The sequence below is a fragment of the Schistocerca gregaria genome, chromosome 6 (genome assembly GCF_023897955.1).
Source record: "Schistocerca gregaria isolate iqSchGreg1 chromosome 6, iqSchGreg1.2, whole genome shotgun sequence".
Classification (NCBI taxonomy): domain Eukaryota; kingdom Metazoa; phylum Arthropoda; class Insecta; order Orthoptera; family Acrididae; genus Schistocerca; species Schistocerca gregaria.
The window spans coordinates 17,921,896-18,210,253 of record NC_064925.1 but is presented as its reverse complement, the minus strand read 5'-3'; the positions used below and the strand labels follow the sequence as shown (position 1 = coordinate 18,210,253).

Sequence of the window (288,358 nt, the reverse complement as noted above, 5' to 3'; positions counted from 1 at the left end):
GGAGCATCAAGATGAAATAATTGTTTAACATTAATAACATGACAAAAAATCGCCCCAATAATGGTCTTATCTTATTGTATTCAATTAAGAACTTTTATTTGAACAATTATTATCTTAAGAATTATTATTGGGGCAATAGGAGGTTTAAATCAAACATCCTTACGACAACTTTTAGCATATTCATCAATCAGACATCTAGGTTGAATAATTAGATCATTAACAGTCAGAGAAAACATCTGAGAACTATACTTCATTATTTACTCACTATTAAGATTAATTATAGTTTTATTATTTAAGCAAATAAATTTATTTTTCATAAATCAAATTTATTCAGCCAGAAATATAAAAACCGAAATTAAATTCATAATATTCTTATCTTTATTATATTTAGGTGGACTACAACCATTCCTTGGATTCTTACCAAAATGAATTGTAATACAATCATTAATAGAAAACAATATAACAACTATTATAACTATTATAGTTGTATTAACTACAATTACACTCTACTACTAAATACGTATTAGATTCTCAGCTCTAATTATATCATACACAGAAAATTCTTGATCTATAAAGATAAAGTCCCAAAAATCAAGAATCATTCTTCCTATAACAGTAATAATTTCAACAATAGGATTGATTTCAACATCAACCTTAATTTCATTATACTAAGGACTTTAGACGTAGAATTTGACACTTATATAACACCAGAACAAGACCTAGAAAATGATGGATTCCGACTACTAGATGTAGATAACCGAACAATCCTACCAATAAATACAGAAGTACGAGTATTAACAAGAGCATCAGATGTTCTACACTCATGAGCAGTTCCTGCATTAGGGGTTAAAATTGATGCAACGCCAGGTCGGTTAAATCAAGGAACATTCACAATAAATCGACCTGGATTATTCTTTGGACAATGCTCAGAAATCTGTGGAGCAAACCACAGATTTATACCAATTGTAATTGAAAGAACTTCAGTAAATTTATTTATTAAGTGATTATCTAAGATAATTTAAGGAGTTAGTTAAAATAAATAACATTAGAGTGTCAATCTAAAGTAACTAAAAAAAATTAGTACACCTTGAAATTCATCAGATGACTGAAAGTAAGTAATGCTCTCTTAAACCAAATAATAGTAAATTAACGACTACTTCTGATGGGGAAATTATATCCAAATCCCTCAAATATCCCCTCTTATATGATTCTCACTATTCATTATATTTTCAGCTACATTAATCTTGTTTAATCAAATAAACTTCTTCTCATTTAAACCTAACCTTATTAAAAGAGCAGAAAAAGGAACAATTGAAATAAAAAACTTAAATTGAAAATGATAACAAATCTATTCTCAACATTTGACCCATCAACTAACATCTTTAATTTATCATTAAATTGAACTAGAACATTTCTAGGACTATTATTAATCCCATCACTATTTTGACTTACACCATCACGAATTAACATTATCTGAAATAAACTAAATTTAACCTTACATAATGAATTTAAAACACTTCTTGGACCAAAATCATTTAATGGAACAACATTCATTTTCATCTCAATTTTTATTATAATATTATTTAACAATTTCATAGGATTATTCCCTTATATTTTTACTAGAACAAGACATTTAGCATTAACATTTGCCATTGCCCTACCTATATGGCTAAGATTTATATTATTTGGATGAATTAACCATACTAATCATATATTTACACACCTTGTACCACAAGGTACACCGCCTGCATTAATATCATTTATAGTACTAATTGAAACAATTAGCAATGTTATTCGACCAGGTACATTAGCAGTACAGTTGGCAGCAAATATAATTGCAGGACACTTATTATTAACCTTATTAGGAAACACAGGACCATCTATAGCAATAAACTTAATCTCATTACTAATTATTGGACAAATACTTCTATTAATTCTAGAATCAGCAGTAGCAATAATTCAAGCCTATGTTTTCTCAATTCTAAGATCTCTATATTCTAGAGAAGTATATTAAACCTATGTTAACAACTCACTCAAACCACCCATTCCACTCAGTAGACTATAGACCTTGACCATTAACAGGAGCAATTGGAGCAATAGTCCTAGTATCAGGACTAGCAAAATGATTCCACCTATTTAATATTAACTTATTCATAATTGGATTTGGAATTACCCTACTAACTATAATTCAATGATGACGAGATGTAGTACGAGAAGGAACATATCAAGGATTACATACAGGATTTGTATCAATTGGATTACGATGAGGAATAATTTTATTTATTGCATCAGAGGTATTATTTTTCGTTTCTTTTTTTTGAGCATTCTTTAGAAGAAGATTAGCACCAACAATTGAACTAGGAATACTATGACCTCCAATAGGAATTCAACCCTTTAACCCTATACAAATTCCATTACTTAATACAGCTATTCTTTTAGCATCAGGAGTAACAGTAACATGAGCACATCATAGTTTAATGGAATCTAATCATACTCAAGCACTACAAGGATTATTCTTCACAGTGTTATTAGGACTATACTTTACAATACTTCAAGCATATGAATATTGAGAAGCACCTTTTACCATTGCAGATGCAGTTTATGGATCAACATTCTTTGTTGCAACAGGATTCCATGGTTTACACGTAATTATTGGAACAATCTTTTTATCAACATGTCTACTTCGACACTCAATAAATCAATTTTCACCAAGACATCACTTTGGATTTGAAGCAGCAGCATGATACTGACACTTCGTAGACGTAGTATGATTATTCTTATATAACTCTATTTATTGATGAGGTAGATAATTGTTTTTCTAGTATAAATAGTACATTTGACTTCCAATCAGAAAGCTTGATATAAATCAAGAAAAACAATTCTAATTCTATCAACAAGAGTTTTCATTAGATTTATTATTCCAATAATTGTTATAATCCTGGCAACAACACTATCAAAAAAATTAATTAATGATCGAGAAAAAAGATCACCATTTGAATGTGGGTTTGATCCAAAAAGATCAGCACGAATACCATTCTCAATACGATTCTTCCTAATCGCAGTAATCTTTTTAATTTTTGATGTAGAAATTGCACTAATTCTACCAATTGTAATTATTTTTAAAACTTCAGACATTATAATCTGAACAGTATCAACAATATTTTTTATTCTAGTTCTATTAGGAGGACTATACCATGAATGAAACCAAGGAGCATTACAATGAGCAGAATAAAGGGTTGTAGTTAAATATAACATTTGGGTTTCATTCAAAAAGTATTGATATTATCAATCAACCTTAAATAGAATAAGAAGCGAAATATTGCAGTCAGTTTCGACCTGGAAGATTGGTATGTACTACCCTTATTCTTATTAATTGAAGCCAAAAAGAGGCGTATTACTGTTAATAATATAATTGAACTATAATAGTTCCAATTAAGGAAATGTAAAGCCAATATGAAAGCTGCTAACTTTTTATATTAGCGGTTAAACTCCGTTAACATTTCTAAAATTTATATAGTTTAAATAAAACATTACATTTTCACTGTAAAAAAAATATATCTATATTTATAAATACTTAAAAGTAAAAATACTTCATTAACATCTTCAGTGTCACGCTCTAATTATAAGCTATTTAAGTAAACGACATAACAATATTACCAAAATAAATATTCAAAAAATAAAAGTTAAAAGATAAATCTTGAAATCATATCAACCTTGAATATAACCAATTAAATAAATAAATAATCTATATAAACCTTGACCACCAAGTAATTCACCTCAACCATAATCAAATGACTTAGATGAATAATAACCTATTTTTAAAGGAATATATCTAATAAACTTAGTTGAAAGAAAAGGTATAAATCATATAGAACCAGCAAATCTAACAAAAGAAAGTATACTTAAAGAAAATAAATTATGAGAAAAATCAAAATTAGAAATAAGATAACCTAAATAAGCACCTAAAATAACAACTGTAATAGTTAAAAACTTTAAATAATAAGGTAAAGCAATCACATGAGGAATAGGAAAAATTAATCAAGATAAAAGACTACCACCAACAACAGCAACAAACAATAGACCAATTATTCCAAATGAAATATAATAACCCTTATCATCAAAAGAAAATCTAGAATAAAAATTATTATCACCAGATATTGAATAATAAAACAAACGAAAAGAATAAGAAGCAGTTAAACCAGTAGAAAAAAAATAAAGAAAAAAAATTAAACAATTAATTCATCTTAAACAAACCATCTCAAGAATTAAATCCTTTGAATAAAATCCCGCTAAAAAAGGTATTCCACACAAAGATAAACTAGAAACATTAAAACAAACTGAAGTTAAAGGTATGAAATTAACAATTGATCCTATAAAACGAACATCCTGAGAATCCTTCAAATTATGAATTATTGAACCTGCACATATAAATAATAATGCCTTAAATAAAGCATGAGCCAATAAATGAAAAAATGCAAGCTTTGGATAACCTATAGCCAAAATTCTTATTATTAAACCAAGTTGTCTTAAAGTAGAAAGAGCAATAATCTTCTTTAAATCAAACTCAAAATTAGCGCCCAATCCAGCCATAAATATAGTTATACAACCAATTAAAAGTAAAAATCAACCACAATTATAAGTATCCAATATTGGTCTAAAACGAATTAATAAATAAACACCAGCAGTAACAAGAGTAGAAGAATGAACTAAAGCAGAAACAGGAGTAGGAGCTGCTATAGCAGCAGGAAGTCATGAAGAGAAAGGAATCTGAGCTCTCTTAGTTATAGCTGCAAAAACAATTAATATAGTAATGAGCTTTATTTCAAAAGAATTAGAAATAAAATCATAATAATAAATATAATTTCAACCACCAAAATTTAACATTCATGCAATAGAAATTAAAATAGCAACATCACCAATACGATTAGAAAGTGCAGTTAATATACCAGCACTATAAGATTTTACATTTTGATAATAAATAACTAAACAATAAGAAACTAAACCTAAACCATCTCAACCTAATAAAATTCTAATTAAATTAGGACTAATAATTAAAAAACCTATAGAAAGAATGAATATGAAAAACAATAATAATAAAACGATTTATATTCTTTTCACCAGATATATAATCCTCTCTATAATAAATAACCAAAGAAGAAATATATATAACAAAAGATATAAAAATAAGAGATATTCAATCCAAAATTAAAGTTATAACAACTATAGAACCATTTAAATTGAAAAGCTCTCACTCAACAAAAACTCTATAATCAATTATTAAATAATAAATACCTAAAATAAAAATTATAGTTCTCGAAATAAACAAAGAAAAAAAACTCAAAGAACAAATAGAAAATAAATTCACGGCCTAAGATGAAAAACTTCATATCATTGATTCCACAAAACAATATTTTTAATTAAAATACTTAAGCAAACTAAACAAAGAAATATTCACCCTTTAAACAGAGAATATTTAAAGGCAATCAATGTAAAAGTAAAAGATGATATTCACGAAAATAACCAAGAGAACAAGTATAAACACCAGAATAATAATTCCCATGCTGAGAATAAGAATATATATACAAAGTATAAACAGCTCTAAAAAAAGATAAAAAAATCAAAGCAAAGAATCTAAAAGAAGATCAAGATATAATTCTATTTAATAATCTAATTTCACCTACCAAATTTAAAGAAGGAGGAGCAGCCATATTTGATGATCTTAAAAGAAATCATCATAAAGCCATTCTTGGCATCAAATTAATTATACCCTTGTTAATTAATAATCTTCATCTACCTAAACGTTCATAAATAATATTAGATAAACAAAATAAACCAGAAGAACATAAACCATGACCAACCATTAGAGAAAGAGAACCTACACAACCTCATCAATTCATAGTCATCAATCCACCAATAACCATTCTTATATGAGCAACAGAAGAATATGCAATTAAAGACTTTAAATCAACCTGACGAAAACAAATAAATCTTACAATAACACCCCCAGATAAACCTAAAGACAATCAAAAATAATTAAACTTTAAACCCAAATAAGAAATAACCTTTATAACACGAAAAATACCATAACCACCTAACTTTAATAAAACACCAGCAAGAATTATTCTACCTGAAATAGGGGCCTCTACATGAGCCTTAGGAAGTCATAAATGAACCAAAAACATAGGTATCTTAACTAAAAAAGCCAAAATTATAAATACATAAAACATAAAATAATAAGAACCAAAATCAACCAATAAAGGAAAATATAAAGTATTAGAAAAATGATAAACCTTAAATAAAACTAATAATAAAGGTAATCTAGCAACCAAAGTATAAAAAATTAAATAAACACCAGCCTGCAAACGCTCAGGTTGATAACCCCAACCCAAAATTAAAAGTAAAGTAGGAACTAATCTAGCCTCATAAAAAAATATAAAAAGAAAGAAGACTTAATCTAGCAAATGAACAATAAAGCATAATTATTAAAATCAAAACCATAAAAACAAAAAAATTAGAATGATATGAACTTAAATAAACTGAACCTCTAGCAGTGATTATTAAAGAACAACTCCAAAAACTAAGTAAAATTAAACTAAAAGAAAAATAATCAATACCATAATAATATCTAATTATATTCAAATCAGCATATGAATAAACACAAATTATAAATACAAAACCCGACAGAAACATTAAAGAATGAACCAACCATCAACAATTATTTAATAAACAAAGAGGGATCAAAAAAATAATTATAAATAAATACTTTAACATAAAGATAAACCAAAAGAATTAAAAAAATCATTACCATGATAACGAATTATTGAAACTAAAATAGAAAGACCTAAAGCACCCTCACAAAGAGAAAAAACTAAAAAAATAACAGGAAAAAAATAATCATAATCAAACTCAATAAGAAAAACAATAACTAACATAAATAAAGAAAGAACAATATATTCTAATCTCAAAAGAACCATTAATAAATGTTTACATTTAGAAGAAAAAACATAAACACCAGCAAAATAAATCAATAAAGAAGTAAAAATAGATAATATAAACATTAGTTTTAATAGTTTAAAAAAAACGCCGGTCTTGTAAACCGGAAATAAGTCCAGCCCCCACTTTTAAAACTTCAGAGGTGGAAAAGCTTCCATCATCGGTCCCCAAAACCGGTATTTTAAATAAACTAACCCCTGAAATGATGAAAATAATAATTATATCATTATCAAATGTAATAAATATTAATTTTATTAAATTAAGACACCCAATATCAATAATGCTTTTTATTATCCTTCAAACCTTCCTAGTTGGATTAATAACAGGAACAATAATAGAAAGATATTGATTATCATATATTTTATTTTTAACATTTCTTGGTGGTATACTAGTATTATTTATTTACATTACAAGAATTGCATCAAACGAAATATTTCAGCCTAAATCAATCACTATAATTATTACATTAATAATGTGAGTATTTATCATATTAATATTAATTATTCTAGATATATCTATATTTATAGACTTTTTCAAAAACACCGAAACTATAAATATTGATAATTCAATCAATTATCAAGAAATAACAATATCTTTAGAAAAATTATATAATAGACCAACATTCATTATTACAATAATAATAATAATTTATTTATTTTTAGCACTACTAGCAGTTGTTAAAATCACCAATATTAATCAGGGACCTATTCGTAAAATAAGATAATTACTAATGAATAAACCCTTACGATTAAGACATCCTTTAATTAAAATTATTAATAACTCTTTAATTGACTTACCTGCCCCAACAAATATTTCATTTTGATGAAATTTTGGATCCCTATTAGGGTTATGTTTGGTAATTCAAATCGTAACTGGACTATTTTTAGCTATACATTATACATCAAATATTGAAATAGCATTCAGTAGTGTAGTACACATCTGCCGAGACGTAAATAATGGTTGAATTATCCGAACCTTACACGCAAATGGAGCATCTATATTTTTTATTTGTATTTACTTACATGTAGGACGGGGAATTTACTGTGGATCTTATATATATATACATACCTGAATAATTGGTACAGTGATTTTATTTTTAGTTATAGCAACTGCATTTATAGGATATGTCTTACCCTGAGGCCAAATATCTTTTTGAGGTGCAACAGTAATTACTAATTTATTATCAGCAATCCCATACTTAGGAACAGATTTAGTCCAATGAGTATGAGGAGGATTCGCTGTTGATAATGCAACATTAAATCGATTCTTCACATTCCATTTTGTATTACCATTTATTATTGCTGCTATAGCAGCAATTCATTTATTTTTTCTTCACCAAACAGGATCTAATAATCCTCTTGGACTAAATGGAGATATTGAAAAAATTCCATTCCATCCATAGTTTACCTTTAAGGATTCTATTACATTTGTAATAATAACATCATTATTAATTATACTATGTTTAATTAATCCTTACCTATTAGGAGATCCAGATAACTTTGTACCTGCCAACCCATTAGTAACACCAGTTCACATTCAACCAGAATGATATTTCCTATTTGCATATGCAATTCTACGATCTATCCCTAATAAGTTAGGAGGTGTTATTGCATTATTTTTATCAATTAGAATCTTAATAATTTTACCATTTTATAATAAAACACCATTCCGAGGCATTCAATTTTACCCTATTAATCAAATTTTATTCTGAATTATAGTAGTTGTTGTATGCTTACTAACGTGAATTGGTAAACGACCTGTTGAAGAACCTTATGTTATAACAGGTCAAATCTTAACAATTATTTACTTCACATATTTCTTAATTAATGTCCATGTCGCAAACGCATGAGATAAATTAATTAAGGAATAAAATTAATTAGCTTAGGAAAAGCATATGTTTTGAAAACATAAAATTAGAAGTTTAACTCTTCTATTAACTTTTCTCAAAAAATTTCACTAAACAAATGAGATAAATAAAATCTTTAAACCAACAAAGAAAATAAAAAAATTCAAAGATAAAGGTAAAAAACTTTTTCAAGCTAAGTACATTAATTTATCATAACGGAACCGTGGTAATGTTCCACGAACCCAAATAAAACCAAAAGATATAATAGCAAGCTTAATAAAAAATATAAAAGAATAAAAATCACCGCCCAAAAAAATTAAAGCCAATAACATTCTTATGAAGACAATTCTAGTATATTCAGCTAAAAAATTTAAAGTAAAACCACCTGCACCATACTCAATATTAAATCCTGAAACTAAATCAGATCCCCCTTCAGCAAAATCAAAAGGAGTACGATTAGTTTCAGCTAAGCAAGAAGCAAAACAAGCTAAAGCTAAAGGAAAAGAAATAATAATAAATCAACAATAAAGCTGGAAGTTTATAAAATCAAACATATTAAAACTACCAATTAAAATAATTAAAGACAATAAAATTAAAGCTAAACTAACTTCATAAGAAATTGTTTGAGCAACAGAACGAAGAGAAGCTAATAATGAATAATTTGAATTAGAAGATCAACCAGCAATTATAACAGTATAAACACCTAATCTAGTACAACATAAAAAAAATAAAAATCCATAAGAAAAAGAACACATATAAGTTAAATAAGGAAAAATTACTCAAACGGCTAAAGAAATCATTAAATTAAAAACAGGGGAAAAATAATAAAGTAGGTAATTAGATATAATAGGAATTGGCTGCTCCTTACAAATTAACTTAATAGCATCTCTAAATGGCTGAGGAATTCCAACAAAACCTACCTTATTTGGACCCTTTCGAATCTGAATATAACCTAAAACCTTACGCTCTAATAAAGTTAAAAAGGCAACACTAATTAAAACACAAATAACCAATAAAAGAAAATTCAAAATAAATATAAATAAATCATAAAGTATCAATACTATTTGTAGAAAAAATCTACATAAATGAATTCTAAATTCAACACATTAATCTGTCAAAATAGTAAATAAATTAATATTAATCAATATAACAAAAAATATTTTAACCATATGGTCCTTTCGTACTAATATGGATTAACAATCTTAGGATAGAAACCGACCTGGCTCACGCCGGTCTGAACTCAGATCATGTAAGAATTTAAAGGTCGAACAGACCTAATCATTGGGCTCCTGCACCCAAAATTTTTCTTAATCCAACATCGAGGTCGCAATCTGCTTTGTCGATATGAGCTCTCAAAAACAATTACGCTGTTATCCCTAAGGTAACTTAATCTTATGATCATAAATTATGGATCAAAATAACAAACATAAATAAATGATATAATAATGAAGAGTTTATCTATTCTTCATGTCACCCCAACAAAACATCATCATTAAATATAGAAAGACAAACAAAAAACTATATAAAAGTAAAATGTCAAGCTCTATAGGGTCTTCTCGTCCTAAAGAAGAATTTAAGCCTTTTGACTCAAAAGTTAAATTCAAAAATTTATTAAGAGACAGTTGATTTCTCGTCAAGCCATTCATTCCAGCCACTAATTAAGAGACTAATGATTATGCTACCTTTGCACGGTCAAAATACCGCGGCTCTTTAAAAATACGCTTAGTGAGCAGGCCAGACCTCAAAATATAAACAAGAGGACATGTTTTTGATAAACAGGCGGAAATCAATTTTGCCTAGTTCCTTATAATAAGTTCACAAGGTAAAAATTTCATACAAATAAATATACTAATTCTATCATTATTACAAAAATTTTAAAATTAAATTAATAATCTTAATAAAAAACCTAAAATATTTATAAAATCAAAATAAAAAATAATGAACTAAAACGTAATCTTAAAGATAGCTGGTTTAAAGCTTACTATTATATTTCTATAAAATAAATTATAGGTTATTAACTTCAAAGCTTATCCCTTAAAGAATAAATAAGTTAATATTTTTACTTAAAAAATTAAATAAAAACAAATAACTTTAAAAAATTAAATTTTTTCTTAAGAAACTAGATATCTTGGGAAACGATTAACATCTCATTTCTATAAATAATTTAATAATAATTATGATACATTAACTATAAATTATTTATAAATCAACCCAAATCGAGACAAGTAAAATAAATACTAAAATTTTGATAAACCCTGATACAAAAGGTACAATAAATAAAATCTACTTAAAAAAATTTAAAATAATATTTCATAAAACACTTACATTACCAATAAACTATAATTTAAAAAATCAATTCTATAAAATATACTAAGACAAAAATACAATAAAATTATTTATATTAAATAATTAAATAAACAAAAAATAAATATAATAAAATAAATAATCAAGATATCCTGATTTGCACAGAAAAATTTTCAGTGTAAATGAAACACTTTACTAATAAGTTATATCTTGAAACTCTTCCTAGATACACTTTCCAGTACATCTACTATGTTACGACTTATCTCATCTAAATTGAAGCTACTTTAAAATAAAATAGAATAATCAATAATGAGAGCGACGGGCGATGTGTACACATCTCAGAGCCAATATCAGTTAAATTAAATAAATTAAATTACTATCAAATCCACCTTCATTAACAGTATTTCACTATCAAATTCGTTATAAACAAAAATCTATTGTAACCCACCTCCTCTTAACTATAAGCTGCACCTTGACCTGAAATATTTTATAATTATAAATCTTGAGAATTATAACTCTAAAAAGATTCTCTGATAACGGAGATATACAAACAAATAAATTAAGTAGAGTAAATCGTGTATTATCAATCATGGGGTAGGTTCCTCTGAATGGAATGAGATACCGCCAAATTCTTTGGGTTTAAAGACCTTAACTAATAGTACCCTGGTAAATATAATTAACATTTAAAATAATAGGGTATCTAATCCTAGTTTATTATTTAAATTTCACAGATTCATAAAAAGGGCCACAAATAAATTTTAACATTTCACCTTACAAATTTATATTTCAACCCTAATAATATAAACAACTGTTTTAACCAATAATAGTCACTTGTATCAATCGTATAACCGCGGCTGCTGGCACGAATTATGCCGATACTAGATCAATTGCTAAATCCAAAATCACTTGATAATTAAATCAAATTACTGCAAAAAGAACATTTAGTCTAACAAAACTTACATATAATACAAAGAAAAAGTGAATAAACAAGCAAGAATAAAACTTTTAAAAATAAAAAATAAGAAAATTTTAAATCTATTAATTCAGGAAAAAATAAAAGATTCAAATATTTAAAGAAAAAAAAAAGAAAAAAACCACAAACATTAACAAAAAAAAAGAAACGCCCCTATGTATGACCACAACAACTTCTCTATTATATATAATTAAAGATTAATATGGAACATGTATAGCAATAAATGTATTATATTCTTTCTTATTTAATCTTTCTTTTCACTAATAAATAAAGAAAGATTAAATAATATAATAAATATATTTTATACAATTATGTAATTTAATATAATATGTTATTAATATGAATTCTTTTTTTATATTAAGTTAACTTTCATATATTATAGTTAAATAAACTAATTATAGATAATTTACATAATTATATTATTATAATTAATATAATTATTTATATTAATTATAATATTATATATTTAAATTAATAATTTTATTTATTATATCTAATTATAATAATATTAAATATTAAATTACATATTATTATATATATTATATTATAATAACCTATTTTAAGCTAAAAACATAAGTAGCTATAATCCTAGGTAAATAATTGCATTAAAATAATCAATTGATAATGGTAAGATGAACTTATAATACTTTAATGTCAATTAAATGTAATATATTAATATAAATTATTTATTATATATATATATAAAAAATAAAATGAGCAGGATAAATTAATCCTAATTAAACAAAATAATACATAAAAGAATTTCAAAAAAAAACTTTCGATATATATATTAAATAAATGAAGTGCCTGATTAAAGGGTTACCTTGATAGGGTAAATAAAGTAAATAAAATTACCTTCATTAAAATTACATAAGATAGAATTAAACTACCTCCTTTAGTATCAAAAACTAACGTGCATCATACACCTTAATGTAAAAAGGTAAGCTTAACAAGCTAATGGGTTCATACCCCATTTATAGAGGTATCAATCCTCTCCTTTTTAATGACCAACAACTCTACAAAACTTCTCTTCCTATCAACATTAATGATAGGAACGATCCTGTCCATTTCATCAAATTCCTTATTTGGGGTTTGAATAGGACTTGAGATCAACTTACTTTCATTTATTCCGCTCCTAACATGAAATAAAAATATAATAATAAATGAATCATCAATTAAATATTTTATTGTCCAAGCAATAGCATCGACAACATTATTATTTTCGATTTTGCTGATTCAAATAAAATATCCCATGGGATGGGAAACAGAATTTATCCCATCAATAATAATTAGATCTAGACTATTATTAAAGATTGGAGCTGCACCTTTCCATTTCTGATTTCCATAAGTTATAGGAGCATCAAGATGAAATAATTGTTTAACATTAATAACATGACAAAAAATCGCCCCAATAATGGTCTTATCTTATTGTATTCAATTAAGAACTTTTATTTGAACAATTAATATCTTAAGAATTATTATTGGGGCAATAGGAGGTTTAAATCAAACATCCTTACGACAACTTTTAGCATATTCATCAATCAGACATCTAGGTTGAATAATTAGATCATTAACAGTCAGAGAAAACATCTGAGAAATATACTTCATTATTTACTCACTATTAAGATTAATTATAGTTTTATTATTTAAGCAAATAAATTTATTTTTCATAAATCAAATTTATTCAGCCAGAAATATAAAAACCGAAATTAAATTCATAATATTCTTATCTTTATTATCTTTAGGTGGACTACCACCATTCCTTGGATTCTTACCAAAATGAATTGTAATACAATCATTAATAGAAAACAATATAACAACTATTATAACTATTATAGTTGTATTTACTACAATTACACTCTAGTACTATATACGTATTAGATTCTCAGCTCTAATTATATCATACACAGAAAATTCGTGATCTATAAAGATAAAGTCCCAAAAATCAAGAATCATTCTTCCTATAACAGTAATAATTTCAACAATAGGATTGATTTCAACATCAACCTTAATTTCATTATACTAAGGACTTTAGACGTAGAATTTGACACTTATATAACACCAGAACAAGACCTAGAAAATGATGGATTCCGACTACTAGATGTAGATAACCGAACAATCCTACCAATAAATACAGAAGTACGAGTATTAACAAGAGCATCAGATGTTCTACACTCATGAGCAGTTCCTGCATTAGGGGTTAAAATTGATGCAACGCCAGGTCGGTTAAATCAAGGAACATTCACAATAAATCGACCTGGATTATTCTTTGGACAATGCTCAGAAATCTGTGGAGCAAACCACAGATTTATACCAATTGTAATTGAAAGAACTTCAGTAAATTTATTTATTAAGTGATTATCTAAGATAATTTAAGGAGTTAGTTAAAATAAATAACATTAGAGTGTCAATCTAAAGTAACTAAAAAAAATTAGTACACCTTGAAATTCATCAGATGACTGAAAGTAAGTAATGGTCTCTTAAACCAAATAATAGTAAATTAACGACTACTTCTGATGGGGAAATTATATCCAAATCCCTCAAATATCCCCTCTTATATGATTCTCACTATTCAGTATATTTTCAGCTACATTAATCTTGTTTAATCAAATAAACTTCTTCTCATTTAAACCTAACCTTATTAAAAGAGCAGAAAAAGGAACAATTGAAATAAAAAACTTAAATTGAAAATGATAACAAATCTATTCTCAACATTTGACCCATCAACTAACATCTTTAATTTATCATTAAATTGAACTAGAACATTTCTAGGACTATTATTAATCCCATCACTATTTTGACTTACACCATCACGAATTAACATTATCTGAAATAAACTAAATTTAACCTTACATAATGAATTTAAAACACTTCTTGGACCAAAATCATTTAATGGAACAACATTCATTTTCATCTCAATTTTTATTATAATATTATTTATCAATTTCATAGGATTATTCCCTTATATTTTTACTAGAACAAGACATTTAGCATTAACATTTGCAATTGCCCTACCTATATGGCTAAGATTTATATTATTTGGATGAATTAACCATACTAATCATATATTTACACACCTTGTACCACAAGGTACACCGCCTGCATTAATATCATTTATAGTACTAATTGAAACAATTAGTAATGTTATTCGACCAGGTACATTAGCAGTACGGTTGGCAGCAAATATAATTGCAGGACACTTATTATTAACCTTATTAGGAAACACAGGACCATCTATAGCAATAAACTTAATCTCATTACTAATTATTGGACAAATACTTCTATTAATTCTAGAATCAGCAGTAGCAATAATTCAAGCCTATGTTTTCTCAATTCTAAGAACTCTATATTCTAGAGAAGTATATTAAACCTATGTTAACAACTCACTCAAACCACCCATTCCACTTAGTAGACTATAGACCTTGACCATTAACAGGAGCAATTGGAGCAATAGTCCTAGTATCAGGACTAGCAAAATGATTCCACCTATTTAATATTAACTTATTCATAATTGGATTTGGAATTACCCTACTAACTATAATTCAATGATGACGAGATGTAGTACGAGAAGGAACATATCAAGGATTACATAGAGGATTTGTATCAATTGGATTACGATGAGGAATAATTTTATTTATTGCATCAGAGGTATTATTTTTCGTTTCTTTTTTTTGAGCATTCTTTAGAAGAAGATTAGCACCAACAATTGAACTAGGAATACTATGACCTCCAATAGGAATTCAACCCTTTAACCCTATACAAATTCCATTACTTAATACAGCTATTCTTTTAGCATCAGGAGTAACAGTAACATGAGCACATCATAGTTTAATGGAATCTAATCATACTCAAGCACTACAAGGATTATTCTTCACAGTGTTATTAGGACTATACTTTACAATACTTCAAGCATATGAATATTGAGAAGCACCTTTTACCATTGCAGATGCAGTTTATGGATCAACATTCTTTGTTGCAACAGGATTCCATGGTTTACACGTAATTATTGGAACAATCTTTTTATCAACATGTCTACTTCGACACTCAATAAATCAATTTTCACCAAGACATCACTTTGGATTTGAAGCAGCAGCATGATACTGACACTTCGTAGACGTAGTATGATTATTCTTATATATCTCTATTTATTGATGAGGTAGATAATTGTTTTTCTAGTATAAATAGTACATTTGACTTCCAATAAGAAAGCTTGATATAAATAAAAAAAAACAATTCTAATTCTATCAACAAGAGTTTTCATTAGATTTATTATTCCAATAATTGTTATAATCCTGGCAACAACACTATCAAAAAAATTAATTAATGATCGAGAAAAAAGATCACCATTTGAATGTGGGTTTGATCCAAAAAGATCAGCACGAATACCATTCTCAATACGATTCTTCCTAATCGCAGTAATCTTTTTAATTTTTGATGTAGAAAAATGGCACTAATTCTACCAATTGTAATTATTTTTAAAACTTCAGACATTATAATCTGAACAGTATCAACAATATTTTTTATTCTAGTTCTATTAGGAGGACTATACCATGAATGAAACCAAGGAGCATTACAATGAGCAGAATAAAGGGTTGTAGTTAAATATAACATTTGGGTTGCATTCAAAAAGTATTGATATTATCAATCAACCTTAAATAGAATAAGAAGCGAAATATTGCAGTCAGTTTCGACCTGGAAGATTGGTATGTACTACCCTTATTCTTATTAATTGAAGCCAAAAAGAGGCGTATTACTGTTAATAATATAATTGAACTATAATAGTTCCAATTAAGGAAATGTAAAGCCAATATGAAAGCTGCTAACTTTTTATATTAGCGGTTAAACTCCGTTAACATTTCTAAAATTTATATAGTTTAAATAAAACATTACATTTTCACTGTAAAAATAATATATCTATATTTATAAATACTTAAAAGTAAAAATACTTCCTTAACATCTTCAGTGTCACGCTCTAATTATAAGCTATTTAAGTAAACGAAAAACAATATTACCAAAATAAATATTCAAAAAATAAAAGTTAAAAGATAAATCTTGAAATTAGAATCATATCAACCTTGAATATAACCAATTAAATAAATAAATAATCTATATAAACCTTGACCACCAAGTAATTCACCTCAACCATAATCAAATGACTTAGATGAATAATAACCTATTTTTAAAGGAATATATCTAATAAACTTAGTTGAAAGAAAAGGTATAAATCATATAGAACCAGCAAATCTAACAAAAGAAAGTATACTTAAAGAAAATAAATTATGAGAAAAATCAAAATTAGAAATAAGATAACCTAAATAAGCACCTAAAATAACAACTGTAATAGTTAAAAACTTTAAATAATAAGGTAAAGCAATCACATGAGGAATAGGAAAAATTAATCAAGATAAAAGACTACCACCAAAAACAGCAACAAACAATAGACCAATTATTCCAAATGAAATATAATAACCCTTATCATCAAAAGAAAATCTAGAATAAAAATTATTATCACCAGATATTGAATAATAAAACAAACGAAAGGAATAAGAAGCAGTTAAACCAGTAGAAAAAAAATAAAGAAAAAATTAAACAATTAATTCATCTTAAACAAACCATCTCAAGAATTAAATCCTTTGAATAAAATCCCACTAAAAAAGGTATTCCACACAAAGATAAACTAGAAACATTAAAACAAACTGAAGTTAAAGGTATGAAATTAACAATTGATCCTATAAAACGAATATCCTGAGAATCCTTCAAATTATGAATTATTGAACCTGCACATATAAATAATAATGCCTTAAATAAAGCATGAGCCAATAAATGAAAAAATGCAAGCTTTGGATAACCTATAGCCAAAATTCTTATTATTAAACCAAGTTGTCTTAAAGTAGAAAGAGCAATAATCTTCTTTAAATCAAACTCAAAATTAGCGCCCAATCCAGCCATAAATATAGTTATACAACCAATTAAAAGTAAAAATCAACCACAATTATAAGTATCCAATATTGGTCTAAAACGAATTAATAAATAAACACCAGCAGTAACAAGAGTAGAAGAATGAACTAAAGCAGAAACAGGAGTAGGAGCTGCTATAGCAGCAGGAAGTCATGAAGAGAAAGGAATCTGAGCTCTCTTAGTTATAGCTGCAAAAACAATTAATATAGTAATGAGCTTTATTTCAAAAGAATTAGAAATAAAATCATAGTAATAAATATAATTTCAACCACCAAAATTTAACATTCATGCAATAGAAATTAAAATAGCAACATCACCAATACGATTAGAAAGTGCAGTTAATGTACCAGCACTATAAGATTTTACATTTTCATAATAAATAACTAAACAATAAGAAACTAAACCTAAACCATCTCAACCTAATAAAATTCTAATTAAATTAGGACTAATAATTAAAAAACCTATAGAAAGAATAAACATTAAAACAATACTAATAAAACGATTTATATTCTTTTCACCAGATATATAATCCTCTCTATAATAAATAACCAAAGAAGAAATATATATAACAAAAGATATAAAAATAAGAGATATTCAATCCAAAATTAAAGTTATAACAACTATAGAACCATTTAAATTGAAAAGCTCTCACTCAACAAAAACTCTATAATCAATTATTAAATAATAAATACCTAAAATAAAAATTATAGTTCTCGAAATAAACAAAGAAAAAAAACTCAAAGAACAAATAGAAAATAAATTCACGGCCTAAGATGAAAAACTTCATATCATTGATTCCACAAAACAATATTTTTAATTAAAATACTTAAGCAAACTAAACAAAGAAATATTCACCCTTTAAACAGAGAATATTTAAAGGCAATCAATGTAAAAGTAAAAGATGATATTCACGAAAATAACCAAGAGAACAAGTATAAACACCAGAATAATAATTCCCATGCTGAGAATAAGAATATATATACAAAGTATAAACAGCTCTAAAAAAGATAAAAAAATCAAAGCAAAGAATTTAAAAGAAGATCAAGATATAATTCTATTTAATAATCTAATTTCACCTACCAAATTTAAAGAAGGAGGAGCAGCCATATTTGATGATCTTAAAAGAAATCATCATAAAGCCATTCTTGGCATCAAATTAATTATACCCTTGTTAATTAATAATCTTCGTCTACCTAAACGTTCATAAATAATATTAGATAAACAAAATAAACCAGAAGAACATAAACCATGACCAACCATTAGAGAAAGAGAACCTACACAACCTCATCAATTCATTGTCATCAATCCACCAATAACCATTCTTATATGAGCAACAGAAGAATATGCAATTAAAGACTTTAAATCAACCTGACGAAAACAAATAAATCTTACAATAACACCCCCAGATAAACCTAAAGACAATCAAAAATAATTAAACTTTAAACCCAAATAAGAAATAACCTTTATAACACGAAAAATACCATAACCACCTAACTTTAATAAAACACCAGCAAGAATTATTCTACCTGAAATAGGGGCCTCTATATGAGCCTTAGGAAGTCATAAATGAACCAAAAACATAGGTATCTTAACTAAAAAAGCCAAAATTATAAATACATAAAACATAAAATAATAAGAACCAAAATCAACCAATAAAGGAAAATATAAAGTATTAGAAAAATCATAAACCTTAAATAATACTAATAATAAAGGTAATCTAGCAACCAAAGTATAAAAAATTAAATAAACACCAGCCTGCAAACGCTCAGGTTGATAACCCCAACCCAAAATTAAAAGTAAAGTAGGAACTAATCTAGCCTCAAAAAAAAATATAAAAAGAAAGAAGACTTAATCTAGCAAATGAACAATAAAGCATAATTATTAAAATCAAAACCATAAAAACAAAAAAATTAGAATGATATGAACTTAAATAAACTGAACCTCTAGCAGTGATTATTAAAGAACAAATCCAAAAACTAAGTAAAATTAAACTAAAAGAAAAATAATCAATACCAAAATAATATCTAATTATATTCAAATCAGCATATGAATAAACACAAATTATAAAAACAAAACCCGACAGAAACATTAAAGAATGAACCAACCATCAACAATTATTTAATAAACAAAGAGGGATCAAAAAAATAGTTATAAATAAATACTTTAACATAAAGATAAACCAAAAGAATAAAAAAAATCATTACCATGAGAACGAATTATTGAAACTAAAATAGAAAGACCTAAAGCACCCTCACAAACAGAAAAAACTAAAAAAATAACAGGAAAAAAATAATCATAATCAAACTCAATAAGAAAAACAATAACTAACATAAATAAAGAAAGAACAATATATTCTAATCTCAAAAGAACCATTAATAAATGTTTATGTTTAGAAGAAAAAACATAAACACCAGCAAAATAAATCAATAAAGAAGTGAAAATAGAGAATATAAACATTAGTTTTAATAGTTTAAAAAAAACGCCGGTCTTGTAAACCGGAAATAAGTCCAGCCCCCACTTTTAAAACTTCAGAGGTGGAAAAGCTTCCATCATCGGTCCCCAAAACCGGTATTTTAAATAAACTAACCCCTGAAATGATCAAAATAATAATTATATCATTATCAAATGTAATAAATATTAATTTTATTAAATTAAGACACCCAATATCAATAATGCTTTTTATTATCCTTCAAACCTTCCTAGTTGGATTAATAACAGGAACAATAATAGAAAGATATTGATTATCATATATTTTATTTTTAACATTTCTTGGTGGTATACTAGTATTATTTATTTACATTACAAGAATTGCATCAAACGAAATATTTCAGCCTAAATCAATCACTATAATTATTACATTAATAATGTGAGTATTTATCATATTAATATTAATTATTCTAGATATATCTATATTTATAGACTTTTTCAAAAACACCGAAACATCCTTTAATTAAAATTATTAATAACTCTTTAATTGACTTACCTGCCCCAACAAATATTTCATTTTGATGAAATTTTGGATCCCTATTAGGGTTATGTTTGGTAATTCAAATCGTAACTGGACTATTTTTAGCTATACATTATACATCAAATATTGAAATAGCATTCAGTAGTGTAGTACACATCTGCCGAGACGTAAATAATGGTTGAATTATCCGAACCTTACACGCAAATAGAGCATCTATATTTTTTATTTGTATTTACTTACATGTAGGACGGGGAATTTACTATGGATCTTATATATATATACATACCTGAATAATTGGTACAGTGATTTTATTTTTAGTTATAGCAACTGCATTTATAGGATATGTCTTACCCTGAGGCCAAATATCTTTTTGAGGTGCAACAGTAATTACTAATTTATTATCAGCAATCCCATACTTAGGAACAGATTTAGTCCAATGAGTATGAGGAGGATTCGCTGTTGATAATGCAACATTAAATCGATTCTTCACATTCCATTTTGTATTACCATTTATTATTGCTGCTATAGCAGCAATTCATTTATTTTTTCTTCACCAAACAGGATCTAATAATCCTCTTGGACTAAATGGAGATATTGAAAAAATTCCATTCCATCCATACTTTACCTTTAAGGATTCTATTACATTTGTAATAATAACATCATTATTAATTATACTATGTTTAATTAATCCTTACCTATTAGGAGATCCAGATAACTTTGTACCTGCCAACCCATTAGTAACACCAGTTCACATTCAACCAGAATGATATTTCCTATTTGCATATGCAATTCTACGATCTATCCCTAATAAGTTAGGAGGTGTTATTGCATTATTTTTATCAATTAGAATCTTAATAATTTTACCATTTTATAATAAAACACCATTCCGAGGCATTCAATTTTACCCTATTAATCAAATTTTATTCTGAATTATAGTAGTTGTTGTATGCTTACTAACGTGAATTGGTAAACGACCTGTTGAAGAACCTTATATTATAACAAGTCAAATCTTAACAATTATTTACTTCACATATTTCTTAATTAATGTCCATATCGCAAACGAATGAGATAAATTAATTAAGGAATAAAGTTAATTAGCTTAGGAAAAGCATATGTTTTGAAAACATAAAATTAGAAGTTTAACTCTTCTATTAACATTTCTCAAAAAATTTCACTAAACAAATGAGATAAATAAAATCTTTAAACCAACAAAGAAAATAAAAAAATTCAAAGATAAAGGTAAAAAACTTTTTCAAGCTAAGTACATTAATTTATCATAACGGAACCGTGGTAATGTTCCACGAACCCAAATAAAACCAAAAGATATAATAGCAAGCTTAATAAAAAATATAAAAGAATAAAAATCACCGCCCAAAAAAATTAAAGCCAATAACATTCTTATGAAGACAATTCTAGTATATTCAGCTAAAAAAATTAAAGTAAAACCACCCGCACCATACTCAATATTAAATCCTGCAACTAACTCAGATTCCCCTTCAGCAAAATCAAAAGGAGTACGATTAGTTTCAGTTAAGCAAGAAGCAAAACAAGCTAAAGCTAAAGGAAAAGAAATAATAATAAATCAACAATAAAGCTGATAGTTTATAAAATCAAACATATTAAAACTACCAATTAAAATAATTAAAGACAATAAAATTAAAGCTAAACTAACTTCATAAGAAATTGTTTGAGCAACAGAACGAAGAGAACCTAATAATGAATAATTTGAATTAGGAGATCAACCAGCAATTATAACAGTATAAACACCTAATCTAGTACAACATAAAAAAAATAAAAATCCATAAGAAAAAGAACACATATAAGTTAAATAAGGAAAAATTACTCAAACGGCTAAAGAAATCATTAAATTAAAAACAGGGGAAAAATAATAAAGTAGGTAATTAGATATAATAGGAATTGGCTGCTCCTTACAAATTAACTTAATAGCATCTCTAAATGGCTGAGGAATTCCAACAAAACCTACCTTATTTGGACCCTTTCGAATCTGAATATAACCTAAAACCTTACGCTCTAATAAAGTTAAAAAGGCAACACTAATTAAAACACAAATAACCAATAAAAGAAAATTCAAAATAAATATAAATAAATCATAAAGTATCAATACTATTTGTAGAAAAAATCTACATAAATGAATTCTAAATTCAACACATTAATCTGTCAAAATAGTAAATAAATTAATATTAATCAATATAACAAAAAATATTTTAACCATATGGTCCTTTCGTACTAATATGGATTAACAATCTTAGGATAGAAACCGACCTGGCTCACGCCGGTCTGAACTCAGATCATGTAAGAATTTAAAGGTCGAACAGACCTAATCATTGGGCTCCTGCACCCAAAATTTTTCTTAATCCAACATCGAGGTCGCAATCTGCTTTGTCGATATGAGCTCTCAAAAACAATTACGCTGTTATCCCTAAGGTAACTTAATCTTATGATCATAAATTATGGATCAAAATAACAAACATAAATAAATGATATAATAATGAAGAGTTTATCTATTCTTCATGTCACCCCAACAAAACATCATCATTAAATATAGAAAGACAAACAAAAAACTATATAAAAGTAAAATGTCAAGCTCTATAGGGTCTTCTCGTCCTAAAGAAGAATTTAAGCCCTTTGACTCAAAAGTTAAATTCAAAAATTTATTAAGAGACAGTTGATTTCTCGTCAAGCCATTCATTCCAGCCACTAATTAAGAGACTAATGATTATGCTACCTTTGCACGGTCAAAATACCGCGGCTCTTTAAAAATACGCTCAGTGAGCAGGCCAGACCTCAAAATATAAACAAGAGGACATGTTTTTGATAAACAGGCGGAAATCAATTTTGCCTAGTTCCTTATAATAAGTTCACAAGGTAAAAATTTCATACAAATAAATATACTAATTCTATCATTATTACAAAAATTTTAAAATTAAATTAATAATCTTAATAAAAACCTAAAATATTTATAAAATCAAAATAAAAAATAATGAACTAAAGCGTAATCTTAAAGATAGCTGGTTTAAAGCTTACTATTATATTTCTATAAAATAAATTATAGGTTATTAACTTCAAAGCTTATCCCTTAAAGAATAAATAAGTTAATATTTGTACTTAAAAAATTAAATAAAAACAAATAACTTTAAAAAATTAAATTTTTTCTTAAGAAACTAGATATCTTGGGAAACGATTAACATCTCATTTCTATAAATAATTTAATAATAATTATGATACATTAACTATAAATTATTTATAAATCAACCCAAATCGAGACAAGTAAAATAAATACTAAAATTTTGATAAACCCTGATACAAAAGGTACAATAAATAAAATCTACTTAAAAAAATTTAAAATAATATTTCATAAAACACTTACATTACCAATAAACTATAATTTAAAAAATCAATTCTATAAAATATACTAAGACAAAAATACAATAAAATTATTTATATTAAATAATTAAATAAACAAAAAATAAATATAATAAAATAAATAATGAAGATATCCTGATTTGCACAGAAAAATTTTCAGTGTAAATGTAACACTTTACTAATAAGTTATATCTTGAAACTCTTCCTAGATACACTTTCCAGTACATCTACTATGTTACGACTTATCTCATCTAAATTGAAGCTACTTTAAAATAAAATAGAATAATCAATAATGAGAGCGACGGGCGATGTGTACACATCTCAGAGCCAATATCAGTTAAATTAAATAAATTAAATTACTATCAAATCCACCTTTATTAACAGTATTTCACTATCAAATCCGTTATAAACAAAAATCTATTGTAACCCACCTCCTCTTAACTATAAGCTGCACCTTGACCTGAAATATTTTATAATTATAAATCTTGAGAATTATAACTCTAAAAAGATTCTCTGATAACGGAGATATACAAACAAATAAATTAAGTAGAGTAAATCGTGTATGATCAATCATGGGGTAGGTTCCTCTGAATGGAATGAGATACCGCCAAATTCTTTGGGTTTAAAGACCTTAACTAATAGTACCCTGGTAAATATAATTAACATTTAAAATAATAGGGTATCTAATCCTAGTTTATTATTTAAATTTCACAGATTCATAAAAAGGGCCACAAATAAATTTTAACATTTCACCTTACAAATTTATATTTCAACCCTAATAATATAAACAACTGTTTTAACCAATAATATTCACTTGTATCAATCGTATAACCGCGGCTGCTGGCACGAATTATGCCGATACTAAATCAATTGCTAAATCCAAAATCACTTGATAATTAAATCAAATTACTGCAAAAAGAACATTTAGTCTAACAAAACTTACATATAATACAAAGAAAAAGTGAATAAACAAGCAAGAATAAAACTTTTAAAAATAAAAAATAAGAAAATTTTAAATCTATTAATTCAGGAAAAATAAAAGATTCAAATATTTAAAGAAAAAAAAGAAAAAAACCACAAACATTAACAAAAAAAAGAAACGCCCCTATGTATGACCACAACAACTTCTCTATTATATATAATTAAAGATTAATATGGAACATGTATAGCAATAAATGTATTATATTCTTTCTTATTTAATCTTTGTTTTCACTAATAAATAAAAAAAGATTAAATAATATAATAAATATATTTTATACAATTATGTAATTTAATATAATATGTTATTAATATGAATTCTTTTTTTTATATTAAGTTAACTTTCATATATATTAGTTAAATAATCTAATTATAGATAATTTACATAATTATATTATTATAATTAATATAATTATTTATATTAATTATAATATTTTATATTTAAATTAATAATTTTATTTATTATATCCAATTATAATAATATTAAATATTAAATTACATATTATATATATATTATATTGTAATAATCTATTTTAAGCTAAAAACATAAGTAGCTATAATCCTAGGTAAATAATTGCATTAAAATAATCAATTGATAATGGTAAGATGAACTTATAATACTTTAATTTCAATTAAATGTAATATATTAATATAAATTATTTATTATATATATATATAAAAAAAATGAGCAGGATAAATTAATCCTAATTAAACAAAATAATACATAAAAGAATTTCAAAAAAAAACTTTCGATTTATATATTAAATAAATGAAGTGCCTGATTAAAGGGTTACCTTGATAGGGTAAATAAAGTAAATAAAATTACCTTCATTAAAATTACATATGATAGAATTAAACTACCTCCTTTAGTATCAAAAACTAACGTGCATCATACACCTTAATGTAAAAAGGTAAGCTAAACAAGCTAATGGGTTCATACCCCATTTATAGAGGTATCAATCCTCTCCTTTTTAATGACCAACAACTCTACAAAACTTCTCTTCCTATCAACATTAATGATAGGAACGATCCTGTCCATTTCATCAAATTCCTGATTTGGGGTTTGAATAGGACTTGAGATCAACTTACTTTCATTTATTCCGCTCCTAACAAGAAATAAAAATATAATAATAAATGAATCATCAATTAAATATTTTATTGTCCAAGCAATAGCATCGACAATATTATTATTTTCAATTTTGCTGATTCAAATAAAATATCCCATGGGATGGGAAACAGAATTTATCCCATCAATAATAATTAGATCTAGACTATTATTAAAGATTGGAGCTGCACCTTTCCATTTCTGATTTCCAGAAGTTATAGGAGCATCAAGATGAAATAATTGTTTAACATTAATAACATGACAAAAAATCGCCCCAATAATGGTCTTATCTTATTGTATTCAATTAAGAACTTTTATTTGAACAATTATTATCTTAAGAATTATTATTGGGGCAATAGGAGGTTTAAATCAAACATCCTTACGACAACTTTTAGCATATTCATCAATCAGACATCTAGGTTGAATAATTAGTTCATTAACAGTCAGAGAAAACATCTGAGAACTATACTTCATTATTTACTCACTATTAAGATTAATTATAGTTTTATTATTTAAGCAAATAAATTTATTTTTCATAAATCAAATTTATTCAGCCAGAAATATAAAAACCGAAATTAAATTCATAATATTCTTATCTTTATTATCTTTAGGTGGACTACCACCATTCCTTGGATTCTTACCAAAATGAATTGTAATACAATCATTAATAGAAAACAATATAACAACCATTATAACTATTATAGTTGTATTAACTACAATTACACTCTACTACTATATACGTATTAGATTCTCAGCTCTAATTATATCATACACAGAAAATTCGTGATCTATAAAGATAAAGTCCCAAAAATCAAGAATCATTCTTCCTATAACAGTAATAATTTCAACAATAGGATTGATTTCAACATCAACCTTAATTTCATTATACTAAGGACTTAAGTTAATCAAACTAATAACCTTCAAAGTTATAATTAAAAGAATAATCTTTTAGGCCTTAGTAAAATTTTACACCTCTAGAATTGCAGTCTAGAATCATAATTGAATATAAGACCTAAATATGATAAGGGAGAAAACATCTCATAAGTAGATTTACAGTCTACCACCTAAAATTCAGCCATCTTACCGCAAAAATGATTATTCTCAACAAACCATAAGGACATTGGTACTTTATACTTCATATTTGGAGCATGAGCAGGAATAGTAGGAACATCAATAAGAATACTTATTCGTGCTGAACTTGGCCAACCCGGATCTCTAATTGGGGATGACCAGATTTATAATGTTATTATTACAGCTCACACATTCGTAATAATTTTCTTTATAGTAATACCTATTATAATTGGTGGATTTGGTAATTGACTTGTTCCACTAATAATTGGTGCACCAGATATAGCATTTCCACGAATAAATAATATAAGTTTTTGATTACTACCACCTTCACTAACCCTTCTTCTTACATCTTCTATAGTAGATAATGGTGCTGGTACAGGATGAACAGTTTACCCTCCTCTAGCAGGAGCTATTGCACACAGGGGTGCATCTGTGGATCTAGCTATTTTTTCACTGCACTTAGCAGGTGTATCATCTATTCTTGGTGCAGTGAATTTCATTACAACAGCAATTAATATACGATCAGAAAGTATAACTTTAGATCAAACACCTTTATTTGTATGATCTGTAGCTATTACAGCATTACTTCTCCTTCTTTCACTTCCAGTTTCAGCAGGAGCTATTACTATATTATTAACAGATCGAAATTTAAATACATCATTCTTTGCCCTGCAGGAGGGGGTGACCCAATTCTATATCAACATCTATTTTGATTCTTTGGACACCCAGAAGTTTATATTTTAATTCTACCGGGGTTCGGAATTATTTCACATATTGTATGTCAAGAAAGAGGAAAAATTGAATCATTTGGAACATTAGGTATAATTTATGCTATACTATCAATTGGACTAATAGGATTTATTGTATGAGCACATCATATATTTACAGTAGGAATGGATGTTGACACACGAGCATATTTTACATCAGCAACAATAATTATTGCTGTACCTACAGGAATTAAGGTATTTAGATGATTAGCTACATTATATGGAACTAAATTCAAGTTCAATCCACCATTATTATGAGCTCTAGGATTTATTTTCCTATTTACAATTGGTGGATTAACAGGATTAGTATTAGCAAATTCATCACTTGATATTGTATTACATGATACATATTATGTAGTAGCCCACTTTCATTATGTATTATCTATAGGAGCAGTATTTGCAAATATAGGAGGTGTCATTCAATGATATCCACTATTTACAGGATTAACTATAAATAATACATGATTAAAAATCCAATTTACAATTATATTCATTGGAGTAAATTTAACATTCTTTCCTCAACACTTCCTAGGATTAGCAGGAATACCTCGACGATACTCTGACTACCCAGACGCATATACATCATGAAACGTAGTATCAAGAATTGGGACTACAATTTCTATTGTAGGAATCATTATATTCATTGTAATTATATGAGAAAGAATGATTACAAACCGAGCAATTATATTTAGAGCTAACATAAGAAGATCAACAGAATGACTACAAAATAACCCTCCTGCAGAACATAGTTACTCAGAATTACCATTAATCTCTAGATTCTAATATGGCAGATTAGTGCAGTAGATTTAAGCTCTACAAATAAAGGTTTGACCTTTTATTAGAAAATATTTATTAATGGCAACATGATCAAATTTATCTCTTCAAGATGGAGCTTCACCATTAATGGAGCAATTATCATTCTTTCATGATCATACTATGGTCGTATTATTATTAATTACAGTAATTGTAGGTTATGCCCTAAGTTATATATTATTTATTGCCTATACTAACCGTAATATACTTCATGGACATTTAATTGAAACAATCTGAACAGCTTTACCAGCAATTACTTTAATTTTTATTGCCCTTCCATCATTACGACTATTATATTTACTTGATGATTCAGTAGATGCAATAATTACAATTAAAACCATTGGACGACAATGATATTGAAGATATGAATATTCAGACTTCATAGACGTAGAATTTGACACTTATATAACACCAGAACAAGACCTAGAAAATGATGGATTCCGACTACTAGATGTAGATAACCGAACAATCCTACCAATAAATACAGAAGTACGAGTATTAACAAGAGCATCAGATGTTCTACACTCATGAGCAGTTCCTGCATTAGGGGTTAAAATTGATGCAACGCCAGGTCGGTTAAATCAAGGAACATTCACAATAAATCGACCTGGATTATTCTTTGGACAATGCTCAGAAATCTGTGGAGCAAACCACAGATTTATACCAATTGTAATTGAAAGAACTTCAGTAAATTTATTTATTAAGTGATTATCTAAGATAATTTAAGGAGTTAGTTAAAATAAATAACATTAGAGTGTCAATCTAAAGTAACTAAAAAAATTAGTACACCTTGAAATTCATCAGATGACTGAAAGTAAGTAATGGTCTCTTAAACCAAATAATAGTAAATTAACGACTACTTCTGATGGGGAAATTATATCCAAATCCCTCAAATATCCCCTCTTATATGATTCTCACTATTCATTATATTTTCAGCTACATTAATCTTGTTTAATCAAATAAACTTCTTCTCATTTAAACCTAACCTTATTAAAAGAGCAGAAAAAGGAACAATTGAAATAAAAAACTGAAATTGAAAATGATAACAAATCTATTCTCAACATTTGACCCATCAACTAACATCTTTAATTTATCATTAAATTGAACTAGAACATTTCTAGGACTATTATTAATCCCATCACTATTTTGACTTACACCATCACGAATTAACATTATCTGAAATAAACTAAATTTAACCTTACATAATGAATTTAAAACACTTCTTGGACCAAAATCATTTAATGGAACAACATTCATTTTCATCTCAATTTTTATTATAATATTATTTAACAATTTCATAGGATTATTCCCTTACATTTTTACTAGAACAAGACATTTAGCATTAACATTTGCAATTGCCCTACCTATATGGCTAAGATTTATATTATTTGGATGAATTAACCATACTAATCATATATTTACACACCTTGTACCACAAGGTACACCGCCTGCATTAATATCATTTATAGTACTAATTGAAACAATTAGTAATGTTATTCGACCAGGTACATTAGCAGTACGGTTGGCAGCAAATATAATTGCAGGACACTTATTATTAACCTTATTAGGAAACACAGGACCATCTATAGCAATAAACTTAATCTCATTACTAATTATTGGACAAATACTTCTATTAATTCTAGAATCAGCAGTAGCAATAATTCAAGCCTATGTTTTCTCAATTCTAAGAACTCTATATTCTAGAGAAGTATATTAAACCTATGTTAACAACTCACTCAAACCACCCATTCCACTTAGTAGACTATAGACCTTGACCATTAACAGGAGCAATTGGAGCAATAGTCCTAGTATCAGGACTAGCAAAATGATTCCACCTATTTAATATTAACTTATTCATAATTGGATTTGGAATTACCCTACTAACTATAATTCAATGATGACGAGATGTAGTACGAGAAGGAACATATCAAGGATTACATACAGGATTTGTATCAATTGGATTACGATGAGGAATAATTTTATTTATTGCATCAGAGGTATTATTTTTCGTTTCTTTTTTTTGAGCATTCTTTAGAAGAAGATTAGCACCAACAATTGAACTAGGAATACTATGACCTCCCATAGGAATTCAACCCTTTAACCCTATACAAATTCCATTACTTAATACAGCTATTCTTTTAGCATCAGGAGTAACAGTAACATGAGCACATCATAGTTTAATGGAATCTAATCATACTCAAGCACTACAAGGATTATTCTTCACAGTGTTATTAGGACTATACTTTACAATACTTCAAGCATATGAATATTGAGAAGCACCTTTTACCATTGCAGATGCAGTTTATGGATCAACATTCTTTGTTGCAACAGGATTCCATGGTTTACACGTAATTATTGGAACAATCTTTTTATCAACATGTCTACTTCGACACTCAATAAATCAATTTTCACCAAGACATCACTTTGGATTTGAAGCAGCAGCATGATACTGACACTTCGTAGACGTAGTATGATTATTCTTATATATCTCTATTTATTGATGAGGTAGATAATTGTTTTTCTAGTATAAATAGTACATTTGACTTCCAATCAGAAAGCTTGATATAAATCAAGAAAAACAATTCTAATTCTATCAACAAGAGTTTTCATTAGATTTATTATTCCAATAATTGTTATAATCCTGGCAACAACACTATCAAAAAAATTAATTAATGATCGAGAAAAAAGATCACCATTTGAATGTGGGTTTGATCCAAAAAGATCAGCACGAATACCATTCTCAATACGATTCTTCCTAATCGCAGTAATCTTTTTAATTTTTGATGTAGAAATTGCACTAATTCTACAAATTGTAATTATTTTTAAACCTTCAGACATTATAATCTGAACAGTATCAACAATATTTTTTATTCTAGTTCTATTAGGAGGACTATACCATGAATGAAACCAAGGAGCATTACAATGAACAGAATAAAGGGTTGTAGTTAAATATAACATTTGGGTTGCATTCAAAAAGTATTGATATTATCAATCAACCTTAAATAGAATAAGAAGCGAAATATTGCAGTCAGTTTCGACCTGGAAGATTGGTATGTACTACCCTTATTCTTATTAATTGAAGCCAAAAAGAGGCGTATTACTGTTAATAATATAATTGAACTATAATAGTTCCAATTAAGGAAATGTAAAGCCAATATGAAAGCTGCTAACTTTTTATATTAGCGGTTAAACTCCGTTAACATTTCTAAAATTTATATAGTTTAAATAAAACATTACATTTTCACTGTAAAAATAATATATCTATATTTATAAATACTTAAAAGTAAAAATACTTCCTTAACATCTTCAGTGTCACGCTCTAATTTTAAGCTATTTAAGTAAACGAAAAACAATATTACCAAAATAAATATTCAAAAAATAAAAGTTAAAAGATAAATCTTGAAATTAGAATCATATCAACCTTGAATATAACCAATTAAGTAAATAAATAATCTATATAAACCTTGACCACCAAGTAATTCACCTCAACCATAATCAAATGACTTAGATGAATAATAACCTATTTTTAAAGGAATATATCTAATAAACTTAGTTGAAAGAAAAGGTATAAATCATATAGAACCAGCAAATCTAACAAAAGAAAGTATACTTAAAGAAAATAATTTATGAGAAAAATCAAAATTATAAATAAGATAACCTAAATAAGCACCTAAAATAACAACTGTAATAGTTAAAAACTTTAAATAATAAGGTAAAGCAATCACATGAGGAATAGGAAAAATTAATCAAGATAAAAGGCTACCACCAAAAACAGCAACAAACAATAGACCAATTATTCCAAATGAAATATAATAACCCTTATCATCAAAAGAAAATCTAGAATAAAAATTATTATCACCAGATATTGAATAATAAAACAAACGAAAAGAATAAGAAGCAGTTAAACCAGTAGAAAAAAAATAAAGAAAAAAAATTAAACAATTAATTCATCTTAAACAAACCATCTCAAGAATTAAATCCTTTGAATAAAATCCCGCTAAAAAAGGTATTCCACACAAAGATAAACTAGAAACATTAAAACAAACTGAAGTTAAAGGTATGAAATTAACAATTGATCCTATAAAACGAACATCCTGAGAATCCTTCAAATTATGAATTATTGAACCTGCACATATAAATAATAATGCCTTAAATAAAGCATGAGCCAATAAATGAAAAAATGCAAGCTTTGGATAACCTATAGCCAAAATTCTTATTATTAAACCAAGTTGTCTTAAAGTAGAAAGAGCAATAATCTTCTTTAAATCAAACTCAAAATTAGCGCCCAATCCAGCCATAAATATAGTTATACAACCAATTAAAAGTAAAAATCAACCACAATTATAAGTATCCAATATTGGTCTAAAACGAATTAATAAATAAACACCAGCAGTAACAAGAGTAGAAGAATGAACTAAAGCAGAAACAGGAGTAGGAGCTGCTATAGCAGCAGGAAGTCATGAAGAGAAAGGAATCTGAGCTCTCTTAGTTATAGCTGCAAAAACAATTAATATAGTAATGAGCTTTATTTCAAAAGAATTAGAAATAAAATCATAATAATAAATATAATTTCAACCACCAAAATTTAACATTCATGCAATAGAAATTAAAATAGCAACATCACCAATACGATTAGAAAGTGCAGTTAATATACCAGCACTATAAGATTTTACATTTTGATAATAAATAACTAAACAATAAGAAACTAAACCTAAACCATCTCAACCTAATAAAATTCTAATTAAATTAGGACTAATAATTAAAAAACCTATAGAAAGAATAAACATTAAAACAATACTAATAAAACGATTTATATTCTTTTCACCAGATATATAATCCTCTCTATAATAAATAACCAAAGAAGAAATATATATAACAAAAGATATAAAAATAAGAGATATTCAATCCAAAATTAAAGTTATAACAACTATAGAACCATTTAAATTGAAAAGCTCTCACTCAACAAAAACTCTATAATCAATTATTAAATAATAAATACCTAAAATAAAAATTATAGTTCTCGAAATAAACAAAGAAAAAAAACTCAAAGAACAAATAGAAAATAAATTCACGGCCTAAGATGAAAAACTTCATATCATTGATTCCACAAAACAATATTTTTAATTAAAATACTTAAGCAAACTAAACAAAGAAATATTCACCCTTTAAACAGAGAATATTTAAAGGCAATCAATGTAAAAGTAAAAGATGATATTCACGAAAATAACCAAGAGAACAAGTATAAACACCAGAATAATAATTCCCATGCTGAGAATAAGAATATATATACAAAGTATAAACAGCTCTAAAAAAAGATAAAAAAATCAAAGCAAAGAATCTAAAAGAAGATCAAGATATAATTCTATTTAATAATCTAATTTCACCTACCAAATTTAAAGAAGGAGGAGCAGCCATATTTGATGATCTTAAAAGAAATCATCATAAAGCCATTCTTGGCATCAAATTAATTATACCCTTGTTAATTAATAATCTTCGTCTACCTAAACGTTCATAAATAATATTAGATAAACAAAATAAACCAGAAGAACATAAACCATGACCAACCATTAGAGAAAGAGAACCTACACAACCTCATCAATTCATAGTCATCAATCCACCAATAACCATTCTTATATGAGCAACAGAAGAATATGCAATTAAAGACTTTAAATCAACCTGACGAAAACAAATAAATCTTACAATAACACCCCCAGATAAACCTAAAGACAATCAAAAATAATTAAACTTTAAACCCAAATAAGAAATAACCTTTATAACACGAAAAATACCATAACCACCTAACTTTAATAAAACACCAGCAAGAATTATTCTACCTGAAATAGGGGCCTCTACATGAGCCTTAGGAAGTCATAAATGAACCAAAAACATAGGTATCTTAACTAAAAAAGCCAAAATTATAAATACATAAAACATAAAATAGTAAGAACCAAAATCAACCAATAAAGGAAAATATAAAGTATTAGAAAAATGATAAACCTTAAATAAAACTAATAATAAAGGTAATCTAGCAACCAAAGTATAAAAAATTAAATAAACACCAGCCTGCAAACGCTCAGGTTGATAACCCCAACCCAAAATTAAAAGTAAAGTAGGAACTAATCTAGCCTCATAAAAAAATATAAAAAGAAAGAAGACTTAATCTAGCAAATGAACAATAAAGCATAATTATTAAAATCAAAACCATAAAAACAAAAAAATTAGAATGATATGAACTTAAATAAACTGAACCTCTAGCAGTGATTATTAAAGAACAACTCCAAAAACTAAGTAAAATTAAACTAAAAGAAAAATAATCAATACCATAATAATATCTAATTATATTCAAATCAGCATATGAATAAACACAAATTATAAATACAAAACCCGACAGAAACATTAAAGAATGAACCAACCATCAACAATTATTTAATAAACAAAGAGGGATCAAAAAAATAGTTATAAATAAATACTTTAACATAAAGATAAACCAAAAGAATTAAAAAAATCATTACCATGAGAACGAATTATTGAAACTAAAATAGAAAGACCTAAAGCACCCTCACAAAGAGAAAAAACTAAAAAAATAACAGGAAAAAAATAATCATAATCAAACTCAATAAGAAAAACAATAACTAACATAAATAAAGAAAGAACAATATATTCTAATCTCAAAAGAACCATTAATAAATGTTTACATTTAGAAGAAAAAACATAAACACCAGCAAAATAAATCAATAAAGAAGTAAAAATAGATAATATAAACATTAGTTTTAATAGTTTAAAAAAAACGCCGGTCTTGTAAACCGGAAATAAGTCCAGCCCCCACTTTTAAAACTTCAGAGGTGGAAAAGCTTCCATCATCGGTCCCCAAAACCGGTATTTTAAATAAACTAACCCCTGAAATGATCAAAATAATAATTATATCATTATCAAATGTAATAAATATTAATTTTATTAAATTAAGACACCCAATATCAATAATGCTTTTTATTATCCTTCAAACCTTCCTAGTTGGATTAATAACAGGAACAATAATAGAATGATATTGATTATCATATATTTTATTTTTAACATTTCTTGGTGGTATACTAGTATTATTTATTTACATTACAAGAATTGCATCAAACGAAATATTTCAGCCTAAATCAATCACTATAATTATTACATTAATAATGTGAGTATTTATCATATTAATATTAATTATTCTAGATATATCTATATTTATAGACTTTTTCAAAAACACCGAAACTATAAATATTGATAATTCAATCAATTATCAAGAAATAACAATATCTTTAGAAAAATTATATAATAGACCAACATTCATTATTACAATAATAATAATAATTTATTTATTTTTAGCACTACTAGCAGTTGTTAAAATCACCAATATTAATCAGGGACCTATTCGTAAAATAAGATAATTACTAATGAATAAACCCTTACGATTAAGACATCCTTTAATTAAAATTATTAATAACTCTTTAATTGACTTACCTGCCCCAACAAATATTTCATTTTGATGAAATTTTGGATCCCTATTAGGGTTATGTTTGGTAATTCAAATCGTAACTGGACTATTTTTAGCTATACATTATACATCAAATATTGAAATAGCATTCAGTAGTGTAGTACACATCTGCCGAGACGTAAATAATGGTTGAATTATCCGAACCTTACACGCAAATGGAGCATCTATATTTTTTATTTGTATTTACTTACATGTAGGACGGGGATTTTACTGTGGATCTTATATATATATACATACCTGAATAATTGGTACAGTGATTTTATTTTTAGTTATAGCAACTGCATTTATAGGATATGTCTTACCCTGAGGCCAAATATCTTTTTGAGGTGCAACAGTAATTACTAATTTATTATCAGCAATCCCATACTTAGGAACAGATTTAGTCCAATGAGTATGAGGAGGATTCGCTGTTGATAATGCAACATTAAATCGATTCTTCACATTCCATTTTGTATTACCATTTATTATTGCTGCTATAGCAGCAATTCATTTATTTTTTCTTCACCAAACAGGATCTAATAATCCTCTTGGACTAAATGGAGATATTGAAAAAATTCCATTCCATCCATACTTTACCTTTAAGGATTCTATTACATTTGTAATAATAACATCATTATTAATTATACTATGTTTAATTAATCCTTACCTATTAGGAGATCCAGATAACTTTGTACCTGCCAACCCATTAGTAACACCAGTTCACATTCAACCAGAATGATATTTCCTATTTGCATATGCAATTCTACGATCTATCCCTAATAAGTTAGGAGGTGTTATTGCATTATTTTTATCAATTAGAATCTTAATAATTTTACCATTTTATAATAAAACACCATTCCGAGGCATTCAATTTTACCCTATTAATCAAATTTTATTCTGAATTATAGTAGTTGTTGTATGCTTACTAACGTGAATTGGTAAACGACCTGTTGAAGAACCTTATGTTATAACAGGTCAAATCTTAACAATTATTTACTTCACATATTTCTTAATTAATGTCCATGTCGCAAACGCATGAGATAAATTAATTAAGGAATAAAATTAATTAGCTTAGGAAAAGCATATGTTTTGAAAACATAAAATTAGAAGTTTAACTCTTCTATTAACTTTTCTCAAAAAATTTCACTAAACAAATGAGATAAATAAAATCTTTAAACCAACAAAGAAAATAAAAAAATTCAAAGATAAAGGTAAAAAACTTTTTCAAGCTAAGTACATTAATTTATCATAACGGAACCGTGGTAATGTTCCACGAACCCAAATAAAACCAAAAGATATAATAGCAAGCTTAATAAAAAATATAAAAGAATAAAAATCACCGCCCAAAAAAATTAAAGCCAATAACATTCTTATGAAGACAATTCTAGTATATTCAGCTAAAAAATTTAAAGTAAAACCACCTGCACCATACTCAATATTAAATCCTGAAACTAAATCAGATCCCCCTTCAGCAAAATCAAAAGGAGTACGATTAGTTTCAGCTAAGCAAGAAGCAAAACAAGCTAAAGCTAAAGGAAAAGAAATAATAATAAATCAACAATAAAGCTGGAAGTTTATAAAATCAAACATATTAAAACTACCAATTAAAATAATTAAAGACAATAAAATTAAAGCTAAACTAACTTCATAAGAAATTGTTTGAGCAACAGAACGAAGAGAAGCTAATAATGAATAATTTGAATTAGAAGATCAACCAGCAATTATAACAGTATAAACACCTAATCTAGTACAACATAAAAAAAATAAAAATCCATAAGAAAAAGAACACATATAAGTTAAATAAGGAAAAATTACTCAAACGGCTAAAGAAATCATTAAATTAAAAACAGGGGAAAAATAATAAAGTAGGTAATTAGATATAATAGGAATTGGCTGCTCCTTACAAATTAACTTAATAGCATCTCTAAATGGCTGAGGAATTCCAACAAAACCTACCTTATTTGGACCCTTTCGAATCTGAATATAACCTAAAACCTTACGCTCTAATAAAGTTAAAAAGGCAACACTAATTAAAACACAAATAACCAATAAAAGAAAATTCAAAATAAATATAAATAAATCATAAAGTATCAATACTATTTGTAGAAAAAATCTACATAAATGAATTCTAAATTCAACACATTAATCTGTCAAAATAGTAAATAAATTAATATTAATCAATATAACAAAAAATATTTTAACCATATGGTCCTTTCGTACTAATATGGATTAACAATCTTAGGATAGAAACCGACCTGGCTCACGCCGGTCTGAACTCAGATCATGTAAGAATTTAAAGGTCGAACAGACCTAATCATTGGGCTCCTGCACCCAAAATTTTTCTTAATCCAACATCGAGGTCGCAATCTGCTTTGTCGATATGAGCTCTCAAAAACAATTACGCTGTTATCCCTAAGGTAACTTAATCTTATGATCATAAATTATGGATCAAAATAACAAACATAAATAAATGATATAATAATGAAGAGTTTATCTATTCTTCATGTCACCCCAACAAAACATCATCATTAAATATAGAAAGACAAACAAAAAACTATATAAAAGTAAAATGTCAAGCTCTATAGGGTCTTCTCGTCCTAAAGAAGAATTTAAGCCTTTTGACTCAAAAGTTAAATTCAAAAATTTATTAAGAGACAGTTGATTTCTCGTCAAGCCATTCATTCCAGCCACTAATTAAGAGACTAATGATTATGCTACCTTTGCACGGTCAAAATACCGCGGCTCTTTAAAAATACGCTCAGTGAGCAGGCCAGACCTCAAAATATAAACAAGAGGACATGTTTTTGATAAACAGGCGGAAATCAATTTTGCCTAGTTCCTTATAATAAGTTCACAAGGTAAAAATTTCATACAAATAAATATACTAATTCTATCATTATTACAAAAATTTTAAAATTAAATTAATAATCTTAATAAAAAACCTAAAATATTTATAAAATCAAAATAAAAAATAATGAACTAAAACGTAATCTTAAAGATAGCTGGTTTAAAGCTTACTATTATATTTCTATAAAATAAATTATAGGTTATTAACTTCAAAGCTTATCCCTTAAAGAATAAATAAGTTAATATTTTTACTTAAAAAATTAAATAAAAACAAATAACTTTAAAAAATTAAATTTTTTCTTAAGAAACTAGATATCTTGGGAAACGATTAACATCTCATTTCTATAAATAATTTAATAATAATTATGATACATTAACTATAAATTATTAATAAATCAACCCAAATCGAGACAAGTAAAATAAATACTAAAATTTTGATAAACCCTGATACAAAAGGTACAATAAATAAAATCTACTTAAAAAAATTTAAAATAATATTTCATAAAACACTTACATTACCAATAAACTATAATTTAAAAAATCAATTCTATAAAATATACTAAGACAAAAATACAATAAAATTATTTATATTAAATAATTAAATAAACAAAAAATAAATATAATAAAATAAATAATCAAGATATCCTGATTTGCACAGAAAAATTTTCAGTGTAAATGAAACACTTTACTAATAAGTTATATCTTGAAACTCTTCCTAGATACACTTTCCAGTACATCTACTATGTTACGACTTATCTCATCTAAATTGAAGCTACTTTAAAATAAAATAGAATAATCAATAATGAGAGCGACGGGCGATGTGTACACATCTCAGAGCCAATATCAGTTAAATTAAATAAATTAAATTACTATCAAATCCACCTTCATTAACAGTATTTCACTATCAAATTCGTTATAAACAAAAATCTATTGTAACCCACCTCCTCTTAACTATAAGCTGCACCTTGACCTGAAATATTTTATAATTATAAATCTTGAGAATTATAACTCTAAAAAGATTCTCTGATAACGGAGATATACAAACAAATAAATTAAGTAGAGTAAATCGTGTATTATCAATCATGGGGTAGGTTCCTCTGAATGGAATGAGATACCGCCAAATTCTTTGGGTTTAAAGACCTTAACTAATAGTACCCTGGTAAATATAATTAACATTTAAAATAATAGGGTATCTAATCCTAGTTTATTATTTAAATTTCACAGATTCATAAAAAGGGCCACAAATAAATTTTAACATTTCACCTTACAAATTTATATTTCAACCCTAATAATATAAACAACTGTTTTAACCAATAATATTCACTTGTATCAATCGTATAACCGCGGCTGCTGGCACGAATTATGCCGATACTAAATCAATTGCTAAATCCAAAATCACTTGATAATTAAATAATTAAATCTATTAATTCAGGAAAAAATAAAAGATTCAAATATTTAAAGAAAAAAAAAAGAAAAAAACCACAAACATTAACAAAAAAAAAAGAAACGCCCCTATGTATGACCACAACAACTTCTCTATTATATATAATTAAAGATTAATATGGAACATGTATAGCAATAAATGTATTATATTCTTTCTTATTTAATCTTTCTTTTCACTAATAAATAAAGAAAGATTAAATAATATAATAAATATATTTTATACAATTATGTAATTTAATATAATATGTTATTAATATGAATTCTTTTTTTATATTAAGTTAACTTTCATATATTATAGTTAAATAAACTAATTATAGATAATTTACATAATTATATTATTATAATTAATATAATTATTTATAATAATTATAATATTATATATTTAAATTAATAGTTTTATTTATTATATCTAATTATAATAATATTAAATATTAAATTACATATTATTATATATATTATATTATAATAACCTATTTTAAGCTAAAAACATAAGTAGCTATAATCCTAGGTAAATAATTGCATTAAAATAATCAATTGATAATGGTAAGATGAACTTATAATACTTTAATGTCAATTAAATGTAATATATTAATATAAATTATTTATTATATATATATATATAAAATAAAATGAGCAGGATAAATTAATCCTAATTAAACAAAATAATACATAAAAGAATTTCAAAAAAAACTTTCGATTTATATATTAAATAAATGAAGTGCCTGATTAAAGGGTTACCTTGATAGGGTAAATAAAGTAAATAAAATTACCTTCATTAAAATTACATAAGATAGAATTAAACTACCTCCTTTAGTATCAAAAACTAACGTGCATCATACACCTTAATGTAAAAAGGTAAGCTAAACAAGCTAATGGGTTCATACCCCATTTATAGAGGTATCAATCCTCTCCTTTTTAATGACCAACAACTCAACATTCACAATAAATCGACCTGGATTATTCTTTGGACAATGCTCAGAAATCTGTGGAGCAAACCACAGATTTATACCAATTGTAATTGAAAGAACTTCAGTAAATTTATTTATTAAGTGATTATCTAAGATAATTTAAGGAGTTAGTTAAAATAAATAACATTAGAGTGTCAATCTAAAGTAACTAAAAAAAATTAGTACACCTTGAAATTCATCAGATGACTGAAAGTAAGTAATGGTCTCTTAAACCAAATAATAGTAAATTAACGACTACTTCTGATGGGGAAATTATATCCAAATCCCTCAAATATCCCCTCTTATATGATTCTCACTATTCAGTATATTTTCAGCTACATTAATCTTGTTTAATCAATTAAACTTCTTCTCATTTAAACCTAACCTTATTAAAAGAGCAGAAAAAGGAACAATTGAAATAAAAAACTTAAATTGAAAATGATAACAAATCTATTCTCAACATTTGACCCATCAACTAACATCTTTAATTTATCATTAAATTGAACTAGAACATTTCTAGGACTATTATTAATCCCATCACTATTTTGACTTACACCATCACGAATTAACATTATCTGAAATAAACTAAATTTAACCTTACATAATGAATTTAAAACACTTCTTGGACCAAAATCATTTAATGGAACAACATTCATTTTCATCTCAATTTTTATTATAATATTATTTATCAATTTCATAGGATTATTCCCTTATATTTTTACTAGAACAAGACATTTAGCATTAACATTTGCAATTGCCCTACCTATATGGCTAAGATTTATATTATTTGGATGAATTAACCATACTAATCATATATTTACACACCTTGTACCACAAGGTACACCGCCTGCATTAATATCATTTATAGTACTAATTGAAACAATTAGTAATGTTATTCGACCAGGTACATTAGCAGTACGGTTGGCAGCAAATATAATTGCAGGACACTTATTATTAACCTTATTAGGAAACACAGGACCATCTATAGCAATAAACTTAATCTCATTACTAATTATTGGACAAATACTTCTATTAATTCTAGAATCAGCAGTAGCAATAATTCAAGCCTATGTTTTCTCAATTCTAAGAACTCTATATTCTAGAGAAGTATATTAAACCTATGTTAACAACTCACTCAAACCACCCATTCCACTTAGTAGACTATAGACCTTGACCATTAACAGGAGCAATTGGAGCAATAGTCCTAGTATCAGGACTAGCAAAATGATTCCACCTATTTAATATTAACTTATTCATAATTGGATTTGGAATTACCCTACTAACTATAATTCAATGATGACGAGATGTAGTACGAGAAGGAACATATCAAGGATTACATAGAGGATTTGTATCAATTGGATTACGATGAGGAATAATTTTATTTATTGCATCAGAGGTATTATTTTTCGTTTCTTTTTTTTGAGCATTCTTTAGAAGAAGATTAGCACCAACAATTGAACTAGGAATACTATGACCTCCAATAGGAATTCAACCCTTTAACCCTATACAAATTCCATTACTTAATACAGCTATTCTTTTAGCATCAGGAGTAACAGTAACATGAGCACATCATAGTTTAATGGAATCTAATCATACTCAAGCACTACAAGGATTATTCTTCACAGTGTTATTAGGACTATACTTTACAATACTTCAAGCATATGAATATTGAGAAGCACCTTTTACCATTGCAGATGCAGTTTATGGATCAACATTCTTTGTTGCAACAGGATTCCATGGTTTACACGTAATTATTGGAACAATCTTTTTATCAACATGTCTACTTCGACACTCAATAAATCAATTTTCACCAAGACATCACTTTGGATTTGAAGCAGCAGCATGATACTGACACTTCGTAGATGTAGTATGATTATTCTTATATATCTCTATTTATTGATGAGGTAGATAATTGTTTTTCTAGTATAAATAGTACATTTGACTTCCAATAAGAAAGCTTGATATAAATCAAAAAAAACAATTCTAATTCTATCAACAAGAGTTTTCATTAGATTTATTATTCCAATAATTGTTATAATCCTGGCAACAACACTATCAAAAAAATTAATTAATGATCGAGAAAAAAGATCACCATTTGAATGTGGGTTTGATCCAAAAAGATCAGCACGAATACCATTCTCAATACGATTCTTCCTAATCGCAGTAATCTTTTTAATTTTTGATGTAGAAAAATGGCACTAATTCTACCAATTGTAATTATTTTTAAAACTTCAGACATTATAATCTGAACAGTATCAACAATATTTTTTATTCTAGTTCTATTAGGAGGACTATACCATGAATGAAACCAAGGAGCATTACAATGAGCAGAATAAAGGGTTGTAGTTAAATATAACATTTGGGTTGCATTCAAAAAGTATTGATATTATCAATCAACCTTAAATAGAATAAGAAGCGAAATATTGCAGTCAGTTTCGACCTGGAAGATTGGTATGTACTACCCTTATTCTTATTAATTGAAGCCAAAAAGAGGCGTATTACTGTTAATAATATAATTGAACTATAATAGTTCCAATTAAGGAAATGTAAAGCCAATATGAAAGCTGCTAACTTTTTATATTAGCGGTTAAACTCCGTTAACATTTCTAAAATTTATATAGTTTAAATAAAACATTACATTTTCACTGTAAAAATAATATATCTATATTTATAAATACTTAAAAGTAAAAATACTTCCTTAACATCTTCAGTGTCACGCTCTAATTATAAGCTATTTAAGTAAACGAAAAACAATATTACCAAAATAAATATTCAAAAAATAAAAGTTAAAAGATAAATCTTGAAATTAGAATCATATCAACCTTGAATATAACCAATTAAATAAATAAATAATCTATATAAACCTTGACCACCAAGTAATTCACCTCAACCATAATCAAATGACTTAGATGAATAATAACCTATTTTTAAAGGAATATATCTAATAAACTTAGTTGAAAGAAAAGGTATAAATCATATAGAACCAGCAAATCTAACAAAAGAAAGTATACTTAAAGAAAATAAATTATGAGAAAAATCAAAATTAGAAATAAGATAACCTAAATAAGCACCTAAAATAACAACTGTAATAGTTAAAAACTTTAAATAATAAGGTAAAGCAATCACATGAGGAATAGGAAAAATTAATCAAGATAAAAGACTACCACCAAAAACAGCAACAAACAATAGACCAATTATTCCAAATGAAATATAATAACCCTTATCATCAAAAGAAAATCTAGAATAAAAATTATTATCACCAGATATTGAATAATAAAACAAACGAAAGGAATAAGAAGCAGTTAAACCAGTAGAAAAAAAATAAAGAAAAAAATTAAACAATTAATTCATCTTAAACAAACCATCTCAAGAATTAAATCCTTTGAATAAAATCCCACTAAAAAAGGTATTCCACACAAAGATAAACTAGAAACATTAAAACAAACTGAAGTTAAAGGTATGAAATTAACAATTGATCCTATAAAACGAATATCCTGAGAATCCTTCAAATTATGAATTATTGAACCTGCACATATAAATAATAATGCCTTAAATAAAGCATGAGCCAATAAATGAAAAAATGCAAGCTTTGGATAACCTATAGCCAAAATTCTTATTATTAAACCAAGTTGTCTTAAAGTAGAAAGAGCAATAATCTTCTTTAAATCAAACTCAAAATTAGCGCCCAATCCAGCCATAAATATAGTTATACAACCAATTAAAAGTAAAAATCAACCACAATTATAAGTATCCAATATTGGTCTAAAACGAATTAATAAATAAACACCAGCAGTAACAAGAGTAGAAGAATGAACTAAAGCAGAAACAGGAGTAGGAGCTGCTATAGCAGCAGGAAGTCATGAAGAGAAAGGAATCTGAGCTCTCTTAGTTATAGCTGCAAAAACAATTAATATAGTAATGAGCTTTATTTCAAAAGAATTAGAAATAAAATCATAATAATAAATATAATTTCAACCACCAAAATTTAACATTCATGCAATAGAAATTAAAATAGCAACATCACCAATACGATTAGAAAGTGCAGTTAATGTACCAGCACTATAAGATTTTACATTTTCATAATAAATAACTAAACAATAAGAAACTAAACCTAAACCATCTCAACCTAATAAAATTCTAATTAAATTAGGACTAATAATTAAAAAACCTATAGAAAGAATAAATATTAAAACAATAATAATAAAACGATTTATATTCTTTTCACCAGATATATAATCCTCTCTATAATAAATAACCAAAGAAGAAATATATATAACAAAAGATATAAAAATAAGAGATATTCAATCCAAAATTAAAGTTATAACAACTATAGAACCATTTAAATTGAAAAGCTCTCACTCAACAAAAACTCTATAATCAATTATTAAATAATAAATACCTAAAATAAAAATTATAGTTCTCGAAATAAACAAAGAAAAAAAACTCAAAGAACAAATAGAAAATAAATTCACGGCCTAAGATGAAAAACTTCATATCATTGATTCCACAAAACAATATTTTTAATTAAAATACTTAAGCAAACTAAACAAAGAAATATTCACCCTTTAAACAGAGAATATTTAAAGGCAATCAATGTAAAAGTAAAAGATGATATTCACGAAAATAACCAAGAGAACAAGTATAAACACCAGAATAATAATTCCCATGCTGAGAATAAGAATATATATACAAAGTATAAACAGCTCTAAAAAAGATAAAAAAATCAAAGCAAAGAATTTAAAAGAAGATCAAGATATAATTCTATTTAATAATCTAATTTCACCTACCAAATTTAAAGAAGGAGGAGCAGCCATATTTGATGATCTTAAAAGAAATCATCATAAAGCCATTCTTGGCATCAAATTAATTATACCCTTGTTAATTAATAATCTTCGTCTACCTAAACGTTCATAAATAATATTAGATAAACAAAATAAACCAGAAGAACATAAACCATGACCAACCATTAGAGAAAGAGAACCTACACAACCTCATCAATTCATTGTCATCAATCCACCAATAACCATTCTTATATGAGCAACAGAAGAATATGCAATTAAAGACTTTAAATCAACCTGACGAAAACAAATAAATCTTACAATAACACCCCCAGATAAACCTAAAGACAATCAAAAATAATTAAACTTTAAACCCAAATAAGAAATAACCTTTATAACACGAAAAATACCATAACCACCTAACTTTAATAAAACACCAGCAAGAATTATTCTACCTGAAATAGGGGCCTCTATATGAGCCTTAGGAAGTCATAAATGAACCAAAAACATAGGTATCTTAACTAAAAAAGCCAAAATTATAAATACATAAAACATAAAATAATAAGAACCAAAATCAACCAATAAAGGAAAATATAAAGTATTAGAAAAATCATAAACCTTAAATAATACTAATAATAAAGGTAATCTAGCAACCAAAGTATAAAAAATTAAATAAACACCAGCCTGCAAACGCTCAGGTTGATAACCCCAACCCAAAATTAAAAGTAAAGTAGGAACTAATCTAGCCTCAAAAAAAAAATATAAAAAGAAAGAAGACTTAATCTAGCAAATGAACAATAAAGCATAATTTTTAAAATCAAAACCATAAAAACAAAAAAATTAGAATGATATGAACTTAAATAAACTGAACCTCTAGCAGTGATTATTAAAGAACAAATCCAAAAACTAAGTAAAATTAAACTAAAAGAAAAATAATCAATACCAAAATAATATCTAATTATATTCAAATCAGCATATGAATAAACACAAATTATAAAAACAAAACCCGACAGAAACATTAAAGAATGAACCAACCATCAACAATTATTTAATAAACAAAGAGGGATCAAAAAAATAGTTATAAATAAATACTTTAACATAAAGATAAACCAAAAGAATAAAAAAAATCATTACCATGAGAACGAATTATTGAAACTAAAATAGAAAGACCTAAAGCACCCTCACAAACAGAAAAAACTAAAAAAATAACAGGAAAAAAATAATCATAATCAAACTCAATAAGAAAAACAATAACTAACATAAATAAAGAAAGAACAATATATTCTAATCTCAAAAGAACCATTAATAAATGTTTACGTTTAGAAGAAAAAACATAAACACCAGCAAAATAAATCAATAAAGAAGTAAAAATAGAGAATATAAACATTAGTTTTAATAGTTTAAAAAAAACGCCGGTCTTGTAAACCGGAAATAAGTCCAGCCCCCACTTTTAAAACTTCAGAGGTGGAAAAGCTTCCATCATCGGTCCCCAAAACCGGTATTTTAAATAAACTAACCCCTGAAATGATCAAAATAATAATTATATCATTATCAAATGTAATAAATATTAATTTTATTAAATTAAGACACCCAATATCAATAATGCTTTTTATTATCCTTCAAACCTTCCTAGTTGGATTAATAACAGGAACAATAATAGAAAGATATTGATTATCATATATTTTATTTTTAACATTTCTTGGTGGTATACTAGTATTATTTATTTACATTACAAGAATTGCATCAAACGAAATATTTCAGCCAAAATCAATCACTATAATTATTACATTAATAATGTGAGTATTTATCATATTAATATTAATTATTCTAGATATATCTATATTTATAGACTTTTTCAAAAACACCGAAACTATAAATATTGATAATTCAATCAATTATCAAGAAATAACAATATCTTTAGAAAAATTATATAATAGACCAACATTCATTATTACAATAATAATAATAATTTATTTATTTTTAGCACTACTAGCAGTTGTTAAAATCACCAATATTAATCAGGGACCTATTCGTAAAATAAGATAATTACTAATGAATAAACCCTTACGATTAAGACATCCTTTAATTAAAATTATTAATAACTCTTTAATTGACTTACCTGCCCCAACAAATATTTCATTTTGATGAAATTTTGGATCCCTATTAGGGTTATGTTTGGTAATTCAAATCGTAACTGGACTATTTTTAGCTATACATTATACATCAAATATTGAAATAGCATTCAGTAGTGTAGTACACATCTGCCGAGACGTAAATAATGGTTGAATTATCCGAACCTTACACGCAAATGGAGCATCTATATTTTTTATTTGTATTTACTTACATGTAGGACGGGGAAATTACTATGGATCTTATATATATATATACATACCTGAATAATTGGTACAGTGATTTTATTTTTAGTTATAGCAACTGCATTTATAGGATATGTCTTACCCTGAGGCCAAATATCTTTTTGAGGTACAACAGTAATTACTAATTTATTATCAGCAATCCCATACTTAGGAACAGATTTAGTCCAATGAGTATGAGGAGGATTCGCTGTTGATAATGCAACATTAAATCGATTCTTCACATTCCATTTTGTATTACCATTTATTATTGCTGCTATAGCAGCAATTCATTTATTTTTTCTTCACCAAACAGGATCTAATAATCCTCTTGGACTAAATGGAGATATTGAAAAAATTCCATTCCATCCATACTTTACCTTTAAGGATTCTATTACATTTGTAATAATAACATCATTATTAATTATACTATGTTTAATTAATCCTTACCTATTAGGAGATCCAGATAACTTTGTACCTGCCAACCCATTAGTAACACCAGTTCACATTCAACCAGAATGATATTTCCTATTTGCATATGCAATTCTACGATCTATCCCTAATAAGTTAGGAGGTGTTATTGCATTATTTTTATCAATTAGAATCTTAATAATTTTACCATTTTATAATAAAACACCATTCCGAGGCATTCAATTTTACCCTATTAATCAAATTTTATTCTGAATTATAGTAGTTGTTGTATGCTTACTAACGTGAATTGGTAAACGACCTGTTGAAGAACCTTATATTATAACAGGTCAAATCTTAACAATTATTTACTTCACATATTTCTTAATTAATGTCCATGTCGCAAACGCATGAGATAAATTAATTAAGGAATAAAGTTAATTAGCTTAGGAAAAGCATATGTTTTGAAAACATAAAATTAGAAGTTTAACTCTTCTATTAACTTTTCTCAAAAAATTTCACTAAACAAATGAGATAAATAAAATCTTTAAACCAACAAAGAAAATAAAAAAATTCAAAGATAAAAGTAAAAAACTTTTTCAAGCTAAGTACATTAATTTATCATAACGGAACCGTGGTAATGTTCCACGAACCCAAATAAAACCAAAAGATATAATAGCAAGCTTAATAAAAAATATAAAAGAATAAAAATCACCCCCCCCAAATAAATTAAAGCCAATAACATTCTTATGAAGACAATTCTAGTATATTCAGCTAAAAAAATTAAAGTAAAACCACCCGCACCATACTCAATATTAAATCCTGAAACTAACTCAGATTCCCCTTCAGCAAAATCAAAAGGAGTACGATTAGTTTCAGCTAAGCAAGAAGCAAAACAAGCTAAAGCTAAAGGAAAAGAAATAATAATAAATCAACAATAAAGCTGATAGTTTATAAAATCAAACATATTTAAATTACCAATTAAAATATTTAAAGACAATAAAATTAAAGCTAAACTAACTTCATAAGAAATTGTTTGAGCAACAGAACGAAGAGAACCTAATAATGAATAATTTGAATTAGAAGATCAACCAGCAATTATAACAGTATAAACACCTAATCTAGTACAACATAAAAAAAATAAAAATCCATAAGAAAAAGAACACATATAAGTTAAATAAGGAAAAATTACTCAAACGGCTAAAGAAATCATTAAATTAAAAACAGGGGAAAAATAATAAAGTAGGTAATTAGATATAATAGGAATTGGCTGCTCCTTACAAATTAACTTAATAGCATCTCTAAATGGCTGAGGAATTCCAACAAAACCTACCTTATTTGGACCCTTTCGAATCTGAATATAACCTAAAACCTTACGCTCTAATAAAGTTAAAAAGGCAACACTAATTAAAACACAAATAACCAATAAAAGAAAATTCAAAATAAATATAAATAAATCATAAAGTATCAATACTATTTGTAGAAAAAATCTACATAAATGAATTCTAAATTCAACACATTAATCTGTCAAAATAGTAAATAAATTAATATTAATCAATATAACAAAAAATATTTTAACCATATGGTCCTTTCGTACTAATATGGATTAACAATCTTAGGATAGAAACCGACCTGGCTCACGCCGGTCTGAACTCAGATCATGTAAGAATTTAAAGGTCGAACAGACCTAATCATTGGGCTCCTGCACCCAAAATTTTTCTTAATCCAACATCGAGGTCGCAATCTGCTTTGTCGATATGAGCTCTCAAAAACAATTACGCTGTTATCCCTAAGGTAACTTAATCTTATGATCATAAATTATGGATCAAAATAACAAACATAAATAAATGATATAATAATGAAGAGTTTATCTATTCTTCATGTCACCCCAACAAAACATCATCATTAAATATAGAAAGACAAACAAAAAACTATATAAAAGTAAAATGTCAAGCTCTATAGGGTCTTCTCGTCCTAAAGAAGAATTTAAGCCTTTTGACTCAAAAGTTAAATTCAAAAATTTATTAAGGGACAGTTGATTTCTCGTCAAGCCATTCATTCCAGCCACTAATTAAGAGACTAATGATTATGCTACCTTTGCACGGTCAAAATACCGCGGCTCTTTAAAAATACGCTCAGTGAGCAGGCCAGACCTCAAAATATAAACAAGAGGACATGTTTTTGATAAACAGGCGGAAATCAATTTTGCCTAGTTCCTTATAATAAGTTCACAAGGTAAAAATTTCATACAAATAAATATACTAATTCTATCATTATTACAAAAATTTTAAAATTAAATTAACAATCTTAATAAAAAACCTAAAATATTTATAAAATCAAAATAAAAAATAATGAACTAAAACGTAATCTTAAAGATAGCTGGTTTAAAGCTTACTATTATATTTCTATAAAATAAATTATAGGTTATTAACTTCAAAGCTTATCCCTTAAAGAATAAATAAGTTAATATTTTTACTTAAAAAATTAAATAAAAACAAATAACTTTAAAAAATTAAATTTTTTCTTAAGAAACTAGATATCTTGGGAAACGATTAACATCTCATTTCTATAAATAATTTAATAATAATTATGATACATTAACTATAAATTATTTATAAATCAACCCAAATCGAGACAAGTAAAATAAATACTAAAATTTTGATAAACCCTGATACAAAAGGTACAATAAATAAAATCTACTTAAAAAAATTTAAAATAATATTTCATAAAACACTCACATTACCAATAAACTATAATTTAAAAAATGAATACTATAAAATATACTAAGATAAAAATACAATAAAATTATTTATATTAAATAATTAAATAAACAAAAAATAAATATAATAAAATATTTGAATCTTTTATTTTTTCCTGAATTAATAGATTTAAAATTTTCTTATTTTTTATTTTTAAAAGTTTTATTCTTGCTTGTTTATTCACTTTTTCTTTGTATTATATGTAAGTTTTGTTAGACTAATTGTTCTTTTTGCAGTAATTTGATTTAATTATCAAGTGATTTTGGATTTAGCAATTGATTTAGTATCGGCATAATTCGTGCCAGCAGCCGCGGTTATACGATTGATACAAGTGAATATTATTGGTTAAAACAGTTGTTTATATTATTAGGGTTGAAATATAAATTTGTAAGGTGAAATGTTAAAATTTATTTGTGGCCCTTTTTATGAATCTGTGAAATTTAAATAATAAACTAGGATTAGATACCCTATTATTTTAAATGTTAATTATATTTACCAGGGTACTATTAGTTAAGGTCTTTAAACCCAAAGAATTTGGCGGTATCTCATTCCATTCAGAGGAACCTACCCCATTATTGATAATACACGATTTACTCTACTTAATTTATTTGTTTGTATATCTCCGTTATCAGAGAATATTTTTAGAGTTATAATTCTCAAGATTTATAATTATAAAATACTTCAGGTCAAGGTGCAGCTTATAGTTAAGAGGAGGTGGGTTACAATAGATTTTTGTTTATAACGGATTTGATAGTGAAATACTGTTAATGAAGGTGGATTTGATAGTAATTTAATTTATTTAATTTAACTGATATTGGCTCTGAGATGTGTACACATCGCCCGTCGCTCTCATTATTGATTAATCTATTTTATTTTAAAGTAGCTTCAATTTAGATGAGATAAGTCGTAACATAGTAGATGTACTGGAAAGTGTATCTAGGAAGAGTTTCAAGATATAACTTATTAGTAAAGTGTTTCATTTACACTGAAAATTTTTCTGTGCAAATCAGGATATCTTGATTATTTATTTTACTATATTTATTTTTTGTTTATTTAATTATTAAATATAAATAATTTTATTGTATTTTTGTCTTAGTATATTTTATAGAATTGATTTTTTAAATTATAGTTTATTGGTAATGTAAGTGTTTTATGAAATATTATTTTAAATTTTTTTAAGTAGCTTTTATTTGTTGTACCTTTTGTATCAGGGTTTATCAAAATTTTAGTATTTATTTTACTTGTCTCGATTTGGGTTGATTTATAAATAATTTATAGTTAATGTATCATAATTATTATTAAATTATTTATAGAAATGAGATGTTAATCGTTTCCCAAGATATCTAGTTTCTTAAGAAAAAATTTAATTTTTTAAAGTTATTTGTTTTTATTTAATTTTTTAAGTAAAAATATTAACTTATTTATTCTTTAAGGGATAAGCTTTGAAGTTAATAACCTATAATTTATTTTATAGAAATATAATAGTAAGCTTTAAACCAGCTATCTTTAAGATTACGTTTTAGTTCATTATTTTTTATTTTGATTTTATAAATATTTTAGGTTTTTTATTAAGATTATTAATTTAATTTTAAAATTTTTGTAATAATGATAGAATTAGTATATTTAATTGTATGAAATTTTTACCTTGTGAACTTATTATAAGGAACTAGGCAAAATTGATTTCCACCTGTTTATCAAAAACATGTCCTCTTGTTTATATTTTGAGGTCTGGCCTGCTCACTGAGCGTATTTTTAAAGAGCCGCGGTATTTTGACCGTGCAAAGGTAGCATAATCATTAGTCTCTTAATTAGTGGCTGGAATGAATGGCTTGACGAGAAATCAACTGTCTCTTAATAAATTTTTGAATTTAACTTTTGAGTCAAAAGGCTTAAATTCTTCTTTAGGACGAGAAGACCCTATAGAGCTTGACATTTTACTTTTATATAGTTTTTTGTTTGTCTTTCTATATTTAATGATGATGTTTTGTTGGGGTGACATGAAGAATAGATAAACTCTTCATTATTATATCATTTATTTATGTTTGTTATTTTGATCCATAATTTATGATCATAAGATTAAGTTACCTTAGGGATAACAGCGTAATTGTTTTTGAGAGCTCATATCGACAAAGCAGATTGCGACCTCGATGTTGGATTAAGAAAAATTTTGGGTGCAGGAGCCCAATGATTAGGTCTGTTCGACCTTTAAATTCTTACATGATCTGAGTTCAGACCGTCGTGAGCCAGGTCGGTTTCTATCCTAAGATTGTTAATCCATATTAGTACGAAAGGACCATATGGTTAAAATATTTTTTGTTATATTGATTAATATTAATTTATTTACTATTTTGACAGATTAATGTGTTGAATTTAGAATTCATTTATGTAGATTTTTTCTACAAATAGTATTGATACTTTATGATTTATTTATATTTATTTTGAATTTTCTTTTATTGGTTATATGTGTTTTAATTAGTGTTGCCTTTTTAACTTTATTAGAGCGTAAGGTTTTAGGGTATATTCAGATTCGAAAGGGTCCAAATAAGGTAGGTTTTGTTGGAATTCCTCAGCCATTTAGAGATGCTATTAAGTTAATTTGTAAGGATCAGCCAATTCCTATTATATCTAATTACCTACTTTATTATTTTTCCCCTGTTTTTAATTTAATGATTTCTTTAGCCGTTTGAGTAATTTTTCCTTATTTAACTTATATGTGTTCTTTTTCGTATGGATTTTTTTTTTTTTATGTTGTACTAGATTAGGTGTTTATACTGTTATAATTGCTGGTTGATCTTCTAATTCAAATTATTCATTATTAGGTTCTCTTCGTTCTGTTGCTCAAACAATTTCTTATGAAGTTAGTTTAGCTTTAATTTTATTGTCTTTAATTATTTTAATTGGTAGTTTTAATATGTTTGATTTTATAAACTATCAGCTTTATTGTTGATTTATTATTATTTCTTTTACTTTAGCTTTAGCTTGTTTTGCTTCTTGCTTAGCTGAAACTAATCGTACTCCTTTTGATTTTGCTGAAGGGGAATCTGAGTTAGTTGCAGGATTTAATATTGAGTATGGTGCGGGTGGTTTTACTCTAATTTTTTTAGCTGAATATACTAGAATTGTCTTCATAAGAATGTTATTGGCTTTAATTTTTTTGGGCGGTGATTTTTATTCTTTTATATTTTTTATTAAGCTTGCTATTATATCTTTTGGTTTTATTTGGGTTCGTGGAACATTACCACGGTTCCGTTATGATAAATTAATGTACTTAGCTTGAAAAAGTTTTTTACCTTTATCTTTGAATTTTTTTATTTTCTTTGTTGGTTTAAAGATTTTATTTATCTCATTTGTTTAGTGAAATTTTTTGAGAAAAGTTAATAGAAGAGTTAAACTTCTAATTTTATGTTTTCAAAACATATGCTTTTCCTAAGCTAATTAACTTTATTCCTTAATTAATTTATCTCATGCGTTTGCGACATGGACATTAATTAAGAAATATGTGAAGTAAATAATTGTTAAGATTTGACCTGTTATAATATAAGGTTCTTCAACAGGTCGTTTACCAATTCACGTTAGTAAGCATACAACAACTACTATAATTCAGAATAAAATTTGATTAATAGGGTAAAATTGAATGCCTCGGAATGGTGTTTTATTATAAAATGGTAAAATTATTAAGATTCTAATTGATAAAAATAATGCAATAACACCTCCTAACTTATTAGGGATAGATCGTAGAATTGCATATGCAAATAGGAAATATCATTCTGGTTGAATGTGAACTGGTGTTACTAATGGGTTGGCAGGTACAAAGTTATCTGGATCTCCTAATAGGTAATGATTAATTAAACATAGTATAATTAATAATGATGTTATTATTACAAATGTAATAGAATCCTTAAAGGTAAAGTATGGATGGAATGGAATTTTTTCAATATCTCCATTTAGTCCAAGAGGATTATTAGATCCTGTTTGGTGAAGAAAAAATAAATGAATTGCTGCTATAGCAGCAATAATAAATGGTAATACAAAATGGAATGTGAAGAATCGATTTAATGTTGCATTATCAACAGCGAATCCTCCTCATACTCATTGGACTAAATCTGTTCCTAAGTATGGGATTGCTGATAATAAATTAGTAATTACTGTTGCACCTCAAAAAGATATTTGGCCTCAGGGTAAGACATATCCTATAAATGCAGTTGCTATAACTAAAAATAAAATCACTGTACCAATTATTCAGGTATGTATATATATATATAAGATCCATAGTAAATTCCCCGTCCTACATGTAAGTAAATACAAATAAAAAATATAGATGCTCCATTTGCGTGTAAGGTTCGGATAATTCAACCATTATTTACGTCTCGGCAGATGTATACTACACTACTGAATGCTATTTCAATATTTGATGTATAATGTATAGCTAAAAATAGTCCAGTTACGATTTGAATTACCAAACATAACCCTAATAGGGATCAAAAATTTCATCAAAATGAAATATTTGTTGGGGCAGGTAAGTCAATTAAAGAGTTATTAATAATTTTAATTAAAGGATGTCTTAATCGTAAGGGTTTATTCATTAGTAATTATCTTATTTTACGAATAGGTCCCTGATTAATATTGGTGATTTTAACAACTGCTAGTAGTGCTAAAAATAAATAAATTATTATTATTATTGTAATAATGAATGTTGGTCTATTATATAATTTTTCTAAAGATATTGTTATTTCTTGATAATTGATTGAATTATCAATATTTATAGTTTCGGTGTTTTTGAAAAAGTCTATAAATATAGATATATCTAGAATAATTAATATTAAAATGATAAATACTCACATTATTAATGTAATAATTATAGTGATTGATTTAGGCTGAAATATTTCGTTTGATGCAATTCTTGTAATGTAAATAAATAATACTAGTATACCACCAAGAAATGTTAAAAATAAAATATATGATAATCAATATCTTTCTATTATTGTTCCTGTTATTAATCCAACTAGGAAGGTTTGAAGGATAATAAAAAGCATTATTGATATTGGGTGTCTTAATTTAATAAAATTAATATTTATTACATTTGATAATGATATAATTATTATTTTGATCATTTCAGGGGTTAGTTTATTTAAAATACCGGTTTTGGGGACCGATGATGGAAGCTTTTCCACCTCTGAAGTTTTAAAAGTGGGGGCTGGACTTATTTCCGGTTTACAAGACCGGCGTTTTTTTTTAAACTATTAAAACTAATGTTTATATTCTCTATTTTTACTTCTTTATTGATTTATTTTGCTGGTGTTTATGTTTTTTCTTCTAAACGTAAACATTTATTAATGGTTCTTTTGAGATTAGAATATATTGTTCTTTCTTTATTTATGTTAGTTATTGTTTTTCTTATTGAGTTTGATTATGATTATTTTTTTCCTGTTTTTTTTTTAGTTTTTTCTGTTTGTGAGGGTGCTTTAGGTCTTTCTATTTTAGTTTCAATAATTCGTTCTCATGGTAATGATTTTTTAAATTCTTTTGGTTTATCTTTATGTTAAAGTATTTATTTATAACTATTTTTTTGATCCCTCTTTGTTTATTAAATAATTGTTGATGGTTGGTTCATTCTTTAATGTTTCTGTCGGGTTTTGTTTTTATAATTTGTGTTTATTCATATGCTGATTTGAATATAATTAGATATTATTTTGGTATTGATTATTTTTCTTTTAGTTTAATTTTACTTAGTTTTTGGATTTGTTCTTTAATAATCACTGCTAGAGGTTCAGTTTATTTAAGTTCATATCATTCTAATTTTTTTGTTTTTATGGTTTTGATTTTAATAATTATGCTTTATTGTTCATTTGCTAGATTAAGTCTTCTTTCTTTTTATATTTTTTTTGAGGCTAGATTAGTTCCTACTTTACTTTTAATTTTGGGTTGGGGTTATCAACCTGAGCGTTTGCAGGCTGGTGTTTATTTAATTTTTTATACTTTGGTTGCTAGATTACCTTTATTATTAGTTTTATTTAAGGTTTATGATTTTTCTAATACTTTATATTTTCCTTTATTGGTTGATTTTGGTTCTTATTATTTCATGTTTTATGTATTTATAATTTTGGCTTTTTTAGTTGAGATACCTATGTTTTTGGTTCATTTATGACTTCCTAAGGCTCATGTAGAGGCCCCTATTTCAGGTAGAATAATTCTTGCTGGTGTTTTATTAAAGTTAGGTGGTTATGGTATTTTTCGTGTTATAAAGGTTATTTCTTATTTGGGTTTAAAGTTTAATTATTTTTGATTGTCTTTAGGTTTATCTGGGGGTGTTATTGTAAGATTTATTTGTTTTCGTCAGGTTGATTTAAAGTCTTTAATTGCATATTCTTCTGTTGCTCATATAAGAATGGTTATTGGTGGATTGATGACTATGAATTGATGAGGTTGTGTAGGTTCTCTTTCTCTAATGGTTGGTCATGGTTTATGTTCTTCTGGTTTATTTTGTTTATCTAATATTATTTATGAACGTTTAGGTAGACGAAGATTATTAATTAACAAGGGTATAATTAATTTGATGCCAAGAATGGCTTTATGATGATTTCTTTTAAGATCATCAAATATGGCTGCTCCTCCTTCTTTAAATTTGGTAGGTGAAATTAGATTATTAAATAGAATTATATCTTGATCTTCTTTTAGATTCTTTGCTTTGATTTTTTTATCTTTTTTTAGAGCTGTTTATACTTTGTATATATATTCTTATTCTCAGCATGGGAATTATTATTCTGGTGTTTATACTTGTTCTCTTGGTTATTTTCGTGAATATCATCTTTTACTTTTACATTGATTGCCTTTAAATATTCTCTGTTTAAAGGGTGAATATTTCTTTGTTTAGTTTGCTTAAGTATTTTAATTAAAAATATTGTTTTGTGGAATCAATGATATGAAGTTTTTCATCTTAGGCCGTGAATTTATTTTCTATTTGTTCTTTGAGTTTTTTTTCTTTGTTTATTTCGAGAACTATAATTTTTATTTTAGGTATTTATTATTTAATAATTGATTATAGAGTTTTTGTTGAGTGAGAGCTTTTCAATTTAAATGGTTCTATAGTTGTTATAACTTTAATTTTGGATTGAATATCTCTTATTTTTATATCTTTTGTTATATATATTTCTTCTTTGGTTATTTATTATAGAGAGGATTATATATCTGGTGAAAAGAATATAAATCGTTTTATTATTATTGTTTTAATATTTATTCTTTCTATAGGTTTTTTAATTATTAGTCCTAATTTAATTAGAATTTTATTAGGTTGAGATGGTTTAGGTTTAGTTTCTTATTGTTTAGTTATTTATTATCAAAATGTAAAATCTTATAGTGCTGGTATATTAACTGCACTTTCTAATCGTATTGGTGATGTTGCTATTTTAATTTCTATTGCATGAATGTTAAATTTTGGTGGTTGAAATTATATTTATTATTATGATTTTATTTCTAATTCTTTTGAAATAAAGCTCATTACTATATTAATTGTTTTAGCAGCTATAACTAAGAGAGCTCAGATTCCTTTCTCTTCATGACTTCCTGCTGCTATAGCAGCTCCTACTCCTGTTTCTGCTTTAGTTCATTCTTCTACTCTTGTTACTGCTGGTGTTTATTTATTAATTCGTTTTAGACCAATATTGGATACTTATAATTGTGGTTGATTTTTACTTTTAATTGGTTGTATAACTATATTTATTGCTGGATTGGGCGCTAATTTTGAGTTTGATTTAAAGAAGATTATTGCTCTTTCTACTTTAAGACAACTTGGTTTAATAATAAGAATTTTGGCTATAGGTTATCCAAAGCTTGCATTTTTTCATTTATTGGCTCATGCTTTATTTAAGGCATTATTATTTATATGTGCAGGTTCAATAATTCATAATTTGAAGGATTCTCAGGATATTCGTTTTATAGGATCAATTGTTAATTTCATACCTTTAACTTCAGTTTGTTTTAATGTTTCTAGTTTATCTTTGTGTGGAATACCTTTTTTAGCGGGATTTTATTCAAAGGATTTAATTCTTGAGATGGTTTGTTTAAGATGAATTAATTGTTTAATTTTTTTCTTTATTTTTTTTTCTACTGGTTTAACTGCTTCTTATTCTTTTCGTTTGTTTTATTATTCAATATCTGGTGATAATAATTTTTATTCTAGATTTTCTTTTGATGATAAGGGTTATTATATTTCATTTGGAATAATTGGTCTATTGTTTGTTGCTGTTTTTGGTGGTAGTCTTTTATCTTGATTAATTTTTCCTATTCCTCATGTGATTGCTTTACCTTATTATTTAAAGTTTTTAACTATTACAGTTGTTATTTTAGGTGCTTATTTAGGTTATCTTATTTCTAATTTTGATTTTTCTCATAATTTATTTTCTTTAAGTATACTTTCTTTTGTTAGATTTGCTGGTTCTATATGATTTATACCTTTTCTTTCAACTAAGTTTATTAGATATATTCCTTTAAAAATAGGTTATTATTCATCTAAGTCATTTGATTATGGTTGAGGTGAATTACTTGGTGGTCAAGGTTTATATAGATTATATATTTTTTTAATTGGTTATATTCAAGGTTGATATGATTCTAATTTCAAGATTTATCTTATAACTTTTATTTTTTGAATATTTATTTTGGTAATATTGTTTTTCGTTTACTTAAATAGCTTATAATTAGAGCGTGACACTGAAGATGTTAAGGAAGTATTTTTACTTTTAAGTATTTATAAATATAGATATATTATTTTTACAGTGAAAATGTAATGTTTTATTTAAACTATATAAATTCTAGAATTGTTAACGGAGTTTAACCGCTAATATAAAAAGTTAGCAGCTTTCATATTGGCTTTACATTTCCTTAATTGGAACTATTATAGTTCAATTATATTATTAACAGTAATACGCCTCTTTTTGGCTTCAATTAATAAGAATAAGGGTAGTACATACCAATCTTCCAGGTCGAAACTGACTGCAATATTTCGCTTCTTATTCTATTTAAGGTTGATTGATAATATCAATACTTTTTGAATGCAACCCAAATGTTATATTTAACTACAACCCTTTATTCTGCTCATTGTAATGCTCCTTGGTTTCATTCATGGTATAGTCCTCCTAATAGAACTAGAATAAAAAATATTGTTGATACTGTTCAGATTATAATGTCTGAAGTTTTAAAAATAATTACAATTGGTAGAATTAGTGCAATTTCTACATCAAAAATTAAAAAGATTACTGCGATTAGGAAGAATCGTATTGAGAATGGTATTCGTGCTGATCTTTTTGGATCAAACCCACATTCAAATGGTGATCTTTTTTCTCGATCATTAATTAATTTTTTTGATAGTGTTGTTGCCAGGATTATAACAATTATTGGAATAATAAATCTAATGAAAACTCTTGTTGATAGAATTAGAATTGTTTTTCTTGATTTATATCAAGCTTTCTGATTGGAAGTCAAATGTACTATTTATACTAGAAAAACAATTATCTACCTCATCAATAAATAGAGATATATAAGAATAATCATACTACGTCTACGAAGTGTCAGTATCATGCTGCTGCTTCAAATCCAAAGTGATGTCTTGGTGAAAATTGATTTATTGAGTGTCGAAGTAGACATGTTGATAAAAAGATTGTTCCAATAATTACGTGTAAACCATGGAATCCTGTTGCAACAAAGAATGTTGATCCATAAACTGCATCTGCAATGGTAAAAGGTGCTTCTCAATATTCATATGCTTGAAGTATTGTAAAGTATAGTCCTAATAACACTGCGAAGAATAATCCTTGTAGTGCTTGAGTATGATTAGATTCCATTAAACTATGATGTGCTCATGTTACTGTTACTCCTGATGCTAAAAGAATAGCTGTATTAAGTAATGGAATTTGTATAGGGTTAAAGGGTTGAATTCCTATTGGAGGTCATAGTATTCCTAGTTCAATTGTTGGTGCTAATCTTCTTCTAAAGAATGCTCAAAAAAAAGAAACGAAAAATAATACCTCTGATGCAATAAATAAAATTATTCCTCATCGTAATCCAATTGATACAAATCCTGTATGTAATCCTTGATATGTTCCTTCTCGTACTACATCTCATCATCATTGAATTATAGTTAGTAGGGTAATTCCAAATCCAATTATGAATAAGTTAATATTAAATAGGTGGAATCATTTTGCTAGTCCTGATACTAGGACTATTGCTCCAATTGCTCCTGTTAATGGTCAAGGTCTATAGTCTACTAAGTGGAATGGGTGGTTTGAGTGAGTTGTTAACATAGGTTTAATATACTTCTCTAGAATATAGAGTTCTTAGAATTGAGAAAACATAGGCTTGAATTATTGCTACTGCTGATTCTAGAATTAATAGAAGTATTTGTCCAATAATTAGTAATGAGATTAAGTTTATTGCTATAGATGGTCCTGTGTTTCCTAATAAGGTTAATAATAAGTGTCCTGCAATTATATTTGCTGCCAACCGTACTGCTAATGTACCTGGTCGAATAACATTACTAATTGTTTCAATTAGTACTATAAATGATATTAATGCAGGCGGTGTACCTTGTGGTACAAGGTGTGTAAATATATGATTAGTATGGTTAATTCATCCAAATAATATAAATCTTAGCCATATAGGTAGGGCAATTGCAAATGTTAATGCTAAATGTCTTGTTCTAGTAAAAATATAAGGGAATAATCCTATGAAATTGTTAAATAATATTATAAAAAAATTGAGATGAAAATGAATGTTGTTCCATTAAATGATTTTGGTCCAAGAAGTGTGTTAAATTCATTATGTAAGGTTAAATTTAGTTTATTTCAGATAATGTTAATTCGTGATGGTGTAAGTCAAAATAGTGATGGGATTACTAATAGTCATAGATATGTTCTAGTTCAATTTAATGATAAATTAAAGATGTTAGTTGATGGGTCAAATGTTGAGAATAGATTTGTTATCATTTTCAATTTAAGTTTTTTATTTCAATTGTTCCTTTTTCTGCTCTTTTAATAAGGTTAGGTTTAAATGAGAAGAAGTTTATTTGATTAAACAAGATTAATGTAGCTGAAAATATAATGAATAGTGAGAATCATATAAGAGGGGATATTTGAGGGATTTGGATATAATTTCCCCATCAGAAGTAGTCGTTAATTTACTATTATTTGGTTTAAGAGACCATTACTTACTTTCAGTCATCTGATGAATTTCAAGGTGTACTAATTTTTTTTAGTTACTTTAGATTGACACTCTAATGTTATTTATTTTAACTAACTCCTTAAATTATCTTAGATAATCACTTAATAAATAAATTTACTGAAGTTCTTTCAATTACAATTGGTATAAATCTGTGGTTTGCTCCACAGATTTCTGAGCATTGTCCAAAGAATAATCCAGGTCGATTTATTGTGAATGTTCCTTGATTTAACCGACCTGGCGTTGCATCAATTTTAACCCCTAATGCAGGAACTGCTCATGAGTGTAGAACATCTGATGCTCTTGTTAATACTCGTACTTCTGTATTTATTGGTAGGATTGTTCGGTTATCTACATCTAGTAGTCGGAATCCATCATTTTCTAGGTCTTGTTCTGGTGTTATATAAGTGTCAAATTCTACGTCTATGAAGTCTGAATATTCATATCTTCAATATCATTGTCGTCCAATGGTTTTAATTGTAATTATTGCATCTACTGAATCATCAAGTAAATATAATAGTCGTAATGATGGAAGGGCAATAAAAATTAATGTAATTGCTGGTAAAGCTGTTCAGATTGTTTCAATTAAATGTCCATGAAGTATATTACGGTTAGTATAGGCAATAAATAATATATAACTTAGGGCATAACCTACAATTACTGTAATTAATAATAATACGACCATAGTATGATCATGAAAGAATGATAATTGCTCCATTAATGGTGAAGCTCCATCTTGAAGAGATAAATTTGATCATGTTGCCATTAATAAATATTTTCTAATAAAAGGTCAAACCTTTATTTGTAGAGCTTAAATCTACTGCACTAATCTGCCATATTAGAATCTAGAGATTAATGGTAATTCTGAGTAACTATGTTCTGCAGGAGGGTTATTTTGTAGTCATTCTGTTGATCTTCTTATGTTAGCTCTAAATATAATTGCTCGGTTTGTAATCATTCTTTCTCATATAATTACAATGAATATAATGATTCCTACAATAGAAATTGTAGACCCAATTCTTGATACTACGTTTCATGATGTATATGCGTCTGGGTAGTCAGAGTATCGTCGAGGTATTCCTGCTAATGCTAGGAAGTGTTGAGGAAAGAATGTTATATTTACTCCAATGAATATTATTGTAAATTGGATTTTTAATCATGTATTATTTATAGTTAATCCTGTAAATAGTGGATATCATTGAATGACACCTCCTATAATTGCAAATACTGCTCCTATAGATAATACATAATGAAAGTGGGCTACTACATAATATGTATCATGTAATACAATATCAAGTGATGAATTTGCTAATACTAATCCTGTTAATCCACCAATTGTAAATAGGAAAATAAATCCTACAGCTCATAATAATGGTGGATTGAACTTGAATTTAGTTCCATATAATGTAGCTAATCATCTAAATACCTTAATTCCTGTAGGTACAGCAATAATTATTGTTGCTGATGTAAAATATGCTCGTGTGTCAACATCCATTCCTACTGTAAATATATGATGTGCTCATACAATAAATCCTATTAGTCCAATTGATAGTATAGCATAAATTATACCTAATGTTCCAAATGATTCAATTTTTCCTCTTTCTTGACATACAATATGTGAAATAATTCCGAACCCCGGTAGAATTAAAATATAAACTTCTGGGTGTCCAAAGAATCAAAATAGATGTTGATATAGAATTGGGTCACCCCCTCCTGCAGGGTCAAAGAATGATGTATTTAAATTTCGATCTGTTAATAATATAGTAATAGCTCCTGCTAAAACTGGAAGTGAAAGAAGGAGAAGTAATGCTGTAATAGCTACAGATCATACAAATAAAGGTGTTTGATCTAAAGTTATACTTCCTGATCGTATATTAATTGCTGTTGTAATGAAATTCACTGCACCAAGAATAGATGATACACCTGCTAAGTGCAGTGAAAAAATAGCTAGATCTACAGATGCACCCCCGTGTGCAATAGCTCCTGCTAGAGGAGGGTAAACTGTTCATCCTGTACCAGCACCATTATCTACTATAGAAGATGTAAGAAGAAGGGTTAGTGAAGGTGGTAGTAATCAAAAACTTATATTATTTATTCGTGGAAATGCTATATCTGGTGCACCAATTATTAGTGGAACAAGTCAATTACCAAATCCACCAATTATAATAGGTATTACTATAAAGAAAATTATTACGAATGCGTGAGCTGTAATAATAACATTATAAATCTGGTCATCCCCAATTAGAGATCCGGGTTGGCCAAGTTCAGCACGAATAAGTATTCTTATTGATGTTCCTACTATTCCTGCTCATGCTCCAAATATGAAGTATAAAGTACCAATGTCCTTATGGTTTGTTGAGAATAATCATTTTTGTGGTAAGATGGCTGAATTTTAGGTGGTAGACTGTAAATCTACTTATGAGATGTTTTCTCTCTTATCATATTTAGGTCTTATATTCAATTATGATTCTAGACTGCAATTCTAGAGGTGAAAAATTTTACTAAGGCCTAAAAGATTATTCTTTTAATTATAACTTTGAAGGTTATTAGTTTGATTAACTTAAGTCCTTAGTATAATGAAATTAAGGTTGATGTTGAAATCAATCCTATTGTTGAAATTATTACTGTTATAGGAAGAATGATTCTTGATTTTTGGGACTTTATCTTTATAGATCACGAATTTTCTGTGTATGATATAATTAGAGCTGAGAATCTAATACGTATATAGTAGTAGAGTGTAATTGAAGTTAATACAACTATAATAGTTATAATAGTTGTTATATTGTTTTCTATTAATGATTGTATTACAATTCATTTTGGTAAGAATCCAAGGAATGGTGGTAGTCCACCTAAAGATAATAAAGATAAGAATATTATGAATTTAATTTCGGTTTTTATATTTCTGGCTGAATAAATTTGATTTATGAAAAATAAATTTATTTGCTTAAATAATAAAACTAAAATTAATCTTAATAGTGAGTAAATAATGAAGTATAGTTCTCAGATGTTTTCTCTGACTGTTAATGATCTAATTATTCAACCTAGATGTCTGATTGATGAATATGCTAAAAGTTCTTGTAAGGATGTTTGATTTAAACCTCCTATTGCCCCAATAATAATTCTTAAGATAATAATTGTTCAAATAAAAGTTCTTAATTGAATACAATAAGATAAGACCATTATTGGGGCGATTTTTTGTCATGTTATTAATGTTAAACAATTATTTCATCTTGATGCTCCTATAACTTCTGGAAATCAGAAATGGAAAGGTGCAGCTCCAATCTTTAATAATAGTCTAGATCTAATTATTATTGATGGGATAAATTCTGTTTCCCATCCCATGGGATATTTTATTTGAATCAGCAAAATTGAAAATAATAATATTGTCGATGCTATTGCTTGGACAATAAAATATTTAATTGATGATTCATTTATTATTATATTTTTATTTCTTGTTAGGAGCGGAATAAATGAAAGTAAGTTGATCTCAAGTCCTATTCAAACCCCAAATCAGGAATTTGATGAAATGGACAGGATCGTTCCTATCATTAATGTTGATAGGAAGAGAAGTTTTGTAGAGTTGTTGGTCATTAAAAAGGAGAGGATTGATACCTCTATAAATGGGGTATGAACCCATTAGCTTGTTTAGCTTACCTTTTTACATTAAGGTGTATGATGCACGTTAGTTTTTGATACTAAAGGAGGTAGTTTCATTCTATCTTATGTAATTTTAATGAAGGTAATTTTATTTACTTTATTTACCCTATCAAGGTAACCCTTTAATCAGGCACTTCATTTTTTTAATATATAAATCGAAAGTTTTTTTTGAAATTCTTTTATGTATTATTTTGTTTAATTAGGATTAATTTATCCTGCACATTTTATTTTTTTTATATATATAATAAATAATTTATATTAATATATTACATTTAATTGAAATTAAAGTATTATAAGTTCATCTTACCATTATCAATTGATTATTTTAATGTAATTATTTACCTAGGATTATAGCTACTTATGTTTTTAGCTTAAAATAGGTTATTATAATATAATATTTATAATAATATGTAACTTAATATTTAATATTATTATAATTGGATATAATAAATAAAATTATTAATTTAAATATAAAATATTATAATGAATATAAATAATTATATTAATTATAATAATATAATTATGTAAATTATCTATAATTAGATTATTTAACTAATATATATGAAAGTTAACTTAATATAAAAAAAAGAATTCATATTAATAACATATTATATTAAATTAAATAATTGTATAAAATATATTTATTATATTATTTAATCTTTCTTTATTTTTTAGTGAAAAGAAAGATTAAATAAGAAAGAATATAATACATTTATTGCTATACATGTTCCATATTAATCTTTAATTATATATAATAGAGAAGTTGTTGTGGTCATACATAGGGGCGTTCCTTTTTTTTTGTTAATGTTTGTGGTTTTTTTCTTTTTTTTTCTTTAAATATTTGAATCTTTTATTTTTTCCTGAATTAATAGATTTAAAATTTTCTTATTTTTTATTTTTAAAAGTTTTATTCTTGCTTGTTTATTCACTTTTTCTTTGTATTATATGTAAGTTTTGTTAGACTAAATGTTCTTTTTGCAGTAATTTGATTTAATTATCAAGTGATTTTGGATTTAGCAATTGATTTAGTATCGGCATAATTCGTGCCAGCAGCCGCGGTTATACGATTGATACAAGTGAATATTATTGGTTAAAACAGTTGTTTATATTATTAGGGTTGAAATATAAATTTGTAAGGTGAAATGTTAAAATTTATTTGTGGCCCTTTTTATGAATCTGTGAAATTTAAATAATAAACTAGGATTAGATACCCTATTATTTTAAATGTTAATTATATTTACCAGGGTACTATTAGTTAAGGTCTTTAAACCCAAAGAATTTGGCGGTATCTCATTCCATTCAGAGGAACCTACCCCATGATTGATAATACACGATTTACTCTACTTAATTTATTTGTTTGTATATCTCCGTTATCAGAGAATCTTTTTAGAGTTATAATTCTCAAGATTTATAATTATAAAATATTTCAGGTCAAGGTGCAGCTTATAGTTAAGAGGAGGTGGGTTACAATAGATTTTTGTTTATAACGAATTTGATAGTGAAATACTGTTAATGAAGGTGGATTTGATAGTTATTTAATTTATTTAATTTAACTGATATTGGCTCTGAGATGTGTACACATCGCCCGTCGCTCTCATTATTGATTAATCTATTTTATTTTAAAGTAGCTTCAATTTAGATGAGATAAGTCGTAACATAGTAGATGTACTGGAAAGTGTATCTAGGAAGAGTTTCAAGATATAACTTATTAGTAAAGTGTTTCATTTACACTGAAAATTTTTCTGTGCAAATCAGGATATCTTGATTATTTATTTTATTATATTTATTTTTTGTTTATTTAATTATTTAATATAAATAATTTTATTGTATTTTTGTCTTAGTATATTTTATAGAATTGATTTTTTAAATTATAGTTTATTGGTGTAATGTAAGTGTTTTATGAAATAATATTTTAAATTTTTTTAAGTAGATTTTATTTATTGTACCTTTTGTATCAGGGTTTATCAAAATTTTAGTATTTATTTTACTTGTCTCGATTTGGGTTGATTTATAAATAATTTATAGTTAATGTATCATAATTATTATTACATTATTTATAGAAATGAGATGTTAATCGTTTCCCAAGATATCTAGTTTCTTAAGAAAAAATTTAATTTTTTAAAGTTATTTGTTTTTATTTAATTTTTTAAGTAAAAATATTAACTTTTTTATTCTTTAAGGGATAAGCTTTGAAGTTAATAACCTATAATTTATTTTATAGAAATGTAATAGTAAGCTTTAAACCAGCTATCTTTAAGATTACGTTTTAGTTCATTATTTTTTATTTTGATTTTATAAATATTTTAGGTTTTTTATTAAGATTATTAATTTAATTTTAAAATTTTTGTAATAATGATAGAATTAGTATATTTATTTGTATGAAATTTTTACCTTGTGAACTTATTATAAGGAACTAGGCAAAATTGATTTCCGCCTGTTTATCAAAAACATGTCCTCTTGTTTATATTTTGAGGTCTGGCCTGCTCACTGAGCGTATTTTTAAAGAGCCGCGGTATTTTGACCGTGCAAAGGTAGCATAATCATTAGTCTCTTAATTAGTGGCTGGAATGAATGGCTTGACGAGAAATCAACTGTCTCTTAATAAATTTTTGAATTTAACTTTTGAGTCAAAAGGCTTAAATTCTTCTTTAGGACGAGAAGACCCTATAGAGCTTGACATTTTACTTTTATATAGTTTTTTGTTTGTCTTTCTATATTTAATGATGATGTTTTGTTGGGGTGACATGAAGAATAGATAAACTCTTCATTATTATATCATTTATTTATGTTTGTTATTTTGATCCATAATTTATGATCATAAGATTAAGTTACCTTAGGGATAACAGCGTAATTGTTTTTGAGAGCTCATATCGACAAAGCAGATTGCGACCTCGATGTTGGATTAAGAAAAATTTTGGGTGCAGGAGCCCAATGATTAGGTCTGTTCGACCTTTAAATTCTTACATGATCTGAGTTCAGACCGGCGTGAGCCAGGTCGGTTTCTATCCTAAGATTGTTAATCCATATTAGTACGAAAGGACCATATGGTTAAAATATTTTTTGTTATATTGATTAATATTAATTTATTTACTATTTTGACAGATTAATGTGTTGAATTTAGAATTCATTTATGTAGATTTTTTCTACAAATAGTATTGATACTTTATGATTTATTTATATTTATTTTGAATTTTCTTTTATTGGTTATTTGTGTTTTAATTAGTGTTGCCTTTTTAACTTTATTAGAGCGTAAGGTTTTAGGTTATATTCAGATTCGAAAGGGTCCAAATAAGGTAGGTTTTGTTGGAATTCCACAGCCATTTAGAGATGCTATTAAGTTAATTTGTAAGCAGCAGCCAATTCCTATTATATCTAATTACCTACTTTATTATTTTTCCCCTGTTTTTAATTTAATGATTTCTTTAGCCGTTTGAGTAATTTTTCCTTATTTAACTTATATGTGTTCTTTTTCTTATGGATTTTTATTTTTTTTATGTTGTACTAGATTAGGTGTTTATACTGTTATAATTGCTGGTTGATCTTCTAATTCAAATTATTCATCATTAGGTTCTCTTCGTTCTGTTGCTCAAACAATTTCTTATGAAGTTAGTTTAGCTTTAATTTTATTGTCTTTAATTATTTTAATTGGTAGTTTTAATCTGTTTGATTTTATAAACTATCAGCTTTATTGTTGATTTATTATTATTTCTTTTCCTTTAGCTTTAGCTTGTTTTGCTTCTTGCTTAGCTGAAACTAATCGTACTCCTTTTGATTTTGCTGAAGGGGAATCTGAGTTAGTTTCAGGATTTAATTTGAGTATGGTGCGGGTGGTTTTACTTTAATTTTTTTAGCTGAATATACTAGAATTGTCTTCATAAGAATGTTATTGGCTTTAATTTTTTTGGGCGGTGATTTTTATTCTTTTATATTTTTTATTAAGCTTGCTATTATATCTTTTGGTTTTATTTGGGTTCGTGGAACATTACCACGGTTCCGTTATGATAAATTAATGTACTTAGCTTGAAAAAGTTTTTACCTTTATCTTTGAATTTTTTTATTTTCTTTGTTGGTTTAAAGATTTTATTTATCTCATTTGTTTAGTGAAATTTTTTGAGAAAAGTTAATAGAAGAGTTAAACTTCTAATTTTATGTTTTCAAAACATATGCTTTTCCTAAGCTAATTAACTTTATTCCTTAATTAATTTATCTCATGCGTTTGCGACATGGACATTAATTAAGAAATATGTGAAGTAAATAATTGTTAAGATTTGACCTGTTATAATATAAGGTTCTTCAACAGGTCGTTTACCAATTCACGTTAGTAAGCATACAACAACTACTATAATTCAGAATAAAATTTGATTAATAGGGTAAAATTGAATGCCTCGGAATGGTGTTTTATTATAAAATGGTAAAATTATTAAGATTCTAATTGATAAAAATAATGCAATAACACCTCCTAACTTATTAGGGATAGATCGTAGAATTGCATATGCAAATAGGAAATATCATTCTGGTTGAATGTGAACTGGTGTTACTAATGGGTTGGCAGGTACAAAGTTATCTGGATCTCCTAATAGGTAAGGATAATTCAACCATTATTTACGTCTCGGCAGATGTGTACTACACTACTGAATGCTATTTCAATATTTGATGTATAATGTATAGCTAAAAATAGTCCAGTTACGATTTGAATTACCAAACATAACCCTAATAGGGATCCAAAATTTCATCAAAATGAAATATTTGTTGGGGCAGGTAAGTCAATTAAAGAGTTATTAATAATTTTAATTAAAGGATGTCTTAATCGTAAGGGTTTATTCATTAGTAATTATCTTATTTTACGAATAGGTCCCTGATTAATATTGGTGATTTTAACAACTGCTAGTAGTGCTAAAAATAAATAAATTATTATTATTATTGTAATAATGAATGTTGTTCTATTATATAATTTTTCTAAAGATATTGTTATTTCTTGATAATTGATTGAATTATCAATATTTATAGTTTCGGTGTTTTTGAAAAAGTCTATAAATATAGATATATCTAGAATAATTAATATTAATATGATAAATACTCACATTATTAATGTAATAATTATAGTGATTGATTTAGGCTGAAATATTTCGTTTGATGCAATTCTTGTAATGTAAATAAATAATACTAGTATACCACCAAGAAATGTTAAAAATAAAATATATGATAATCAATATCTTTCTATTATTGTTCCTGTTATTAATCCAACTAGGAAGGTTTGAAGGATAATAAAAAGCATTATTGATATTGGGTGTCTTAATTTAATAAAATTAATATTTATTACATTTGATAATGATATAATTATTATTTTGATCATTTCAGGGGTTAGTTTATTTAAAATACCGGTTTTGGGGACCGATGATGGAAGCTTTTCCACCTCTGAAGTTTTAAAAGTGGGGGCTGGACTTATTTCCGGTTTACAAGACCGGCGTTTTTTTTAAACTATTAAAACTAATGTTTATATTCTCTATTTTTACTTCTTTATTGATTTATTTTGCTGGTGTTTATGTTTTTTCTTCTAAACGTAAACATTTATTAATGGTTCTTTTGAGATTAGAATATATTGTTCTTTCTTTATTTATGTTAGTTATTGTTTTTCTTATTGAGTTTGATTATGATTATTTTTTTCCTGTTATTTTTTTAGTTTTTTCTGTTTGTGAGGGTGCTTTAGGTCTTTCTATTTTAGTTTCAATAATTCGTTCTCATGGTAATGATTTTTTTAATTCTTTTGGTTTATCTTTATGTTAAAGTATTTATTTATAACTATTTTTTTGATCCCTCTTTGTTTATTAAATAATTGTTGATGGTTGGTTCATTCTTTAATGTTTCTGTCGGGTTTTGTTTTTATAATTTGTGTTTATTCATATGCTGATTTGAATATAATTAGATATTATTTTGGTATTGATTATTTTTCTTTTAGTTTAATTTTACTTAGTTTTTGGATTTGTTCTTTAATAATCACTGCTAGAGGTTCAGTTTATTTAAGTTCATATCATTCTAATTTTTTTGTTTTTATGGTTTTGATTTTAATAATTATGCTTTATTGTTCATTTGCTAGATTAAGTCTTCTTTCTTTTTATATTTTTTTTGAGGCTAGATTAGTTCCTACTTTACTTTTAATTTTGGGTTGGGGTTATCAACCTGAGCGTTTGCAGGCTGGTGTTTATTTAATTTTTTATACTTTGGTTGCTAGATTACCTTTATTATTAGTTTTATTTAAGGTTTATGATTTTTCTAATACTTTATATTTTCCTTTATTGGTTGATTTTGGTTCTTATTATTTCATGTTTTATGTATTTATAATTTTGGCTTTTTTAGTTGAGATACCTATGTTTTTGGTTCATTTATGACTTCCTAAGGCTCATGTAGAGGCCCCTATTTCAGGTAGAATAATTCTTGCTGGTGTTTTATTAAAGTTAGGTGGTTATGGTATTTTTCGTGTTATAAAGGTTATTTCTTATTTGGGTTTAAAGTTTAATTATTTTTGATTGTCTTTAGGTTTATCTGGGGGTGTTATTGTAAGATTTATTTGTTTTCGTCAGGTTGATTTAAAGTCTTTAATTGCATATTCTTCTGTTGCTCATATAAGAATGGTTATTGGTGGATTGATGACTATGAATTGATGAGGTTGTGTAGGTTCTCTTTCTCTAATGGTTGGTCATGGTTTATGTTCTTCTGGTTTATTTTGTTTATCTAATATTATTTATGAACGTTTAGGTAGACGAAGATTATTAATTAACAAGGGTATAATTAATTTGATGCCAAGAATGGCTTTATGATGATTTCTTTTAAGATCATCAAATATGGCTGCTCCTCCTTCTTTAAATTTGGTAGGTGAAATTAGATTATTAAATAGAATTATATCTTGATCTTCTTTTAGATTCTTTGCTTTGATTTTTTTATCTTTTTTTAGAGCTGTTTATACTTTGTATATATATTCTTATTCTCAGCATGGGAATTATTATTCTGGTGTTTATACTTGTTCTCTTGGTTATTTTCGTGAATATCATCTTTTACTTTTACATTGATTGCCTTTAAATATTCTCTGTTTAAAGGGTGAATATTTCTTTGTTTAGTTTGCTTAAGTATTTTAATTAAAAATATTGTTTTGTGGAATCAATGATATGAAGTTTTTCATCTTAGGCCGTGAATTTATTTTCTATTTGTTCTTTGAGTTTTTTTTCTTTGTTTATTTCGAGAACTATAATTTTTATTTTAGGTATTTATTATTTAATAATTGATTATAGAGTTTTTGTTGAGTGAGAGCTTTTCAATTTAAATGGTTCTATAGTTGTTATAACTTTAATTTTGGATTGAATATCTCTTATTTTTATATCTTTTGTTATATATATTTCTTCTTTGGTTATTTATTATAGAGAGGATTATATATCTGGTGAAAAGAATATAAATCGTTTTATTATTATTGTTTTAATATTTATTCTTTCTATAGGTTTTTTAATTATTAGTCCTAATTTAATTAGAATTTTATTAGGTTGAGATGGTTTAGGTTTAGTTTCTTATTGTTTAGTTATTTATTATCAAAATGTAAAATCTTATAGTGCTGGTATATTAACTGCACTTTCTAATCGTATTGGTGATGTTGCTATTTTAATTTCTATTGCATGAATGTTAAATTTTGGTGGTTGAAATTATATTTATTATTATGATTTTATTTCTAATTCTTTTGAAATAAAGCTCATTACTATATTAATTGTTTTAGCAGCTATAACTAAGAGAGCTCAGATTCCTTTCTCTTCATGACTTCCTGCTGCTATAGCAGCTCCTACTCCTGTTACTGCTTTAGTTCATTCTTCTACTCTTGTTACTACTGGTGTTTATTTATTAATTCGTTTTAGACCAATATTGGATACTTATAATTGTGGTTGATTTTTACTTTTAATTGGTTGTATAACTATATTTATGGCTGGATTGGGCGCTAATTTTGAGTTTGATTTAAAGAAGATTATTGCTCTTTCTACTTTAAGACAACTTGGTTTAATAATAAGAATTTTGGCTATAGGTTATCCAAAGCTTGCATTTTTTCATTTATTGGCTCATGCTTTATTTAAGGCATTATTATTTATATGTGCAGGTTCAATAATTCATAATTGAAGGATTCTCAGGATATTCGTTTTATAGGATCAATTGTTAATTTCATACCTTTAACTTCAGTTTGTTTTAATGTTTCTAGTTTATCTTTGTGTGGAATACCTTTTTTAGCGGGATTTTATTCAAAGGATTTAATTCTTGAGATGGTTTGTTTAAGATGAATTAATTGTTTAATTTTTTTCTTTATTTTTTTCTACTGGTTTAACTGCTTCTTATTCTTTTCGTTTGTTTTATTATTCAATATCTGGTGATAATAATTTTTATTCTAGATTTTCTTTTGATGATAAGGGTTATTATATTACATTTGGAATAATTGGTCTATTGTTTGTTGCTGTTTTTGGTGGTAGTCTTTTATCTTGATTAATTTTTCCTATTCCTCATGTGATTGCTTTACCTTATTATTTAAAGTTTTTAACTATTACAGTTGTTATTTTAGGTGCTTATTTAGGTTATCTTATTTCTAATTTTGATTTTTCTCATAATTTATTTTTTTAAGTATACTTTCTTTTGTTAGATTTGCTGGTTCTATATGATTTATACCTTTTCTTTCAACTAAGTTTATTAGATATATTCCTTTAAAAATAGGTTATTATTCATCTAAGTCATTTGATTATGGTTGAGGTGAATTACTTGGTGGTCAAGGTTTATATAGATTATTTATTTATTTAATTGGTTATATTCAAGGTTGATATGATTCTAATTTCAAGATTTATCTTTTAACTTTTATTTTTTGAATATTTATTTTGGTAATATTGTTTTTCGTTTACTTAAATAGCTTATAATTAGAGCGTGACACTGAAGATGTTAAGGAAGTATTTTTACTTTTAAGTATTTATAAATATAGATATATTATTTTTACAGTGAAAATGTAATGTTTTATTTAAACTATATAAATTTTAGAAATGTTAACGGAGTTTAACCGCTAATATAAAAAGTTAGCAGCTTTCATATTGGCTTTACATTTCCTTAATTGGAACTATTATAGTTCAATTATATTATTAACAGTAATACGCCTCTTTTTGGCTTCAATTAATAAGAAAAGGGTAGTACATACCAATCTTCCAGGTCGAAACTGACTGCAATATTTCGCTTCTTATTCTATTTAAGGTTGATTGATAATATCAATACTTTTTGAATGCAACCCAAATGTTATATTTAACTACAACCCTTTATTCTGCTCATTGTAATGCTCCTTGGTTTCATTCATGGTATAGTCCTCCTAATAGAACTAGAATAAAAAATATTGTTGATACTGTTCAGATTATAATGTCTGAAGTTTTAAAAATAATTACAATTGGTAGAATTAGTGCAATTTCTACATCAAAAATTAAAAAGATTACTGCGATTAGGAAGAATCGTATTGAGAATGGTATTCGTGCTGATCTTTTTGGATCAAACCCACATTCAAATGGTGATCTTTTTTCTCGATAATTAATTAATTTTTTTGATAGTGTTGTTGCCAGGATTATAACAATTATTGGAATAATAAATCTAATGAAAACTCTTGTTGATAGAATTAGAATTGTTTTTCTTGATTTATATCAAGCTTTCTGATTGGAAGTCAAATGTACTATTTATACTAGAAAAACAATTATCTACCTCATCAATAAATAGAGATATATAAGAATAATCATACTACGTCTACGAAGTGTCAGTATCATGCTGCTGCTTCAAATCCAAAGTGATGTCTTGGTGAAAATTGATTTATTGAGTGTCGAAGTAGACATGTTGATAGAAAGATTGTTCCAATAATTACGTGTAAACCATGGAATCCTGTTGCAACAAAGAATGTTGATCCATAAACTGCATCTGCAATGGTAAAAGGTGCTTCTCAATATTCATATGCTTGAAGTATTGTAAAGTATAGTCCTAATAACACTGTGAAGAATAATCCTTGTAGTGCTTGAGTATGATTAGATTCCATTAAACTATGATGTGCTCATGTTACTGTTACTCCTGATGCTAAAAGAATAGCTGTATTAAGTAATGGAATTTGTATAGGGTTAAAGGGTTGAATTCCTATTGGAGGTCATAGTATTCCTAGTTCAATTGTTGGTGCTAATCTTCTTCTAAAGAATGCTCAAAAAAAAGGAACGAAAAATAATACCTCTGATGCAATAAATAAAATTATTCCTCATCGTAATCCAATTGATACAAATCCTGTATGTAATCCTTGATATGTTCCTTCTCGTACTACATCTCGTCATCATTGAATTATAGTTAGAAGGGTAATTCCAAATCCAATTATGAATAAGTTAATATTAAATAGGTGGAATCATTTTGCTAGTCCTGATACTAGGACTATTGCTCCAATTGCTCCTGTTAATGGTCAAGGTCTATAGTCTACTAAGTGGAATGGGTGGTTTGAGTGAGTTGTTAACATAGGTTTAATATACTTCTCTAGAATATAGAGTTCTTAGAATTGAGAAAACATAGGCTTGAATTATTGCTACTGCTGATTCTAGAATTAATAGAAGTATTTGTCCAATAATTAGTAATGAGATTAAGTTTATTGCTATAGATGGTCCTGTGTTTCCTAATAAGGTTAATAATAAGTGTCCTGCAATTATATTTGCTGCCAACCGTACTGCTAATGTACCTGGTCGAATAACATTACTAATTGTTTCAATTAGTACTATAAATGATATTAATGCAGGCGGTGTACCTTGTGGTACAAGGTGTGTAAATATATGATTAGTATGGTTAATTCATCCAAATAATATAAATCTTAGCCATATAGGTAGGGCAATTGCAAATGTTAATGCTAAATGTCTTGTTCTAGTAAAAATATAAGGGAATAATCCTATGAAATTGTTAAATAATATTATAATAAAAATTGAGATGAAAATGAATGTTGTTCCATTAAATGATTTTGGTCCAAGAAGTGTTTTAAATTCATTATGTAAGGTTAAATTTAGTTTATTTCAGATAATGTTAATTCGTGATGGTGTAAGTCAAAATAGTGATGGGATTAATAATAGTCCTAGAAATGTTCTAGTTCAATTTAATGATAAATTAAAGATGTTAGTTGATGGGTCAAATGTTGAGAATAGATTTGTTATCATTTTCAATTTCAGTTTTTTATTTCAATTGTTCCTTTTTCTGCTCTTTTAATAAGGTTAGGTTTAAATGAGAAGAAGTTTATTTGATTAAACAAGATTAATGTAGCTGAAAATATAATGAATAGTGAGAATCATATAAGAGGGGATATTTGAGGGATTTGGATATAATTTCCCCATCAGAAGTAGTCGTTAATTTACTATTATTTGGTTTAAGAGACCATTACTTACTTTCAGTCATCTGATGAATTTCAAGGTGTACTAATTTTTTTTAGTTACTTTAGATTGACACTCTAATGTTATTTATTTTAACTAACTCCTTAAATTATCTTAGATAATCACTTAATAAATAAATTTACTGAAGTTCTTTCAATTACAATTGGTATAAATCTGTGGTTTGCTCCACAGATTTCTGAGCATTGTCCAAAGAATAATCCAGGTCGATTTATTGTGAATGTTCCTTGATTTAACCGACCTGGCGTTGCATCAATTTTAACCCCTAATGCAGGAACTGCTCATGAGTGTAGAACATCTGATGCTCTTGTTAATACTCGTACTTCTGTATTTATTGGTAGGATTGTTCGGTTATCTACATCTAGTAGTCGGAATCCATCATTTTCTAGGTCTTGTTCTGGTGTTATATAAGTGTCAAATTCTACGTCTAAAGTCCTTAGTATAATGAAATTAAGGTTGATGTTGAAATCAATCCTATTGTTGAAATTATTACTGTTATAGGAAGAATGATTCTTGATTTTTGGGACTTTATCTTTATAGATCACGAATTTTCTGTGTATGATATAATTAGAGCTGAGAATGTAATACGTATATAGTAGTAGAGTGTAATTATAGTTAATACAACTATAATAGTTATAATAGTTGTTATATTGTTTTCTATTAATGATTGTATTACAATTCATTTTGGTAAGAATCCAAGGAATGGTGGTAGTCCACCTAAAGATAATAAAGATAAGAATATTATGAATTTAATTTCGGTTTTTATATTTCTGGCTGAATAAATTTGATTTATGAAAAATAAATTTATTTCCTTAAATAATAAAACTATAATTAATCTTAATAGTGAGTAAATAATGAAGTATAGTTCTCAGATGTTTTCTCTGACTGTTAATGATCTAATTATTCAACCTAGATGTCTGATTGATGAATATGCTAAAAGTTGTCGTAAGGATGTTTGATTTAAACCTCCTATTGCCCCAATAATAATTCTTAAGATAATAATTGTTCAAATAAAAGTTCTTAATTGAATACAATAAGATAAGACCATTATTGGGGCGATTTTTTGTCATGTTATTAATGTTAAACAATTATTTCATCTTGATGCTCCTATAACTTCTGGAAATCAGAAATGGAAAGGTGCAGCTCCAATCTTTAATAATAGTCTAGATCTAATTATTATTGATGGGATAAATTCTGTTTCCCATCCCATGGGATGTTTTATTTGAATCAGCAAAATTGAAAGTAATAATATTGTCGATGCTATTGCTTGGACAATAAAATATTTAATTGATGATTCATTTATTATTATATTTTTATTTCTTGTTAGGAGCAGAATAAATGAATGTAAGTTGAACCCAAGTCCTATTCAAACCCCAAATCAGGAATTTGATGAAATGGACAGGATCGTTCCTATCATTAATGTTGATAGGAAGAGAAGTTTTGTAGAGTTGTTGGTCATTAAAAAGGAGAGGATTGATACCTCTATAAATGGGGAATGAACCCATTAGCTTGTTTAGCTTACCTTTTTACATTAAGGTGTATGATGCACGTTAGTTTTTGATACTAAAGGAGGTAGTTTAATTCTATCTTATGTAATTTTAATGAAGGTAATTTTATTTACTTTATTTACCCTATCAAGGTAACCCTTTAATCAGGCACTTCATTTATTTAATATATAAATCGAAATTTTTTTTTTGAAATTCTTTTATGTATTATTTTGTTTAATTAGGATTAATTTATCCTGCTCATTTTATTTATATATATATATATATATATATAATAAATAATTTATATTAATATATTACATTTAATTGAAATTAAAGTATTATAAGTTCATCTTACCATTATCAATTGATTATTTTAATGCAATTATTTACCTAGGATTATAGCTACTTATGTTTTTAGCTTAAAATAGGTTATTATAATATAATATATATAATAATATGTAATTTAATATTTAATATTATTATAATTGGATATAATAAATAAAATTATTAATTTAAATATAAAATATTATAATTAATATATATAATTATATTAATTATAATAATATAATTATGTAAATTATCTATAATTAGATTATTTAACTAATATATATGAAAGTTAACTTTATATAAAAAAAGAATTCATATTAATAACATATTATATTAAATTACATAATTGTATAAAATATATTTATTATATTATTTAATCTTTATTTATTTATTAGTGAAAAGAAAGATTAAATAAGAAAGAATATAATACATTTATTGCTATACATGTTCCATATTAATCTTTAATTATATATAATAGAGAAGTTGTTGTGGTCATACATAGGGGCGTTTCTTTATTTTTTGTTAATGTTTGTGGTTTTTTTCTTTTTTTTTCTTTAAATATTTGAATCTTTTATTTTTTCCTGAATTAATAGATTTAAAATTTTCTTATTTTTTATTTTTAAAAGTTTTATTCTTGCTTTTTCTTTGTATTATATGTAAGTTTTGTTAGACTAAATGTTCTTTTTGCAGTAATTTGATTTAATTATCAAGTGATTTTGGATTTAGCAATTGATTTAGTATCGGCATAATTCGTGCCAGCAGCCGCGGTTATACGATTGATACAAGTGAATATTATTGGTTAAAACAGTTGTTTATATTATTAGGGTTGAAATATAAATTTGTAAGGTGAAATGTTAAAATTTATTTGTGGCCCTTTTTATGCATCTGCGAAATTTAAATAATAAACTAGGATTAGATACCCTATTATTTTAAATGTTAATTATATTTACCAGGGTACTATTAGTTAAGGTCTTTAAACCCAAAGAATTTGGCGGTATCTCATTCCATTCAGAGGAACCTACCCCATGATTGATAATACACGATTTATTCTACTTAATTTATTTGTTTGTATATCTCCGTTATCAGAGAATCTTTTTAGAGTTATAATTCTCAAGATTTATAATTATAAAATATTTCAGGTCAAGGTGCAGCTTATAGTTAAGAGGATAGTGAAATACTGTTAATGAAGGTGGATTTGATAGTAATTTAATTTATTTAATTTAACTGATATTGGCTCTGAGATGTGTACACATCGCCCGTCACTCTCATTATTGATTATTCTATTTTATTTTAAAGTAGCTTCAATTTAGATGAGATAAGTCGTAACATAGTAGATGTACTGGAAAGTGTATCTAGGAAGAGTTTCAAGATATAACTTATTAGTAAAGTGTTTCATTTCCACTGAAAATTTTTCTGTGCAAATCAGGATATCTTGATTATTTATTTTATTATATTTATTTTTTGTTTATTTAATTATTTAATATAAATAATTTTATTGTATTTTTGTCTTAGTATATTTTTTAGAATTGATTTTTTAAATTATAGTTTATTGGTAATGTGAGTGTTTTATGAAATATTATTTTAAATTTTTTTAAGTAGATTTTATTTATTGTACCTTTTGTATCAGGGTTTATCAAAATTTTAGTATTTATTTTACTTGTCTCGATTTGGGTTGATTTATAAATAATTTATAGTTAATGTATCATAATTATTATTAAATTATTTATAGAAATGAGATGTTAATCGTTTCCCAAGATATCTAGTTTCTTAAGAAAAAATTTAATTTTTTAAAGTTATTTGTTTTTTTTTAATTTTTTAAGTAAAAATATTAACTTATTTATTCTTTAAGGGATAAGCTTTGAAATTAATAACCTATAATTTATTTTATAGAAATATAATAGTAAGCTTTAAACCAGCTATCTTTAACATTATGTTTTAGTTCATTATTTTTTATTTTGATTTTATAAATATTTTAGGTTTTTTATTAAGATTATTAATTTAATTTTAAAATTTTTGTAATAATGATAGAATTAGTATATTTATTTGTATGAAATTTTTACCTTGTGAACTTATTATAAGGAACTAGGCAAAATTGATTTCCGCCTGTTTATCAAAAACATGTCCTCTTGTTTATATTTTGAGGTCTGGCCTGCTCACTGAGCGTATTTTTAAAGAGCCGCGGTATTTTGACCGTGCAAAGGTAGCATAATCATTAGTCTCTTAATTAGTGGCTGGAATGAATGGCTTGACGAGAAATCAACTGTCTCTTAATAAATTTTTGAATTTAACTTTTGAGTCAAAAGGCTTAAATTCTTCTTTAGGACGAGAACACCCTATAGAGCTTGACATTTTACTTTTATATAGTTTTTTGTTTGTCTTTCTATATTTAATGATGATGTTTTGTTGGGGTGACATGAAGAATAGATAATCTCTTCATTATTATATCATTTATTTATGTTTGTTATTTTGATCCATAATTTATGATCATAAGATTAAGTTACCTTAGGGATAACAGCGTAATTGTTTTTGAGAGCTCATATCGACAAAGCAGATTGCGACCTCGATGTTGGATTAAGAAAAATTTTGGGTGCAGGAGCCCAATGATTAGGTCTGTTCGACCTTTAAATTCTTACATGATCTGAGTTCAGACCGGCGTGAGCCAGGTCGGTTTCTATCCTAAGATTGTTACTCCATATTAGTACGAAAGGACCATATGGTTAAAATATTTTTTGTTATATTGATTAATATTAATTTATTTACTATTTTGACAGATTAATGTGTTGAATTTAGAATACATTTATGTAGATTTTTTCTACAAATAGTATTGATACTTTATGATTTATTTATATTTATTTTGAATTTTCTTTTATTGGTTATTTGAGTTTTAATTAGTGTTGCCTTTTTAACTTTATTAGAGCGTAAGGTTTTAGGTTATATTCAGATTCGAAAGGGTCCAAATAAGGTAGGTTTTGTTGGAATTCCTCAGCCATTTAGAGATGCTATTAAGTTAATTTGTAAGGAGCAGCCAATTCCTATTATATCTAATTACCTACTTTATTATTTTTCCCCTGTTTTTAATTTAATGATTTCTTTAGCCGTTTGAGTAATTTTTCCTTATTTAACTTATATGTGTTCTTTTTCTTATGGATTTTTATTTTTTTTATGTTGTACTAGATTAGGTGTTTATACTGTTATAATTGCTGGTTGATCTTCTAATTCAAATTATTCATTATTAGGTTCTCTTCGTTCTGTTGCTCAAACAATTTCTTATGAAGTTAGTTTAGCTTCAATTTTATTGTCTTTAATTATTTTAATTGGTAGTTTTAATATGTTTGATTTTATAAACTATCAGCTTTATTGTTGATTTATTATTATTTCTTTTCCTTTAGCTTTAGCTTGTTTTGCTTCTTGCTTAGCTGAAACTAATCGTACTCCTTTTGATTTTGCTGAAGGGGAATCTGAGTTAGTTTCAGGATTTAATTTGAGTATGGTGCGGGTGGTTTTACTTTAATTTTTTTAGCTGAATATACTAGAATTGTCTTCATAAGAATGTTATTTGCTTTAATTTTTTTGTGTGGTGATTTTTATTCTTTTATATTTTTTATTAAGCTTGCTATTATATCTTTTGGTTTTATTTGGGTTCGTGGAACATTACCACGGTTCCGTTATGATAAATTAATGTACTTAGCTTGAAAAAGTTTTTACCTTTATCTTTGAATTTTTTTATTTTCTTTGTTGGTTTAAAGATTTTATTTATCTCATTTGTTTAGTGAAATTTTTTGAGAAAAGTTAATAGAAGAGTTAAACTTCTAATTTTATGTTTTCAAAACATATGCTTTTCCTAAGCTAATTAACTTTATTCCTTAATTAATTTATCTCATGCGTTTGCGACATGGACATTAATTAAGAAATATGTGAAGTAAATAATTGTTAAGATTTGACCTGTTATAATATAAGGTTCTTCAACAGGTCGTTTACCAATTCACGTTAGTAAGCATACAACAACTACTATAATTCAGAATAAAATTTGATTAATAGGGTAAAATTGAATGCCTCGGAATGGTGTTTTATTATAAAATGGTAAAATTATTAAGATTCTAATTGATAAAAATAATGCAATAACACCTCCTAACTTATTAGGGATAGATCGTTGAATTGCATATGCAAATAGGAAATATCATTCTGGTTGAATGTGAACTGGTGTTACTAATGGGTTGGCAGGTACAAAGTTATCTGGATCTCCTAATAGGTAAGGATTAATTAAACATAGTATAATTAATAATGATGTTATTATTACAAATGTAATAGAATCCTTAAAGGTAAAGTATGGATGGAATGGAATTTTTTCAATATCTCCATTTAGTCCAAGAGGATTATTAGATCCTGTTTGGTGAAGAAAAAATAAATGAATTGCTGCTATAGCAGCAATAATAAATGGTAATACAAAATGGAATGTGAAGAATCGATTTAATGTTGCATTATCAACAGCGAATCCTCCTCATACTCATTGGACTAAATCTGTTCCTAAGTATGGGATTGCTGATAATAAATTAGTAATTACTGTTGCACCTCAAAAAGATATTTGGCCTCAGGGTAAGACATATCCTATAAATGCAGTTGCTATAACTAAAAATAAAATCACTGTACCAATTATTCAGGTATGTATATATATATATAAGATCCATAGTAAATTCCCCGTCCTACATGTAAGTAAATACAAATAAAAAATATAGATGCTCTATTTGCGTGTAAGGTTCGGATAATTCAACCATTATTTACGTCTCGGCAGATGTGTACTACACTACTGAATGCTATTTCAATATTTGATGTATAATGTATAGCTAAAAATAGTCCAGTTACGATTTGAATTACCAAACATAACCCTAATAGGGATCCAAAATTTCATCAAAATGAAATATTTGTTGGGGCAGGTAAGTCAATTAAAGAGTTATTAATAATTTTAATTAAAGGATGTCTTAATCGTAAGGGTTTATTCATTAGTAATTATCTTATTTTACGAATAGGTCCCTGATTAATATTGGTGATTTTAACAACTGCTAGTAGTGCTAAAAATAAATGAATTATTATTATTATTGTAATAATGAATGTTGGTCTATTATATAATTTTTCTAAAGATATTGTTATTTCTTGATAATTGATTGAATTATCAATATTTATAGTTTCGGTGTTTTTGAAAAAGTCTATAAATATAGATATATCTAGAATAATTAATATTAATATGATAAATACTCACATTATTAATGTAATAATTATAGTGATTGATTTAGGCTGAAATATTTCGTTTGATGCAATTCTTGTAATGTAAATAAATAATACTAGTATACCACCAAGAAATGTTAAAAATAAAATATATGATAATCAATATCTTTCTATTATTGTTCCTGTTATTAATCCAACTAGGAAGGTTTGAAGGATAATAAAAAGCATTATTGATATTGGGTGTCTTAATTTAATAAAATTAATATTTATTACATTTGATAATGATATAATTATTATTTTGATCATTTCAGGGGTTAGTTTATCTAAAATACCGGTTTTGGGGACCGATGATGGAAGCTTTTCCACCTCTGAAGTTTTAAAAGTGGGGGCTGGACTTATTTCCGGTTTACAAGACCGGCGTTTTTTTTAAACTATTAAAACTAATGTTTATATTCTCTATTTTTACTTCTTTATTGATTTATTTTGCTGGTGTTTATGTTTTTTCTTCTAAACGTAAACATTTATTAATGGTTCTTTTGAGATTAGAATATATTGTTCTTTCTTTATTTATGTTAGTTATTGTTTTTCTTATTGAGTTTGATTATGATTATTTGTTTCCTGTTTTTTTTTAGTTTTTTCTGTTTGTGAGGGTGCTTTAGGTCTTTCTATTTTAGTTTCAATAATTCGTTCTCATGGTAATGATTTTTTTAATTCTTTTGGTTTATCTTTATGTTAAAGTATTTATTTATAACTATTTTTTTGATCCCTCTTTGTTTATTAAATAATTGTTGATGGTTGGTTCATTCTTTAATGTTTCTGTCGGGTTTTGTTTTTATAATTTGTGTTTATTCATATGCTGATTTGAATATAATTAGATATTATTTTGGTATTGATTATTTTTCTTTTAGTTTAATTTTACTTAGTTTTTGGATTTGTTCTTTAATAATCACTGCTAGAGGTTCAGTTTATTTAAGTTCATATCATTCTAATTTTTTTGTTTTTATGGTTTTGATTTTAATAATTATGCTTTATTGTTCATTTGCTAGATTAAGTCTTCTTTCTTTTTATATTTTTTTTGAGGCTAGATTAGTTCCTACTTTACTTTTAATTTTGGGTTGGGGTTATCAACCTGAGCGTTTGCAGGCTGGTGTTTATTTAATTTTTTATACTTTGGTTGCTAGATTACCTTTATTATTAGTTTTATTTAAGGTTTATGATTTTTCTAATACTTTATATTTTCCTTTATTGGTTGATTTTGGTTCTTATTATTTTATGTTTTATGTATTTATAATTTTGGCTTTTTTAGTTGAGATACCTATGTTTTTGGTTCATTTATGACTTCCTAAGGCTCATGTAGAGGCCCCTATTTCAGGTAGAATAATTCTTGCTGGTGTTTTATTAAAGTTAGGTGGTTATGGTATTTTTCGTGTTATAAAGGTTATTTCTTATTTGGGTTTAAAGTTTAATTATTTTTGATTGTCTTTAGGTTTATCTGGGGGTTTTATTGTAAGATTTATTTGTTTTCGTCAGGTTGATTTAAAGGCTTTAATTGCATATTCTTCTGTTGCTCATATAAGAATGGTTATTGGTGGATTGATGACTATGAATTGATGAGGTTGTGTAGGTTCTCTTTCTCTAATGGTTGGTCATGGTTTATGTTCTTCTGGTTTATTTTGTTTATCTAATATTATTTATGAACGTTTAGGTAGACGAAGATTATTAATTAACAAGGGTATAATTAATTTGATGCCAAGAATGGCTTTATGATGATTTCTTTTAAGATCATCAAATATGGCTGCTCCTCCTTCTTTAAATTTGGTAGGTGAAATTAGATTATTAAATAGAATTATATCTTGATCTTCTTTTAGATTCTTTGCTTTGATTTTTTTATCTTTTTTTAGAGCTGTTTATACTTTGTATATATATTCTTATTCTCAGCATGGGAATTATTATTCTGGTGTTTATACTTGTTCTCTTGGTTATTTTCGTGAATATCATCTTTTACTTTTACAATGATTGCCTTTAAATATTCTCTGTTTAAAGGATGAATATTTCTTTGTTTAGTTTGCTTAAGTATTTTAATTAAAAATATTGTGGAATCAATGATATGAAGTTTTTCATCTTAGGCCGTGAATTTATTTTCTATTTGTTCTTTGAGTTTTTTTTCTTTGTTTATTTCGAGAACTATAATTTTTATTTTAGGTATTTATTATTTAATAATTGATTATAGAGTTTTTGTTGAGTGAGAGCTTTTCAATTTAAATGGTTCTATAGTTGTTATAACTTTAATTTTGGATTGAATATCTCTTATTTTTATATCTTTTGTTATATATATTTCTTCTTTGGTTATTTATTATAGAGAGGATTATATATCTGGTGAAAAGAATATAAATCGTTTTATTATTATTGTTTTAATATTTATTCTTTCTATAGGTTTTTTAATTATTAGTCCTAATTTAATTAGAATTTTATTAGGTTGAGATGGTTTAGGTTTAGTTTCTTATTGTTTAGTTATTTATTATCAAAATGTAAAATCTTATAGTGCTGGTATATTAACTGCACTTTCTAATCGTATTGGTGATGTTGCTATTTTAATTTCTATTGCATGAATGTTAAATTTTGGTGGTTGAAATTATATTTATTATTATGATTTTATTTCTAATTCTTTTGAAATAAAGCTCATTACTATATTAATTGTTTTAGCAGCTATAACTAAGAGAGCTCAGATTCCTTTCTCTTCATGACTTCCTGCTGCTATAGCAGCTCCTACTCCTGTTACTGCTTTAGTTCATTCTTCTACTCTTGTTACTACTGGTGTTTATTTATTAATTCGTTTTAGACCAATATTGGATACTTATAATTGTGGTTGATTTTTACTTTTAATTGGTTGTATAACTATATTTATGGCTGGATTGGGCGCTAATTTTGAGTTTGATTTAAAGAAGATTATTGCTCTTTCTACTTTAAGACAACTTGGTTTAATAATAAGAATTTTGGCTATAGGTTATCCAAAGCTTGCATTTTTTCATTTATTGGCTCATGCTTTATTTAAGGCATTATTATTTATATGTGCAGGTTCAATAATTCATAATTTGAAGGATTCTCAGGATATTCGTTTTATAGGATCAATTGTTAATTTCATACCTTTAACTTCAGTTTGTTTTAATGTTTCTAGTTTATCTTTGTGTGGAATACCTTTTTTAGCGGGATTTTATTCAAAGGATGTAATTCTTGAGATGGTTTGTTTAAGATGAATTAATTGTTTAATTTTTTTCTTTATTTTTTTTCTACTGGTTTAACTGCTTCTTATTCTTTTCGTTTGTTTTATTATTCAATATCTGGTGATAATAATTTTTATTCTAGATTTTCTTTTGATGATAAGGGTTATTATATTTCATTTGGAATAATTGGTCTATTGTTTGTTGCTGTTTTTGGTGGTAGTCTTTTATCTTGATTAATTTTTCCTATTCCTCATGTGATTGCTTTACCTTATTATTTAAAGTTTTTAACTATTACAGTTGTTATTTTAGGTGCTTATTTAGGTTATCTTATTTCTAATTTTGATTTTTCTCATAATTTATTTTTTTTAAGTATACTTTCTTTTGTTAGATTTGCTGGTTCTATATGATTTATACCTTTTCTTTCAACTAAGTTTATTAGATATATTCCTTTAAAAATAGGTTATTATTCATCTAAGTCATTTGATTATGGTTGAGGTGAATTACTTGGTGGTCAAGGTTTATATAGATTATTTATTTATTTAATTGGTTATATTCAAGGTTGATATGATTCTAATTTCAAGATTTATCTTTTAACTTTTATTTTTTGAATATTTATTTTGGTAATATTGTTTTTCGTTTACTTAAATAGCTTATAATTAGAGCGTGACACTGAAGATGTTAAGGAAGTATTTTTACTTTTAAGTATTTATAAATATAGATATATTATTTTTACAGTGAAAATGTAATGTTTTATTTAAACTATATAAATTTTAGAAATGTTAACGGAGTTTAACCGCTAATATAAAAAGTTAGCAGCTTTCATATTGGCTTTACATTTCCTTAATTGGAACTATTATAGTTCAATTATATTATTAACAGTAATACGCCTCTTTTTGGCTTCAATTAATAAGAAAAGGGTAGTACATACCAATCTTCCAGGTCGAAACTGACTGCAATATTTCGCTTCTTATTCTATTTAAGGTTGATTGATAATATCAATACTTTTTGAATGCAACCCAAATGTTATATTTAACTACAACCCTTTATTCTGCTCATTGTAATGCTCCTTGGTTTCATTCATGGTATAGTCCTCCTAATAGAACTAGAATAAAAAATATTGTTGATACTGTTCAGATTATAATGTCTGAAGTTTTAAAAATAATTACAATTGGTAGAATTAGTGCAATTTCTACATCAAAAATTAAAAAGATTACTGCGATTAGGAAGAATCGTATTGAGAATGGTATTCGTGCTGATCTTTTTGGATCAAACCCACATTCAAATGGTGATCTTTTTTCTCGATAATTAATTAATTTTTTTGATAGTGTTGTTGCCAGGATTATAACAATTATTGGAATAATAAATCTAATGAAAACTCTTGTTGATAGAATTAGAATTGTTTTTCTTGATTTATATCAAGCTTTCTGATTGGAAGTCAAATGTACTATTTATACTAGAAAAACAATTATCTACCTCATCAATAAATAGAGATATATAAGAATAATCATACTACGTCTACGAAGTGTCAGTATCATGCTGCTGCTTCAAATCCAAAGTGATGTCTTGGTGAAAATTGATTTATTGAGTGTCGAAGTAGACATGTTGATAGAAAGATTGTTCCAATAATTACGTGTAAACCATGGAATCCTGTTGCAACAAAGAATGTTGATCCATAAACTGCATCTGCAATGGTAAAAGGTGCTTCTCAATATTCATATGCTTGAAGTATTGTAAAGTATAGTCCTAATAACACTGTGAAGAATAATCCTTGTAGTGCTTGAGTATGATTAGATTCCATTAAACTATGATGTGCTCATGTTACTGTTACTCCTGATGCTAAAAGAATAGCAGTATTAAGTAATGGAATTTGTATAGGGTTAAAGGGTTGAATTCCTATTGGAGGTCATAGTATTCCTAGTTCAATTGTTGGTGCTAATCTTCTTCTAAAGAATGCTCAAAAAAAAGGAACGAAAAATAATACCTCTGATGCAATAAATAAAATTATTCCTCATCGTAATCCAATTGATACAAATCCTCTATGTAATCCTTGATATGTTCCTTCTCGTACTACATCTCGTCATCATTGAATTATAGTTAGAAGGGTAATTCCAAATCCAATTATGAATAAGTTAATATTAAATAGGTGGAATCATTTTGCTAGTCCTGATACTAGGACTATTGCTCCAATTGCTCCTGTTAATGGTCAAGGTCTATAGTCTACTAAGTGGAATGGGTGGTTTGAGTGAGTTGTTAACATAGGTTTAATATACTTCTCTAGAATATAGAGTTCTTAGAATTGAGAAAACATAGGCTTGAATTATTGCTACTGCTGATTCTAGAATTAATAGAAGTATTTGTCCAATAATTAGTAATGAGATTAAGTTTATTGCTATAGATGGTCCTGTGTTTCCTAATAAGGTTAATAATAAGTGTCCTGCAATTATATTTGCTGCCAACCGTACTGCTAATGTACCTGGTCGAATAACATTACTAATTGTTTCAATTAGTACTATAAATGATATTAATGCAGGCGGTGTACCTTGTGGTACAAGGTGTGTAAATATATGATTAGTATGGTTAATTCATCCAAATAATATAAATCTTAGCCATATAGGTAGGGCAATTGCAAATGTTAATGCTAAATGTCTTGTTCTAGTAAAAATATAAGGGAATAATCCTATGAAATTGTTAAATAATATTATAATAAAAATTGAGATGAAAATGAATGTTGTTCCATTAAATGATTTTGGTCCAAGAAGTGTTTTAAATTCATTATGTAAGGTTAAATTTAGTTTATTTCAGATAATGTTAATTCGTGATGGTGTAAGTCAAAATAGTGATGGGATTAATAATAGTCCTAGATATGTTCTAGTTCAATTTAATGATAAATTAAAGATGTTAGTTGATGGGTCAAATGTTGGGAATAGATTTGTTATCATTTTCAATTTAAGTTTTTTATTTCAATTGTTCCTTTTTCTGCTCTTTTAATAAGGTTAGGTTTAAATGAGAAGAAGTTTATTTGATTAAACAAGATTAATGTAGCTGAAAATATAATGAATAGTGAGAATCATATAAGAGGGGATATTTGAGGGATTTGGATATAATTTCCCCATCAGAAGTAGTCGTTAATTTACTATTATTTGGTTTAAGAGACCATTACTTACTTTCAGTCATCTGATGAATTTCAAGGTGTACTAATTTTTTTTAGTTACTTTAGATTGACACTCTAATGTTATTTATTTTAACTAACTCCTTAAATTATCTTAGATAATCACTTAATAAATAAATTTACTGAAGTTCTTTCAATTACAATTGGTATAAATCTGTGGTTTGCTCCACAGATTTCTGAGCATTGTCCAAAGAATAATCCAGGTCGATTTATTGTGAATGTTCCTTGATTTAACCGACCTGGCGTTGCATCAATTTTAACCCCTAATGCAGGAACTGCTCATGAGTGTAGAACATCTGATGCTATTGTTAATACTCGTACTTCTGTATTTATTGGTAGGATTGTTAGGTTATCTACATCTAGTAGTCGGAATCCATCATTTTCTAGGTCTTGTTCTGGTGTTATATAAGTGTCAAATTCTACGTCTAAAGTCCTTAGTATAATGAAATTAAGGTTGATGTTGAAATCAATCCTATTGTTGAAATTATTACTGTTATAGGAAGAATGATTCTTGATTTTTGGGACTTTATCTTTATAGATCACGAATTTTCTGTGTATGATATAATTAGAGCTGAGAATGTAATACGTATATAGTAGTAGATTGTAATTATAGTTAATACAACTATAATAGTTATAATAGTTGTTATATTGTTTTCTATTAATGATTGTATTACAATTCATTTTGGTAAGAATCCAAGGAATGGTGGTAGTCCACCTAAAGATAATAAAGATAAGAATATTATGAATTTAATTTCGGTTTTTATATTTCTGGCTGAATAAATTTGATTTATGAAAAATAAATTTATTTGCTTAAATAATAAAACTATAATTAATCTTAATAGTGAGTAAATAATGAAGTATAGTTCTCAGATGTTTTCTCTGACTGTTAATGATCTAATTATTCAACCTAGATGTCTGATTGATGAATATGCTAAAAGTTGTCGTAAGGATGTTTGATTTAAACCTCCTATTGCCCCAATAATAATTCTTAAGATAATAATTGTTCAAATAAAAGTTCTTAATTGAATACAATAAGATAAGACCATTATTGGGGCGATTTTTTGTCATGTTATTAATGTTAAACAATTATTTCATCTTGATGCTCCTATAACTTCTGGAAATCAGAAATGGAAAGGTGCAGCTCCAATCTTTAATAATAGTCTAGATCTAATTATTATTGATGGGATAAATTCTGTTTCCCATCCCATGGGATGTTTTATTTGAATCAGCAAAATTGAAAGTAATAATATTGTCGATGCTATTGCTTGGACAATAAAATATTTAATTGATGATTCATTTATTATTATATTTTTATTTCTTGTTAGGAGCGGAATAAATGAATGTAAGTTGAACTCAAGTCCTATTCAAACCCCAAATCAGGAATTTGATGAAATGGACAGGATCGTTCCTATCATTAATGTTGATAGGAAGAGAAGTTTTGTAGAGTTGTTGGTCATTAAAAAGGAGAGGATTGATACCTCTATAAATGGGGAATGAACCCATTAGCTTGTTTAGCTTACCTTTTTACATTAAGGTGTATGATGCACGTTAGTTTTTGATACTAAAGGAGGTAGTTTAATTCTATCTTATGTAATTTTAATGAAGGTAATTTTATTTACTTTATTTACCCTATCAAGGTAACCCTTTAATCAGGCACTTCATTTATTTAATATATAAATCGAAATTTTTTTTTTGAAATTCTTTTATGTATTATTTTGTTTAATTAGGATTAATTTATCCTGCTCATTTTATTTTTTATATATATATATATATAATAAATAATTTATATTAATATATTACATTTAATTGAAATTAAAGTATTATAAGTTCATCTTACCATTATCAATTGATTATTTTAATGCAATTATTTACCTAGGATTATAGCTACTAATGTTTTTAGCTTAAAATAGGTTATTATAATATAATATATATAATAATATGTAATTTAATATTTAATATTATTATAATTGGATATAATAAATAAAATTATTAATTTAAATATAAAATATTATAATTAATATATATAATTATATTAATTATAATATTATAATTATGTAAATTATCTATAATTAGATTATTTAACTAATATATATGAAAGTTATCTTTATATAAAAAAAAGAATTCATATTAATAACATATTATATTAAATTACATAATTGTATAAAATATATTTATTATATTATTTAATCTTTATTTATTTATTAGTGAAAAGAAAGATTAAATAAGAAAGAATATAATACATTTATTGCTATACATGTTCCATATTAATCTTTAATTATATATAATAGAGAAGTTGTTGTGGTCATACATAGGGGCGTTTCTTTATTTTTTTGTTAATGTTTGTGGTTTTTTTCTTTTTTTTTCTTTAAATATTTGAATCTTTTATTTTTTCCTGAATTAATAGATTTAAAATTTTCTTATTTTTTATTTTTAAAAGTTTTATTCTTGCTTTTTCTTTGTATTATATGTAAGTTTTGTTAGACTAAATGTTCTTTTTGCAGTAATTTGATTTAATTATCAAGTGATTTTGGATTTAGCAATTGATTTAGTATCGGCATAATTCGTGCCAGCAGCCGCGGTTATACGATTGATACAAGTGAATATTATTGGTTAAAACAGTTGTTTATATTATTAGGGTTGAAATATAAATTTGTAAGGTGAAATGTTAAAATTTATTTGTGGCCCTTTTTATGCATCTGTGAAATTTAAATAATAAACTAGGATTAGATACCCTATTATTTTAAATGTTAATTATATTTACCAGGGTACTATTAGTTAAGGTCTTTAAACCCAAAGAATTTGGCGGTATCTCATTCCATTCAGAGGAACCTACCCCATGATTGATAATACACGATTTACTCTACTTAATTTATTTGTTTGTATATCTCCGTTATCAGAGAATCTTTTTAGAGTTATAATTCTCAAGATTTATAATTATAAAATATTTCAGGTCAAGGTGCAGCTTATAGTTAAGAGGATAGTGAAATACTGTTAATGAAGGTGGATTTGATAGTAATTTAATTTATTTAATTTAACTGATATTGGCTCTGAGATGTGTACACATCGCCCGTCACTCTCATTATTGATTATTCTATTTTATTTTAAAGTAGCTTCAATTTAGATGAGATAAGTCGTAACATAGTAGATGTACTGGAAAGTGTATCTAGGAAGAGTTTCAAGATATAACTTATTAGTAAAGTGTTTCATTTCCACTGAAAATTTTTCTGTGCAAATCAGGATATCTTGATTATTTATTTTATTATATTTATTTTTTGTTTATTTAATTATTTAATATAAATAATTTTATTGTATTTTTGTCTTAGTATATTTTTTAGAATTGATTTTTTAAATTATAGTTTATTGGTAATGTGAGTGTTTTATGAAATATTATTTTAAATTTTTTTAAGTAGATTTTATTTATTGTACCTTTTGTATCGGGGTTTATCAAAATTTTAGTATTTATTTTACTTGTCTCGATTTGGGTTGATTTATAAATAATTTATAGTTAATGTATCATAATTATTATTAAATTATTTATAGAAATGAGATGTTAATCGTTTCCCAAGATATCTAGTTTCTTAAGAAAAAATTTAATTTTTTAAAGTTATTTGTTTTTTTTTAATTTTTTAAGTAAAAATATTAACTTATTTATTCTTTAAGGTATAAGCTTTGAAGTTAATAACCTATAATTTATTTTATAGAAATATAATAGTAAGCTTTAAACCAGCTATCTTTAAGATTACGTTTTAGTTCATTATTTTTTATTTTGATTTTATAAATATTTTAGGTTTTTTATTAAGATTATTAATTTAATTTTAAAATTTTTGTAATAATGATAGAATTAGTATATTTATTTGTATGAAATTTTTACCTTGTGAACTTATTATAAGGAACTAGGCAAAATTGATTTCCGCCTGTTTATCAAAAACATGTCCTCTTGTTTATATTTTGAGGTCTGGCCTGCTCACTGAGCGTATTTTTAAAGAGCCGCGGTATTTTGACCGTGCAAAGGTAGCATAATCATTAGTCTCTTAATTAGTGGCTGGAATGAATGGCTTGACGAGAAATCAACTGTCTCTTAATAAATTTTTGAATTTAACTTTTGAGTCAAAAGGCTTAAATTCTTCTTTAGGACGAGAAGACCCTATAGAGCTTGACATTTTACTTTTATATAGTTTTTTGTTTGTCTTTCTATATTTAATGATGATGTTTTGTTGGGGTGACATGAAGAATAGATAAACTCTTCATTATTATATCATTTATTTATGTTTGTTATTTTGATCCATAATTTATGATCATAAGATTAAGTTACCTTAGGGATAACAGCGTAATTGTTTTTGAGAGCTCATATCGACAAAGCAGATTGCGACCTCGATGTTGGATTAAGAAAAATTTTGGGTGCAGGAGCCCAATGATTAGGTCTGTTCGACCTTTAAATTCTTACATGATCTGAGTTCAGACCGGCGTGAGCCAGGTCGGTTTCTATCCCAAGATTGTTAATCCATATTAGTACGAAAGGACCATATGGTTAAAATATTTTTTGTTATATTGATTAATATTAATTTATTTACTATTTTGACAGATTAATGTGTTGAATTTAGAATTCATTTATGTAGATTTTTTCTACAAATAGTATTGATACTTTATGATTTATTTATATTTATTTTGAATTTTCTTTTATTGGTTATTTGTGTTTTAATTAGTGTTGCCTTTTTAACTTTATTAGAGCGTAAGGTTTTAGGTTATATTCAGATTCGAAAGGGTCCAAATAAGGTAGGTTTTGTTGGAATTCCTCAGCCATTTAGAGATGCTATTAAGTTAATTTGTAAGGAGCAGCCAATTCCTATTATATCTAATTACCTACTTTATTATTTTTCCCCTGTTTTTAATTTAATGATTTCTTTAGCCGTTTGAGTAATTTTTCCTTATTTAACTTATATGTGTTCTTTTTCTTATGGATTTTTATTTTTTTTATGTTGTACTAGATTAGGTGTTTATACTGTTATAATTGCTGGTTGATCTTCTAATTCAAATTATTCATTATTAGGTTCTCTTCGTTCTGTTGCTCAAACAATTTCTTATGAAGTTAGTTTAGCTTCAATTTTATTGTCTTTAATTATTTTAATTGGTAGTTTTAATATGTTTGATTTTATAAACTATCAGCTTTATTGTTGATTTATTATTATTTCTTTTCCTTTAGCTTTAGCTTGTTTTGCTTCTTGCTTAGCTGAAACTAATCGTACTCCTTTTGATTTTGCTGAAGGGGAATCTGAGTTAGTTTCAGGATTTAATTTGAGTATGGTGCGGGTGGTTTTACTTTAATTTTTTTAGCTGAATATACTAGAATTGTCTTCATAAGAATGTTATTGGCTTTAATTTTTTTGTGTGGTGATTTTTATTCTTTTATATTTTTTATTAAGCTTGCTATTATATCTTTTGGTTTTATTTGGGTTCGTGGAACATTACCACGGTTCCGTTATGATAAATTAATGTACTTAGCTTGAAAAAGTTTTTACCTTTATCTTTGAATTTTTTTATTTTCTTTGTTGGTTTAAAGATTTTATTTATCTCATTTGTTTAGTGAAATTTTTTGAGAAAAGTTAATAGAAGAGTTAAACTTCTAATTTTATGTTTTCAAAACATATGCTTTTCCTAAGCTAATTAACTTTATTCCTTAATTAATTTATCTCATGCGTTTGCGGCATGGACATTAATTAAGAAATATGTGAAGTAAATAATTGTTAAGATTTGACCTGTTATAATATAAGGTTCTTCAACAGGTCGTTTACCAATTCACGTTAGTAAGCATACAACAACTACTATAATTCAGAATAAAATTTGATTAATAGGGTAAAATTGAATGCCTCGGAATGGTGTTTTATTATAAAATGGTAAAATTATTAAGATTCTAATTGATAAAAATAATGCAATAACACCTCCTAACTTATTAGGGATAGATCGTTGAATTGCATATGCAAATAGGAAATATCATTCTGGTTGAATGTGAACTGGTGTTACTAATGGGTTGGCAGGTACAAAGTTATCTGGATCTCCTAATAGGTAAGGATTAATTAAACATAGTATAATTAATAATGATGTTATTATTACAAATGTAATAGAATCCTTAAAGGTAAAGTATGGATGGAATGGAATTTTTTCAATATCTCCATTTAGTCCAAGAGGATTATTAGATCCTGTTTGGTGAAGAAAAAATAAATGAATTGCTGCTATAGCAGCAATAATAAATGGTAATACAAAATGGAATGTGAAGAATCGATTTAATGTTGCATTATCAACAGCGAATCCTCCTCATACTCATTGGACTAAATCTGTTCCTAAGTATGGGATTGCTGATAATAAATTAGTAATTACTGTTGCACCTCAAAAAGATATTTGGCCTCAGGGTAAGACATATCCTATAAATGCAGTTGCTATAACTAAAAATAAAATCACTGTACCAATTATTCAGGTATGTATATATATATATAAGATCCATAGTAAATTCCCCGTCCTACATGTAAGTAAATACAAATAAAAAATATAGATGCTCTATTTGCGTGTAAGGTTCGGATAATTCAACCATTATTTACGTCTCGGCAGATGTGTACTACACTACTGAATGCTATTTCAATATTTGATGTATAATGTATAGCTAAAAATAGTCCAGTTACGATTTGAATTACCAAACATAACCCTAATAGGGATCCAAAATTTCATCAAAATGAAATATTTGTTGGGGCAGGTAAGTCAATTAAAGAGTTATTAATAATTTTAATTAAAGGATGTCTTAATCGTAAGGGTTTATTCATTAGTAATTATCTTATTTTACGAATAGGTCCCTGATTAATATTGGTGATTTTAACAACTGCTAGTAGTGCTAAAAATAAATGAATTATTATTATTATTGTAATAATGAATGTTGGTCTATTATATAATTTTTCTAAAGATATTGTTATTTCTTGATAATTGATTGAATTATCAATATTTATAGTTTCGGTGTTTTTGAAAAAGTCTATAAATATAGATATATCTAGAATAATTAATATTAATATGATAAACACTCACATTATTAATGTAATAATTATAGTGATTGATTTAGGCTGAAATATTTCGTTTGATGCAATTCTTGTAATGTAAATAAATAATACTAGTATACCACCAAGAAATGTTAAAAATAAAATATATGATAATCAATATCTTTCTATTATTGTTCCTGTTATTAATCCAACTAGGAAGGTTTGAAGGATAATAAAAAGCATTATTGATATTGGGTGTCTTAATTTAATAAAATTAATATTTATTACATTTGATAATGATATAATTATTATTTTGATCATTTCAGGGGTTAGTTTATTTAAAATACCGGTTTTGGGGACCGATGATGGAAGCTTTTCCACCTCTGAAGTTTTAAAAGTGGGGGCTGGACTTATTTCCGGTTTACAAGACCGGCGTTTTTTTTAAACTATTAAAACTAATGTTTATATTCTCTATTTTTACTTCTTTATTGATTTATTTTGCTGGTGTTTATGTTTTTTCTTCTAAACGTAAACATTTATTAATGGTTCTTTTGAGATTAGAATATATTGTTCTTTCTTTATTTATGTTAGTTATTGTTTTTCTTATTGAGTTTGATTATGATTATTTGTTTCCTGTTTTTTTTTAGTTTTTTCTGTTTGTGAGGGTGCTTTAGGTCTTTCTATTTTAGTTTCAATAATTCGTTCTCATGGTAATGATTTTTTTAATTCTTTTGGTTTATCTTTATGTTAAAGTATTTATTTATAACTATTTTTTTGATCCCTCTTTGTTTATTAAATAATTGTTGATGGTTGGTTCATTCTTTAATGTTTCTGTCGGGTTTTGTTTTTATAATTTGTGTTTATTCATATGCTGATTTGAATATAATTAGATATTATTTTGGTATTGATTATTTTTCTTTTAGTTTAATTTTACTTAGTTTTTGGATTTGTTCTTTAATAATCACTGCTAGAGGTTCAGTTTATTTAAGTTCATATCATTCTAATTTTTTTGTTTTTATGGTTTTGATTTTAATAATTATGCTTTATTGTTCATTTGCTAGATTAAGTCTTCTTTCTTTTTATATTTTTTTTGAGGCTAGATTAGTTCCTACTTTACTTTTAATTTTGGGTTGGGGTTATCAACCTGAGCGTTTGCAGGATGGTGTTTATTTAATTTTTTATACTTTGGTTGCTAGATTACCTTTATTATTAGTTTTATTTAAGGTTTATGATTTTTCTAATACTTTATATTTTCCTTTATTGGTTGATTTTGGTTCTTATTATTTTATGTTTTATGTATTTATAATTTTGGCTTTTTTAGTTGAGATACCTATGTTTTTGGTTCATTTATGACTTCCTAAGGCTCATGTAGAGGCCCCTATTTCAGGTAGAATAATTCTTGCTGGTGTTTTATTAAAGTTAGGTGGTTATGGTATTTTTCGTGTTATAAAGGTTATTTCTTATTTGGGTTTAAAGTTTAATTATTTTTGATTGTCTTTAGGTTTATCTGGGGGTTTTATTGTAAGATTTATTTGTTTTCGTCAGGTTGATTTAAAGGCTTTAATTGCATATTCTTCTGTTGCTCATATAAGAATGGTTATTGGTGGATTGATGACTATGAATTGATGAGGTTGTGTAGGTTCTCTTTCTCTAATGGTTGGTCATGGTTTATGTTCTTCTGGTTTATTTTGTTTATCTAATATTATTTATGAACGTTTAGGTAGACGAAGATTATTAATTAACAAGGGTATAATTAATTTGATGCCAAGAATGGCTTTATGATGATTTCTTTTAAGATCATCAAATATGGCTGCTCCTCCTTCTTTAAATTTGGTAGGTGAAATTAGATTATTAAATAGAATTATATCTTGATCTTCTTTTAGATTCTTTGCTTTGATTTTTTTATCTTTTTTTAGAGCTGTTTATACTTTGTATATATATTCTTATTCTCAGCATGGGAATTATTATTCTGGTGTTTATACTTGTTCTCTTGGTTATTTTCGTGAATATCATCTTTTACTTTTACAATGATTGCCTTTAAATATTCTCTGTTTAAAGGATGAATATTTCTTTGTTTAGTTTGCTTAAGTATTTTAATTAAAAATATTGTTTTGTGGAATCAATGATATGAAGTTTTTCATCTTAGGCCGTGAATTTATTTTCTATTTGTTCTTTGAGTTTTTTTTCTTTGTTTATTTCGAGAACTATAATTTTTATTTTTGGTATTTATTATTTAATAATTGATTATAGAGTTTTTGTTGAGTGAGAGCTTTTCAATTTAAATGGTTCTATAGTTGTTATAACTTTAATTTTGGATTGAATATCTCTTATTTTTATATCTTTTGTTATATATATTTCTTCTTTGGTTATTTATTATAGAGAGGATTATATATCTGGTGAAAAGAATATAAATCGTTTTATTATTATTGTTTTAATATTTATTCTTTCTATAGGTTTTTTAATTATTAGTCCTAATTTAATTAGAATTTTATTAGGTTGAGATGGTTTAGGTTTAGTTTCTTATTGTTTAGTTATTTATTATCAAAATGTAAAATCTTATAGTGCTGGTATATTAACTGCACTTTCTAATCGTATTGGTGATGTTGCTATTTTAATTTCTATTGCATGAATGTTAAATTTTGGTGGTTGAAATTATATTTATTATTATGATTTTATTTCTAATTCTTTTGAAATAAAGCTCATTACTATATTAATTGTTTTAGCAGCTATAACTAAGAGAGCTCAGATTCCTTTCTCTTCATGACTTCCTGCTGCTATAGCAGCTCCTACTCCTGTTTCTGCTTTAGTTCATTCTTCTACTCTTGTTACTGCTGGTGTTTATTTATTAATTCGTTTTAGACCAATATTGGATACTTATAATTGTGGTTGATATTTACTTTTAATTGGTTGTATAACTATATTTATGGCTGGATTGGGCGCTAATTTTGAGTTTGATTTAAAGAAGATTATTGCTCTTTCTACTTTAAGACAACTTGGTTTAATAATAAGAATTTTGGCTATAGGTTATCCAAAGCTTGCATTTTTTCATTTATTGGCTCATGCTTTATTTAAGGCATTATTATTTATATGTGCAGGTTCAATAATTCATAATTTGAAGGATTCTCAGGATATTCGTTTTATAGGATCAATTGTTAATTTCATACCTTTAACTTCAGTTTGTTTTAATGTTTCTAGTTTATCTTTGTGTGGAATACCTTTTTTAGCGGGATTTTATTCAAAGGATTTAATTCTTGAGATGGTTTGTTTAAGATGAATTAATTGTTTAATTTTTTTTCTTTATTTTTTTTCTACTGGTTTAACTGCTTCTTATTCTTTTCGTTTGTTTTATTATTCAATATCTGGTGATAATAATTTTTATTCTAGATTTTCTTTTGATGATAAGGGTTATTATATTTCATTTGGAATAATTGGTCTATTGTTTGTTGCTGTTTTTGGTGGTAGTCTTTTATCTTGATTAATTTTTCCTATTCCTCATGTGATTGCTTTACCTTATTATTTAAAGTTTTTAACTATTACAGTTGTTATTTTAGGTGCTTATTTAGGTTATCTTATGTCTAATTTTGATTTTTCTCATAATTTATTTTCTTTAAGTATACTTTCTTTTGTTAGATTTGCTGGTTCTATATGATTTATACCTTTTCTTTCAACTAAGTTTATTAGATATATTCCTTTAAAAATAGGTTATTATTCATCTAAGTCATTTGATTATGGTTGAGGTGAATTACTTGGTGGTCAAGGTTTATATAGATTATTTATTTACTTAATTGGTTATATTCAAGGTTGATATGATTCTAATTTCAAGATTTATCTTTTAACTTTTATTTTTTGAATATTTATTTTGGTAATATTGTTTTTCGTTTACTTAAATAGCTTATAATTAGAGCGTGACACTGAAGATGTTAAGGGAGTATTTTTACTTTTAAGTATTTATAAATATAGATATATTATTTTTACAGTGAAAATGTAATGTTTTATTTAAACTATATAAATTTTAGAAATGTTAACGGAGTTTAACCGCTAATATAAAAAGTTAGCAGCTTTCATATTGGCTTTACATTTCCTTAATTGGAACTATTATAGTTCAATTATATTATTAACAGTAATACGCCTCTTTTTGGCTTCAATTAATAAGAATAAGGGTAGTACATACCAATCTTCCAGGTCGAAACTGACTGCAATATTTCGCTTCTTATTCTATTTAAGGTTGATTGATAATATCAATACTTTTTGAATGCAACCCAAATGTTATATTTAACTACAACCCTTTATTCTGCTCATTGTAATGCTCCTTGGTTTCATTCATGGTATAGTCCTCCTAATAGAACTAGAATAAAAAATATTGTTGATACTGTTCAGATTATAATGTCTGAAGTTTTAAAAATAATTACAATTGGTAGAATTAGTGCAATTTCTACATCAAAAATTAAAAAGATTACTGCGATTAGGAAGAATCGTATTGAGAATGGTATTCGTGCTGATCTTTTTGGATCAAACCCACATTCAAATGGTGATCTTTTTTCTCGATCATTAATTAATTTTTTTGATAGTGTTGTTGCCAGGATTATAACAATTATTGGAATAATAAATCTAATGGAAACTCTTGTTGATAGAATTAGAATTGTTTTTCTTGATTTATATCAAGCTTTCTGATTGGAAGTCAAATGTACTATTTATACTAGAAAAACAATTATCTACCTCATCAATAAATAGAGATATATAAGAATAATCATACTACATCTACGAAGTGTCAGTATCATGCTGCTGCTTCAAATCCAAAGTGATGTCTTGGTGAAAATTGATTTATTGAGTGTCGAAGTAGACATGTTGATAAAAAGATTGTTCCAATAATTACGTGTAAACCATGGAATCCTGTTGCAACAAAGAATGTTGATCCATAAACTGCATCTGCAATGGTAAAAGGTGCTTCTCAATATTCATATGCTTCAAGAATTGTAAAGTATAGTCCTAATAACACTGTGAAGAATAATCCTTGTAGTGCTTGAGTATGATTAGATTCCATTAAACTATGATGTGCTCATGTTACTGTTACTCCTGATGCTAAAAGAATAGCTGTATTAAGTAATGGAATTTGTATAGGGTTAAAGGGTTGAATTCCTATTGGATATAAATAATTATATTAATTATAATATTTTATATTTAAATTAATAATTTTATTTATTATATCCAATTATAATAATATTAAATATCAAATTACATATTATTATATATATTATATTATAATAACCTATTTTAAGCTAAAAACATAAGTAGCTATAATCCTAGGTAAATAATTGCATTAAAATAATCAATTGATAATGGTAAGATGAACTTATAATACTTTAATTTCAATTAAATGTAATATATTAATATAAATTATTTATTATATATATATATAAAAAAAATGAGCAGGATAAATTAATTCTAATTATACAAAATAATACATAAAAGAATTTCAAAAAAAACTTTCGATTTATATATTAAATAAATGAAGTGCCTGATTAAAGGGTTACCTTGATAGGGTAAATAAAGTAAATAAAATTACCTTCATTAAAATTACATAAGATAGAATTAAACTACCTCCTTTATATGAAAAACTAACGTGCATCATACACCTTAATGTAAAAAGGTAAGCTAAACAAGCTAATGGGTTCATACCCCATTTATAGAGGTATCAATCCTCTCCTTTTTAATTAACTCTACAAAACTTCTCTTCCTATTAACATTAATGATAGGAACGATCCTGTCCATTTCATCAAATTCCTGATTTGGGGTTTGAATAGGACTTGAGATCAACTTACTTTCATTTATTCTGCTCCTAACAAGAAATAAAAATATAATAATAAATGAATCATCAATTAAATATTTTATTGTCCAAGCAATAGCATCGACAATATTATTATTTTCAATTTTGCTGATTCAAATAAAATATCCCATGGGATGGGAAACAGAATTTATCCCATCAATAATAATTAGATCTAGACTATTATTAAAGATTGGAGCTGCACCTTTCCATTTCTGATTTCCAGAAGTTATAGGAGCATCAAGATGAAATAATTGTTTAACATTAATAACATGACAAAAAATCGCCCCAATAATGGTCTTATCTTATTGTATTCAATTAAGAACTTTTATTTGAACAATTATTATCTTAAGAATTATTATTGGGGCAATAGGAGGTTTAAATCAAACATCCTTACGACAACTTTTAGCATATTCATCAATCAGACATCTAGGTTGAATAATTAGATCATTAACAGTCAGAGAAAACATCTGAGAACTATACTTCATTATTTACTCACTATTAAGATTAATTATAGTTTTATTATTTAAGCAAATAAATTTATTTTTCATAAATCAAATTTATTCAGCCAGAAATATAAAAACCGAAATTAAATTCATAATATTCTTATCTTTATTATCTTTAGGTGGACTACCACCATTCCTTGGATTCTTACCAAAATGAATTGTAATACAATCATTAATAGAAAACAATATAACAACTATTATAACTATTATAGTTGTATTAACTACAATTACACTCTACTACTATATACGTATTAGATTCTCAGCTCTAATTATATCATACACAGAAAATTCGTGATCTATAAAGATAAAGTCCCAAAAATCAAGAATCATTCTTCCTATAACAGTAATAATTTCAACAATAGGATTGATTTCCACATCAACCTTAATTTCATTATACTAAGGACTTAAGTTAATCAAACTAATAACCTTCAAAGTTATAATTAAAAGAATAATCTTTTAGGCCTTAGTAAAATTTTTCACCTCTAGAATTGCAGTCTAGAATCATAATTGAATATAAGACCTAAATATGATAAGAGAGAAAACATCTCATAAGTAGATTTACAGTCTACCACCTAAAATTCAGCCATCTTACCGCAAAAATGATTATTCTCAACAAACCATAAGGACATTGGTACTTTATACTTCATATTTGGAGCATGAGCAGGAATAGTAGGAACATCAATAAGAATACTTATTCGTGCTGAACTTGGCCAACCCGGATCTCTAATTGGGGATGACCAGATTTATAATGTTATTATTACAGCTCACGCATTCGTAATAATTTTCTTTATAGTAATACCTATTATAATTGGTGGATTTGGTAATTGACTTGTTCCACTAATAATTGGTGCACCAGATATAGCATTTCCACGAATAAATAATATAAGTTTTTGATTACTACCACCTTCACTAACCCTTCTTCTTACATCTTCTATAGTAGATAATGGTGCTGGTACAGGATGAACAGTTTACCCTCCTCTAGCAGGAGCTATTGCACACGGGGGTGCATCTGTAGATCTAGCTATTTTTTCACTGCACTTAGCAGGTGTATCATCTATTCTTGGTGCAGTGAATTTCATTACAACAGCAATTAATATACGATCAGGAAGTATAACTTTAGATCAAACACCTTTATTTGTATGATCTGTAGCTATTACAGCATTACTTCTCCTTCTTTCACTTCCAGTTTTAGCAGGAGCTATTACTATATTATTAACAGATCGAAATTTAAATACATCATTCTTTGACCCTGCAGGAGGGGGTGACCCAATTCTATATCAACATCTATTTTGATTCTTTGGACACCCAGAAGTTTATATTTTAATTCTACCGGGGTTCGGAATTATTTCACATATTGTATGTCAAGAAAGAGGAAAAATTGAATCATTTGGAACATTAGGTATAATTTATGCTATACTATCAATTGACTAATAGGATTTATTGTATGAGCACATCATATATTTACAGTAGGAATGGATGTTGACACACGAGCATATTTTACATCAGCAACAATAATTATTGCTGTACCTACAGGAATTAAGGTATTTAGATGATTAGCTACATTATATGGAACTAAATTCAAGTTCAATCCACCATTATTATGAGCTCTAGGATTTATTTTCCTATTTACAATTGGTGGATTAACAGGATTAGTATTAGCAAATTCATCACTTGATATTGTATTACATGATACATATTATGTAGTAGCCCACTTTCATTATGTATTATCTATAGGAGCAGTATTTGCAATTATAGGAGGTGTCATTCAATGATATCCACTATTTACAGGATTAACTATAAATAATACATGATTAAAAATCCAATTTACAATTATATTCATTGGAGTAAATTTAACATTCTTTCCTCAACACTTCCTAGGATTAGCAGGAATACCTCGACGATACTCTGACTACCCAGACGCATATACATCATGAAACGTAGTATCAAGAATTGGGTCTACAATTTCTAATGTAGGAATCATTATATTCATTGTAATTATATGAGAAAGAATGATTACAAACCGAGCAATTATATTTAGAGCTAACATAAGAAGATCAACAGAATGACTACAAAATAACCCTCCTGCAGAACATAGTTACTCAGAATTACCATTAATCTCTAGATTCTAATATGGCAGATTAGTGCAGTAGATTTAAGCTCTACAAATAAAGGGTTGACCTTTTATTAGAAAATATTTATTAATGGCAACATGATCAAATTTATCTCTTCAAGATGGAGCCATTAATGGAGCAATTATCATTCTTTCATGATCATACTATGGTCGTATTATTATTAATTACAGTAAATGTAGGTTATGCCCTAAGTTATATATTATTTATTGCCTATACTAACCGTAATATACTTCATGGACATTTAATTGAAACAATCTGAACAGCTTTACCAGCAATTACATTAATTTTTATTGCCCTTCCATCATTACGACTATTATATTTACTTGATGATTCAGTAGATGCAATAATTACAATTAAAACCATTGGACGACAATGATATTGAAGATATGAATATTCAGACTTCATAGACGTAGAATTTGACACTTATATAACACCAGAACAAGACCTAGAAAATGATGGATTCCGACTACTAGATGTAGATAACCGAACAATCCTACCAATAAATACAGAAGTACGAGTATTAACAAGAGCATCAGATGTTCTACACTCATGAGCAGTTCCTGCATTAGGGGTTAAAATTGATGCAACGTCAGGTCGGTTAAATCAAGGAACATTCACAATAAATCGACCTGGATTATTCTTTGGACAATGCTCAGAAATCTGTGGAGCAAACCACAGATTTATACCAATTGTAATTGAAAGAACTTCAGTAAATTTATTTATTAAGTGATTATCTAAGATAATTTAAGGAGTTAGTTAAAATAAATAACATTAGAGTGTCAATCTAAAGTAACTAAAAAAAATTAGTACACCTTGAAATTCATCAGATGACTGAAAGTAAGTAATGGTCTCCTAAACCAAATAATAGTAAATTAACGACTACTTCTGATGGGGAAATTATATCCAAATCCCTCAAATATCCCCTCTTATATGATTCTCACTATTCATTATATTTTCAGCTACATTAATCTTGTTTAATCAAATAAACTTCTTCTCATTTAAACCTAACCTTATTAAAAGAGCAGAAAAAGGAACAATTGAAATAAAAAACTTAAATTGAAAATGATAACAAATCTATTCTCAACATTTGACCCATCAACTAACATCTTTAATTTATCATTAAATTGAACTAGAACATTTCTAGGACTATTATTAATCCCATCACTATTTTGACTTACACCATCACGAATTAACATTATCTGAAATAAACTAAATTTAACCTTACATAATGAATTTAAAACACTTCTTGGACCAAAATCATTTAATGGAACAACATTCATTTTCATCTCAATTTTTATTATAATATTATTTAACAATTTCATAGGATTATTCCCTTATATTTTTACTAGAACAAGACATTTAGCATTAACATTTGCAATTGCCCTACCTATATGGCTAAGATTTATATTATTTGGATGAATTAACCATACTAATCATATATTTACACACCTTGTACCACAAGGTACACCGCCTGCATTAATATCATTTATAGTACTAATTGAAACAATTAGTAATGTTATTCGACCAGGTACATTAGCAGTACGGTTGGCAGCAAATATAATTGCAGGACACTTATTATTAACCTTATTAGGAAACACAGGACCATCTATAGCAATAAACTTAATCTCATTACTAATTATTGGACAAATACTTCTATTAATTCTAGAATCAGCAGTAGCAATAATTCAAGCCTATGTTTTCTCAATTCTAAGAACTCTATATTCTAGAGAAGTATATTAAACCTATGTTAACAACTCACTCAAACCACCCATTCCACTTAGTAGACTATAGACCTTGACCATTAACAGGAGCAATTGGAGCAATAGTCCTAGTATCAGGACTAGCAAAATGATTCCACCTATTTAATATTAACTTATTCATAATTGGATTTGGAATTACCCTACTAACTATAATTCAATGATGACGAGATGTAGTACGAGAAGGAACATATCAAGGATTACATACAGGATTTGTATCAATTGGATTACGATGAGGAATAATTTTATTTATTGCATCAGAGGTATTATTTTTCGTTTCTTTTTTTTGAGCATTCTTTAGAAGAAGATTAGCACCAACAATTGAACTAGGAATACTATGACCTCCAATAGGAATTCAACCCTTTAACCCTATACAAATTCCATTACTTAATACAGCTATTCTTTTAGCATCAGGAGTAACAGTAACATGAGCACATCATAGTTTAATGGAATCTATTCATACTCAAGCACTACAAGGATTATTCTTCACAGTGTTATTAGGACTATACTTTACAATACTTCAAGCATATGAATATTGAGAAGCACCTTTTACCATTGCAGATGCAGTTTATGGATAAACATTCTTTGTTGCAACAGGATTCCATGGTTTACACGTAATTATTGGAACAATCTTTTTATCAACATGTCTACTTCGACACTCAATAAATCAATTTTCACCAAGACATCACTTTGGATTTGAAGCAGCAGCATGATACTGACACTTCGTAGACGTAGTATGATTATTCTTATATATCTCTATTTATTGATGAGGTAGATAATTGTTTTTCTAGTATAAATAGTACATTTGACTTCCAATCAGAAAGCTTGATATAAATCAAGAAAAACAATTCTAATTCTATCAACAAGAGTTTTCATTAGATTTATTATTCCAATAATTGTTATAATCCTGGCAACAACACTATCAAAAAAATTAATTAATGATCGAGAAAAAAGATCACCATTTGAATGTGGGTTTGATCCAAAAAGATCAGCACGAATACCATTCTCAATACGATTCTTCCTAATCGCAGTAATCTTTTTAATTTTTGATGTAGAAATTGCACTAATTCTACCAATTGTAATTATTTTTAAAACTTCAGACATTATAATCTGAACAGTATCAACAATATTTTTTATTCTAGTTCTATTAGGAGGACTATACCATGAATGAAACCAAGGAGCATTACAATGAGCAGAATAAAGGGTTGTAGTTAAATATAACATTTGGGTTGCATTCAAAAAGTATTGATATTATCAATCAACCTTAAATAGAATAAGAAGCGAAATATTGCAGTCAGTTTCGACCTGAAAGATTGGTATGTACTACCCTTATTCTTATTAATTGAAGCCAAAAAGAGGCGTATTACTGTTAATAATATAATTGAACTATAATAGTTCCAATTAAGGAAATGTAAAGCCAATATGAAAGCTGCTAACTTTTTATATTAGCGGTTAAACTCCGTTAACATTTCTAAAATTTATATAGTTTAAATAAAACATTACATTTTCACTGTAAAAATAATATATCTATATTTATAAATACTTAAAAGTAAAAATACTTCCTTAACATCTTCAGTGTCACGCTCTAATTATAAGCTATTTAAGTAAACGAAAAACAATATTACCAAAATAAATATTCAAAAAATAAAAGTAAAAAGATAAATCTTGAAATTAGAATCATATCAACCTTGAATATAACCAATTAAATAAATAAATAATCTATATAAACCTTGACCACCAAGTAATTCACCTCAACCATAATCAAATGACTTAGATGAATAATAACCTATTTTTAAAGGAATATATCTAATAAACTTAGTTGAAAGAAAAGGTATAAATCATATAGAACCAGCAAATCTAACAAAAGAAAGTATACTTAAAGAAAATAAATTATGAGAAAAATCAAAATTAGAAATAAGATAACCTAAATAAGCACCTAAAATAACAACTGTAATAGTTAAAAACTTTAAATAATAAGGTAAAGCAATCACATGAGGAATAGGAAAAATTAATCAAGATAAAAGACTACCACCAAAAACAGCAACAAACAATAGACCAATTATTCCAAATGAAATATAATAACCCTTATCATCAAAAGAAAATCTAGAATAAAAATTATTATCACCAGATATTGAATAATAAAACAAATGAAAAGAATAAGAAGCAGTTAAACCAGTAGAAAAAAAATAAAGAAAAAAAATTAAACAATTAATTCATCTTAAACAAACCATCTCAAGAATTAAATCCTTTGAATAAAATCCCGCTAAAAAAGGTATTCCACACAAAGATAAACTAGAAACATTAAAACAAACTGAAGTTAAAGGTATGAAATTAACAATTGATCCTATAAAACGAATATCCTGAGAATCCTTCAAATTATGAATTATTGAACCTGCACATATAAATAATAATGCCTTAAATAAAGCATGAGCCAATAAATGAAAAAATGCAAGCTTTGGATAACCTATAGCCAAAATTCTTATTATTAAACCAAGTTGTCTTAAAGTAGAAAGAGCAATAATCCTCTTTAAATCAAACTCAAAATTAGCGCCCAATCCAGCCATAAATATAGTTATACAACCAATTAAAAGTAAAAATCAACCACAATTATAAGTATCCAATATTGGTCTAAAACGAATTAATAAATAAACACCAGCAGTAACAAGAGTAGAAGAATGAACTAAAGCAGAAACAGGAGTAGGAGCTGCTATAGCAGCAGGAAGTCATGAAGAGAAAGGAATCTGAGCTCTCTTAGTTATAGCTGCTAAAACAATTATTATAGTAATGAGCTTTATTTCAAAAGAATTAGAAATAAAATCATAATAATAAATATAATTTCAACCACCAAAATTTAACATTCATGCAATAGAAATTAAAATAGCAACATCACCAATACGATTAGAAAGTGCAGTTAATATACCAGCACTATAAGATTTTACATTTTGATAATAAATAACTAAACAATAAGAAACTAAACCTAAACCATCTCAACCTAATAAAATTCTAATTAAATTAGGACTAATAATTAAAAAACCTATAGAAAGAATAAATATTAAAACAATAATAATAAAACGATTTATATTCTTTTCACCAGATATATAATCCTCTCTATAATAAATAACCAAAGAAGAAATATATATAACAAAAGATATAAAAATAAGAGATATTCAATCCAAAATTAAAGTTATAACAACTATAGAACCATTTAAATTGAAAAGCTCTCACTCAACAAAAACTCTATAATCAATTATTAAATAATAAATACCTAAAATAAAAATTATAGTTCTCGAAATAAACAAAGAAAAAAAACTCAAAGAACAAATAGAAAATAAATTCACGGCCTAAGATGAAAAACTTCATATCATTGATTCCACAAAACAATATTTTTAATTAAAATACTTAAGCAAACTAAACAAAGAAATATTCACCCTTTAAACAGAGAATATTTAAAGGCAATCAATGTAAAAGTAAAAGATGATATTCACGAAAATAACCAAGAGAACAAGTATAAACACCAGAATAATAATTCCCATGCTGAGAATAAGAATATATATACAAAGTATAAACAGCTCTAAAAAAAGATAAAAAAATCAAAGCAAAGAATCTAAAAGAAGATCAAGATATAATTCTATTTAATAATCTAATTTCACCTACCAAATTTAAAGAAGGAGGAGCAGCCATATTTGATGATCTTAAAAGAAATCATCATAAAGCCATTCCTGGCATCAAATTAATTATACCCTTGTTAATTAATAATCTTCGTCTACCTAAACGTTCATAAATAATATTAGATAAACAAAATAAACCAGAAGAACATAAACCATGACCAACCATTAGAGAAAGAGAACCTACACAACCTCATCAATTCATAGTCATCAATCCACCAATAACCATTCTTATATGAGCAACAGAAGAATATGCAATTAAAGACTTTAAATCAACCTGACGAAAACAAATAAATCTTACAATAACACCCCCAGATAAACCTAAAGACAATCAAAAATAATTAAACTTTAAACCCAAATAAGAAATAACCTTTATAACACGAAAAATACCATAACCACCTAACTCTACATGAGCCTTAGGAAGTCATAAATGAACCAAAAACATAGGTATCTCAACTAAAAAAGCCAAAATTATAAATACATAAAACATAAAATAATAAGAACCAAAATCAACCAATAAAGGAAAATATAAAGTATTAGAAAAATCATAAACCTTAAATAAAACTAATAATAAAGGTAATCTAGCAACCAAAGTATAAAAAATTAAATAAACACCAGCCTGCAAACGCTCAGGTTGATAACCCCAACCCACAATTAAAAGTAAAGTAGGAACTAATCTAGCCTCAAAAAAAATATAAAAAGAAAGAAGACTTAATCTAGCAAATGAACAATAAAGCATAATTATTAAAATCAAAACCATAAAAACAAAAAAATTAGAATGATATGAACTTAAATAAACTGAACCTCTAGCAGTGATTATTAAAGAACAAATCCAAAAACTAAGTAAAATTAAACTAAAAGAAAAATAATCATTACCAAAATAATATCTAATTATATTCAAATCAGCATATGAATAAACACAAATTATAAAAACAAAACCCGACAGAAACATTAAAGAATGAACCAACCATCAACAATTATTTAATAAACAAAGAGGGATCAAAAAATAGTTATAAATAAATACTTTAACATAAAGATAAACCAAAAGAATTAAAAAAATCATTACCATGAGAACGAATTATTGAAACTAAAATAGAAAGACCTAAAGCACCCTCACAAACAGAAAAAACTAAAAAAATAACAGGAAAAAAATAATCATAATCAAACTCAATAAGAAAAACAATAACTAACATAAATAAAGAAAGAACAATATATTCTAATCTCAAAAGAACCATTAATAAATGTTTACGTTTAGAAGAAAAAACATAAACACCAGCAAAATAAATCAATAAAGAAGTAAAAATAGAGAATATAAACATTAGTTTTAATAGTTTAAAAAAACGCCGGTCTTGTAAACCGGAAATAAGTCCAGCCCCCACTTTTAAAACTTCAGAGGTGGAAAAGCTTCCATCATCGGTCCCCAAAACCGGTTTTTTAAATAAACTAACCCCTGAAATGATCAAAATAATAATTATATCATTATCAAATGTAATAAATATTAATTTTATTAAATTAATACACCGAATATCAATAATGCGTTTTTATTATCCTTCAAACCTTCCTAGTTGGATTAATAACAGGAACAATAATAGAAAGATATTGATTATCATATATTTTATTTTTAACATTTCTTGGTGGTATACTAGTATTATTTATTTACATTACAAGAATTGCATCAAACGAAATATTTCAGCCTAAATCAATCACTATAATTATTACATTAATAATGTGAGTATTTATCATATTAATATTAATTATTCTAGATATATCTATATTTATAGACTTTTTCAAAAACACCGAAACTATAAATATTGATAATTCAATCAATTATCAAGAAATAACAATATCTTTAGAAAAATTATATAATAGACCAACATTCATTATTACAATAATAATAATAATTCATTTATTTTTAGCACTACTAGCAGTTGTTAAAATCACCAATATTAATCAGGGACCTATTCGTAAAATAAGATAATTACTAATGAATAAACCCTTATGATTAAGACATCCTTTAATTAAAATTATTAATAACTCTTTAATTGACTTACCTGCCCAAACAAATATTTCATTTTGATGAAATTTTGGATCACTATTAGGGTTATGTTTGGTAATTCAAATCGTAACTGGACTATTTTTAGCTATACATTATACATCAAATATTGAAATAGCATTCAGTAGTGTAGTACACATCTGCCGAGACGTAAATAATGGTTGAATTATCCGAACCTTACACGCAAATGGAGCATCTATATTTTTTATTTGTAATTACTTACATGTAGGACGGGGAATTTACTATGGATCTTATATATATGTACATACCTGAATAATTGGTACAGTGATTTTATTTTTAGTTATAGCAACTGCATTTATAGGATATGTCTTACCCTGAGGCCAAATATCTTTTTGAGGTGCAACAGTAATTACTAATTTATTATCAGCAATCCCATACTTAGGAACAGATTTAGTCCAATGAGTATGAGGAGGATTCGCTGTTGATAATGCAACATTAAATCGATTCTTCACATTCCATTTTGTATTACCATTTATTATTGCTGCTATAGCAGCAATTCATTTATTTTTTCTTCACCAAACAGGATCTAATAATCCTCTTGGAGTAAATGGAGATATTGAAAAAATTCCATTCCATCCATACTTTACCTTTAAGGATTCTATTACATTTGTAATAATAACATCATTATTAATTATACTATGTTTAATTAATCCTTACCTATTAGGAGATCCAGATAACTTTGTACCTGCCAACCCATTAGTAACACCAGTTCACATTCAACCAGAATGATATTTCCTATTTGCATATGCAATTCTACGATCTATCCCTAATAAGTTAGGAGGTGTTATTGCATTATTTTTATCAATTAGAATCTTAATAATTTTACCATTTTATAATAAAACACCATTCCGAGGCATTCAATTTTACCCTATTAATCAAATTTTATTCTGAATTATAGTAGTTGTTGTATGCTTACTAACGTGAATTGGTAAACGACCTGTTGAAGAACCTTATATTATAACAGGTCAAATCTTAACAATTATTTACTTCACATATTTTAATTAATGTCCATGTCGCAAATGCATGAGATAAATTAATTAAGGAATAAAGTTAATTAGCTTAGGAAAAGCATATGTTTTGAAAACATAAAATTAGAAGTTTAACTCTTCTATTAACTTTTCTCAAAAAATTTCACTAAACAAATGAGATAAATAAAATCTTTAAACCAACAAGGAAAATAAAAAAATTCAAAGATAAAGGTAAAAAACTTTTTCAAGCTAAGTACATTAATTTATCATAACGGAACCGTGGTAATGTTCCACAAACCCAAATAAAACCAAAAGATATAATAGCAAGCTTAATAAAAAATATAAAAGAATAAAAATCACCGCCCAAAAAAATTAAAGCCAATAACATTCTTATGAAGACAATTCTAGTATATTCAGCTAAAAAAATTAAAGTAAAACCACCCGCACCATACTCAATATTAAATCCTGAAACTAACTCAGATTCCCCTTCAGCAAAATCAAAAGGAGTACGATTAGTTTCAGCTAAGCAAGAAGCAAAACAAGCTAAAGCTAAAGGAAAAGCAATAATAATAAATCAACAATAAAGCTGATAGTTTATAAAATCAAACATATTAAAACTACCAATTAAAATAATTAAAGACAATAAAATTAAAGCTAAACTAACTTCGTAAGAAATTGTTTGAGCAACAGAACGAAGAGAACCTAATAATGAATAATTTGAATTAGGAGATCAACCAGCAATTATAACAGTATAAACACCTAATCTAGTACAACATAAAAAAAATAAAAATCCATAAGAAAAAGAACACATATAAGTTAAATAAGGAAAAATTACTCAAACGGCTAAAGAAATCATTAAATTAAAAACAGGGGAAAAATAATAAAGTAGGTAATTAGATATAATAGGAATTGGCTGCTCCTTACAAATTAACTTAATAGCATCTCTAAATGGCTGAGGAATTCCAACAAAACCTACCTTATTTGGACCCTTTCGAATCTGAATATAACCTAAAACCTTATGCTCTAATAAAGTTAAAAAGGCAACACTAATTAAAACACAAATAACCAATAAAAGAAAATTCAAAATAAATATAAATAAATCATAAAGTATCAATACTAGTTGTAGAAAAAATCTACATAAATGAATTCAAAATTCAACACATTAATCTGTCAAAATAGTAAATAAATTAATATTAATCAATATAACAAAAAATATTTTAACCATATGGTCCTTTCGTACTAATATGGATTAACAATCTTTGGATAGAAACCGACCTGGCTCACGCCGGTCTGAACTCAGATCATGTAAGAATTTAAAGGTCGAACAGACCTAATCATTGGGCTCCTGCACCCAAAATTTTTCTTAATCCAACATCGAGGTCGCAATCTGCTTTGTCGATATGAGCTCTCAAAAACAATTACGCTGTTATCCCTAAGGTAACTTAATCTTATGATCATAAATTTTGGATCAAAATAACAAACATAAATAAATGATATAATAATGAAGAGTTTATCTATTCTTCATGTCACCCCAACAAAACATCATCATTAAATATAGAAAGACAAACAAAAAACTATATAAAAGTAAAATGTCAAGCTCTATAGGGTCTTCTCGTCCTAAAGAAGAATTTAAGCCTTTTGACTCAAAAGTTAAATTCAAAAATTTATTAAGGGACAGTTGATTTCTCGTCAAGCCATTCATTCCAGCCACTAATTAAGAGACTAATGATTATGCTACCTTTGCACGGTCAAAATACCGCGGCTCTTTAAAAATACGCTCAGTGAGCAGGCCAGACCTCAAAATATAAACAAGAGGACATGTTTTTGATAAACAGGTGGAAATCAATTTTGCCTAGTTCCTTATAATAAGTTCACAAGGTAAAAATTTCATACAAATAAATATACTAATTCTATCATTATTACAAAAATTTTAAAATTAAATTAATAATCTTAATAAAAAACCTAAAATATTTATAAAATCAAAATAAAAAATAATGAACTAAAACGTAATCTTAAAGATAGCTGGTTTAAAGCTCACTATTATATTTCTATAAAATAAATTATAGGTTATTAACTTCAAAGCTTATCCCTTAAAGAATAAATAAGTTAATATTTTTACTTAAAAAATTAAATAAAAACAAATAACTTTAAAAAATTAAATTTTTTGTTAAGAAACTAGATATCTTGGGAAACGATTAACATCTCATTTCTATAAATAATTTAATAATAATTATGATACATTAACTATAACTTATTTATAAATCAACCCAAATCGAGACAAGTAAAATAAATACTAAAATTTTGATAAACCCTGATACAAAAGGTACAATAAATAAAATCTACTTAAAAAAATTTAAAATAATATTTCATAAAACACTTACATTACCAATAAACTTTAATTTAAAAAATCAATTCTATAAAATATACTAAGACAAAAATACAATTAAATTATTTATATTAAATAATTAAATAAACAAAAAATAAATATAATAAAATAAATAATCAAGATATCCTGATTTGCACAGAAAAATTTTCAGTGTAAATGAAACACTTTACTAATAAGTTATATCTTGAAACTCTTCCTAGATACACTTTCCAGTACATCTACTATGTTACGACTTATCTCATATAAATTGAAGCTACTTTAAAATAAAATAGAATAATCAATAATGAGAGCGACGGGCGATGTGTACACATCTCAGAGCCAATATCAGTTAAATTAAATAAATTAAATTACTATCAAATCCACCTTCATTAACAGTATTTCACTATCAAATCCGTTATAAACAAAAATCTATTGTAACCCACTTCCTCTTAACTATAAGCTGCACCTTGACCTGAAATATTTTATAATTATAAATCTTGAGAATTATAACTCTAAAAAGACTCTCTGATAACGGAGATATACAAACAAATAAATTAAGTAGAGTAAATCGTGTATTATCAATCATGGGGTAGGTTCCTCTGAATGGAATGAGATACCGCCAAATTCTTTGGGTTTAAAGACCTTAACTAATAGTACCCTGGTAAATATAATTAACATTTAAAATAATAGGGTATGTAATCCTAGTTTATTATTTAAATTTCACAGATTCAGAAAAAGGGCCAAGAATAAATTTTAACATTTCACCTTACAAATTTATATTTCAACCCTAATAATATAAACAACTGTTTTAACCAATAATATTCACTTGTATCAATCGTATAACCGCAGCTGCTGGCACGAATTATGCCGATACTAAATCAATTGCTAAATCCAAAATCACTTGATAATTAAATCAAATTACTGCAAAAAGAACATTTAGTCTAACAAAACTTACATATAATACAAAGAAAAAGTGAATAAACAAGCAAGAATAAAACTTTTAAAAATAATAAATAAGAAAATTTTAAATCTATTAATTCAGGAAAAAATAAAAGATTCAAATATTTAAAGAAAAAAAAGAAAAAAACCACAAACATTAACAAAAAAAAAGAAACGCCCCTATGTATGACCACAACAACTTCTCTATTATATATAATTAAAGATTAATATGGAACATGTATAGCAATAAATGTATTATATTCTTTCTTATTTAATCTTTCTTTTCACTAATAAATAAAGAAAGATTAAATAATATAATAAATATATTTTATACAATTATGTAATTTAATATAATATGTTATTAATATGAATTCTTTTTTTATATTAAGTTAACTTTCATATATATTAGTTAAATAATCTAATTATAGATAATTTACATAATTATATTATTATAATTAATATAATTATTTATATTAATTATAATATATTATATTTAAATTAATAATTTTATTTATTATATCCAATTATAATAATATTAAATATTAAATTACATATTATTATATATATTATATTATAATAACCTATTTTAAGCTAAAAACATAAGTAGCTATAATCCTAGGTAAATAATTGCATTAAAATAATCAATTGATAATGGTAAAATGAACTTATAATACTTTAATTTCAATTAAATGTAATATATTAATATAAATTATTTATTATATATATATATAAAAAAATAAAATGAGCAGGATAAATTAATCCTAATTAAACAAAATAATACATAAAAGAATTTCAAAAAAAACTTTCGATTTATATATTAAAAAAATGAAGTGCCTGATTAAAGGGTTACCTTGATAGGGTAAATAAAGTAAATAAAATTACCTTCATTAAAATTACATAAGATAGAATGAAACTACCTCCTTTAGTATCAAAAACTAACGTGCATCATACACCTTAATGTAAAAAGGTAAGCTAAACAAGCTAATGGGTTCATACCCCATTTATAGAGGTATCAATCCTCTCCTTTTTAATGACCAACAACTCTACAAAACTTCTCTTCCTATCAACATTAATGATAGGAACGATCCTGTCCATTTCATCAAATTCCTGATTTGGGGTTTGAATAGGACTTGAGATCAACTTACTTTCATTTATTCCGCTCCTAACAAGAAATAAAAATATAATAATAAATGAATCATCAATTAAATATTTTATTGTCCAAGCAATAACTTCGACAATATTATTATTTTCAATTTTGCTGATTCAAATAAAATATCCCATGGGATGGGAAACAGAATTTATCCCATCAATAATAATTAGATCTAGACTATTATTAAAGATTGGAGCTGCACCTTTCCATTTCTGATTTCCAGAAGTTATAGGAGCATCAAGATGAAATAATTGTTTAACATTAATAACATGACAAAAAATCGCCCCAATAATGGTCTTATCTTATTGTATTCAATTAAGAACTTTTATTTGAACAATTATTATCTTAAGAATTATTATTGGGGCAATAGGAGGTTTAAATCAAACATCCTTACGACAACTTTTAGCATATTCATCAATCAGACATCTAGGTTGAATAATTAGATCATTAACAGTCAGAGAAAACATCTGAGAACTATACTTCATTATTTACTCACTATTAAGATTAATTATAGTTTTATTATTTAAGCAAATAAATTTATTTTTCATAAATCAAATTTATTCAGCCAGAAATATAAAAACCGAAATTAAATTCATAATATTCTTATCTTTATTATCTTTAGGTGGACTACCACCATTCCTTGGATTCTTACCAAAATGAATTGTAATACAATCATTAATAGAAAACAATATAACAACTATTATAACTATTATAGTTGTATTAACTACAATTACACTCTACTACTATATACGTATTAGATTCTCAGCTCTAATTATATCATACACAGAAAATTCGTGATCTATAAAGATAAAGTCCCAAAAATCAAGAATCATTCTTCCTATAACAGTAATAATTTCAACAATAGGATTGATTTCAACATCAACCTTAATTTCATTATACTAAGGACTTAAGTTAATCAAACTAATAACCTTCAAAGTTATAATTAAAAGAATAATCTTTTAGGCCTTAGTAAAATTTTACACCTCTAGAATTGCAGTCTAGAATCATAATTGAATATAAGACCTAAATATGATAAGAGAGAAAACATCTCATAAGTAGATTTACAGTCTACCACCTAAAATTCAGCCATCTTACCGCAAAAATGATTATTCTCAACAAACCATAAGGACATTGGTACTTTATACTTCATATTTGGAGCATGAGCAGGAATAGTAGGAACATCAATAAGAATACTTATTCGTGCTGAACTTGGCCAACCCGGATCTCTAATTGGGGATGACCAGATTTATAATGTTATTATTACAGCTCACGCATTCGTAATAATTTTCTTTATAGTAATACCTATTATAATTGGTGGATTTGGTAATTGACTTGTTCCACTAATAATTGGTGCACCAGATATAGCATTTCCACGAATAAATAATATAAGTTTTTGATTACTACCACCTTCACTAACCCTTCTTCTTACATCTTCTATAGTAGATAATGGTGCTGGTACAGGATGAACAGTTTACCCTCCTCTAGCAGGAGCTATTGCACACGGGGGTGCATCTGTAGATCTAGCTATTTTTTCACTGCACTTAGCAGGTGTATCATCTATTCTTGGTGCAGTGAATTTCATTACAACAGCAATTAATATACGATCAGAAAGTATAACTTTAGATCAAACACCTTTATTTGTATGATCTGTAGCTATTACAGCATTACTTCTCCTTCTTTCACTTCCAGTTTCAGCAGGAGCTATTACTATATTATTAACAGATCTAAATTTAAATACATCATTCTTTGACCCTGCAGGAGGGGGTGACCCAATTCTATATCAACATCTATTTTGATTCTTTGGACACCCAGAAGTTTATATTTTAATTCTACCGGGGTTCGGAATTATTTCACATATTGTATGTCAAGAAAGAGGAAAAATTGAATCATTTGGAACATTAGGTATAATTTATGCTATACTATCAATTGGACTAATAGGATTTATTGTATGAGCACATCATATATTTACAGTAGGAATGGATGTTGACACACGAGCATATTTTACATCAGCAACAATAATTATTGTTGTACCTACAGGAATTAAGGTATTTAGATTATTAGCTACATTATATGGAACTAAATTCAAGTTCAATCCACCATTATTATGAGCTCTAGGATTTATTTTCCTATTTACAATTGGTGGATTAACAGGATTAGTATTAGCAAATTCATCACTTGATATTGTATTACATGATACATATTATGTAGTAGCCCACTTTCATTATGTATTATCTATAGGAGCAGTATTTGCAATTATAGGAGGTGTCATTCAATGATATCCACTATTTACAGGATTAACTATAAATAATACATGATTAAAAATCCAATTTACAATTATATTCATTGGAGTAAATTTAACATTCTTTCCTCAACACATCCTAGGATTAGCAGGAATACCTCGACGATACTCTGACTACCCAGACGCATATACATCATGAAACGTAGTATCAAGAATTGGGTCTACAATTTCTATTGTAGGAATCATTATATTCATTGTAATTATATGAGAAAGAATGATTACAAACCGAGCAATTATATTTAGAGCTAACATAAGAAGATCAACAGAATGACTACAAAATAACCCTCCTGCAGAACATAGTTACTCAGATTTACCATTAATCTCTAGATTCTAATATGGCAGATTAGTGCAGTAGATTTAAGCTCTACAAATAAAGGTTTGACCTTTTATTAGAAAATATTTATTAATGGCAACATGATCAAATTTATCTCTTCAAGATGGAGCTTCACCATTAATGGAGCAATTATCATTCTTTCATGATCATACTATGGTCGTATTATTATTAATTACAGTAAATGTAGGTTATGCCCTAAGTTATATATTATTTATTGCCTATACTAACCGTAATATACTTCATGGACATTTAATTGAAACAATCTGAACAGCTTTACCAGCAATTACATTAATTTTTATTGCCCTTCCATCATTACGACTATTATATTTACTTGATGATTCAGTAGATGCAATAATTACAATTAAAACCATTGGACGACAATGATATTGAAGATATGAATATTCAGACTTCATAGACGTAGAATTTGACACTTATATAACACCAGAACAAGACCAAGAAAATGATGGATTCCGACTACTAGATGTAGATAACCGAACAATCCTACCAATAAATACAGAAGTACGAGTATTAACAAGAGCATCAGATTTTCTACACTCATGAGCAGTTCCTGCATTAGGGGTTAAAATTGATGCAACGCCAGGTCGGTTAAATCAAGGAACATTCACAATAAATCGACCTGGATTATTCTTTGGACAATGCTCAGAAATCTGTGGAGCAAACCACAGATTTATACCAATTGTAATTGAAAGAACTTCAGTAAATTTATTTATTAAGTGATTATCTAAGATAATTTAAGGAGTTAGTTAAAATAAATAACATTAGAGTGTCAATCTAAAGTAACGAAAAAAAATTAGTACACCTTGAAATTCATCAGATGACTGAAAGTAAGTAATGGTCTCTTAAACCAAATAATAGTAAATTAACGACTACTTCTGATGGGGAAATTATATCCAAATCCCTCAAATATCCCCTCTTGTATGATTCTCACTATTCATTATATTTTCAGCTACATTAATCTTGTTTAATCAAATAAACTTCTTCTCATTTAAACCTAACCTTATTAAAAGAGCAGAAAAAGGAACAATTGAAATAAAAAACTTAAATTGAAAATGATAACAAATCTATTCTCAACATTTGACCCATCAACTAACATCTTTAATTTATCATTAAATTGAACTAGAACATTTCTAGGACTATTATTAATCCCATCACTATTTTGACTTACACCATCACGCATTAACATTATCTGAAATAAACTAAATTTAACCTTACATAATGAATTTAAAACACTTCTTGGACCAAAATCATTTAATGGAACAACATTCATTTTCATCTCAATTTTTATTATAATATTATTTAACAATTTCATAGGATTATTCCCTTATATTTTTACTAGAACAAGACATTTAGCATTAACATTTGCAATTGCCCTACCTATATGGCTAAGATTTATATTATTTGGATGAATTAACCATACTAATCATATATTTACACACCTTGTACCAAAAGGTACACCACCTGCATTAATATCATTTATAGTACTAATTGAAACAATTAGTAATGTTATTCGACCAGGTACATTAGCAGTACGGTTGGCAGCAAATATAATTGCAGGACACTTATTATTAACCTTATTAGGAAACACAGGACCATCTATAGCAATAAACTTAATCTCATTACTAATTATTGGACAAATACTTCTATTAATTCTAGAATCAGCAGTAGCAATAATTCAAGCCTATGTTTTCTCAATTCTAAGAACTCTATATTCTAGAGAAGTATATTAAACCTATGTTAACAACTCACTCAAACCACCCATTCCACTTAGTAGACTATAGACCTTGACCATTAACAGGAGCAATTGGAGCAATAGTCCTAGTATCAGGACTAGCAAAATGATTCCACCTATTTAATATTAACTTATTCATAATTGGATTTGGAATTACCCTACTAACTATAATTCAATGATGACGAGATGTAGTACGAGAAGGAACATATCAAGGATTACATACAGGATTTGTATCAATTGGATTACGATGAGGAATAATTTTATTTATTGCATCAGAGGTATTATTTTTCGTTTCTTTTTTTTGAGCATTCTTTAGAAGAAGATTAGCACCAACAATTGAACTAGGAATACTATGACCTCCCATAGGAATTCAACCCTTTAACCCTATACAAATTCCATTACTTAATACAGCTATTCTTTTAGCATCAGGAGTAACAGTAACTTGAGCACATCATAGTTTAATGGAATCTAATCATACTCAAGCACTACAAGGATTATTCTTCACAGTGTTATTAGGACTATACTTTACAATACTTCATGCATATGAATATTGAGAAGCACCTTTTACCATTGCAGATGCAGTTTATGGATAAACATTCTTTGTTGCAACAGGATTCCATGGTTTACACGTAATTATTGGAACAATCTTTTTATCAACATGTCTACTTCGACACTCAATAAATCAATTTTCACCAAGACATCACTTTGGATTTGAAGCAGCAGCATGATACTGACACTTCGTAGACGTAGTATGATTATTCTTATATATCTCTATTTATTGATGAGGTAGATAATTGTTTTTCTAGTATAAATAGTACATTTGACTTCCAATCAGAAAGCTTGATATAAATCAAGAAAAACAATTCTAATTCTATCAACAAGAGTTTTCATTAGATTTATTATTCCAATAATTGTTATAATCCTGGCAACAACACTATCAAAAAAATTAATTAATGATCGAGAAAAAAGATCACCATTTGAATGTGGGTTTGATCCAAAAAGATCAGCACGAATACCATTCTCAATACGATTCTTCCTAATCGCAGTAATCTTTTTAATTTTTGATGTAGAAATTGCACTAATTCTACCAATTGTAATTATTTTTAAAACTTCAGACATTATAATCTGAACAGTATCAACAATATTTTTTATTCTAGTTCTATTAGGAGGACTATACCATGAATGAAACCAAGGAGCATTACAATGAGCAGAATAAAGGGTTGTAGTTAAATATAACATTTGGGTTGCATTCAAAAAGTATTGATATTATCAATCAACCTTAAATAGAATAAGAAGCGAAATATTGCAGTCAGTTTCGACCTGGAAGATTGGTATGTACTACCCTTATTCTTATTAATTGAAGCCAAAAAGAGGCGTATTACTGTTAATAATATAATTGAACTATAATAGTTCCAATTAAGGAAATGTAAAGCCAATATGAAAGCTGCTAACTTTTTATATTAGCGGTTAAACTCCGTTAACATTTCTAAAATTTATATAGTTTAAATAAAACATTACATTTTCACTGTAAAAATAATATATCTATATTTATAAATACTTAAAAGTAAAAATACTTCCTTAACATCTTCAGTGTCACGCTCTAATTATAAGCTATTTAAGTAAACGAAAAACAATATTACCAAAATAAATATTCAAAAAATAAAAGTTAAAAGATAAATCTTGAAATTAGAATCATATCAACCTTGAATATAACCAATTAAATAAATAAATAATCTATATAAACCTTGACCACCAAGTAATTCACCTCAACCATAATCAAATGACTTAGATGAATAATAACCTATTTTTAAAGGAATATATCTAATAAACTTAGTTGAAAGAAAAGGTATAAATCATATAGAACCAGCAAATCTAACAAAAGAAAGTATACTTAAAGAAAATAAATTATGAGAAAAATCAAAATTAGAAATAAGATAACCTAAATAAGCACCTAAAATAACAACTGTAATAGTTAAAAACTTTAAATAATAAGGTAAAGCAATCACATGAGGAACAGGAAAAATTAATCAAGATAAAAGACTACCACCAAAAACAGCAACAAACAATAGACCAATTATTCCAAATGAAATATAATAACCCTTATCATCAAAAGAAAATCTAGAATAAAAATTATTATCACCAGATATTGAATAATAAAACAAACGAAAAGAATAAGAAGCAGTTAAACCAGTAGAAAAAAAATAAAGAAAAAAAATTAAACAATTAATTCATCTTAAACAAACCATCTCAAGAATTAAATCCTTTGAATAAAATCCCGCTAAAAAAGGTATTCCACACAAAGATAAACTAGAAACATTAAAACAAACTGAAGTTAAAGGTATGAAATTAACAATTGATCCTATAAAACGAATATCCTGAGAATCCTTCAAATTATGAATTATTGAACCTGCACATATAAATAATAATGCCTTAAATAAAGCATGAGCCAATAAATGAAAAAATGCAAGCTTTGGATAACCTATAGCCAAAATTCTTATTATTAAACCAAGTTGTCTTAAAGTAGAAAGAGCAATAATCTTCTTTAAATCAAACTCAAAATTAGCGCCCAATCCAGCCATAAATATAGTTATACAACCAATTAAAAGTAAAAATCAACCACAATTATAAGTATCCAATATTGGTCTAAAACGAATTAATAAATAAACACCAGCAGTAACAAGAGTAGAAGAATGAACTAAAGCAGAAACAGGAGTAGGAGCTGCTATAGCAGCAGGAAGTCATGAAGAGAAAGGAATCTGACCTCTCTTAGTTATAGCTGCTAAAACAATTAATATAGTAATGAGCTTTATTTCAAAAGAATTAGAAATAAAATCATAATAATAAATATAATTTCAACCACCAAAATTTAACATTCATGCAATAGAAATTAAAATAGCAACATCACCAATACGATTAGAAAGTGCAGTTAATATACCAGCACTATAAGATTTTACATTTTGATAATAAATAACTAAACAATAAGAAACTAAACCTAAACCATCTCAACCTAATAAAATTCTAATTAAATTAGGACTAATAATTAAAAAACCTATAGAAAGAATAAATATTAAAACAATAATAATAAAACGATTTATATTCTTTTCACCAGATATATAATCCTCTCTATAATAAATAACCAAAGAAGAAATATATATAACAAAAGATATAAAAATAAGAGATATTCAATCCAAAATTAAAGTTATAACAACTATAGAACCATTTAAATTGAAAAGCTCTCACTCAACAAAAACTCTATAATCAATTATTAAATAATAAATACCTAAAATAAAAATTATAGTTCTCGAAATAAACAAAGAAAAAAAACTCAAAGAACAAATAGAAAATAAATTCATGGCCTAAGATGAAAAACTTCATATCATTGATTCCACAAAACAATATTTTTAATTAAAATACTTAAGCAAACTAAACAAAGAAATATTCACCCTTTAAACAGAGAATATTTAAAGGCAATCAATGTAAAAGTAAAAGATGATATTCACGAAAATAACCAAGAGAACAAGTATAAACACCAGAATAATAATTCCCATGCTGAGAATAAGAATATATATACAAAGTATAAACAGCTCTAAAGAAAGATAAAAAAATCAAAGCAAAGAATCTAAAAGAAGATCAAGATATAATTCTATTTAATAATCTAATTTCACCTACCAAATTTAAAGAAGGAGGAGCAGCCATATTTGATGATCTTAAAAGAAATCATCATAAAGCCATTCTTGGCATCAAATTAATTATACCCTTGTTAATTAATAATCTTCGTCTACCTAAACGTTCATAAGTAATATTAGATAAACAAAATAAACCAGAAGAACATAAACCATGACCAACCATTAGAGAAAGAGAACCTACACAACCTCATCAATTCAGAGTCATCAATCAACCAATAACCATTCTTATATGAGCAACAGAAGAATATGCAATTAAAGACTTTAAATCAACCTGACGAAAACAAATAAATCTTACAATAACACCCCCAGATAAACCTAAAGACAATCAAAAATAATTAAACTTTAAACCCAAATAAGACATAACCTTTATAACACGAAAAATACCATAACCACCTAACTTTAATAAAACACCAGCAAGAATTATTCTACCTGAAATAGGGGCCTCTACTTGAGCCTTAGGAAGTCATAAATGAACCAAAAACATAGGTATCTTAACTAAAAAAGCCAAAATTATAAATACATAAAACATAAAATAATAAGAACCAAAATCAACCAATAAAGGAAAATATAAAGTATTAGAAAAATCATAAACCTTAAATAAAACTAATAATAAAGGTAATCTAACAACCAAAGTATAAAAAATTAAATAAACACAAGCCTGCAAACGCTCAGGTTGATAACCCCAACCCAAAATTAAAAGTAAAGTAGGAACTAATCTAGCCTCAAAAAAAATATAAAAAGAAAGAAGACTTAATCTAGCAAATGAACAATAAAGCATAATTATTAAAATCAAAACCATAAAAACAAAAAATTAGAATGATATGAACTTAAATAAACTGAACCTCTAGCAGTGATTATTAAAGAACAAATCCAAAAACTAAGTAAAATTAAACTAAAAGAAAAATAATCAATACCAAAATAATATCTAATTATATTCAAATCAGCATATGAATAAACACAAATTATAAAAACAAAACCCGAAAGAAACATTAAAGAATGAACCAACCATCAACAATTATTTAATAAACAAAGTGGGATCAAAAAAATAGTTATAAATAAATACTTTAACATAAAGATAAACCAAAAGAATTAAAAAAATCATTACCATGAGAACGAATTATTGAAACTAAAATAGAAAGACCTAAAGCACCCTCACAAACAGAAAAAACTAAAAAAATAACAGGAAAGAAATAATCATAATCAAACTCAATAAGAAAAACAATAACTAACTTAAATAAAGAAAGAACAATATATTCTAATCTCAAAAGAACCATTAATAAATGTTTACGTTTAGAAGAAAAAACATAAACACCAGCAAAATAAATCAATAAAGAAGTAAAAATAGAGAATATAAACATTAGTTTTAATAGTTTAAAAAAAACGCCGGTCTTGTAAACCGGAAATAAGTCCAGCCCCCACTTTTAAAACTTCAGAGGTGGAAAAGCTTCCATCATCGGTCCCCAAAACCGGTATTTTAAATAAACTAACCCCTGAAATCATCAAAATAATAATTATATCATTATCAAATGTAATAAATATTAATTTTATTAAATTAAGACACCCAATATCAATAATGCTTTTTACTATCCTTCAAACCTTCCTAGTTGGATTAATAACAGGAACAATAATAGAAAGATATTGATTATCATATATTTTATTTTTAACATTTCTTGGTGGTATACTAGTATTATTAATTTACATTACAAGAATTGCATCAAACGAAATATTTCAGCCTAAATCAATCACTATAATTATTACATTAATAATGTGAGTATTTATCATATTAATATTAATTATTCTAGATATATCTATATTTATAGACTTTTTCAAAAACACCGAAACTATAAATATTGATAATTCAATCAATTATCAAGAAATAACAATATCTTTAGAAAAATTATATAATAGACCAACATTCATTATTACAATAATAATAATAATTTATTTATTTTTAGCACTACTAGCAGTTGTTAAAATCACCAATATTAATCAGGGACCTATTCGTAAAATAAGATAATTACTAATGAATAAACCCTTACGATTAAGACATCCTTTAATTAAAATTATTAATAACTCTTTAATTGACTTACCTGCCCCAACAAATATTTCATTTTGATGAAATTTTGGATCCCTATTAGGGTTATGTTTGGTAATTCAAATCGTAACTGGACTATTTTTAGCTATACATTATACATCAAATATTGAAATAGCATTCAGTAGTGTAGTACACATCTGCCGAGACGTAAATAATGGTTGAATCTTCCGAACCTTACACGCAAATGGAGCATCTATATTTTTTATTTGTATTTACTTACATGTAGGACGGGGAATTTACTATGGATCTTATATATATATACATACCTGAATAATTGGTACAGTGATTTTATTTTTAGTTATAGCAACTGCATTTATAGGATATGTCTTACCCTGAGGCCAAATATCTTTTTGAGGTGCAACAGTAATTACTAATTTATTATCAGCAATCCCATACTTAGGAACAGATTTAGTCCAATGAGTATGAGGAGGATTCGCTGTTGATAATGCAACATTAAATCGATTCTTCACATTCCATTTTGTATTACCATTTATTATTGCTGCTATAGCAGCAATTCATTTATTTTTTCTTCACCAAACAGGATCTAATAATCCTCTTGGAGTAAATGGAGATATTGAAAAAATTCCATTCCATCCATACTTTACCTTTAAGGATTCTATTACATTTGTAATAATAACATCATTATTAATTATACTATGTTTAATTAATCCTTACCTATTAGGAGATCCAGATAACTTTGTACCTGCCAACCCATTAGTAACACCAGTTCACATTCAACCAGAATGATATTTCCTATTTGCATATGCAATTCTACGATCTATCCCTAATAAGTTAGGAGGTGTTATTGCATTATTTTTATGAATTAGAATCTTAATAATTTTACCATTTTATAATAAAACACCATTCCGAGGCATTCAATTTTACCCTATTAATCAAATTTTATTCTGAATTATAGTAGTTGTTGTATGCTTACTAACGTGAATTGGTAAACGACCTGTTGAAGAACCTTATATTATAACAGGTCAAATCTTAACAATTATTTACTTCACATATTTCTTAATTAATGTCCATGTCGCAAATGCATGAGATAAATTAATTAAGGAATAAAGTTAATTAGCTTAGGAAAAGCATATGTTTTGAAAACATAAAATTAGAAGTTTAACTCTTCTATTAACTTTTCTCAAAAAATTTCACTAAACAAATGAGATAAATAAAATCTTTAAACCAACAAAGAAAATAAAAAAAATTCAAAGATAAAGGTAAAAAACTTTTTCAAGCTAAGTACATTAATTTATCATAACGGAACCGTGGTAATGTTCCACGAACCCAAATAAAACCAAAAGATATAATAGCAAGCTTAATAAAAAATATAAAAGAATAAAAATCACCGCCCAAAAAAATTAAAGCCAATAACATTCTTATGAAGACAATTCTAGTATATTCAGCTAAAAAAATTAAAGTAAAACCACCCGCACCATACTCAATATTAAATCCTGAAACTAACTCAGATTCCCCTTCAGCAAAATCAAAAGGAGTACGATTAGTTTCAGCTAAGCAAGAAGCAAAACAAGCTAAAGCTAAAGGAAAAGAAATAATAATAAATCAACAATAAAGCTGATAGTTTATAAAATCAAACATATTAAAACTACCAATTAAAATAATTAAAGACAATAAAATTAAAGCTAAACTAACTTCATAAGAAATTGTTTGAGCAACAGAACGAAGAGAACCTAATAATGAATAATTTGAATTAGAAGATCAACCAGCAATTATAACAGTATAAACACCTAATCTAGTACAACATAAAAAAAATAAAAATCCATAAGAAAAAGAACACATATAAGTTAAATAAGGAAAAATTACTCAAACGGCTAAAGAAATCATTAAATTAAAAACAGGGGAAAAATAATAAAGTAGGTAATTAGATATAATAGGAATTGGCTGCTCCTTACAAATTAACTTAATAGCATCTCTAAATGGCTGAGGAATTCCAACAAAACCTACCTTATTTGGACCCTTTCGAATCTGAATATAACCTAAAACCTTACGCTCTAATAAAGTTAAAAAGGCAACACTAATTAAAACACAAATAACCAATAAGAGAAAATTCAAAATAAATATAAATAAATCATAAAGTATCAATACTATTTGTAGAAAAAATCTACATAAATGAATTCTAAATTCAACACATTAATCTGTCAAAATAGTAAATAAATTAATATTAATCAATATAACAAAAAATATTTTAACCATATGGTCCTTTCGTACTAATATGGATTAACAATCTTAGGATAGAAACCGACCTGGCTCACGCCGGTCTGAACTCAGATCATGTAAGAATTTAAAGGTCGAACAGACCTAATCATTGGGCTCCTGCACCCAAAATTTTTCTTAATCCAACATCGAGGTCGCAATCTGCTTTGTCGATATGAGCTCTCAAAAACAATTACGCTGTTATCCCTAAGGTAACTTAATCTTATGATCATAAATTATGGATCAAAATAACAAACATAAATAAATGATATAATAATGAAGAGTTTATCTATTCTTCATGTCACCCCAACAAAACATCATCATTAAATATAGAAAGACAAACAAAAAACTATATAAAAGTAAAATGTCAAGCTCTATAGGGTCTTCTCGTCCTAAAGAAGAATTTAAGCCTTTTGACTCAAAAGTTAAATTCAAAAATTTATTAAGAGACAGTTGATTTCTCGTCAAGCCATTCATTCCAGCCACTAATTAAGAGACTAATGATTATGCTACCTTTGGACGGTCAAAATACTGCGGCTCTTAAAAAATACGCTCAGTGAGCAGGCCAGACCTCAAAATATAAACAAGAGGACATGTTTTTGATAAAGATAACAAGCAAGAATAAAACTTTTAAAAATAAAAAATAAGAAAATTTTAAATCTATTAATTCAGGAAAAAATAAAAGATTCAAATATTTAAAGAAAAAAAAAGAAAAAAACCACAAACATTAACAAAAAAAAAAGAAACGCCCCTATGTATGACCACAACAACTTCTCTATTATATATAATTAAAGATTAATATGGAACATGTATAGCAATAAATGTATTATATTCTTTCTTATTTAATCTTTCTTTTCACTAATAAATAAAGAAAGATTAAATAATATAATAAATATATTTTATACAATTATGTAATTTATTATAATATGTTATTAATATGAATTCTTTTTTTATATTAAGTTAACTTTCATATATATTAGTTAAATAATCTAATTATAGATATTATAATAACCTATTTTAAGCTAAAAACATAAGTAGCTATAATCCTATATAAATAATTGCATTAAAATAATCAATTGATAATGGTAAGATGAACTTATAATACTTTAATTTCAATTAAATGTAATATATTAATATAAATTATTTATTATATATATATATATAAAAAAATAAAATGAGCAGGATAAATTAATCCTAATTAAACAAAATAATACATAAAAGAATTTCAAAAAAAAAAACTTTCGATTTATATATTAAATAAATGAAGTGCCTGATTAAAGGGTTACCTTAGTTTCAATAATTCGTTTTCATGGTAATGATTTTTTTAATTCTTTTGGTTTATCTTTATGTTAAAGTATTTATTTATAACTATTTTTTTGATCCCTCTTTGTTTATTAAATAATTGTTGATGGTTGGTTCATTCTTTAATGTTTCTGTCGGGTTTTGTTTTTATAATTTGTGTTTATTCATATGCTGATTTGAATATAATTAGATATTATTTTGGTATTGATTATTTTTCTTTTAGTTTAATTTTACTTAGTTTTTGGATTTGTTCTTTAATAATCACTGCTAGAGGTTCAGTTTATTTAAGTTCATATCATTCTAATTTTTTTGTTTTTATGGTTTTGATTTTAATAATTATGCTTTATTGTTCATTTGCTAGATTAAGTCTTCTTTCTTTTTATATTTTTTTTGAGGCTAGATTAGTTCCTACTTTACTTTTAATTTTGGGTTGGGGTTATCAACCTGAGCGTTTGCAGGCTGGTGTTTATTTAATTTTTTATACTTTGGTTGCTAGATTACCTTTATTATTAGTTTTATTTAAGGTTTATGATTTTTCTAATACTTTATATTTTCCTTTATTGGTTGATTTTGGTTCTTATTATTTTATGTTTTATGTATTTATAATTTTGGCTTTTTTAGTTGAGATACCTATGTTTTTGGTTCATTTATGACTTCCTAAGGCTCATGTAGAGGCCCCTATTTCAGGTAGAATAATTCTTGCTGGTGTTTTATTAAAGTTAGGTGGTTATGGTATTTTTCGTGTTATAAAGGTTATTTCTTATTTGGGTTTAAAGTTTAATTATTTTTGATTGTCTTTAGGTTTATCTGGGGGTGTTATTGTAAGATTTATTTGTTTTCGTCAGGTTGATTTAAAGTCTTTAATTGCATATTTTTCTGTTGCTCATATAAGAATGGTTATTGGTGGATTGATGACTATGAATTGATGAGGTTGTGTAGGTTCTCTTTCTCTAATGGTTGGTCATGGTTTATGTTCTTCTGGTTTATTTTGTTTATCTAATATTATTTATGAACGTTTAGGTAGACGAAGATTATTAATTAACAAGGGTATAATTAATTTGATGCCAAGAATGGCTTTATGATGATTTCTTTTAAGATCATCAAATATGGCTGCTCCTCCTTCTTCAAATTTGGTAGGTGAAATTAGATTATTAAATAGAATTATATCTTGATCTTCTTTTAGATTCTTTGCTTTGATTTTTTTATCTTTTTTTAGAGCTGTTTATACTTTGTATATATATTCTTATTCTCAGCATGGGAATTATTATTCTGGTGTTTATACTTGTTCTCTTGGTTATTTTCGTGAATATCATCTTTTACTTGTACATTGATTGCCTTTAAATATTCTCTGTTTAAATGGTGAATATTTCTTTGTTTAGTTTGCTTAAGTATTTTAATTAAAAATATTGTTTTGTGGAATCAATGATATGAAGTTTTTCATCTTACGCCGTGAATTTATTTTCTATTTGTTCTTTGAGTTTTTTTTCTTTGTTTATTTCGAGAACTATAATTTTTATTTTTGGTATTTATTATTTAATAATTGATTATAGAGTTTTTGTTGAGTGAGAGCTTTTCAATTTAAATGGTTCTATAGTTGTTATAACTTTAATTTTGGATTGAATATCTCTTATTTTTATATCTTTTGTTATATATATTTCTTCTTTGGTTATTTATTATAGAGAGGATTATATATCTGGTGAAAAGAATATAAATCGTTTTATTATTATTGTTTTAATATTTATTCTTTCTATAGGTTTTTTAATTATTAGTCCTAATTTAATTAGAATTTTATTAGGTTGAGATGGTTTAGGTTTAGTTTCTTATTGTTTAGTTATTTATTATCAAAATGTAAAATCTTATAGTGCTGGTATATTAACTGCACTTTCTAATCGTATTGGTGATGTTGCTATTTTAATTTCTATTGCATGAATGTTAAATTTTGGTGGTTGAAATTATATTTATTATTATGATTTTATTTCTAATTCTTTTGAAATAAAGCTCATTACTATATTAATTGTTTTAGCAGCTATAACTAAGAGAGCTCAGATTCCTTTCTCTTCATGACTTCCTGCTGCTATAGCAACTCCTACTCCTGTTTCTGCTTTAGTTCATTCTTCTACTCTTGTTACTACTGGTGTTTATTTATTAATTCGTTTTAGACCAATATTGGATACTTATAATTGTGGTTGATTTTTACTTTTAATTGGTTGTATAACTATATTTATGGCTGGATTGGGCGCTAATTTTGAGTTTGATTTAAAGAAGATTATTGCTCTTTCTACTTTAAGACAACTTGGTTTAATAATAAGAATTTTGGCTATAGGTTATCCAAAGCTTGCATTTTTTCATTTATTGGCTCATGCTTTATTTAAGGCATTATTATTTATATGTGCAGGTTCAATAATTCATAATTTGAAGGATTCTCAGGATATTCGTTTTATAGGATCAATTGTTAATTTCATACCTTTAACTTCAGTTTGTTTTAATGTTTCTAGTTTATCTTTGTGTGGAATACCTTTTTTAGCGGGATTTTATTCAAAGGATTTAATTCTTGAGATGGTTTGTTTAAGATGAATTAGTTGTTTAATTTTTTTTCTTTATTTTTTTTCTACTGGTTTAACTGCTTCTTATTCTTTTCGTTTGTTTTATTATTCAATATCTGGTGATAATAATTTTTATTCTAGATTTTCTTTTGATGATAAGGGTTATTATATTTCATTTGGAATAATTGGTCTATTGTTTGTTGCTGTTTTTGGTGGTAGTCTTTTATCTTGATTAATTTTTCCTATTCCTCATGTGATTGCTTTACCTTATTATTTAAAGTTTTTAACTATTACAGTTGTTATTTTAGGTGCTTATTTAGGTTATCTTATTTCTAATTTTGATTTTTCTCATGATTTATTTTCTTTAAGTATACTTTCTTTTGTTAGATTTGCTGGTTCTATATGATTTATACCTTTTCTTTCAACTAAGTTTATTAGATATATTCCTTTAAAAATAGGTTATTATTCATCTAAGTCATTTGATTATGGTTGAGGTGAATTACTTGGTGGTCAAGGTTTATATAGATTATTTATTTATTTAATTGGTTATATTCAAGGTTGATATGATTCTAATTTCAAGATTTATCTTTTAACTTTTATTTTTTGAATATTTATTTTGGTAATATTGTTTTTCGTTTACTTAAATAGCTTATAATTAGAGCGTGACACTGAAGATGTTAAGGAAGTATTTTTACTTTTAAGTATTTATAAATATAGATATAATAATTTTACAGTTAAAATGAAATGTTTTATTTAAACTATATAAATTTTAGAAATGTTAACGGAGTTTAACCGCTAATATAAAAAGTTAGCAGCTTTCATATTGGCTTTACATTTCCTTAATTGGAACTATTATAGTTCAATTATATTATTAACAGTAATACGCCTCTTTTTGGCTTCAATTAATAAGAATAAGGGTAGTACATACCAATCTTCCAGGTCGAAACTGACTGCAATATTTCGCTTCTGATTCTATTTAAGGTTGATTGATAATATCAATACTTTTTGAATGCAACCCAAATGTTATATTTAACTACAACCCTTTATTCTGCTCATTGTAATGCTCCTTGGTTTCATTCATGGTATAGTCCTCCTAATAGAACTAGAATAAAAAATATTGTTGATACTGTTCAGATTATAATGTCTGAAGTTTTAAAAATAATTACAATTGGTAGAATTAGTGCAATTTCTACATCAAAAATTAAAAAGATTACTGCGATTAGGAAGAATCGTATTGAGAATGGTATTCGTGCTGATCTTTTTGGATCAAACCCACATTCAAATGGTGATCTTTTTTCTCGATCATTAATTAATTTTTTTGATAGTGTTGTTGCCAGGATTATAACAATTATTGGAATAATAAATCTAATGAAAACTCTTGTTGATAGAATTAGAATTGTTTTTCTTGATTTATATCAAGCTTTCTGATTGGAAGTCAAATGTACTATTTATACTAGAAAAACAATTATCTACCTCATCAATAAATAGAGATATATAAGAATAATCATACTACGTCTACGAAGTGTCAGTATCATGCTGCTGCTTCAAATCCAAAGTGATGTCTTGGTGAAAATTGATTTATTGAGTGTCGAAGTAGACATGTTGATAAAAAGATTGTTCCAATAATTACGTGTAAACCATGGAATCCTGTTGCAACAAAGAATGTTGATCCATAAACTGCATCTGCAATGGTAAAAGGTGCTTCTCAATATTCATATGCTTGAAGAATTGTAAAGTATAGTCCTAATAACACTGTGAAGAATAATCCTTGTAGTGCTTGAGTATGATTAGATTCCATTAAACTATGATGTGCTCATGTTACTGTTACTCCTGATGCTAAAAGAATAGCTGTATTAAGTAATGGAATTTGTATAGGGTTAAAGGGTTGAATTCCTATTGGATATAAATAATTATATTAATTATAATATTTCATATTTAAATTAATAATTTTATTTATTATATCCAATTATAATAATATTAAATATTAAATTACATATTATTATATATATTATATTATAATAACCTATTTTAAGCTAAAAACATAAGTAGCTATAATCCTAGGTAAATAATTGCATTAAAATAATCAATTGATAATGGTAAGATGAACTTATAATACTTTAATTTCAATTAAATGTAATATATTAATATAAATTATTTATTATATATATATATAAAAAAAATAAAATGAGCAGGATAAATTAATCCTAATGAAACAAAATAATACATAAAAGAATTTCAAAAAAAAACTTTCGATTTATATATTAAATAAACGAAGTGCCTGATTAAAGGGTTACCTTGATAGGGTAAATAAAGTAAATAAAATACCTTCATTAAAATTACATAAGATAGATTTAAACTACCTCCTTTAGTATCAAAAACTAACGTGCATCATACACCTTAATGTAAAAAGGTAAGAAAACAAGCTAATGGGTTCATACCCCATTTATAGAGGTATCAATCCTCTCCTTTTTAATGACCAACAACTCTACAAAACTTCTCTTCCTATCAACATTAATGATAGGAACGATCCTGTCCATTTCATCAAATTCCTGATTTGGGGTTTGAATAGGACTTGAGATCAACTTACTTTCATTTATCCTGCTCCTAACAAGAAATAAAAATATAATAATAAATGAATCATCAATTAAATATTTTATTGTCCAAGCAATAGCATCGACAATATTATTATTTTCAATTTTGCTGATTCAAATAAAATATCCCATGGGATGGGAAACAGAATTTATCCCATCAATAATAATTAGATCTAGACTATTATTAAAGATTGGAGCTGCACCTTTCCATTTCTGATTTCCAGAAGTTATAGGAGCATCAAGATGAAATAATTGTTTAACATTAATAACATGACAAAAAATCGCCCCAATAATGGTCTTATCTTATTGTATTCAATTAAGAACTTTTATTTGAACAATTATTATCTTAAGAATTATTATTGGGGCAATAGGAGGTTTAAATCAAACATCCTTACGACAACTTTTAGCATATTCATCAATCAGACATCTAGGTTGAATAATTAGATCATTAACAGTCAGAGAAAACATCTGAGAACTATACTTCATTATTTACTCACTATTAAGATTAATTATAGTTTTATTATTTAAGCAAATAAATTTATTTTTCATAAATCAAATTTATTCAGCCAGAAATATAAAAACCGAAATTAAATTCATAATATTCTTATCTTTATTATCTTTAGGTGGACTACCACCATTCCTTGGATTCTTACCAAAATGAATTGTAATACAATCATTAATAGAAAACAATATAACAACTATTATAACTATTATAGTTGTATTAACTACAATTACACTCTACTACTATATACGTATTAGATTCTCAGCTCTAATTATATCATACACAGAAAATTCGTGATCTATAAAGATAAAGTCCCAAAAATCAAGAATCATTCTTCCTATAACAGTAATAATTTCAACAATAGGATTGATTTCAACATCAACCTTAATTTCATTATACTAAGGACTTAAGTTAATCAAACTAATAACCTTCAAAGTTATAATTAAAAGAATAATCTTTTAGGCCTTAGTAAAATTTTACACCTCTAGAATTGCAGTCTAGAATCATAATTGAATATAAGACCTAAATATGATAAGAGAGAAAACATCTCATAAGTAGATTTACAGTCTACCACCTAAAATTCAGCCATCTTACCGCAAAAATGATTATTCTCAACAAACCATAAGGGATTGATTTCAACATCAACCTTAATTTCATTATACTAAGGACTTAAGTTAATCAAACTAATAACCTTCAAAGTTATAATTAAAAGAATAATCTTTTAGGCCTTAGTAAAATTTTACACCTCTAGAATTGCAGTCTAGAATCATAATTGAATATAAGACCTAAATATGATAAGAGAGAAAACATCTCATAAGTAGATTTACAGTCTACCACCTAAAATTCAGCCATCTTACCGCAAAAATGATTATTCTCAACAAACCATAAGGACATTGGTACTTTATACTTCATATTTGGAGCATGAGCAGGAATAGTAGGAACATCAATAAGAATACTTATTCGTGCTGAACTTGGCCAACCCGGATCTCTAATTGGGGATGACCAGATTTATAATGTTATTATTACAGCTCATGCATTCGTAATAATTTTCTTTATAGTAATACCTATTATAATTGGTGGATTTGGTAATTGACTTGTTCCACTAATAATTTGTGCACCAGATATAGCATTTCCACGAATAAATAATATAAGTTTTTGATTACTACCACCTTCACTAACCCTTCTTCTTACATCTTCTATAGTAGATAATGGTGCTGGTACAGGATGAACAGTTTACCCTCCTCTAGCAGGAGCTATTGCACACGGGGGTGCATCTGTAGATCTAGCTATTTTTTCACTGCACTTAGCAGGTGTATCATCTATTCTTGGTGCAGTGAATTTCATTACAACAGCAATTAATATACGATCAGAAAGTATAACTTTAGATCAAACACCTTTATTTGTATGATCTGTAGCTATTACAGCATTACTTCTCCTTCTTTCACTTCCAGTTTTAGCAGGAGCTATTACTATATTATTAACAGATCGAAATTTAAATACATCATTCTTTGACCCTGCAGGAGGGGGTGACCCAATTCTATATCAACATCTATTTTGATTCTTTGGACACCCAGAAGTTTATATTTTAATTCTACCGGGGTTCGAAATTATTTCACATATTGTATGTCAAGAAAGAGGAAAAATTGAATCATTTGGAACATTAGGTATAATTTATGCTATACTATCAATTGGACTAATAGGATTTATTGTATGAGCACATCATATATTTACAGTAGGAATGGATGTTGACACACGAGCATATTTTACATCAGCAACAATAATTATTGCTGTACCTACAGGAATTAAGGTATTTAGATGATTAGCTACATTATATGGAACTAAATTCAAGTTCAATCCACCATTATTATGAGCTCTAGGATTTATTTTCCTATTTACAATTGGTGGATTAACAGGATTAGTATTAGCAAATTCATCACTTGATATTGTATTACATGATACATATTATGTAGTAGCCCACTTTCATTATGTATTATCTATAGGAGCAGTATTTGCAATTATAGGAGGTGTCATTCAATGATATCCACTATTTACAGGATTAACTATAAATAATACATGATTAAAAATCCAATTTACAATTATATTCATTGGAGTAAATTTAACATTCTTTCCTCAACACTTCCTAGGATTAGCAGGAATACCTCGACGATACTCTGACTACCCAGACGCATATACATCATGAAACGTAGTATCAAGAATTGGGTCTACAATTTCTATTGTAGGAATCATTATATTCATTGTAATTATATGAGAAAGAATGATTACAAACCGAGTAATTATATTTAGAGCTAACATAAGAAGATCAACAGAATGACTACAAAATAACCCTCCTGCAGAACATAGTTACTCAGAATTACCATTAATCTCTAGATTCTAATTTGGCAGATTAGTGCAGTAGATTTAAGCTCTACAAATAAAGGTTTGACCTTTTATTAGAAAATATTTATTAATGGCAACATGATCAAATTTATCTCTTCAAGATGGAGCTTCACCATTAATGGAGCAATTATCATTCTTTCATGATCATACTATGGTCGTATTATTATTAATTACAGTAATTGTAGGTTATGCCCTAAGTTATATATTATTTATTGCCTATACTAACCGTAATATACTTCATGGACATTTAATTGAAACAATCTGAACAGCTTTACCAGCAATTACATTAATTTTTATTGCCCTTCCATCATTACGACTATTATATTTACTTGATGATTCAGTAGATGCAATAATTACAATTAAAACCATTGGACGACAATGATATTGAAGATATGAATATTCAGACTTCATAGACGTAGAATTTGACACTTATAAACACCAGAACAAGACCTAGAAAATGATGGATTCCGACTACTAGATGTAGATAACCGAACAATCCTACCAATAAATACAGAAGTACGAGTATTAACAAGAGCATCAGATGTTCTACACTCATGAGCAGTTCCTGCATTAGGGGTTAAAATTGATGCAACGCCAGGTCGGTTAAATCAAGGAACATTCACAATAAATCGACCTGGATTATTCTTTGGACAATGCTCAGAAATCTGTGGAGCAAACCACAGATTTATACCAATTGTAATTGAAAGAACTTCAGTAAATTTATTTATTAAGTGATTATCTAAGATAATTTAAGGAGTTAGTTAAAATAAATAACATTAGAGTGTCAATCTAAAGTAACTAAAAAAAATTAGTACACCTTGAAATTCATCAGATGACTGAAAGTAAGTAATGGTCTCTTAAACCAAATAATAGTAAATTAACGACTACTTCTGATGGGGAAATTATATCCAAATCCCTCAAATATCCCCTCTTATATGATTCTCACTATTCATTATATTTTCAGCTACATTAATCTTGTTTAATCAAATAAACTTCTTCTCATTTAAACCTAACCTTATTAAAAGAGCAGAAAAAGGAACAATTGAAATAAAAAACTTAAATTGAAAATGATAACAAATCTATTCTCAACATTTGACCCATCAACTAACATCTTTAATTTATCATTAAATTGAACTAGAACATTTCTAGGACTATTATTAATCCCATCACTATTTTGACTTACACCATCACGAATTAACATTATCTGAAATAAACTAAATTTAACCTTACATAATGAATTTAAAACACTTCTTGGACCAAAATCATTTAATGGAACAACATTCATTTTCATCTCAATTTTTATTATAATATTATTTAACAATTTCATAGGATTATTCCCTTATATTTTTACTAGAACAAGACATTTAGCATTAACATTTGCAATTGCCCTACCTATATGGCTAAGATTTATATTATTTGGATGAATTAACCATACTAATCATACATTTACACACCTTGTACCACAAGGTACACCGCCTGCATTAATATCATTTATAGTACTAATTGAAACAATTAGTAATGTTATTCGACCAGGTACATTAGCAGTACGGTTGGCAGCAAATATAATTGCAGGACACTTATTATTAACCTTATTAGGAAACACAGGACCATCTATAGTAATAAACTTAATCTCATTACTAATTATTGGTCAAATACTTCTATTAATTCTAGAATCAGCAGTAGCAATAATTCGAGCCTATGTTTTCTCAATTCTAAGAACTCTATATTCTAGAGAAGTATATTAAACCTATGTTAACAACTCACTCAAACCACCCATTCCACTTAGTAGACTATAGACCTTGACCATTAACAGGAGCAATTGGAGCAATAGTCCTAGTATCAGGACTAGCAAAATGATTCCACCTATTTAATATTAACTTATTCATAATTGGATTTGGAATTACCCTACTAACTATAATTCAATGATGACGAGATGTAGTACGAGAAGGAACATATCAAGGATTACATACAGGATTTGTATCAATTGGATTACGATGAGGAATAATTTTATTTATTGCATCAGAGGTATTATTTTTCGTTTCTTTTTTTTGAGCATTCTTTAGAAGAAGATTAGCACCAACAATTGAACTAGGAATACTATGACCTCCAATAGGAATTCAACCCTTTAACCCTATACAAATTCCATTACTTAATACAGCTATTCTTTTAGCATCAGGAGTAACAGTAACATGAGCACATCATAGTTTAATGGAATCTAATCATACTCAAGCACTACAAGGATTATTCTTCACAGTGTTATTAGGACTATACTTTACAATACTTCAAGCATATGAATATTGAGAAGCACCTTTTACCATTGCAGATGCAGTTTATGGATCAACATTCTTTGTTGCAACAGGATTCCATGGTTTACACGTAATTATTGGAACAATCTTTTTATCAACATGTCTACTTCGACACTCAATAAATCAATTTTCACCAGACATCACTTTGGATTTGAAGCAGCAGCATGATACTGACACTTCGTAGACGTAGTATGATTATTCTTATATATCTCTATTTATTGATGAGGTAGATAATTGTTTTTCTAGTATAAATAGTACATTTGACTTCCAATCAGAAAGCTTGATATAAATCAAGAAAAACAATTCTAATTCTATCAACAAGAGTTTTCATTAGATTTATTATTCCAATAATTGTTATAATCCTGGCAACAACACTATCAAAAAAATTAATTAATGATCGAGAAAAAAGATCACCATTTGAATGTGGGTTTGATCCAAAAAGATCAGCACGAATACCATTCTCAATACGATTCTTCCTAATCGCAGTAATCTTTTTAATTTTTGATGTAGAAATTGCACTAATTCTACCAATTGTAATTATTTTTAAAACTTCAGACATTATAATCTGAACAGTATCAACAATATTTTTTATTCTAGTTCTATTAGGAGGACTATACCATGAATGAAACCAAGGAGCATTACAATGAGCAGAATAAAGGGTTGTAGTTAAATATAACATTTGGGTTGCATTCAAAAAGTATTGATATTATCAATCAACCTTAAATAGAATAAGAAGCGAAATGTTGCAGTCAGTTTCGACCTGGAAGATTGGTATGTGCTACCCTTATTCTTATTAATTGAAGCCAAAAAGAGGCGTATTACTGTTAATAATATAATTGAACTATAATAGTTCCAATTAAGGAAATGTAAAGCCAATATGAAAGCTGCTAACTTTTTATATTAGCGGTTAAACTCCGTTAACATTTCTAAAATTTATATAGTTTAAATAAAACATTACATTTTCACTGTAAAAATAATATATCTATATTTATAAATACTTAAAAGTAAAAATACTTCCTTAACATCTTCAGTGTCACGCTCTAATTATAAGCTATTTAAGTAAACGAAAAACAATATTACCAAAATAAATATTCAAAAAATAAAAGTTAAAAGATAAATCTTGAAATTAGAATCATATCAACCTTGAATATAACCAATTAAATAAATAAATAATCTATATAAACCTTGACCACCAAGTAATTCACCTCAACCATAATCAAATGACTTAGATGAATAATAACCTATTTTTAAAGGAATATATCTAATAAACTTAGTTGAAAGAAAAGGTATAAATCATATAGAACCAGCAAATCTAACAAAAGAAAGTATACTTAAAGAAAATAAATTATGAGAAAAATCAAAATTAGAAATAAGATAACCTAAATAAGCACCTAAAATAACAACTGTAATAGTTAAAAACTTTAAATAATAAGGTAAAGCAATCACATGAGGAATAGGAAAAATTAATCAAGATAAAAGACTACCACCAAAAACAGCAACAAACAATAGACCAATTATTCCAAATGAAATATAATAACCCTTATCATCAAAAGAAAATCTAGAATAAAAATTATTATCACCAGATATTGAATAATAAAACAAACGAAAAGAATAAGAAGCAGTTAAACCAGTAGAAAAAAAATAAAGAAAAAAAATTAAACAATTAATTCATCTTAAACAAACCATCTCAAGAATTAAATCCTTTGAATAAAATCCCGCTAAAAAAGGTATTCCACACAAAGATAAACTAGAAACATTAAAACAAACTGAAGTTAAAGGTATGAAATTAACAATTGATCCTATAAAACGAGTATCCTGAGAATCCTTCAAATTATGAATTATTGAACCTGCACATATAAATAATAATGCCTTAAATAAAGCATGAGCCAATAAATGAAAAAATGCAAGCTTTGGATAACCTATAGCCAAAATTCTTATTATTAAACCAAGTTGTCTTAAAGTAGAAAGAGCAATAATCTTCTTTAAATCAAACTCAAAATTAGCGCCCAATCCAGCCATAAATATAGTTATACAACCAATTAAAAGTAAAAATCAACCACAATTATAAGTATCCAATATTGGTCTAAAACGAATTAATAAATAAACACCAGCAGTAACAAGAGTAGAAGAATGAACTAAAGCAGAAACAGGAGTAGGAGCTGCTATAGCAGCAGGAAGTCATGAAGAGAAAGGAATCTGAGCTCTCTTAGTTATAGCTGCTAAAACAATTAATATAGTAATGAGCTTTATTTCAAAAGAATTAGAAATAAAATCATAATAATAAATATAATTTCAACCACCAAAATTTAACATTCATGCAATAGAAATTAAAATAGCAACATCACCAATACGATTAGAAAGTGCAGTTAATACACCAGCACTATAAGATTTTACATTTTGATAATAAATAACTAAACAATAAGAAACTAAACCTAAACCATCTCAACCTAATAAAATTCTAATTAAAGTAGGACTAATAATTAAAAAACCTATAGAAAGAATAAATATTAAAACAATAATAATAAAACGATTTATATTCTTTTCATCTGATTTATAATCCTCTCTATAATAAATAACCAAAGAAGAAATATATATAACAAAAGATATAAAAATAAGAGATATTCAATCCAAAATTAAAGTTATAACAACTATAGAACCATTTAAATTGAAAAGCTCTCACTCAACAAAAACTCTATAATCAATTATTAAATAATAAATACCTAAAATAAAAATTATAGTTCTCGAAATAAACAAAGGAAAAAACTCAAAGAACAAATAGAAAATAAATTCACGGCCTAAGATGAAAAACTTCATATCATTGATTCCACAAAACAATATTTTTAATTAAAATACTTAAGCAAACTAAACAAAGAAATATTCACCCTTTAAACAGAGAATATTTAAAGGCAATCAATGTAAAAGTAAAAGATGATATTCACGAAAATAACCAAGAGAACAAGTATAAACACCAGAATAATAATTCCCATGCTGAGAATAAGAATATATATACAAAGTATAAACAACTCTAAAAAAAGATAAAAAAATCAAAGCAAAGAATCTAAAAGAAGATCAAGATATAATTCTATTTAATAATCTAATTTCACCTACCAAATTTAAAGAAGGAGGAGCAGCCATATTTGATGATCTTAAAAGAAATCATCATAAAGCCATTCTTGGCATCAAATTAATTATACCCTTGTTAATTAATAATCTTCGTCTACCTAAACGTTCATAAATAATATTAGATAAACAAAATAAACCAGAAGAACATAAACCATGACCAACCATTAGAGAAAGAGAACCTACACAACCTCATCAATTCATAGTCATCAATCAACCAATAACCATTCTTATATGAGCAACAGAAGAATATGCAATTAAAGACTTTAAATCAACCTGACGAAAACAAATAAATCTTACAATAACACCCCCAGATAAACCTAAAGACAATCAAAAATAATTAAACTTTAAACCCAAATAAGAAATAACCTTTATAACACGAAAAATACCATAACCACCTAACTTTAATAAAACACCAGCAAGAATTATTCTACCTGAAATAGGGGCCTCTACATGAGCCTTAGGAAGTCATAAATGAACCAAAAACATAGGTATCTCAACTAAAAAAGCCAAAATTATAAATACATAAAACATAAAATAATAAGAACCAAAATCAACCAATAAAGGAAAATATAAAGTATTAGAAAAATCATAAACCTTAAATAAAACTAATAATAAAGGTAATCTAGCAACCAAAGTATAAAAAATTAAATAAACACCAGCCTGCAAACGCTCAGGTTGATAACCCCAACCCAAAATTAAAAGTAAAGTAGGAACTAATCTAGCCTCAAAAAAAATATAAAAAGAAAGAAGACTTAATCTAGCAAATGAACAATAAAGCATAATTATTAAAATCAAAACCATAAAAACAAAAAAATTAGAATGATATGAACTTAAATAAACTGAACCTCTAGCAGTGATTATTAAAGAACAAATCCAAAAACTAAGTAAAATTAAACTAAAAGAAAAATAATCAATACCAAAATAATATCTAATTATATTCAAATCAGCATATGAATAAACACAAATTATAAAAACAAAACCCGACAGAAACATTAAAGAATGAACCAACCATCAACAATTATTTAATAAACAAAGAGGGATCAAAAAATAGTTATAAATAAATACTTTAACATAAAGATAAACCAAAAGAATTAAAAAAATCATTACCATGAGAACGAATTATTGAAACTAAAATAGAAAGACCTAAAGCACCCTCACAAACAGAAAAAACTAAAAAAATAACAGGAAAAAAATAATCATAATCAAACTCAATAAGAAAAACAATAACTAACATAAATAAAGAAAGAACAATATATTCTAATCTCAAAAGAACCATTAATAAATGTTTACGTTTAGAAGAAAAAACATAAACACCAGCAAAATAAATCAATAAAGAAGTAAAAATAGAGAATATAAACATTAGTTTTAATAGTTTAAAAAAAACGCCGGTCTTGTAAACCGGAAATAAGTCCAGCCCCCACTTTTAAAACTTCAGAGGTGGAAAAGCTTCCATCATCGGTCCCCAAAACCGGTATTTTAAATAAACTAACCCCTGAAATGATCAAAATAATAATTATATCATTATCAAATGTAATAAATATTAATTTTATTAAATTAAGACACCCAATATCAATAATGCTTTTTATTATCCTTCAAACCTTCCTAGTTGTATTAATAACAGGAACAATAATAGGAAGATATTGATTATCATATATTTTATTTTTAACATTTCTTGGTGGTATACTAGTATTATTTATTTACATTACAAGAATTGCATCAAACGAAATATTTCAGCCTAAATCAATCACTATAATTATTACATTAATAATGTGAGTATTTATCATATTAATATTAATTATTCTAGATATATCTATATTTATAGACTTTTTCAAAAACACCGAAACTATAAATATTGATAATTCAATCAATTATCAAGAAATAACAATATCTTTAGAAAAATTATATAATAGACCAACATTCATTATTACAATAATAATAATAATTTATTTATTTTTAGCACTACTAGCAGTTGTTAAAATCACCAATATTAATCAGGGACCTATTCGTAAAAAAAGATAATTACTAATGAATAAACCCTTACGATTAAGACATCCTTTAATTAAAATTATTAATAACTCTTTAATTGACTTACCTGCCCCAACAAATATTTCATTTTGATGAAATTTTGGATCCCTATTAGGGTTATGTTTGGTAATTCAAATCGTAACTGGACTATTTTTAGCTATACATTATACATCAAATATTGAAATAGCATTCAGTAGTGTAGTACACATCTGCCGAGACGTAAATAATGGTTGAATTATCCGAACCTTACACGCAAATGGAGCATCTATATTTTTTATTTGTATTTACTTACATGTAGGACGGGGAATTTACTATGGATCTTATATATATATAGATACCTGAATAATTGGTACAGTGATTTTATTTTTAGTTATAGCAACTGCATTTATAGGATATGTCTTACCCTGAGGCCAAATATCTTTTTGAGGTGCAACAGTAATTACTAATTTATTATCAGCAATCCCATACTTAGGAACAGATTTAGTCCAATGAGTATGAGGAGGATTCGCTGTTGATAATGCAACATTAAATCGATTCTTCACATTCCATTTTGTATTACCATTTATTATTGCTGCTATAGCAGCAATTCATTTATTTTTTCTTCACCAAACAGGATCTAATAATCCTCTTGGACTAAATGGAGATATTGAAAAAATTCCATTCCATCCATACTTTACCTTTAAGGATTCTATTACATTTGTAATAATAACATCATTATTAATTATACTATGTTTAATTAATCCTTACCTATTAGGAGATCCAGATAACTTTGTACCTGCCAACCCATTAGTAACACCAGTTCACATTCAACCAGAATGATATTTCCTATTTGCATATGCAATTCTACGATCTATCCCTAATAAGTTAGGAGGTGTTATTGCATTATTTTTATCAATTAGAATCTTAATAATTTTACCATTTTATAATAAAACACCATTCTGAGGCATTCAATTTTACCCTATTAATCAAATTTTATTCTGAATTATAGTAGTTGTTGTATGCTTACTAACGTGAATTGGTAAACGACCTGTTGAAGAACCTTATATTATAACAGGTCAAATCTTAACAATGATTTACTTCACATATTTCTTAATTAATGTCCATGTCGCAAACGCATGAGATAAATTAATTAAGGAATAAAGTTAATTAGCTTAGGAAAAGCATATGTTTTGAAAACATAAAATTAGAAGTTTAACTCTTCTATTAACTTTTCTCAAAAAATTTCACTAAACAAATGAGATAAATAAAATCTTTAAACCAACAAAGAAAATAAAAAAAATTCAAAGATAAAGGTAAAAAACTTTTTCAAGCTAAGTACATTAATTTATCATAACGGAACCGTGGTAATGTTCCACGAACCCAAATAAAACCAAAAGATATAATAGCAAGCTAAATAAAAAATATAAAAGAATAAAAATCACCGCCCAAAAAAATTAAAGCCAATAACATTCTTATGAAGACAATTCTAGTATATTCAGCTAAAAAATTAAAGTAAAACCACCCGCACCATACTCAATATTAAATCCTGAAACTAACTCAGATTCCCCTTCAGCAAAATCAAAAGGAGTACGATTAGTTTCAGCTAAGCAAGAAGCAAAACAAGCTAAAGCTAAAGGAAAAGAAATAATAATAAATCAACAATAAAGCTGATAGTTTATAAAATCAAACATATTAAAAATACCAATTAAAATAATTAAAGACAATAAAATTAAAGCTAAACTATCTTCATAAGAAATTGTTTGAGCAACAGAACGAAGAGAACCTAATAATGAATAATTTGAATTAGAAGATCAACCAGCAATTATAACAGTATAAACACCTAATCTAGTACAACATAAAAAAAATAAAAATCCATAAGAAAAAGAACACATATAAGTTAAATAAGGAAAAATTACTCAAACGGCTAAAGAAATCATTAAATTAAAAACAGGGGAAAAATAATAAAGTAGGTAATTAGATATAATAGGAATTGGCTGCTCCTTACAAATTAACTTAATAGCATCTCTAAATGGCTGAGGAATTCCAACAAAACCTACCTTATTTGGACCCTTTCGAATCTGAATATAACCTAAAACCTTACGCTCTAATAAAGTTAAAAAGGCAACACTAATTAAAACACAAATAACCAATAAAAGAAAATTCAAAATAAATATAAATAAATCATAAAGTATCAATACAATTTGTAGAAAAAATCTACATAAATGAATTCTAAATTCAACACATTAATCTGTCAAAATAGTAAATAAATTAATATTAAACAATATAACAAAAAATATTTTAACCATATGGTCCTTTCGTACTAATATGGATTAACAATCTTAGGATAGAAACCGACCTGGCTCACGCCGGTCTGAACTCAGATCATGTAAGAATTTAAAGGTCGAACAGACCTAATCATTGGGCTCCTGCACCCAAAATTTTTCTTAATCCAACATCGAGGTCGCAATCTGCTTTGTCGATATGAGCTCTCAAAAACAATTACGCTGTTATCCCTAAGGTAACTTAATCTTATGATCATAAATTATGGATCAAAATAACAAACATAAATAAATGATATAATAATGAAGAGTTTATCTATTCTTCATGTCACCCCAACAAAACATCATCATTAAATATAGAAAGACAAACAAAAAACTATATAAAAGTAAAATGTCAAGCTCTATAGGGTCTTCTCGTCCTAAAGAAGAATTTAAGCCTTTTGACTCAAAAGTTAAATTCAAAAATTTATTAAGAGACAGTTGATTTCTCGTCAAGCCATTCATTCCAGCCACTAATTAAGAGACTAATGATTATGCTACCTTTGCACGGTCAAAATACCGCGGCTCTTTAAAAATACGCTCAGTGAGCAGGCCAGACCTCAAAATATAAACAAGAGGACATGTTTTTGATAAACAGGCGGAAATCAATTTTGCCTAGTTCCTTATAATAAGTTCACAAGGTAAAAATTTCATACAAATAAATATACTAATTCTATCATTATTACAAAAATTTTAAAATTAAATTAATAATCTTAATAAAAAACCTAAAATATTTATAAAATCAAAATAAAAAATAATGAACTAAAACGTAATCTTAAAGATAGCTGGTTTAAAGCTTACTATTATATTTCTATATAATAAATTATAGGTTATTAACTTCAAAGCTTATCCCTTAAAGAATAAATAAGTTAATATTTTTACTTAAAAAATTAAATAAAAACAAATAACTTTAAAAAATTAAATTTTTTCTTAAGAAACTAGATATCTTGGGAAACGATTAACATCTCATTTCTATAAATAATTTAATAATAATTATGATACATTAACTATAAATTATTTATAAATCAACCCAAATCGAGACAAGTAAAATAAATACTAAAATTTTGATAAACCCTGATACAAAAGGTACAATAAATAAAATCTACTTAAAAAAATTTAAAATAATATTTCATAAAACACTTACATTACCAATAAACTATAATTTAAAAAATCAATTCTATAAAATATACTAAGACAAAAATTACAATAAAATTATTTATATTAAATAATTAAATATACAAAAAATAAATATAATAAAATAAATAATCAAGATATCCTGATTTGCACAGAAAAATTTTCAGTGTAAATGAAACACTTTACTAATAAGTTATATCTTGAAACTCTTCCTAGATACGCTTTCCAGTACATCTACTATGTTACGACTTATCTCATCTAAATTGAAGCTACTTTAAAATAAAATAGAATAATCAATAATGAGAGCGACGGGCGATGTGTACACATCTCAGAGCCAATATCAGTTAAATTAAATAAATTAAATTACTATCAAATCCACCTTCATTAACAGTATTTCACTATCAAATCCGTTATATTTTATAGAATTGATTTTTTAAATTATAGTTTATTGGTAATGTAAGTGTTTTATGAAATATTATTTTAAATTTTTTTAAGTAGATTTTATTTATTGTACCTTATGTATCAGGGTTTATCAAAATTTTAGTATTTATTTTACTTGTCTCGAATTAGGTTGATTTATAAATAATTTATAGTTAATGTATCATAATTATTATTAAATTATTTATAGAAATGAGATGTTAATCGTTTCCCAAGATATCTAGTTTCTTAAGAAAAAATTTAATTTTTTAAAGTTATTTGTTTTTATTTAATTTTTTAAGTAAAAATATTAACTTATTTATTCTTTAAGGGATAAGCTTTGAAGTTAATAACCTATATTTTATTTTATAGAAATATAATAGTAAGCTTTAAACCAGTTATCTTTAAGATTACGTTTTAGTTCATTATTTTTTATTTTGATTTTATAAATATTTTAGGTTTTTTATTAAGATAATTAATTTAATTTTAAAATTTTTGTAATAATGATAGAATTAGTATATTTATTTGTATGAAATTTTTACCTTGTGAACTTATTATAAGGAACTAGGCAAAATTGATTTCCGCCTGTTTATCAAAAACATGTCCTCTTGTTTATATTTTGAGGTCTGGCCTGCTCACTGAGCGTATTTTTAAAGAGCCGCGGTATTTTGACCGTGCAAAGGTAGCATAATCATTAGTCTCTTAATTAGTGGCTGGAATGAATGGCTTGACGAGAAATCAACTGTCTCTTAATAAATTTTTGAATTTAACTTTTGAGTCAAAAGGCTTAAATTCTTCTTTAGGACGAGAAGACCCTATAGAGCATGACATTTTACTTTTATATAGTTTTTTGTTTGTCTTTCTATATTTAATGATGATGTTTTGTTGGGGTGACATGAAGAATAGATAAACTCTTCATTATTATATCATTTATTTATGTTTGTTATTTTGATCCATAATTTATGATCATAAGATTAAGTTACCTTAGGGATAACAGCGTAATTGTTTTTGAAAGCTCATATCGACAAAGCAGATTGCGACCTCGATGTTGGATTAAGAAAAATTTTGGGTGCAGGAGCCCAATGATTAGGTCTGTTCGACCTTTAAATTCTTACATGATCTGAGTTCAGACCGGCGTGAGCCAGGTCGGTTTCTATCCTAAGATTGTTAATCCATATTAGTACGAAAGGACCATATGGTTAAAATATTTTTTGTTATATTGTTTAATATTAATTTATTTACTATTTTGACAGATTAATGTGTTGAATTTAGAATTCATTTATGTAGATTTTTTCTACAAATTGTATTGATACTTTATGATTTATTTATATTTATTTTGAATTTTCTTTTATTGGTTATTTGTGTTTTAATTAGTGTTGCCTTTTTAACTTTATTAGAGCGTAAGGTTTTAGGTTATATTCAGATTCGAAAGGGTCCAAATAAGGTAGGTTTTGTTGGAATTCCTCAGCCATTTAGCGATGCTATTAAGTTAATTTGTAAGGAGCAGCCAATTCCTATTATATCTAATTACCTACTTTATTATTTTTCCCCTGTTTTTAATTTAATGATTTCTTTAGCCGTTTGAGTAATTTTTCCTTATTTAACTTATATGTGTTCTTTTTCTTATGGATTTTTATTTTTTTTATGTTGTACTAGATTAGGTGTTTATACTGTTATAATTGCTGGTTGATCTTCTAATTCAAATTATTCATTATTAGGTTCTCTTCGTTCTGTTGCTCAAACAATTTCTTATGAAGTTAGTTTAGCTTTAATTTTATTGTCTTTAATTATTTTAATTGGTAGTTTTAATATGTTTGATTTTATAAACTATCAGCTTTATTGTTGATTTATTATTATTTCTTTTCCTTTAGCTTTAGCTTGTTTTGCTTCTTGCTTAGCTGAAACTAATCGTACTCCTTTTGATTTTGCTGAAGGGGAATCTGAGTTAGTTTCAGGATTTAATATTGAGTATGGTGCGGGTGGTTTTACTTTACTTTTTTTAGCTGAATATACTAGAATTGTCTTCATAAGAATGTTATTGGCTTTAATTTTTTTGGGCGGTGATTTTTATTCTTTTATATTTTTTATTAAGCTTGCTATTATATCTTTTGGTTTTATTTGGGTTCGTGGAACATTACCACGTTCCGTTATGATAAATTAATGTACTTAGCTTGAAAAAGTTTTTTACCTTTATCTTTGAATTTTTTTATTTTCTTTGTTGGTTTAAAGATTTTATTTATCTCATTTGTTTAGTGAAATTTTTTGAGAAAAGTTAATAGAAGAGTTAAACTTCTAATTTTATGTTTTCAAAACATATTCTTTTCCTAAGCTAATTAACTTTATTCCTTAACTAATTTATCTCATGCGTTTGCGACATGGACATTAATTAAGAAATATGTGAAGTAAATAATTGTTAAGATTTGACCTGTTATAATATAAGGTTCTTCTACAGGTCGTTTACCAATTCACGTTAGTAAGCATACAACAACTACTATAATTCAGAATAAAATTTGATTAATAGCGTAAAATTGAATGCCTCGGAATGGTGTTTTATTATAAAATGGTAAAATTATTAAGATTCTAATTGATAAAAATAATGCAATAACACCTCCTAACTTATTAGGGATAGATCGTAGAATTGCATATGCAAATAGGAAATATCATTCTGGTTGAATGTGAACTGGTGTTACTAATGGGTTGGCAGGTACAAAGTTATCTGGATCTCCTAATAGGTAAGGATTAATTAAACATAGTATAATTAATAATGATGTTATTATTACAAATGTAATAGAATCCTTAAAGGTAAAGTATGGATGGAATGGAATTTTTTCAATATCTCCATTTAGTCCAAGAGGATTATTAGATCCTGTTTGGTGAAGAAAAAATAAATGAATTGCTGCTATAGCAGCAATAATAAATGGTAATACAAAATGGAATGTGGAGAATCGATTTAATGTTGCATTATCAACAGCGAATCCTCCTCATACTCATTGGACTAAATCTGTTCCTAAGTATGGGATTGCTGATAATAAATTAGTAATTACTGTTGCACCTCAAAAAGATATTTGGCCTCAGGGTAAGACATATCCTATAAATGCAGTTGCTATAACTAAAAATAAAATCACTGTACCAATTATTCAGGTATGTATATATATATATAAGATCCATAGTAAATTCCCCGTCCTACATGTAAGTAAATACAAATAAAAAATATAGATGCTCCATTTGCGTGTAAGGTTCGGATAATTCAACCATTATTTACGTCTCGGCAGATGTGTACTACACTACTGAATGCTATTTCAATATTTGATGTATAATGTATAGCTAAAAATAGTCCAGTTACGATTTGAATTACCAAACATAACCCTAATAGGGATCCAAAATTTCATCAAAATGAAATATTTGTTGGGGCAGGTAAGTCAATTAAAGAGTTATTAATAATTTTAATTATTGGATGTCTTAATCGTAAGGGTTTATTCATTAGTAATTATCTTATTTTACGAATAGGTCCCTGATTAAAATTGGTGATTTTAACAGCTGCTAGTAGTGCTAAAAATAAATAAATTATTATTATTATTGTAATAATGAATGTTGGTCTATTATATAATTTTTCTAAAGATATTGTTATTTCTTGATAATTGATTGAATTATCAATATTTATAGTTTCGGTGTTTTTGAAAAAGTCTATAAATATAGATATATCTAGAATAATTAATATTAATATGATAAATACTCACATTATTAATGTAATAATTATAGTGATTGATTTAGGCTGAAATATTTCGTTTGATGCAATTCTTGTAATGTAAATAAATAATACTAGTATACCACCAAGAAATGTTAAAAATAAAATATATGATAATCAATATCTTTCTATTATTGTTCCTGTTATTAATCCAACTAGGAAGGTTTGAAGGATAATAAAAAGCATTATTGATATTGGATGTCTTAATTTAATAAAATTAATATTTATTACATTTGATAATGATATAATTATTATTTTGATCATTTCAGGGGTTAGTTTATTTAAAATACCGGTTTTGGGGACCGATGATGGAAGCTTTTCCACCTCTGAAGTTTTAAAAGTGGGGGCTGGACTTATTTCCGGTTTACAAGACCGGCGTTTTTTTTAAACTATTAAAACTAATGTTTATATTCTCTATTTTTACTTCTTTATTGATTTATTTTGCTGGTGTTTATGTTTTTTCTTCTAAACGTAAACATTTATTAATGGTTCTTTTGAGATTAGAATATATTGTTCTTTCTTTATTTATGTTAGTTATTGTTTTTCTTATTGAGTTTGATTATGATTATTTTTTTCCTGTTATTTTTTTAGTTTTTTCTGTTTGTGAGGGTGCTTTAGGTCTTTCTATTTTAGTTTCAATAATTCGTTCTCATGGTAATGATTTTTTTAATTCTTTTGGTTTATCTTTATGTTAAAGTATTTATTTATAACTATTTTTTTGATCCCTCTTTGTTTATTAAATAATTGTTGATGGTTGGTTCATTCTTTAATGTTTCTGTCGGGTTTTGTTTTTATAATTTGTGTTTATTCATATGCTGATTTGAATATAATTAGATATTATTTTGGTATTGATTATTTTTCTTTTAGTTTAATTTTACTTAGTTTTTGGATTTGTTCTTTAATAATCACTGCTAGAGGTTCAGTTTATTTAAGTTCATATCATTCTAATTTTTTTGTTTTTATGGTTTTGATTTTAATAATTATGCTTTATTGTTCATTTGCTAGATGAAGTCTTCTTTCTTTTTATATTTTTTTTGAGGCTAGATTAGTTCCTACTTTACTTTTAATTTTGGGTTGGGGTTATCAACCTGAGCGTTTGCAGGCTGGTGTTTATTTAATTTTTTATACTTTGGTTGCTAGATTACCTTTATTATTAGTTTTATTTAAGGTTTATGATTTTTCTAATACTTTATATTTTCCTTTATTGGTTGATTTTGGTTCTTATTATTTTATGTTTTATGTATTTATAATTTTGGCTTTTTTAGTTAAGATACCTATGTTTTTGGTTCATTTATGACTTCCTAAGGCTCATGTAGAGGCCCCTATTTCAGGTAGAATAATTCTTGCTGGTGTTTTATTAAAGTTAGGTGGTTATGGTATTTTTCGTGTTATAAAGGTTATTTCTTATTTGGGTTTAAAGTTTAATTATTTTTGATTGTCTTTAGGTTTATCTGGGGGTGTTATTGTAAGATTTATTTGTTTTCGTCAGGTTGATTTAAAGTCTTTAATTGCATATTCTTCTGTTGCTCATATAAGAATGGTTATTGGTGGATTGATGACTATGAATTGATGAGGTTGTGTAGGTTCTCTTTCTCTAATGGTTGGTCATGGTTTATGTTCTTCTGGTTTATTTTGTTTATCTAATATTATTTATGAACGTTTAGGTAGACGAAGATTATTAATTAACAAGGGTATAATTAATTTGATGCCAAGAATGGCTTTATGATGATTTCTTTTAAGATCATCAAATATGGCTGCTCCTCCTTCTTTAAATTTGGTAGGTGAAATTAGATTATTAAATAGAATTATATCTTGATCTTCTTTTAGATTCTTTGCTTTGATTTTTTTATCTTTTTTTAGAGCTGTTTATACTTTGTATATATATTCTTATTCTCAGCATGGGAATTATTATTCTGGTGTTTATACTTGTTCTCTTGGTTATTTTCGTGAATATCATCTTTTACTTTTACATTGATTGCCTTTAAATATTCTCTGTTTAAAGGGTGAATATTTCTTTGTTTAGTTTGCTTAAGTATTTTAATTAAAAATATTGTTTTGTGGAATCAATGATATGAAGTTTTTCATCTTAGGCCGTGAATTTATTTTCTATTTGTTCTTTGAGTTTTTTTTCTTTGTTTATTTCGAGAACTATAATTTTTATTTTAGGTATTTATTATTTAATAATTGATTATAGAGTTTTTGTTGAGTGAGAGCTTTTCAATTTAAATGGTTCTATAGTTGTTATAACTTTAATTTTGGATTGAATATCTCTTATTTTTATATCTTATGTTATATATATTTCTTCTTTTGTTATTTATTATAGAGAGGATTATATATCTGGTGAAAAGAATATAAATCGTTTTATTATTATTGTTTTAATATTTATTCTTTCTATAGGTTTTTTAATTATTAGTCCTAATTTAATTAGAATTTTATTAGGTTGAGATGGTTTAGGTTTAGTTTCTTATTGTTTAGTTATTTATTATCAAAATGTAAAATCTTATAGTGCTGGTATATTAACTGCACTTTCTAATCGTATTGGTGATGTTGCTATTTTAATTTCTATTGCATGAATGTTAAATTTTGGTGGTTGAAATTATATTTATTATTATGATTTATTTCTAATTCTTTTGAAATATAGCTCATTACTATATTAATTGTTTTAGCAGCTATAACTAAGAGAGCTCAGATTCCTTTCTCTTCATGACTTCCTGCTGCTATAGCAGCTCCTACTCCTGTTTCTGCTTTAGTTCATTCTTCTACTCTTGTTACTGCTGGTGTTTATTTATTAATTCGTTTTAGACCAATATTGGATACTTATAATTGTGGTTGATTTTTACTTTTAATTGGTTGTATAACTATATTTATGGCTGGATTGGGCGCTAATTTTGAGTTTGATTTAAAGAAGATTATTGCTCTTTCTACTTTAAGACAACTTGGTTTAATAATAAGAATTTTGGCTATAGGTTATCCAAAGCTTGCATTTTTTCATTTATTGGCTCATGCTTTATTTAAGGCATTATTATTTATATGTGCAGGTTCAATAATTCATAATTTGAAGGATTCTCAGGATATTCGTTTTATAGGATCAATTGTTAATTTCATACCTTTAACTTCAGTTTGTTTTAATGTTTCTAGTTTATCTTTGTGAGGAATACCTTTTTTAGCGGGATTTCATTCAAAGGATTTAATTCTTGAGATGGTTTGTTTAAGATGAATTAATTGTTTAATTTTTTTTCTTTATTTTTTTTCTACTGGTTTAACTGCTTCTTATTCTTTTCGTTTGTTTTATTATTCAATATCTGGTGATAATAATTTTTATTCTAGATTTTCTTTTGATGATAAGGGTTATTATATTTCATTTGGAATAATTGGTCTATTGTTTGTTGCTGTTTTTGGTGGTAGTCTTTTATCTTGATTAATTTTTCCTATTCCTCATGTGATTGCTTTACCTTATTATTTAAAGTTTTTAACTATTACAGTTGTTACTTTAGGTGCTTATTTAGGTTATCTTATTTCTAATTTTGATTTTTCTCATAATTTATTTTCTTTAAGTATACTTTCTTTTGTTAGATTTGCTGGTTCTATATGATTTATACCTTTTCTTTCAACTAAGTTTATTAGATATATTCCTTTAAAAATAGGTTATTATTCATCTAAGTCATTTGATTATGGTTGAGGTGAATTACTTGGTGGTCAAGGTTTATATAGATTATTTATTTATTTAATTGGTTATATTCAAGGTTGATATGATTCTAATTTCAAGATTTATCTTTTAACTTTTATTTTTTGAATATTTATTTTGGTAATATTGTTTTTCGTTTACTTAAATAGCTTATAATTAGAGCGTGACACTGAAGATGTTAAGGAAGTATTTTTACTTTTAAGTATTTATAAATATAGATATATTATTTTTACAGTGAAAATGTAATGTTTTATTTAAACTATATAAATTTTAGAAATGTTAACGGAGTTTAACCGCTAATATAAAAAGTTAGCAGCTTTCATATTGGCTTTACATTTCCTTAATTGGAACTATTATAGTTCAATTATTTTATTAACAGTAATACGCCTCTTTTTGGCTTCATTTAATAAGAATAAGGGTAGTACATACCAATCTTCCAGGTCGAAACTGACTGCAATATTTCGCTTCTTATTCTATTTAAGGTTGATTGATAATATCAATACTTTTTGAATGCAACCCAAATGTTATATTTAACTACAACCCTTTATTCTGCTCATTGTAATGCTCCTTGGTTTCATTCATGGTATAGTCCTCCTAATAGAACTAGAATAAAAAATATTGTTGATACTGTTCAGATTATAATGTCTGAAGTTTTAAAAATAATTACAATTGGTAGAATTAGTGCAATTTCTACATCAAAAATTAAAAAGATTACTGCGATTAGGAAGAATCGTATTGAGAATGGTATTCGTGCTGATCTTTTTGGATCAAACCCACATTCAAATGGTGATCTTTTTTCTCGATCATTAATTAATTTTTTTGATAGTGTTGTTGCCAGGATTATAACAATTATTGGAATAATAAATCTAATGAAAACTCTTGTTGATAGAATTAGAATTGTTTTTCTTGATTTATATCAAGCTTTCTGATTGGAAGTCAAATGTACTATTTATACTAGAAAAACAATTATCTACCTCATCAATAAATAGAGATATATAAGAATAATCATACTACGTCTACGAAGTGTCAGTATCATGCTGCTGCTTCAAATCCAAAGTGATGTCTTGGTGAAAATTGATTTATTGAGTGTCGAAGTAGACATGTTGATAAAAAGATTGTTCCAATAATTACGTGTAAACCATGGAATCCTGTTGCAACAAAGAATGTTGATCCATAAACTGCATCTGCAATGGTAAAAGGTGCTTCTCAATATTCATATGCTTGAAGTATTGTAAAGTATAGTCCTAATAACACTGTGAAGAATAATCCTTGTAGTGCTTGAGTATGATTAGATTCCATTAAACTATGATGTGCTCATGTTACTGTTACTCCTGATGCTAAAAGAATAGCTGTATTAAGTAATGGAATTTGTATAGGGTCAAAGGGTTGAATTCCTATTGGAGGTCATAGTATTCCTAGTTCAATTGTTGGTGCTAATGTTCTTCTAAAGAATGCTCAAAAAAAAGAAACGAAAAATAATACCTCTGATGCAATAAATAAAATTATTCCTCATCGTAATCCAATTGATACAAATCCTGTATGTAATCCTTGATATGTTCCTTCTCGTACTACATCTCGTCATCATTGAATTATAGTTAGTAGGGTAATTCCAAATCCAATTATGAATAAGTTAATATTAAATAGGTGGAATCATTTTGCTAGTCCTGATACTAGGACTATTGCTCCAATTGCTCCTGTTAATGGTCAAGGTCTATAGTCTACTAAGTGGAATGGGTGGTTTGAGTGAGTTGTTAACATAGGTTTAATATACTTCTCTAGAATATAGAGTTCTTAGAATTGAGAAAACATAGGCTTGAATTATTGCTACTGCTGATTCTAGAATTAATAGAAGTATTTGTCCAATAATTAGTAATGAGATTAAGTTTATTGCTATAGATGGTCCTGTGTTTCCTAATAAGGTTAATAATAAGTGTCCTGCAATTATATTTGCTGCCAACCGTACTGCTAATGTACCTGGTCGAATAACATTACTAATTGTTTCAATTAGTACTATAAATGATATTAATGCAGGCGGTGTACCTTGTGGTACAAGGTGTGTAAATATATGATTAGTATGGTTAATTCATCCAAATAATATAAATCTTAGCCATATAGGTAGGGCAATTGCAAATGTTAATGCTAAATGTCTTGTTCTAGTAAAAATATAAGGGAATAATCCTATGAAATTGTTAAATAATATTATAATAAAAATTGAGATGAAAATGAATGTTGTTCCATTAAATGATTTTGGTCCAAGAAGTGTTTTAAATTCATTGTGTAAGGTTAAATTTAGTTTATTTCAGATAATGTTAATTCGTGATGGTGTAAGTCAAAATAGTGATGGGATTAATAATAGTCCTATAAATGTTCTAGTTCAATTTAATGATAAATTAAAGATGTTAGTTGATGGGTCAAATGTTGAGAATAGATTTGTTATCATTTTCAATTTAAGTTTTTTATTTCAATTGTTCCTTTTTCTGCTCTTTTAATAAGGTTAGGTTTAAATGAGAAGAAGTTTATTTGATTAAACAAGATTAATGTAGCTGAAAATATAATGAATAGTGAGAATCATATAAGAGGGGATATTTGAGGGATTTGGATATAATTTCCCCATCAGAAGTAGTCGTTAATTTACTATTATTTGGTTTAAGAGACCATTACTTACTTTCAGTCATCTGATGAATTTCAAGGTGTACTAATTTTTTTTAGTTACTTTAGATTGACACTCTAATGTTATTTATTTTAACTAACTCCTTAAATTATCTTAGATAATCACTTAATAAATAAATTTACTGAAGTTCTTTCAATTACAATTGGTATAAATCTGTGGTTTGCTCCACAGATTTCTGAGCATTGTCCAAAGAATAATCCAGGTCGATTTATTGTGAATGTTCCTTGATTTAACCGACCTGGCGTTGCATCAATTTTAACCCCTAATGCAGGAACTGCTCATGAGTGTAGAACATCTGATGCTCTTGTTAATACTCGTACTTCTGTATTTATTGGTAGGATTGTTCGGTTATCTACATCTAGTAGTCGGAATCCATCATTTTCTAGGTCTTGTTCTGGTGTTATATAAGTGTCAAATTCTACGTCTATGAAGTCTGAATATTCATATCTTCAATATCATTGTCGTCCAATGGTTTTAATTGTAATTATTGCATCTACTGAATCATCAAGTAAATATAATAGTCGTAATGATGGAAGGGCAATAAAAATTAATGTAATTGCTGGTAAAGCTGTTCAGATTGTTTCAATTAAATGTCCATGAAGTATATTACGGTTAGTATAGGCAATAAATAATATATAACTTAGGGCATAACCTACAATTACTGTAATTAATAATAATACGACCATAGTATGATCATGAAAGAATGATAATTGCTCCATTAATGGTGAAGCTCCATCTTGAAGAGATAAATTTGATCATGTTGCCATTAATAAATATTTTCTAATAAAAGGTCAAACCTTTATTTGTAGAGCTTAAATCTACTGCACTAATCTGCCATATTAGAATCTAGAGATTAATGGTAATTCTGAGTAACTATGTTCTGCAGGAGGGTTATTTTGTAGTCATTCTGTTGATCTTCTTATGTTAGCTCTAAATATAATTACTCGGTTTGTAATCATTCTTTCTCATATAATTACAATGAATATAATGATTCCTACAATAGAAATTGTAGACCCAATTCTTGATACTACGTTTCATGATGTATATGCGTCTGGGTAGTCAGAGTATCGTCGAGGTATTCCTGCTAATCCTAGGAAGTGTTGAGGAAAGAATGTTAAATTTACTCCAATGAATATAATTGTAAATTGGATTTTTAATCATGTATTATTTATAGTTAATCCTGTAAATAGTGGATATCATTGAATGACACCTCCTATAATTGCAAATACTGCTCCTATAGATAATACATAATGAAAGTGGGCTACTACATAATATGTATCATGTAATACAATATCAAGTGATGAATTTGCTAATACTAATCCTGTTAATCCACCAATTGTAAATAGGAAAATAAATCCTACAGCTCATAATAATGGTGGATTGAACTTGAATTTAGTTCCATATAATGTAGCTAATCATCTAAATACCTTAATTCCTGTAGGTACAGCAATAATTATTGTTGCTGATGTAAAATATGCTCGTGTGTCAACATCCATTCCTACTGTAAATATATGATGTGCTCATACAATAAATCCTATTAGTCCAATTGATAGTATAGCATAAATTATACCTAATGTTCCAAATGATTCAATTTTTCCTCTTTCTTGACATACAATATGTGAAATAATTCCGAACCCCGGTAGAATTAAAATATAAACTTCTGGGTGTCCAAAGAATCAAAATAGATGTTGATATAGAATTGGGTCACCCCCTCCTGCAGGGTCAAAGAATGATGTATTTAAATTTCGATCTGTTAATAATATAGTAATAGCTCCTGCTAAAACTGGAAGTGAAAGAAGGAGAAGTAATGCTGTAATAGCTACAAATCATACAAATAAAGGTGTTTGATCTAAAGTTATACTTTCTGATCGTATATTAATTGCTGTTGTAATGAAATTCACTGCACCAAGAATAGATGATACACCTGCTAAGTGCAGTGAAAAAATAGCTAGATCTACAGATGCACCCCCGTGTGCAATAGCTCCTGCTAGAGGAGGGTAAACTGTTCATCCTGTACCAGCACCATTATCTACTATAGAAGATGTAAGAAGAAGGGTTAGTGAAGGTGGTAGTAATCAAAAACTTATATTATTTATTCGTGGAAATGCTATATCTGGTGCACCAATTATTAGTGGAACAAGTCAATTACCAAATCCACCAATTATAATAGGTATAACTATAAAGAAAATTATTACGAATGTGTGAGCTGTAATAATATTATAAATCTGGTCATCCCCAATTAGAGATCCGGGTTGGCCAAGTTCAGTACGAATAAGTATTCTTATTGATGTTCCTACTATTCCTGCTCATGCTCCAAATATGAAGTATAAAGTACCAATGTCCTTATGGTTTGTTGAGAATAATCATTTTTGCGGTAAGATGGCTGAATTTTAGGTGGTAGACTGTAAATCTACTTATGAGATGTTTTCTCTCTTATCATATTTAGGTCTTATATTCAATTATGATTCTAGACTGCAATTCTAGAGGTGTAAAATTTTACTAAGGCCTAAAAGATTATTCTTTTAATTATAACTTTGAAGGTTATTAGTTTGATTAACTTAAGTCCTTAGTATAATGAAATTAAGGTTGATGTTGAAATCAATCCTATTGTTGAAATTATTACTGTTATAGGAAGAATGATTCTTGATTTTTGGGACTTTATCTTTATAGATCACGAATTTTCTGTGTATGATATAATTAGAGCTGAGAATCTAATACGTATATAGTAGTAGAGTGTAATTGTAGTTAATACAACTATAATAGTTATAATAGTTGTTATATTGTTTTCTATTAATGATTGTATTACAATTCATTTTGGTAAGAATCCAAGGAATGGTGGTAGTCCACCTAAAGATAATAAAGATAAGAATATTATGAATTTAATTTCGGTTTTTATATTTCTGGCTGAATAAATTTGATTTATGAAAAATAAATTTATTTGCTTAAATAATAAAACTATAATTAATCTTAATAGTGAGTAAATAATGAAGTATAGTTCTCAGATGTTTTCTCTGACTGTTAATGATCTAATTATTCAACTTAGATGTCTGATTGATGAATATGCTAAAAGTTGTCGTAAGGATGTTTGATTTAAACCTCCTATTGCCCCAATAATAATTCTTAAGATAATAATTGTTCAAATAAAAGTTCTTAATTGAATACAATAAGATAAGACCATTATTGGGGCGATTTTTTGTCATGTTATTAATGTTAAACAATTATTTCATCTTGATGCTCCTATAACTTCTGGAAATCAGAAATGGAAAGGTGCAGCTCCAATCTTTAATAATAGTCTAGATCTAATTATTATTGATGGGATAAATTCTGTTTCCCATCCCATGGGATATTTTATTTGAATCAGCAAAATTGAAAATAATAATATTGTCGATGCTATTGCTTGGACAATAAAATATTTAATTGATGATTCATTTATTATTATATTTTTATTTCTTGTTAGGAGCGGAATAAATGAAAGTAAGTTGATCTCAAGTCCTATTCAAACCCCAAATCAGGAATTTGATGAAATGGACAGGATCGTTCCTATCATTAATGTTGATAGGAAGAGAAGTTTTGTAGAGTTGTTGGTCATTTCAAAGGAGAGGATTGATACCTCTATAAATGGGGTATGAACCCATTAGCTTGTTTAGCTTACCTTTTTACATTAAGGTGTATGATGCACGTTAGTTTTTGATACTAAAGGAGGTAGTTTAATTCTATCTTATGTAATTTTAATGAAGGTAATTTTATTTACTTTATTTACCCTATCAAGGTAACCCTTTAATCAGGCACTTCATTTATTTAATATATAAATCGAAAGTTTTTTTTTGAAATTCTTTTATGTATTATTTTGTTTAATTAGGATTAATTTATCCTGCTCATTTTATTTTTTATATATATATATATATATAATAAATAATTTATATTAATATATTACATTCAATTGAAATTAAAGTATTATAAGTTCATCTTACCATTATCAATTGATTATTTTAATGCAATTATTTACCTAGGATTATAGCTACTTATGTTTTTAGCTTAAAATAGGTTATTATAATATAATATATATAATAATATGTAATTTAATATTTAATATTATTATAATTGGATATAATAAATAAAATTATTAATTTAAATATAAAATATTATAATTAATATAAATAATTATATTAATTATAATAATATAATTATGTAAATTATCTATAATTAGATTATTTAACTAATATATATGAAAGTTAACTTAATATAAAAAAAAGAATTCATATTAATAACATATTATATTACATTACATAATTGTATAAAATATATTTATTATATTATTTAATCTTTCTTTATTTATTAGTGAAAAGAAAGATTAAATAAGAAAGAATATAATACATTTATTGCTATACATGTTCCATATTAATCTTTAATTATATATAATAGAGAAGTTGTTGTGGTCATACATAGGGGCGTTTCTTTTTTTTTTTGTTAATGTTTGTGGTTTTTTTCTTTTTTTTTTCTTTAAATATTTGAATCTTTTATTTTTTCCTGAATTAATAGTTTTAAAATTTTCTTATTTTTTATTGTTAAAAGTTTTATTCTTGCTTGTTTATTCACTTTTTCTTTGTATTATATGTAAGTTTTGTTAGACTAAATGTTCTTTTTGCAGTAATTTGATTTAATTATCAAGTGATTTTGGATTTAGCAATTGATTTAGTATTGGCATAATTCGTGCCAGCAGCCGCGGTTATACGATTGATACAAGTGAATATTATTGGTTAAAACAGTTGTTTATATTATTAGGGTTGAAATATAAATTTGTAAGGTGAAATGTTAAAATTTATTTGTGGCCCTTTTTATGAATCTGTGAAATTTAAATAATAAACTAGGATTAGATACCCTATTATTTTAAATGTTAATTATATTTACCAGGGTACTATTAGTTAAGGTCTTTAAACCCAAAGAATTTGGCGGTATCTCATTCCATTCAGAGGAACCTACCCCATGATTGATAATACACGATTTACTCTACTTAATTTATTTGTTTGTATATCTCTGTTATCAGAGAATCTTTTTAGAGTTATAATTCTCAAGATTTATAATTATAAAATATTTCAGGTCAAGGTGCAGCTTATAGTTAAGAGGAGGTGGGTTACAATAGATTTTTGTTTATAACGGATTTGATAGTGAAATACTGTTAATGAAGGTGGATTTGATAGTAATTTAATTTATTTAATTTAACTGATATTGGCTCTGAGATGTGTACACATCGCCCGTCGCTCTCATTATTGATTATTCTATTTTATTTTAAAGTAGCTTCAATTTAGATGAGATAAGTCGTAACATAGTAGATGTACTGGAAAGTGTATCTAGGAAGAGTTTCAAGATATAACTTATTAGTAAAGTGTTTCATTTACACTGAAAATTTTTCTGTGCAAATCAGGATATCTTGATTATTTATTTTATTATATTTATTTTTTGTTTATTTAATTATTTAATATAAATAATTTTATTGTATTTTTGTCTTAGTATATTTTATAGAATTGATTTTTTAAATTATAGTTTATTGGTAATGTAAGTGTTTTATGAAATATTATTTTAAATTTTTTTAAGTAGATTTTATTTATTGTACCTTTTGTATCAGGGTTTATCAAAATTTTAGTATTTATTTTACTTGTCTCGATTTGGGTTGATTTATAAATAATTTATAGTTAATGTATCATAATTATTATTAAATTATTTATAGAAATGAGATGTTAATCGTTTCCCAAGATATCTAGTTTCTTAAGAAAAAATTTAATTTTTTAAAGTTATTTGTTTTTATTTAATTTTTTAAGTAAAAATATTAACTTATTTATTCTTTAAGGGATAAGCTTTGAAGTTAATAACCTATAATTTATTTTATAGAAATATAATAGTAAGCTTTAAACCAGCTATCTTTAAGATTACGTTTTAGTTCATTATTTTTTATTTTGATTATATAAATATTTTAGGTTTTTTATTAAGATTATTAATTTAATTTTAAAATTTTTGTAATAATGATAGAATTAGTATATTTATTTGTATGAAATTTTTACCTTGTGAACTTATTATAAGGAACTAGGCAAAATTGATTTCCGCCTGTTTATCAAAAACATGTCCTCTTGTTTATATTTTGAGGTCTGGCCTGCTCACTGAGCGTATTTTTAAAGAGCCGCGGTATTTTGACCGTGCAAAGGTAGCATAATCATTAGTCTCTTAATTAGTGGCTGGAATGAATGGCTTGACGAGAAATCAACTGTCTCTTAATAAATTTTTGAATTTAACTTTTGAGTCAAAAGGCTTAAATTCTTCATTAGGACGAGAAGACCCTATAGAGCATGACATTTTACTTTTATATAGTTTTTTGTTTGTCTTTCTATATTTAATGATGATGTTTTGTTGGGGTGACATGAAGAATAGATAAACTCTTCATTATTATATCATTTATTTATGTTTGTTATTTTGATCCATAATTTATGATCATAAGATTAAGTTACCTTAGGGATAACAGCGTAATTGTTTTTGAGAGCTCATATCGACAAAGCAGATTGCGACCTCGATGTTGGATTAAGAAAAATTTTGGGTGCAGGAGCCCAATGATTAGGTCTGTTCGACCTTTAAATTCTTACATGATCTGAGTTCAGACCGGCGTGAGCCAGGTCGGTTTCTATCCTAAGATTGTTAATCCATATTAGTACGAAAGGACCATATGGTTAAAATATTTTTTGTTATATTGATTAATATTAATTTATTTACTATTTTGACAGATTAATGTGTTGAATTTAGAATTCATTTATGTAGATTTTTTCTACAAATAGTATTGATACTTTATGATTTATTTATATTTATTTTGAATTTTCTTTTATTGGTTATTTGTGTTTTAATTAGTGTTGCCTTTTTAACTTTATTAGAGCGTAAGGTTTTAGGTTATATTCAGATTCGAAAGGGTCCAAATAAGGTAGGTTTTGTTGGAATTCCTCAGCCATTTAGAGATGCTATTAATTTAATTTGTAAGGAGCAGCCAATTCCTATTATATCTAATTACCTACTTTATTATTTTTCCCCTGTTTTTAATTTAATGATTTCTTTAGCCGTTTGAGTAATTTTTCCTTATTTAACTTATATGTGTTCTTTTTCTTATGGATTTTTATTTTTTTTATGTTGTACTAGATTAGGTGTTTATACTGTTATAATTGCTGGTTGATCTTCTAATTCAAATTATTCATTATTAGGTTCTCTTCGTTCTGTTGCTCAAACAATTTCTTATGAAGTTAGTTTAGCTTTAATTTTATTGTCTTTAATTATTTTAATTGGTAGTTTTAATATGTTTGATTTTATAAACTATCAGCTTTATTGATGATTTATTATTATTTCTTTTCCTTTAGCTTTAGCTTGTTTTGCTTCTTGCTTAGCTGAAACTAATCGTACTCCTTTTGATTTTGCTGAAGGGGAATCTGAGTTAGTTTCAGGATTTAATATTGAGTATGGTGCGGGTGGTTTTACTTTAATTTTTTTAGCTGAATATACTAGAATTGTCTTCATAAGAATGTTATTGGCTTTAATTTTTTTGGGCGGTGATTTTTATTCTTTTATATTTTTTATTAAGCTTGCTATTATATCTTTTGGTTTTATTTGGGTTCGTGGAACATTACCACGGTTCCGTTATGATAAATTAATGTACTTAGCTTGAAAAAGTTTTTTACCTTTATCTTTGAATTTTTTTATTTTCTTTGTTGGTTTAAAGATTTTATTTATCTCATTTGTTTAGTGAAATTTTTTGAGAAAAGTTAATAGAAGAGTTAAACTTCTAATTTTATGTTTTCAAAACATATGCTTTTCCTAAGCTAATTAACTTTATTCCTTAATTAATTTATCTCATGCGTTTGCGACATGGACATTAATTAAGAAATATGTGAAGTAAATAATTGTTAAGATTTGACCTGTTATAATATAAGGTTCTTCAACAGGTCGTTTACCAATTCACGTTAGTAAGCATACAACAACTACTATAATTCAGAATAAAATTTGATTAATAGGGTAAAATTGAATGCCTCGGAATGGTGTTTTATTATAAAATGGTAAAATTATTAAGATTCTAATTGATAAAAATAATGCAATAACACCTCCTAACTTATTAGGGATAGATCGTAGAATTGCATATGCAAATAGGAAATATCATTCTGGTTGAATGTGAACTGGTGTTACTAATGGGTTGGCAGGTACAAAGTTATCTGGATCTCCTAATAGGTAAGGATTAATTAAACATAGTATAATAATGATGTTATTATTACAAATGTAATAGAATCCTTAAAGGTAAAGTATGGATGGAATGGAATTTTTTCAATATCTCCATTTAGTCCAAGAGGATTATTAGATCCTGTTTGGTGAAGAAAAAATAAATGAATTGCTGCTATAGCAGCAATAATAAATGGTAATACAAAATGGAATGTGAAGAATCGATTTAATGTTGCATTATCAACAGCGAATCCTCCTCATACTCATTGGACTAAATCTGTTCCTAAGTATGGGATTGCTGATAATAAATTAGTAATTACTGTTGCACCTCAAAAAGATATTTGGCCTCAGGGTAAGACATATCCTATAAATGCAGTTGCTATAACTAAAAATAAAATCACTGTACCAATTATTCAGGTATGTATATATATATCAGATCCATAGTAAATTCCCCATCCTACATGTAAGTAAATACAAATAAAAAATATAGATGCTCCATTTGCGTGTAAGGTTCGGATAATTCAACCATTATTTACGTCTCGGCAGATGTGTACTACACTACTGAATGCTATTTCAATATTTGATGTATAATGTATAGCTAAAAATAGTCCAGTTACGATTTGAATTACCAAACATAACCCTAATAGGGATCCAAAATTTCATCAAAATGAAATATTTGTTGGGGCAGGTAAGTCAATTAAAGAGTTATTAATAATTTTAATTATTGGATGTCTTAATCGTAAGGGTTTATTCATTAGTAATTATCTTATTTTACGAATAGGTCCCTGATTAATATTGGTGATTTTAACAACTGCTAGTAGTGCTAAAAATAAATAAATTATTATTATTATTGTAATAATGAATGTTAGTCTATTATATAATTTTTCTAAAGATATTGTTATTTCTTGATAATTGATTGAATTATCAATATTTATAGTTTCGGTGTTTTTGAAAAAGTCTATAAATATAGATATATCTAGAATAATTAATATTAATATGATAAATACTCACATTATTAATGTAATAATTATAGTGATTGATTTAGGCTGAAATATTTCGTTTGATGCAATTTTTGTAATGTAAATAAATAATACTAGTATACCACCAAGAAATGTTAAAAATAAAATATATGATAATCAATATCTATCTATTATTGTTCCTGTTATTAATCCAACTAGGAAGGTTTGAAGGATAATAAAAAGCATTATTGATATTGGGTGTCTTAATTTAATAAAATTAATATTTATTACATTTGATAATGATATAATTATTATTTTGATCATTTCAGGGGTTAGTTTATTTAAAATACCGGTTTTGGGGACTGATGATGGAAGCTTTTCCACCTCTGAAGTTTTAAAAGTGGGGGCTGGACTTATTTCCGGTTTACAAGACCGGCGTTTTTTTTAAACTATTAAAACTAATGTTTATATTCTCTATTTTTACTTCTTTATTGATTTATTTTGCTGGTGTTTATGTTTTTTCTTCTAAACGTAAACATTTATTAATGGTTCTTTTGAGATTTGAATATATTGTTCTTTCTTTATTTATGTTAGTTATTGTTTTTCTTATTGAGTTTGATTATAATTATTTTTTCCTGTTATTTTTTTAGTTTTTTCTGTTTGTGAGGGTGCTTTAGGTCTTTCTATTTTAGTTTCAATAATTCGTTCTCATGGTAATGATTTTTTTAATTCTTTTGGTTTATCTTTATGTTAAAGTATTTATTTATAACTATTTTTTTGATCCCTCTTTGTTTATTAAGTAATTGTTGATGGTTGGTTCATTCTTTAATGTTTCTGTCGGGTTTTGTTTTTATAATTTGTGTTTATTCATATGCTGATTTGAATATAATTAGATATTATTTTGGTATTGATTATTTTTCTTTTAGTTTAATTTTACTTAGTTTTTGGATTTGTTCTTTAATAATCACTGCTAGAAGTTCAGTTTATTTAAGTTCATATCATTCTAATTTTTTTGTTTTTATGGTTTTGATTTTAATAATTATGCTTTATTGTTCATTTGCTAGATTAAGTCTTCTTTGTTTTTATATTTTTTTTGAGGCTAGATTAGTTCCTACTTTACTTTTAATTTTGGGTTGGGGTTATCAACCTGAGCGTTTGCAGGCTGGTGTTTATTTAATTTTTTATACTTTGGTTGCTAGATTACCTTTATTATTAGTTTTATTTAAGGTTTATGATTTTTCTAATACTTTATATTTTCCTTTATTGGTTGATTTTGGTTCTTATTATTTTATGTTTTATGTATTTATAATTTTGGCTTTTTTAGTTAAGATACCTATGTTTTTGGTTCATTTATGACTTCCTAAGGCTCATGTAGAGGCCCCTATTTCAGGTAGAATAATTCTTGCTGGTGTTTTATTAAAGTTAGGTGGTTATGGTATTTTTCGTGTTATAAAGGTTATTTCTTATTTGGGTTTAAAGTTTAATTATTTTTGATTGTCTTTAGGTTTATCTGGGGGTGTTATTGTAAGATTTATTTGTTTTCGTCAGGTTGATTTAAAGTCTTTAATTGCATATTCTTCTGTTGCTCATATAAGAATGGTTATTGGTGGATTGATGACTATGAATTGATGAGGTTGTGTAGGTTCTCTTTCTCTAATGGTTGGTCATGGTTTATGTTCTTCTGGTTTATTTTGTTTATCTAATATTATTTATGAACGTTTAGGTAGATGAAGATTATTAATTAACAAGGGTATAATTAATTTGATGCCAAGAATGGCTTTATGATGATTTCTTTTAAGATCATCAAATATGGCTGCTCCTCCTTCTTTAAATTTGGTAGGTGAAATTAGATTATTAAATAGAATTATATCTTGATCTTCTTTTAGATTCTTTGCTTTGATTTTTTTATCTTTTTTTAGAGCTGTTTATACTTTGTATATATATTCTTATTCTCAGCATGGGAATTATTATTCTGGTGTCTATACTTGTTCTCTTGGTTATTTTCGTGAATATCATCTTTTACTTTTACATTGATTGCCTTTAAATATTCTCTGTTTAAAGGGTGAATATTTCTTTGTTTAGTTTGCTTAAGTATTTTAATTAAAAATATTGTTTTGTGGAATCAATGATATGAAGTTTTTCATCTTAGGCCGTGAATTTATTTTCTATTTGTTCTTTGAGTTTTTTTTCTTTGTTTATTTCGAGAACTATAATTTTTATTTTAGGTATTTATTATTTAATAATTGATTATAGAGTTTTTGTTGAGTGAGAGCTTTTCAATTTAAATGGTTCTATAGTTGTTATAACTTTAATTTTGGATTGAATATCTCTTATTTTTATATCTTTTGTTATATATATTTCTTCTTTGGTTATTTATTATAGAGAGGATTATATATCTGGTGAAAAGAATATAAATCGTTTTATTATTATTGTTTTAATATTTATTCTTTCTATAGGTTTTTTAATTATTAGTCCGAACTTAATTAGAATTTTATTAGGTTGAGATGGTTTAGGTTTAGTTTCTTATTGTTTAGTTATTTATTATCAAAATGTAAAATCTTATAGTGCTGGTATATTAACTGCACTTTCTAATCGTATTGGTGATGTTGCTATTTTAATTTCTATTGCATGAATGTTAAATTTTGGTGGTTGAAATTATATTTATTATTATGATTTTATTTCTAATTCTTTTGAAATAAAGCTCATTACTATATTAATTGTTTTAGCAGCTATAACTAAGAGAGCTCAGATTCCTTTCTCTTCATGACTTCCTGCTGCTATAGCAGCTCCTACTCCTGTTTCTGCTTTAGTTCATTCTTCTACTCTTGTTACTGCTGGTGTTTATTTATTAATTCGTTTTAGACCAATATTGGATACTTATAATTGTGGTTGATTTTTACTTTTAATTGGTTGTATAACTATATTTATGGCTGGATTGGGCGCTAATTTTGAGTTTGATTTAAAGAAGATTATTGCTCTTTCTACTTTAAGACAACTTGGTTTAATAATAAGAATTTTGGCTATAGGTTATCCAAAGCTTGCATTTTTTCATTTATTGGCTCATGCTTTATTTAAGGCATTATTATTTATATGTGCAGGTTCAATAATTCATAATTTGAAGGATTCTCAGGATATTCGTTTTATAGGATCAATTGTTAATTTCATACCTTTAACTTCAGTTTGTTTTAATGTTTCTAGTTTATCTTTGTGTGGAATACCTTTTTTAGCGGGATTTTATTCAAAGGATTTAATTCTTGAGATGGTTTGTTTAAGATGAATTAATTGTTTAATTTTTTTTCTTTATTTTTTTTCTACTGGTTTAACTGCTTCTTATTCTTTTCCTTTGTTTTATTATTCAATATCTGGTGATAATAATTTTTATTCTAGATTTTCTTTTGATGATAAGGGTTATTATATTTCATTTGGAATAATTGGTCTATTGTTTGTTGCTGTTTTTGGTGGTAGTCTTTTATCTTGATTAATTTTTCCTATTCCTCATGTGATTGCTTTACCTTATTATTTAAAGTTTTTAACTATTACAGTTGTTATTTTAGGTGCTTATTTAGGTTATCTTATTTCTAATTTTGATTTTTCTCATAATTTATTTTCTTTAAGTATACTTTCTTTTGTTAGATTTGCTGGTTCTATATGATTTATACCTTTTCTTTCAACTAAGTTTATTAGATATATTCCTTTAAAAATAGGTTATTATTCATCTAAGTCATTTGATTATGGTTGAGGTGAATTACTTGGTGGTCAAGGTTTATATAGATTATTTATTTATTTAATTGGTTATATTCAAGGTTGATATGATTCTAATTTCAAGATTTATCTTTTAACTTTTATTTTTTGAATATTTATTTTGGTAATATTGTTTTTCGTTTACTTAAATAGCTTATAATTAGAGCGTGACACTGAAGATGTTAAGGAAGTATTTTTACTTTTAAGTATTTATAAATGTAGATATATTATTTTTACAGTGAAAATGTAATGTTTTATTTAAACTATATAAATTTTAGAAATGTTAACGGAGTTTAACCGCTAATATAAAAAGTTAGCAGCTTTCATATTGGCTTTACATTTCCTTAATTGGAACTATTATAGTTCAATTATATTATTAACAGTAATACGCCTCTTTTTGGCTTCAATTAATAAGAATAAGGGTAGTACATACCAATCTTCCAGGTCGAAACTGACTGCAATATTTCGCTTCTTATTCTATTTAAGGTTGATTGATAATATCAATACTTTTTGAATGCAACCCAAATGTTATATTTAACTACAACCCTTTATTCTGCTCATTGTAATGCTCCTTGGTTTCATTCATGGTATAGTCCTCCTAATAGAACTAGAATAAAAAATATTGTTGATACTGTTCAGATTATAATGTCTGAAGTTTTAAAAATAATTACAATTGGTAGAATTAGTGCAATTTCTACATCAAAAATTAAAAAGATTACTGCGATTAGGAAGAATCGTATTGAGAATGGTATTCGTGCTGATCTTTTTGGATCAAACCCACATTCAAATGGTGATCTTTTTTCTCGATCATTAATTAATTTTTTTGATAGTGTTGTTGCCAGGATTATAACAATTATTGGAATAATAAATCTAATGAAAACTCTTGTTGATAGAATTAGAATTGTTTTTCTTGATTTATATCAAGCTTTCTGATTGGAAGTCAAATGTACTATTTATACTAGAAAAACAATTATCTACCTCATCAATAAATAGAGATATATAAGAATAATCATACTACGTCTACGAAGTGTCAGTATCATGCTGCTGCTTCAAATCCAAAGTGATGTCTTGGTGAAAATTGATTTATTGAGTGTCGAAGTAGACATGTTGATAAAAAGATTGTTCCAATAATTACGTGTAAACCATGGAATCCTGTTGCAACAAAGAATGTTGATCCATAAACTGCATCTGCAATGGTAAAAGGTGCTTCTCAATATTCATATGCTTGAAGTATTGTAAAGTATAGTCCTAATAACACTGTGAAGAATAATCCTTGTAGTGCTTGAGTATGATTAGATTCCATTAAACTATGATGTGCTCATGTTACTGTTACTCCTGATGCTAAAAGAATAGCTGTATTAAGTAATGGAATTTGTATAGGGTTAAAGGGTTGAATTCCTATTGGAGGTCATAGTATTCCTAGTTCAATTGTTGGTGCTAATCTTCTTCTAAAGAATGCTCAAAAAAAAGAAACGAAAAATAATACCTCTGATGCAATAAATAAAATTATTCCTCATCGTAATACGATTGATACAAATCCTGTATGTAATCCTTGATATGTTCCTTCTCGTACTACATCTCGTCATCATTGAATTATAGTTAGTAGGGTAATTCCAAATCCAATTATGAATAAGTTAATATTAAATAGGTGGAATCATTTTGCTAGTCCTGATACTAGGACTATTGCTCCAATTGCTCCTGTTAATGGTCTAGGTCTATAGTCTACTAAGTGGAATGGGTGGTTTGAGTGAGTTGTTAACATAGGTTTAATATACTTCTCTAGAATATAGAGTTCTTAGAATTGAGAAAACATAGGCTTGAATTATTGCTACTGCTGATTCTAGAATTAATAGAAGTATTTGTCCAATAATTAGTAATGAGATTAAGTTTATTGCTATAGATGGTCCTGTGTTTCCTAATAAGGTTAATAATAAGTGTCCTGCAATTATATTTGCTGCCAACCGTACTGCTAATGTACCTGGTCGAATAACATTACTAATTGTTTCAATTAGTACTATAAATGATATTAATGCAGGCGGTGTACCTTGTGGTACAAGGTGTGTAAATATATGATTAGTATGGTTAATTCATCCAAATAATATAAATCTTAGCCATATAGGTAGGGCAATTGCAAATGTTAATGCTAAATGTCTTGTTCTAGTAAAATTATAAGGGAATAATCCTATGAAATTGTTAAATAATATTATAATAAAAATTGAGATGAAAATGAATGTTGTTCCATTAAATGATTTTGGTCCAAGAAGTGTTTTAAATTCATTATGTAAGGTTAAATTTAGTTTATTTCAGATAATGTTAATTCGTGATGGTGTAAGTCAAAATAGTGAGGGGATTAATAATAGTCCTAGAAATGTTCTAGTTCAATTTAATGATAAATTAAAGATGTTAGTTGATGGGTCAAATGTTGAGAATAGATTTGTTATCATTTTCAATTTAAGTTTTTTATTTCAATTGTTCCTTTTTCTGCTCTTTTAATAAGGTTAGGTTTAAATGAGAAGAAGTTTATTTGATTAAACAAGATTAATGTAGCTGAAAATATAATGAATAGTGAGAATCATATAAGAGGGGATATTTGAGGGATTTGGATATAATTTCCCCATCAGAAGTAGTCGTTAATTTACTATTATTTGGTTTAAGAGACCATTACTTACTTTCAGTCATCTGATGAATTTCAAGGTGTACTAATTTTTTTTAGTTACTTTAGATTGACACTCTAATGTTATTTATTTTAACTAACTCCTTAAATTATCTTAGATAATCACTTAATAAATAAATTTACTGAAGTTCTTTCAATTACAATTGGTATAAATCTGTTGTTTGCTCCACAGATTTCTGAGCATTGTCCAAAAAATAATCCAGGTCGATTTATTGTGAATGTTCCTTGATTTAACCGACCTGGCGTTGCATCAATTTTAACCCCTAATGCAGGAACTGCTCATGAGTGTAGAACATCTGATGCTCTTGTTAATACTCGTACTTCTGTATTTATTGGTAGGATTGTTCGGTTATCTACATCTAGTAGTCGGAATCCATCATTTTCTAGGTCTTGTTCTGGTGTTATATAAGTGTCAAATTCTACGTCTATGAAGTCTGAATATTCATATCTTCAATATCATTGTCGTCCAATGGTTTTAATTGTAATTATTGCATCTACTGAATCATCAAGTAAATATAATAGTCGTAATGATGGAAGGGCAATAAAAATTAATGTAAATGCTGGTAAAGCTGTTCAGATTGTTTCAATTAAATGTCCATGAAGTATATTACGGTTAGTATAGGCAATAAATAATATATAACTTAGGGCATAACCTACAATTACTGTAATTAATAATAATACGACCATAGTATGATCATGAAAGAATGATAATTGCTCCATTAATGGTGAAGCTCCATCTTGAAGAGATAAATTTGATCATGTTGCCATTAATAAATATTTTCTAATAAAGGGTCAAACCTTTATATGTAGAGCTTAAATCTACTGCACTAATCTGCCATATTAGAATCTAGAGATTAATGGTAATTCTGAGTAACTATGTTCTGCAGGAGGGTTATTTTGTAGTCATTCTGTTGATCTTCTTATGTTAGCTCTAAATAGAATTGCTCGGTTTGTAATCATTCTTTCTCATATAATTACAATGAATATAATGATTCCTACAATAGAAATTGTAGACCCAATTCTTGATACTACGTTTCATGATGTATATGCGTCTGGGTAGTCAGAGTTTCGTCGAGGTCAAAGAATGATGTATTTAAATTTCGATCTGTTAATAATATAGTAATAGCTCCTGCTAAAACTGGAAGTGAAAGAAGGAGAAGTAATGCTGTAATAGCTACAGATCATACAAATAAAGGTGTTTGATCTAAAGTTATACTTTCTGATCGTATATTAATTGCTGTTGTAATGAAATTCACTGCACCAAGAATAGATGATACACCTGCTAAGTGCAGTGAAAAAATAGCTAGATCTACAGATGCACCCCCGTGTGCAATAGCTCCAGCTAGAGGAGGGTAAACTGTTCATCCTGTACCAGCACCATTATCTACTATAGAAGATGTAAGAAGAAGGGTTAGTGAAGGTGGTAGTAATCAAAAACTTATATTATTTATTCGTGGAAATGCTATATCTGGTGCACCAATTATTAGTGGAACAAGTCAATTACCAAATCCACCAATTATAATAGGTATTACTATAAAGAAAATTATTACGAATGCGTGAGCTGTAATAATAACATTATAAATCTGGTCATCCCAATTAGAGATCCGGGTTGGCCAAGTTCAGCACGAATAAGTATTCTTATTGATGTTCCTACTATTCCTGCTCATGCTCCAAATATGAAGTATAAAGTACCAATGTCCTTATGGTTTGTTGAGAATAATCATTTTTGCGGTAAGATGGCTGAATTTTAGGTGGTAGACTGTAAATCTACTTATGAGATGTTTTCTCTCTTATCATATTTAGGTCTTATATTCAATTATGATTCTAGACTGCAATTCTAGAGGTGTAAAATTTTACTAAGGCCTAAAAGATTATTCTTTTAATTATAACTTTGAAGGTTATTAGTTTGATTAACTTAAGTCCTTAGTATAATGAAATTAAGGTTGATGTTGAAGTCAATCCTATTATTGAAATTATTACTGTTATAGGAAGAATGATTCTTGATTTTTGGGACTTTATCTTTATAGATCACGAATTTTCTGTGTATGATATAATTAGAGCTGAGAATCTAATACGTATATAGTAGTAGAGTGTAATTGTAGTTAATACAACTATAATAGTTATAATAGTTGTTATATTGTTTTCTATTAATGATTGTATTACAATTCATTTTGGTAAGAATCCAAGGAATGGTGGTAGTCCACCTAAAGATAATAAAGATAAGAATATTATGAATTTAATTTCGGTTTTTATATTTCTGGCTGAATAAATTTGATTTATGAAAAATAAATTTATTTGCTTAAATAATAAAACTATAATTAATCTTAATAGTGAGTAAATAATGAAGTATAGTGCTCAGATGTTTTCTCTGACTGTTAATGATCTAATTATTCAACCTAGATGTCTGATTGATGAATATGCTAAAAGTTGTCGTAAGGATGTTTGATTTAAACCTCCTATTGCCCCAATAATAATTCTTAAGATAATAATTGTTCAAATAAAAGTTCTTAATTGAATACAATAAGATAAGACCATTATTGGGGCGATTTTTTGTCATGTTAATAATGTTAAACAATTATTTCATCTTGATGCTCCTATAACTTCTGGAAATCAGAAATGGAAAGGTGCAGCTCCAATCTTTAATAATAGTCTAGATCTAATTATTATTGATGGGATAAATTCTGTTTCCCATCCCATGGGATATTTTATTTGAATCAGCAAAATTGAAAATAATAATATTGTCGATGCTATTGCTAGGACAATAAAATATTTAATTGATGATTCATTTATTATTATATTTTTATTTCTTGTTAGGAGCGGAATAAATGAAAGTAAGTTGATCTCAAGTCCTATTCAAACCCCAAATCAGGAATTTGATGAAATGGACAGGATCGTTCCTATCATTAATGTTGATAGGAAGAGAAGTTTTGTAGAGTTGTTGGTCATTAAAAAGGAGAGGATTGATACCTCTATAAATGGGGTATGAACCCATTAGCTTGTTTAGCTTACCTTTTTACATTAAGGTGTATGATGCACGTTAGTTTTTGATACTAAAGTAGGTAGTTTAATTCTATCTTATGTAATTTTAATGAAGGTAATTTTATTTACTTTATTTACCCTATCAAGGTAACCCTTTAATCAGGCACTTCATTTATTTAATATATAAATCGAAATTTTTTTTTTGAAATTCTTTTATGTATTATTTTGTTTAATTAGGATTAATTTATCCTGCTCATTTTATATATATATATATATATATATATATATATATATATATATATATATAATAAATAATTTATATTAAAATATTACATTTAATTGAAATTAAAGTATTATAAGTTCATCTTACCATTATCAATTGATTATTTTAATGCAATTATTTACCTAGGATTATAGCTACTTATGTTTTTAGCTTAAAATAGGTTATTATAATATAATATATATAATAATATGTAATTTAATATTTAATATAATTATAATTGGATATAATAAATAAAATTATTAATTTAAATATAAAATATTATAATTAATATAAATAATTATATTAATTATAATAATATAATTATGTAAATTATCTATAACTAGATTATTTAACTAATATATATGAAAGTTAACTTAATATAAAAAAAGGAATTCATATTAATAACATATTATATTAAATTACATAATTGTATAAAATATATTTATTATATTATTTAATCTATCTTTATTTATTAGTGAAAAGAAAGATTAAATAAGAAAGAATATAATACATTTATTGCTATACATGTTCCATATTAATCTTTAATTATATATAATAGAGAAGTTGTTGTGGTCATACATAGGGGCGTTTCTTTTTTTTTTGTTAATGTTTGTTATTTTTCTTTTTTTTCTTTAAATATTTGAATCTTTTATTTTTTCCTGAATTAATAGATTTAAAATTTTCTTATTTTTTATTTTTAAAAGTTTTATTCTTGCTTGTTTATTCACTTTTTCTTTGTATTATATGTAAGTTTCGTTAGACTAAATGTTCTTTTTGCAGTAATTTGATTTAATTATCAAGTGATTTTGGATTTAGCAATTGATTTAGTATCGGCATAATTCGTGCCAGCAGCCGCGGTTATACGATTGATACAAGTGAATATTATTGGTTAAAACAGTTGTTTATATTATTAGGGTTGAAATATAAATTTGTAAGGTGAAATGTTAAAATTTATTTGTGGCCCTTTTTATGAATCTGTGAAATTTAAATAATAAACTAGGATTAGATACCCTATTATTTTAAATGTTAATTATATTTACCAGGGTACTATTAGTTAAGGTCTTTAAACCCAAAGAATTTGGCGGTATCTCATTCCATTCAGAGGAACCTACCCCATGATTGATAATACACGATTTACTCTACTTAATTTATTTGTTTGTATATCTCCGTTATCAGAGAATCTTTTTAGAGTTATAATTCTCAAGATTTATAATTATAAAATATTTCAGGTCAAGGTGCAGCTTATAGTTAAGAGGAGGTGGGTTACAATAGATTTTTGTTTATAACGGATTTGATAGTGAAATACTGTTAATGAAGGTGGATTTGATAGTAATTTAATTTATTTAATTTAACTGATATTGGCTCTGAGATGTGTACACATCGCCCGTCGCTCTCATTATTGATTATTCTATTTTATTTTAAAGTAGCTTCAATTTAGATGAGATAAGTCGTAACATAGTAGATGTACTGGAAAGTGTATCTAGGAAGAGTTTCAAGATATAACTTATTAGTAAAGTGTTTCATTTACACTGAAAATTTTTCTGTGCAAATCAGGATATCTTGATTATTTATTTTATTATATTTATTTTTTGTTTATTTAATTATTTAATATAAATAATTTTATTGTATTTTTGTCTTAGTATATTTTATAGAATTGATTTTTTAAATTATAGTTTATTGGTAATGTAAGTGTTTTATGAAATATTATTTTAAATTTTTTTAAGTAGATTTTATTTATTGTACCTTTTGTATCAGGGTTTATCAAAATTTTAGTATTTATTTTACTTGTCTCGATTTGGGTTGATTTATAAATAATTTATAGTTAATGTATCATAATTATTATTAAATTATTTATAGAAATGAGATGTTAATCGTTTCCCAAGATATCTAGTTTCTTAAGAAAAAAATTAATTTTTTAAAGTTATTTGTTTTTATTTAATTTTTAAGTAAAAATATTAACTTATTTATTCTTTAAGGGATAAGCTTTGAAGTTAATAACCTATAATTTATTTTATAGAAATATAATAGTAAGCTTTAAACCAGCTATCTTTAAGATTATGTTTTAGTTCATTATTTTTTATTTTGATTTTATAAATATTTTAGGTTTTTTATTAAGATTATTAATTTAATTTTAAAATTTTTGTAATAATGATAGAATTAGTATATTTATTTGTATGAAATTTTTACCTTGTGAACTTATTATAAGGAACTAGGCAAAATTGATTTCCACCTGTTTATCAAAAACATGTCCTCTTTTTTATATTTTGAGGTCTGGCCTGCTCACTGAGCGTATTTTTAAAGAGCCGCGGTATTTTGACCGTGCAAAGGTAGCATAATCATTAGTCTCTTAATTAGTGGCTGGAATGAATGGCTTGACGAGAAATCAACTGTCTCTTAATAAATTTTTGAATTTAACTTTTGAGTCAAAAGGCTTAAATTCTTCTTTAGGACGAGAAGACCCTATAGAGCTTGACATTTTACTTTTATATAGTTTTTTGTTTGTCTTTCTATATTTAATGATGATGTTTTGTTGGGGTGACATGAAGAATAGATAAACTCTTCATTATTATATCATTTATTTATGTTTGTTATTTTGATCCATAATTTATGATCATAAGATTAAGTTACCTTAGGGATAACAGCGTAATTGTTTTTGAGAGCTCATATCGACAAAGCAGATTGCGACCTCGATGTTGGATTAAGAAAAATTTTGGGTGCAGGAGCCCAATGATTAGGTCTGTTCGACCTTTAAATTCTTACATGATCTGAGTTCAGACCGGCGTGAGCCAGGTCGGTTTCTATCCTAAGATTGTTAATCCATATTAGTACGAAAGGACCATATGGTTAAAATATTTTTTGTTATATTGATTAATATTAATTTATTTACTATTTTGACAGATTAATGTGTTGAATTTAGAATTCATTTATGTAGATTTTTTCTACAAATAGTATTGATACTTTATGATTTATTTATATTTATTTTGAATTTCTTTTATTGGTTATTTGTGTTTTAATTAGTGTTGCCTTTTTAACTTTATTAGAGCGTAAGGTTTTAGGTTATATTCAGATTCGAAAGGGTCCAAATAAGGTAGGTTTTGTTGGAATTCCTCAGCCATTTAGAGATGCTATTAAGTTAATTTGTAAGGAGCAGCCAATTCCTATTATATCTAATTACCTACTTTATTATTTTTCCCCTGTTTTTAATTTAATGATTTCTTTAGCCGTTTGAGTAATTTTTCCTTATTTAACTTATATGTGTTCTTTTTCTTATGGATTTTTATTTTTTTATGTTGTACTAGATTAGGTGTTTATACTGTTATAATTGCTGGTTGATCTTCTAATTCAAAATATTCATTATTAGGTTCTCTTCGTTCTGTTGCTCAAACAATTTCTTATGAAGTTAGTTTAGCTTTAATTTTATTGTCTTTAATTATTTTAGTTGGTAGTTTTAATATGTTTGATTTTATAAACTATCAGCTTTATTGTTGATTTATTATTATTTCTTTTCCTTTAGCTTTAGCTTGTTTTGCTTCTTGCTTAGCTGAAACTAATCGTACTCCTTTTGATTTTGCTGAAGGGGAATCTGAGTTAGTTTCAGGATTTAATATTGAGTATGGTGCGGGTGGTTTTACTTTAATATTTTTAGCTGAATATACTAGAATTGTCTTCATAAGAATGTTATTGGCTTTAATTTTTTTGGGTGGTGATTTTTATTCTTTTATATTTTTTATTAAGCTTGCTATTATATCTTTTGGTTTTATTTGGGTTCGTGGAACATTACCACGGTTCCGTTATGATAAATTAATGTACTTAGCTTGAAAAAGTTTTTTACCTTTATCTTTGAATTTTTTTATTTTCTTTGTTGGTTTAAAGATTTTATTTATCTCATTTGTTTAGTGAAATTTTTTGAGAAAAGTTAATAGAAGAGTTAAACTTCTAATTTTATGTTTTCAAAACATATGCTTTTCCTAAGCTAATTAACTTTATTCCTTAATTAATTTATCTCATGCGTTTGCGACATGGACATTAATTAAGAAATATGTGAAGTAAATAATTGTTAAGATTTGACCTGTTATAATATAAGGTTCTTCAACAGGTCGTTTACCAATTCACGTTAGTAAGCATACAACAACTACTATAATTCAGAATAAAATTTGATTAATAGGGTAAAATTGAATGCCTCGGAATGGTGTTTTATTATAAAATGGTAAAATTATTAAGATTCTAATTGATAAAAATAATGCAATAACACCTCCTAACTTATTAGGGATAGATCGTAGAATTGCATATGCAAATAGGAAATATCATTCTGGTTGAATGTGAACTGGTGTTACTAATGGGTTGGCAGGTACAAAGTTATCTGGATCTCCTAATAGGTAAGGATTAATTAAACATAGTATAATTAATAATGATGTTATTATTACAAATGTAATAGAATCCTTAAAGCTAAAGTATGGATGGAATGGAATTTTTTCAATATCTCCATTTAGTCCAAGAGGATTATTAGATCCTGTTTGGTGAAGAAAAAATAAATGAATTGCTGCTATAGCAGCAATAATAAATGGTAATACAAAATGGAATGTGAAGAATCGATTTAATGTTGCATTATCAACAGCGAATCCTCCTCATACTCATTGGACTAAATCTGTTCCTAAGTATGGGATTGCTGATAATAAATTAGTAATTACTGTTGCACCTCAAAAAGATATTTGGCCTCAGGGTAAGACATATCCTATAAATGCAGTTGCTATAACTAAAAATAAAATCACTGTACCAATTATTCAGGTATGTATATATATATAAGATCCATAGTAAATTCCCCATCCTACATGTAAGTAAATACAAATAAAAAATATAGATGCTCCATTTGCGTGTAAGGTTCGGATAATTCAACCATTATTTACGTCTCGGCAGATGTGTACTACACTACTGAATGCTATTTCAATATTTGATGTATAATGTATAGCTAAAAGTAGTCCAGTTACGATTTGAATTACCAAACATAACCCTAATAGGGATCCAAAATTTCATCAAAATGAAATATTTGTTGGGGCAGGTAAGTCAATTAATGAGTTATTAATAATTTTAATTAAAGGATGTCTTAATCGTAAGGGTTTATTCATTAGTAATTATCTTATTTTACGAATAGGTCCCTGATTAATATTGGTGATTTTAACAACTGCTAGTAGTGCTAAAAATAAATAAATTATTATTATTATTGTAATAATGAATGTTGGTCTATTATATAATTTTTCTAAAGATATTGTTATTTCTTGATAATTGATTGAATTATCAATATTTATAGTTTCGGTGTTTTTGAAAAAGTCTATAAATATAGATATATCTAGAATAATTAATATTAATATGATAAATACTCACATTATTAATGTAATAATTATAGTGATTGATTTAGGCTGAAATATTTCGTTTGATGCAATTCTTGTAATGTAAATAAATAATACTAGTATACCACCAAGAAATGTTAAAAATAAAATATATGATAATCAATATCTTTCTATTATTGTTCCTGTTATTAATCCAACTAGGAAGGTTTGAAGGATAATAAAAAGCATTATTGATATTGGGTGTCTTAATTTAATAAAATTAATATTTATTACATTTGATAATGATATAATTATTATTTTGATCAATTCAGGGGTTAGTTTATTTAAAATACCGGTTTTGGGGACCGATGATGGAAGCTTTTCCACCTCTGAAGTTTTAAAAGTGGGGGCTGGACTTATTTCCGGTTTACAAGACCGGCGTTTTTTTTAAACTATTAAAACTAATGTATATTTTCTCTATTTTTACTTCTTTATTGATTTATTTTGCTGGTGTTTATGTTGTTTCTTCTAAACGTAAACATTTATTAATGGTTCTTTTGAGATTAGAATATATTGTTCTTTCTTTATTTATGTTAGTTATTGTTTTTCTTATTGAGTTTGATTATGATTATTTTTTTCCTGTTATTTTTTTAGTTTTTTCTGTTTGTGAGGGTGCTTTAGGTCTTTCTATTTTAGTTTCAATAATTCGTTCTCATGGTAATGATTTTTTTAATTCTTTTGGTTTATCTTTATGTTAAAGTATTTATTTATAACTATTTTTTTGATCCCTCTTTGTTTATTAAATAATTGTTGATGGTTGGTTCATTCTTTAATGTTTCTGTCGGGTTTTGTTTTTATAATTTGTGTTTATTCATATGCTGATTTGAATATAATTAGATATTATTTTGGTATTGATTATTTTTCTTTTAGTTTAATTTTACTTAGTTTTTGGATTTGTTCTTTAATAATCACTGCTAAAGGTTCAGTTTATTTAAGTTCATATCATTCTAATTTTTTTGTTTTTATGGTTTTGATTTTAATAATTATGCTTTATTGTTCATTTGCTAGATTAAGTCTTCTTTGTTTTTATATTTTTTTTGAGGCTAGATTAGTTCCTACTTTACTTTTAATTTTGGGTTGGGGTTATCAACCTGAGCGTTTGCAGGCTGGTGTTTATTTAATTTTTTATACTTTGGTTGCTAGATTACCTTTATTATTAGTTTTATTTAAGGTTTATGATTTTTCTAATACTTTATATTTTCCTTTATTGGTTGATTTTGGTTCTTATTATTTTATGTTTTATGTATTTATAATTTTGGCTTTTTTAGTTAAGATACCTATGTTTTTGGTTCATTTATGACTTCCTAAGGCTCATGTAGAGGCCCCTATTTCAGGTAGAATAATTCTTGCTGGTGTTTTATTAAAGTTAGGTGGTTATGGTATTTTTCGTGTTATAAAGGTTATTTCTTATTTGGGTTTAAAGTTTAATTATTTTTGATTGTCTTTAGGTTTATCTGGGGGTGTTATTGTAAGATTTATTTGTTTTCGTAAGGTTGATTTAAAGTCTTTAATTGCATATTCTTCTGTTGCTCATATAAGAATGGTTATTGGTGGATTGATGACCATGAATTGATGAGGTTGTGTAGGTTCTCTTTCTCTAATGGTTGGTCATGGTTTATGTTCTTCTGGTTTATTTTGTTTATCTAATATTATTTATGAACGTTTAGGTAGACGAAGATTATTAATTAACAAGGGTATAATTAATTTGATGCCAAGAATGGCTTTATGATGATTTCTTTTAAGATCATCAAATATGGCTGCTCCTCCTTCTTTAAATTTGGTAGGTGAAATTAGATTATTAAATAGAATTATATCTTGATCTTCTTTTAGATTCTTTGCTTTGATTTTTTTATCTTTTTTTAGAGCTGTTTATACTTTGTATATATATTCTTATTCTCAGCATGGGAATTATTATTCTGGTGTCTATACTTGTTCTCTTGGTTATTTTCGTGAATATCATCTTTTACTTTTACATTGATTGATTTTAAATATTCTCTGTTTAAAGGGTGAATATTTCTTTGTTTAGTTTGCTTAAGTATTTTAATTAAAAATATTGTTTTGTGGAATCAATGATATGAAGTTTTTCATCTTAGGCCGTGAATTTATTTTCTATTTGTTCTTTGAGTTTTTTTTCTTTGTTTATTTCGAGAACTATAATTTTTATTTTAGGTATTTATTATTTAATAATTGATTATAGAGTTTTTGTTGAGTGAGAGCTTTTCAATTTAAATGGTTCTATAGTTGTTATAACTTTAATTTTGGATTGAATATCTCTTATTTTTATATCTTTTGTTATATATATTTCTTCTTTGGTTATTTATTATAGAGAGGATTATATATCTGGTGAAAAGAATATAAATCGTTTTATTATTATTGTTTTAATATTTATTCTTTCTATAGGTTTTTTAATTATTAGTCCGAACTTAATTAGAATTTTATTAGGTTGAGATGGTTTAGGTTTAGTTTCTTATTGTTTAGTTATTTATTATCAAAATGTAAAATCTTATAGTGCTGGTATATTAACTGCACTTTCTAATCGTATTGGTGATGTTGCTATTTTAATTTCTATTGCATGAATGTTAAATTTTGGTGGTTGAAATTATATTTATTATTATGATTTTATTTCTAATTCTTTTGAAATAAAGCTCATTACTATATTAATTGTTTTAGCAGCTATAACTAAGAGAGCTCAGATTCCTTTCTCTTCATGACTTCCTGCTGCTATAGCAGCTCCTACTCCTGTTTCTGCTTTAGTTCATTCTTCTACTCTTGTTACTGCTGGTGTTTATTTATTAATTCGTTTTAGACCAATATTGGATACTTATAATTGTGGTTGATTTTTACTTTTAATTGGTTGTATAACTATATTTATGGCTGGATTGGGCGCTAATTTTGAGTTTGATTTAAAGAAGATTATTGCTCTTTCTACTTTAAGACAACTTGGTTTAATAATAAGAATTTTGGCTATAGGTTATCCAAAGCTTGCATTTTTTCATTTATTGGCTCATGCTTTATTTAAGGCATTATTATTTATATGTGCAGGTTCAATAATTCATAATTTGAAGGATTCTCAGGATATTCGTTTTATAGGATCAATTGTTAATTTCATACCTTTAACTTCAGTTTGTTTTAATGTTTCTAGTTTATCTTTGTGTGGAATACCTTTTTTAGCGGGATTTTATTCAAAGGATTTAATTCTTGAGATGGTTTGTTTAAGATGAAATAATTGTTTAATTTTTTTTCTTTATTTTTTTTCTACTGGTTTAACTGCTTCTTATTCTTTTCGTTTGTTTTATTATTCAATATCTGGTGATAACAATTTTTATTCTAGATTTTCTTTTGATGATAAGGGTTATTATTTTTCATTTGGAATAATTGGTCTATTGTTTGTTGCTGTTTCTGGTGGTAGTCTTTTATCTTGATTAATTTTTCCTATTCCTCATGTGATTGCTTTACCTTATTATTTAAAGTTTTTAACTATTACAGTTGTTATTTTAGGTGCTTATTTAGGTTATCTTATTTCTAATTTTGATTTTTCTCATAATTTATTTTCTTTAAGTATACTTTCTTTTGTTAGATTTGCTGGTTCTATATGATTTATACCTTTTCTTTCAACTAAGTTTATTAGATATATTCCTTTAAAAATAGGTTATTATTCATCTAAGTCATTTGATTATGGTTGAGGTGAATTACTTGGTGGTCAAGGTTTATATAGATTATTTATTTATTCAATTGGTTATATTCAAGGTTGATATGATTCTAATTTCAAGATTTATCTTTTAACTTTTATTTTTTGAATATTTATTTTGGTAATATTGTTTTTCGTTTACTTAAATAGCTTATAATTAGAGCGTGACACTGAAGATGTTAAGGAAGTATTTTTACTTTTAAGTATTTATAAATATAGATATATTATTTTTACAGTGAAAATGTAATGTTTTATTTAAACTATATAAATTTTAGAAATGTTAACGGAGTTTAACCGCTAATATAAAAAGTTAGCAGCTTTCATATTGGCTTTACATTTCCTTAATTGGAACTATTATAGTTCAATTATATTATTAACAGTAATACGCCTCTTTTTGGCTTCAATTAATAAGAATAAGGGTAGTACATACCAATCTTCCAGGTCGAAACTGACTGCAATATTTCGCTTCTTATTCTATTTAAGGTTGATTGATAATATCAATACTTTTTGAATGCAACCCAAATGTTATATTTAACTACAACCCTTTATTCTGCTCATTGTAATGCTCCTTGGTTTCATTCATGGTATAGTCCTCCTAATAGAACTAGAATAAAAAATATTGTTGATACTGTTCAGATTATAATGTCTGAAGTTTTAAAAATAATTACAATTGGTAGAATTAGTGCAATTTCTACATCAAAAATTAAAAAGATTACTGCGATTAGGAAGAATTGTATTGAGAATGGTATTCGTGCTGATCTGTTTGGATCAAACCCACATTCAAATGGTGATCTTTTTTCTCGATCATTAATTAATTTTTTTGATAGTGTTGTTGCCAGGATTATAACAATTATTGGAATAATAAATCTAATGAAAACTCTTGTTGATAGAATTAGAATTGTTTTTCTTGATTTATATCAAGCTTTCTGATTGGAAGTCAAATGTACTATTTATACTAGAAAAACAATTATCTACCTCATCAATAAATAGAGATATATAAGAATAATCATACTACGTCTACGAAGTGTCAGTATCATGCTGCTGCTTCAAATCCAAAGTGATGTCTTGGTGAAAATTGATTTATTGAGTGTCGAAGTAGACATGTTGATAAAAAGATTGTTCCAATTATTACGTGTAAACCATGGAATCCTGTTGCAACAAAGAATGTTGATCCATAAACTGCATCTGCAATGGTAAAAGGTGCTTCTCAATATTCATATGCTTGAAGTATTGTAAAGTATAGTCCTAATAACACTGTGAAGAATAATCCTTGTAGTGCTTGAGTATGATTAGATTCCATTAAACTATGATGTGCTCATGTTACTGTTACTCCTGATGCTAAAAGAATAGCTGTATTAAGTAATGGAATTTGTATAGGGTTAAAGGGTTGAATTCCTATTGGAGGTCATAGTATTCCTAGTTCAATTGTTGGTGCTAATCTTCTTCTAAAGAATGCTCAAAAAAAAGAAACGAAAAATAATACGTCTGATGCAATAAATAAAATTATTCCTCATCGTAATCCAATTGATACAAATCCTGTATGTAATCCTTGATATGTTCCTTCTCGTACTACATCTCGTCATCATTGAATTATAGTTAGTAGGGTAATTCCAAATCCAATTATGAATAAGTTAATATTAAATAGGTGGAATCATTTTGCTAGTCCTGATACTAGGACTATTGCTCCAATTGCTCCTGTTAATGGTCAAGGTCTATAGTCTACTAAGTGGAATGGGTGGTTTGAGTGAGTTGTTAACATAGGTTTAATATACTTCTCTAGAATATAGAGTTCTTAGAATTGAGAAAACATAGGCTTGAATTATTGCTACTGCTGATTCTAGAATTAATAGAAGTATTTGTCCAATAATTAGTAATGAGATTAAGTTTATTGCTATAGATGGTCCTGTGTTTCCTAATAAGGTTAATAATAAGTGTCCTGCAATTATATTTGCTGCCAACCGTACTGCTAATGTACCTGGTCGAATAACATTACTAATTGTTTCAATTAGTACTATAAATGATATTAATGCAGGCGGTGTACCTTGTGGTACAAGGTGTGTAAATATATGATTAGTATGGTTAATTCATCCAAATAATATAAATCTTAGCCATATAGGTAGGGCAATTGCAAATGTTAATGCTAAATGTCTTGTTCTAGTAAAAATATAAGGGAATAATCCTATGAAATTGTTAAATAATATTATAATAAAAATTGAGATGAAAATGAATGTTGTTCCATTAAATGATTTTGGTCCAAGAAGTGTTTTAAATTCATTATGTAAGGTTAAATTTAGTTTATTTCAGATAATGTTAATTCGTGATGGTGTAAGTCAAAATAGTGAGGGGATTAATAATAGTCCTAGAAATGTTCTAGTTCAATTTAATGATAAATTAAAGATGTTAGTTGATGGGTCAAATGTTGAGAATAGATTTGTTATCATTTTCAATTTAAGTTTTTTATTTCAATTGTTCCTTTTTCTGCTCTTTTAATAAGGTTAGGTTTAAATGAGAAGAAGTTTATTTGATTAAACAAGATTAATGTAGCTGAAAATATAATGAATAGTGAGAATCATATAAGAGGGGATATTTGAGGGATTTGGATATAATTTCCCCATCAGAAGTAGTCGTTAACTTACTATTATTTGGTTTAAGAGACCATTACTTACTTTCAGTCATCTGATGAATTTCAAGGTGTACTAATTTTTTTTAGTAACTTTAGATTGACACTCTAATGTTATTTATTTTAACTAACTCCTTAAATTATCTTAGATAATCACTTAATAAATAAATTTACTGAAGTTCTTTCAATTACAATTGGTATAAATCTGTGGTTTGCTCCACAGATTTCTGAGCATTGTCCAAAGAATAATCCAGGTCGATTTATTGTGAATGTTCCTTGATTTAACTGACCTGACGTTGCATCAATTTTAACCCCTAATGCAGGAATTGCTCATGAGTGTAGAACATCTGATGCTCTTGTTAATACTCGTACTTCTGTATTTATTGGTAGGATTGTTCGGTTATCTACATCTAGTAGTCGGAATCCATCATTTTCTAGGTCTTGTTCTGGTGTTATATAAGTGTCAAATTCTACGTCTAAAGTCCTTAGTATAATGAAATTTAAACCTCCTATTGCCCCAATAATAATTCTTAAGATAATAATTGTTCAAATAAAAGTTCTTAATTGAATACAATAAGATAAGACCATTATTGGGGTGATTTTTTGTCATGTTATTAATGTTAAACAATTATTTCATCTTGATGCTCCTATAACTTCTGGAAATCAGAAATGGAAAGGTGCAGCTCCAATCTTTAATAATAGTCTAGATCTAATTATTATTGATGGGATAAATTCTGTTTCCCATCCCATGGGATATTTTATTTGAATCAGCAAAATTGAAAATAATAATATTGTCGATGCTATTGCTTGGACAATAAAATATTTAATTGATGATTCATTTATTATTATATTTTTATTTCTTGTTAGGAGCGGAATAAATGAAAGTAAGTTGATCTCAAGTCCTATTCAAACCCCAAATCAGGAATTTGATGAAATGGACAGGATCGTTCCTATCATTAATGTTGATAGGAAGAGAAGTTTTGTAGAGTTGTTGGTCATTAAAAAGGAGAGGATTGATACCTCTATAAATGGGGTATGAACCCATTAGCTTGTTTAGCTTACCTTTTTACATTAAGGTGTATGATGCACGTTAGTTTTTGATACTAAAGGAGGTAGTTTAATTCTATCTTATGTAATTTTAATGAAGGTAATTTTATTTACTTTATTTACCCTATCAAGGTAACCCTTTAATCAGGCACTTCATTTATTTAATATATAAATCGAAAGTTTTTTTTTGAAATTCTTTTATGTATTATTTTGTTTAATTAGGATTAATTTATCCTGCTCATTTTATTTTTTTTATATATATATATAATAAATAATTTATATTAATATATTACATTTAATTGAAATTAAAGTATTATAAGTTCATCTTACGATTATCAATTGATTATTTTAATGCAATTATTTACCTAGGATTATAGCTACTTATGTTTTTAGCTTAAAATAGGTTATTATAATATAATATATATAATAATATGTAATTTAATATTTAATATTATTATAATTGGATATAATAAATAAAATTATTAATTTAAATATAAAATATTATAATTAATATAAATAATTATATTAATTATAATAATATAATTATGTAAATTATCTATAATTAGATTATTTAACTAATATATATGAAAGTTAACTTAATATAAAAAAAAGAATTCATATTAATAACATATTATATTAAATTACATAATTGTATAAAATATATTTATTTTATTATTTAATCTTTCTTTATTTATTAGTGAAAAGAAAGATTAAATAAGAAAGAATATAATACATTTATTGCTATACATGTTCCATATTAATCTTTAATTATATATAATAGAGAAGTTGTTGTGGTCATACATAGGGGCGTTTCTTTTTTTTTTTGTTAATGTTTGTGGTTTTTTTCTTTTTTTTTCTTTAAATATTTGAATCTTTTATTTTTTCCTGAATTAATAGATTTAAAATTTTCGTATTTTTTATTTTTAAAAGTTTTATTCTTGCTTGTTTATTCACTTTTTCTTTGTATTATATGTAAGTTTTGTTAGACTAAATGTTCTTTTTGCAGTAATTTGATTTAATTATCAAGTGATTTTGGATTTAGCAATTGATTTAGTATCGGCATAATTCGTGCCAGCAGCCGCGGTTATACGATTGATACAAATGAATATTATTGGTTAAAACAGTTGTTTATATTATTAGGGTTGAAATATAAATTTGTAAGGTGAAATGTTAAAATTTATTTGTGGCCCTTTTTATGAATCTGTGAAATTTAAATAATAAACTAGGATTAGATACCCTATTATTTTAAATGTTAATTATATTTACCAGGGTACTATTAGTTAAGGTCTTTAAACCCAAAGAATTTGGCGGTATCTCATTCCATTCAGAGGAACCTACCCCATGATTGATAATACACGATTTACTCTACTTAATTTATTTGTTTGTATATCTCCGTTATCAGAGAATCTTTTTAGAGTTATAATTCTCAAGATTTATAATTATAAAATATTTCAGGTCAAGGTGCAGCTTATAGTTAAGAGGAGGTGGGTTACAATAGATTTTTGTTTATAACGGATTTGATAGTGAAATACTGTTAATGAAGGTGGATTTGATAGTAATTTAATTTATTTAATTTAACTGATATTGGCTCTGAGATGTGTACACATCGCCTGTCGCTCTCATTATTGATTATTCTATTTTATTTTAAAGTAGCTTCAATTTAGATGAGATAAGTCGTAACATAGTAGATGTACTGGAAAGTGTATCTAGGAAGAGTTTCAAGATATAACTTATTAGTAAAGTGTTTCATTTACACTGAAAATTTTTCTGTGCAAATCAGGATATCTTGATTATTTATTTTATTATATTTATTTTTTGTTTATTTAATTATTTAATATAAATAATTTTATTGTATTTTTGTCTTAGTATATTTTATAGAATTGATTTTTTAAATTATAGTTTATTGGTGTAATGTAAGTGTTTTATGAAATATTATTTTAAATTTTTTTAAGTAGATTTTATTTATTGTACCTTTTGTATCAGGGTTTATCAAAATTTTAGTATTTATTTTACTTGTCTCGATTTGGGTTGATTTATAAATAATTTATAGTTAATGTATCATAATTATTATTAAATTATTTATAGAAATGAGATGTTAATCGTTTCCCAAGATATCTAGTTTCTTAAGAAAAAATTTAATTTTTTAAAGTTATTTGTTTTTATTTAATTTTTTAAGTAAAAATATTAACTTATTTATTCTTTAAGGGATAAGCTTTGAAGTTAATAACCTATAATTTATTTTATAGAAATATAATAGTAAGCTTTAAACCAGCTATCTTTAAGATTACGTTTTAGTTCATTATTTTTTATTTTGATTTTATAAATATTTTAGGTTTTTTATTAAGATTATTAATTTAATTTTAAAATTTTTGTAATAATGATAGAATTAGTATATTTATTTGTATGAAATTTTTACCTTGTGAACTTATTATAAGGAACTAGGCAAAATTGATTTCCGCCTGTTTATCAAAAACATGTCCTCTTGTTTATATTTTGAGGTCTGGCCTGCTCACTGAGCGTATTTTTAAAGAGCCGCGGTATTTTGACCGTGCAAAGGTAGCATAATCATTAGTCTCTTAATTAGTGGCTGGAATGAATGGCTTGACGAGAAATCAACTGTCTCTTAATAAATTTTTGAATTTAACTTTTGAGTCAAAAGGCTTAAATTCTTCTTTAGGACGAGAAGACCCTATAGAGCTTGACATTTTACTTTTATATAGTTTTTTGTTTGTCTTTCTATATTTAATGATGATGTTTTGTTGGGGTGACATGAAGAATAGATAAACTCTTCATTATTATATCATTTATTTATGTTTGTTATTTTGATCCATAATTTATGATCATAAGATTAAGTTACCTTAGGGATAACAGCGTAATTGTTTTTGAGAGCTCATATCGACAAAGCAGATTGCGACCTCGATGTTGGATTAAGAAAAATTTTGGGTGCAGGAGCCCAATGATTAGGTCTGTTCGACCTTTAAATTCTTACATGATCTGAGTTCAGACCGGCGTGAGCCAGGTCGGTTTCTATCCTAAGATTGTTAATCCATATTAGTACGAAAGGACCATATGGTTAAAATATTTTTTGTTATATTGATTAATATTAATTTATTTACTATTTTGACAGATTAATGTGTTGAATTTAGAATTCATTTATGTAGATTTTTTCTACAAATAGTATTGATACTTTATGATTTATTTATATTTATTTTGAATTTTCTTTTATTGGTTATTTGTGTTTTAATTAGTGTTGCCTTTTTAACTTTATTAGAGCGTAAGGTTTTAGGTTATATTCAGATTCGAAAGGGTCCAAATAAGGTAGTTTTTGTTGGAATTCCTCAGCCATTTAGAGATGCTATTAAGTTAATTTGTAAGGAGCAGCCAATTCCTATTATATCTAATTACCTACTTTATTATTTTTCCCCTGTTTTTAATTTAATGATTTCTTTAGCCGTTTGAGTAATTTTTCCTTATTTAACTTATATGTGTTCTTTTTCTTATGGATTTTTATTTTTTTATGTTGTACTAGATTAGGTGTTTATACTGTTATAATTGCTGGTTGATCTTCTAATTCAAATTATTCATTATTAGGTTCTCTTCGTTCTGTTGCTCAAACAATTTCTTATGAAGTTAGTTTAGCTTTAATTTTATTGTCTTTAATTATTTTAATTGGTAGTTTTAATATGTTTGATTTTATAAACTATCAGCTTTATTGTTGATTTATTATTATTTCTTTTCCTTTAGCTTTAGCTTGTTTTGCTTCTTGCTTAGCTGAAACTAATCGTACTCCTTTTGATTTTGCTGAAGGGGAATCTGAGTTAGTTTCAGGATTTAATATTGAGTATGGTGCGGGTGGTTTTACTTTACTTTTTTTAGCTGAATATACTAGAATTGTCTTCATAAGAATGTTATTGGCTTTAATTTTTTTGGGCGGTGATTTTTATTCTTTTATATTTTTTATTAAGCTTGCTATTATATCTTTTGGTTTTATTTGGGTTCGTGGAACATTACCACGGTTCCGTTATGATAAATTAATGTACTTAGCTTGAAAAAGTTTTTTACCTTTATCTTTGAATTCTTTTATTTTCTTTGTTGGTTTAAAGATTTTATTTATCTCATTTGTTTAGTGAAATTTTTTGAGAAAAGTTAATAGAAGAGTTAAACTTCTAATTTTATGTTTTCAAAACATATGCTTTTCCTAAGCTAATTAACTTTATTCCTTAATTAATTTATCTCATGCGTTTGCGACATGGACATTAATTAAGAAATATGTGAAGTAAATAATTGTTAAGATTTGACCTGTTATAATATAAGGTTCTTCAACAAGTCGTTTACCAATTCACGTTAGTAAGCATACAACAACTACTATAATTCAGAATAAAATTTGATTAATAGGGTAAAATTGAATGCCTCGGAATGGTGTTTTATTATAAAATGGTAAAATTATTAAGATTCTAATTGATAAAAATAATGCAATAACACCTCCTAACTTATTAGGGATAGATCGTAGAATTGCATATGCAAATAGGAAATATCATTCTGGTTGAATGTGAACTGGTGTTACTAATGGGTTGGCAGGTACAAAGTTATCTGGATCTCCTAATAGGTAAGGATTAATTAAACATAGTATAATTAATAATGATGTTATTATTACAAATGTAATAGAATCCTTAAAGGTAAAGTATGGATGGAATGGAATTTTTTCAATATCTCCATTTAGTCCAAGAGGATTATTAGATCCTGTTTGGTGAAGAAAAAATAAATGAATTGCTGCTATAGCAGCAATAATAAATGGTAATACAAAATGGAATGTGAAGAATCGATTTAATGTTGCATTATCAACAGCGAATCCTCCTCATACTCATTGGACTAAATCTGTTCCTAAGTATGGGATTGCTGATAATAAATTAGTAATTACTGTTGCACCTCAAAAAGATATTTGGCCTCAGGGTAAGACATATCCTATAAATGCAGTTGCTATAACTAAAAATAAAATCACTGTACCAATTATGCAGGTATGTATATTTATATAAGATCCATAGTAAATTCCCTGTCCTACATGTAAGTAAATACAAATAAAAAATATAGATGCTCCATTTGCGTGTAAGGTTCGGATAATTCAACCATTATTTACGTCTCGGCAGATGTGTACTACACTACTGAATGCTATTTCAATATTTGATGTATAATGTATAGCTAAAAATAGTCCAGTTACGATTTGAATTACCAAACATAACCCTAATAGGGATCCAAAATTTCATCAAAATGAAATATTTGTTGGGGCAGGTAAGTCAATTAAAGAGTTATTAATAATTTTAATTAAAGGATGTCTTAATCGTAAGGGTTTATTCATTAGTAATTATCTTATTTTACGAATAGGTCCCTGATTAATATTGGTGATTTTAACAACTGCTAGTAGTGCTAAAAATAAATAAATTATTATTATTATTGTAATAATGAATGTTGGTCTATTATATAATTTTTCTAAAGATATTGTTATTTCTTGATAATTGATTGAATTATCAATATTTATAGTTTCGGTGTTTTTGAACAAGTCTATAAATATAGATATATCTAGAATAATTAATATTAATATGATAAATACTCACATTATTAATGTAATAATTATAGTGATTGATTTAGGCTGAAATATTTCGTTTGATGCAATTCTTGTAATGTAAATAAATAATACTAGTATACCACCAAGAAATGTTAAAAATAAAATATATGATAATCAATATCTTTCTATTATTGTTCCTGTTATTAATCCAACTAGGAAGGTTTGAAGGATAATAAAAAGCATTATTGATATTGGGTGTCTTAATTTAATAAAATTAATATTTATTACATTTGATAATGATATAATTATTATTTTGATCATTTCATGGGTTAGTTTATTTAAAATACCGGTTTTGGGGACCGATGATGGAAGCTTTTCCACCTCTGAAGTTTTAAAAGTGGGGGCTGGACTTATTTCCGGTTTACAAGAGCGGCGTTTTTTTTAAACTATTAAAACTAATGTTTATATTCTCTATTTTTACTTCTTTATTGATTTATTTTGCTGGTGTTTATATTTTTTCTTCTAAACGTAAACATTTATTAATGGTTCTTTTGAGATTAGAATATATTGTTCTTTCTTTATTTATGTTAGTTATTGTTTTTCTTATTGAGTTTGATTATGATTATTTTTTTCCTGTTATTTTTTTAGTTTTTTCTGTTTGAGAGGGTGCTTTAGGTCTTTCTATTTTAGTTTCAATAATTCGTTCTCATGGTAATGATTTTTTTAATTCTTTTGGTTTATCTTTATGTTAAAGTATTTATTTATAACTATTTTTTTGATCCCTCTTTGTTTATTAAATAATTGTTGATGGTTGGTTCATTCTTTAATGTTTCTGTCGGGTTTTGTTTTTATAATTTGTGTTTATTCATATGCTGATTTGAATATAATTAGATATTATTTTGGTATTGAATATTTTTCTTTTAGTTTAATTTTACTTAGTTTTTGGATTTGTTCTTTAATAATCACTGCTAGAGGTTCAGTTTATTTAAGTTCATATCATTCTAATTTTTTTGTTTTTATTGTTTTGAATTTAATAATTATGCTTTATTGTTCATTTGCTAGATTAAGTCTACTTTCTTTTTATATTTTTTTTGAGGCTAGATTAGTTCCTACTTTACTTTTAATTTTGGGTTGGGGTTATCAACCTGAGCGTTTGCAGGCTGGTGTTTATTTAATTTTTTATACTTTGGTTGCTAGATTACCTTTATTATTAGTTTTATTTAAGGTTTATGATTTTTCTAATACTTTATATTTTCCTTTATTGGTTGATTTTGGTTCTTATTATTTTATGTTTTATGTATTTATAATTTTGGCTTTTTTAGTTAAGATACCTATGTTTTTGGTTCATTTATGACTTCCTAAGGCTCATGTAGAGGCCCCTATTTCAGGTAGAATAATTCTTGCTGGTGTTTTATTAAAGTTAGGTGGTTATGGTATTTTTCGTGTTATAAAGGTTATTTCTTATTTGGGTTTAAAGTTTAATTATTTTTGATTGTCTTTAGGTTTATCTGGGGGTGTTATTGTAAGATTTATTTGTTTTCATCAGGTTGATTTAAAGTCTTTAATTGCATATTCTTCTGTTGCTCATATAAGAATGGTTATTGGTGGATTGATGACTATGAATTGATGAGGTTGTGTAGGTTCTCTTTCTCTAATGGTTGGTCATGGTTTATGTTCTTCTGGTTTATTTTGTTTATCTAATATTATTTATGAACGTTTAGGTAGACGAAGATTATTAATTAACAAGGGTATAATTAATTTGATGCCAAGAATGGCTTTATGATGATTTCTTTTAAGATCATCAAATATGGCTGCTCCTCCTTCTTTAAATTTGGTAGGTGAAATTAGATTATTAAATAGAATTATATCTTGATCTTCTTTTAGATTCTTTGTTTTGATTTTTTTATCTTTTTTTAGAGCTGTTTATACTTTGTATATATATTCTTATTCTCAGCATGGGAATTATTTGTCTGGTGTTTATACTTGTTCTCTTGGTTATTTTCGTGAATATCATCTTTTACTTTTACATTGATTGCCTTTAAATATTCTCTGTTTAAAGGATGAATATTTCTTTGTTTAGTTAGCTTAAGTATTTTAATTAAAAATATTGTTTTGTGGAATCAATGATATGAAGTTTTTCATCTTAGGCCGTGAATTTATTTTCTATTTGTTCTTTGAGTTTTTTTTCTTTGTTTATTTCGAGAACTATAATTTTTATTTTAGGTATTTATTATTTAATAATTGATTATAGAGTTTTTGTTGAGTGAGAGCTTTTCAATTTAAATGGTTCTATAGTTGTTATAACTTTAATTTTGGATTGAATATCTCTTATTTTTATATCTTTTGTTATATATATTTCTTCTTTGGTTATTTATTATAGAGAGGATTATATATCTGGTGAAAAGAATATAAATCGTTTTTTTATTATTATTGTTTTAATATTTATTCTTTCTATAGGTTTTTTAATTATTAGTCCTAATTTAATTAGAATTTTATTAGGTTGAGATGGTTTAGGTTTAGTTTCTTATTGTTTAGTTATTTATTATCAAAATGTAAAATCTTATAGTGCTGGTATATTAACTGCACTTTCTAATCGTATTGGTGATGTTGCTATTTTAATTTCTATTGCATGAATGTTAAATTTTGGTGGTTGAAATTATATTTATTATTATGATTTTATTTCTAATTCTTTTGAAATAAAGCTCATTACTATATTAATTGTTTTAGCAGCTATAACTAAGAGAGCTCAGATTCCTTTCTCTTCATGACTTCCTGCTGCTATAGCAGCTCCTACTCCTGTTTCTGCTTTAGTTCATTCTTCTACTCTTGTTACTGCTGGTGTTTATTTATTAATTCGTATTAGACCAATATTGGATACTTATAATTGTGGTTGATTTTTACTTTTAATTGGTTGTATAACTATATTTATGGCTGGATTGGGCGCTAATTTTGAGTTTGATTTAAAGAGGATTATTGCTCTTTCTACTTTAAGACAACTTGGTTTAATAATAAGAATTTTGGCTATAGGTTATCCAAAGCTTGCATTTTTTCATTTATTGGCTCATGCTTTATTTAAGGCATTATTATTTATATGTGCAGGTTCAATAATTCATAATTTGAAGGATTCTCAGGATATTCGTTTTATAGGATCAATTGTTAATTTCATACCTTTAACTTCAGTTTGTTTTAATGTTTCTAGTTTATCTTTGTGTGGAATACCTTTTTTAGCGGGATTTTATTCAAAGGATTTAATTCTTGAGATGGTTTGTTTAAGATGAATTAATTGTTTAATTTTTTTTCTTTATTTTTTTTCTACTGGTTTAACTGCTTCTTATTCTTTTCGTTTGTTTTATTATTCAATATCTGGTGATAATAATTTTTATTTTAGATTTTCTTTTGATGATAAGGGTTATTATATTTCATTTGGAATAATTGGTCTATTGTTTGTTGCTGTTTTTGGTGGTAGTCTTTTATCTTGATTAATTTTTCCTATTCCTCATGTGATTGCTTTACCTTATTATTTAAAGTTTTTAACTATTACAGTTGTTATTTTAGGTGCTTATTTAGGTTATCTTATTTCTAATTTTGATTTTTCTCATAATTTATTTTCTTTAAGTATACTTTCTTTTGTTAGATTTGCTGGTTCTATATGATTTATACCTTTTCTTTCAACTAAGTTTATTAGATATATTCCTTTAAAAATAGGTTATTATTCATCTAAGTCATTTGATTATGGTTGAGGTGAATTACTTGGTGGTCAAGGTTTATATAGATTATTTATTTATTTAATTGGTTATATTCAAGGTTGATATGATTCTAATTTCAAGATTTATCTTTTAACTTTTATTTTTTGAATATTTATTTTGGTAATATTGTTTTTCGTTTACTTAAATAGCTTATAATTAGGGCGTGACACTGAAGATGTTAAGGAAGTATTTTTACTTTTAAGTATTTATAAATATAGATATATTATTTTTACAGTGAAAATGTAATGTTTTATTTAAACTATATAAATTTTAGAAATGTTAACGGAGTTTAACCGCTAATATAAAAAGTTAGCAGCTTTCATATTGGCTTTACATTTCCTTAATTGGAACTATTATAGTTCAATTATATTATTAACAGTAATACGCCTCTTTTTGGCTTCAATTAATAAGAATAAGGGTAGTACATACCAGCCTGCAAACGCTCAGGTTGATAACCCCAACCCAAAATTAAAAGTAAAGTAGGAACTAATCTAGCCTCAAAAAAAATATAAAAAGAAAGAAGACTTAATCTAGCAAATGAACAATAAAGCATTCATCTAAGTCATTTGATTATGGTTGAGGTGAATTACTTGGTGGTCAAGGTTTATATAGATTATTTATTTATTTAATTGGTTATATTCAAGGTTGATATGATTCTAATTTCAAGATTTATCTTTTAACTTTTATTTTTTGAATATTTATTTTGGTAATATTGTTTTTCGTTTACTTAAATAGCTTATAATTAGAGCGTGACACTGAAGATGTTAAGGAAGTATTTTTACTTTTAAGTATTTATAAATATAGATATATTATTTTTACAATGGAAATGTAATGTTTTATTTAAACTATATAAATTTTAGAAATGTTAACGGAGTTTAACCGCTAATATAAAAAGTTAGCAGCTTTCATATTGGCTTTACATTTCCTTAATTGGAACTATTATAGTTCAATTATATTATTAACAGTAATACGCCTCTTTTTGGCTTCAATTAATAAGAATAAGGGTAGTACATACCAATCTTCCAGGTCGAAACTGACTGCAATATTTCGCTTCTTATTCTATTTAAGGTTGATTGATAATATCAATACTTTTTGAATGCAACCCAAATGTTATATTTAACTACAACCCTTTATTCTGCTCATTGTAATGCTCCTTGGTTTCATTCATGGTATAGTCCTCCTAATAGAACTAGAATAAAAAATATTGTTGATACTGTTCAGATTATAATGTCTGAAGTTTTAAAAATAATTACAATTGGTAGAATTAGTGCAATTTCTACATCAAAAATTAAAAAGATTACTGCGATTAGGAAGAATCGTATTGAGAATGGTATTCGTGCTGATCTTTTTGGATCAAACCCACATTCAAATGGTGATCTTTTTTCTCGATCATTAATTAATTTTTTTGATAGTGTTGTTGCCAGGATTATAACAATTATTGGAATAATAAATCTAATGAAAACTCTTGTTGATAGAATTAGAATTGTTTTTCTTGATTTATATCAAGCTTTCTGATTGGAAGTCAAATGTACTATTTATACTAGAAAAACAATTATCTACCTCATCAATAAATAGAGATATATAAGAATAATCATACTACGTCTACGAAGTGTCAGTATCATGCTGCTGCTTCAAATCCAAAGTGATGTCTGGGTGAAAATTGATTTATTGAGTGTCGAAGTAGATATGTTGATAAAAAGATTGTTCCAATAATTACGTGTAAACCATGGAATCCTGTTGCAACAAAGAATGTTGATCCATAAACTGCATCTGCAATGGTAAAAGGTGCTTCTCAATATTCATATGCTTGAAGTATTGTAAAGTATAGTCCTAATAACACTGTGAAGAATAATCCTTGTAGTGCTTGAGTATGATTAGATTCCATTAAGCTATGATGTGCTCATGTTACTGTTACTCCTGATGCTAAAAGAATAGCTGTATTAAGTAATGGAATTTGTATAGGGTTAAAGGGTTGAATTCCTATTGGAGGTCATAGTATTCCTAGTTCAATTGTTGGTGCTAATCTTCTTCCAAAGAATGCTCAAAAAAAAGAAACGAAAAATAATACCTCTGATGCCATAAATAAAATTATTCCTCATCGTAATCCAATTGATACAAATCCTGTATGTAATCCTTGATATGTTCCTTCTCGTACTACATCTCGTCATCATTGAATTATAGTTAGTAGGGTAATTCCAAATCCAATTATGAATAAGTTAATATTAAATAGGTGGAATCATTTTGCTAGTCCTGATACTAGGACTATTGCTCCAATTGCTCCTGTTAATGGTCAAGGTCTATAGTCTACTAAGTGGAATGGGTGGTTTGAGTGAGTTGTTAACATAGGTTTAATATACTTCTCTAGAATATAGAGTTCTTAGAATTGAGAAAACATAGGCTTGAATTATTGCTACTGCTGATTCTAGAATTAATAGAAGTATTTGTCCAATAATTAGTAATGAGATTAAGTTTATTGCTATAGATGGTCCTGTGTTTCCTAATAAGGTTAATAATAAGTGTCCTGCAATTATATTTGCTGCCAACCATACTGCTAATGTACCTGGTCGAATAACATTACTAATTGTTTCAATTAGTACTATAAATGATATTAATGCAGGCGGTGTACCTTGTGGTACAAGGTGTGTAAATATATGATTAGTATGGTTAATTCATCCAAATAATATAAATCTTAGCCATATAGGTAGGGCAATTGCAAATGTTAATGCTAAATGTCTTGTTCTAGTAAAAATATAAGGGAATAATCCTATGAAATTGTTAAATAATATTATAATAAAAATTGAGATGAAAATGAATGTTGTTCCATTAAATGATTTTGGTCCAAGAAGTGTTTTAAATTCATTATGTAAGGTTAAATTTAGTTTATTTCAGATAATGTTAATTCGTGATGGTGTAAGTCAAAATAGTGATGGGATTAATAATAGTCCTAGAAATGTTCTAGTTCAATTTAATGATAAATTAAAGATGTTAGTTGATGGGTCAAATGTTGAGAATAGATTTGTTATCATTTTCAATTTAAGTTTTTTATTTCAATTGTTCCTTTTTCTACTCTTTTAATAAGGTTAGGTTTAAATGAGAAGAAGTTTATTTGATTAAACAAGATTAATGTAGCTGAAAATATAATGAATAGTGAGAATCATATAAGAGGGGATATTTGAGGGATTTGGATATAATTTCCCCATCAGAAGTAGTCGTTAATTTACTATTATTTGGTTTAAGAGACCATTACTTACTTTCAGTCATCTGATGAATTTCAAGGTGTACTAATTTTTTTTAGTTACTTTAGATTGACACTCTAATGTTATTTATTTTAACTAACTCCTTAAATTATCTTAGATAATCACTTAATAAATAAATTTACTGAAGTTCTTTCAATTACAATTGGTATAAATCTGTGGTTTGCTCCACAGATTTCTGAGCATTGTCCAAAGAATAATCCAGGTCGATTTATTGTGAATGTTCCTTGATTTAACCGACCTGGCGTTGCATCAATTTTAACCCCTAATGCAGGAACTGCTCATGAGTGTAGAACATCTGATGCTCTTGTTAGTACTCGTACTTCTGTATTTATTGGTAGGATTGTTCGGTTATCTACATCTAGTAGTCGGAATCCATCATTTTCTAGGTCTTGTTCTGGTGTTATATAAGTGTCAAATTCTACGTCTATGAAGTCTGAATATTCATATCTTCAATATCATTGTCGTCCAATGGTTTTACTTGTAATTATTGCATCTACTGAATCATCAAGTAAATATAATAGTCGTAATGATGGAAGGGCAATAAAAATTAATGTAATTGCTGGTAAAGCTGTTCAGATTGTTTCAATTAAATGTCCATGAAGTATATTACGGTTAGTATAGGCAATAAATAATATATAACTTAGGGCATAACCTACAATTACTGTAATTAATAATAATACGACCATAGTATGATCATGAAAGAATGATAATTGCTCCATTAATGGTGAAGCTCCATCTTGAAGAGATAAATTTGATCATGTTGCCATTAATAAATATTTTCTAATAAAAGGTCAAACCTTTATTTGTAGAGCTTAAATCTACTGCACTAATCTGCCATATTAGAATCTAGAGATTAATGGTAATTCTGAGTAACTATGTTCTGCAGGAGGGTTATTTTGTAGTCATTCTGTTGATCTTCTTATGTTAGCTCTAAATATAATTGCTCGGTTTGTAATCATTCTTTCTCATATAATTACAATGAATATAATGATTCCTACAATAGAAATTGTAGACCCAATTCTTGATACTACGTTTCATGATGTATATGCGTCTGGGTAGTCAGAGTATCGTCGAGGTCAAAGAATGATGTATTTAAATTTCGATCTGTTAATAATATAGTAATAGCTCCTGCTAAAACTGGAAGTGAAAGAAGGAGAAGTAATGCTGTAATAGCTACAGATCATACAAATAAAGGTGTTTGATCTAAAGTTATACTTTCTGATCGTATATTAATTGCTGTTGTAATGAAATTCACTGCACCAAGAATAGATGATACACCTGCTAAGTGCAGTGAAAAAATAGCTAGATCTACAGATGCACCCCCGTGTGCAATAGCTCCTGCTAGAGGAGGGTAAACTGTTCATCCTGTACCAGCACCATTATCTACTATAGAAGATGTAAGAAGAAGGGTTAGTGAAGGTGGTAGTAATCAAAAACTTATATTATTTATTCATGGAAATGCTATATCTGGTGCACCAATTATTAGTGGAACAAGTCAATTACCAAATCCACCAATTATAATAGGTATTACTATAAAGAAAATTATTACGAATGCGTGAGCTGTAATAATAACATTATAAATCTGGTCATCCCCAATTAGAGATCCGGGTTGGCCAAGTTCAGCACGAATAAGTATTCTTATTGATGTTCCTACTATTCCTGCTCATGCTCCAAATATGAAGTATAAAGTACCAATGTCCTTATGGTTTGTTGAGAATAATCATTTTTGCGGTAAGATGGCTGAATTTTAGGTGGTAGACTGTAAATCTACTTATGAGACGTTTTCTCTCTTATCATATTTAGGTCTTATATTCAATTATGATTCTAGACTGCAATTCTAGAGGTGTAAAATTTTACTAAGGCCTAAAAGATTATTCTTTTAATTATAACTTAGAAGGTTATTAGTTTGATTAACTTAAGTCCTTAGTATAATGAAATTAAGGTTGATGTTGAAATCAATCCTATTGTTGAAATTATTACTGTTATAGGAAGAATGATTCTTGATTTTTGGGACTTTATCTTTATAGATCACGAATTTTCTGTGTATGATATAATTAGAGCTGAGAATCAAATACGTATATAGTAGTAGAGTGTAATTGTAGTTAATACAACTATAATAGTTATAATAGTTGTTATATTGTTTTCTATTAATGATTGTATTACAATTCATTTTGGTAAGAATCCAAGGAATGGTGGTAGTCCACCTAAAGATAATAAAGATAAGAATATTATGAATTTAATTTCGGTTTTTATATTTCTGGCTGAATAAATTTGATTTAAGAAAAATATATTTATTTGCTTAAATAATAAAACTATAATTAATCTTAATAGTGAGTAAATAATGAAGTATAGTTCTCAGATGTTTTCTCTGACTGTTAATGATCTAATTATTCAACCTAGATGTCTGATTGATGAATATGCTAAAAGTTGTCGTAAGGATGTTTGATTTAAACCTCCTATTGCCCCAATAATAATTCTTAAGATAATGATTGTTCAAATAAAAGTTCTTAACTGAATACAATAAGATAAGACCATTATTGGGGCGATTTTTTGTCATGTTATTAATGTTAAACAATTATTTCATCTTGATGCTCCTATAACTTCTGGAAATCAGAAATGGAAAGGTGCAGCTCCAATCTTTAATAATAGTCTAGATCTAATTATTATTGATGGGATAAATTCTGTTTCCCATCCCATGGGATATTTTATTTGAATCAGCAAAATTGAAAATAATAATATTGTCGATGCTATTGCTTGGACAATAAAATATTTAAACGATGATTCATTTATTATTATATTTTTATTTCTTGTTAGGAGCGGAATAAATGAAAGTAAGTTGATCTCAAGTCCTATTCAAACCCCTCATTTTTTTTAATATATATATATATATAATAAATAATTTATATTAATATATTACATTTAATTGAAATTAAAGTATTATAAGTTCATCTTACCATTATAAATTGATTATTTTAATGGAATTATTTACCTAGGATTATAGCTACTTATGTTTTTAGCTTAAAATAGGTTATTATAATATAATATATATAATAATATGTAATTTAATATTTAATATTATTATAATTGGATATAATAAATAAAATTATTAATTTAAATATAAAATATTATAATTAATATAAATAATTATATTAATTATAATAATATAATTATGTAAATTATCTATAATTAGATTATTTAACTAATATATTTGAAAGTTAACTTAATATAAAAAAAGAATTCATATTAATAACATATTATATTAAATTACATAATTGTATAAAATATATTTATTATATTATTTAATCTTTCTTTATTTATTAGTGAAAAGAAAGATTAAATATGAAAGAATATAATACATTTATTGCTATACATGTTCCATATTAATCTTTAATTTAATATAATAGAGAAGTTGTTGTGGTCATACATAGGGGCGTTTCTTTTTTTTTGTTAATGTTTGTGATTTTTTTCTTTTTTTTTCTTTAAATATTTGAATCTTTTATTTTTTCCTGAATTAATAGATTTAAAATTTTCTTATTTTTTATTTTTAAAAGTTTTATTCTTGCATGTTTATTCACTTTTTCTTTGTATTATATGTAAGTTTTGTTAGACTAAATGTTCTTTTTGCAGTAATTTGATTTAATTATCAAGTGATTTTGGATTTAGCAATTGATTTAGTATCGGCATAATTCGTGCCAGCAGCCGTGGTTATACGATTGATACAAGTGAATATTATTGGTTAAAACAGTTGTTTATATTATTAGGGTTGAAATATAAATTTGTAAGGTGAAATGTTAAAATTTATTTGTGGCCCTTTTTATGAATCTGTGAAATTTAAATAATAAACTAGGATTAGATACCCTATTATTTTAAATGTTAATTATATTTACCAGGGTACTATTAGTTAAGGTCTTTAAACCCAAAGAATTTGGCGGTATCTCATTCCATTCAGAGGAACCTACCCCATGATTGATAATACACGATTTACTCTACTTAATTTATTTGTTTGTATATCTCCGTTATCAGAGAATCTTTTTAGAGTTATAATTCTCAAGATTTATAATTATAAAATATTTCAGGTCAAGGTGCAGCTTATAGTTAAGAGGAGGTGGGTTACAATAGATTTTTGTTTATAACGGATTTGATAGTGAAATACTGTTAATGAAGGTGGATTTGATAGTAATTTAATTTATTTAATTTAACTGATATTGGCTCTGAGATGTGTACACATCGCCTGTCGCTCTCATTATTGATTATTCTATTTTATTTTAAAGTAGCTTCAATTTAGATGAGATAAGTCGTAACATAGTAGATGTACTGGAAAGTGTATCTAGGAAGAGTTTCAAGATATAACTTATTAGTAAAGTGTTTCATTTACACTGAAAATTTTTCTGTGCAAATCAGGATATCTTGATTATTTATTTTATTATATTTATTTTTTGTTTATTTAATTATTTAATATAAATAATTTTATTGTATTTTTGTCTTAGTATATTTTATAGAATTGATTTTTTAAATTATAGTTTATTGGTAATGTAAGTGTTTTATGAAATATTATTTTAAATTTTTTTAAGTAGATTTTATTTATTGTACCTTTTGTATCAGGGTTTATCAAAATTTTAGTATTTATTTTACTTGTCTCGATTTGGGTTGATTTATAAATAATTTATAGTTAATGTATCATAATTATTATTAAATTATTTATAGAAATGAGATGTTAATCGTTTCCCAAGATATCTAGTTTCTTAAGAAAAAATTTAATTTTTTAAAGTTATTTGTTTTTATTTAATTTTTTAAGTAAAAATATTAACTTATTTATTCTTTAAGGGATTAGCTTTGAAGTTAATAACCTATAATTTATTTTATAGAAATATAATAGTAAGCTTTAAACCAGCTATCTTTAAGATTACGTTTTAGTTCATTATTTTTTATTTTGATTTTATAAATATTTTAGGTTTTTTATTAAGATTATTAATTTAATTTTAAAATTTTTGTAATAATGATAGAATTACTATATTTATTTGTATGAAATTTTTACCTTGTGAACTTATTATAAGGAACTAGCCAAAATTGATTTCCGCCTGTTTATCAAAAACATGTCCTCTTGTTTATATTTTGAGGTCTGGCCTGCTCACTGAGCGTATTTTTAAAGAGCCGCGGTATTTTGACCTTGCAAAGGTAGCATAATCATTAGTCTCTTAATTAGTGGCTGGAATGAATGGCTTGACGAGAAATCAACTGTCTCTTAATAAATTTTTTAATTTAACTTTTGAGTCAAAAGGCTTAAATTCTTCTTTAGGACGAGAAGACCCTATAGAGCTTGACATTTTACTTTTATATAGTTTTTTGTTTGTCTTTCTATATTTAATGATGATGTTTTGTTGGGGTGACATGAAGAATAGATAAACTCTTCATTATTATATCATTTATTTATGTTTGTTATTTTGATCCATAATTTATGATCATAAGATTAAGTTACCTTAGGGATAACAGCGTAATTGTTTTTGAGAGCTCATATCGACAAAGCAGATTGCGACCTCGATGTTGGATTAAGAAAAATTTTGGGTGCAGGAGCCCAATGATTAGGTCTGTTCGACCTTTAAATTCTTACATGATCTGAGTTCAGACCGGCGTGAGCCAGGTCGGTTTCTATCCTAAGATTGTTAATCCATATTAGTACAAAAGGACCATATGGTTAAAATATTTTTTGTTATATTGATTAATATTAATTTATTTACTATTTTGACAGATTAATGTGTTGAATTTAGAATTCATTTATGTAGATTTTTTCTACAAATAGTATTGATACTTTATGATTTATTTATATTTATTTTGAATTTTCTTTTATTGGTTATTTGTGTTTTAATTAGTGTTGCCTTTTTAACTTTATTAGAGCGTAAGGTTTTAGGTTATATTCAGATTCGAAAGGGTCCAAATAAGGTAGGTTTTGTTGGAATTCCTCAGCCATTTAGAGATGCTATTAAGTTAATTTGTAAGGAGCAGCCAATTCCTATTATATCTAATTACCTACTTTATTATTTTTCCCCTGTTTTTAATTTAATGATTTCATTAGCCGTTTGAGTAATTTTTCCTTATTTAACTTATATGTGTTCTTTTTCTTATGGATTTTTATTTTTATTATGTTGTACTAAATTAGGTGTTTATACTGTTATAATTGCTGGTTGATCTTCTAATTCAAATTATTCATTATTAGGTTCTCTTCGTTCTGTTGCTCAAACAATTTCTTATGAAGTTAGTTTAGCTTTAATTTTATTGTCTTTAATTATTTTAATTGGTAGTTTTAATATGTTTGATTTTATAAACTATCAGCTTTATTGTTGATTTATTATTATTTCTTTTCCTTTAGCTTTAGCTTGTTTTGCTTCTTGCTTAGCTGAAACTAATCGTACTCCTTTTGATTTTGCTGAAGGGGAATCTGAGTTAGTTTCAGGATTTAATATTGAGTATGGTGCGGGTGGTTTTACTTTAATTTTTTTAGCTGAATATACTAGAATTGTCTTCATAAGAATGTTATTGGCTTTAATTTTTTTGGGCGGTGATTTTTATTCTTTTATATTTTTTATTAAGCTTGCTATTATATCTTTTGGTTTTATTTGGGTTCGTGGAACATTACCACGGTTCCGTTATGATAAATTAATGTACTTAGCTTGAAAAAGTTTTTTACCTTTATCTTTGAATTTTTTTATTTTATTTGTTGGTTTAAAGATTTTATTTATCTCATTTGTTTAGTGAAATTTTTTGAGAAAAGTTAATAGAAGAGTTAAACTTCTAATTTTATGTTTTCAAAACATATACTTTTCCTAAGCTAATTAAATTTATTCCTTAATTAATTTATCTCATGCGTTTGCGACATGGACATTAATTAAGAAATATGTGAAGTAAATAATTGTTAAGATTTGACCTGTTATAATATAAGGTTCTTCAACAAGTCGTTTACCAATTCACGTTAGTAAGCATACAACAACTACTATAATTCAGAATAAAATTTGATTAATAGGGTAAAATTGAATGCCTCGGAATGGTGTTTTATTATAAAATGGTAAAATTATTAAGATTCTAATTGATAAAAATAATGCAATAACACCTCCTAACTTATTAGGGATAGATCGTAGAATTGCATATGCAAATAGGAAATATCATTCTGGTTGAATGTGAACTGGTGTTACTAATGGGTTGGCAGGTACAAAGTTATCTGGATCTCCTAATAGGTAAGGATTAATTAAACATAGTATAATTAATAATGATGATATTATTACAAATGTAATAGAATCCTTAAAGGTAAAGTATGGATGGAATGGAATTTTTTCAATATCTCCATTTAGTCCAAGAGGATTATTAGATCCTGTTTGGTGAAGAAAAAATAAATGAATTGCTGCTATAGCAGCAATAATAAATGGTAATAGAAAATGGAATGTGAAGAATCGATTTAATGTTGCATTATCAACAGCGAATCCTCCTCATACTCATTGGACTAAATCTGTTCCTAAGTATGGGATTGCTGATAATAAATTAGTAATTACTGTTGCACCTCAAAAAGATATTTGGCCTCAGGGTAAGACATATCCTATAAATGCAGTTGCTATAACTAAAAATAAAATCACTGTACCAATTATTCAGGTATGTATATATATATATAAGATCCATAGTAAATTCCCCATCCTACATGTAAGTAAATACAAATAAAAAATATAGATGCTCCATTTGCGTGTAAGGTTCGGATAATTCAACCATTATTTACGTCTCGGCAGATGTGTACAACACTACTGAATGCTATTTCAATATTTGATGTATAATGTATAGCTAAAAATAGTCCAGTTACGATTTGAATTACCAAACATAACCCTAATAGGGATCCAAAATTTCATCAAAATGAAATATTTGTTGGGGCAGGTAAGTCAATTAAAGAGTTATTAATAATTTTAATTAAAGGATGTCTTAATCGTAAGGGTTTATTCATTAGTAATTATCTTATTTTACGAATAGGTCCCTGATTAATATTGGTGATTTTAACAACTGCTAGTAGTGCTAAAAATAAATAAATTATTATTATTATTGTAATAATGAATGTTGGTCTATTATATAATTTTTCTAAAGATATTGTTATTTCTTGATAATTGATTGAATTATCAATATTTATAGTTTCGGTGTTTTTGAAAAAGTCTATAAATATAGATATATCTAGAATAATTAATATTAATATGATAAATACTCACATTATTAATGTAATAATTATAGTGATTGATTTAGGCTGAAATATTTCGTTTGATGCAATTCTTGTAATGTAAATAAATAATACTAGTATACCACCAAGAAATGTTAAAACTAAATAATATGATAATCAATATCTTTCTATTATTGTTCCTGTTATTAATCCAACTAGGAAGGTTTGAAGGATAATAAAAAGCATTATTGATATTGGGTGTCTTAATTTAATAAAATTAATATTTATTACATTTGATAATGATATAATTATTATTTTGATCATTTCAGGGGTTAGTTTATTTAAAATACCGGTTTTGGGGACCGATGATGGAAGCTTTTCCACCTCTGAAGTTTTAAAAGTGGGGGCCGGACTTATTTCCGGTTTACAAGACCGGCGTTTTTTTTAAACTATTAAAACTAATGTTTATATTCTCTATTTTTACTTCTTTATTGATTTATTTTGCTGGTGTTTATGTTTTTTCTTCTAAACGTAAACATTTATTAATGGTTCTTTTGAGATTAGAATATATTGTTCTTTCTTTATTTATGTTAGTTATTGTTTTTCTTATTGAGTTTGATTATGATTATTTTTTTCCTGTTATTTTTTTAGTTTTTTCTGTTTGTGAGGGTGCTTTAGGTCTTTCTATTTTAGTTTCAATAATTCGATCTCATGGTAATGATTTTTTTAATTCTTTTGGTTTATCTTTATGTTAAAGTATTTATTTATAACTATTTTTTGATCCCTCTTTGTTTATTAAATAATTGTTGATGGTTGGTTCATTCTTTAATGTTTCTGTCGGGTTTTGTTTTTATAATTTGTGTTTATTCATATGCTGATTTGAATATAATTAGATATTATTTTGGTATTGATTATTTTTCTTTTAGTTTAATTTTACTTAGTTTTTGGATTTGTTCTTTAATAATCACTGCTAGAGGTTCAGTTTATTTAAGTTCATATCATTCTAATTTTTTTGTTTTTATGGTTTTGATTTTAATAATTATGCTTTATTGTTCATTTGCTAGATTAAGTCTTCTTTCTTTTTATTTTTTTTTGAGGCTAGATTAGTTCCTACTTTACTTTTAATTTTGGGTTGGGGTTATCAACCTGAGCGTTTGCAGGCTGGTGTTTATTTAATTTTTTATACTTTGGTTGCTAGATTAACTTTATTATTAGTTTTATTTAAGGTTTATGATTTTTCTAATACTTTATATTTTCCTTTATTGGTTGATTTTGGTTCTTATTATTTTATGTTTTATGTATTTATAATTTTGGCTTTTTTAGTTAAGATACCTATGTTTTTGGTTCATTTATGACTTCCTAAGGCTCATGTAGAGGCCCCTATTTCAGGTAGAATAATTCTTGCTGGTGTTTTATTAAAGTTAGGTGGTTATGGTATTTTTCGTGTTATAAAGGTTATTTCTTATTTGGGTTTAAAGTTTAATTATTTTTGATTGTCTTTAGGTTTATCTGGGGGTGTTATTGTAAGATTTATTTGTTTTCGTCAGGTTGATTAAAAGTCTTTAATTGCATATTCTTCTGTTGCTCATATAAGAATGGTTATTGGTGGATTGATGACTATGAATTGATGAGGTTGTGTAGGTTCTCTTTCTCTAATGGTTGGTCATGGTTTATGTTCTTCTGGTTTATTTTGATTATCTAATATTATTTATGAACGTTTAGGTAGACGAAGATTATTAATTAACAAGGGTATAATTAATTTGATGCCAAGAATGGCTTTATGATGATTTCTTTTAAGATCATCAAATATGGCTGCTCCTCCTTCTTTAAATTTGGTAGGTGAAATTAGATTATTAAATAGAATTATATCTTGATCTTCTTTTAGATTCTTTGCTTTGATTTTTTTATCTTTTTTTAGAGCTGTTTATACTTTGTATATATATTCTTATTCTCAGCATGGGAATTATTATTCTGGTGTTTATACTTGTTCTCTTGGTTATTTTCGTGAATATCATCTTTTACTTTTACATTGATTGCCTTTAAATATTCTCTGTTTAAAGGGTGAATATTTCTTTGTTTAGTTTGCTTAAGTATTTTAATTAAAAATATTGTTTTGTGGAATCAATGATATGAAGTTTTTCATCTTAGGCCGTGAATTTATTTTCTATTTGTTCTTTGAGTTTTTTTTCTTTGTTTATTTCGAGAACTATAATTTTTATTTTAGGTATTTATTATTTAATAATTGATTATAGAGTTTTTGTTGAGTGAGAGCTTTTCAATTTAAATGGTTCTATAGTTGTTATAACTTTAATTTTGGATTGAATATCTCTTATTTTTATATCTTTTGTTATATATATTTCTTCTTTGGTTATTTATTATAGAGAGGATTATATATCTGGTGAAAAGAATATAAATCGTTTTATTATTATTGTTTTAATATTTATTCTTTCTATAGGTTTTTTTAATTATTAGTTCTAATTTAATTAGAATTTTATTAGGTTGAGATGGTTTAGGTTTAGTTTCTTATTGTTTAGTTATTTATTATCAAAATGTAAAATCTTATAGTGCTGGTATATTAACTGCACTTTCTAATCGTATTGGTGATGTTGCTATTTTAATTTCTATTGCATGAATGTTAAATTTTGGTGGTTGAAATTATATTTATTATTATGATTTTATTTCTAATTCTTTTGAAATAAAGCTCATTACTATATTAATTGTTTTAGCAGCTATAACTAAGAGAGCTCAGATTCCTTTCTCTTCATGACTTCCTGCTGCTATAGCAGCTCCTACTCCTGTTTCTGCTTTAGTTCATTCTTCTACTCTTGTTACTGCTGGTGTTTATTTATTAATTCGTTTTAGACCAATATTGGATACTTATAATTGTGGTTGATTTTTACTTTTAATTGGTTGTATAACTATATTTATGGCTGGATTGGGCGCTAATTTTGAGTTTGATTTAAAGAAGATTATTGCTCTTTCTACTTTAAGACAACTTGGTTTAATAATAAGAATTTTGGCTATAGGTTATCCAAAGCTTGCATTTTTTCATTTATTGGCTCATGCTTTATTTAAGGCATTATTATTTATATGTGCAGGTTCAATAATTCATAATTTGAAGGATTCTCAGGATATTCGTTTTATAGGATCAATTGTTAATTTCATACCTTTAACTTCAGTTTGTTTTAATGTTTCTAGTTTATCTTTGTGTGGAATACCTTTTTTAGCGGGATTTTATTCAAAGGATTTAATTCTTGAGATGGTTTGTTTAAGATGAATTAATTGTTTAATTTTTTTTCTTTATTTTTTTTCTACTGATTTAACTGCTTCTTATTCTTTTCGTTTGTTTTATTATTCAATATCTGGTGATAATAATTTTTATTCTAGATTTTCTTTTGATGATAAGGGTTATTATATTTCATTTGGAATAATTGGTCTATTGTTTGTTGCTGTTTTTGGTGGTAGTCTTTTATCTTGATTAATTTTTCCTATTCCTCATGTGATTGCTTTACCTTATTATTTAAAGTTTTTAACTATTACAGTTGTTATTTTAGGTGCTTATTTAGGTTATCTTATTTCTAATTTTGATTTTTCTCATAATTTATTTTCTTTAAGTATACTTTCTTTTGTTAGATTTGCTGGTTCTATATGATTTATACCTTTTCTTTCAACTAAGTTTATTAGATATATTCCTTTAAAAATAGGTTATTATTCATCTAAGTCATTTGATTATGGTTGAGGTGAATTACTTGGTGGTCAAGGTTTATATAGATTATTTATTTATTTAATTGGTTATATTCAAGGTTGATATGATTCTAATTTCAAGATTTATCTTTTAACTTTTATTTTTTGAATATTTATTTTGGTAATATTGTTTTTCGTTTACTTAAATACCTTATAATTAGAGCGTGACACTGAAGATGTTAAGGAAGTATTTTTACTTTTAAGTATTTATAAATATAGATATATTATTTTTACAATGGAAATGTAATGTTTTATTTAAACTATATAAATTTTAGAAATGTTAACGGAGTTTAACCGCTAATATAAAAAGTTAGCAGCTTTCATATTGGCTTTACATTTCCTTAATTGGAACTATTATAGTTCAATTATATTATTAACAGTAATACGCCTCTTTTTGGCTTCAATTAATAAGAATAAGGGTAGTACATACCAATCTTCCAGGTCGAAACTGACTGCAATATTTCGCTTCTTATTCTATTTAAGGTTGATTGATAATATCAATACTTTTTGAATGCAACCCAAATGTTATATTTAACTACAACCCTTTATTCTGCTCATTGTAATGCTCCTTGGTTTCATTCATGGTATAGTCCTCCTAATAGAACTAGAATAAAAAATATTGTTGATACTGTTCAGATTATAATGTCTGAAGTTTTAAAAATAATTACAATTGGTAGAATTAGTGCAATTTCTACATCAAAAATGAAAAAGATTACTGCGATTAGGAAGAATCGTATTGAGAATGGTATTCGTGCTGATCTTTTTGGATCAAACCCACATTCAAATGGTGATCTTTTTTCTCGATCATTAATTAATTTTTTTGATAGTGTTGTTGCCAGGATTATAACAATTATTGGAATAATAAATCTAATGAAAACTCTTGTTGATAGAATTAGAATTGTTTTTCTTGATTTATATCAAGCTTTCTGATTGGAAGTCAAATGTACTATTTATACTAGAAAAACAATTATCTACCTCATCAATAATTAGAGATATATAAGAATAATCATACTACGTCTACGAAGTGTCAGTATCATGCTGCTGCTTCAAATCCAAAGTGATGTCTTGGTGAAAATTGATTTATTGAGTGTCGAAGTAGACATGTTGATAAAAAGATTGTTCCAATAATTACGTGTAAACCATGGAATCCTGTTGCAACAAAGAATGTTGATCCATAAACTGCATCTGCAATGGTAAAAGGTGCTTCTCAATATTCATATGCTTCAAGTATTGTAAAGTATAGTCCTAATAACACTGTGAAGAATAATCCTTGTAGTGCTTGAGTATGATTAGATTCCATTAAACTATGATGTGCTCATGTTACTGTTACTCCTGATGCTAAAAGAATAGCTGTATTAAGTAATGGAATTTGTATAGGGTTAAAGGGTTGAATTCCTATTGGATATAAATAATTATATTAATTATAATATTTTATATTTAAATTAATAATTTTATTTATTATATCCAATTATAATAATATTAAATATTAAATTACATATTATTATATATATTATATTATAATAACCTATTTTAAGCTAAAAACATAAGTAGCTATAATCCTAGGTAAATAATTGCATTAAAATAATCAATTGATAATCGTAAGATGAACTTATAATACTTTAATTTCAATTAAATGTAATATATTAATATAAATTATTTATTATATATATATATAAAAAAATAAAATGAGCAGGATAAATTAATCCTAATTAAACAAAATAATACATAAAAGAATTTCAAAAAAAAACTTTCGATTTATATATTAAATAAATGAAGTGCCTGATTAAAGGGTTACCTTGATAGGGTAAATAAAGTAAATAAAATTACCTTCATTAAAATTACATAAGACAGAATTAAACTACCTCCTTTAGTATCAAAAACTAACGTGCATCATACACCTTAATGTAAAAAGGTAAGCTAAACAAGCTAATGGGTTCATACCCCATTTATAGAGGTATCAATCCTCTCCTTTTTAATGACCAACAACTCTACAAAACTTCTCTTCCTATCAACATTAATGATAGGAACGATCCTCTCCATTTCATCAAATTCCTGATTTGGGGTTTGAATAGGACTTGAGATCAACTTACTTTCATTTATTCCGCTCCTAACAAGAAATAAAAATATAATAATAAATGAATCATCAATTAAATATTTTATTGTCCAAGCAATAGCATCGACAATATTATTATTTTCAATTTTGCTGATTCAAATAAAATATCCCATGGGATGGGAAACAGAATTTATCCCATCAATAATAATTAGATCTAGACTATTATTAAAGATTGGAGCTGCACCTTTCCATTTCTGATTTCCAGAAGTTATAGGAGCATCAAGATGAAATAATTGTTTAACATTAATAACATGACAAAAAATCGCCCCAATAATGGTCTTATCTTATTGTATTCAATTAAGAACTTTTATTTGAACAATTATTATCTTAAGAATTATTATTGGGGCAATAGGAGGTTTAAATCAAACATCCTTACGACAACTTTTAGCATATTCATCAATCAGACATCTAGGTTGAATAATTAGATCATTAACAGTCAGAGAAAACATCTGAGAACTATACTTCATTATTTACTCACTATTAAGATTAATTATAGTTTTATTATTTAAGCAAATAAATTTATTTTTCATAAATCAAATTTATTCAGCCAGAAATATAAAAACCGAAATTAAATTCATAATATTCTTATCTTTATTATCTTTAGGTGGACTACCACCATTCCTTGGATTCTTACCAAAATGAATTGTAATACAATCATTAATAGAAAACAATATAACAACTATTATAACTATTATAGTTGTATTAACTACAATTACACTCTACTACTATATACGTATTAGATTCTCAGCTCTAATTATATCATACACAGAAAATTCGTGATCTATAAAGATAAAGTCCCAAAAATCAAGAATCATTCTTCCTATAACAGTAATAATTTCAACAATAGGATTGATTTCAACATCAACCTTAATTTCATTATACTAAGGACTTAAGTTAATCAAACTAATAACCTTCTAAGTTATAATTAAAAGAATAATCTTTTAGGCCTTAGTAAAATTTTACACCTCTAGAATTGCAGTCTAGAATCATAATTGAATATAAGACCTAAATATGATAAGAGAGAAAACATCTCATAAGTAGATTTACAGTCTACCACCTAAAATTCAGCCATCTTACCGCAAAAATGATTATTCTCAACAAACCATAAGGACATTGGTACTTTATACTTCATATTTGGAGCATGAGCAGGAATAGTAGGAACATCAATAAGAATACTTATTCGTGCTGAACTTGGCCAACCCGGATCTCTAATTGGGGATGACCAGATTTATAATGTTATTATTACAGCTCACGCATTCGTAATAATTTTCTTTATAGTAATACCTATTATAATTGGTGGATTTGGTAATTGACTTGTTCCACTAATAATTGGTGCACCAGATATAGCATTTCCACGAATAAATAATACAAGTTTTTGATTACTACCACCTTCACTAACCCTTCTTCTTACATCTTCTATAGTAGATAATGGTGCTGGTACAGGATGAACAGTTTACCCTCCTCTAGCAGGAGCTATTGCACACGGGGGTGCATCTGTAGATCTAGCTATTTTTTCACTGCACTTAGCAGGTGTATCATCTATTCTTGGTGCAATGAATTTCATTACAACAGCAATTAATATACGATCAGAAAGTATAACTTTAGATCAAACACCTTTATTTGTATGATCTGTAGCTATTACAGCATTACTTCTCCTTCTTTCACTTCCAGTTTTAGCAGGAGCTATTACTATATTATTAACAGATCGAAATTTAAATACATCATTCTTTGACCCTGCAGGAGGGGGTGACCCAATTCTATATCAACATCTATTTTGATTCTTTGGACACCCAGAAGTTTATATTTTAATTCTACCGGGGTTCGGAATTATTTCACATATTGTATGTCAAGAAAGAGGAAAAATTGAATCATTTGGAACATTAGGTATAATTTATGCTATACTATCAATTGGACTAATAGGATTTATTGTATGAGCACATCATATATTTACAGTAGGAATGGATGTTGACACACGAGCATATTTTACATCAGCAACAATAATTATTGCTGTACCTACAGGAATTAAGGTATTTAGATGATTAGCTACATTATATGGAACTAAATTCAAGTTCAATCCACCATTATTATGAGCTCTAGGATTTATTTTCCTATTTACAATTGGTGGATTAACAGGATTAGTATTAGCAAATTCATCACTTAATATTGTATTACATGATACATATTATGTAGTAGCCCACTTTCATTATGTATTATCTATAGGAGCAGTATTTGCAATTATAGGAGGTGTCATTCAATGATATCCACTATTTACAGGATTAACTATAAATAATACATGATTAAAAATCCAATTTACAATTATATTCATTGGAGTAAATTTAACATTCTTTCCTCAACACTTCCTAGGATTAGCAGGAATACCTCGACGATACTCTGACTACCCAGACGCATATACATCATGAAACGTAGTATCAAGAATTGGGTCTACAATTTCTATTGTAGGAATCATTATATTCATTGTAATTATATGAGAAAGAATGATTACAAACCAAGCAATTATATTTAGAGCTAACATAAGAAGATCAACAGAATGACTACAAAATAACCCTCCTGCAGAACATAGTTACTCAGAATTACTATTAATCTCTAGATTCTAATATGGCAGATTAGTGCAGTAGATTTAAGCTCTACAAATAAAGGTTTGACCTTTTATTAGAAAATATTTATTAATGGCAACATGATCAAATTTATCTCTTCAAGATGGAGCTTCACCATTAATGGAGCAATTATCATTCTTTCATGATCATACTATGGTCGTATTATTATTAATTACAGTAATTGTAGGTTATGCCCTAAGTTATATATTATTTATTGCCTATACTAACCGTAATATACTTCATGGACATTTAATTGAAACAATCTGAACAGCTTTACCAGCAATTACATTAATTTTTATTGCCCTTCCATCATTACGACTATTATATTTACTTGATGATTCAGTAGATGCAATAATTACAATTAAAACCATTGGACGACAATGATATTGAAGATATGAATATTCAGACTTCATAGACGTAGAATTTGACACTTATATAACACCAGAACAAGACCTAGAAAATGATGGATTCCGACTACTAGATGTAGATAACCGAACAATCCTACCAATAAATACAGAAGTACGAGTATTAACAAGAGCATCAGATGTTCTACACTCATGAGCAGTTCCTGCATTAGGGGTTAAAATTGATGCAACGCCAGGTCGGTTAAATCAAGGAACATTCACAATAAATCGACCTGGATTATTCTTTGGACAATGCTCAGAAATCTGTGGAGCAAACCACAGATTTATACCAATTGTAATTGAAAGAACTTCAGTAAATTTATTTATTAAGTGATTATCTAAGATAATTTAAGGAGTTAGTTAAAATAAATAACATTAGAGTGTCAATCTAAAGTAACTAAAAAAAATTAGTACACCTTGAAATTCATCAGATGACTGAAAGTAAGTAATGGTCTCTTAAACCAAATAATAGTAAATTAACGACTACTTCTGATGGGGAAATTATATCCAAATCCCTCAAATATCCCCTCTTATATGATTCTCACTATTCATTATATTTTCAGCTACATTAATCTTGTTTAATCAAATAAACTTCTTCTCATTTAAACCTAACCTTATTAAAAGAGCAGAAAAAGGAACAATTGAAATAAAAAACTTAAATTGAAAATGATAACAAATCTATTCTCAACATTTGACCCATCAACTAACATCTTTAATTTATCATTAAATTGAACTAGAACATTTCTAGGACTATTATTAATCCCATCACTATTTTGACTTACACCATCACGAATTAACATTATCTGAAATAAACTAAATTTAACCTTACATAATGAATTTAAAACACTTCTTGGACCAAAATCATTTAATGGAACAACATTCATTTTCATCTTAATTTTTATTATAATATTATTTAACAATTTCATAGGATTATTCCCTTATATTTTTACTAGAACAAGACATTTAGCATTAACATTTGCAATTGCCCTACCTATATGGCTAAGATTTATATTATTTGGATGAATTAACCATGCTAATCATATATTTATTATATTATTTAATCTTTCTTTATTTATTAGTGAAAAGAAAGATTAAATAAGAAAGAATATAATACATTTATTGCTATACATGTTCCATATTAATCTTTAATTATATATAATAGAGAAGTTGTTGTGGTCATACATAATGGCGTTTCTTTTTTTTTTGTTAATGTTTGTGTTTTTTTTCTTTTTTTTTCTTTAAATATTTGAATCTTATAAATTTTCCTGAATTAATTGATTTAAAATTTTCTTATTTTTTATTTTTAAAAGTTTTATTCTTGCTTGTTTATTCACTTTTTCTTTGTACTATATGTAAGTTTTGTTAGACTAAATGTTCTTTTTGCAGTAATTTGATTTAATTATCAAGTGATTTTGGATTTAGCAATTGAATTAGTATCGGCATAATTCGTGCCAGCAGCCGCGGTTATACGATTGATACAAGTGAATATTATTGGTTAAAACAGTTGTTTATATTATTAGGGTTGAAATATAAATTTGTAAGGTGAAATGTTAAAATTTATTTGTGGCCCTTTTTATGAATCTGTGAAATTTAAATAATAAACTAGGATTAGATACCCTATTATTTTAAATGTTAATTATATTTACCAGGGTACTATTAGTTAAGGTCTTTAAACCCAAAGAATTTGGCGGCATCTCATTCCATTCAGAGGAACCTACCCCATGATTGATAATACACGATTTACTCTACTTAATTTATTTGTTTGTATATCTCCGTTATCAGAGAATCTTTTTAGAGTTATAATTCTCAAGATTTATAATTATAAAATATTTCAGGTCAAGGTGCAGCTTATAGTTAAGAGGAGGTGGGTTACAATAGATTTTTGTTTATAACGGATTTGATAGTGAAATACTGTTAATGAAGGTGGATTTGATAGTAATTTAATTTATTTAATTTAACTGATATTGGCTCTGAGATGTGTACACATCGCCCGTCGCTCTCATTATTGATTATTCTATTTTATTTTAATGTAGCTTCAATTTATATGAGATAAGTCGTAACATAGTAGATGTACTGGAAAGTGTATCTAGGAAGAGTTTCAAGATATAACTTATTAGTAAAGTGTTTCATTTACACTGAAAATTTTTCTGTGCAAATCAGGATATCTTGATTATTTATTTTATTATATTTATTTTTTGTTTATTTAATTATTTAATATAAATAATTTTATTATATTTTTGTCTTAGTATATTTTATAGAATTGATTTTTTAAATTATAGTTTATTGGTAATGTAAGTGTTTTATGAAATATTATTTTAAATTTTTTTAAGTAGATTTTATTTATTGTACCTTTTGTATCAGGGTTTATCAAAATTTTAGTATTTATTTTACTTGTCTCGATTTGGGTTGATTTATAAATAATTTATAGTTAATGTATCATAATTATTATTAAATTATTTATAGAAATGAGATGTTAATCGTTTCCCAAGATATCTAGTTTCTTAAGAAAAAATTTAATTTTTTAAAGTTATTTGTTTTTATTTAATTTTTAAGTAAAAATATTAACTTATTTATTCTTTAAGGGATAAGCTTTGAAGTTAATAACCTATAATTTATTTTATAGAAATATAATAGTAAGCTTTAAACCAGCTATCTTTAAGATTACGTTTTAGTTCATTATTTTTTATTTTGATTTTATAAATATTTTAGGTTTTTTATTAAGATTATTAATTTAATTTTAAAATTTTTGTAATAATGATAGAATTAGTATATTTATTTGTATGAAATTTTTACCTTGTGAACTTATTATAAGGAACTAGCCAAAATTGATTTCCGCCTGTTTATCAAAAACATGTCCTCTTGTTTATATTTTGAGGTCTGGCCTGCTCACTGAGCGTATTTTTAAAGAGCCGCGGTATTTTGACCGTGCAAAGGTAGCATAATCATTAGTCTCTTAATTAGTGGCTGGAATGAATGGCTTGACGAGAAATCAACTGTCCCTTAATAAATTTTTGAATTTAACTTTTGAGTCAAAAGGCTTAAATTCTTCTTTAGGACGAGAAGACCCTATAGAGCTTGACATTTTACTTTTATATAGTTTTTTGTTTGTCTTTCTATATTTAATGATGATGTTTTGTTGGGGTGACATGAAGAATAGATAAACTCTTCATTATTATATCATTTATTTATGTTTGTTATTTTGATCCATAATTTATGATCATAAGATTAAGTTACCTTAGGGATAACAGCGTAATTGTTTTTGAGAGCTCATATCGACAAAGCAGATTGCGACCTCGATGTTGGATTAAGAAAAATTTTGGGTGCAGGAGCCCAATGATTAGGTCTGTTCGACCTTTAAATTCTTACATGATCTGAGTTCAGACCGGCATGAGCCAGGTCGGTTTCTATCCTAAGATTGTTAATCCATATTAGTACGAAAGGACCATATGGTTAAAATATTTTTTGTTATATTGATTAATATTAATTTATTTACTATTTTGACAGATTAATGTGTTGAATTTAGAAGTCATTTATGTATATTTTTTCTACAAATAGTATTGATACTTTATGATTTATTTATATTTATTTTGAATTTTCTTTTATTGGTTATTTGTGTTTTAATTAGTGTTGCCTTTTTAACTTTATTAGAGCGTAAGGTTTTAGGTTATATTCAGATTCGAAAGGGTCCAAATAAGGTAGGTTTTGTTGGAATTCCTCAGCCATTTTGAGACGCTATTAAGTTAATTTGTAAGGAGCAGCCAATTCCTATTATATCTAATTACCTACTTTATTATTTTTCCCCTGTTTTTAATTTAATGATTTCTTTAGCCGTTTGAGTAATTTTTCCTTATTTAACTTATATGTGTTCTTTTTCTTATGGATTTTTATTTTTTTTATGTTGTACTAGATTAGGTGTTTATACTGTTATAATTGCTGGTTGATCTTCTAATTCAAATTATTCATTATTAGGTTCTCTTCGTTCTGTTGCTCAAACAATTTCTTATGAAGTTAGTTTAGCTTTAATTTTATTGTCTTTAATTATTTTAATTGGTAGTTTTAATATGTTTGATTTTATAAACTATCAGCTTTATTGTTGATTTATTATTATTTCTTTTCCTTTAGCTTTAGCTTGTTTTGCTTCTTGCTTAGCTGAAACTAATCGTACTCCTTTTGATTTTGCTGAAGGGGATTCTGAGTTAGTTTCAGGATTTAATATTGAGTATGGTGCGGGTGGTTTTACTTTAATTTTTTTAGCTGAATATACTAGAATTGTCTTCATAAGAATGTTATTGGCTTTAATTTTTTTGGGCGGTGATTTTTATTCTTTTATATTATTTATTAAGCTTGCTATTATATCTTTTGGTTTTATTTGGGTTCGTGGAACATTACCACGGTTCCGTTATGATAAATTAATGTACTTAGCTTGAAAAAGTTTTTTACCTTTATCTTTGAATTTTTTTATTTTCTTTGTTGGTTTAAAGATTTTATTTATCTCATTTGTTTAGTGAAATTTTTTGAGAAAAGTTAATAGAAGAGTTAAACTTCTAATTTTATGTTTTCAAAACATATGCTTTTCCTAAGCTAATTAACTTTATTCCTTAATTAATTTATCTCATGCGTTTGCGACATGGACATTAATTAAGAAATATGTGAAGTAAATAATTGTTAAGATTTGACCTGTTATAATATAAGGTTCTTCAACAGGTCGTTTACCAATTCACGTTAGTAAGCATACAACAACTACTATAATTCAGAATAAAATTTGATTAATAGGGTAAAATTGAATGCCTCGGAATGGTGTTTTATTATAAAATGGTAAAATTATTAAGATTCTAATTGATAAAAATAATGCAATAACACCTCCTAACTTATTAGGGATAGATCGTAGAATTGCATATGCAAATAGGAAATATCATTCTGGTTGAATGTGAACTGGTGTTACTAATGGGTTGGCAGGTACAAAGTTATCTGGATCTCCTAATAGGTAAGGATTAATTAAACATAGTATAATTAATAATGATGTTATTATTACAAATGTAATAGAATCCTTAAAGCTAAAGTATGGATGGAATGGAATTTTTTCAATATCTCCATTTAGTCCAAGAGGATTATTAGATCCTGTTTGGTGAAGAAAAAATAAATGAATTGCTGCTATAGCAGCAATAATAAATGGTAATACAAAATGGAATGTGAAGAATCGATTTAAGGTTGCATTATCAACAGCGAATCCTCCTCATACTCATTGGACTAAATCTGTTCCTAAGTATGGGATTGCTGATAATAAATTAGTAATTACTGTTGCACCTCAAAAAGATATTTGGCCTCAGGGTAAGACATATCCTATAAATGCAGTTGCTATAACTAAAAATAAAATCACTGTACCAATTATTCAGGTATGTATATATATATAAGATCCATAGTAAATTCCCCATCCTACATGTAAGTAAATACAAATAAAAAATATAGATGCTCCATTTGCGTGTAAGGTTCGGATAATTCAACCATTATTTACGTCTCGGCAGATGTGTACTACACTACTGAATGCTATTTCAATATTTGATGTATAATGTATAGCTAAAAGTAGTCCAGTTACGATTTGAATTACCAAACATAACCCTAATAGGGATCCAAAATTTCATCAAAATGAAATATTTGTTGGGGCAGGTAAGTCAATTAATGAGTTATTAATAATTTTAATTAAAGGATGTCTTAATCGTAAGGGTTTATTCATTAGTAATTATCTTATTTTACGAATAGGTCCCTGATTAATATTGGTGATTTTAACAACTGCTAGTAGTGCTAAAAATAAATAAATTATTATTATTATTGTAATAATGAATGTTGGTCTATTATATAATTTTTCTAAAGATATTGTTATTTCTTGATAATTGATTGAATTATCAATATTTATAGTTTCGGTGTTTTGGAAAAAGTCTATAAATATAGATATATCTAGAATAATTAATATTAATATGATAAATACTCACATTATTAATGTAATAATTATAGTGATTGATTTAGGCTGAAATATTTCGTTTGATGCAATTCTTGTAATGTAAATAAATAATACTAGTATACCACCAAGAAATGTTAAAAATAAAATATATGATAATCAATATCTTTCTATTATTGTTCCTGTTATTAATCCAACTAGGAAGGTTTGAAGGATAATAAAAAGCATTATTGATATTGGGTGTCTTAATTTAATAAAATTAATATTTATTACATTTGATAATGATATAATTATTATTTTGATCATTTCAGGGGTTAGTTTATTTAAAATACCGGTTTTGGGGACCGATGATGGAAGCTTTTCCACCTCTGAAGTTTTAAAAGTGGGGGCTGGACTTATTTCCGGTTTACAAGACCGGCGTTTTTTTTAAACTATTAAAACTAATGTTTATATTCTCTATTTTTACTTCTTTATTGATTTATTTTGCTGGTGTTTATGTTTTTTCTTCTAAACGTAAACATTTATTAATGGTTCTTTTGAGATTAGAATATATTGTTCTTTCTTTATTTATGTTAGTTATTGTTTTTCTTATTGAGTTTGATTATGATTATTTTTTTCCTGTTATTTTTTTAGTTTTTTCTGTTTGTGAGGGTGCTTTAGGTCTTTCTATTTTAGTTTCAATAATTCGTTCTCATGGTAATGATTTTTTTAATTCTATTGGTTTATCTTTATGTTAAAGTATTTATTTATAACTATTTTTTGATCCCTCTTTGTTTATTAAATAATTGTTGATGGTTGGTTCATTCTTTAATGTTTCTGTCGGGTTTTGTTTTTATAATTTGTGTTTATTCATATGCTGATTTGAATATAATTAGATATTATTTTGGTATTGATTATTTTTCTTTTAGTTTAATTTTACTTAGTTTTTGGATTTGTTCTTTAATAATCACTGCTAGAGGTTCAGTTTATTTAAGTTCATATCATTCTAATTTTTTTGTTTTTATGGTTTTGATTTTAATAATTATGCTTTATTGTTCATTTGCTAGATTAAGTCTTCTTTCTTTTTATATTTTTTTTGAGGCTAGATTAGTTCCTACTTTACTTTTAATTTTGGGTTGGGGTTATCAACCTGAGCGTTTGCAGGCTGGTGTTTATTTAATTTTTTATACTTTGGTTGCTAGATTACCTTTATTATTAGTTTTATTTAAGGTTTATGATTTTTCTAATACTTTATATTTTCCTTTATTGGTTGATTTTGGTTCTTATTATTTTATGTTTTATGTATTTATAATTTTGGCTTTTTTAGTTAAGATACCTATGTTTTTGGTTCATTTATGACTTCCTAAGGCTCATGTAGAGGCCCCTATTTCACGTAGAATAATTCTTGCTGGTGTTTTATTTAAGTTAGGTGGTAATGGTATTTTTCGTGTTATAAAGGTTATTTCTTATTTGGGTTTAAAGTTTAATTATTTTTCATTGTCTTTAGGTTTATCTGGGGGTGTTATTGTAAGATTTATTTGTTTTCATCAGGTTGATTTAAAGTCTTTAATTGCATATTCTTCTGTTGCTCATATAAGAATGGTTATTGGTGGATTGATGACTATGAATTGATGAGGTTGTGTAGGTTCTCTTTCTCTAATGGTTGGTCATGGTTTATGTTCTTCTGGTTTATTTTGTTTATCTAATATTATTTATGAACGTTTAGGTAGACGAAGATTATTAATTAACAAGGGTATAATTAATTTGATGCCAAGAATGGCTTTATGATAATTTCTTTTAAGATCATCAAATATGGCTGCTCCTCCTTCTTTAAATTTGGTAGGTGAAATTAGATTATTAAATAGAATTATATCTTGATCTTCTTTTAGATTCTTTGCTTTGATTTTTTTATCTTTTTTTAGAGCTGTTTATACTTTGTATATATATTCTTATGCTCAGCATGGGAATTATTATTCTGGTGTTTATACTTGTTCTCTTGGTTATTTTCGTGAATATCATCTTTTACTTTTACATTGATTGCCTTTAAATATTCTCTGTTTAAAGGGTGAATATTTCTTTGTTTAGTTTGCTTAAGTATTTTAATTAAAAATATTGTTTTGTGGAATCAATGATATGAAGTTTTTCATCTTAGGCCGTGAATTTATTTTCTATTTGTTCTTTGAGTTTTTTTTCTTTGTTTATTTCGAGAACTATAATTTTTATTTTAGGTATTTATTATTTAATAATTGATTATAGAGTTTTTGTTGAGTGAGAGCTTTTCAATTTAAATGGTTCTATAGTTGTTATAACTTTAATTTTGGATTGAATATCTCTTATTTTTATATCTTTTGTTATATATATTTCTTCTTTGGTTATTTATTATAGAGAGGATTATATATCTGGTGAAAAGAATATAAATCGTTTTATTATTATTGTTTTAATATTTATTCTTTCTATAGGTTTTTTAATTATTAGTCCTAATTTAATTAGAATTTTATTAGGTTGAGATGGTTTAGGTTTAGTTTCTTATTGTTTAGTTATTTATTATCAAAATGTAAAATCTTATAGTGCTGGTATATTAACTGCACTTTCTAATCGTATTGGTGATGTTGCTATTTTAATTTCTATTGCATGAATGTTAAATTTTGGTGGTTGAAATTATATTTATTATTATGATTTTATTTCTAATTCTTTTGAAATACAGCTCATTACTATATTAATTGTTTTAGCAGCTATAACTAAGAGAGCTCAGATTCCTTTCTCTTCATGACTTCCTGCTGCTATAGCAGCTCCTACTCCTGTTTCTGCTTTAGTTCATTCTTCTACTCTTGTTACTGCTGGTGTTTATTTATTAATTCGTTTTAGACCAATATTGGATACTTATAATTGTGGTTGATTTTTACTTTTAATTGGTTGTATAACTATATTTAAGGCTGGATTGGGCGCTAATTTTGAGTTTGATTTAAAGAAGATTATTGCTCTTTCTACTTTAAGACAACTTGGTTTAATAATAAGAATTTTGGCTATAGGTTATCCAAAGCTTGCATTTTTTCATTTATTGGCTCATGCTTTATTTAAGGCATTATTATTTATATGTGCAGGTTCAATAATTCATAATTTGAAGGATTCTCAGGATATTCGTTTTATAGGATCAATTGTTAATTTCATACCTTTAACTTCAGTTTGTTTTAATGTTTCTAGTTTATCTTTGTGTGGAATACCTTTTTTAGCGGGATTTTATTCAAAGGATTTAATTCTTGAGATGGTTTGTTTAAGATGAATTAATTGTTTAATTTTTTTTCTTTATTTTTTTTCTACTGGTTTAACTGCTTCTTATTCTTTTCGTTTGTTTTATTATTCAATATCTGGTGATAATAATTTTTATTCTAGATTTTCTTTTGATGATAAGGGTTATTATATTTCATTTGGAATAATTGGTCTATTGTTTGTTGCTGTTTTTGGTGGTAGTCTTTTATCTTGATTAATTTTTCCTATTCCTCATGTGATTGCTTTACCTTATTATTTAAAGTTTTTAACTATTACAGTTGTTATTTTAGGTGCTTATTTAGGTTATCTTATTTCTAATTTTGATTTTTCTCATAATTTATTTTCTTTAAGTATACTTTCTTTTGTTAGATTTGCTGGTTCTATATGATTTATACCTTTTCTTTCAACTAAGTTTATTAGATATATTCCTTTAAAAATAGGTTATTATTCATCTAAGTCATTTGATTATGGTTGAGGTGAATTACTTGGTGGTCAAGGTTTATATAGATTATTTATTTATTTAATTGGTTATATTCAAGGTTGATATGATTCTAATTTCAAGATTTATCTTTTAACTTTTATTTTTTGAATATTTATTTTGGTAATATTGTTTTTCGTTTACTTAAATAGCTTATAATTAGAGCGTGACACTGAAGATGTTAAGGAAGTATTTTTACTTTTAAGTATTTATAAATATAGATATATTATTTTTACAGTGAAAATGTAATGTTTTATTTAAACTATATAAATTTTAGAAATGTTAACGGAGTTTAACCGCTAATATAAAAAGTTAGCAGCTTTCATATTGGCTTTACATTTCCTTAATTGGAACTATTATAGTTCAATTATATTATTAACAGTAATACGCCTCTTTTTGGCTTCAATTAATAAGAATAAGGGTAGTACATACCAATCTTCCAGGTCGAAACTGACTGCAATATTTCGCTTCTTATTCTATTTTAGGTTGATTGATAATATCAATACTTTTTGAATGCAACCCAAATGTTATATTTAACTACAACCCTTTATTCTGCTCATTGTAATGCTCCTTGGTTTCATTCATGGTATAGTCCTCCTAATAGAACTAGAATAAAAAATATTGTTGATACTGTTCAGATTATAATGTCTGAAGTTTTAAAAATAATTACAATTGGTAGAATTAGTGCAATTTCTACATCAAAAATTAAAAAGATTACTGCGATTAGGAAGAATCGTATTGAGAATGGTATTCGTGCTGATCTTTTTGGATCAAACCCACATTCAAATGGTGATCTTTTTTCTCGATCATTAATTAATTTTTTTGATAGTGTTGTTGCCAGGATTATAACAATTATTGGAATAATAAATCTAATGAAAACTCTTGTTGATAGAATTAGAATTGTTTTTCTTGATTTATATCAAGCTTTCTGATTGGAAGTCAAATGTACTATTTATACTAGAAAAACAATTATCTACCTCATCAATAAATAGAGATATATAAGAATAATCATACTACGTCTACGAAGTGTCAGTATCATGCTGCTGCTTCAAATCCAAAGTGATGTCTTGGTGAAAATTGATTTATTGAGTGTCGAAGTAGACATGTTGATAAAAAGATTGTTCCAATAATTACGTGTAAACCATGGAATCCTGTTGCAACAAAGAATGTTGATCCATAAACTGCATCTGCAATGGTAAAAGGTGCTTCTCAATATTCATATGCTTGAAGTATTGTAAAGTATAGTCCTAATAACACTGTGAAGAATAATCCTTGTAGTGCTTGAGTATGATTAGATTCCATTTAACTATGATGTGCTCAAGTTACTGTTACTCCTGATGCTAAAAGAATAGCTGTATTAAGTAATGGAATTTGTATAGGGTTAAAGGGTTGAATTCCTATGGGAGGTCATAGTATTCCTAGTTCAATTGTTGGTGCTAATCTTCTTCTAAAGAATGCTCAAAAAAAAGAAACGAAAAATAATACCTCTGATGCAATAAATAAAATTATTCCTCATCGTAATCCAATTGATACAAATCCTGTATGTAATCCTTGATATGTTCCTTCTCGTACTACATCTCGTCATCATTGAATTATAGTTAGTAGGGTAATTCCAAATCCAATTATGAATAAGTTAATATTAAATAGGTGGAATCATTTTGCTAGTCCTGATACTAGGACTATTGCTCCAATTGCTCCTGTTAATGGTCAAGGTCTATAGTCTACTAAGTGGAATGGGTGGTTTGAGTGAGTTGTTAACATAGGTTTAATATACTTCTCTAGAATATAGAGTTCTTAGAATTGAGAAAACATAGGCTTGAATTATTGCTACTGCTGATTCTAGAATTAATAGAAGTATTTGTCCAATAATTAGTAATGAGATTAAGTTTATTGCTATAGATGGTCCTGTGTTTCCTAATAAGGTTAATAATAAGTGTCCTGCAATTATATTTGCTGCCAACCGTACTGCTAATGTACCTGGTCGAATAACATTACTAATTGTTTCAATTAGTACTATAAATGATATTAATGCAGGCGGTGTACCTTGTGGTACAAGGTGTGTAAATATATGATTAGTATGGTTAATTCATCCAAATAATATAAATCTTAGCCATATAGGTAGGGCAATTGCAAATGTTAATGCTAAATGTCTTGTTCTAGTAAAAATATAAGGGAATAATCCTATGAAATTGTTAAATAATATTATAATAAAAATTGAGATGAAAATGAATGTTGTTCCATTAAATGATTTTGGTCCAAGAAGTGTTTTAAATTCATTATGTAAGGTTAAATTTAGTTTATTTCAGATAATGTTAATTCGTGATGGTGTAAGTCAAAATAGTGATGGGATTAATAATAGTCCTAGAAATGTTCTAGTTCAATTTAATGATAAATTAAAGATGTCAGTTGATGGGTCAAATGTTGAGAATAGATTTGTTATCATTTTCAATTTAAGTTTTTTATTTCAATTGTTCCTTTTTCTGCTCTTTTAATAAGGTTAGGTTTAAATGAGAAGAAGTTTATTTGATTAAACAAGATTAATGTAGCTGAAAATATAATGAATAGTGAGAATCATATAAGAGGGGATATTTGAGGGATTTGGATATAATTTCCCCATCAGAAGTAGTCGTTAATTTACTATTATTTGGTTTAAGAGACCATTACTTACTTTCAGTCATCTGATGAATTTCAAGGTGTACTAATTTTTTTTAGTTACTTTAGATTGACACTCTAATGTTATTTATTTTAACTAACTCCTTAAATTATCTTAGATAATCACTTAATAAATAAATATGTGAAATAATTCCGAACCCCGGTAGAATTAAAATATAAACTTCTGGGTGTCCAAAGAATCAAAATAGATGTTGATATAGAATTGGGTCACCCCCTCCTGCAGGGTCAAAGAATGATGTATTTAAATTTCGATCTGTTAATAATATAGTAATAGCTCCTGCTAAAACTGGAAGTGAAAGAAGGAGAAGTAATGCTGTAATAGCTACAGATCATACAAATAAAGGTGTTTGATCTAAAGTTATACTTTCTGATCGTATATCAATTGCTGTTGTAATGAAATTCACTGCACCAAGAATAGATGATACACCTGCTAAGTGCAGTGAAAAAATAGCTAGATCTACAGATGCACCCCCGTGTGCAATAGCTCCTGCTAGAGGAGGGTAAACTGTTCATCCTGTACCAGCACCATTATCTACTATAGAAGATGTAAGAAGAAGGGTTAGTGAAGGTGGTAGTAATCAAAAACTTATATTATTTATTCGTGGAAATGCTATATCTGGTGCACCAATTATTAGTGGAACAAGTCAATTACCAAATCCACCAATTATAATAGGTATTACTATAAAGAAAATTATTACGAATGCGTGAGCTGTAATAATAACATTATAAATCTGGTCATCCCCAATTAGAGATCCGGGTTGGCCAAGTTCAGCACGAATAAGTATTCTTATTGATGTTCCTACTATTCCTGCTCATGCTCCAAATATGAAGTATAAAGTACCAATGTCCTTATGGTTTGTTGAGAATAATCATTTTTGCGGTAAGATGGCTGAATTTTAGGTGGTAGACTGTAAATCTACTTATGAGATGTTTTCTCTCTTATCATATTTAGGTCTTATATTCAATTATGATTCTAGACTGCAATTCTAGAGGTGTAAAATTTTACTAAGGCCTAAAAGATTATTCTTTTAATTATAACTTTGAAGGTTATTAGTTTGATTAACTTAAGTCCTTAGTATAATGAAATTAAGGTTGATGTTGAAATCAATCCTATTGTTGAAATTATTACTGTTATAGGAAGAATGATTCTTGATTTTTGGGACTTTATCTTTATAGATCACGAATTTTCTGTGTATGATATAATTAGAGCTGAGAATCTAATACGTATATAGTAGTAGAGTGTAATTGTAGTTAATACAACTATAATAGTTATAATAGTTGTTATATTGTTTTCTATTAATGATTGTATTACAATTCATATTGGTAAGAATCCAAGGAATGGTGGTAGTCCACCTAAAGATAATAAAGATAAGAATATTATGAATTTAATTTCGGTTTTTATATTTCTGGCTGAATAAATTTGATTTATGAAAAATAAATTTATTTGCTTAAATAATAAAACTATAATTAATCTTAATAGTGAGTAAATAATGAAGTATAGTTCTCAGATGTTTTCTCTGACTGTTAATGATCTAATTATTCAACCTAGATGTCTGATTGATAAATATGCTAAAAGTTGTCGTAAGGATGTTTGATTTAAACCTCCTATTGCCCCAATAATAATTCTTAAGATAATAATTGTTCAAATAAAAGTTCTTAATTGAATACAATAAGATAAGACCATTATTGGGGCGATTTTTTGTCATGTTATTAATGTTAAACAATTATTTCATCTTGATGCTCCTATAACTTCTGGAAATCAGAAATGGAAAGGTGCAGCTCCAATCTTTAATAATAGTCTAGATCTAATTATTATTGATGGGATAAATTCTGTTTCCCATCCCATGGGATATTTTATTTGAATCAGCAAAATTGAAAATAATAATATTGTCGATGCTATTGCTTGGACAATAAAATATTTAATTGATGATTCATTTATTATTATATTTTTATATCTTGTTAGGAGCGGAATAAATGAAAGTAAGTTGATCTCAAGTCCTATTCAAACCCCAAATCAGGAATTTGATGAAATGGACAGGATCGTTCCTATCATTAATGTTGATAGGAAGGGAAGTTTTGTAGAGTTGTTGGTCATTAAAAAGGAGAGGATTGATACCTCTATAAATGGGGTATGAACCCATTAGCTTGTTTAGCTTACCTTTTTACATTAAGGTGTATGATGCACGTTAGTTTTTGATACTAAAGGAGGTAGTTTCATTCTATCTTATGTAATTTTAATGAAGGTAATTTTATTTACTTTATTTACCCTATCAAGGTAACCCTTTAATCAGGCACTTCATTTATTTAATATATAAATCGAAAGATTTTTTTGAAATTCTTTTATGTATTATATTGTTTAATTAGGATTAATTTATCCTGCTCATTTTTATATATATATATATATATATAATAAATAATTTATATTAATATATTACATTTAATTGAAATTAAAGTATTATAAGTTCATCTTACGATAATCAATTGATTATTTTAATGCAATTATTTACCTAGGATTATAGCTACTTATGTTTTTAGCTTAAAATAGGTTATTATAATATAATATATATAATAATATGTAATTTAATATTTAATATTATTATAATTGGATATAATAAATAAAATTATTAATTTAAATATAAAATATTATAATTAATATAATTATTTATATCCAATAGGAATTCAACCCTTTAACCCTATACAAATTCCATTACTTAATACAGCTATTCTTTTAGCATCAGGAGTAACAGTAACATGAGCACATCATAGTTTAATGGAATCTAATCATACTCAAGCACTACAAGGATTATTCTTCACAGTGTTATTAGGACTATACTTTACAATACTTCAAGCATATGAATATTGAGAAGCACCTTTTACCATTGCAGATGCAGTTTATGGATCAACATTCTTTGTTGCAACAGGATTCCATGGTTTACACGTAATTATTGGAACAATCTTTTTATCAACATGTCTACTTCGTCACTCAATAAATCAATTTTCACCAAGACATCACTTTGGATTTGAAGCAGCAGCATGATACTGACACTTCGTAGACGTAGTATGATTATTCTTATATATCTCTATTTATTGATGAGATAGATAATTGTTTTTCTAGTATAAATAGTACATTTGACTTCCAATCAGAAAGCTTGATATAAATCAAGAAAAACAATTCTAATTCTATCAACAAGAGTTTTCATTAGATTTATTATTCCAATAATTGTTATAATCCTGGCAACAACACTATCAAAAAAATTAATTAATGATCGAGAAAAAAGATCACCATTTGAATGTGGGTTTGATCCAAAAAGATCAGCACGAATACCATTCTCAATACGATTCTTCCTAATCGCAGTAATCTTTTTAATTTTTGATGTAGAAATTGCACTAATTCTACCAATTGTAATTATTTTTAAAACTTCAGACATTATAATCTGAACAGTATCAACAATATTTTTTATTCTAGTTCTATTAGGAGGACTATACCATGAATGAAACCAAGGAGCATTACAATGAGCAGAATAAAGGGTTGTAGTTAAATATAACATTTGGGTTGCATTCAAAAAGTATTGATATTATCAATCAACCTTAAATAGAATAAGAAGCGAAATATTGCAGTCAGTTTCGACCTGGAAGATTGGTATGTACTACCCTTATTCTTATTAATTGAAGCCAAAAAGAGGCGTATTACTGTTAATAATATAATTGAACTATAATAGTTCCAATTAAGGAAATGTAAAGCCAATATGAAAGCTGCTAACTTTTTATATTAGCGGTTAAACTCCGTTAACATTTCTAAAATTTATATAGTTTAAATAAAACATTACATTTTCACTGTAAAAATAATATATCTATATTTATAAATACTTAAAAGTAAAAATACTTCCTTAACATCTTCAGTGTCACGCTCTAATTATAAGCTATTTAAGTAAACGAAAAACAATATTACCAAAATAAATATTCAAAAAATAAAAGTTAAAAGATAAATCTTGAAATTAGAATCATATCAACCTTGAATATAACCAATTAAATAAATAAATAATCTATATAAACCTTGACCACCAAGTAATTCACCTCAACCATAATCAAATGACTTAGATGAATAATAACCTATTTTTAAAGGAATATATCTAATAAACTTAGTTGAAAGAAAAGGTATAAATCATATAGAACCAGCAAATCTAACAAAAGAAAGTATACTTAAAGAAAATAAATTATGAGAAAAATCAAAATTAGAAATAAGATAACCTAAATAAGCACCTAAAATAACAACTGTAATAGTTAAAAACTTTAAATAATAAGGTAAAGCAATCACATGAGGAATAGGAAAAATTAATCAAGATAAAAGACTACCACCAAAAACAGCAACAAACAATAGACCAATTATTCCAAATGAAATATAATAACCCTTATCATCAAAAGAAAATCTAGAATAAAAATTATTATCACCAGATATTGAATAATAAAACAAACGAAAAGAATAAGAAGCAGTTAAACCAGTAGAAAAAAATATAAAGAAAAAAAATTAAACAATTAATTCATCTTAAACAAACCATCTCAAGAATTAAATCCTTTGAATAAAATCCCGCTAAAAAAGGTATTCCACACAAAGATAAACTAGAAACATTAAAACAAACTGAAGTTAAAGGTATGAAATTAACAATTGATCCTATAAAACGAATATCCTGAGAATCCTTCAAATTATGAATTATTGAACCTGCACATATAAATAATAATGCCTTAAATAAAGCATGAGCCAATAAATGAAAAAATGCAAGCTTTGGATAACCTATAGCCAAAATTCTTATTATTAAACCAAGTTGTCTTAAAGTAGAAAGAGCAATAATCTTCTTTAAATCAAACTCAAAATTAGCGCCCAATCCAGCCATAAATATAGTTATACAACCAATTAAAAGTAAAAATCAACCACAATTATAAGTATCCAATATTGGTCTAAAACGAATTAATAAATAAACACCAGCAGTAACAAGAGTAGAAGAATGAACTAAAGCAGAAACAGGAGTAGGAGCTGCTATAGCAGCAGGAAGTCATGAAGAGAAAGGAATCTGAGCTCTCTTAGTTATAGCTGCTAAAACAATTAATATAGTAATGAGCTTTAATTCAAAAGAATTAGAAATAAAATCATAATAATAAATATAATTTCAACCACCAAAATTTAACATTCATGCAATAGAAATTAAAATAGCAACATCACCAATACGATTAGAAAGTGCAGTTAATATACCAGCACTATAAGATTTTACATTTTGATAATAAATAACTAAACAATAAGAAACTAAACCTAAACCATCTCAACCTAATAAAATTCTAATTAAATTAGGACTAATAATTAAAAAACCTATAGAAAGAATAAATATTAAAACAATAATAATAAAACGATTTATATTCTTTTCACCAGATATATAATCCTCTCTATAATAAATAACCAAAGAAGAAATATATATAACAATGATATAAAAATAAGAGATATTCAATCCAAAATTAAAGTTATAACAACTATAGAACCATTTAAATTGAAAAGCTCTCACTCAACAAAAACTCTATAATCAATTATTAAATAATAAATACCTAAAATAAAAATTATAGTTCTCGAAATAATCAAAGAAAAAAAACTCAAAGAACAAATAGAAAATAAATTCACGGCCTAAGATGAAAAACTTCATATCATTGATTCCACAAAACAATATTTTTAATTAAAATACTTAAGCAAACTAAACAAAGAAATATTCACCCTTTAAACAGAGAATATTTAAAGGCAATCAATGTAAAAGTAAAAGATGATATTCACGAAAATAACCTAGAGAACAAGTATAAACACCAGAATAATAATTCCCATGCTGAGAATAAGAATATATATACAAAGTATAAACAGCTCTAAAAAAAGATAAAAAAATCAAAGCAAAGAATCTAAAAGAAGATCAAGATATAATTCTATTTAATAATCTAATTTCACCTACCAAATTTAAAGAAGGAGGAGCAGCCATATTTGATGATCTTAAAAGAAATCATCATAAAGCCATTCTTGGCATCAAATTAATTATACCCTTGTTAATTAATAATCTTCGTCTACCTAAACGTTCATAAATAATATTAGATAAACAAAATAAACCAGAAGAACATAAACCATGACCAACCATTAGAGAAAGAGAACCTACACAACCTCATCAATTCATAGTCATCAATCCACCAATAACCATTCTTATATGAGCAACAGAAGAATATGCAATTAAAGACTTTAAATCAACCTGACAAAAACAAATAAATCTTACAATAACACCCCCAGATAAACCTAAAGACAATCAAAAATAATTAAACTTTAAACCCAAATAAGAAATAACCTTTATAACACGAAAAATACCATAACCACCTAACTTTAATAAAACACCAGCAAGAATTATTCTACCTGAAATAGGGGCCTCTACATGAGCCTTAGGAAGTCATAAATGAACCAAAAACATAGGTATCTCAACTAAAAAAGCCAAAATTAAAAATACATAAAACATAAAATAATAAGAACCAAAATCAACCAATAAAGGAAAATATAAAGTTTTAAAAAAAATCATAAACCTTAAATAAAACTAATAATAAAGGTAATCTAGCAACCAAAGTATAAAAAATTAAATAAACACCAGCCTGCAAACGCTCAGGTTGATAACCCCAACCCAAAATTAAAAGTAAAGTAGGAACTAATCTAGCCTCAAAAAAAATATAAAAACAAAGAAGACTTAATCTAGCAAATGAACAATAAAGCATAATTATTAAAATCAAAACCATAAAAACAAAAAAATTAGAATGATATGAACTTAAATAAACTGAACCTCTAGCAGTGATTATTAAAGAACAAATCCAAAAACTAAGTAAAATTAAACTAAAAGAAAAATAATCAATACCAAAATAATATCTAATTATATTCAAATCAGCATATGAATAAACACAAATTATAAAAACAAAACCCGACAGAAACATTAAAGAATGAACCAACCATCAACAATTATTTAATAAACAAAGAGGGATCAAAAAATAGTTATAAATAAATACTTTAACATAAAGATAAACCAAAAGAATTAAAAAAATCATTACCATGAGAACGAATTATTGAAACTAAAATAGAAAGACCTAAAGCACCCTCACAAACAGAAAAAACTAAAAAAATAACAGGAAAAAATAATCATAATCAAACTCAATAAGAAAAACAATAACTAACATAAATAAAGAAAGAACAATATATTCTAATCTCAAAAGAACCATTAATAAATGTTTACGTTTAGAAGAAAAAACATAAACACCAGCAAAATAAATCAATAAAGAAGTAAAAATAGAGAATATAAACATTAGTTTTAATAGTTTAAAAAAAACGCCGGTCTTGTAAACCGGAAATAAGTCCAGCCCCCACTTTTAAAACTTCAGAGGTGGAAAAGCTTCCATCATCGGTCCCCAAAACCGGTATTTTAAATAAACTAACCCCTGAAATGATCAAAATAATAATTATATCATTATCAAATGTAATAAATATTAATTTTATTAAATTAAAACACCCAATATCAATAATGCTTTTTATTATCCTTCAAACCTTCCTAGTTGGATTAATAACAGGAACAATAATAGGAAGATATTGATTATCATATATTTTATTTTTAACATTTCTTGGTGGTATACTAGTATTATTTATTTACATTACAAGAATTGCATCAAACGAAATATTTCAGCCTAAATCAATCACTATAATTATTACATTAATAATGTGAGTATTTATCATATTAATATTAATTATTCTAGATATATCTATATTTATAGACTTTTTCAAAAACACCGAAACTATAAATATTGATAATTCAATCAATTATCAAGAAATAACAATATCTTTAGAAAAATTATATAATAGACCAACATTCATTATTACAATAATAATAATAATTTATTTATTTTTAGCACTACTAGCAGTTGTTAAAATCACCAATATTAATCAGGGACCTATTCGTAAAAAAAGATAATTACTAATGAATAAACCCTTACGATTAAGACATCCTTTAATTAAAATTATTAATAACTCTTTAATTGACTTACCTGCCCCAACAAATATTTCATTTTGATGAAATTTTGGATCCCTATTAGGGTTATGTTTGGTAATTCAAATCGTAACTGGACTATTTTTAGCTATACATTATACATCAAATATTGAAATAGCATTCAGTAGTGTAGTACACATCTGCCGAGACGTAAATAATGGTTGAATTATCCGAACCTTACACGCAAATGGAGCATCTATATTTTTTATTTGTATTTACTTACATGTAGGACGGGGAATTTACTATGGATCTTATATATATATACATACCTGAATAATTGGTACAGTGATTTTATTTTTAGTTATAGCAACTGCATTTATAGGATATGTCTTACCCTGAGGCCAAATATCTTTTTGAGGTGCAACAGTAATTACTAATTTATTATCAGCAATCCCATACTTAGGAACAGATTTAGTCCAATGAGTATGAGGAGGATTCGCTGTTGATAATGCAACATTAAATCGATTCTTCACATTCCATTTTGTATTACCATTTATTATTGCTGCTATAGCAGCAATTCATTTATTTTTTCTTCACCAAACAGGATCTAATAATCCTCTTGGACTAAATGGAGATATTGAAAAAATTCCATTCCATCCATACTTTACCTTTAAGGATTCTATTACATTTGTAATAATAACATCATTATTAATTATACTATGTTTAATTAATCCTTACCTATTAGGAGATCCAGATAACTTTGTACCTGCCAACCCATTAGTAACACCAGTTCACATTCAACCAGAATGATATTTCCTATTTGCATATGCAATTCAACGATCTATCCCTAATAAGTTAGGAGGTGTTATTGCATTATTTTTATCAATTAGAATCTTAATAATTTTACCATTTTATAATAAAACACCATTCCGAGGCATTCAATTTTACCCTATTAATCAAATTTTATTCTGAATTATAGTAGTTGTTGTATGCTTACTAACGTGAATTGGTAAACGACCTGTTGAAGAACCTTATATTATAACAGGTGAAATCTTAACAATTATTTACTTCACATATTTCTTAATTAATGTCCATGTCGCAAACGCATGAGATAAATTAATTAAGGAATAAAGTTAATTAGCTTAGGAAAAGCATATGTTTTGAAAACATAAAATTAGAAGTTTAACTCTTCTATTAACTTTTCTCAAAAAATTTCACTAAACAAATGAGATAAATAAAATCTTTAAACCAACAAAGAAAATAAAAAAATTCAAAGATAAAGGTAAAAAACTTTTTCAAGCTAAGTACATTAATTTATCATAACGGAACCGTGGTAATGTTCCACGAACCCAAATAAAACCAAAAGATATAATAGCAAGCTTAATAAAAAATATAAAAGAATAAAAATCACCGCCCAAAAAAATTAAAGCCAATAAAATTCTTATGAAGACAATTCTAGTATATTCAGCTAAAAAAATTAAAGTAAAACCACCCGCACCATACTCAATATTAAATCCTGAAACTAAATCAGATTCCCCTTCAGCAAAATCAAAAGGAGTACGATTAGTTTCAGCTAAGCAAGAAGCAAAACAAGCTAAAGCTAAAGGAAAAGAAATAATAATAAATCAACAATAGAGCTGATAGTTTATAAAATCAAACATATTAAAACTACCAATTAAAATAATTAAAGACAATAAAATTAAAGCTAAACTAACTTCATAAGAAATTGTTTGAGCAACAGAACGAAGAGAACCTAATAATGAATAATTTGAATTAGGAGATCAACCAGCAATTATAACAGTATAAACACCTAATCTAGTACAACATAAAAAAAATAAAAATCCATAAGAAAAAGAACACATATAAGTTAAATAAGGAAAAATTACTCAAACGGCTAAAGAAATCATTAAATTAAAAACAGGGGAAAAATAATAAAGTAGGTAATTAGATATAATAGGAATTGGCTGCTCCTTACAAATTAACTTAATAGCATCTCTAAATGGCTGAGGAATTCCAACATAACCTACCTTATTTGGACCCTTTCGAATCAGAATATAACCTAAAACCTTACGCTCTAATAAAGTTAAAAAGGCAACACTAATTAAAACACAAATAACCAATAAAAGAAAATTCAAAATAAATATAAATAAATCATAAAGTATCAATACTATTTGTAGAAAAAATCTACATAAATGAATTCTAAATTCAACACATTAATCTGTCAAAATAGTAAATAAATTAATATTAATCAATATAACAAAAAATATTTTAACCATATGGTCCTTTCGTACTAATATGGATTAACAATCTTTGGATAGAAACCGACCTGGCTCACGCCGGTCTGAACTCAGATCATGTAAGAATTTAAAGGTCGAACAGACCTAATCATTGGGCTCCTGCACCCAAAATTTTTCTTAATCCAACATCGAGGTCGCAATCTGCTTTGTCGATATGAGCTCTCAAAAACAATTACGCTGTTATCCCTAAGGTAACTTAATCTTATGATCATAAATTATGGATCAAAATAACAAACATAAATAAATGATATAATAATGAAGAGTTTATCTATTCTTCATGTCACCCCAACAAAACATCATCATTAAATATAGAAAGACAAACAAAAAACTATATAAAAGTAAAATGTCAAGCTCTATAGGGTCTTCTCGTCCTAAAGAAGAATTTAAGCCTTTTGACTCAAAAGTTAAATTCAAAAATTTATTAAGAGACAGTTGATTTCTCGTCAAGCCATTCATTCCAGCCACTAATTAAGAGACTAATGATTATGCTACCTTTGCACGGTCAAAATACCGCGGCTCTTTAAAAATACGCTCAGTGAGCAGGCCAGACCTCAAAATATAAACAAGAGGACATGTTTTTGATAAACAGGCGGAAATCAATTTTGTCTAGTTCCTTATAATAAGTTCACAAGGTAAAAATTTCATACAAATAAATATACTAATTCTATCATTATTACAAAAATTTTAAAATTAAATTAATAATCTTTATAAAAAACCTAAAATATTTATAAAATCAAAATAAAAAATAATGAACTAAAACGTAATCTTAAAGATAACTGGTTTAAAGCTTACTATTATATTTCTATAAAATAAATTATAGGTTATTAACTTCAAAGCTTATCCCTTAAAGAATAAATAAGTTAATATTTTTACTTAAAAAATTAAATAAAAACAAATAACTTCAAAAAATTAAATTTTTTCTTAAGAAACTAGATATCTTGGGAAACGATTAACATCTCATTTCTATAAATAATTTAATAATAATTATGATACATTAACTATAAATTATTTATAAATCAACCCAAATCGAGACAAGTAAAATAAATACTAAAATTTTGATAAACCCTGATACAAAAGGTACAATAAATAAAATCTACTTCAAAAAATTTAAAATAATATTTCATAAAACACTTACATTACCAATAAACTATAATTTAAAAAATCAATTCTATAAAATATACTAAGACAAAAATACAATAAAATTATTTATATTAAGTAATTAAATAAACAAAAAATAAATATAATAAAATAAATAATCAAGATATCCTGATTTGCACAGAAAAATTTTCAGTGTAAATGAAACACTTTACTAATAAGGTATATCTTGAAACTCTTCCTAGATACACTTTCCAGTACATCTACTATGTTACGACTTATCTCATCTAAATTGAAGCTACTTTACAATAAAATAGAATAATCAATAATGAGAGCGACGGGCGATGTGTACACATCTCAGAGCCAATATCAGTTAAATTAAATAAATTAAATTACTATCAAATCCACCTTCATTAACAGTATTTCACTATCAAATCCGTTATAAACAAAAATCTATTGTAACCCACCTCCTCTTAACTATAAGCTGCACCTTGACCTGAAATATTTTATAATTATAAATCTTGAGAATTATAACTCTAAAAAGATTCTCTGATAACGGAGATATACAAACAAATAAATTAAGTAGAGTAAATCGTGTATTATCAATTATGGGGTAGGTTCCTCTGAATGGAATGAGATACCGCCAAATTCTTTGGGTTTAAAGACCTTAACTAATAGTACCCTGGTAAATATAATTAACATTTAAAATAATAGGGTATCTAAACCTAGTTTATTATTTAAATTTCACAGATTCATAAAAAGGGCCACAAATAAATTTTAACATTTCACCTTACAAATTTATATTTCAACCCTAATAATATAAACAACTGTTTTAACCAATAATATTCACTTGTATCAATCGTATAACCGCGGCTGCTGGCACGAATTATGCCGATACTAAATCAATTGCTAAATCCAAAATCACTTGATAATTAAATCAAATTACTGCAAAAAGAACATTTAGTCTAACAAAACTTACATATAATACAAAGAATAAGTGAATAAACAAGCAAGAATAAAACTTTTAAAAATAAAAAATAAGAAAATTTTAAATCTATTAATTCAGGAAAAATAAAAGATTCAAATATTTAAAGAAAAAAAAGAAAAAAACCACAAACATTAACAAAAAAAAGAAACGCCCCTATGTATGACCACAACAACTTCTCTATTATATATAATTAAAGATTAATATGGAACATGTATAGCAATAAATGTATTATATGCTTTCTTATTTAATCTTTGTTTTCACTAATAAATAAAAAAAGATTAAATAATATAATAAATATATTTTATACAATTATGTAATTTAATATAATATGTTATTAATATGAATTCTTTTTTATATTAAGTTAACTTTCATATATATTAGTTAAATAATCTAATATAGATAATTTACATAATTATATTATTATAATTAATATAATTATTTATATTAATTATAATATTTTATATTTAAATTAATAATTTTATTTATTATATCCAATTATAATAATATTAAATATTAAATTAAATATTATTATATATATTATATTATAATAACCTATTTTAAGCTAAAAACATAAGTAGCTATAATCCTAGGTAAATAATTGCATTAAAATAATCAATTGATAATCGTAAGATGAACTTATAATACTTTAATTTCAATTAAATGTAATATATTAATATAAATTATTTTTTTATATATATATGTATAAAAAAAATGAGCAGGATAAATTAATCCTAATTAAACAAAATAATACATAAAAGAATTTCAAAAAAAATCTTTCGATTTATATATTAAATAAATGAAGTGCCTGATTAAAGGGTTACCTTGATAGGGTAAATAAAGTAAATAAAATTACCTTCATTAAAATTACATAAGATAGAATGAAACTACCTCCTTTAGTATCAAAAACTAACGTGCATCATACACCTTAATGTAAAAAGGTAAGCTAAACAAGCTAATGGGTTCATACCCCATTTATAGAGGTATCAATCCTCTCCTTTTTAATGACCAACAACTCTACAAAACTTCTCTTCCTATCAACATTAATGATAGGAACGATCCTGTCCATTTCATCAAATTCCTGATTTGGGGTTTGAATAGGACTTGAGATCAACTTACTTTCATTTATTCCGCTCCTAACAAGAAATAAAAATATAATAATAAATGAATCATCAATTAAATATTTTATTGTCCAAGCAATAGCATCGACAATATTATTATTTTCAATTTTGCTGATTCAAATAAAATATCCCATGGGATGGGAAACAGAATTTATCCCATCAATAATAATTAGATCTAGACTATTATTAAAGATTGGAGCTGCACCTTTCCATTTCTGATTTCCAGAAGTTATAGGAGCATCAAGATGAAATAATTGTTTAACATTAATAACATGACAAAAAATCGCCCCAATTATGGTCTTATCTTATTGTATTCAATTAAGAACTTTTATTTGAACAATTATTATCTTAAGAATTATTATTGGGGCAATAGGAGGTTTAAATCAAACATCCTTACAACTTTTAGCATATTCATCAATCAGACATCTAGGTTGAATAATTAGATCATTAACAGTCAGAGAAAACATCTGAGAACTATACTTCATTATTTACTCACTATTAAGATTAATTATAGTTTTATTATTTAAGCAAATAAATTTATTTTTCATAAATCAAATTTATTCAGCCAGAAATATAAAAACCGAAATTAAATTCATAATATTCTTATCTTTATTATCTTTAGGTGGACTACCACCATTCCTTGGATTCTTACCAAAATGAATTGTAATACAATCATTAATAGAAAACAATATAACAACTATTATAACTATTATAGTTGTATTAACTACAATTACACTCTACTACTATATACGTATTTGATTCTCAGCTCTAATTATATCATACACAGAAAATTCGTGATCTATAAAGATAAAGTCCCAAAAATCAAGAATCATTCTTCCTATAACAGTAATAATTTCAACAATAGGATTGATTTCAACATCAACCTTAATTTCATTATACTAAGGACTTAACTTAATCAAACTAATAACCTTCAAAGTTATAATTAAAAGAATAATCTTTTAGGCCTTAGTAAAATTTTACACCTCTAGAATTGCAGTCTAGAATCATAATTGAATATAAGACCTAAATATGATAAGAGAGAAAACATCTCATAAGTAGATTTACAGTCTACCACCTAAAATTCAGCCATCTTACCGCAAAAATGATTATTCTCAACAAACCATAAGGACATTGGTACTTTATACTTCATATTTGGAGCATGAGCAGGAATAGTAGGAACATCAATAAGAATACTTATTCGTGCTGAACTCGGCCAACCCGGATCTCTAATTGGGGATGACCAGATTTATAATGTTATTATTACAGCTCACGCATTCGTAATAATTTTCTTTATAGTAATACCTATTATAATTGGTGGATTTGGTAATTGACTTGTTCCACTAATAATTGGTGCACCAGATATAGCATTTCCACGAATAAATAATATAAGTTTTTGATTACTACCACCTTCACTAACCCTTCTTCTTACATCTTCTATAGTAGATAATGGTGCTGGTACAGGATGAACAGTTTACCCTCCTCTAGCAGGAGCTATTGCACACGGGGGTGCATCTGTAGATCTAGCTATTTTTTCACTGCACTTAGCAGGTGTATCATCTATTCTTGGTGCAGTGAATTTCATTACAACAGCAATTAATATACGATCAGAAAGTATAACTTTAGATCAAACACCTTTATTTGTATGATCTGTAGCTATTACAGCATTACTTCTCCTTCTTTCACTTCCAGTTTCAGCAGGAGCTATTACTATATTATTAACAGATCGAAATTTAAATACATCATTCTTTGACCCTGCAGGAGGGGGTGACCCAATTCTATATCAACATCTATTTTGATTCTTTGGACACCCAGAAGTTTATATTTTAATTCTACCGGGGTTCGGAATTATTTCATATATTGTATGTCAAGAAAGAGGAAAAATTGAATCATTTGGAACATTAGGTATAATTTATGCTATACTATCAATTGGACTAATAGGATTTATTGTATGAGCACATCATATATTTACAGTAGGAGTGGATGTTGACACACGAGCATATTTTACATCAGCAACAATAATTATTGCTGTACCTACAGGAATTAAGGTATTTAGATGATTAGCTACATTATATGGAACTAAATTCAAGTTCAATCCACCATTATTATGAGCTCTAGGATTTATTTTCCTATTTACAATTGGTGGATTAACAGGATTAGTATTAGCAAATTCATCACTTGATATTGTATTACATGATACATATTATGTAGTAGCCCACTTTCATTATGTATTATCTATAGGAGCAGTATTTGCAATTATAGGAGGTGTCATTCAATGATATCCACTATTTACAGGATTAACTATAAATAATACATGATTAAAAATCCAATTTACAATTATATTCATTGGAGTAAATTTAACATTCTTTCCTCAACACTTCCTAGGATTAGCAGGAATACCTCGACGATACTTTGACTACCCAGACGCATATACATCATGAAACGTAGTATCAAGAATTGGGTGTACAATTTCTATTGTAGGAATCATTATATTCATTGTAATTATATGAGAAAGAATGATTACAAACCGAGCAATTATATTTAGAGCTAACATAAGAAGATCAACAGAATGACTACAAAATAACCCTCCTGCAGAACATAGTTACTCAGAATTACCATTAATCTCTAGATTCTAATATGGCAGATTAGTGCAGTAGATTTAAGCTCTACAAATAAAGGTTTGACCTTTTATTAGAAAATATTTATTAATGGCAACATGATCAAATTTATCTCTTCAAGATGGAGCTTCACCATTAATGGAGCAATTATCATTCTTTCATGATCATACTATGGTCGTATTATTATTAATTACAGTAATTGTAGGTTATGCCCTAAGTTATATATTTTTTATTGCCTATACTAACCGTAATATACTTCATGGACATTTAATTGAAACAATCTGAACAGCTTTACCAGCAATTACATTAATTTTTATTGCCCTTCCATCATTACGACTATTATATTTACTTGATGATTCAGTAGATGCAATAATTACAATTAAAACCATTGGACGACAATGATATTGAAGATATGAATATTCAGACTTCATAGACGTAGAATTTGACACTTATATAACACCAGAACAAGACCTAGAAAATGATGGATTCCGACTACTAGATGTAGATAACCGAACAATCCTACCAATAAATACAGAAGTACGAGTATTAACAAGAGCATCAGATGTTCTACACTCATGAGCAGTTCCTGCATTAGGGGTTAAAATTGATGCAACGCCAGGTCGGTTAAATCAAGGAACATTCACAATAAATCGACCTGGATTATTCTTTGGACAATGCTCAGAAATCTGTGGAGCAAACCACAGATTTATACCAATTGTAATTGAAAGAACTTCAGTAAATTTATTTATTAAGTGATTATCTAAGATAATTTAAGGAGTTAGTTAAAATAAATAACATTAGAGTGTCAATCTAAAGTAACTAAAAAAAATTAGTACACCTTGAAATTCATCAGATGACTGAAAGTAAGTAATGGTCTCTTAAACCAAATAATAGTAAATTAACGACTACTTCTGATGGGGAAATTATATCCAAATCCCTCAAATATCCCCTCTTATATGATTCTAACTATTCATTATATTTTCAGCTACATTAATCTTGTTTAATCAAATAAACTTCTTCTCATTTAAACCTAACCTTATTAAAAGAGCAGAAAAAGGAACAATTGAAATAAAAAACTTAAATTGAAAATGATAACAAATCTATTCTCAACATTTGACCCATCAACTGACATCTTTAATTTATCATTAAATTGAACTAGAACATTTCTAGGACTATTATTAATCCCATCACTATTTTGACTTACACCATCACGAATTAACATTATCTGAAATAAACTAAATTTAACCTTACATAATGAATTTAAAACACTTCTTGGACCAAAATCATTTAATGGAACAACATTCATTTTCATCTCAATTTTTATTATAATATTATTTAACAATTTCATAGGATTATTCCCTTATATTTTTACTAGAACAAGACATTTAGCATTAACATTTGCAATTGCCCTACCTATATGGCTAAGATTTATATTATTTGGATGAATTAACCATACTAATCATATATTTACACACCTTGTACCACAAGGTACACCGCCTGCATTAATATCATTTATAGTACTAATTGAAACAATTAGTAATGTTATTCGACCAGGTACATTAGCAGTACGGTTGGCAGCAAATATAATTGCAGGACACTTATTATTAACCTTATTAGGAAACACAGGACCATCTATAGCAATAAACTTAATCTCATTACTAATTATTGGACAAATACTTCTATTAATTCTAGAATCAGCAGTAGCAATAATTCAAGCCTATGTTTTCTCAATTCTAAGAACTCTATATTCTAGAGAAGTATATTAAACCTATGTTAACAACTCACTCAAACCACCCATTCCACTTAGTAGACTATAGACCTTGACCATTAACAGGAGCAATTGGAGCAATAGTCCTAGTATCAGGACTAGCAAAATGATTCCACCTATTTAATATTAACTTATTCATAATTGGATTTGGAATTACCCTACTAACTATAATTCAATGATGACGAGATGTAGTACGAGAAGGAACATATCAAGGATTACATACAGGATTTGTATCAATTGGATTACGATGAGGAATAATTTTATTTATTGCATCAGAGGTATTATTTTTCGTTTCTTTTTTTTGAGCATTCTTTAGAAGAAGATTAGCACCAACAATTGAACTAGGAATACTATGACCTCCCATAGGAATTCAACCCTTTAACCCTATACAAATTCCATTACTTAATACAGCTATTCTTTTAGCATCAGGAGTAACATCAGGAGCACATCATAGTTTAATGGAATCTAATCATACTCAAGCACTACAAGGATTATTCTTCACAGTGTTATTAGGACTATACTTTACAATACTTCAAGCATATGAATATTGAGAAGCACCTTTTACCATTGCAGATGCAGTTTATGGATCAACATTCTTTGTTGCAACAGGATTCCATGGTTTACACGTAATTATTGGAACAATCTTTTTATCAACATGTCTACTTCGACACTCAATAAATCAATTTTCACCAAGACATCACTTTGGATTTGAAGCAGCAGCATGATACTGACACTTCGTAGACGTAGTATGATTATTCTTATATATCTCTATTTATTGATGAGGTAGATAATTGTTTTTCTAGTATAAATAGTACATTTGACTTCCAATCAGAAAGCTTGATATAAATCAAGAAAAACAATTCTAATTCTATCAACAAGAGTTTTCATTAGATTTATTATTCCAATAATTGTTATAATCCTGGCAACAACACTATCAAAAAAATTAATTAATGATCGAGAAAAAAGATCACCATTTGAATGTGGGTTTGATCCAAAAAGATCAGCACGAATACCATTCTCAATACGATTCTTCCTAATCGCAGTAATCTTTTTAATTTTTGATGTAGAAATTGCACTAATTCTACCAATTGTAATTATTTTTAAAACTTCAGACATTATAATCTGAACAGTATCAACAATATTTTTTATTCTAGTTCTATTAGGAGGACTATACCATGAATGAAACCAAGGAGCATTACAATGAGCAGAATAAAGGGTTGTAGTTAAATATAACATTTGGGTTGCATTCAAAAAGTATTGATATTATCAATCAACCTTAAATAGAATAAGAAGCGAAATATTGCAGTCAGTTTCGACCTGGAAGATTGGTATGTACTACCCTTATTCTTATTAATTGAAGCCAAAAAGAGGCGTATTACTGTTAATAATATAATTGAACTATAATAGTTCCAATTAAGGAAATGTAAAGCCAATATGAAAGCTGCTAACTTTTTATATTAGCGGTTAAACTCCGTTAACATTTCTAAAATTTATATAGTTTAAATAAAACATTACATTTTCACTGTAAAAATAATATATCTATATTTATAAATACTTAAAAGTAAAAATACTTCCTTAACATCTTCAGTGTCACGCTCTAATTATAAGCTATTTAAGTAAACGAAAAACAATATTACCAAAATAAATATTCAAAAAATAAAAGTTAAAAGATAAATCTTGAAATTAGAATCATATCAACCTTGAATATAACCAATTAAATAAATAAATAATCTATATAAACCTTGACCACCAAGTAATTCGCCTCAACCATAATCAAATGACTTAGATGAATAATAACCTATTTTTAAAGGAATATATCTAATAAACTTAGTTGAAAGAAACGGTATAAATCATATAGAACCAGCAAATCTAACAAAAGAAAGTATACTTAAAGAAAATAAATTATGAGAAAAATCAAAATTAGAAATCAGATAACCTAAATAAGCACCTAAAATAACAACTGTAATAGTTAAAAACTTTAAATAATAAGGTAAAGCAATCACATGAGGAATAGGAAAAATTAATCAAGATAAAAGACTACCACCAAAAACAGCAACAAACAATAGACCAATTATTCCAAATGAAATATAATAACCCTTATCATCAAAAGAAAATCTAGAATAAAAATTATTATCACCAGATATTGAATAATAAAACAAACGAAAAGAATAAGAAGCAGTTAAACCAGTAGAAAAAAAATAAAGAAAAAAAATTAAACAATTAATTCATCTTAAACAAACCATCTCAAGAATTAAATCCTTTGAATAAAATCCCGCTAAAAAAGGTATTCCACACAAAGATAAACTAGAAACATTAAAACAAACTGAAGTTAAAGGTATGAAATTAACAATTGATCCTATAAAACGAATATCCTGAGAATCCTTCAAATTATGAATTATTGAACCTGCACATATAAATAATAATGCCTTAAATAAAGCATGAGCCAATAAATGAAAAAATGCAAGCTTTGGATAACCTATAGCCAAAATTCTTATTATTAAACCATGTTGTCTTAAAGTAGAAAGAGCAATAATCTTCTTTAAATCAAACTCAAAATTAGCGCCCAATCCAGCCTTAAATATAGTTATACAACCAATTAAAAGTAAAAATCAACCACAATTATAAGTATCCAATATTGGTCTAAAACGAATTAATAAATAAACACCAGCAGTAACAAGAGTAGAAGAATGAACTAAAGCAGAAACAGGAGTAGGAGCTGCTATAGCAGCAGGAAGTCATGAAGAGAAAGGAATCTGAGCTCTCTTAGTTATAGCTGCTAAAACAATTAATATAGTAATGAGCTGTATTTCAAGGGATAAGCTTTGAAGTTAATAACCTATAATTTATTTTATAGAAATATAATAGTAAGCTTTAAACCAGCTATCTTTAAGATTACGTTTTAGTTCATTATTTTTTATTTTGATTTTATAAATATTTTAGGTTTTTTATTAAGATTATTAATTTAATTTTAAAATTTTTGTAATAATGATAGAATTAGTATATTTATTTGTATGAAATTTTTACCTTGTGAACTTATTATAAGGAACTAGCCAAAATTGATTTCCGCCTGTTTATCAAAAACATGTCCTCTTGTTTATATTTTGAGGTCTGGCCTGCTCACTGAGCATATTTTTAAAGAGCCGCATTATTTTGACCGTGCAAAGGTAGCATAATCATTAGTCTCTTAATTAGTGGCTGGAATGAATGGCTTGACGAGAAATCAACTGTCTCTTAATAAATTTTTGAATTTAACTTTTGAGTCAAAAGGCTTAAATTCTTCTTTAGGACGAGAAGACCCTATAGAGCTTGACATTTTACTTTTATATAGTTTTTTGTTTGTCTTTCTATATTTAATGATGATGTTTTGTTGGGGTGACATGAAGAATAGATAAACTCTTCATTATTATATCATTTATTTATGTTTGTTATTTTGATCCATAATTTATGATCATAAGATTAAGTTACCTTAGGGATAACAGCGTAATTGTTTTTGAGAGCTCATATCGACAAAGCAGATTGCGACCTCGATGTTGGATTACGAAAAATTTTGGGTGCAGGAGGCCAATGATTAGGTCTGTTCGACCTTTAAATTCTTACATGATCTGAGTTCAGACCGGCGTGAGCCAGGTCGGTTTCTATCCTAAGATTGTTAATCCATATTAGTACGAAAGGACCATATGGTTAAAATATTTTTTGTTTTATTGATTAATATTAATTTATTTACTATTTTGACAGATTAATGTGTTGAATTTAGAATTCATTTATGTAGATTTTTTCTACAAATAGTATTGATACTTTATGATTTATTTATATTTATTTTGAATTTTCTTTTATTGGTTATTTGTGTTTTAATTAGTGTTGCCTTTTTAACTTTATTAGAGCGTAAGGTTTTACAAATAGAAAATAAATTCACGGCCTAAGATGAAAAACTTCATATCATTGATTCCACAAAACAATATTTTTAATTAAAATACTTAAGCAAACTAAACAAAGAAATATTCACCCTTTAAACAGAGAATATTTAAAGGCAATCAATGTAAAAGTAAAAGATGATATTCACGAAAATAACCAAGAGAACAAGTATAAACACCAGAATAATAATTCCCATGCTGAGAATAAGAATATATATACAAAGTATAACAGCTCTAAAAAAACATAAAAAAATCAAAGCAAAGAATCTAAAAGAAGATCAAGATATAATTCTATTTAATAATCTAATTTCACCTACCACATTTAAAGAAGGAGGAGCAGCCATATTTGATGATCTTAAAAGAAATCATCATAAAGCCATTCTTGGCATCAAATTAATTATACCCTTGTTAATTAATAATCTTCGTCTACCTAAACGTTCATAAATAATATTAGATAAACAAAATAAACCAGAAGAACATAAACCATTAAGAAGGAGAACCTACACAACCTCATCAGTTCATAGTCATCAATCCACCAATAACCATTCTAATATGAGCAACAGAAGAATATGCAATTAAACACTTTAAATCAACCTGACGAAAACAAATAAATCTTACAATAACACCCCCAGATAAACCTAAAGACAATCAAAAATAATTAAACTTTAAACCCAAATAAGAAATAACCTTTATAACACGAAAAATACCATAACCACCTACTTTAATAAAACACCAGCAAGAATTATTCTACCTGAAATAGGGGCCTCTACATGAGCCTTAGGAAGTCATAAATGAACCAAAAACATAGGTATCTTAACTAAAAAAGCCAAAATTATAAATACATAAAACATAAAATAATAAGAACCAAAATCAACCAATAAAGGAAAATATAAAGTATTAGAAAAATCATAAACCTTAAATAAAACTAATAATAAAGGTAATCTAGCAACCAAAGTATAAAAAATTAAATAAACACCAGCCTGCAAACGCTCAGGTTGATAACCCCAACCCAAAATTAAAAGTAAAGTAGGAACTAATCTAGCCTCAAAAAAAATATAAAAAGAAAGAAGACTTAATCTAGCAAATGAACAATAAAGCATAATTATTAAAATCAAAACCATAAAAACAAAAAAATTAGAATGATATGAACTTAAATAAACTGAACCTCTAGCAGTGATTATTAAAGAACAAATCCAAAAACTAAGTAAAATTAAACTAAAAGAAAAATAATCAATACCAAAATAATATCTAATTATATTCAAATCAGCATATGAATAAACACAAATTATAAAAACAAAACCCGACAGAAACATTAAAGAATGAACCAACCATCAACAATTATTTAATAAACAAAGAGGGATCAAAAAATAGTTATAAATAAATACTTTAACATAAAGATAAACCAATAGAATTAAAAAAATCATTACCATGAGAACGAATTATTGAAACTAAAATAGAAAGACCTAAAGCACCCTCACAAACAGAAAAAACTAAAAAAATAACAGGAAAAAAATAATCATAATCAAACTCAATAAGAAAAACAATAACTAACATAAATAAAGAAAGAACAATATATTCTAATCTCAAAAGAACCATTAATAAATGTTTACGTTTAGAAGAAAAAACATAAACACCAGCAAAATAAATCAATAAAGAAGTAAAAATAGAGAATATAAACATTAGTTTTAATAGTTTAAAAAAAACGCCGGTCTTGTAAACCGGAAATAAGTCCAGCCCCCACTTTTAAAACTTCAGAGGTGGAAAAGCTTCCATCGTCGGTCCCCAAAACCGGTATTTTAAATAAACTAACCCCTGAAATGATCAAAATAATAATTATATCATTATCAAATGTAATAAATATTAATTTTATTAAATTAAGACACCCAATATCAATAATGCTTTTTATTATCCTTCAAACCTTCCTAGTTGGATTAATAACAGGAACAATAATAGAAAGATATTGATTATCATATATTTTATTTTTAACATTTCTTGGTGGTATACTAGTATTATTTATTTACATTACAAGAATTGCATCAAACGAAATATTTCAGCCTAAATCAATCACTATAATTATTACATTAATAATGTGAGTATTTATCATATTAATATTAATTATTCTAGATATATCTATATTTATAGACTTTTTCAAAAACACCGAAACTGTAAATATTGATAATTCAATCAATTATCAAGAAATAACAATATCTTTAGAAAAATTATATAATAGACCAACATTCATTATTACAATAATAATAATAATTTATTTATTTTTAGCACTACTAGCAGTTGTTAAAATCACCAATATTAATCAGGGACCTATTCGTAAAATAAGATAATTACTAATGAATAAACCCTTACGATTAAGACATCCTTTAATTAAAATTATTAATAACTCATTAATTGACTTACCTGCCCCAACAAATATTTCATTTTGATGAAATTTTGGATCCCTATTAGGGTTATGTTTGGTAATTCAAATCGTAACTGGACTACTTTTAGCTATACATTATACATCAAATATTGAAATAGCATTCAGTAGTGTAGTACACATCTGCCGAGACGTAAATAATGGTTGAATTATCCGAACCTTACACGCAAATGGAGCATCTATATTTTTTATTTGTATTTACTTACATGTAGGACGGGGAATTTACTATGGATCTTATATATATATACATACCTGAATAATTGGTACAGTGATTTTATTTTTAGTTATAGCAACTGCATTTATAGGATATGTCTTACCCTGAGGCCAAATATCTTTTTGAGGTGCAACAGTAATTACTAATTTATTATCAGCAATCCCATACTTAGGAACAGATTTAGTCCAATGAGTATGAGGAGGATTCGCTGTTGATAATGCAACATTAAATCGATTCTTCACATTCCATTTTGTATTACCATTTATTATTGCTGCTATAGCAGCAATTCATTTATTTTTTCTTCACCAAACAGGATCTAATAATCCTCTTGGACTAAATGGAGATATTGAAAAAATTCCATTCCATCCATACTTTAGCTTTAAGGATTCTATTACATTTGTAATAATAACATCATTATTAATTATACTATGTTTAATTAATCCTTACCTATTAGGAGATCCAGATAACTTTGTACTTGCCAACCCATTAGTAACACCAGTTCACATTCAACCAGAATGATATTTCCTATTTGCATATGCAGTTCTACGATCTATCCCTAATAAGTTAGGAGGTGTTATTGCATTATTTTTATCAATTAGAATCTTAATAATTTAACCATTTTATAATAAAACACCATTCCGAGGCATTCAATTTTACCCTATTAATCAAATTTTATTCTGAATTATAGTAGTTGTTGTATGCTTACTAACGTGAATTGGTAAACGACCTGTTGAAGAACCTTATATTATAACAGGTCAAATCTTAACAATTATTTACTTCACATATTTCTTAATTAATGTCCATGTCGCAAACGCATGAGATAAATTAATTAAGGAATAAAGTTAATTAGCTTAGGAAAAGCATATGTTTTGAAAACATAAAATTAGAAGTTTAACTCTTCTATTAACTTTTCTCAAAAAATTTCACTAAACAAATGAGATAAATAAAATCTTTAAACCAACAAAGAAAATAAAAAAATTCAAAGATAAAGGTAAAAAACTTTTTCTAGCTAAGTACATTAATTTATCATAACGGAACCGTGGTAATGTTCCACGAACCCAAATAAAACCAAAAGATATAATAGCAAGCTTAATAAAAAATATAAAAGAATAAAAATCACCGCCCAAAAAAATTAAAGCCAATAACATTCTTATGAAGACAATTCTAGTATATTCAGCTAAAAAAATTAAAGTAAAACCACCCGCACCATACTCAATATTAAATCCTGAAACTAACTCAGAATCCCCTTCAGCAAAATCAAAAGGAGTACGATTAGTTTCAGCTAAGCAAGAAGCAAAACAAGCTAAAGCTAAAGGAAAAGAAATAATAATAAATCAACAATAAATCTGATAGTTTATAAAATCAAACATATTAAAACTACCAATTAAAATAATTAAAGACAATAAAATTAAAGCTAAACTAACTTCATAAGAAATTGTTTGAGCAACAGAACGAAGAGAACCTAATAATGAATAATTTGAATTAGAAGATCAACCAGCAATTATAACAGTATAAACACCTAATCTAGTACAACATAAAAAAAATTAAAATCCATAAGTAAAAGAACACATATAAGTTAAATAAGGAAAAATTACTCAAACGGCTAAAGAAATCATTAAATTAAAAACAGGGGAAAAATAATAAAGTAGGTAATTAGATATAATAGGAATTGGCTGCTCCTTACAAATTAACTTAATAGCATCTCTAAATGGCTGAGGAATTCCAACAAAACCTACCTTATTTGGACCCTTTCGAATCTGAATATAACCTAAAACCTTACGCTCTAATAAAGTTAAAAAGGCAACACTAATTAAAACACAAATAACCAATAAAAGAAAATTCAAAATAAATATAAATAAATCATTAAGTATCAATACTATTTGTAGAAAAAATCTACATAAATGAATTCTAAATTCATAATATTCTTATCTTTATTATCTTTAGGTGGACTACCACCATTCCTTGGATTCTTACCAAAATGAAATGGCTCTGAGATGTGTACACATCGCCCGTCGCTCTCATTATTGATTATTCTATTTTATTTTAAAGTAGCTTCAATTTATATGAGATAAGTCGTAACATAGTAGATGTACTGGAAAGTGTATCTAGGAAGAGTTTCAAGATATAACTTATTAGTAAAGTGTTTCATTTACACTGAAAATTTTTCTGTGCAAATCAGGATATCTTGATTATTTATTTTATTATATTTATTTTTTGTTTATTTAATTATTTAATATAAATAATTTTATTGTATTTTTGTCTTAGTATATTTTATAGAATTGATTTTTTAAATTATAGTTTATTGGTAATGTAAGTGTTTTATGAAATATTATTTTAAATTTTTTTAAGTAGATTTTATTTATTGTACCTTTTGTATCAGGGTTTATCAAAATTTTAGTATTTATTTTACTTGTCTCGATTTGGGTTGATTTATAAATAATTTATAGTTAATGTATCATAATTATTATTAAATTATTTATAGAAATGAGATGTTAATCGTTTCCCAAGATATCTAGTTTCTTAAGAAAAAAATTAATTTTTTAAAGTTATTTGTTTTTATTTAATTTTTTAAGTAAAAATATTAACTTATTTATTCTTTAAGGGATAAGCTTTGAAGTTAATAACCTATAATTTATTTTATAGAAATATAATAGTAAGCTTTAAACCAGCTGTCTTTAAGATTACGTTTTAGTTCATTATTTTTTATTTTGATTTTATAAATATTTTTGGTTTTTTATTAAGATTATTAATTTAATTTTAAAATTTTTGTAATAATGATAGAATTAGTATATTTATTTGTATGAAATTTTTACCTTTACTTATTATAAGGAACTAGGCAAAATTGATTTCCGCCTGTTTATCAAAAACATGTCCTCTTGTTTATATTTTGAGGTCTGGCCTGCTCACTGAGCGTATTTTTAAAGAGCCGCGGTATTTTGACCGTGCAAAGTTAGCATAGTCATTAGTCTCTTAATTAGTGGCTGGAATGAATGGCTTGACGAGAAATCAACTGTCTCTTAATAAATTTTTGAATTTAACTTTTGAGTCAAAAGGCTTAAATTCTTCTTTAGGACGAGAAGACCCTATAGAGCTTGACATTTTACTTTTATATAGTTTTTTGTTTGTCTTTCTATATTTAATGATGATGTTTTGTTGGGGTGACATGAAGAATAGATAAACTCTTCATTATTATATCATTTATTTATGTTTGTTATTTTGATCCATAATTTATGATCATAAGATTAAGTTACCTTAGGGATAACAGCGTAATTGTTTTTGAGAGCTCATATCGACAAAGCAGATTGCGACCTCGATGTTGGATTAAGAAAAATTTTGGGTGGAGGAGCCCAATGATTAGGTCTGTTCGACCTTTAAATTCTTACATGATCTGAGTTCAGACCGGCGTGAGCCAGGTCGGTTTCTATCCTAAGATTGTTAATCCATATTAGTACGAAAGGACCAAATGGTTAAAATATTTTTTGTTATATTGATTAATATTAATTTATTTACTATTTTGACAGATTAATGTGTTGAATTTAGAATTCATTTATGTAGATTTTTTCTACAAATAGTATTGATACTTTATGATTTATTTATATTTATTTTGAATTTTTTTTATTGGTTATTTGTGTTTTAATTAGTGTTGCCTTTTTAACTTTATTAGAGCGTAAGGTTTTAGGTTATATTCAGATTCGAAAGGGTCCAAATAAGGTAGGTTTTGTTGGAATTCCTCAGCCATTTAGAGATGCTATTAAGTTAATTTGTAAGGAGCAGCCAATTCCTATTATATCTAATTACCTACTTTATTATTTTTCCCCTGTTTTTAAGTTAATGATTTCTTTAGCCGTTTGAGTAATTTTTCCTTATTTAACTTATATGTGTTCTTTTTCTTATGGATTTTTATTTTTTTTATGTTGTACTAGATTAGGTGTTTATACTGTTATAATTGCTGGTTGATCTTCTAATTCAAATTATTCATTATTAGGTTCTCTTCGATCTGTTGCTCAAACAATTTCTTATGAAGTTAGTTTAGCTTTAATTTTATTGTCTTTAATTATTTTAATTGGTAGTTTTAATATGTTTGATTTTATAAACTATCAGCTTTATTGTTGATTTATTATTATTTCTTTTCCTTTAGCTTTAGCTTGTTTTGCTTCTTGCTTAGCTGAAACTAATCGTACTCCTTTTGATTTTGCTGAAGGGGAATCTGAGTTAGTTTCAGGATTTAATATTGAGTATGGTGCGGGTGGTTTTACTTTAATTTTTTTAGCTGAATATACTAGAATTGTCTTCATAAGAATGTTATTGGCTTTAATTTTTTTGGGCGGTGATTTTTATTCTTTTATATTTTTTATTAAGCTTGCTATTATATCTTTTGGTTTTATTTGGGTTTGTGGAACATTACCACGGTTCCGTTATGATAAATTAATGTACTTAGCTTGAAAAAGTTTTTTACCCTTATCTTTGAATTTTTTTATTTTCTTTGTTGGTTTAAAGATTTTATTTATGTCATTTGTTTAGTGAAATTTTTTGAGAAAAGTTAATAGAAGAGTTAAACTTCTAATTTTATGTTTTCAAAACATATGCTTTTCCTAAGCTAATTAATTTTATTCCTTAATTAATTTATCTCATGCGTTTGCGACATGGACATTAATTAAGAAATATGTGAAGTAAATAATTGTTAAGATTTGACCTGTTATAATATAAGGTTCTTCAACAGGTCGTTTACCAATTCACGTTAGTAAGCATACAACAACTACTATAATTCAGAATAAAATTTGATTAATAGGGTAAAATTGAATGCCTCGGAATGGTGTTTTATTATAAAATGGTAAAATTATTAAGATTCTAATTGATAAAAATAATGCAATAACACCTCCTAACTTATTAGGGATAGATCGTAGAATTGAATTTGCAAATAGGAAATATCATTCTGGTTGAATGTGAACTGGTGTTACTAATGGGTTGGCAGGTACAAATTTATCTGGATCTCCTAATAGGTAAGGATTAATTAAACATAGTATAATTAATAATGATGTTATTATTACAAATGTAATAGAATCCTTAAAGCTAAAGTATGGATGGAATGGAATTTTTTCAATATCTCCATTTAGTCCAAGAGGATTATTAGATCCTGTTTGGTGAAGAAAAAATAAATGAATTGCTGCTATAGCAGCAATAATAAATGGTAATACAAAATGGAATGTGAAGAATCGATTTAATGTTGCATTATCAACAGCGAATCCTCCTCATACTCATTGGACTAAATCTGCTCCTAAGTATGGGATTGCTGATAATAAATTAGTAATTACTGTTGCACGTCAAAAAGATATTTGGCCTCAGGGTAAGACATATCCTATAAATGCAGTTGCTATAACTAAAAATAAAATCACTGTACCAGTTATTCAGGTATGTATATATATATAAGATCCATAGTAAATTCCCCGTCCTACATGTAAGTAAATACAAATAAAAAATATAGATGCTCCATTTGCGTGTAAGGTTCGGATAATTCAACCATTATTTACGTCTCGGCAGATGTGTACTACACTACTGAATGCTATTTCAATATTTGATGTATAATGTATAGCTAAAAATAGTCCAGTTACGATTTGAATTACCAAACATAACCCTAATAGGGATCCAAAATTTCATCAAAATGAAATATTTGTTGGGGCAGGTAAGTCAATTAAAGAGTTATTAATAATTTTAATTAAAGGATGTCTTAATCGTAAGGGTTTATTCATTAGTAATTATCTTATTTTACGAATAGGTCCCTGATTAATATTGGTGATTTTAACAACTGCTAGTAGTGCTAAAAATAAATAAATTATTATTATTATTGTAATAATGAATGTTGGTCTATTATATAATTTTTCTAAAGATATTGTTATTTCTTGATAATTGATTGAATTATCAATATTTATAGTTTCGGTGTTTTTGAAAAAGTCTATAAATATAGATATATCTAGAATAATTAATATTAATATGATAAATACTCACATTATTAATGTAATAATTATAGTGATTGATTTAGGCTGAAATATTTCGTTTGATGCAATTCTTGTAATGTAAATAAATAATACTAGTATACCACCAAGAAATGTTAAAAATAAAATATATGATAATCATTATCTTTCTATTATTGTTCCTGTTATTAATCCAACTAGGAAGGTTTGAAGGATAATAAAAAGCATTATTGATATTGGGTGTCTTAATTTAATAAAATTAATATTTATTACATTTGATAATGATATAATTATTATTTTGATCATTTCAGGGGTTAGTTTATTTAAAATACCGGTTTTGGGGACCGATGATGGAAGCTTTTCCACCTCTGAAGTTTTAAAAGTGGGGGCTGGACTTATTTCCGGTTTACAAGACCGGCGTTTTTTTTAAACTATTAAAACTAATGTTTATATTCTCTATTTTTACTTCTTTATTGATTTATTTTGCTGGTGTTTATGTTTTTTCTTCTAAACGTAAACATTTATTAATGGTTCTTTTGAGATTAGAATATATTGTTCTTTCTTTATTTATGTTAGTTATTGTTTTTCTTATTGAGTTTGATTATGATTATTTTTTTCCTGTTATTTTTTTAGTTTTTTCTGTTTGTGAGGGTGCTTTAGGTCTTTCTATTTTAGTTTCAATAATTCGTTCTCATGGTAATGATTTTTTTAATTCTTTTGGTTTACCTTTATGTTAAAGTATTTATTTATAACTATTTTTTTGATCCCTCTTTGTTTATTAAATAATTGTTGATGGTTGGTTCATTCTTTAATGTTTCTGTCGGGTTTTGTTTTTATAATTTGTGTTTATTCATATGCTGATTTGAATATAATTAGATATTATTTTGGTATTGATTATTTTTCTTTTAGTTTCTTAATTTTTTTGTTTTTATGGTTTTGATTTTAATAATTATGCTTTATTGTTCATTTGCTAGATTAAGTCTTCTTTCTTTTTATAATTTTTTTGAGGCTAGATTAGTTCCTACTTTACTTTTAATTTTGGGTTGGGGTTATCAACCTGAGCGTTTGCAGGCTGGTGTTTATTTAATTTTTTATACTTTGGTTGCTAGATTACCTTTATTATTAGTTTTATTTAAGGTTTATGATTTTTCTAATACTTTATATTTTCCTTTATTGGTTGATTTTGGTTCTTATTATTTTATGTTTTATGTATTTATAATTTTGGCTTTTTTAGTTAAGATACCTATGTTTTTGGTTCATTTATGACTTCCTAAGGCTCATGTAGAGGCCCCTATTTCAGGTAGAATAATTCTTGCTGGTATTTTATTAAAGTTAGGTGGTTATGGTATTTTTCGTGTTATAAAGGTTATTTCTTATTTGGGTTTAAAGTTTAATTATTTTTCATTGTCTTTAGGTTTATCTGGGGGTGTTATTGTAAGATTTATTTGTTTTCATCAGGTTGATTTAAAGTCTTTAATTGCATATTCTTCTGTTGCTCATATAAGAATGGTTATTGGTGGATTGATGACTATGAATTGATGAGGTTGTGTAGGTTCTCTTTCTCTAATGGTTGGTCATGGTTTATGTTCTTCTGGTTTATTTTGTTTATCTAATATTATTTATGAACGTTTAGGTAGACGAAGATTATTAATTAACAAGGGTATAATTAATTTGATGCCAAGAATGGCTTTATGATGATTTCTTTTAAGATCATCAAATATGGCTGCTCCTCCTTCTTTAAATTTGGTAGGTGAAATTAGATTATTAAATAGAATTATATCTTGATCTTCTTTTAGATTCTTTGCTTTGATTTTTTTATCTTTTTTTAGAGCTGTTTATACTTTGTATATATATTCTTATTCTCAGCATGGGAATTATTATTCTGGTGTTTATACTTGTTCTCTTGGTTATTTTCGTGAATATCATCTTTTACTTTTACATTGATTGCCTTTAAATATTCTCTGTTTAAAGGGTGAATATTTCTTTGTTTAGTTTGCTTAAGTATTTTAATTAAAAATATTGTTTTGTGGAATCAATGATATGAAGTATTTCATCTTAGGCCGTGAATTTATTTTCTATTTGTTCTTTGAGTTTTTTTTTCTTTGTTTATTTCGAAAACTATAATTTTTATTTTAGGTATTTATTATTTAATAATTGATTATAGAGTTTTTGTTGAGTGAGAGCTTTTCAATTTAAATGGTTCTATAGTTGTTATAACTTTAATTTTGGATTGAGTATCTCTTATTTTTATATCTTTTGTTATATATATTTCTTCTTTGGTTATTTATTATAGAGAGGATTATATATCTGGTGAAAAGAATATAAATCGTTTTATTATTATTGTTTTAATATTTATTCTTTCTATAGGTTTTTTAATTATTAGTCCTAATTTAATTAGAATTTTATTAGGTTGAGATGGTTTAGGTTTAGTTTCTTATTGTTTAGTTATTTATTATCAAAATGTAAAATCTTATAGTGCTGGTATATTAACTGCACTTTCTAATCGTATTGGTGATGTTGCTATTTTAATTTCTATTGCATGAATGTTAAATTTTGGTGGTTGAAATTATATTTATTATTATGATTTTATTTCTAATTCTTTTGAAATAAAGCTCATTACTATATTAATTGTTTTAGCAGCTATAACTAAGAGAGCTCAGATTCCTTTCTCTTCATGACTTCCTGCTGCTATAGCAGCTCCTACTCCTGTTTCTGCTTTAGTTCATTCTTCTACTCTTGTTACTGCTGGTGTTTATTTATTAATTCGTTTTAGACCAATATTGGATACTTATAATTGTGGTTGATTTTTACTTTTAATTGGTTGTATAACTATATTTATGGCTGGATTGGGCGCTAATTTTGAGTTTGATTTAAAGAAGATTATTGCTCTTTCTACTTTAAGACAACTTGGTTTAATAATAAGAATTTTGGCTATAGGTTAACCAAAGCTTGCATTTTTTCATTTATTGGCTCATGCTTTATTTAAGGCATTATTATTTATATGTGCAGGTTCAATAATTCATAATTTGAAGGATTCTCAGGATATTCGTTTTATAGGATCAATTGTTAATTTCATACCTTTAACTTCAGTTTGTTTTAATGTTTCTAGTTTATCTTTGTGTGGAATACCTTTTTTAGCGGGATTTTATTCAAAGGATTTAATTTTTGAGATGGTTTGTTTAAGATGCATTAATTGTTTAATTTTTTTTCTTTATTTTTTTTCTACTGGTTTAACTGCTTCTTATTCTTTTCGTTTGTTTTATTATTCAATATCTGGTGATAATAATTTTTATTCTAGATTTTCTTTTGATGATAAGGGTTATTATATTTCATTTGGAATAATTGGTCTATTGTTTGTTGCTGTTTTTGGTGGTAGTCTTTTATCTTGATTAATTTTTCCTATTCCTCATGTGATTGCTTTACCTTATTATTTACAGTTTTTAACTATTACAGTTGTTATTTTAGGTGCTTATTTAGGTTATCTTATTTCTAATTTTGATTTTTCTCATAATTTATTTTCTTTAAGTATACTTTCTTTTGTTAGATTTGCTGGTTCTATATGATTTATACCTTTTCTTTCAACTAAGTTTATTAGATATATTCCTTTAAAAATAGGTTATTATTCATCTAAGTCATTTGATTATGGTTGAGGTGAATTACATGGTGGTCAAGGTTTATATAGATTATTTATTTATTTAATTGGTTATATTCAAGGTTGATATGATTCTAATTTCAAGATTTATCTTTTAACTTTTATTTTTTGAATATTTATTTTGGTAATATTGTTTTTCGTTTACTTAAATAGCTTATAATTAGAGCGTGACACTGAAGATGTTAAGGAAGTATTTTTACTTTTAAGTATTTATAAATATAGATATATTATTTTTACAGTGAAAATGTAATGTTTTATTTAAACTATATAAATTTTAGAAATGTTAACGGAGTTTAACCGCTAATATAAAAAGTTTGCAGCTTTCATATTGGCTTTACATTTCCTTAATTGGAACTATTATAGTTCAATTATATTATTAACAGTAATACGCCTCTTTTTGGCTTCAATTAATAAGAATAAGGGTAGTACATACCAATCTTCCAGGTCGAAACTGACTGCAATATTTCGCTTCTTATTCTATTTAAGGTTGATTGATAATATCAATACTTTTTGAATGCAACCCAAATGTCATATTTAACTACAACCCTTTATTCTGCTCATTGTAATGCTCCTTGGTTTCATTCATGGTATAGTCCTCCTAATAGAACTAGAATAAAAAATATTGATGATACTGTTCAGATTATAATGTCTGAAGTTTTAAAAATAATTACAATTGGTAGAATTAGTGCAATTTCTACATCAAAAATTAAAAAGATTACTGCGATTAGGAAGAATCGTATTGAGAATGGTATTCGTGCTGATCTTTTTGGATCAAACCCACATTCAAATGGTGATCTTTTTTCTCGATCATTAATTAATTTTTTTGATAGTGTTGTTGCCAGGATTATAACAATTATTGGAATAATAAATCTAATGAAAACTCTTGTTGATAGAATTAGAATTGTTTTTCTTGATTTATATCAAGCTTTCTGATTGGAAGTCAAATGTACTATTTATACTAGAAAAACAATTATCTACCTCATCAATAAATAGAGATATATAAGAATAATCATACTACGTCTACGAAGTGTCAGTATCATGCTGCTGCTTCAAATCCAAAGTGATGTCTTGGTGAAAATTGATTTATTGAGTGTCGAAGTAGACATGTTGATAAAAAGATTGTTCCAATAATTACGTGTAAACCATGGAATCCTGTTGCAACAAAGAATGTTGATCCATAAACTGCATCTGCAATGGTAAAAGGTGCTTCTCAATATTCATATGCTTGAAGTATTGTAAAGTATAGTCCTAATAACACTGTGAAGAATAATCCTTGTAGTGCTTGAGTATGATTAGATTCCATTAAACTATGATGTGCTCATGTTACTGTTACTCCTGATGCTAAAAGAATAGCTGTATTAAGTAATGGAATTTGTATAGGGTTAAAGGGTTGAATTCCTATTGGAGGTCATAGTATTCCTAGTTCAATTGTTGGTGCTAATCTTCTTCTAAAGAATGCTCAAAAAATAGAAACGAAAAATAATACCTCTGATGCAATAAATAAAATTATTCCTCATCGTAATCCAATTGATACAAATCCTGTATGTAATCCTTGATATGTTCCTTCTCGTACTACATCTCGTCATCATTGAATTATAGTTAGTAGGGTAATTCCAAATCCAATTATGAATAAGTTAATATTAAATAGGTGGAATCATTTTGCTAGTCCTGATACTAGGACTATTGCTCCAATTGCTCCTGTTAATGGTCAAGGTCTATAGTCTACTAAGTGGAATGGGTGGTTTGAGTGAGTTGTTAACATAGGTTTAATATACTTCTCTAGAATATAGAGTTCTTAGAATTGAGAAAACATAGGCTTGAATTATTGCTACTGCTGATTCTAGAATTAATAGAAGTATTTGTCCAATAATTAGTAATGAGATTAAGTTTATTGCTATAGATGGTCCTGTGTTTCCTAATAAGGTTAATAATAAGTGTCCTGCAATTATATTTGCTGCCAACCGTACTGCTAATGTACCTGGTCGAATAACATTACTAATTGTTTCAATTAGTACTATAAATGATATTAATGCAGGCGGTGTACCTTGTGGTACAAGGTGTGTAAATATATGATTAGTATGGTTAATTCATCCAAATAATATAAATCTTAGCCATATAGGTAGGGCAATTGCAAATGTTAATGCTAAATGTCTTGTTCTAGTAAAAATATAAGGGAATAATCCTATGAAATTGTTAAATAATATTATAATAAAAATTGAGATGAAAATGAATGTTGTTCCATTAAATGATTTTGGTCCAAGAAGTGTTTTAAATTCATTATGTAAGGTTAAATTTAGTTTATTTCAGATAATGTTAATTCGTGATGGTGTAAGTCAAAATAGTGATGGGATTAATAATAGTCCTAGAAATGTTCTAGTTCAATTTAATGATAAATTAAAGATGTTAGTTGATGGGTCAAATGTTGAGAATAGATTTGTTATCATTTTCAATTTAAGTTTTTTATTTCAATTGTTCCTTTTTCTGCTCTTTTAATAAGGTTAGGTTTAAATGAGAAGAAGTTTATTTGATTAAACAAGATTAATGTAGCTGAAAATATAATGAATAGTGAGAATCATATAAGAGGGGATATTTGAGGGATTTGGATATAATTTCCCCATCAGAAGTAGTCGTTAATTTACTATTATTTGGTTTAAGAGACCATTACTTACTTTCAGTCATCTGATGAATTTCAAGGTGTACTAATTTTTTTTAGTTACTTTAGATTGACACTCTAATGTTATTTATTTTAGCTAACTCCTTAAATTATCTTAGATGATCACTTAATCAATAAATTTACTGAAGTTCTTTCAATTACAATTGGTATAAATCTGTGGTTTGCTCCACAGATTTCTGAGCATTGTCCAAAGAATAATCCAGGTCGATTTATTGTGAATGTTCCTTGATTTAACCGACCTGGCGTTGCATCAATTTTAACCCCTAATGCAGGAACTGCTCATGAGTGTAGAACATCTGATGCTCTTGTTAATACTCGTACTTCTGTATTTATTGGTAGGATTGTTCGGTTATCTACATCTAGTAGTCGGAATCCATCATTTTCTAGGTCTTGTTCTGGTGTTATATAAGTGTCAAATTCTACGTCTATCAAGTCTGAATATTCATATCTTCAATATCATTGTCGTCCAATGGTTTTAATTGTAATTATTGCATCTACTGAATCATCAAGTAAATATAATAGTCGTAATGATGGAAGGGCAATAAAAATTAATGTAATTGCTGGTAAAGCTGTTCAGATTGTTTCAATTAAATGTCCATGAAGTATATTACGGTTAGTATAGGCAATAAATAATATACAACTTAGGGCATAACCTACAATTACTGTAATTAATAATAATACGACCATAGTATGATCATGAAAGAATGATAATTGCTCCATTAATGGTGAAGCTCCATCTTGAAGAGATAAATTTGATCATGATGCCATTAATAAATATTTTCTAATAAAAGGTCAAACCTTTATTTGTAGAGCTTAAATCTACTGCACTAATCTGCCATATTAGAATCTAGAGATTAATGGTAATTCTGAGTAACTATGTTCTGCAGGAGGGTTATTTTGTAGTCATTCTGTTGATCTTCTTATGTTAGCTCTAAATATAATTGCTCGGTTTGTAATCATTCTTTCTCATATAATTACAATGAATATAATGATTCCTACAATAGAAATTGTAGACCCAATTCTTGATACTACGTTTCATGATGTATATGCGTCTGGGTAGTCAGAGTATCGTCGAGGTATTCCTGCTAATCCTAGGAAGTGTTGAGGAAAGAATGTTAAATTTACTCCAATGAATATAATTGTAAATTGGATTTTTAATCATGTATTATTTATAGTTAATCCTTGAAAATAGTGGATATCATTGAATGACACCTCCTATAATTGCAAATACTGCTCCTATAGATAATACATAATGAAAGTGGGCTACTACATAATATGTATCATGTAATACAATATCAAGTGATGAATTTGCTAATACTAATCCTGTTAATCCACCAATTGTAAATAGGAAAATAAATCCTAGAGCTCATAATAATGGTGGATTGAACTTGAATTTAGTTCCATATAATGTAGCTAATCATCTAAATACCTTAATTCCTGTAGGTACAGCAATAATTATTGTTGCTGATGTAAAATATGCTCGTGTGTCAACATCCATTCCTACTGTAAATATATGATGTGCTCATACAATAAATCCTATTAGTCAAATTGATAGTATAGCATAAATTATACCTAATGTTCCAAATGATTCAATTTTTCCTCTTTCTTGACATACAATATGTGAAATAATTCCGAACCCCGGTAGAATTAAAATATAAACTTCTGGGTGTCCAAAGAATCAAAATAGATGTTGATATAGAATTGGGTCACCCCCTCCTGCAGGGTCAAAGAATGATGTATTTAAATTTCGATCTGTTAATAATATAGTAATAGCTCCTGCTAAAACTGGAAGTGAAAGAAGGAGAAGTAATGCTGTAATAGCTACAGATCATACAAATAAAGGTGTTTGATCTAAAGTTATACTTTCTGATCGTATATTAATTGCTGTTGTAATGAAATTCACTGCACCAAGAATAGATGATACACCTGCTAAGTGCAGTGAAAAAATAGCTAGATCTACAGATGCACCCCCGTGTGCAATAGCTCCTGCTAGAGGAGGGTAAACTGTTCATCCTGTACCAGCACCATTATCTACTATAGAAGATGTAAGAAGAAGGGTTAGTGAAGGTGGTAGTAATCAAAAACTTATATTATTTATTCGTGGAAATGCTATATCTGGTGCACCAATTATTAGTGGAACAAGTCAATTACCAAATCCACCAATTATAATAGGTATTACTATAAAGAAAATTATTACGAATGCGTGAGCTGTAATAATAACATTATAAATCTGGTCATCCCCAATTAGAGATCCGGGTTGGCCAAGTTCAGCACGAATAAGTATTCTTATTGATGTTCCTACTATTCCTGCTCATGCTCCAAATATGAAGTATAAAGTACCAATGTCCTTATGGTTTGTTGAGAATAATCATTTTTGCGGTAAGATGGCTGAATTTTAGGTGGTAGATTGTAAATCTACTTATGAGATGTTTTCTCTCTTATCATATTTAGGTCTTATATTCAATTATGATTCTAGACTGCAATTCTAGAGGTGTAAAATTTTACTAAGGCCTAAAAGATTATTCTTTTAATTATAACTTTGAAGGTTATTAGTTTGATTAACTTAAGTCCTTAGTATAATGAAATTAAGGTTGATGTTGAAATCAATCCTATTGTTGAAATTATTACTGTTATAGGAAGAATGATTCTTGATTTTTGGGACTTTATCTTTATAGATCACGAATTTTCTGTGTATGATATAATTAGAGCTGAGAATCTAATACGTATATAGTAGTAGAGTGTAATTGTAGTTAATACAACTATAATAGTTATAATAGTTGTTATATTGTTTTCTATTAATGATTGTATTACAATTCATTTTGGTAAGAATCCAAGGAATGGTGGTAGTCCACCTAAAGATAATAAAGATAAGAATATTATGAATTTAATTTCGGTTTTTATATTTCTGGCTGAATAAATTTGATTTATGAAAAATAAATTTATTTGCTTAAATAATAAAACTATAATTAATCTTAATAATGAGTAAATAATGAAGTATAGTTCTAAGATGTTTTCTCTGACTGTTAATGATCTAATTATTCAACCTAGATGTCTGATTGATGAATATGCTAAAAGTTGTCGTAAGGATGTTTGATTTATACCTCCTATTGCCCCAATAATAATTCTTAAGATAATAATTGTTCAAATAAAAGTTCTTAATTGAATACAATAAGATAAGACCATTATTGGGGCGATTTTTTGTCATGTTATTAATGTTAAACAATTATTTCATCTTGATGCTCCTATAACTTCTGGAAATCAGAAATGGAAAGGTGCAGCTCCAATCTTTATTAATAGTCTAGATCTAATTATTATTGATGGGATAAATTCTGTTTCCCATCCCATGGGATATTTTATTTGAATCAGCAAAATTGAAAATAATAATATTGTCGATGCTATTGCTTGGACAATAAAATATTTAATTGATGATTCATTTATTATTATATTTTTATTTCTTGTTAGGAGCGGAATAAATGAAAGTAAGTTGATCTCAAGTCCTATTCAAACCCCAAATCAGGAATTTGATGAAATGGACAGGATCGTTCCTATCATTAATGTTGATAGGAAGAGAAGTTTTGTAGAGTTGTTGGTCATTAAAAAGGAGAGGATTGATACCCCTATAAATGGGGTATGAACCCATTAGCTTGTTTAGCTTACCTTTTTACATTAAGGTGTATGATGCACGTTAGATTTTGATACTAAAGGAGGTAGTTTAATTCTGTCTTATGTAATTTTAATGAAGGTAATTTTATTTACTTTATTTACCCTATCAAGGTAACCCTTTAATCAGGCACTTCATTTATTTAATATATAAATCGAAAGTTTTTTTTTGAAATTATTTTATGTATTATTTTGTTTAATTAGGATTAATTTATCCTGCTCATTTTATTTTTTATATATATATATATATAATAAATAATTTATATTAATATATTACATTTAATTGAAATTAAAGTATTATAAGTTCATCTTACCATTATCAATTGATTATTTTAATGCAATTATTTACCTAGGATTATAGCTACTTATGTTTTTAGCTTAAAATAGGTTATTATAATATAATATATATAATAATATGTAATTTAATATTTAATATTATTATAATTGGATATAATAAATAAAATTATTAATTTAAATATAAAATATTATATTTAATATAAAAATATATTAATTATAATAATATAATTATGTAAATTATCTATAATTAGATTATTTAACTAATATATATGAAAGTTAACTTAATATAAAAAAAAGAATTCATATTAATAACATATTATATTAAATTACATAATTGTATAAAATATATTTATTATATTATTTAATCTTTCTTTATTTATTAGTGAAAAGAAAGATTAAATAAGAAAGAATATAATACATTTATTGCTATACATGTTCCATATTAATCTTTAATTATATATAATAGAGAAGTTGTTGTGGTCATACATAGGGGCGTTTCTTTCTTTTTTGTTAATGTTTGTGGTTTTTTTCTTTTTTTTTCTTTAAATATTTGAATCTTTTATTTTTTCCTGAATTAATAGATTTAAAATTTTCTTATTTTTTATTTTTAAAAGTTTTATTCTTGCTTGTTTATTCACTTTTTCTTTGTATTATATGTAAGTTTTGTTCGACTAAATGTTCTTTTTGCAGTAATTTGATTTAATTATCAAGTGATTTTGGATTTAGCAATTGATTTAGTATCGGCATAATTCGTGCCAGCAGCCGCGGTTATACGATTGATACAAGTGAATATTATTGGTTAAAACAGTTGTTTATATTATTAGGGTTGAAATATAAATTTGTAAGGTGAAATGTTAAAATTTATTTGTGGCCCTTTTTATGAATCTGTGAAATTTAAATAATAAACTAGGATTAGATACCCTATTATTTTAAATGTTAATTATATTTACCAGGGTACTATTAGTTAAGGTCTTTAAACCCAAAGAATTTGGCGGTATCTCATTCCATTCAGAGGAACCTACCCCATGATTGATAATACACGATTTACTCTACTTAATTTATTTGTTTGTATATCTCCGTTATCAGAGAATCTTTTTAGAGTTATAATTCTCAAGATTTATAATTATAAAATATTTCAGGTCAAGGTGCAGCTTATAGTTAAGAGGAGGTGGGTTACAATAGATTTTTGTTTATAACGAATTTGATAGTGAAATACTGTTAATGAAGGTGGATTTGATAGTAATTTAATTTATTTAATTTAACTGATATTGGCTCTGAGATGTGTACACATCGCCTGTCGCTCTCATTATTGATTATTCTATTTTATTTTAAAGTAGCTTCAATTTAGATGAGATAAGTCGTAACATAGTACATGTACTGGAAAGTGTATCTAGGAAGAGTTTCAAGATATAACTTATTAGTAAAGTGTTTCATTTACACTGAAAATTTTTCTGTGCAAATCAGGATATCTTGATTATTTATTTTATTATATTTATTTTTTGTTTATTTAATTATTTAATATAAATAATTTTATTGTATTTTTGTCTTAGTATATTTTATACAATTGATTTTTTAAATTATAGTTTATTGGTAATGTAAGTGTTTTATGAAATATTATTTTAAATTTTTTTAAGTAGATTTTATTTATTGTACCTTTTGTATCAGGGTTTATCAAAATTTTAGTATTTATTTTACTTGTCTCGATTTGGGTTGATTTATAAATAATTTATAGTTAATGTATCATAATTATTATTAAATTATTTATAGAAATGAGATGTTAATCGTTTCCCAAGATATCTAGTTTCTTAAGAAAAAATTTAATTTTTTGAAGTTATTTGTTTTTATTTAATTTTTTAAGTAAAAATATTAACTTATTTATTCTTTAAGGGATAAGCTTTGAAGTTAATAACCTATAATTTATTTTATAGAAATATAATAGTAAGCTTTAAACCAGCTATCTTTAAGATTACGTTTTAGTTCATTATTTTTTATTTTGATTTTATAAATATTTTAGGTTTTTTATTAAGATTATTAATTTAATTTTTAATTTTTTGTAATAATGATAGAATTAGTATATTTAATTGTATGAAATTTTTACCTTGTGAACTTATTATAAGGAACTAGGCAAAATTGATTTCCACCTGTTTATCAAAAACATGTCCTCTTGTTTATATTTTGAGGTCTGGCCTGCTCACTGAGCGTATTTTTAAAGAGCCGCGGTATTTTGACCGTGCAAAGGTAGCATAATCATTAGTCTCTTAATTAGTGGCTGGAATGAATGGCTTGACTAGAAATCAACTGTCTCTTAATAAATTTTTGAATTTAACTTTTGAGTCAAAAGGCTTAAATTCTTCTTTAGGACGAGAAGACCCTATAGAGCTTGACATTTTACTTTTATATAGTTTTTTGTTTGTCTTTCTATATTTAATGATGATGTTTTGTTGGGGTGACATGAAGAATAGATAAACTCTTCATTATTATATCATTTATTTATATTTGTTATTTTGATCCATAATTTATGATCATAAGATTAAGTTACCTTAGGGATAACAGCGTAATTGTTTTTGAGAGCTCATATCGACAAAGCAGATTGCGACCTCGATGTTGGATTAAGAAAAATTTTGGGTGCAGGAGCCCAATGATTAGGTCTGTTCGACCTTTAAATTCTTACATGATCTGAGTTCAGACCGGCGTGAGCCAGGTCGGTTTCTATCCTAAGATTGTTAATCCATATTAGTACAAAAGGACCATATGGTTAAAATATTTTTTGTTATATTGATTAATATTAATTTATTTACTATTTTGACAGATTAATGTGTTGAATTTAGAATTCATTTATGTAGATTTTTTCTACAAATAGTATTGATACTTTATGATTTATTTATATTTATTTTGAATTTTCTTTTATTGGTTATTTGTGTTTTAATTAGTGTTGCCTTTTTAACTTTATTAGAGCGTAAGGTTTTAGGTTATATTCAGATTCGAAAGGGTCCAAATAAGGTAGGTTTTGTTGGAATTCCTCAGCCATTTAGAGATGCTATTAAGTTAATTTGTAAGGAGCAGCCAATTCCTATTATATCTAATTACCTACTTTATTATTTTTCCCCTGTTTTTAATTTAATGATTTCTTTAGCCGTTTGAGTAATTTTTCCTTATTTAACTTATATGTGTTCTTTTTCTTATGGATTTTTATTTTTTTTATGTTGTACTAGATTAGGTGTTTATACTGCTATAATTGCTGGTTGATCTTCTAATTCAAATTATTCATTATTAGGTTCTCTTCGTTCTGTTGCTCAAACAATTTCTTATGAAGTTAGTTTAGCTTTAATTTTATTGTCTTTAATTATTTTAATTGGTAGTTTTAATATGTTTGATTTTATAAACTATCAGCTTTATTGTTGATTTATTATTATTTCTTTTCCTTTAGCTTTAGCTTGTTTTGCTTCTAGCTTAGCTGAAACTAATCGTACTCCTTTTGATTTTGCTGAAGGGCAATCTGAGTTAGTTTCAGGATTTAATATTGAGTATGGTGCGGGTGGTTTTACTTTAATTTTTTTAGCTGAATATACTAGAATTGTCTTCATAAGAATGTTATTGGCTTTAATTTTTTTGGGCGGTGATTTTTATTCTTTTATATTTTTTATTAAGCTTGCTATTATATCTTTTGGTTTTATTTGGGTTCGTGGAACATTACAACGGTTCCGTTATGATAAATTAATGTACTTAGCTTGAAAAAGTTTTTTACCTTTATCTTTGAATTTTTTTATTTTCTTTGTTGGTTTAAAGATTTTATTTATCTCATTTGTTTAGTGAAATTTTTTGAGAAAAGTTAATAGAAGAGTTAAACTTCTAATTTTATGTTTTCAAAACATATGCTTTTCCTAAGCTAATTAACTTTATTCCTTAATTAATTTATCTCATGCGTTTGCGACATGGACATTAATTAAGAAATATGTGAAGTAAATAATTGTTAAGATTTGACCTGTTATAATATAAGGTTCTTCAACAGGTCGTTTACCAATTCACGTTAGTAAGCATACAACAACTACTATAATTCAGAATAAAATTTGATTAATAGTGTAAAATTGAATGCCTCGGAATGGTGTTTTATTATAAAATGGTAAAATTATTAAGATTCTAATTGATAAAAATAATGCAATAACACCTCCTAACTTATTAGGGATAGATCGTAGAATTGCATATGCAAATAGGAAATATCATTCTGGTTGAATGTGAACTGGTGTTACTAATGGGTTGGCAGATACAAAGTTATCTGGATCTCCTAATAGGTAAGGATTAATTAAACATAGTATAATTAATAATGATGTTATTATTACAAATGTAATAGAATCCTTAAAGGTAAAGTATGGATGGAATGGAATTTTTTCAATATCTCCATTTAGTCCAAGAGGATTATTAGATCCTGTTTGGTGAAGAAAAAATAAATGAATTGCTGCTATAGCAGCAATAATAAATGGTAATACAAAATGGAATGTGAAGAATCGATTTAATGTTGCATTATCAACAGCGAATCCTCCTCATACTCATTGGACTAAATCTGTTCCTAAGTATGGGATTGCTGATAATAAATTAGTAATTACTGTTGCACCTCAAAAAGATATTTGGCCTCAGGGTAAGACATATCCTATAAATGCAGTTGCTATAACTAAAAATAAAATCACTGTACCAATTATTCAGGTATGTATATATATATAAGATCCATAGTAAATTCCCCGTCCTACATGTAAGTAAAAACAAATAAAAAATATAGATGCTCCATTTGCGTGTAAGGTTCGGATAATTCAACCATTATTTACGTCTCGGCAGATGTGTACTACACTACTGAATGCTATTTCAATATTTGATGTATAATGTATAGCTAAAAATAGTCCAGTTACAATTTGAATCACCAAACATAACCCTAATAGGGATCCAAAATTTCATCAAAATGAAATATTTGTTGGGGCAGGTAAGTCAATTAAAGAGTTATTAATAATTTTAATTAAAGGATGTCTTAATCGTAAGGGTTTATTCATTAGTAATTATCTTATTTTACGAATAGGTCCCTGATTAATATTGGTGATTTTAACAACTGCTAGTAGTGCTAAAAATAAATAAATAATTATTATTATTGTAATAATGAATGTTGGTCTATTATATAATTTTTCTAAAGATATTGTTATTTCTTGATAATTGAATGAATTATCAATATTTATAGTTTCGGTGTTTTTGAAAAAGTCTATAAATATTGTTATATCTAGAATAATTAATATTAATATGATAAATACTCACATTATTAATGTAATAATTATAGTGATTGATTTAGGCTGAAATATTTCGTTTGATGCAATTCTTGTAATGTAAATAAATAATACTAGTATACGACCAAGAAATGTTAAAAATAAAATATATGATAATCAATATCTTTCTATTATTGTTCCTGTTATTAATCCAACTAGGAAGGTTTGAAGGATAATAAAAAGCATTATTGATATTGGGTGTCTTAATTTAATAAAATTAATATTTATTACATTTGATAATGATATAATTATTATTTTGATCATTTCAGGGGTTAGTTTATTTAAAATACCGGTTTTGGGGACCGACGATGGAAGCTTTTCCACCTCTGAAGTTTTAAAAGTGGGGGCTGGACTTATTTCCGGTTTACAAGACCGGCGTTTTTTTTAAACTATTAAAACTAATGTTTATATTCTCTATTTTTACTTCTTTATTGATTTATTTTGCTGGTGTTTATGTTTTTTCTTCTAAACGTAAACATTTATTAATGGTTCTTTTGAGATTAGAATATATTGTTCTTTCTTTATTTATGTTAGTTATTGTTTTTCTTATTGAGTTTGATTATGATTATTTTTTTCCTGTTATTTTTTTAGTTTTTTCTGTTTGTGAGGGTGCTTTAGGTCTTTCTATTTTAGTTTCAATAATTCGTTCTCATGGTAATGATTTTTTTAATTCTTTTGGTTTATCTTTATGTTAAAGTATTTATTTATAACTATTTTTTTGATCCCTCTTTGTTTATTAAATAATTGTTGATGGTTGGTTCATTCTTTAATGTTTCTGTCGGGTTTTGTTTTTATAATTTGTGTTTATTCATATGCTGATTTGAATATAATTAGATATTATTTTGGTATTGATTATTTTTCTTTTAGTTTAATTTTACTTAGTTTTTGGATTTGTTCTTTAATAATCACTGCTAGAGGTTCAGTTTATTTAAGTTCATATCATTCTAATTTTTTTGTTTTTATGGTTTTGATTTTAATAATTATGCTTTATTGTTCATTTGCTAGATTAAGTCTTCTTTCTTTTTATATTTTTTTTGAGGCTAGATTAGTTCCTGCTTTACTTTTAATTTTGGGTTGGGGTTATCAACCTGAGCGTTTGCAGGCTGGTGTTTATTTAATTTTTTATACTTTGGTTGCTAGACTACCTTTATTATTAGTTTTATTTAAGGTTTATGATTTTTCTAATACTTTATATTTTCCTTTATTGGTTGATTTTGGTTCTTATTATTTTATGTTTTATGTATTTATAATTTTGGCTTTTTTAGTTAAGATACCTATGTTTTTGGTTCATTTATGACTTCCTAAGGCTCATGTAGAGGCCCCTATTTCAGGTAGAATAATTCTTGCTGGTGTTTTATTAAAGTTAGGTGGTTATGGTATTTTTCGTGTTATAAAGGTTATTTCTTATTTGGGTTTAAAGTTTAATTATTTTTGATTGTCTTTAGGTTTATCTGGGGGTGTTATTGTAAGATTTATTTGTTTTTGTCAGGTTGATTTAAAGTCTTTAATTGCATATTCTTCTGTTGCTCATATAAGAATGGTTATTGGTGGATTGATGACTATGAATTGATGAGGTTGTGTAGGTTCTCTTTCTCTAATGGTTGGTCATGGTTTATGTTCTTCTTTTTTATTTTGTTTATCTAATATTATTTATGAACGTTTAGGTAGACGAAGATTATTAATTAACAAGGGTATAATTAATTTGATGCCAAGAATGGCTTTATGATGATTTCTTTTAAGATCATCAAATATGGCTGCTCCTCCTTCTTTAAATTTGGTAGGTGAAATTAGATTATTAAATAGAATTATATCTTGATCTTCTTTTAGATTCTTTGCTTTGATTTTTTTATCTTTTTTTAGAGCTGTTTATACTTTGTATATATATTCTTATTCTCAGCATGGGAATTATTATTCTGGTGTTTATACTTGTTCTCTTGGTTATTTTCGTGAATATCATCTTTTACTTTTACATTGATTGCCTTTAAATATTCTCTGTTTAAAGGGTGAATATTTCTTTGTTTAGTTTGCTTAAGTATTTTAATTAAAAATATTGTTTTGTGGAATCAATGATATGAAGTTTTTCATCTTAGGCCGTGAATTTATTTTCTATTTGTTCTTTGAGTTTTTTTCTTTGTTTATTTCGAGAACTATAATTTTTATTTTAGGTATTTATTATTTAATAATTGATTATAGAGTTTTTGTTGAGTGAGAGCTTTTCAATTTAAATGGTTCTATAGTTGTTATAACTTTAATTTTGGATTGAATATCTCTTATTTTTATATCTTTTGTTATATATATTTCTTCTTTGGTTATTTATTATAGAGAGGATTATATATCTGGTGAAAAGAATATAAATCGTTTTATTATTATTGTTTTAATATTTATTCTTTCTATAGGTTTTTTAATTATTAGTCCTAATTTAATTAGAATTTTATTAGGTTGAGATGGTTTAGGTTTAGTTTCTTATTGTTTAGTTATTTATTATCAAAATGTAAAATCTTATAGTGCTGGTATATTAACTGCACTTTCTAATCGTATTGGTGATGTTGCTATTTTAATTTCTATTGCATGAATGTTAAATTTTGGTGGTTGAAATTATATTTATTATTATGATTTTATTTCTAATTCTTTTGAAATAAAGCTCATTACTATATTAATTGTTTTTGCAGCTATAACTAAGAGAGCTCAGATTCCTTTCTCTTCATGACTTCCTGCTGCTATAGCAGCTCCTACTCCTGTTTCTGCTTTAGTTCATTCTTCTACTCTTGTTACTGCTGGTGTTTATTTATTAATTCGTTTTATACCAATATTGGATACTTATAATTGTGGTTGATTTTTACTTTTAATTGGTTGTATAACTATATTTATGGCTGGATTGGGCGCTAATTTTGAGTTTGATTTAAAGAAGATTATTGCTCTTTCTACTTTAAGACAACTTGGTTTAATAATAAGAATTTTGGCTATAGGTTATCCAAAGCTTGCATTTTTTCATTTATTGGCTCATGCTTTATTTAAGGCATTATTATTTATATGTGCAGGTTCAATAATTCATAATTTGAAGGATTCTCAGGATATTCGTTTTATAGGATCAATTGTTAATTTCATACCTTTAACTTCAGTTTGTTTTAATGTTTCTAGTTTATCTTTGTGTGGAATACCTTTTTTAGCGGGATTTTATTCAAAGGATTTAATTCTTGAGATGGTTTGTTTAAGATGAATTAATTGTTTAATTTTTTTTCTTTATTTTTTTTCTACTGGTTTAACTGCTTCTTATTCTTTTTGTTTGTTTTATTATTCAATATCTGGTGATAATAATTTTTATTCTAGATTTTCTTTTGATGATAAGGGTTATTATATTTCATTTGGAATAATTGGTCTATTGTTTGTTGCTGTTTTTGGTGGTAGTCTTTTATCTTGATTAATTTTTCCTATTCCTCATGTGATTGCTTTACCTTATTATTTAAAGTTTTTAACTATTACAGTTGTTATTTTAGGTGCTTATTTAGGTTATCTTATTTCTAATTTTGATTTTTCTCATAATTTATTTTCTTTAAGTATACTTTCTTTTGTTAGATTGGCTGGTTCTATATGATTTATACCTTTTCTTTCAACTAAGTTTATTAGATATATTCCTTTAAAAATAGGTTATTATTCATCTAAGTCATTTGTTTATGGTTGAGGTGAATTACTTGGTGGTCAAGGTTTATATAGATTATTTATTTATTTAATTGGTTATATTCAAGGTTGATATGATTCTAATTTCAAGATTTATCTTTTAACTTTTATTTTTTGAATATTTATTTTGGTAATATTGTTTTTCGTTTACTTAAATAGCTTATAATTAGAGTGTGACACTGAAGATGTTAAGGAAGTATTTTTACTTTTAAGTATTTATAAATATAGATATATTATTTTTACAGTGAAAATGTAATGTTTTATTTAAACTATATAAATTTTAGAAATGTTAACGGAGTTTAACCGCTAATATAAAAAGTTAGCAGCTATCATATTGGCTTTACATTTCCTTAATTGGAACTATTATAGTTCAATTATATTATTAACAGTAATACGCCTCTTTTTGGCTTCAATTAATAAGAATAAGGGTAGTACATACCAATCTTCCAGGTCGAAACTGACTGCAATATTTCGCTTCTTATTCTATTTAAGGTTGATTGATAATATCAATACTTTTTGAATGCAACCCAAATGTTATATTTAACTACAACCCTTTATTCTGCTCATTGTAATGCTCCTTGGTTTCATTCATGGTATAGTCCTCCTAATAGAACTAGAATAAAAAATATTGTTGATACTGTTCAGATTATAATGTCTGAAGTTTTAAAAATAATTACAAATGGTAGAATTAGTGCAATTTCTACATCAAAAATTAAAAAGATTACTGCGATTAGGAAGAATCGTATTGAGAATGGTATTCGTGCTGATCTTTTTGGATCAAACCCACATTCAAATGGTGATCTTTTTTCTCGATCATTAATTAATTTTTTTGATAGTGTTGTTGCCAGGATTATAACAATTATTGGAATAATAAATCTAATGAAAACTCTTGTTGATAGAATTAGAATTGTTTTTCTTGATTTATATCAAGCTTTCTGATTGGAAGTCAAATGTACTATTTATACTAGAAAAACAATTATCTACCTCATCAATAAATAGAGATATATAAGAATAATCATACTACGTCTACGAAGTGTCAGTATCATGCTGCTGCTTCAAATCCAAAGTGATGTCTTGGTGAAAATTGATTTATTGAGTGTCGAAGTAGACATGTTGATAAAAAGATTGTTCCAATAATTACGTGTAAACCATGGAGTCCTGTTGCAACAAAGAATGTTGATCCATAAACTGCATCTGCAATGGTAAAAGGTGCTTCTCAATATTCATATGCTTGAAGTATTGTAAAGTATAGTCCTAATAACACTGTGAAGAATAATCCTTGTAGTGCTTGAGTATGATTAGATTCCATTAAACTATCATGTGCTCATGTTACTGTTACTCCTGATGCTAAAAGAATAGCTGTATTAAGTAATGGAATTTGTATAGGGTTAAAGGGTTGAATTCCTATTGGATATAAATAATTATATTAATTATAATATTTTATATTTAAATTAATAATTTTATTTATTATATCCAATTATAATAATATTAAATATTAAATTACATATTATTATATATATTATATTATAATAACCTATTTTAAGCTAAAAACATAAGTAGCTATAATCCTAGGTAAATAATTGCATTAAAATAATCAATTGATAATGGTAAGATGAACTTATAATACTTTAATTTCAATTAAATGTAATATATTAATATAAATTATTTATTATA

At 26.5% G+C, this 288,358-nt stretch overlaps 4 long non-coding RNA genes across 4 annotated transcripts; 2 read left to right on the top strand and 2 right to left on the bottom strand.

Moving 5' to 3' along the window:
• The first annotated feature begins 68,953 nt into the window (after positions 1-68,953).
• Positions 68,954-154,576, top strand: LOC126278629 (uncharacterized). Its single transcript, XR_007550737.1, has 2 exons — positions 68,954-69,067; positions 153,489-154,576. It is a non-coding gene; the product is annotated as an uncharacterized LOC126278629 (long non-coding RNA).
• Positions 106,076-122,948, top strand: LOC126278633 (uncharacterized). Its single transcript, XR_007550741.1, has 2 exons — positions 106,076-106,811; positions 122,366-122,948. It is a non-coding gene; the product is annotated as an uncharacterized LOC126278633 (long non-coding RNA).
• Positions 153,334-198,134, bottom strand: LOC126278636 (uncharacterized). The gene is made up of 2 exons (XR_007550745.1): positions 196,997-198,134; positions 153,334-153,432 (listed from the first exon to the last, which is right to left on the bottom strand). It is a non-coding gene; the product is annotated as an uncharacterized LOC126278636 (long non-coding RNA).
• Positions 198,135-263,686: 65,552 nt separating this feature from the next.
• Positions 263,687-280,500, bottom strand: LOC126278626 (uncharacterized). The gene is made up of 2 exons (XR_007550734.1): positions 279,808-280,500; positions 263,687-264,270 (listed from the first exon to the last, which is right to left on the bottom strand). It is a non-coding gene; the product is annotated as an uncharacterized LOC126278626 (long non-coding RNA).
• Between the last annotated feature and the right edge of the window lie 7,858 nt (positions 280,501-288,358).